Source organism: Zingiber officinale, chromosome 3A, assembly GCF_018446385.1.
Source record: "Zingiber officinale cultivar Zhangliang chromosome 3A, Zo_v1.1, whole genome shotgun sequence".
In the NCBI taxonomy this organism is placed as follows: domain Eukaryota; kingdom Viridiplantae; phylum Streptophyta; class Magnoliopsida; order Zingiberales; family Zingiberaceae; genus Zingiber; species Zingiber officinale.
In genome coordinates, this window is record NC_055990.1 from 8650392 (window position 1) to 8938749 (window position 288358).

The 288358-nt window shown below is 39.3% G+C and overlaps 1 long non-coding RNA gene across 2 annotated transcripts; it reads right to left on the reverse strand.

Annotated features, from left to right (window-relative positions):
* Positions 1-280932: 280932 nt before the first annotated feature.
* On the reverse strand, positions 280933-284400 carry LOC122051148. 2 transcript variants are annotated; one of them, XR_006131351.1, is made up of 7 exons: positions 283964-284400; positions 283730-283898; positions 283413-283610; positions 283234-283335; positions 283102-283163; positions 282625-282691; positions 280933-281130 (listed from the first exon to the last, which is right to left on the reverse strand). It is a non-coding gene; the product is annotated as an uncharacterized LOC122051148 (long non-coding RNA). The 2 variants fall into 2 exon arrangements; XR_006131350.1 differs by having other exon boundaries at positions 283730-284400.
* Positions 284401-288358: the final 3958 nt, after the last annotated feature.

Here is a 288358-nt window from a genome sequence, read left to right on the forward strand (position 1 = left end):
TAATGCGTTTCCAAGGAACACTTTATGGGCGTCCATAGTCGATGGCTACAAAGTTTCTAAAGATTTATCTTTAATAAAATTAAATGAGTTATTTTCTGAATTCGAAATACATGAACAGACTAATACTCGGTCGGTCGAGAAAGGTGTTGCATTGTTTGCAGGTACAAGCAAGACAAAGGATGCAAGGAAGAAGCATCAGATTGAACATGAGTCCGAAGAAGAACCGGACTCAGATAATGACGATGATGAGATAGAAGCCGAGCTTGTCAACCTAGTATGCAAGCTCTACAGAAAGAAGAAGGGTCTCACAAAGAAGGATATCAAGAAGGTGGTTCGGTCCAAAAAGGTACAGACAAGTCCAAAGGTAAAATTCAAAGTAACCTGCTACAGGTGCAATCAAAAGAGACACGTCAAGGCCAATTGTCCCAACCTAAAAGAAGCAAAGAAGCAGAGGAAGAAGAAGGCACTACAAGCCACATGGGACGAGTCCTCTTTAGAAAACTCCGACAAAGAGCTCAAGCACACGAGCTTCCTTGCATTGATGGCCCGAGAACACATCGACGAATCAGAGACCGAGAGCGAATCGGAAGCTGAGTCCGAGCGAAGCCACGGATCTATATCCATTTTTGAAGGGCCAAAACCCACTGTAAGTGCTTGTCAATTAGATAAATTATATAGTTTAGTTAATTAGTTGTTACGTAAGCTAGCTAAATCAAATGTCCGGGTCAAGTCACTTCAAAAGGAAATAACCTTCCTTAAAGAAGTGACTAACCCTAGCTCCTTGACTGATCTTGATCAGACTAGAACCTCAACTCAAGTCCAAAATCTTGAGGAAGAGAATTCTAGCCTGAAAAATCAAGTCAAGGAACTAAAAGACATGTTGGAACGATATACTCTGGGTTCCAAGAATCTTGATCTGATTCTTGGAAAACAAGGAGCCATTTACAACAGATCCAAACTTGGATACAAGGCTAAGAGAAAATACAAGTCATACTTATCTCTGGGTAATAGAAATAATAACAAATTAGTCCAAGCATGGGTCCCCAAGTTGAACTTGATTAATCAAGTTGGACTTGGACAATATTGGGTCTCCAATGATCAAATCCATTACCTTAATAGATCATATCGAGGCTATGATCTAGGGGGAGCCAATAGGAAGACCATTTTTAGAATTGTTTGATGATTGTTCTTACTGTTTTTCTTATACATGCTTAGATTAGGCTAGTTAAGGACTTAGGCATAATTTACACTTAGCTAGTTAGACCTAGGGATTTCAAAAGGAAAATTAAATATCCAATTTCTTTGAGAGGCTTTGTCTAGAAGTGGTGGATGATCTCATACCCAAGAAGGCCTAGTACCTCGCCACAGTCTGGAAGCTAATCTTTGAAATATGTATTTAATTGACCAATTGAAACACCTGAGTCTAACCTAAATGTAAATTAATCCTTAGACATAACTTAAATCAAAAATTAAATTAACCATCTCACAAAACTACTAAGGCTCCCTGTTTGATAATTTAGAAATGGGTGAGATGAATGCAGGTAAAAAAATAAATTAGATCTAATTAATTTAACTTACTCAAGTTAACTTGACTTAAATAAATCAATTTTAACTCAATTCTTAAATAAATCAATTTTAACTCAATTTTTAATAAATCAATTTTAACTCAATTTTTAAATAAAATCAATCTAACCAAGTTTTAACCAATAAGACAAAAAACAAAAAAATAATAATATTTAACCCGCTTAGGGTGCCTCGCGAAGGCGCCTCCAAAACAAAAGGAGGCACCCTTATGAGCGGCGGGAAAAACTCCTGTCGAACCCTTAGAGGGCGCCTCCCACCAATCGGAGGCGCCCCCATAACCCGTTGAGGGCACCCTCAATATAGTTGAGGGCGCCCTCAATGCTGTTTTTCCCAGCGAACAGAGAGAACTCTGTTCGTATTTTTCACGACCCAAGCATGAATTATCTCACACTGAAGCACCCTCCAACACTAGATTTTCTCCCTTTCAACCTCAAAATGCTTCCTAGGAATACCCTACTTCGTTTATTACATCAATATGTATTTCCTTTGTACTTTTTGTTATATGTTTACTTGTGTAAAAATAGGAAGAGAATGAATGTAGACGCTGCTTCAAGTAGCACACTATCCAGGGATCCTAGGTTTCCCTCTGAGCGGCATAAGATAGAGTTCCTTAGGTATAAATTTACTGCTTTAAAATGTCATTATTTAAGCAGATCCTTTTTTACTAGATTTTTTCCATCTATCATCCAGATGTTTGAGCACTACCAACTAGATAAGCTGGTTTACTGCAGCCATGCAGTTAATCATGACCTATGTGCATAGTTTTATAATAATCCAGATAGAGTAGATGATTTGACTTACTCCACCAGAGTTGGTGGAAGGGATATTCAGTTTTCTCCCACCCTTTTATGCACTAGTCTACGAATTAGGCCATCCACATGTCCCTTTTTGTGCTACCCTAGTAGAGACTTACCATTTGGTGAGCCTTACTCCCATATCACCCTAGATACTATCTATATGTATCTTTTTGGGGGAGGAGAGACCACTTGTATTGACTGACTTCAAGTCACTCTCTCTTAGGGTCCAGGACTATATTATGTACCGAGTCCTGACTTTGTGCATTTTGCCGATCGCATCTCGGAAAGTTCCAAAGATGCGCCCTTCTCATTCTTTCTTTTTATATGCCCTTTGTCAGTAGTTGGATATAGATATAGCTTTACATATGTTCCATAACATTATACGTGTCGCCGGTATCGTCACTAGGCTCAAGATCCATATGCCTTATTGTCATGTCTTGACATATATGTTTTCAATCTTAGAGATAGGCACGACCCACGGGAGGGTTACTTCCCTTGGTCCTTACGATGAGTTCGGATAGCGTCAGTTAGCCCTAGTGCATGTAGATATTACCGCTCAGGGGTTAGAGTTTATAGAGGCAGATCTCTTTGAGGATCCTCCTTTAGCACAACCCTCAACTTCGACCTAGCCCTCGACTTCGACCCGACCCTCGACTTCACTGTTCATCGAGGATCGCCTTACTCGTCTCGAGGAGTCCTCCACGCATTTATAGCAGTCAGTCTTGGATGACTTCAGCACACTCCGGGGAGAGATGACTGCTCTCCGGGATGACGTGATTTCTAGACTTGACCAGATTCTTCAGACTCTCCGAGCCCCTGAGCGACCATTACCACCACCTACTCATGCGCTCCAACGATCAGTCCTTATATTTCTCTATGCTTTGTATATGTTTGGCATCCTATCTATAGACAGTTTATTCTAGTCTAAACATCCTTTATAGACTTGGATTTGTTTTACTTTATAAAATTTCTATTTCAGTCTGTTACTCAATTTTAAAATTCTAGGAAAAATATTTTCAAAATCCTAATTTTATTAGTTTTTCAAAACATTATATTTAGCCTAGGAATTTACCCCCTAGAATGCATGTACCCCTAGTTTCAGCCAGAGCATCTCACAAGCACACTAGGATTACCTTGCTTGTGTATGAAAAATACTTAAAATGGTGTGAGATGCATAAGGTACTGCTTGGACTTAAGAATGTTTATGTCTGTGCATCAACATAAGTTTGAGCAATAAATACCAATATCATATTAATCAAGTTAAGTCATCCATGCTTAGTCAAAACTAACTGGAACATTTACTTAACTTGACTAATCAAGTGAAAGCTACTACCTCTTGGTAAACAGCTAATAACTAAAGGTTAGACAGTTGGTTGTTAATAAATAATTTGGTTACTCATGCTTGGACTATGAGACTTTAAATTTTTTATTGGCTGGCATGAATCAAGGGGGAGTGAAATTTTTTTTTTTAACCAAGCTAGTTCTTATATTTAAAATAAAATTATCTTTTACTTGGTTTTAAAACAAAATTATTTTATAATTTGAAATTATCCCTTAACTTGTTTACAAAACAAAATGTATAGTGACTTGAATTTAAAATTATTTTTGACTTAGTATTTTTTATTCAAAATTATTTTTGACTTAGTATTTTTTATTCAAAATTATTTTTGACTTAGTATTTTTACATGAATTCAAAATCATTTTACTTGAATTAAAAATCATTTTACTTAGATTTAAAAATTATTTTATTTGGATTTAAAATTATTTTTGACTTAGTATTTTTGATTTAAAATTATTTTTGACTTAGTATTTTTAACCTGGATTTAAAATTATTTTTGACTTAGTATTTTTGATTTAAAATTATTTTTGACTTAGTATTTTTAACCTTATTTTTGACTTGGATTTAAAATTATTTTACCTAGAGATAATATCACCTATTAACTTGCCTTAAAATATGGAAGATTATTTATGCTTAAGACTGTATTAAATTATTTTTGAACAAAAAAAAAATCTAGTATGTTCAATTTTCAATGTTTTATGAAATTTAGCTTGGTTTTAATACTTTAATTAGTTTTGCAACTCTATTTGGCTAGAAATTATTTGCTAAATTCAAACAAGTGAATATTTCTCCAAGCTATATTTCGGGGGAGCAGTTTATTTTCTTTTCATCCCTTTCTATACTTTATATATATTTTTGATATATGTCAAAGGGGGAGAGGAAAGTGAAAGTAAAAAATAAAAGGAAAGTGAGGAAAGTGAAAGTGAAAGTAATTTTTACATTTGTTCAATTTGCTACAATTACTTAACATGTTCTAGTAATTCTTAATATTGCATTTACTTTTTACTTAACTTTGAATTTTGTTGTCATAATCAAAAAGGGGGAGATTGTTGGTGCAGAAAACATCCGATGATCGAACCTAAGTTTTGATAATGGTAAAAGGTTCAAAGTTAAGGTCATTTGTTATCTAACGTGTTTAAATGAGATTGTCGGAAAGTCCTAAGTGTACTTAGGTAAAAGTCCTAGCTGCGGTTAGTATAACGACCCAACTCCTGGGTACTAAGCTGTGAGCCGGATCGCTACATTAACTACTGAAACTACTGTGCTGTACTGTGCGGAAACTGGGTAAAATAAAATTTTACTAAACTATTGTAGTTGCCTCTGTTAACTCTGTGAGAGTGAGACTTCATATCCAACTACCTTCTGGATATCCATAGCTATACTGAGGAGGTGAAACTAGAGCTTTGGATCGGTCCGTGGAACGATCCACTGGCACCCACGCAAACACTGGCTGGATCGGTCTGCCGACCGATCCAGCTGCTCACTGATCGGTCGGTAAGACCGATCAGTGGCTCACTGATCGGTCGGCTGACCGATCAGTGACTGCTGAATTCGTCCCGAACTCTCTGTTCGCGGAGGGATCGATCGGCTGACCGATCCTGGGAGATACAGTAAGCTACTGTATCCATCTGGATCGGTCGGCTGACCGATCCAGGAGAAGGAAAAGCACTGGATCGGTCTGCTGACCGATCCAGGTTCTGATAGTCTGATACGAAATCAGAATTTCTGAATTCTAGCACTGATTCGTGCCCAAAAATCGCATACAAAAGTTCTAGATACATGAAAAACACTCTAGCATGTAAATACTAACATTCTAAACATGATAAACTAAACAAGACATAGTTTACTAAGCTGTAACACCTAGTAACAAGACTAAGTCATAAAACTAGGCATGTTAAGTACTAAAACTGAAATAAAAGCGTATAGATCCCAAGGATCTTTATTCCAAACCCCTTGCACACACACATCATCGTAGCATCGCCCTCCAGCCTCCGCTAATCCACTTTTCTTTTACCGGTATCTGCAGTATAAGAAAAGTAGCATCTGTAAGCTAAGAAGCTTAGTAAGAAACCATCTACCTCACAAAAACATGCAACGATGCGATTATGTTTTTAAAACATGCTGTTTGAAAACTGAACTGAGCATGGCAACAAACATGTACTGAACTGATCATGGCATACAAACAAGCTGAGCATAGCATACTGTATCTGAAACTAAGCATAAATCTGAGTATGAAACTGAACTAGTCATGCGTATATCTAAATCTGTACATGAACTCAAATCATGTAAACTGAACCTGAACTGAACTGAAAACTAAATTAGTGTTCTCATCACTAGTTTCAAATTTGAAAACTATACATATAATAGATGAAAATACTAAACATGCTGTTGGGGCTCTGGCAACTGTACTTACTGTGCGCGCATCCCTACCAGACCCGGGATTGCAAGTTCCGAATCCAGCAGGGTTACTAGGTTATCTGAACCTAGGGACGACTGTGGGAGTCCAGCCCATGGATATCTGATCCAAGTACAGTGCCAACTGAATAAAAGTAAAATACTGAATACTGTTTTATTTTACTTTGCTGTTCTAGGTTATCTGAACCTAGAGCTAGGTTATCTGAACCTAGAGGCTACTGTGGGAGCCCACCCAATGGATATCTGATCCATATAGTTGTAATAACTGATAATAAGCTAAATAAAATATTTCTAATACATTTTACATGCTGTTAGGACGCCTACTGGTGCATCCTCCTGAACTGGGCATTCTACCGAATGCTTGGTGCGCACTAAAAGTACACCCTAAAATTGAAAACTGTAGAACTACTGAACTAACGCCAAAACTAACAAGCGAGAGCAATTATACTGCAGGTGAGGGGTTTCTTACCTCAATCGCAAGGTTTTCTTACGATTCTATCCGCTAGGTTTTCCGAAAAATTACTCCGTTCGACGAACCGCTTACGTCCTCGCGTTCCTCTCGCGGAGAAGAACCTTTTTCGTGTTGGAGTCGTCGCTGGAAGATGTTCCCTTAACCCTTGGCTTGCTGTGCCGTGCGTGAGGAAGAGGAGAAGAAGAGAGGTGCGGCGGTTTTAGGTTTCGGGTGAGGAAAAACTACGGTGAGAAATAATCTAAAACTTCTCACTTAAATCCTTATTTATATTTACTAATTAATTCATCCAAAAATCAATTATAAATATAATTGATTCTCTCTTCTTTCAGCACGGCCCTGGTGGGTTTAACTGGATTATCCCTTACACCATAGGTCTCGGTTCGATTCCCGCCTAAGCTATTTTGCGGTTCTAATTATTTTTGCTACTTCTGGTACTCCAAAAATTATGTAAAAATATCCTAAAAATCTAGAAAAATCATAGGGTATTTCTAAAATAAATTCAGGAATTTTTCGGGCTTAACAATCCCCCATACCTTATAAAAAGTTCGTCCCCGAACTTAGAATAATTCTGGGTACTTCTGTCTCATGCTGGCCTCTGTCTCCCAAGTCGCCTCTGCTGCTGTGTGATTTTGCCAGCTGACTTTGACTAATGGTACTAACTTGTTCCGTAATTTCTTTACTGCTCGGTTTATTATCTGAATAGGCCGACTGTCATAGCTGAGATCATCACGGACCTGTACCAACTGGGGCTCAATCACCTGGGTGGCATCTGGAATATGCTTCTTCAGCATGGAGACATGAAATACGTTGTGGACAGCTGACATCTCCTGAGGTAGCTCTAGCTCATATGCTACCTTGCCCACTCTCTTCGTGATAAGGTATGGTCCCACATATCTGGGAGCTAGCATGCCCTTCTTCCCAAAACGCATAACTCCCTTCATGGGAGCTACTCTGAGGAAAACTGTATCCCCAACTGAAAACTCTAGGGTGCGTGGTGTATCGATAGCTCTCCGACGGCTCTGTCTTTGCTCTATCCTCCGCGAATCTGCTGTATGGCTGCTGTGGTATCTGCTACTAGATCTATCTGAAGCTCTAGTTCCTTCTGCTCACCACTCTCATACCAGCAGATTGGTGATCTGCACCTCCGCCCATAGAGTGCCTCATAAGGTGCCATGCCGATAGTGGCCTGATAACTGTTGTTGTATGCAAATTCTGCTAGACTCAGATATTTGCACCAACTTCCCTTGAAATCTAGGGCATAAGCCCGGAGCATATCTTCAAGTACCTGATTTACTCGCTCCGTCTGACCATCTGTCTGAGAATGGAAGGCTGTGCTGAATTTTAACTGGGTGCCCATAGCTGACTGCACACACTTCCAGAAGTGTGATGTAAATCTGCTGTCTCTGTCTGATATAATGGTTCGTGGGACTCCATGCAGCCGGACAATCTCCTTGAGATACAACTGAGCTAGCTGCTCCATGGAATAGGATATTCTGATAGCTAAGAAGTGGGCTGATTTAGTCAACCTGTCGACTATTACCCAGATGGCATCAAAACCATTCGTGGTTCTAGGTAATCCCACTATGAAGTCCATAGAGATATCCTCCCACTTCCATTCTGGAATCTGGATCGGCTGCAGAACTCCTCCTGGTCGCTGATGTCCGCCTTCACCCTCCGAGTTAGATGATGTCGACGATTTGGCGATATCTCTCTTCATCCTGTGCCACCAAAATCTTTCTTTAGATCCCGATACATTTTGGTGGAACCAGATGCATCGCATAGGGAGTCCTGTGAGCCTCGTTTAGAATCTTCGTAGTTCCTCCCGATCCGGAACACAAAGTCTATCACCACAGTACACTACCCCACTCGCGGACACTGAATTCTCCACTTTCGATTCCGCTAACCCTTGCTTGATTTTCTGATTTCGTGATCCCGCTCCCGAGCTGTCTGGATATCATCAAGCAAGGTAGATGCTAAGGACATAGCGGAAAGTTGCCCGACTATAAGCTCGAGATTAAAAGCTGTAATCTCCTTCCTTAGGGGTGGTGACATAGTTGCTAAAGATAATAAGGCAGCACTGGACTTCCTGCTGAGTGCGTCTGCTACCTTATTAGCTTTCCCTGGATAGTAGAGGATATCTATGTCATAATCCTTGACCAGCTCTAACCATCTGCACTGTCGCATATTCAGATCCTTCGAGTAAAGAAATACTTCAGATCTATATACACTCTGCACTGAGCTCCGTACAAATAATGTCTCCAAATCTTGAGAGCGAACACCACTGCTGCAAGCTCAAGGTCGTGAGTAGGATAGTTCCTCTCATAATCCTTGAGTTGTCCGGAGGCATAGGCGATCACCTTGCCTTCTTGTCAGTATCGCTCCTAATCCCAATTTAGATGTGTCACTGTAGATGTCGAAGTTGTTTGTGTTTTCTGGTATAGCTAAAATAGAGCACCGTCAATCTCCGCTTTAGTTATTTGAAGTTCTCGATCCTCGTCCCTTAAATTTTTGTTCTTCCGTGAGAGCCGCTGGGGAGGCTATCTGGAGAAGTCCTCTGAATTTCCGTAGTAGCTGCTAATCCCGAGCTTCGATTTCACCGGTGTTCCCGGTCTCTTCCAGTTTACTCGCTTCTATCTTCTGGGATCTACCATAACACCATCCTTGGAGACGATGTGACCTAGAAAGGCTACATGGTCTAGCCAAAATTCACATTTCGTGAATTTGGCGTACAGCTGATTCTGAAGGATCTGCAAAACTGTCTTCGGATGCTCTACATGGTCCTCCTGAGTGCCCGAATAGATAAGAATGTCATCGATGAACACGATGACAAACTTGTCTAAGTATTCTCTGAATACTCTGTTCATGAGGTCCATGAAAGTAGCTGGAGCATTTGTCACGCCGAAAGGCATGACTACGAACTCATAATGTCCGTATCTGGTCCTGAAAGCTGTTTTAGGTATATCACCTTTCTTGACTCTAACTTGGTGATATCTTGATCTGAGGTCAATTTTAGAGAACACTGTGGCTCCATTTAGCTGATCAAACAGGTCATCTATCCTGGGGAGAGGGTACCTGTTCTTAATTGTGACCTGGTTCAAGGCACGGTAGTCTATGCATAGGCGCATGCTTCCATCCTTCTTCTTCACGAACAACACAGGTGCTCCCCATGGTGAGTGACTAGGGCGTATGAAACCCTTGTCAAGAAGCTACTGTAATTGCTCCTGAAGTTCCTTCAGTTCTGCTGGAGCCATGCGGTACGGTGCCTTGGAAATTGGATTTGTGCCGGGAATGAGCTCTATCTCAAATTCAATCTCCCTGTCTGGTGCTAAGCCTGGTAACTCTTCTGGGAAGACTGCTGGGTAGTCACAAACGACTCGAACCTCTGATAGCTGTTGGTTCTTGTCCTGGCTGATGTTGACTACATTTGCTAAAAATCCCATGCATCCTGAATCCATTAGCTGCTGTGCTTTCAGTGCTGAGAGAAAATTCCTGGCTTTTCTCTTTGATTTTCCCATGTACTCAAACTGTACTCCTGCTTCAGGTTGGAATATGACCTTCTGTTTACGGCACTCTATAGAAGCGCCGTATCTGATCAGAAAATCCATTCCAAAGATGACATCGGTCATTTCTAGCACTATCGGATCACCAAAAGTTCTCTGTTCGCTATAATGACCGGCACCGCTCTGAGCCAATGTGTAGATGCCATAATGTCTCCCGAGGGTAGTGTTGTCGAAATTGACTATTGAGTACCTCGGAGGTGTTGCTAATTTCAAATGCCTTGGATACATAAGAGTGGGTTGCCCCAGATCGAATAAGACAGTTGCATTATCTGTAAAATACTGATCTGACCAGTGAGAAAATCCTGGCATTCGTGATAGCTGTGGGGCCTTCTAATCTGCCCTGACTAATCTGTGGACCATCTAAGGCAGCATACATTTGGTGTAGTTGCGCTGGCTTAGCTCCATACTGTATCGGCTGAGGCTGAGGAAGACTGTTCTTGTTCGGGCACTGCTTAGCCATGTGCCCTTCCTGTCCACATTCAAAACAACCTCGCGTACCCTTGCGGCAAACTCCTGGATGATGTTTCCCACAAGTAGTACATTTGGGATGTCTGGAATGTTTTCCAGCTGGTCCTCCTTTTGGGTCACTGCTTGCCTTGCGTTTCCCCTTCTAGTTGGAGCTATGTCCCTGTTGTTTCTGCTGAGTACCTGAGCTAGCTTGTCCCTTGGGCTCTGTGGAAACCTGCTTCTGCTGGGTGATATTGTGCTGATAGTGCTCGGTGATCAGAGCACTACTCACTAGCTCCTCTGTGGTTTGTGGCCTATGAACGCCACCAGCCACATTCATTGCGATCTCTGGTCTGAGCATCTTCAGCATCAACCGTACTTGTTCCTTCTCTAGTTCTGGACACAGACGGGCCAACCTGTTGAATTTCTTCACGGCTTCCTGAACTGATAGGTTGCCCTGACGAAATTCTGTAAACTCGTCATAGTGTCGGTTCGTGACTTGCATGTGAAAGAATTCCTCGAAGAATTCTTTCTCGAAGTTGGCCCATGTCATCTGGTTTACTGGCCACTTCGATTTAATCCGCTCCCACCACATGCGTGCGTCTCCTGTTAAACAGAAGGAGGCACACTTCACCTTTTCGTGCTCTGGCCAGTCTAGAAGCTCCATCGTGCTTTCCAGTGTTTTAAACCATGCCTGAGCATTCCATGGTTCGCTGGTGCCTGAGAAGTTCTCGGGCTTAATTCTCTGCCACTGGATAAGGTAAGCTTCTCTCTTAGCCCCTGCTACTGGGGCTACTGGGACTGGTACTGCAGGCTGAGCTGTGGGGAGTAGTCTGCTGGTTAGCCTTTAAGGAGGCTATCTGCTGCTGCTGTTCAGCTAACTGCTGCTGTAGCTGAGCCACTAGTGCTGTAAGATCTGGGGGAGGCACTGAACTTCCTACCTCATGCTGGGGCTCAGCTGCTGATGCTCTCTTAGCTGGACGTCCTCGTACCATTTTCTAAATAGCAGAGAACACATATATATAATTAGGCTATCATGTTATAGTTAACTACTGGTAACATGTTAAATATTATCACTGTAAACATGAATTAATTAACTACCAACATGAGAGCAAACATGAAAGCACATATAACTGATATGAAAGCTGAAAACAAACTGAGTGAGAGATGTTCTTACTTGGAAGCTGTAGGCACAATGCTGATGTGTGTGTAGGAAGTAAGGAACTTGCTCTGATACCACTCTGTAACGACCCAACTCCTGGGTACTAAGCTGTGAGCCGGATCGTTACATTAACTACTGACACTACTGTGTTGTACTGTGCGGAAACTGGGTAAAATAAAATTTTACTAAACTATTGTAGTTGCCTCTGTTAACTCTGTGAGAGTGAGACTTCATATCCAACTACCTTCTGGATATCCATAGCTATAATGAGGAGGTGAAACTGGAGCTTTGGATCGGTCCGTGGAACGATCCACTGGCACCCATGCGAACACTGGCTGGATCGGTCTGCCGACCGATCCAGCTGCTCACTGATCGGTCGGTGAGACCGATCAGTGGCTCACTGATCGGTCGGCCGACCGATCAGTGACTGCTGAATTCGTCCCGAACTCTCTGTTCGCGGAGGGATCGATCGGCTGACCGATCCTGGGAGATACAGTAAGCTACTGTATCCATCTGGATCGGTCGGCTGACCGATCCAGGAGAAGGAAAAGCACTGGATCGGTCTGCTGACCGATCCAGGTTCTGATAGTCTGATACGAAATCAGAATTTCTGAATTCCAGCACTGATTCGTGCCCAAAAATCGCATACAAAAGTTCTAGATACATGAAAAACACTCTAGCATGTAAATACTAACATTCTAAACATGATAAACTAAACAAGACATAGTTTACTAAGCTGTAACACCTAGTAACAAGACTAAGTCATAAAACTAGGCATGTTAAGTACTAAAACTGAAATAAAAGCGTATAGATCCCAAGGATCTTTATTCCAAACCCCTTGCACACACACATCATCGTAGCATCGCCCTCCAGCCTCCGCTAATCCACTTTTCTTTTACCGGTATCTGCAGTATAAGAAAAGTAGCATCTGTAAGCTAAGAAGCTTAGTAAGAAACCATCTACCTCACAAAAACATGCAACGATGCGATTATGTTTTTAAAACATGCTGTTTGAAAAACTGAATATGCAAGCATGGCATGGCATGATATCATACAAAGCATGGTATAGCATATAAATTGAACATGCTTTAAACTGAACATGACATACTTATAAACTGAGTATGAAACTGAACTAGTCATGCGTATATCTAAATCTGTACATGAACTCAAATCATGTAAACTGAACCTGAACTGAACTGAAAGCTAAATTAGTGTTCTCATCACTAGTTTCAAATTTGAAAACTATACATATAATAGATGAAAATACTAAACATGCTGTTGGGGCCCTGGCAACTGTACTTACTGTGCGCGCATCCCTACCAGACCCGAGATTGCAAGTTCCGAATCCAGCAGGGTTACTAGGTTATCTGAACCTAGGGATGACTGTGGGAGTCCAGCCCATGGATATCTGATCCAAGTACAGTGCCAACTGAATAAAAGTAAAATACTGAATACTGTTTTCTTTTACTTTACTGTTCTAGGTTATCTGAACCTAGAGCTAGGTTATCTGAACCTAGAGGCTACTGTGGGAGCCCACCCAATGGATATCTGATCCATATAGTTGTAATAACTGATAATAAGCTAAATAAAATGTTTCTAATACATTTTACATGCTGTTAGGACGCCTACTGGTGTATCCTCCTGAACTGGGCATTCTACCGAATGCTTGGTGCGCACTAAAAGTACACCCTAAAACTGAAAACTGTAGAACTACTGAACTAACGCCAAAACTAACAAGCGAGAGCAATTATACTGCAGGTGAGGGGTTTCTTACCTCAATCGCAAGGTTTTCTTACGATTCTATCCGCTAGGTTTTCCGGAAAATTGCTCCGTTCGACGAACCGCTTACGTCCTCGCGTTCCTCTCGCGGAGAAGAACCTTTTTCGTGTTGGAGTCATCGCTGGAAGATGTTCCCTTGACCCTTGGCTTGGTGTGCCGTGCGTGAGGAAGAGGAGAAGAAGAGAGGTGCGGCGGTTTTAGGTTTCGGGTGAGGAAAAACTACGGTGAGAAATAATATAAAACTTCTCACTTAAATCCTTATTTATATTTACTAATTAATTCATCCAAAAATCAATTATAAATATAATTGATTCCCTCTTCTTTCAGCACGGCCCTGCTGGGTTTAACTGGTTACTAGCATTTTCCCTTACACCATAGGTCTCGGTTCGATTCCCGCCTAAGCTATTTTGCGGTTCTAATTATTTTTGCTACTTCCGGTACTCCAGAAATTATGTAAAAATATCCTAAAAATCTAGAAAAATCATAGGATATTTCTAAAATAAATTTAGGAATTTTTCGGGCTTTACAGTTAGGCAGGTGGAAAACCCTAGGGGGTGGTAACCCTCTGTCTTAGGGAGTGGTAACCCTAGGTGAGGGAAAGTCCTAGTTGCGGTTAGGCAAAGGGAAAACCCTAGGGGGTGGTAACCCTAGGTCCTAAGAGGTGGTAACCCTAGATGGAAAGTCTTAGCTGGTCGAGGGCTTCGGGCAAAAAGTCCTAGAGTCGAGGACTCTAGGTGGAAAGTCCTGGTGTCACGAACTAGGTGGAAGTCTGAGCGGGTCGTGGAGTGGACGCCCAGCATAAATACTGGAAGGCTCGAGCGCTGAGCAAAAGTCCAGTTGGTCTGGAGGACCGGACTGGCAACAGGTATATTCTCCTAAGTGGAGTAGGTGAGGATGTGTTCCTCAGTGAGGGAATAGTAGACTTCAGTTCGACCTAGGGTTTCCGGTCGGGAATCCAAAGTCAGAACCGGACAGTCCGGAGACTGTCAAATACTTCTGTTTGAGTTAATTATCATATCTTTGTTGTCCTAACTTTGTTTTGCAGGGTATGGTTAGTTTCTTAGACTAACATATTTTGCAGGAAGTGAACCTGGAGAAGCAACCTCGCTGCAAGGCGCGAGGGTGCCCTTTTGGAGCTTGAGGGTGCCCTAGACACTAGTGCGAGAGCGCCCTCATGGAGCTTGAGGGTGTCCTGGACCTTGGCGCGAGGGCGCCTTCATGGAGGTTGAGGGTGCCCTCAGGTGGATAAGCTGCGAAGGAGTCAGCTCTCATCTTCGCTGCGGAATCAGCTAGGTTGAGGGTGCCCTCCAGGGTGTTGAAGCCCCTCTCAACGGGCTTTATGAAGCTGTCTCGAGCAGGAGCTTAGAACAACACATTCTTAACATCATTTTACTATGCACTGCTAATGAGACGATCCGGAAAAGCTGTAACAACATTCTGATGACCTGAAGCTTCAAATTTACGATTCCTTTGTAGTCGGTATAATTTCTTTACAGCATTCTAAATTGTAATACTCTTTTGTAAGATTTCTAAACTGATAGTGAATTGCCCAAAGTAAACACTCAACGAATGTGGGCCTTGGAGTAGGAGTCTCCACAGGCTCCGAACCAAGTAAAACTAAGCTGCATACTTGGTGTGTTTTTCTTGTGTTGTTTTCTTTTATTCCACTATGTTTACTCGATCGCTTTAGAAACAAAAGTGAAAGACACGAGCGCTATTCACCTCCCTCCCTCTAGCGTGTCTCGATCCAACAGTTCATCTTGACACACTTTTATTCGATCGATCAACCATTAAGCATTCACTCAGTCGTCGGCTCAGCTTTCCATCCCCTGTTCAGCTCGGCATCGCCACGGCTACTCGTTCGACGTTATATGACAGACCCCGTGATATGACTCTGCATTCAGTAGCGATTCTGTTTTTCATTTGGCTGGGTCTAGTAAGTTAGACTCGCTTCTCCTTTGACTAGACTTGAAGGGAAGACTTGTGATGTGGATATGGTTCAAGGGCAGAGGGGGAATTAAGGGGGGAAGGAGGGGCATTTTGGGCAAGGCACTGTAGCATTCCTTTAAGGCTACTATTCACCCATGGAGAAGGGGTTTTTTTCCTTAGTTTTTTCGCTACCGCCAAGGGGTCAGCTTCTCTCCCTCACGCTCCGCTCCTCGCCGACGCCGACTGCTGCTCCTCTCCTTCTCCTCCTCGTGACGCCACCACCGGAAGGACTCGGCGCCGCCCTCCTCACGCATCACACCCTCCGACGTCACCTATGCTTTCCCTTTTCCCTCGCTGGCAGCAACCTCTAGCTGCCACCTCCTCTCTTCTCCATGCTGCCGTAACCAAGGAGGTGGCCAGCAGCCTTCCCCCTTCTCCTCGGCCAATTCCACCGGACTCATGCCGCCAACGATGCCAGGCATGGACAACCATCTCCCCTTCTCCGCGCCAACACAGCCAACGATGCCTTAGCCGCCTCATTGCTTCCTGTCTCGCTGAAGCCGCCTCTGATCCCTTCTTCCTCTCCATGCCTCTGCCGTCGCTGGCATCACCGACGCCAACACTAGCAGAGGGGGTCTTCTTTGCCGTCACCGCCTGCTTCCTTGTCTCCAACAAGCTGCCACTATCTCCCTCTCCCCTTAGCGCACCAGCGCCCACAGCCACTTCCAGCGGCCGCTGCCAACCAAGCGCTGCCTCCATCTCCCTCTTTACTGGCGTCCACAGCCACCCATTAGCGATCTCCTCCAGGATGCCACAACCTCACCTCTCTTGCTGCCTCATCGCAGGCCACCTCCAGGTCGTTTGCCATGCTGTGAGCCTTCGAGGTTGATCGGGCCTCCATGCCCTCGCTGCCAGTGGGCTCCAATTTGATCGTGCTTCATCTTTGCTATGTTCCGGTCTGATTGTGTGTCATATCTAGGCCTATGTACCGATATCATATTCCGGGCTTCGTGCTGCCATTGTATCCCGGCCTGCATGCCAATATTGTGTCCCCGCCTGCGTGCCGCTAGTACCTTCTGGCCTGCGTGCTGTTATTACCTCCCGGCCTGTGTGCCGCTATTATCTCCCGACTTGCCGCTCGTCTTCCGGCTCCGTACCGTGTCCTGCTCCGCTCCGCCAGATCTAGCTCTTCATCCAACTTATTCATCTACGCTCCCGGGTCACAACAACTCGAGTAGCATCCCATCCGAGGGTGCCTCCTTGGGCCAGGGTACGTTTTCCGTATTCACTCTCCCTTTATTTGATTATTCTAGTACTAATCTGTTACTTATATATTCGTTGGATCCGCCTCGAGCCTCGGGGTATCAGGGACCGGGACGATCCGATCGTTGGCTACAGGTAGCGTTGACCAGAGGACTTCTGATGACTTGGTCAACACAAAAGTCATCTCAGTATACCCTCATTCGGAACATCACGATTCGATCAATATTCTATATACCTCATTTGACGGTCCGTCTGACTCGAGTTTTTTACCGGATCAATTGTTATTAAATAATGATCAAAAAGAAGAATGTTCCGGGACAGGAAGGGAAGGCCAAGTACTCCTCTTACCCTTCCTCTTCTTTCTCCAATTATCTTGTGCTTCATCGTCTGCTCTTTCATCTTTTAAATGGATCTCAAGTGTTTGCTATTTTGCTTGATGGGACAAGGGCAGAGATAGAAAAAGATAATAGTTTTTTCAGGTTGACCTCGACATCACAATTTTAATTTGTACCATAATTGTGAGGGATGTGATATTAAGAAAAGTTTAATCGGGTAGTAAATTATCTCAGGAATGTAATAATGGGAAAATGCTAGGCGGAAAATAAAAACGACGTCCTTTTACCTATATCTTACAAAATTTTTATTTTTTAATTTATCAAAACAACATTCTATTAATATTTTATTTTTTTTAAAGAGGTTTGATCAATGCTGCATCATATAAAATATATATATATTTTTAAAAAAATAGTACAATAATAATCAAAGTTGTTTATCTTTAAAATAATATATCTAAGTGGAATAATTTTAATTAAAACTGAATTATCTTGAAATAATTTTGACCAAAATTATTTACTTAAAATTGTTAAGATGAAACTTTAAAGCAATTTAATTCACCAAATTTATTGTTCCAAAATGGTATAATTTTAATCAAAATTATTTTAAGATGGACCATATATAAATGTGAATTATATTATAAGTGAGATATTATTTTAATATATATTTTTTAAAAAGACAGTATTGATAAAAAATGCCTATTTTTTTGCCACAAGTACATAGTGTCAAATGTGACCGGTTCAGTCCTATGGAGATTTTTCATCGACCACGAGGATAAATTGAGAAATGCTCGGGCAGCCCAGGAGTCTAGCATCTTTTAGTTGCGTATCCCATTTAGAGGAAAAATTTCTACAAATTCGTCATAGCTGGGGCTCGAACCGTGGGTATCTGGATGACAACTTGGATGCCCTACCACTGCACCATAACCCCAGGGGCCGACAATGGATAGATTAATATATTGTTAGAACACCTTCGGTTGGAGGATGTGAATGGCTTGATTTACATCCTCCATAATATATTGTTAGAACACACTCTCCATAATATTAACATCTTGATTTAATGATTAATCAGGTTGGGTAACGTCAAGCCTGGGGTGACTAGTCCGGTCCCACGGAAGTTTCCCACCAGCCACCAGGATAAATCGGGAAGTGCTCGCAGCGGGCAGTATAGGAGCTCAGCGTCCTTTAGTTGCGTGTCCCATTTGGAGGAAAACCCACTAAGAACGATCACACCCACTAATATCTACTTTCATAAAATGACTAATGGTCCACACTAGTACGATCACACCTACTAAGAACACTCTCCTTCTTAAAAAACTTTTTGAAAGTAAAGAAACCTCGTACAATATTATGCTAAAGGATACCATAAGAAACACAAAACCAATATAAAGGAAATCAAAAACAATGTTACAATAATGAGATCTTACTTAGTTTGTCTTTTTGTTACTTGGAAATACCTCTTTATTAGTTGGAAATACAACAACACTTTACTTCTAACCTCCCAAGAACCAGTGCTTCAAAGAGGTCACGAAACACCATTTTTTTAGGGTTTTTGTCGGGCTAGAAAACGTCACTCAATTGAATGGCCATGTCGGATCTGACTGTTCAAACCTATAGAATGACTCTTTTTACTCGTCAAATCAATTGGTAAGTCATACCAATTGATCGATTAGCCTCTAATCGATTGCCCAATCGATTTCAAGACTTTCTATTCTCTTACAAAAATGCCTCCAACCGATAATCAATTGGTGAAGTTTGAATCGATTGACTCAATTAATTATAAGACTTTATATTCTCTTGCGAAAAACACCTAATCTATTGCCCCACGTTGATCGATTGCTCCAATCAATTCTAGCTATTTTTATTTTCACAACACTTCTCAATCGATTAAGCCAATTTATTTGAGCAGCAAAACCCAAAAGTTTAGGTTTAGGGTTTACTATCACCAATCGATTGCTAACCCTAATTTCAGTCTTTTTTAATTTGAATGCAAGTCCTGTTTGGTATTTTGTTCACCTAAACCTACTAGAACTTTTGCTGCTCAACATCTAGTCATCTATGACCTATTGAGACTTCTCGTTATCCAGCATCTAGTCAACTGTAACTTACCAGGGGTTCTTCACCAAGTGTCTAGTTTTCTTTGACCCACTTGGACTTTTACTTTGTCAATTTTCTATTAGACTTCTATACACCAAGTGCACTGCCCCTTAACCCACTTAGATTTTCCTTTTGTGAATCTTCCCGTTAGATTCCGTTCACAAAGTGTGATCCTCCTTGATCCACTTAACATTTTCTTTTGTCAACCTTCTTGTTAAATTTCCATTCACCAAGTGCACTTCTACTTCTCTTAGCTTTTACATATTATCAAACATTGAAACTTAAACTCGAGCCAATATGAGGTTAATTAAACTGACTAACTTTGATCTGAGTATGCTTGCATCAACATTAATTATTACATTATTCTTAAACTTTATGCTATGAATATTTTTCCAAATTACGTTGTAATAAAAATCTCAAAAACACTAATTGCTTGCCAGGTAACTCTTAGATGATCAAAATATAAACGTTATAAATGAATACCAAAACTCTAACATCTAAAAATCTACCGCAAAATTCACTTTAAACTAATCTAATAATTTCCTGAAAAAAATCTCCTGCGAAAGCACTTTCTTGTAGTCAAAAATCTTTTTTTAGAATAAAAACCACTGATCCATTTTACTTATATACTTGAATAATAAAATGATAAGTATACTTTGAACAAACACTATAATAAATAGCATTTGTCATTAATTTAAAAAGAAAATACAATTTTAAATATTTGATTAAACTTCAAACTCTGTTCTTTCTTTTTCTAATCACTCTTTTTCTTCTAGTATCAGTATAAAATTTAACGTTTAAAGTCATGAGGAATGGACCATTGATCTTAATAAGCTAAATATGGGTACATTCCATTGGCTCAGGAAGCATTTGGAAAGCTCTAAGGGGAACTCATAGAGGAGAACAGGTTGCTATTAAGCTATTCAAAAGACCTGATACCCAGAAGAACCACCATATTAGCGGCCTCTTCAAGTCGGTTCTATGGATATAGAGAGAAGTAAATGCGATTACACAGGTGGAAGGCATATGGAGGAGATATTAACCCCAGGTAATGATACCTCGAGGATTGACTCCTGGGCCACTCGTCCTCCATCTGTGTTACGTCCTGGGGACAAAAAAAAAGGCCCGATACCTAGAGAGGGCATAGTTGAAGGAGCAGCAGTTTATGCAGGAGATAATATTGTTGGCTAACCTGAAGCACTGAAATATTGTTAGACTCGAGGTGACAAAAAAAAGGCCCGATACCTAGAGAGGGCATAGTTGATGGTGCAGCAGTTTATGCATGAGATAATAGTATGCCAACATTATGACTCGATTATGAACTTCTGCTTCATTAAGATTCGATTTATTCCTTTAATTTTATGATCCTCCCCCACTTAAGGATCTATTTTTATACTTTTCATCCTGACTGTGATATGGTCCCTTCGTATTGCTTGGCTTTTTAATGCCTAAGCTTCGTTTATTAGTCCTTTGACAAGTTCTCAAGGTGTGCCCAAGCATCTTACATTGTGAACAAAACTTTAATTCATTTTCATATATGCCCGTGTGTGTATTCTCCATTTGGTAGTCTTACTTTGATCTCCTTCACTAGTTCTTTCGATGCATCCATCTCTTTTGGTTGCCGCATTTTATATAGTCGATGCTCTATAATGCATTTTTGTGTGCATTGCCATCTTCTCGGTTAATGTCTTCGCCAACATCCGAAGTATTACTCGACTTCTCATGCGATGATTCATCATTTGGGGATACTTTGCTATGCCCTTAATCCTCCAATTCATTATTTGTACCACTAGAAACTTTCAACTTTGAAGAGCTTTCACATGTCCCCTTCCTAACTTTCTTTTTCCACATATTCCAACAGCACGTCTACTCGTCGTTATTCTTTAATTACACTTTATGTTTGCATAGAATAATTATTATGAACTTTGGTATGCTCTTTAATATTACACATTACCTTTTAGGTAGAATAATTAATTATTTTTTTTAAAAAAAAAGTCCAGTGTGTTTTAGAAAATATATACAACGCTATGTAAATTTAGCAAATAAATCCAATTAAATATGTAGCCATGTGAAATTGTAATTGGAATAAAAAAAGAAAGAATCATTACTAAAATTGATATCCAAACTCAAAACTTAATCCGAAATTACAAAACTAAATCAGACAATTGAAAATATTTAAAAACATAGGAGAGCATAAAAATTAAAAATATCAACAAAATTCTCACAAATTTTGACAAAAGTCTTACCGTTCTCACAAATGTTGATAATTAAAAAATGATACTAATTTATTCAGGGTCCTGTTATCCGGCTTCGTTGCCCTTTATTTCCTGCATGCAAAATTTATTTTAAACATAATTTAGAAGAATTTTTGTCAAGAAAAATTAACCAAAGATACTAATTCAAGTTAGTACAAAACATTTATCAAAATAATCAACCAAAACAATGTAAAAAATCTAGACTTTGATGGAATATGGAACTACAAAAGGAGAACAATATCATCAAAGTTTCCTATTTACATTCAATGAACTAACCTAAAGAAAGGCTTCAGAATGCTCTTTCAAAAGATAAAATGATTTGACATAACTAGAACAACAACAAAAAAAAAAAAGAAAGAAACCCAGTAAAAAATAATTAGACGACAACAACTACAAAAATGAAATAAAGAATCACGAGTGTAAACGAAAATAGAAAAGGTTAAAAAAATATAAATTTAAATCATTTTTGTTAGTTTTCCTTTGATCATAGAAGATGGAGCAGCAGTTTATGCAGGAGATAATATTGTTGGCTAACCTGAAGCACCGAAATATTGTTAGATTGAGTATGCCAACATTATGACTCGATTATGAACTTCTACTTCATTAAGATTCGATTTATTCCTTTAATTTTATGATCCTCCCCCACTTGCTGATTAAGGATCTATTTTTATACTTTTCATCCTGACTGTGATAGGTCCCTTCGTATTGCTTGGCTTGTTAATGCCTAAGCTTCGTTTATTAGTCCTTTGACAAGTTCTCAAGGTGTGCCCAAGCATCTTACAATATGTGCAATACTTTGATTCATTTTCATATATGCCTCTGTGCGTATTCTCCATTTGGTAGTCTTACTTTGATCTCCTTCACTAGTTCTTTTGATGCATCCATTTCTTTTGGTTGCAGCATTTTATCATTTTATCCTTCTTTGTGTGCATTGCCATCTTCTCGGTTCCAATGTCTTCGCCAACATCTGAATTATCACTGACTTCTCATGCGATGATTCATCATTTGGGATACTTTGCTATGCCCTTAATCCTCCAATTCATTATTTGTACGACTAGAAGCTTTCAACTTTGAAGAGTTTTCACATGTTCCCTTCCTAACTTTCCTTTTCCACATATTCCAATAGCTCGTCTACTCGGATAAAGATTATGGTTATTCTTTAATTACACTTTATGTCTACATAGAATAATTATTATGAATTTTGGTATGCTCTTTAATATTACACATCACCTTTTATGTAGAATAATTCATTATTATTGTTTTTACAAAAAAAAGGTCTAGTGTGTTTTAGAAAATATATACAACGCTATATAAATTTAGTTAATAAATCCTATTAAATATATAGCCATGTGAAATTGTAATTGGATTAAAAAAATAAAAAATAATTACTAAAATTGATATCCAAACTCAAAACTTAATCCGAAATTACAAAACTAAATCACACAATTGAAAATATTTAAAAACATAAGAGAGCATAAAAATTAAAAATATGAACAAAATTCTCACAAATTTTAACAAAAGTCTTACGGTTCTCACAAATGTTGATAATTAAAAAATGATACTAATTTATTCATGGTCTTGTTATCTGGCTTCGTTGCCCTTTATTTCCTACGCGCAAAATTTTGAACCTAATTGTGAAGAATTTTTGTCAAGAAAAATTAACCAAAGTTACTAAATCAAGTAAGTACAAACATTTATCAAAATAATCAACCTAAACATGTAAAAAATCTAGACTTTGATGTAATATGGAACTACAAAAGGAGAATAATATCATCAAAGATTTCTATCTATATTCAATGAACTAACCTAAAAAAAGACTTCAGAATGATCTTTCAAAGAGAAAATGACTTGAAATAACTAGAACAACAAATAAATAAATAAATCAGAATGTCAACATGTAAAAGAAAATAGAAAGGGATAAAAAATATGAATTTAAATAATTTTTGTTAGTTTTCCTTTGAATGTCAACATGAAGGTAAACGGATCAATAATTGAATTAAGATCACCCATTTAATCATAGAAGATGCTTTTCTTTGGTTTTCATTTATTAGTATTTAGGTAAATATCTTTAAATCACACTAACCCACCCATTAATGATTAGTATATATATTTTATTGTTGTCTTTATTGTTTGTATTATTTAGGTTGATCAATTGACATTATATTTTTGCTGTTTTTAGAGTAATTAGTTGACACTATGTTAAAAAAAGCTATATCTTCAATTTTTTAATTACAATTTCAATCTAAACAAAAACTGTAAAAATAATAGAGGAACAACAATAGAGAAATTGACACCATGTAAACATAATAAAAGAACCAATAAAGATACGTACTTCTCTTTTAGTAAAATTTAATTTACACTAATAAGTAAATAATAGAAAAGGTCAATATATAATTAGTAAATAAAAAATAAAAGAAAAGGTAAATATAACTTATTCTCTAATAAAATAAAATAAAATTTTGTTTAATTACAGTCTAAATCATGTTAATTAATTCTGGGTTGATTTTTTCCAAATGAAAAAAGTGCTTTGATTTCTATTCTTACTTAACAATTATTAAACAAAATCACGTCTAATGAAAATGAATCGTTAAATATAATATTAGAAAAGGGTTCAAACCAAGATTGTGTTCTCAAGGGGTGAATAAAAATTTGGTTAAACCTAATTAACCAACCGAACCCACCACCTCATATTAGTAAAATCAATAAATATCTTAGAAACTTAGAATAAAACACATCTTTTTTTAAAAAAAATATTTCTAGTGATTAATTGACTTTATAAAAATATCAATGCTTTAGTGCTTAGTTAATGAAAAAAAATTCAAACATGATTCATGTTGTAAATGACTAATCAACATTTCTTTAGTTGTCTAGATGGAAAAATTATATACAAGTATGTTATTAATATTGATGGTAGTACATGTACAATTAAATAGGGTTACCTAGTCATACTTATAATGAGGAAGATCATAAGCACTAGCACATGCATTGATGAAAGTGACACCCACTATTTTCCAATCAGGAACTTGTTCAAGAATTGATAGTTATGATCAATTATAGAAAATTAAATTAGCAAATGTATATATAAAAAAATCATTAACTTACATGGAAAAAGTATCTCAATGCCGCTGAAAGGGCCAATAATCCTAGCCCAATACTACCGTAGATATTCCAATAATCTTTCTTACCTTTACCAGACAATGTTATCATGCATAAAACAACGATTGTTAATTGAAGCAGCACAACGATAACACATACTGTGACATAGATATATGAACCTGCCATACAACAAACAATAAGAATAATGCATTATAATTATTTAATTATTATTAATAACCAAATAAAAACAACTTATGCCTAAATAATACTATAACAAATTGAAATAATATTTATCTCACAATTAGTTACAAATAAATTGATTGTAAATTACTATTAAGTATTAACAAAATATATAAAGGTATTGTTGAGGAAAGATGATAAATTTTATCAAACAGTGATTCTAACGATAACATTAACATCAAAAACATGTATAAAATCTAAATAATTTTAAATATAAATGATATTATTTTAAAAAATAGATCATAGACTTCCTATAAGTCAATAAAAAAGAGTTCAGAAATAGAATCATTATTTTTGTGACTTTTAAGGATATCACCATATACTCCTAGAGCATCAATGTGTATGTTATATAGATACTTTCTCATAATTTTTTTTTTATCTTTCAATTAGAGATGGACAAGTTACCTAATCAAATTGTGAACCTTACCCTTTATCTGAGGGGGCCGTGGTTGAGGTTCTTGGTCAATATCTTTTTCATTTTGATTTTTGACAAATTGGTTGAGTAACCCTTCATGATCCTTCACCTTGGTCAATATCCCTTTCATTTGAGGGCTACCTCATTCAGAACCTCATTATCACTGCTGAAAACATTTTCCCTTATCAACTACGTTTGTTGAACTTCTTTGGGACATTGCAACTTCGACATTGAAGGGAAAATCACTTCACCTAGAGAATAGAGAAAGAGGAAAAGGATAAAGAGGATGGATTTTATATATATGTGAGATAGAATGACAGTCGGAAATTAAGGATTGGGATAAGTTTTATAAATTAAGATTATAAGAGGGGAATAGGGTTATGAGTTTTATAAATAATAATGATGGACGTTGATATGTTATTATTGTTTTTGTGAAAGAAAATACTTTATCTTAACATCAATGGAAAAGTTCTAAAATTTATAAATAAGCCAAATACGATATAATTGAGAAAATGCCATATATTTAATAAATTATATTTAATATTGAATAATAAATAATAAATAATAAATAATAAATAATAAATAATAGTAAACATTACAAAATCTAAATAAGTTTAGATAGGGAAAAAATACCAAAATTGAATATTGATTTGAAATTATAAAAAAATTGGAAATTATAAAAAAATTGAATAGGCTTGCTATCGAAAAATATTAACGAAGATAAAAAGGAAATATGATTGGATCTCATTTGTGTGGTTAATTTTTAAAATTAACTAAATATGCTGGTAATTTAAAAAATATTTATTAAAAATTAAAAATTAAATTGACTCAAAGATCTCAGATCTGTTGCAAAATTTTAAACTTAACTAAATATGCTAGTAAATTCTTTTTTTATCTTACTAGGTATTAACAAATTAAATTGGATGAAAACTATTATAATGAAAATGAGTCTCCAGTAGATAAACAATTTTTTACGTGGATGTTTCTATTCTAATTTGGAGAAATACTTTGAATAAATATTTTTTAGTTCTAAATTTACATTACAATAAATTCAGGTTTCTGGGACGAATTTATAAAAAAATTTCATTTCAAAATACTTTGGGATGAATTCTGAGACGAAAAAATTTTCATCCCAAAATTTTTATTGCCAATTTTTGGAATGAATACTTTTTTGTTGCAAATTTGGCAACGAATTTAGGGACGAAATTGGTGACGAATAATATTTTCGTCCCCAAATTTGTTGCCAAATTTGGAACCAAAACTCTATTTGTCGCAATATTATATACAAATTAAGAACGAATATTTGAATTTGGGGACGAATTATTTTTTTGTTGTCAAATTTATCCCAAATTTTTCATATAATTTAGTGATGAATAATATTTTTGTTGCAAAATTGGGAATGAAATTGGCTAATTTAATTTGCAACAAATAAATTTTCATCCCATATTTCATCCCAGAATCTAGGACGAAATTTGGAATGAAAATGATGTGTCACAAAATTATCATTTGATAAGTTGGCGACAAATTATTTTCATCGCCAAATTCGTCTCTAAATCCAAAACAAATTCCAGAACCAATTGATTTCTACAATTCAATCCATACATACGTATATCACAACAAATTCAACACATTATATACATTCAACACATCCTAATTAACATTAAACACATTATATACATTCAACACATCCTATTTCATATACATCTATTAATAATTGAAATCAAATCATAATACAACAACTTCAAAGGTCTCAACAAGTTATACAAGAACATTTTTCTTCAAGCTACTCCAAAATATTATACAAGTTCAACACTCCAAAAGTTATACAATTCCAACAATCCAAGAAGTTAAACAAGGATTTAAATTAAAAAAAAAAAACTAAGATACATCAACTCATCTTCTTTTTCCACAAAAGCTTTCTTCCCCATCAAAGCTTCCGTTCCTATATTAAAAACAAACAAATAAACCAGATAAATGTGCCTTGAAGCTAACTACAAGTATCCTAAATAAGTATCCTAAATATGATATAACCTATTTTACCACATCAAATTGTTATGATACAATCTATTTCACCATATCAAACTATAGCTACAAATATCCTATTTCATGAAATGGAGAGCATGAGATGTATGATTAAAATTCCTACATGAAATTATCTCAAATGAAGAAAACACAAACTAGTCAAGATCAATTAGTTGATACTAGTCTTTTAGTACTCATGGTTACTTAGTTGCTAGGCAAACTCTAGTCATAATTCGGAATTTGAACTAATAATGAAATAGTAGCAAATTTCAACAAATTTATAAAAAGAATGATTCCTTTATTTAACTTTTCAAATGCAAGTGATAAAAAAAATAAATAAATAAATAAAATTAAAAGTATAACATGTTCAACTAAGGGTGTGTTACTTAATACTTACCTTGTTCTCCGATATATATTTTGCCTCACCAACCCTGTTAAAAATAAATTAACTATATTAATTTAAGATTAATGTTTAAACCACTAATTATGAGATAAATAATCATCATACATAATTAAAATCATGAACAACCATCACCACCATCATTGTTTTCATTGTCGCCATCATCATCATCGTCATACGGAGGAATCTGACTTAGAGTGGAGTTCAACTGAAGGTATCACATGATAAAATCTTGTTGGCGGCGAATGTGAAGACGGTGGAGAAGGTACATGAGATGGTCTTGCCTGATCAGGGGGTGGCGTAGGTACACTGGCAGGTGATGAATTTGTCTGGTCTCGTGATCTCCGTCTACACATAAGAAGATTATACACATATGTATAATATATTACTAGTATTACTGTAAAATCAAGCACAAGAAGATTGTGGTTGGTAGATAAAAGTTTGAGACAATAGTGCCAGAACTAGAATGATACAAGAAAAATCCACAGGAACTCTTATATAAACATTGGATCTATTACAATTAATCAACTATAACATAATTATTTACAGTTAACTTTATATACAGATAAGTAAATGTATATTAATGAACTTAGGAATACCAAAAAGAGGTGAATAAATACGACTGTCTTCAACTATACTGAGATCACGACAAATTGAGACCTGCACAAACAACATTATGAATTCAAACAGTAACTTCCAAATTTTAAATAAAAAATGAAACAATAATCAACCTCGTGCTGCCGTGACTGCTGGGGGCAGCCACGGCCATCCACAGCCACCATGCGCAGCCGTATCCCCTGCGTCCAGCCGCGGCCAGAGTGGGCAACCGCAGCCACCCTACGTGTGCAGGAGCGGCCATGCCTGGCCACAGGCAGATTTGGCCAGCCACTGCCAAATTTGGGTCGGACGAGGATAGATTTGCCCAACCGTTGCTAGGCCCGGCCACGTGGCCACCCTCGTCCAAATGTGGCAACCCGCGGCCAAATGCGATCACCCACAGCCAAATGCGGCCAGCCACGTGGCGTGAGCTAGAGTCAGCCAGCCACACGACGGTGGCCAGACTTGGTCAGGCCCACGGTAGTGGTCGGAGTCGGCCAGCCACGCGACAACAGCCAGACTCGACCAGGCCAAGGCTAGCCGCGACCACTCACACCTGGCGACGGCCACACTAGGCCAGGCCACGGCTAGCCATGACCACTCGCGCCTGGTAGCAGCCACCGCCCCCTAGCAGTGTCCACTCGGGTAGATGCTGGTGGCTGAGAGAGGGAGATGGGAGAGGCCAAGAGTGGAGATGGGCATACCAATGAAATGCTTCTACCGCCGGTGACCCACGCCATCGCCGGAGATCAACGCTGCTTGCAAAAAGAACTTGATCGAGAGCTGGGAATGGGGAACGGGGCAGAGAGGAAACAAATGCAAAGGAAAGAGGAAACGTGAGATTTAAATCTAGATCTAGGGTTTTTTTGCATCAACATTTTTTTGTTACCAATTTTAACCCTAAATTTGGGACGAAACCTTGATTCGTCCTCAATTCTGGCACGAATCTAGGATTCATATCATTGAAACTTTTTTTTTAAAAAAGGGGAAAAATCGGAAGACTTAAATATGGACCTAGAGACATCAGAATTTGATGAAACAAATTTCTATATGTTCGTATCATTCTCTTGATCGCAATAATATCCTCATAAATAATTTTAACCTAATTTATTGATTGTTGGGAATTTTTAATTGGAATTTGACCTAATTTGGGTTAAAAAATTGCCACGCTCAAAATATTATGTTCAAATTATTGATGAGTATGTCTTTACGATTAGAAGAACGACACAAACACATAGAAATTGTTTCATCAAATTCTGATGTCTCTAGGTCATATTTAAGTCTTCCGACATATATACGAATATGCGTTGAATACTAAGTTTTTAGTTAGTATTAAACTATATATGTTTTAATAAATATGGACCTAGAGACATCAGAATTTGATGAAATAAGTTTCTATATGTTTGTTGGGTTCGTCGGGCCGCGAAAACCGCTTTTTCGCGTCGCGGAAACCCCGAGTCACCCAAAGCCGTAGCCGTGCAAAAATTCGTAAACAAAACTTTTCGAAAAACCTTTTCTTGTACGAGTTTGTAAAACCTTTAGATCTACACTAGATAAGGGTTATACCTTCGAAGCGTGCCTTTCGCTTATCCCGCTCGTCCAAGGAGTTGCCGGATCTCTAGACCGTCAAGCGCCGGTCCTCTAGAAGTATCCACACGGACACGTAGGTGGAGAAAACCTCACACAAAGGTGTGCTAGCACCTTGGTGAGATTCGGCCAAGCAAGGAGGAGAGGGAGAGAGAGAGCTTGAGAGGAAGAAGGAAGAAGATGCACACAAGTGAATGAAAAATGAATTCTCTCCCATTCACAAAGTGGTCGGCCACTTTCTTCTCAAGAGTAACTCCCCATTAAATGCAATTAATGTGAAGTTAATAAGAAAATGGCTTTGTAACTTCCATGAGGTGGCACACCATGATGATGTGGAACATCATCATTGGTCCACCTAATGCCAACTCACCAATGAGGTGGCAAAAGGTCAAGTCAAAATTGACCTTTGGTCTTCCTTCTCTAGTCAAGTCCAACTTGATCCAATCTCTACCATGGTTGATCTAATCCAACCATTTGATTTGAGCCAACTTAATATAATGAATCTAATTCATTAAATTAAATTGATTTAATAAGTCATAATCTAAATTAGACTCATTAAATACATGAATCAACTTGAGTCAAACTCAAGTTAGCCCAATTAGGATTACTCTTAATCCAATTTGATTCATCAAATGAATCTAATCCTCTTGGTTCATCATATGAACATAATCTCCATCTATTTGTCCTAAGTGTGTGACCCTATAGGTTCTTGTAATGTTGGCAATGCCCTAAACCCATTTAGGAGCATAAGTAATGAGCGGTATCTAGCAACACATCATTACTACCCAAGTTACAAGAATGTCGAGATCCAACATCACCTTGTGACTACTAATTGTGACTCCTCACAAAATAATGACAAGTGTCCTTCTATCCTAGACATCTAGATTGATCAATATGAGGCATAGACCGTGTCATCCTCTAATCAATCTAAATCTTGAACTCCAAGTAGACTCACTCGATCAAATGAGCTCAACATCTAATGTTGACTCATTTGGGCATGGCCATGCACTTAGCGGTCTCACTCTATCAAGAATACCGATGTCGCTCCTGTCATATGGGAGGGATAGATTCTATCTACATCACTCACATCCCTCTACATAATTCGTTATATACCCAGTAATCGCCTTTATAGTCCACCCAGTTACGGGTGACATTTGATGAAACTAAAGTACATAACTCCTTATGTAGGGATCCATGGTGACTTCAGGTCTAAGGACTAATAGTCATACTAATAGCCACATGAGAAAGTATATGACACTCATATAACGATCCATGATACTTTCTCATGGCGGGTCATTCAGTATACATTCTCTAATGCATACCCATGTGTCAGCTTGATATCTCTATATCCATGACTTGTGAGATCAAGTCATCGAGCTGACCTACATGCTAGTCTTATTGTATTAACATTGTCCCTGAATGCTAATACTCGACTAGGAATGATTTAGAGTAGTGTTCCCTATATCATCTCACTATCGATTCAACTAATCGATTGATATAGGTATGAACCTTCTACTCAAGGACGCTATTATTTAGTCTATTTGGCACTAATATAAATAAGTATAATAACCAAACAAATGCCTTTATTAATATACAAGAATATGATATACATGAGTCCATACAATCATCAAATGATTGGCTCTAGGGCTCTAACTAACATGTATCATTCTCCTGATCGTAATAATGTCCTCATAAATAATTTTGACCTAATTTTTTGATTGTTGGGAATTTTAAATTTGAATTTAATCGAATTTGGGTTAAAAAATTGCCACACTCAAAATATTATGTTAAAAATGATTGATGAGGATGTTTTTATGATTAGAAGAATGATATGAACATATAAAAACTTGTTTCATCAAATTTCGATGTCTTTAGGTCCATATTTAAGTCCTCTGATTTTTTTTCCTTTTTTTTTAAAACTTTTCAATTCTGGGACAAATCTAGGATTCATCCCAAATTTGGGGATGAATCTAGGATTCGTCCCCAAATATTAAAATAATTTTTTAAAAGGGAAAAAATTGAAAGGTTTAAATATGGACCTAGAGACATCAGAGTTTGATGAAACAAGTTTCTATGTATTCATATTGTTCTCCTGATTGTAATAATGTTCTCATAAATAATTTTGACCTAATTTAGTGATTGTTGGGAATTTTTAATTGGAATTTGATCGAATTCGGGTTAAAAATCACCACACTCAAAATATTATGTTAAAATTATTGATGAGGATGTTTTTAAAATTAGGAGAATGATACGAACACATAAAAACTTATTTTATCAAATTCCGATGTCTCTAGGTCCATATTTAAGTCCTCTGATTTTTTTCCTTTTTAAATTTGTTTTTTTCAATTCTGGGACGAATCCAGGATTCATCCAGATTTGGGGAAAAATCTAGGATTCGCCCCCAATATTTAAATAATTTTTTAAAAAGGCAAAAAAATCGGAAGGCATAAATATGGACCTAGTGACATCGGAATTTGATGAAACAAGTTTTTATGTGTTCGTATCGTTCTCCTGATTGTAATAATAACTTCATAAATAATTTTAACTTAATTTATTGATTGTTGGGAATTTTTAATTATAATTTGAACTAATTTGGGTTAAAAAATTACCACACTCAAAATATTATGTTAAAATTATTGATGAGAATGTTTTTATGATTAGGAGAATGATACAAACACATAAAAACTTGTTTCATCAAATTTCAATGTTTCTAGGTCCATATTTAAATCCTCCAATTTTTTTTTAATTTATCAATTCTGGGATGAATCCAAGATTCACCCCCAAATATTAAAATAATTTTTTAAAAAGGGGGGAAAATCAAAAGGCTTAAATATGGACCTAGTGTAATATACCATAAATTAAATAATAAATGTTATTGGACGAAAAATCTTATTGGATTTTTATGGATTTTTAGAATTTTTTTGGAATTTAATTGGAGCTTGTATGATATAATTTAAGGGGTAGAGTTATTGGGATTGGAGAAAGTCTGTTTCGAATATACCCAAAAGTAGGAGTTAATTTATGAAGATACTTAGAGTTTGATTAAGCAAAAGCTAAGTTTCCTTTTAATTTACTTCCTTTTCTTTCCTCTTCTTATTTCTATTGAGCCCTAGCCATCCTCACACCCAATCTTCCTTTTCCCCTCTGCATTGCGCCACTACCGCCGCGCAGAGCAGTGCCGACACCCTCCAACCGACGCCTCTCATCTCTTCCACTCCTCCACTCCGAGATCTCTCCACCATCTTCTTTAATCTTCGCCTATTGTAGCTGTGGAGCGCCGATCGCTGATCGTCGACGCTGACTTCCTTCTCTCGGTGTCTTCTCTGACCTTCACGGACCGATGCTAGGGCTTCATCACCTTGACGTCGTTGATCTCCACGGCCACCAGCACTAGGTGTGGCTGCGACGAGGGAGGAGGCCAACCCCTCAGCCGATCTACTTCTCCCAAGCCCGATGTCGTTGCCTCCCGAGCATCGCGTTGCCTTGATTGGTTGATATCCCTACACCATCTCTGTCGTTGCCGTGAGGGTCGAGCCGTCGATCCCCAAACCAGATCGCACCTTCCCTTTTTCCAAAGCTGACCACTTGAGCTCTGGTTTGGCTACCGTCTTCCTCCTACTGGTTGCGGACACTCGACGCCAAGCCATGTCCAGCTCCTTGCTGTCTGTGTAGTGGTTGGTGTTGGGTTTTTAGGGCCGCAAAAACTGTTGGGACCATGTGCCCGCTAGAGGGGGGGGGGGTGAATAGCGGCTCACCCAAATCGATTGCTTCCTACATATTCGTTAGTGCACAGCGGAAAACAAAGAATACAACCACGAATACAAATATGAAAGCTAAATACAAAGGAAGAGACGCAAACCGCTAACACGTTCCTTTACGTGGTTCGGAGATAACTTGTTCCTACTCCATGGCGTGTCCGTAAGGTGGACGATCCCTCAATCCGTCGGTGGATTAGTCCCCGGAAAACCTCCGGCTAGCTCAAGCTCCTTGTCGGTGGAGAAACCTCACCACAAACACTTGAATACAAGCACACACGATCACACGAAGGCTTGGGAGACTCTAATAGGCTTTAACCAAGTCTATTTCGTCAACTCAAACCAAGCTCCCAAGCTTTGGTTTTATAGCCCGCGGGTTGAAAACTCCGCTTACCAGTCGACTGCCAAAACATGCAGTCGACTGCCCTCTGTGGAAATTCGACCGTTACATCCCAACGGCTCGATACCAGTCGACTGATAAAACTTGCAGTCGACTGGTGCAGTCGACTGCTAAAACATGCAGTCGACTGATCCACACTGACCGAACGAACAGAACCATTCTGTTCACACCCAGTCGACTGCACCAGTCGACTGCTAAAACATGCAGTTGACTGCTACAGTACTGCTACAGTAACGCTACAGTATTGCTACAGTAACTCTACAGTACTGCTGCAGTAACGCTACAGTAAACCCCTAAAACTAGGATTTTACTCGGAGTATAATCTCTCATGCACTCATCCTCGCCCGACCAACCTAGACCTAGCCTTCTAGCCTCCTCCATCAGCCTCGCATCCCTCGGATGCCTCCCCATCCTTCACGTCTTGCCTTCTGGAGCTTCCATCGGCCTTGTTATTGTTGTCGGGTCTTCCTTTGCCAAGTGGTCGCGCCTCCGGGACTTCATCTATTGCCAAGTCACACTTGGACTTACGTTGCCAAGACTACATGCTTGGACTTACACCGCCAAGACTCATCCTTGGACTTTCCTCCTTTGCCAAGATCACACTTGGACTTTCCTTGTTGTACCTATATCCTGCACACTCACAATGCATATCAAATACAACAATAAACCTAACTTAAACCTTTGCCCAAATATCAAAACTTAGGGTACCCAGATTACTCCAACAAGCTTCCCCTTTTTGATGTTTGGCAACCCGTTTAAGTTAGGGAAACAATATAGCAATAATAATGCAAATAAATATACAATATACACATGCATAAATCATGGAACCTAATCCTAGGCTCCCCCTTCACCTAAGCTCCCCCTTGAGCTAGGATTTCTTGCAAAGATAAACTTCTCCCCTTTTGCTAATAAATGATCAATCGCTCCCCCTTGAGCTAGGATTTCTTGCAAATATATGTAGGTTTCCCACTGAAACCTAAATTTCTCCCCCTTTTCCATACATCAAAAAGAGCTCCAACAATATCCCAATTATTGGACTCTTTGACCTCTAATGACCATAAACATCATGTATTAATCCCCCATAAGATTACATACATGTTCACCACTCTTTTGGTCATTTTATAATGATGAAAAACATTTTCAGACCGTATTAGTCGACTTCTATAAGCACCAGTCGACTGACATCATTAAAACGAGCTAACAGAGACATTCTGTGCTCATGAACAGTGTTACCAGTCGACTGGTAAAACCATCAGTCGACTGGCCTCGTCAAAATGAGCTTACAGAGACATTCTGTGCTCATGAACAGTGCTACCAGTCGACTGGTAAAACCATTAGTCGACTGGTAAAACCATCAGTCGACTGGCCTCATCAAAATGAGCTTACAGAGGTCCTCTATGCTGAAAATTACTGTTATCAGTCGACTGGTAACTGTACCAGTCGACTGGTACTCTTTTTGGGCAAAAATCAACCTTTTTTACCTACTTTCAGAAATGCGCCACAAATTCTACAGACCTCAAAAAAATCTCAAATTTTGTGGAGAGGTCTATTTTAACCTTGTCTACTTGGAAAAAATATATATATAAATATATTTATCACAGATCCCAAGATTGACACAAAATTCAAAACTAGCTAAATGGTTCAATTGAACCTTGACCTAAAGTTCTAGTTTTGGCTTCCTCTTGATGTATCTGCCCATACTAAACCACAATACTTCCCTAGCATGGGTTTATATGACATATATACATCAAAAACTAATTTTCATGCAATATGAACCCAATTCATATTTCCATGCATGAAACTTAACCCAATTGTGCCAACCAAGTATAGTAGAGACTCAAATCCATCTCTAATCCCTTTAGCACATCTTGGTTCACTTAAGATCATTTACCATATGTCCCCAAAACTCTTTGAGCTCCCCCTTGAGCTTCTTAATCTTAGCCACCTCCCTAGGTGACTCATTTACTATGACTAGGCCACTTCGGTGCACTTCGGGTGACACTTGGCCTACAAAACTCACCTTCTTAACCTTAGACACCTTGTCTTTGGTTAATTTCTTTTTGTCATTAATCTTGGACACCTTATCCTTGCTATAATTATATGCTACCCTAGCATATTCCTTCTTATTGGCCTTGGATGACTCTCCCTTATTCTTGGTAACACCTCCCATACCAATATCATGTGCTACCTTAACACTTGGCCTTCTTTTGGTCTTTGAAAAGATTTTTATGTTTTAAAAGAGTAACTCCCCCTAAAAACATGGTCAAACTTCTATCATTGCACCAACAATGACTTGGGGTTACTAAATAATTAGGAAAACCAAAGCTTGAAGTTTTAAGGTTCAAACTTCAATAATGAAACTAAACCTCAATCGAAACTTCACTTTGGTTTTTCTTAACCAAACCATACTTGTTTTCATCATGAAAACTAATGTAGACATTATTTAGGGTATACTTTATCAAGGAAAAATAGTTTTCTATGAAAATACTTCCTATTTTTAAAGATTGACATAAATTTGAAAACTCTTGAAAACTTCAATATTTTCTCCTAGTTTGTGTCTAACTTTCCAATGATGATTACTATCAAAAGATAGTCTTCACCAAGGTTTTTCAAAAGTATTTTGAAATCATTTTCAAAACCAATATCCAACCACGTTCTTTGGGCTCAATGTACATGACTTGTACATTAGCTTTCCCAATGATTGGAAGACATATAACTATATGTTTTGATGAACCTAAAACTCAACAAGATGCACTAGATCAACATCTTGAGTTTAGTTCACCATCTTAACATCTCACTTGTTTCTAACGTGTATTAAAACACATACAAGTCACCTTATAGTTCTTTGTGAGATGTATATTTGGTCTTGCCCTAAACTAAGGGATCATGCATCTCTATCTAGGTATTGTAAAAATCATGATCATCCATCTAGGATGTCACTTGATATGATCCCTCTTGTTGGGACACTTCCATACATAATAAATGCCTTTTGCCCTTAATTACAAGGAAATTGATATAATACATGATGATTAATGGCATACATCAAAATAAGTAATTTTCAAAAGCAAAGCATGCTATAGCTAACATGACATGGTATTTTTAAAATTTTTCATAATAAAATGTGAATGATAAATATGATGTCATGACATATGATGGGCAAACAATCATGGCAAGTTAGCATAAATAAAATTTACCTAGATTACCTATCTAAGTATTCTTAACCCTAGCTTACCCATGATTTCCCACGAAAATGCCAAAACCTAATTTTGACATTTCTTTTCCCTTTCTAAATTTGTGCCATTTTAAATTAAACAAATTTCTCAAAGTATGACACATTTTACTCTTTCAAAGAGTAAATGAAATCAAATTAAGGATTAGATTCGCCTTTAACCTTCTAAGAAAATGTCAAAACCTCAACTTGGCATTTCTTATCCTTTTCTAAATGTGTCAATTTAAATCAAGTTCAAATCCTCAACGTTTGACATATTTTACTTTTCCAAAGAGTAAACATTTTACATTAGGACCTATATTTCTCTTAAATCACTAAGAAGATACCAAAATCCAAACTTGGTATTTCTTATGATTCTCCAAATTATGCCAATTTAATTCAAAGATAATTCCTTAAGATTTGACACATGTTACTCTTTCTAAGAGTGACAATTTGGATTAAGGTTTACATTTCCCTTAATTCCATAATAAAATGCCGAATTCCAAATTTGGCATTGCTTTTGCTTCTCTTAAGTGTGTCAATTTAAATTAGATTCAACTCCTCAAACTTTGACACATTTTACTCTTTCAAAGAGTAACACTTATCATCCTTTTCATTTTCAAAGGTTAACAATAACCTTGAAAATGCTCTCAAGTGTCAACTTTCCCAAGGTTGGGTTAACTACCTTTCCAATTGGAGTTGACACTCTCTAAACCCATCTAGGGTGTAGAGAATATGTTCCTAGGAACCCAATACCTATTGGTGCTCCTTAGATGCTCTAGGTACTCACTAGGGATGACTTCCCTAGATACCTTCCTAAGGACCTTTCTTGGCTTCTTAGAAGCCTTGGTTACTTCCACTAGGTCACTTCTAGGGCTAACTCCCTTTGTAACCTTATTTGTGACTTTATTAGGCCTTTTTGGAGCCTTAGTCACCTTTATTAGATCAACTTTAGGGATGACCTCCCTTTTGATCTTCTTTGTGACTTTGTTGGACTTCTTAGAAGTCTTAGTCACATTGGTCTTGCCAAAAGTACTCTTAGGGATTCCTTCCCTAGTATCTTTTGTTGGAGGATTTGGGGGTGCCGTCTATCCAACCCCCCTTCAAGCCGGCCACCGATCCTCCAACAAGTGGTATCAGAGCGAGGACGCTCTCCGTTGGACTAACCGCCAAGGAAGCAACTACAAGAAGATGGCCGGGTTGATTGTCCCTCCAAAGTTTGAAGGAGGAAGCCTTGGGGACATCACCTATTGGATGAAGAAGATGGAGATCTTCTTCAACACGGATTGGGACACCATGATGGTGGTAATTGAACCGTTCAAAGTCCCAAAGGACAAGAAAGGAAAGAAGCTCCGAACACGACGTTGGACGGAGGAGCAAATCTCACGATCGGAGGCAAACTCAAAGGTAATAGCAATTTTAATTGATTTATTGCCTCCTAATGTGATAAGTGGTGTAGGTAAATATGAGAACGCCCATGAATTGTGGAGCAAAGTGAAGAAATTTCCATGGGAAGAATTCATGCCTACACAAGAAGAAAGAAAATCCGAAGAAAGTGATGAAGTGGTCCAAGAGGAGAAGAAGGACCAATCGGATGTGGAGCCCATTGAGATGGGTCTAGTTGCTCAAGTTGAAGAGGAGCAAACGGAAGTTGAGCCATGCTCAACATCCGAGGAGGATAAGGAAGATGAGACATCCTCTACAAAGGTTGAAGAACAATCCAAGACAAGTGAAGAAGAAGTCTTGGAGGTCAACCTAGTGAGCACCTCCACCGAAGCTAAGTCAAAGGACCACATTGTATGCTTCGGGTGCAATGAGAAGGGACACTACAAGAGTAGGTGTCCATTGGGTAAGAAGAAGGTAAATTCTAAACTCATTCAAGTTGATTTGAATACTAATGTGGGTTGTAGAAATGATGGTGCCAAGAAGAAGAAGGAGAAGAAGCACATTAGATGCTTCACTTGTGGTGAAATAGGGCACTACCACACCAAATGCCCAAAGAAGAAAGAGCTCAAGAAGTTGGCGCATTTGAAGATGTGGGAAAAGAAGTGGAGGAAGAATGGAGGCTCGAGTCAAGGGGGAGCTCCAAAGGTAAAGGGTAAGGTAAACCCTAATTTAAATTTGAAGTCAAATTTAAATTCCTCCATGCATGCTAAGAAAAATAATGTTAATCATTATATGCCCATGCAAAATTTTGGTTTTAGATATCATGATAGGAATAGGGTAAATATCGATCATAACCCTAAGAGGCCTATGCATGATAGACCTAGGCAAGTTAAATTCTCATTACCTAAGGAGAAGAAGGTAATAGAGAACCAAGGCATTAATCCCAAGAAGGGGAGACATATGCCTAGAAAGGGTAGGTTTAGGAATGTCCAAGGTGGACATGTTGACTCTAGGTTTAGGAACCTAGAAAGGGAGAATCAAGCTTTGAAGGCAAAGCTTGATGATTTAGAGAAATTCCTTAAGAGATTCACTATTGGATCTAAGGGATTAAATATGGTGTTGGGTAGCCAAAAACCCAACAATGATAGATCGGGTTTGGGATACCGATCTAATCCCTCCAAGGCCAAAAGGAGACCATGTGCTAGGGTGGCACATGATAAGGGCAAGGGAGAGTCATCCAAGGCCAATAAAAAGAAATATGCTAGGGTTGCATATGACTATGGCAAGGATGATGTGTCCAAGGTCAAGAAGATAAGGAGATCTTCTAAGGTGCACCATTGTGGCCTAGCCATTGTGGATGAGTCACCTAGGGAGGTGGCTAATGTTAAGAGCTCTAGGGGGAGTTCAAAGAGTCAAATTGGGACCCATGGCCAATGGATCTCAGGTGGGTTCTACTTGGGGGTCTAGAGGAGCCATGGAGTGTGCCAAATGGTTTAGAGACAGATTTGAGTCTCAAACCTAGGGATTTGGCACACATGGATTGTGTTTCATGCAAGAAATATGACATTTGGGGTCATATAGCATGATAATTGGTTTGGATGTATAGATGCCATATAAACCAATGCTAGGGATGCATTGTGGGTTGGTATGGGCAAATACATCAAAAGGAAGTCAAAACTAGGACTTTAGGTCAAGGTTCAATTGAACCATTTAGCTAGTTTTGGATTTTTGTGTCAATCTTGGGATTGGTGATAGATATATTTTTTAATATATTTTTCCCAAGTAGACAAGGGTACAATAGACCTCTCCACAAAATTTGGAGATTTTTGGAGGTCTAGGGAATTACTGGTGCATTTCTGAAGTTGGCCTGAAAAGGCTGATTTTTTCAGAAATAGGGTACCAGTCGACTGGTACAGATACCAGTCGACTGGTAACAATGTTTTTGAGCACAGAATGGTTCTGTAAGCTCATTTTGACGAGGGCAGTCGACTGGTACCGACACCAGTCGACTGGTAACAGTAGATTTCGACCACAGAATGGTTCTGTAAGGTTGTGTCGAAGGGGGCAGTCGACTGGCACTTAGGGCAGTCGACTGATACCAGTCTGAAACTGTTTTCAGCATTGGTTTATGACCATGTCAACTCACTTAGATGTATGGGATCCAAGGGGGATTAATACATGAGTTTAGGGTCAGTTTGGATGAGAAATTTTCAACAATTGGGATATTGTTGGAGAACTTTTTGGATGTTAGGCAAAGGGGGAGAATTAAGGTTTAGTTGGGAAAACCTTTAGTGCCTTTGTGTAGGGGGAGCCTTGGGATATGTTCTTAAAAAGCCCATTGTAAAAATCCTAGCTCATTGGGGAGCATAGGTGTAGGGGGAGCCTTGCGATAGGTTCTTAAAAAGCCCGTTGTAAAAATCCTAGCTCATTGGGGAGCATAGGTGTAGGGGGAGCCTTGCGATAGGTTCTTAAAAAGCCCGTTGTAAAAATCCTATCTCAATGGGGAGCTTAGGTGTAGGGGGAGCCTTGTGATAGGTTCCAATGCTTGGTGCATTGTTTCGGCGGTTGTCAAGTGTGTAGCCTTGGCAACGTAAGTCCATTCGGCGGTTGTCAAGTGTGTAGCCTTGGCAACGTAAGTCCATTCGGCGGTTGCCAAGTGTGTAGCCTTGGCAACGTAAGTCCATTCGGCGGTTGCCAAGTGTGTAGCTTTGGCAACGTAAGTCCATTCGGCGGTTGCCAAGTGTGTAGCCTTGGCAACGTAAGTCCATTCGGCGGAGTAAGTCCAAGTGTGTAGCCTTGGCATCGTAAGTCCATTGTATTAGCATGTTTATTTGCTATTTGTTTTCCCTAACTTAAACGTATTGCCAAACACCAAAAAGGGGGAGATTGTTGGAGCAATCCCAATGGTCCGCGGGACCATGTGTTTTGGTGTTTGGGCAAAGGGTTTAAGTTAGGTTTACCCTCGTTATTTGATATGTGTACTTGAGTTGTGCAGGACTGCAGGTGACACATGTGACTCAGGTTGACGGCTTCGGGTCCGGTGAAGGATGGAGCATCCGAGGGACCGTGGACAAGGCAGCAAGGACAAGGGCCGAGGGAAGCGACTTCGAGGCATACGCGAAGGATGGCATTGGGGACGAGCCGCGGGCTTGGATGCATCCGAGGGACGAGAGCCAAAGGAAGTAGGCTTGAAGGCAAGAGGTCAAGGCTGCAAAGAAGAGTCAAGTGAGTCGTGAGGGTCCGAGTGCGAGTGAAATGTACTCGAGATGGGAAACCCTAGGTTTAGGGTTGTACCAGTCGACTGGTACTCGGACCAGTCGACTGGTGGTGAGCACAGAAGCATTCTGTGCCCGAAATGGCTGGGATCAGTCGACTGGTCATGGGACCAGTCGACTGATAGATAGCCGTTGGAGTGCCGTTGTGGCTGGCACCAGTCGACTGGTAACGGGCAAAACAGCATGGCTGTTTCCCCGAGCTCTATAAGAGGGAGCTTGGTTTAGCCGGCAAAAGTTGACGAAATTAGTGGTGGGTAACCTCTAATTAGTAGTCAACTAGTGCCCTAGCAATCCAAGTGCTCTTGATCGAGTTGTGGTGAGGTTTCTCCACCGACAAGGAGGATTGTGCTAGCCGGAGTTTCCGGGGATTAATCCACCGACGGATTGAGGGATCGTCCACCTTACGGACAGCCGTGGAGTAGGAGCAAGTTATCTCCGAACCACGTAAACGAACGTGTTAGCTTGGTTTGCCATTTCTTATTCTTGTCTTAAGCTTTCTTTGTGTTATTATTTATAGTTAGTATTAGATTTCCGCTGCGCATACTAACAATAGTGTAGAAAGCAACGATTTGGGGGTGCCATCTATCCAACCCCCCTTCAAGCCGGTCACCGATCCTCCAACATCTTTGACTTGACCTCTAAACCTAGGGTTGGTTCCATAACTATATGGAACCCTATGAAAGGAAGTCACATCCTTCTTGGCTTTAGGTTTGTATCCCAAACCTCTATGGCCATTGAATGGTTCTTATCTAGCTTTTCCTAGGTTATGCTCATTTTGACCCCTAAGAATATTTTCCATTCTTGCTAGGGTTCTTTCTAAATTATCAAGTCTTGACCTCAAGACTTGGTTTTCCGTCATTAAATCCATAGACTTGGATTTTTCTTGACCCCTATGAGCATTTCTATATCTAGGCATATATCTATAATCCTTAGAGTTATTGCCTAAATTGTTATCTACCTTCCTAGCCTTAGGTGTGATAAATCTAGCATGAGGAGGAATATATTTGTCCTTAGGTTTATCATGCATTCTATTTTCATGATAAATAGCATTATAACGATTTAAATTTGAACTAGCATTCAAATTAGGGTTTACCTCCCTTACCCTTGAAGCTCTCTTCTTCTCCCACTTCTTCGAGTGCGCCAATTTCTTGAGCTCTCCTCTCCTTGGGCACTTTGTGTGGTAGTGACCCCACTCACCACATGTAAAGCACCTAATGTGCTTCTTCTCATTCTTCTTCTTCTTCCTACAACTCACATTAGTTTCTAAATTAACTTTAGTGAATTTAGGATTTACCTCCTTTACCTTCTTGAGCGAAGGACACCAACTCTTATAGTGCCCCATCTTACCACACTCAAAGCATTTGATGTGGTCCTTTGTGCTCTTCTTGGTAGTTGAGGTGGAGGGTTGAGCTTCCAAGATCTCCTCTTCCTTGGATGACTCTTCTTCCTCTTCAATTGAAGATGTGGACGGTTCCACTTCTTCCTCCCTTGATGATGTGGATGATACCTCCTCATCTTCCTTCTCCTCCTCGGATGTTGAACTCATGTCAACATTCGATTGGTCCTTCTCTTCTTGGACCAATGAGCCCTTCTCCTCTTCTTGGATTTGTGTAGGGTTCTCATGATGGGCAATGATCTTTCTCCAAAGATCACATGCACTTGTGTATTCACCTACACTCAAAAGGATGTTAGAAGGTAATAGATTTAACAAGATTTTTGTTACCTCCTTATCGACCTCCGCTTGTTCCCGTTGATCTTCGGTCCAATGCCGAGGTCGAAGGCATTTACGCTTCTTGTCCGTAGGAGCTTCAAATGGGTCACTTAAGACAACCCATTGGTTCCAATCCATTTGGAACCATGTCTCCAACCGCTTCCTCCAATAATTGAAGTCTTCTTTGTCGTACGGAGGTGGAATTCGGATATCCCATCCGAGCGGTCCTTCGGACTCCATCTTCTTCTTCCTCTAGCTTCTTGCTCTCTTGGCGGTTAGTCCGTAGAAGAGCATCCTCGCTAAGATACCACTTGTTAGGACCGATGTGCCCGCTAGAGGGGGGTGAATAGCGGCTCTCCCAAATCGATCGCTTCCTATGTATTCGTTAGTGCACAGCGGAAAACAAAGAATACAACCACGAATACAAATATGAAAGCTAAATATAAAGGAAGAGACGCAAACCGCTAACACGTTCCTTTACGTGGTTCGGAGATAACTTGCTCCTACTCTACAGCGTGCCCGTAAGGTGGACGATCCCTCAATCCGTCGGTGGATTAGTCCCCGGAAAACCTCCGGCTAGCTCAAGCTCCTTGTCGGTGGAGAAACCTCACCACAAACACTTGAATACAAGCACACATGATCACACGAAGGCTTGGGAGACTCTAATAGGCTTTAACCATGTCTATTTCGTCAACTCAAACCAAGCTCCCAAGCTTTGGTTTTATAGCCCGTGGGTTGAAAACTCCGCCTACCAGTCGACTGCCAAACATGCAGTCGACTACCCTCTGTGGAAATTCGACCGTTACATCCCAACGGCTCGATACCAGTCGACTGATAAAACTTGCAGTCGACTGGTGCAGTCGACTGCTAAAACATGCAGTCGACTGCTAAAACATGCAGTCGACTGATCCACACTGACCGAACGAACAGAACCATTCTGTTCGCACCCAGTCGACTGCACCAGTCGACTGCTTAAACATGCAGTCGACTGCTATAGTACTGCTATAGTAACGATACAGTACTGCTACAGTAACACTACAGTAAAACCCTAATACTAGGATTTTACTCGGAGTACAATCTCTCATGCACTCATCCTCGCCCGACCAACCTAGACCTAGCCTTCTAGCCTCCTCCATCAGCCTCACATCCCTCGGATGCCTCCCCATCCTTCACGTCTTGCCTTCTGGAGCTTCCATCGGCCTTGTCATTGTTGTCGGGTCTTCCTTTACCAAGTGGTCGCGCCTCCGGGACTTCATCTATTGCCAAGTCACACTTGGACTTACGTTGCCAAGACTACATGCTTGGACTTACACCGCCAAGACTCATCCTTGGACTTTCCTCCTTTGCCAAGATCACACTTGGACTTTCCTTGTTGTACCTGTATCCTGCACACTCACAATGCATATCAAATACAACAATAAACCTAACTTAAATCTTTGCCCAAATATCAAAACTTAGGGTACCCAGATTGCTCCAACAAAAACCACTTTTTGCGTTGCGGAAACCCTAAAATTTCCATGCCACAGATCCGTGCGAAAAAATAAAATTTTGAAAACCTTTACATGTACAAGTTTCTAAACCTTAGATCTAAACTAGATCTACAAAAAAGAGAATTTTACCCTTGATGCGAAGCCCTTCTCTTAATCCTGCTCGTCGAAGGTTCGCCGGATCTCGAGAGTATCAAAGTAGATACTCCTCTATGTGTATCCACACAAGCAAGAGATGGAGAGAACACTTGAGTGTGCTAGCACTCCTTCTAGTGTTTAGCAATGGAGGAGAAGGGAGAGCAAGAAAGCAAGAGAGGAGGAAGAAGAAGGAGTGAATGAGAATGAATTCTCACCTTGTGTAACACACATAAAATATAACTCCCAACTAAAGTGGTCGGCCACTTATGCTCCAAAACTCCCATGGAATATCAAGAGCCAAGTCTCTTGATCTCCTCCATGAGGTGACATTTGGTCAAGTCAAACTTGACCAAATGAAGAAGCCATGATGATGTGGCATTGGTCAAGTAAAAGTCAAGTCAAAACTTGACTCTTCATCTTCCTAATCAAGTCAAGTCAAACTTGACCACTTCTCTCCCATGGTTGATCAAATCTAACCATTGGTACAAGTCAATTTTAATTTAATGAATCTCTGTTCATTGAATTAAATTAATTCAATGAGTCTAAGTCCAAATTAGACTCATCTAATACATGAACCAAATTGAGTCCAACTCAATTAGCCTACTTTGGATTACTCTTAATCTAATTTGGCTCATCACATGAACCTAATCCTTTAGGTTAATCAAATGAACCTAATCTCCATCTAATTTCCCTTTGTGTGTGACCCTATAGGTTCTTGTAACATTGGCAATGCTCCTAAACCCATTTAGAAGCATAAGTAATGAGCGGTATCTAGCAACACATCATTACTACCAAAGTTACAAGAATGTTGAGATCCAACATCACCTTGTGACTACTAATTGTGACTCTTCACAATATATGACATTGTCCTTCTATCCTAGGCATCTAGATTGATCAATGTGAGACATAGACCGTGTCATCCTCTAATCAATCTAAATCTTGAACTCCAAGTAGACTCACTCAATCAAATGAGCTCAATATCTCATATTGACTCATTTGTGCATGACCATGCACTTAGTGGTCTCACTCTATCAAGAATATCGATGTCACTCTCATCATATAGGAGGGATAGATCCCATCTACATCACTCACATCCCTCCGCATAATTCGTTACATACCCAATAATCGCCTTTATAGTCCACCCATTTACGGGTGACGTTTGACGAAACCAAAGTATGCAACTCCTTATGTAGGGAACCATGGTGACTTCAGGTCCAAGGACTAATAGTCATACTAATAGCCACATGAGAAAGTATATGATACTCATATATCGATCCATGATACTTTCTCATGGTAGGTCATTCAATATACATTCTCCAATGCATACCCATGTGTCAACTTGATATCTCCATATCCATGACTTGTGAGATCAAGTCATCGAATTGACCTACATGCTAGTCTCGTCATATTAACATTGTCCCTGAATGTTAATACTCGACTAGGAATGATTAAGAGTAGTGTTCCCTATATCATCTCATTGTCGATTCAACCAATCGATTGATATAGGTAAGAATCTTCTACTCAAGGACGCTATTATACTTAGTTATTTAGCACCAATACAAGTAAGTATAATAACCAAAACAAATGCCTTTTATTAATATATAAGAATATGATACAATGAGTCCATACAACAATCATCAAATGATTGGCTCTAGGGCTCTAACTAACAATCTCCCACTAGCACAAGTGCCAATCAGTGTAGGCTCTAAGTCCCAATGACCTAGTGTGACCATCATGCTTTCTCTATACCAAACCCTTGGTCAAGGGATCTGCGATGTTAGCCTCTGTAGGTACTCTGCAAATCTTCACATCTTCTCTATCGATAATCTCTCGAATGAGATAGAAGCGCCACAGTATGTGTTTAGTCTGTTGGTGTGAGCGAGGTTCCTTAGCCTGTGCTATAGCTCCATTGTTGTCACAATAGAGCTCAATAGGGTCAGCGATGCTAGGAACCACCCCAAGTTCAGTGATGAACTTGGGGATCCAAACTACCTCCTTTGCTACCTCTGATGTAGTAATATACTCGACCTCTATTGTAGAATCAGCGACTGTGTCCTGCTTCGAACTCTTCCAGCTCACAGCACCACCATTTATGCAAAACATGAACCCTGACTGCGATCGATAATCATCCTGGTCGGTCTAAAAGATGGTATCACTGTAACCCTTTACAGCTAGCTCATCATCGCCTCCATATATCAAGAAATATTCTTTAGTCCTTCTCAAGTACTCAAGAATATTCTTGACCGCTATCCAGTGACTCTCACCTGGATCTGACTGGTATCTGCTCGTCATGCTCAAAGCATACGAGACATCAGGATGAGTACATAGCATGGCGTACATGATAGATCCTATGGCTGAGGCATAAGGGATCTGATCCATGCGATCTCTCTCCTCTCTAGAAGAGGGACCTTGAGTCTTCGAAAGACTCACGCCATGTGATATCGGCAGAAATCCATTCTTGGAGTTCTGCATGGAAAACTATAGGAGTACCTTGTCAATATATGTACTCTGACTTAGGCCAAGCAATCTTTAGATCTATCTCTATAGATCTGTATGCCTAGAATGCGAGTGACTTCACCTAAGTCCTTCATTGAGAAACAAGTCTCTAGCCAAGTCTTTACAGACTGTAGCAAAGGGATGTCATTCCCAATGAGTAGTATGTCATCCACATACAATATAAGGAAGACAACTGTGTTCCCTACAACCTTCTTGTAGACACAAGGTTCATCTTCATTCTTGATGAAACCAAACTGTTTGATTGCATCATCGAATCAAAGATTCCAGCTCCGAGAAGCTTGCTTTAGTCCATAAATGGACCTATGCAGCTTGCATACTCTGCCAGAATGCTATGGATCTACAAAACCCTCAGGTTGTGTCATGTACACATCCTCGAGTAGGTTTCCACTCAGAAACATGGTTTTGACATCCGTCTGCCATATCTCATAGTCATGGTATGCTGCAATAGCAAGCATGATCCGAATGGACTTAAACATCGCTACTGGAGAAAAGGTTTCATCATAGTCAATACCATGAATTTGCTTGAAACCTTTAGCTACCAAGCGACCCTTATAGATAAGTCCATCCATGTCAGTCTTTCTCATAAAGACCCACTTACACCTAATGGGTTTTATCCCTTCAGGTGGATCAACCAAAGTCCATACTTGGTTGGTGTACATGGATTCCATCTCGGATCTCATGGCTTCTAGCCATTTCTTAGAATATGGGCTCATCACAGCTTCCTGATAGGAGGTAAGCTCATTCTCAATGAGCACAACGTCATCATGGTCAGACACGAGAAATGAGTATCTCTTAAGCTGACGATGTACCCTATCAGACTTATGAAGAGGTATGTCTACTTGAACTGGTTGTTGCTCCTCAACTCCTTGTGGAACAACATCATCCACAACACTTTGTGGTTCCAGTTCAACTTCCATCGAGGCTTCAGTGCTATTGTTCGCATCTTAAACTTCTTCAAGATCGAACGTACTCCCACTAGTCTGCCTAGAAACTAAATCCCTTTCTAGAATACCCCAGTCTTAGCCATAACTACCTTGTGTTGACTAGGAATGTAGAAGTAATATCCCTTAGTTTCCTTGGGATATCCAATAAAATAGCACTTATCGGATTTGGGTCCCAGTTTGTTCGATACTTGACGTCGAACGTAAGCCTCACAACCCCAAATCCTCATAAAAGATACCTGGGCATCTCTCCCAGTCCATATCCTATATGGTGTCTTTATCACAGCCTTGGATGGAACTTGGTTGAGTATAAAGGTTGCTGTGTCTAGAGCATAGCCTCAAAGTGATGTAGGAAGATTTGTGTGACTCATCATAGACCGTACCATATCTAATAAGGTACGTTTCCTCCTTTCGGATACACCATTCCACTGTGGTGTTCCAGGAGGAGTGAGTTAGGATAGGATCCCACACTCAGCTAGATAGTCACGAAACTCATGACTAAGGTATTCTCCACCTCGATCTGATCGAAGTATCTTAATACTCTTGCCAAGCTGGTTTTTACTTCATTCTTGAATTCTTTGAACTTTTCAAAGGATTCTAACTTATGTGTCATCAAGTACACATAACCATATCTACTGAAGTCATCAGTAAATGTAATGAAGTACCTATAACCACCTCTAGCAGCGGCATTGAAAAGGCCACATACATCATTATGTATAAGACCTAACAAGTCAGTCGCTCTCTCACTGTGTCCACTAAAGGGAGTCTTGGTCATCTTGCCTAGAAGGCATGACTCGCATGTCTCATATGATTCAAAATCAAATGAGTCCAGCAAACCATCGTTATGGAGCTGGGATAAGCACTTGTCATTTATATGACCTAAGCGACAGTGCCAGAGATAGGTTTGATTCAAGTCATTTGACTTGAACCTCTTGGTACTTATATTATAGATAGGGTTCTCAAGGTCTAGAATATAGAGTCCGCTCATCAGAGGTGCACTACAATAGAACATATCATTTAAATAAACTGAACAACATTTGTTCTTTATTATAAATGAAAAGCCTTTCTTGTCCAAACAAGAAACTGAAATTATGTTCTTAGTTAAAGCAGGCACATAACAACATTCATCTAACTTTAGTACAAGCCCAGAGGGCAGAGATAGAAAGTAAGTCTCTACAGCAACAACAACAACGCGTGCTCCCTTGCCTACTCGTAGGTCTATCTCGCCTTTCGTCAATGCTATGCTATTTCTCAGCGCTTGTACATTAGTACAAATGTGAGAAGCACATCCGGTATCTAATACCCACGATGAAGAAATAGAGAGGTTGACTTCTATAACATTTATACTTGAAGTAGAAATCTTATTTCTTTTCCTCTTAAGATCTTCCAGGTATCCTGTGCAGTTCCTCTTCCAGTGCCCTGCTTGTCCTTGATACAGTTGACGAAGATGTTCAACCATATCATAAGCGCCCATTAACTCGTGTTTCTTCTGAAGCTCAGAGTTCATCATTGCGAGCATGAGACAGGACACATCTAATGCGTCATCTTGATGCTTCTTGTAAGCATCTCGATCAGCTAGCGTGGCAGTGGCAGGAGGTGCCTCGGGAATAGGCTGCTCCAAAACGTACAGTTTACGTTCTTGTGTGAGAATAATTCTCAGATTCCTGTACCAGCCTAGGAAATTAGCTTCGTTGAGCTTGTCCTTCTTAAGGACAGAATGCAGGGAGAAAAAGTTCGTATTTGACGTCATGGCAATCTACAACAGAAATTAAAGTAGAAAGTAAATATCATATTCCTTTTATCATTTAATTAGGCCTTTAACTAAATGATGCTCCCATTGAATTATAGAACTTTTGTAGAATCAAGTGAGTGATGTGGTCAAACCACACTTACTAGATTCTAACCAACTAGCTATAATTTGTGTGGGACAAGATCCACATCATACTACACCTTGAATTAGCTTTGGCTAAATCGCCCAAGACTTAGTATGATCGGTAGGTAACTAATTACCAATTACATCTCTATGCAACTCTTGTTTATAGGATCGAGATCCGCATTTATATTAAAACTCGAGTTAGCTTTGGCTAATACGCCCAAGAGTTAATATAAACGTGATTTTGTCCTACCTTTCCAACCATTGGATAAATGCCTATAGTTAAACTTGATTTAACTAGTTGTACTCAATCTAATTGAGTATCTACTCACCCATGCGTTGATAGGCGGGACCAAGATTATCCTTCCGTACCCTACCAAGATAATATGTGTTGCTCTGCTTTGGCAGATTCAACAACAACATGTGATCGAGGTAGTGATAGGTATCACGGCATGGTAGGCATTTTAGAGTTGACGTGATTGAGATCTAATCTAATCGACGATGTGTATCATATACGCGATTTAGATCTAATCTAATCGTTAAGGGTGCATATTGTACACGATTTAGATCTAATCTAATCTAATCTAATCGTTAAGGCATTAATTAATTACTAATCTAGCATGCATCACATATACACACACAAGCAATTAATTAAATTTTGTGATTAGTCATGGCCCTACTACGACCTTCTCAAGCCAATGAGAAGATCGGATGGTCAACCTAAGGTCAACAGTTTCTCAAGCTCCTTCCTTTGACCGTCTTGTGTTGCTCGCACCCTCCTCGTAACTCCGTCTCGAGTGGACCTTCCACCACTCCAATTTTATACATTACAATTTTGAAACTCAAGTTACATTTGAGTCTAAACTATTTACAACAGGAAAATAAAATCAGGAAGGCACGACGCGCAGGTCACGAATCAAGTACAACACGCGTAAACACACAAAATGGTACGCAGGCCATATTATGAATTACAACATAATTTTCAAATCCAATTGGGTCTTTAGGGCCATGACTATCATAAAATAATACATAATTCTAAATTATGTAATTTCTATAATTTTCTGTAATTTATACTACTATTTTTACAATTTTTTATGAGTAAAAATTCCCGGCGGTCCCGTTTAGTGATTTTCGGGCGCAATCGCGGAACGAATCCCCTTGCGGGGTTAGGGGTAGTACCCCTACCCATGATATAACCATCACGAGTGTTCCTAAGCGATTCTACAGAGCCTAAGCCCGCTGTCCCAAAATAATTTGGGGCTAAACCTTGCCGTTTTGGAAAAATCTTCTCGGTAGTCGAAGCCTACAAGTGTCTAAACACTTGTGCTTCGCTTCTACAAGAAAAATACCCATAAAAATCATAAAATTACAGAAAGTTATAGAACTAAATTTTTTTCATAAAAACAAAAACAAAACTCGTACACGCTTCGCATGTGGCTCTGATACCACTGTTGGGTTTTTCGGGCTGCAAAAATCACTTTTTGCGTTGCGGAAACCCCGAAATTCCCATGCCACGGATCCGTGCGAAGAAATAAAATTTTGAAAACCTTTACTTGTACGAGTTTCTAAACCTTAGATCTAAACTAGATTTACAAAAAAGAGAATTTTACCCTTGATGCGAAGCCCTTCACTTAATCCCGCTCGTCCAAGGTTCGCCGGATCTCGAGAGTATCAAAGTAGATACTCCTCTATGTGTATCCACACAAGCAAGAGATGGAGAGAAAACTTGAGTATGCTAGCACTCCTTCTAGTGTTCAGCAATGGAGGAGAAGGGATAGCAAGAAAGCAAGAGAGGAGGAAGAAGAAGGAGTGAATGAGAATGAATTCTCACCTTGTGTAACACACACAAAATATAACTCCCAACTAAAGTGGCCGACCACTTATGCTCCAAAACTCCCATGGAATATCAAGAGCCAAGTCTCTTGATCTCCTCCATGAGGTGACATTTGGTCAAGTCAAACTTGACCAAATGAAGAAGCCATGATGATGTGGCATTGGTCAAGTAAAAGTCAAGTCAAAACTTGACTCTTCATCTTCCTACTCAAGTCAAGTCAAACTTGACCACTTCTCTCCCATGGTTGATCAAATCTAACCATTAGTACAAGTCAATTTTAATTTAATGAATCTCTATTCATTGAATTAAATTAATTCAATGAGTCTAAGTCCAAATTAGACTCATCTAATACATGAACCAAATTGAGTCCAACTCAATTAGCCTACTTTGGATTACTCTTAATCTAATTTGGCTCATCACATGAACCTAATCCTTTAGGTTAATCAAATGAACCTAATCTCCATCTAATTTCCCTTTGTGTGTGACCCTATAGGTTCTTGTAACATTGGCAATGCTCCTAAACCCATTTAGAAGCATAAGTAATGAGCGGTATCTAGCAACACATCATTACTACCAAAGTTACAAGAATGTTGAGATCCAACATCACCTTGTGACTACTAATTGTGACTCTTCACAATATATGACATTGCCCTTCTATCCTAGGCATCTAGATTGATCAATGTGAGGCATAGACCGTGTCATCCTCTAATCAATCTAAATCTTGAACTCCAAGTAGACTTACTCAATCAAATGAGCTCAATATCTCATATTGACTCATTTGGGCATGACCATGTACTTAGTGGTCTCACTCTATCAAGAATATCGATGTCACTCCCGTCATATAGGAGGGATAGATCCCATCTACATCACTCACATCCCTTCGTATAATTCGTTACATACCCAGTAATCGCCTTTATAGTCCACCTAGTTACGGGTGACGTTTGACGAAACCAAAGTATGCAACTCCTTATGTAGGGAACCATGGTGACTTCAGATCCAAGGACTAATAGTCATACTAATAGCCACATGAGAAAGTATATGACACTCATATAACGATCCATGATACTTTCTCATGGTAGGTCATTCAGTATACATTCTCCAATGCATACCCATGTGTCAACTTGATATCTCCATATCCATGACTTGTGAGATCAAGTCATCGAGTTGATCTACATGCTAGTCTCGTCGTATTAACATTGTCCCTGAATGTTAATACTCGACTAGGAATAATTAAGAGTAGTGTTCCCTATATCATCTCACTATCGATTCAACCAATCGATTGATATAGATAAGAACCTTCTACTCAAGGACACTATTATACTTAGTTATTTGACACCAATACAAGTAAGTATAATAACCAAAATAAATGCCTTTTATTAATATATAAGAATATGATACAATGAGTCGATACAACAATCATCAAATGATTGGCTCTAGGGCTCTAACTAACAGTTGGAGCAGTGGTCGCCAAAGCACAGAGATGGAGTTGGGAGATTGATTTGCCCTTTCATATGCTGACGGGATCTAGGGCAATAGCTACTGCGCTATTGTTTTGTGCTGCCTTCAACAGCCGAACGTTGGTAGACCTGCTACCCTGATGCCACCGTGGAGCCATCTTTCCATTGGATTTGACAAGGGGGATCTCCACTGTAAAATATCAAAAATGGGAGAATCACCATAACAGAATATTTTAAAATTTTTAGTAATTTTTTGGAAAATTTTCGGAGACCGTATAGTGTAGGTTAAGGGGATCAAATATTGGGCCCCGAGAAAGCCTGTTTAGGCATCCCCATTTTAATGAGGAAAAGTTTTGTTTTATTTTTGTTTTTGTTTTTATTTTTATTTTTCCTTTCTCCCCCGCCGAACCTGTGCCTTGCCCTAACCGCTCCTAACCAGGGCTGCACGCGACGCTCCTCCTCCCCGAGAGTACAAAACCCAAGCCCGATCCTGAACCTTCTTTCCTCTCTTCCCCGACGCCGAACTTCCCCTCTTCTTCTTCTCTCTGTTCTGTCGCAGATGACTCAACGAAATCCCTTCCCTTTCATTGCCGACGTCAATCCACACCGTCGCGTCTTCGCCATCGACCAGGGGTACGATTGCCAGGTTGTCCTCCTTAGTCGGTGGTGTTTCCGTGACCTCGCGGTGCCTCCCAAATCGTCGGATCTCGCCGGATTTGTTCTTCTTCTCTCGGCGTCGCCTGCGGAGATCGGGGGTTCGGAGCACAGAGGTTAGGAACTGGCTACAATGATCCTTCCCTCCTCTGGTTTCCCTCATCCCGATCGAGACCGCCTCGCATCTCCTCGAACTAACAGCTGACACCACTAGATCGAGCCAAATCCACCGACCGCCGGTGTGAAAGGGGCATTTAGGGCTCCAAGGGTAAGCAACCTGATCGTCTTCTCTGTTCATCATCCCTCCTCTGTTCCTGATCCTCCTCTTCTTTACTGCTGATTTAGGTCATGGTTGGAGAGGATGGGGGCAGTGAAGAAGAGGGTAGGGTGAGTAGAGTTGGTGATAAGCTATCTTGTTGATTTATTGGATTCCAATCTTGATCAGATCAATTAATTCCTGCTGGTGTTATTGTGATCCGATTGATTCCAGTGAGGTGAGGTTCTGTGATCGTGAGGTGAGTCCAGCAGAGAGGTTACGTTGCTGTGAGGTTTTCTTGGTTCCGGCAGCACTCCTTCCAGCAGCTAAGACTGATGTATGGTGTAGGGATTTGGATTACATGAATTAGGTATGATTGGATTATGATTAGTTAGGATTAATGACTAGATTGATTTAGGTTTGGATTATTAATCTAATGAGTTGATTGAGGATTAGGTAACTAAGCGTTGGATTTAATTTAGGTAGGTTGAGGTTTATGTTGGTTGCTACTCGGAATACCTACTGCTTCCCCAGTAAAAATTTTGTACAAGTTCTGAACCTTTCCTAACAACCATTGTGCTCTATTGAAGTTAAACTTGAATCGTAAACGGAACTTAACATTATTGATTCAAGTTTAATCTTTAGGGGTTAAACTTGGATTGCAAACAGAACTTAACATTAATAATCCGAGTTCAACCAATGTGTTCTTCATAAATTAAACCTTTATTATAGAAGTTATTAAATTTCTATTTCAAGGATTGGATTTCAGGACTGCATGGTGAGGTACTAGGCCTTCTTGGATATGGGATCATCCACCACCGCCTAGACAAAGCCTATCAAAGAAATTGAAAATTTAACTTCTCACAATAAACTAGGTTTAACTATAGAGAACTCAATAGAAGCACAATATTGAACATGAAATCGAAAAGCAAAATCGATAACAAAAATGATAACTAAATACGATAGCCTCTTGTGAATGGTTTTCCTAGATCTATACAAAAGATGTACTAGTTATGATGCGGAAACTTATAACTAGTTATATCTTTTGTAGCTTATAGACCTCTTGATCTTCTGTCATATTTCTCTTCTTATCTCAGACGTCGTGTGGGCGATGATCTACCAAGATGAGAATCCACCCAAGCCTCCTTCTTCTTGCTTCCAAGTTTCGGCCACCAACCTTCAAGCTTCAAGGGATGCTAGAAACAAAACCTCCTTTCTCTCATTCTTCTTCAAGCAAGATCCGACCACCTTCCAAGCTCTAAGAGATGATGAGGTTCAGCCACAAGAAGAAGAAAGAAGGAAGAGAAGAGGATGAACAATGGCCGACCACACCAAGGAAGAGAGGAGAGGAAAATAGAAGATGTTATGTGTCATGAAGGAACCCCTTCCCTCTCTTTTATATTCCTTAGTCATGGAAAATAAGGAAATTTAATTATAATTAAAACCTCCTTATTTTCTTTGGCAACAACTAAAAAGAAAAATTTAATTAAAATTTCCTTTTCACCTTTGTCTATGGCCGGCCATCTCATCAAGCTCAAAACAAGGAAAGTTTTAAACACAAATTTAAAATTTCCTTATTTGTTTCCGGAAATTTTTAAAATAAAAATTTCTGTTTCAAATTCCCTTCATGGTTGGTTATAAAAGAAAACTTTTGTAAATTAAATCTCTCTTTTAAAACATGTGGATGGTTACAAAAAAGGAAAGTTTCCTCCAAAATTAAGATCTTCCTTTCAACTACAAATAAGGAAAGATATCAAACCTTTCTCTTAATCTTTTGTAGAAAACTATAAAAGGAAAGATTTAAATTTTAAACTCTCTTTTAAAACCATGGCTTCCACATAAGAAAATATTTTTAAAATAAAATCTCTTTTATTTTATTGTGGTCGGCCACCTAAGCTTGGGCTCCAAGCTTTGGCTGACCACCCACTTGGCTCAATCCTTTGGCTTGGCCGGCCCAAGCTTGAGCTCCAAGCTTGGCTTGGCCGGCCACCTAAGGGTGGGTAAGAAGGTGGGTATAGGTGGGTATAATACATTATAAATAAGAGGCTACAATAGGGACTGAGAGGAGGAATTGATTTTGGTCTCCCGATGAAATTAAGCTTCCTGGGTTCACCCCGAACACCTAACTTAATTTCATTAATAATAATAAATACCACTAAAGAGTTATTATTGAACTACCGCACCAATCCCACATTACAATATAGGCTCCTTATTATGAGTGTGTTATTCTCCATGTGCTTAAGATATCGAATGTCCATTAATTAAATGAGTTACTGACAACTCACTTAATTAATATCTAGCTCCAAGAGTAGTACCACTCAACCTTATTGTCATGTCGGACTAAGTCCACCTGTAGGGTCTACATAACAATCCTTATGAGTGTTGGTGCAATATTCCCTAGGTCAAGGTTGACCTGGTTGACTAAGTTTGAGTTGGCTCAAGTTTGAGTCTTGATGTTTAGGTTTCGATGTTTGACAATACATAGAGACAATACATAGAGATTGCAGATGCAATTGTTCATGTGTGGAGATTGTTGTCAAGTAGGTCAAGGTTGACTGGATACTTGACGTGAAAGTCCTGATGAGTGAAGCCAGGCAGATGGTGAAAGTCCTAGTGAGTGAAGCTAGGCAGCGTGAAAGTCCTAGTGAGTGAAGCTAGGCAGCGTGAAAGTCCTGGTGAGTGAAGCTAGGCAGATGAAAATCCTAGTGAGTGAAGCTAGGTAAAAACCCCGGTGAGTGAAGCTAGGTAGAAGGAAAATCCCGGTGAGTGAAGCCAGGTGAAAGTCCTGATCAGTGAAGCCGGATGTTGGAAAAGTCCTGGTGAGTGAAGCCGGGCATTGGAAAAGTCCTGGTGAGTGAAGCCAGGTAGGTAGAAGTCCTAGTGAGTGAAGCCAAACAAGTGAAAGTCCTGGTGAGTGAAGCCAGGTAGGGGAAAGTCCCGGTGGTGAAGCCGGGTAATGGAAAGACCTGGTGAGTGAAGCCAAAAATTTGTCACTCTTTAAAAGAGTAAATTGTGCCAAAAATTTGAGGAATATGATTAATTTAAATTGGCACAAATTAGGAAAGGCAAAAGAAATATCAAAATTGGGTTTTGACATTTTCTTGGGATATAGTGGGCAATCTAGGGTTTAAAATCTTTAAGTTAGCTAAGGTTAAGGATGCTTAGATAGATAATCTAGGTATTTTATTTATGCTAATTTGCCAAGATTGCTTGCCCATCATATGTCATGACATCATGTTTATTGTTGCATTCATGCTTATTATGAAAAACACAAAAATACTATGTCATGACATACATACATCATATAGTTATAGGAAGTTTTCTTTTGAAAGTTATTTCTCTTTGATGTATGCCATAACATATCATGCATTATATTTAATTCCTTGCAAATTAATGATAAATGGAATTGATCAACAAGTAACATCCTAGGTGGATGTGTGTAATTCAAAATGTCTAGATAGATATGCATGATCCCTAGATTAGGGCAAAAATCAAACTTTACATCTCACAAAGAACTATAAGGTGACTTGTATGTATTTTAGTGCACATTAGATACAAGTGAGATGTTAGAATGATGAATAAAACTCAAGATGTTGATTTAGTGCATTCTTTTGAGTTTTAAATTCATCAAAACACATAGGTATGTGTTTTCCAATAATTGGGAAAGCTAATGTACAAGTCATGTGCATTGAGTCCAAAGAATATGGTTGGATATTGGTTTTGAAAATATTTTTAAAATGCCTTTGGAAAACCTTGGTGAAGGCTATCTTTTGATACTAATCATCATTGCATAGTTGGGCACAAACATGGAAGAAAACACTCAAGTTTTTACAAGTTTTTAAGTTTGTGTCAATCTTTGAAAATATGAAGTATTTTCTTAGAAATATATTTTTTTCATGATAATATATGCCCCAAACAATGTCTACACCAATTTTCATAATTTTTAGAATTTTGTAGATTTTTCTAGGGGTTTCTGAAATTGACTGAAATGGAATTTCAACTTTTTTAGAACTTCAATCGATCACCCGATCGATTGAAGTGTCTCAATCGATTGGGCGATCAATTGGGAAGGAGATTCTCGTGAACAAAAACTCTCTGGATCAATCCACCAATCGATCCAGACTGGCTGAATCGATCCGTGGATCGATTCAACTGGGTTCAATCGATTGGGACTCAACTCCAATCGATTGGGAATGCTGATTTTGACTGTGAAAGTCCATTTTCAGCATTCTAAACCATTTTTTAGTCTATAAAATTATTCCTAACCCCTTAAAATATATTTGTATACATTTAGGGGGAGTTTTCATGATGAAAATAAGGATGGATTGGTTAAGGAAGACTAAGTAGAGGTTTAGGTTGAGGTTTGGTTTCATTATTGAATTTTTGAACCTAAAAACTTCTAAATTTGAGTTTCCTAAAGATTTAGGGATTCCAAGTTATTGTTGGTGCAATGACAGAAGTTATGAGCATGTCTTTAGGGGGAGTTACTCTTTGAAGACATGAAAATTTATTTTTCATACACCTTGGAAGGTGGTTGACCTTCTTTCGTGCAAATAATCAAGGTTGGACATTTGACTAAAATGGAGAGTGGATTTATTCATTGTTCAAGTGGTATATGCTCAAGGATGAGCATTGAAGATAATGAAGGGTATGAGACCTTCATTATGGTGTTGTTGTACAACGAGTGAAGTTGTGAACAACGTTGGGTAACTCTTTAGGGGGAGAGTTTTTGATCTATATATGCTAATAGAGGGAGAATGTGTGGTTAAGTTAGGCCTTCATTTCCTAAAGAGGGAGTTTACCCTCTGGGAAAGGGCGAGAATGAAGGAAACCATCATTCTGACTTTGGCATGAAGGAGAGTTGAGGCTATGAGATTAGCCTAACTTAAAGGTATTATCAAACATCAAAAAGGGGAAGATTGTTGGTGCAATTTCCCTAGGTCAAGGTTGACCTGGTTGACTAAGCTTGAGTTGGCTCAAGTTTAAGTCTTGATGTTTGGGTTTCGATGTTTGACAATACATGGAGACAGTACATAGAGATTACAGATGCAATTGTTCATGTGTGGAGATTGTTGTCAATTAGGTCAAGGTTGACTGGATACTTGATGTGAAAGTCCTGGTGAGTGAAGCCATGCAGATGGTGAAAGTCCTAGTGAGTGAAGCTAGGCAGCGTGAAAGGCCTAGTGAGTGAAGCCTGGCAGATGAAAATCCTAGTGAGTGAAGCTAGGTAAAAGTCCTGGTGAGTGAAGCCAGGTAGAAGGAAAATCCCGGTGAGTGAAGCCAGGTGAAAGTCCTGGTGAGTGAAGCCGGGCAGTTGGAAAAGTCCTAGTGAGTGAAGCCAGGCAAGTAAAAGTCCTGGTGAGTGAAGTCAGGCAAGTGAAAGTCCTGGTGAGTGAAGCCAGGCATGGGAAAGTCCCGGTGAGTGAAGCCAGGCACGAGGAAATCCAGATAGATCAAGGCTAATCAGACATCTGGTGTTGAGGAGTCCTAGCAGGTCAAGGGTGACCGGATGCTTGGCATGGAGACCCAACGGTTCACGGTTGACCGGGAGTTGGGGTTGGGACCTTGAACTTGAGTTTGAGGCAAGTTCAGGGTGTTCAATTGATCGGTCGATCAATTGAACCAGTGTCCAATCGATCGGTTGATCGATTGGAGTGTGCTACGAAAATGGGAATGGCCCAATCGATCGGCCGATCGATTGGGAGCATTACTCGTGAGCATAGAAGGCTTCCCAATCGATCGGGCGATCGATTGGGAGCTACCAATTGATTGGTCGATCGATTGGGAGCTACATTTTTGCGCGATAAGCCCTGGATCGATCGGCCGATCGATCCAGGCAATTTGTAGGAGCACAGAGGCACTCTGGATCGATCGGCCAATCGATCCAAAGCCTCCCCAATCGATTGGGAGCAATCCAATCGATTGGGAGCAATCCAATCGATTGGGATCCGGCCGTTGGCGCTGGATAAAGACATTGTCGAGCTCTTCCTTCGCTAAGCTTTGCACTTTTCAGTTTCGATCCTCACAGAAAGTTCCATAGCGATCTTTTCTTCCTCACTGCCAGTTCTTGAAGGTTCTTGGAGGCTCATCTAAGTCAAGAGGTCAGTTTGCAACAAGAAGAAGAAGAAGCTAGGGTTTTCAATGTAATCTTGTAAGATTCATTTGTATTTTGCTTCTTTCTTTCTCATTGGTGTATTGTGAGGTTGTAAGGCTTCTCCGCCTTCGGTAGTTACCGAGAAGGAGTGTTTTATTAGTGGAGGGTACGTGAGTGTGTGGATCCTTGGACTAGTCACCTCTTCTTGAGGTGGATACCAAGTAAATCCCTAGAGTTAGCGTTGTGTGTTTGTTTTCTTGTATTTCCACTGCACAACATCGCTAGAGGCAAGCAACGACGAGCATGAGATCACGCCGAGCTATTCACCTCCCTCTAGCTATATTTGGTCCTAACAAGTGGTATCAGAGCAAGGCCGCTCTTCACCGGAATCATCGTCGGAAGGGGTAAAAAGCTAGAGGGTGAAGAAGTTGGAGCAATTCTACAAGTCAAGACTTCATCAAAAGGCTCAACTTCAAGATGGAATTCCGAGATGGACTCGGATTCGACACGAGGGTGCCTCCACCATTTGTATCTACAAGCTTCGATTCTTAGAAATCAAGAATTGAGAATTTTCTTATGATGGAGATAGAGCAATGGTTTGCTCTAGGCTTTGAAGCTCCGAAGAATTCAAAGGGCAAAATTCTCAAGAGGAGCAAGTGGAGCCAAGAGCAAATTCAAAGGAGCGAGGCAAATGATAAAGTGACCAAGCTATGGTCAATTTGTTGCCAAGCAATGTTTTGGCTCAAGTTGGAGAATTCAAAGATGCCAAGGATCTTTAGAGCAAATTGGCAAAACTTCATAAAGAACCCTCCACTGTACCCATTCAAGAAAAATCCAAAGAGGGCGACTCATTGGAGCAAAATCAAGGAGAAGAGGACTTCGAGGTTGAGAGATGCTCAACTTCTGAAGAAGAGGTCCTAGAAGCTTCATCCTCAAAGGAGTGCAACCAAAAGAGCAAAGAAGGAGCATATTCCTTGTTTAATGTACAAGAGGATGAAGAAGAAGAAGATGAAGCCTCCACCTCTAGGATTGAGGGGGAGTGTAGATTATTGACATCGGATCAAGAAGAAGGAGAATCTTCTACATCCGGGTCAAATAGAGAAGAAGACAATGCATCCTCCACAAGTCAAGTCAAACCTATTGGAGGAGCATCGTTGTCAGATCAAGAGGAAGCATCTACCTCCGGATTAAAAGGAGAATCAAGTGTCATCCCTACACATGAAGGTAAAAATATTTCAATTAAGAATAAAAATCATATTATATGTTTTGAGTGTAGGGAACATGGGTACTACAAGAGCAAGTGCCCTAAATTGGCCAAAAAGAAGGGCCAAGTGGCACCTAAGGGCAAGGAGAAGCCCAAAGAGATCGTTCTCGGAACAAAGAAGAGTAAGGAGCACATTGTGTGCTTCTCTTGCAATCAAAATGTACATTATCGGAGCCAATGTCCTAAGGGGAAGAAAGCGGTCAAAGCCAATGGAGGATGCACAAATCAAGGGGGAGCCTCCAAGGTAAAACGAAAGGTATCATTTATTGAGTCTACCCCTCTAAATAATGGTAAAAAGCATGCTAGCTCAAATTTATATCATTTCAATGCTATTTACCATAAAAATAGGAAGCATGATATTATTAAAGAAAAACATATGGCTCTCCATGCTAAGACTACCACACCTAAGGTTAAAAAGATAGAAAATAGTTTAGGTAATAATACTAAGGACCATAGTTATAAGCCTAGAAACAAAAATGCTCAGGGACTTAATGAAAAATCAATATCTAAGGATTTAATGATGAAAAATCAAGTTTTGAGGTCAAGACTTGATAAAATGGAAAAGACCATAAAAAGGATGGAAAATATCGTAAAAGGGAAAAATGAGCATAACCTAGGTCTAGGGGTACAAGGGTCATCCAAGGGCCATAGGGGTTTGGGATATAAACCTAAGATCAAAAAGGATGTGTCTACTTACCATAGGGTTCCATATAGCTATGGAATCGAGTCTAGGTCAAAGGTACTAGGGAAGCTATCCCTAAGAGTATTTTTGCAACAAACGTGACTAAGACTTCTAAGAAGTCTAAGAAAGTTACAAAGAAGGTCACAATGAAAGAAATCCCTAGAGTGGACCTAGAAAAGGTGACCAAGGCTTCTAAGAAGCCAAACAAGGTCACTAGGAAGGTGTCTAGGGAAGTTATCCCTAGTGAGTACCTAGAGCATCCAAGGAGCACCAATAGGTTTTGGGTTCCTAGGAGCATTTTCTCTACCCCATAGATGGGTTAGAGAGTGTCAACTCCGATTAGAAGGGTAGTTAACCCAACTTTTGTAAAGTTGACACTCGGGGAGCATTTTCAAGGTTATTATTAACTTTGAAAAAAAGAGAAGATTATTGATTTACTCTTGTAAGAGTAAAATGTGTCATATTTTGAGAAATTGGATGTAATTGTAAGTGACACAAATTGAAAAATCATAAGAACTACCAAGTTGAGACTTTGGTATATTCTTAGGAAATTAAAGGTAATCTAGGCCTTAACTCAATTTGTCACTCTTTAAAAGAGTAAATTGTGCCAAAAATTTAAGGAATATGATTAATTTAAATTGGCACAAATTAGGAAAGGCAAAAGAAATGTCAAAATTGGATTTTGACATTTTCTTGGGATATAGTGGGCAATCTAGGGTTTAAAATCTTTAAGTTAGCTAAGGTTAAGGATACTTAGATAGATAATCTAGGTATTTTATTTATGCTAATTTGCCATGATTGCTTGCCCATCATATGTTATGACATCATGTTTATTGTTGCATTCATGCTTATTATGAAAAACATAAAAATACCATGTCATGACATACATACATCATATAGTTATAGGAAGTTTTCTTTTGAAAGTTATTTCTCTTTGATGTATGCCATAACATATTATGCATTATGTTTAATTCCTTGCAAATTAATGATAAATGGAATTGATCAACAAGTAACATCCTTGGTGGATGTGTGTAATTCAAAATGCCTAGATAGATATGCATGATCCCTATATTAGGGTAAAAACTAAACTTTACATCTCACAAAGAACTATAAGGTGACTTGTATGTGTTTTAGTGCACATTAGATACAAGTGAGATGTTAGAATGATGAATAAAACTCAAGATGTTGATTTAGTGCATTCTTTTGAGTTTAAATTCATCAAAACACATAGGTATGTGTTTTTCAATAATTGGGAAAGCTAATGTACAAGTCATGTGCATTGAGTCCAAAGAATATGGTTGGATATTGGTTTTGAAAATATTTTTAAAATACCTTTGGAAAACCTTGGTGAAGGCTATCTTTTGATAGTAATCATCATTTCACAGTTTGGCACAAACTTGGAAGAAAACACTCAAGTTTTTACAAGATTTCAAGTTTGTGTCAATCTTTGAAAATATGAAGTATTTTCTTAGAAATATATTTTTTCATGATAATATATGCCCCAAACAATGTCTACACCAATTTTCATGATTTTTAGAATTTTGTAGATTTTTCTAGGGGTTTCTGAAATTAATTGAAATGGAATTTCAGCTTTTTCAGAACTTCAATAGATCACCCGATCGATTGAAGTGTCTCAATCAATCGGGCGATCAATTGGGAAGGAGATTCTCATGAACAAAAACTCTCTGGATCAATCCACCAATCGATCCAGACTGGCTGAATCGATCCGTGGATCGATTCAACTGGGTTCAATCGATTGGGACCCAACTCCAATCGATTGGGAATGCTGATTTTGACTGTGAAAGTCCATTTTCAGCATTCTAAACCATTTTTTAGTCTATAAAATTATTCCTAACCCCTTAAAATATATTTGTATACATTTAGGGGGAGTTTTTATGATGAAAACAAGGATGGATTGGTTAAGGAAGACTAAGTAGAGGTTTAGGTTGAGGTTTGGTTTCATTATTGAATTTTTGAACCTAAAAACTTCTAAATTTGAGTTTCCTAAAGATTTAGGGATTCCAAGTCATTGTTGGTGCAATGACAGAAGTTATGGGCATGTCTTTAAGGGGAGTTACTCTTTGAAGACATGAAAATTTATTTTTCATACACCTTGGAAGGTGGTTAACCTTCTTTCGTGCAAATGCTCAAGGTTGGACATTTGACTAAAATGGAGAGTGGATTTCTTCATTGTTCAAGTGGTATATGCTCAAGGATGAGCATTGAAGATAATGAAGGGTATGAGACCTTCATTATGGTGTTGTTGAACAACGAGTGAAGTTGTGAACAATGTTGGGTAACTCTTTAGGGGGAGAGTTTTTGATGTATGCCAATTGGGGGAGAATGTATGGTTAAGTTAGGTCTTCATTACCTAAAGAGTGAGTTTGCCCTCTGGGAAAGGGCGAGAATGAAGGAAACCATCATTCTGACTTTGGCATGAAGGAGAGTTGAGGCTATGAGATTAGCCTAACTTAAAGGTATTGTCAAACATCAAAAAGGGGGAGATTGCTGGTGCAATATTCCCTAGGTCAAGGTTGACCTGGTTGACTAAGCTTGAGTTGACTCAAGTTTGAGTCTTGATGTTTGGGTTTCAATGTTTGACAATACATGGAGACAGTACATAGAGATTACAGATGTAATTGTTCTTGTGTGGAGATTGTTGTCAAGTAGGTCAAGGTTGACTGGATACTTGACGTGAAAGTTCTGGTGAGTGAAGCCAGGCAGATGGTGAAAGTCCTAGTGAGTGAAGCTAGGCAGCGTGAAAGTCCTGGTGAGTGAAGCCAGACAGATGAAAATCCTAGTGAGTGAAGCTAGGTAAAAGTCCCCGTGAGTGAAGCCAGGTAGAAGGAAAATCCTGGTGAGTGAAGCCAGGTGAAAGTCCTGGTGAGTGAAGCCGGGCAGTTGGAAAAGTCCTGGTGAGTGAAGCCAGGCAGGTAGAAGTCCTGGTGAGTGAAGCCAGGCAAGTGAAAGTTCTGGTGAGTGAAGCCAGGCAGGGGAAAGTCCCGGTGAGTGAAGCCGGGCAATGGAAAGACCTGGTGAGTGAAGCCATGCATGAGGAAATTTAGATGGATCAAGGCTGATCAGACATCTGGTGTTGAGGAGTCCTAGCAGGTCAAGGGTGATCGGATGCTAGGCATGGAGACCCAACGGTTCATGGTTGACCGGGAGTTGGGTTTGGGACATTGAACTTGAGTTTGATGCAACTTCGGGGTGTTCAATTGATCGGTCGATCAATTGAACCAGTGCCCAATCGATCGGTCGATCGATTGAACTAGTTTCCAATCGATCGGTCGATCGATTGGAGTGTGCTTCGAAAATGGGAATGGCCCAATCGATCGGCCGATCGATTGGGAGCATTACTCGTGAGCACAAAAGGCTTCCCAATCGATCGGGCGATCGATTGGGAGCTACCAATTGATCGGTCGATCGATTGGGAGTTACGTTTTTGCGCGATAAGCCCTGGATCAATCGGCCGATCGATCCAGGCAATTTCCAGGAGCACAGAGGCGCTCTGGATCGATCGGCCGATCGATCCAAAGCCTCCCCAATCGATTGGGAGCAATCCAATCGATTGGGATCCAGCCGTTGGCGCTGGATAAAGCCATTGTCGAGCCTTCCTTCGCTAAGCTTTGTACTGTTCAGTTCCGATCCTCACAGAAAGCTCAACAGCGATCTTTTCTTCCTCAGCACCAGTTCTTGAAGGTTCTAGGAGGCTCATCCAAGTCAAGAGGCGAGTTTACAACAACAAGAAGAAGAAGCTAGGGCTTTCATTGTAATCTTGTAAGATTCATTTGTATTTTGCTTCTTTCTTTCTCATTGTTGTATTGTGAGATTGTAAGGCTTCTCCGCCTTCGGTAGTTACCGAGAAGGTGTATTTTATTAGTGGAGGGTGCATGAGTGTGTGGATCCTTGGACTAGTCACCTCTTCTTGAGGTGGATACCAAGTAAATCCCTAGAGTTAGCGTTGTGTGTTTGTTTTCTTGTATTTCCGCTGCACATCATCGCAAGAGGCAAGCAACGACGAGCAAGAGATCGCGCCGAGCTATTCACCCCCTCTCTAGCTATATTTGGTCCTAACAATGAGCTTCTCTTGGGGACATCATCAACCTAGATCACTAGGACACATTTTACTTCTATAATCAACAACATACACTATAAATAATATTATTTCCCAACTTATTGGGCATTTTGATTTATCGAACTAAATCTCACCCACTGATAAATTAAAGAAATAAATACTAAATATATGTGATTGTTATTATATCAGGATTAAGAGCACATACTTCCATAATGACAGAGATCTTCTTCTTTTATACAATCAGTATAAAAAGAAACTATCTCAAATGGTCCTACTCAATACACTTGAAGTGTACTAGTGTAATTTTATAGTTAAGATAAACTAATACCAAATTACACTACGACCATACGAATGGTTTGTGTTGGGTTTTTCGGGCCGCGAAAATCATTTTTTCACGTCGCGAAAACCCCGAAACCCCCGCCACCGGATCCGTGCGAAGAAAAATAAAAACAAAATATGAGTACGAGTTTCTAAAGTCTAGATCTACACTAGATAAGAGCATTACCCTCGATGCGATGCCCTTCGCTATCCCGCTAGTCCAACGGTTTGCCGGATCTCAAGATTGTCAAAGTAGACAACCCTATAGAAGTATCCACACGAACAAAATTAGGTGGAGGGGACCAAACAAAGGTGTGCTAGCACCTATGGTGTTCAGCCAAGAGAGGATAGGGAGAGCAAGAAGAGAGAGCTCTAGGAGGAAGATGATGGAATGAATGAGAATTACTCACAAATGAAAACCCCCTTGCAATTGATGTGGCCGGCCATATTAAGAGGAGTTGTAACCTCCATGGAATGCCAAGAGTCACAACTCTTGGTAACTCCCATGAGGTGGCATCCCACTTAAGCAACCATGATGATGTGGAGCATCATCATTGGCCCACTAAATGCCAACTCACCAATGAGGTGGCATAAAGTCAAGTCAAATTTGACTCTTCATCTTCCTCTCAAGTCAAGTCAAACTTGACTTAATCTCTCTCATGGTTGATCTAATCCAACCATTTAATTCAAGCCAATTTAATATAATGAATCTAATTCATTTAATTAAATTGATTCAATGAGTCATAATCTAAATTAGACTCATTGAACACATGAATCAACTTGAGTCCAACTCAATTAGCCCAATTAGGATTACTCTTAATCCAATTTGATTCATCAAATGAATCTAATCCTCTTGGTTCATCATATGAACCTAATCTCCATCTAATTGTCCTTAGTGTGCGAACCTATAGGTTCTTGTAACGTTGGCAATACCCCTAAACCCATTTAGGAGCATAAGTAATGAGTGGTATCTAGCAACACATCATTACTACCCAAGTTACATGAATGTTGAGATCCAACATCACCTTGTGACTACTAATTGTGACTCCTCACAATATATGACAAGTGTCCTTCTATCCTAGACATCTAGATTGATCAATATGAGGCATAGACCGTGTCATCCTCTAATCAATCTAAATCTTGAATTCCAAGTAGACTCACTCAATCAAATGAGTTCAATATCTCATATTGACTCATTTGGGCATGACCATGCACTTCGTGGTCTCACTCTATCAAGAATATCGATGTCGCTCCCATCATATAGGAGGGATAGATCCCATCTACATCACTCACATCCCTCTGCACAATTTGTTACATACCTAGTAATCGTCTTTATAGTCCACCCAGTTACGGGTGATGTTTGACGAAACCAAAGTACATAACTCCTTATGTAGGGATCTATGGTGACTTCAGGTCCAAGGACTAGTAGTCATACTAATAGCCACATGAGAAAGTATATGACACTCATATAACGATCCATGATACTTTCTCATGGCGGGTCATTCAGTATACATTCTCCAATGCATACCCATGTGTCAACTTGATATCTCTATATCCATGACTTGTGAGATCAAGTCATCGAGTTGACCTACATGCTAGCCTTATTGCATTAACATTGTCCCTGAATGTTAATACTTGACTAGGAATGATTAAGAGTAGTGTTCCCTATATCATCTTACTATCGGTTCAACTAACCGATTGATATAGATGAGAACCTTCTACTCAAGGACGCTATTATACTTAGTTTATTTGGCACCAATACAAGTAAGTATAATAACCAAAAAACAAATGTCTTTATTTATATAAGAATATGATACAACAAGTCCATAATATAATTATCAAATGATTGGATCTAGGGCTCTAACTAACAGTTTATCCCTTTCCATTTCGGTCGCGAGCTACTGTTTATAATTTATAAGGAACCGATAACATGATCTTCTATGTGTGTGACACCACACACCATGTTATCTACAATATAAATTAAATGGACAATTACATTTATCATAAATGTAGATATTTTGACCAATGTGATTCTCTATTTCAAAATAAATGTTTACAAAAAGCTAGACTTTTAGCATACACTCTAACAATCTTCCACTTATACTAAAAGACTATGCTATCATATACACTGCCATACATCTGATTCCCATCCCTTCAATATGCCGATCAAAAGCTTTCACTGGAAGGACCTTTGTGAAAGGATCTGCCAGGTTATCTACTGATGCAATCTTTGTGATAGTTAATTAGGGCAAAAAAAACTCGTATCATGTGGTACTTGCGCTCAATGTGTTTACTTTCCTTATGGGCTCGTGGCTCCTTCGAGTTTTCTATTGCACCACTATTATCACAATAAATTATGATAATTTTGGGCAAACCAAGAATCACATCTAAGTCCATCAAGAAGCTTCTAAGCCATACGGCTTCTTTGGCTGCCTCAGAGGCTGCCACATACTTAGCTTCCATGGTGAAGTCAGAAACACACTTCTACTTAACACTCCTCCATGATATGACTCCGCCTTTTAAAGTAAACACATAACTTGAGGTAGATTTACTATTGTCCCTATCTGATTGGAAGTCAGAATCCATGTAACCCACAGGGATCGAATCATCTGACTAGTAAACTAGCATATAATCTCTAGTCCTTCTCAGGTACTCCAATATATGCTTTACAGCAGTCCAGTGTTCCTGTCCTGGGTTACTTTGATATCTACTAACCATGCCCACGGCAAAATAGATATCTGTTCTTGTACACAACATTGCATACATTAGGCTTCCGACAGCTGAAGCATAAGGAACTCTGCCTTCATGTCCTCTATCTCCTTCGATGTCTTCAGAGATATCTCTTTAGATAAAGCTACTCCATGTCTAAAAGGTAAGAAACCTTTCTTGGAGCTTTGCATGCTAAAACGAGCAAGGATTGTATCTATATATGAAGCTTGAGATAAGCACAACATCCTTTTCTTGCGATCCCTTATAACTTTGATCCCAAGAATATGTGCACATTCTCCTAAGTCCTTCATATCGAATTGTTTGGACAACCATACCCTTACGTCTGATAACACTTTGACATTGTTGTCAATTAACAAAATGTCATCTACGTATAGTACAATAAATACCACCACGTTTCTGTCACACTTCTTGTACACACAAGACTCATCCGTACACTGAATAAATCCATAAGACTGGATTACTTTATTAAATCAGATGTTCCAAGATCTTGAAGCTTACTTCAGTCCATAAATAGACCGATTCAGCTGATACACTAGATGCTTTTTGCCCTTTGTAGGAAAGATATAAAAATCTTCAGTCCCCCGCCATATCAAGGATATAAAAATCTGCAGGAAAGATAAGTTCCCTCACCTTAACCAATACATCTTCAATAACTTCAGCTGGGTGAGTCTGGTTGCGGTCTGCTAACTGAATAACAACCCCTGTAGGTAATAATGGTCCAATCCCTAAAGTCTGAAAAACTGATCTTGGCATCACATTAATTGAAGCCCCCAAATCTAACATAGCATCCTTGAAAAGGTTACTGCCAATCTCGCAAGGTACTGTAAACACTCCTGGATCTTTACATTTCTGGGGAACTGGTTGAATAAGAGCAGATACATTTTTTCCTAAGCTGATCAATTCATTCCCCTTCAACTTCTTTTTATTCACACAGAGATCCTTAAGAAACTTTGCATATTTTGGAATTTGCTTGATCATTATAAGCAAAGGAACATTTACCTCAATCTTGCTAAATAAGTTCACAAGCTCTTGAAATTCCTTAGCTCTTTCCTCTTCTATATTCTTCCTTGATTGAGTTTTTCGTTGAGGAAAAGGCAAGGGAATGCTTGGGCTTTAGGATTAGGAGTAGTTTGTGAAGGCACTTGTCTAGATCCTTGGGCTTGCATTTGATTACGGCTGGAAGCTAATTGCCCAATCTACCTTTCTATATTCTGAATTGCTGAATATATCCTTTGCTAGTTTTGTTGCTGTTGCAACATATGTTGCATCAATTCTTATAGTTTTCTTTGCTGAAACTCTGAATTTGAAGCATTACTAGAGCCACCTTGAGTTAAACTCAACCTTGAAGGTGCTGGAAATGTTTGATGCTGCTAGAATTGAGTTGCAGGCTAGAATTGTGAGTTCTAAAAATTCTGGAAACTATGCTAATTTTGTAACGACCACCCTTCTTACTACTACTACTAATACTCTCTAAGGGTGACCGTTACTTAACTACTGACTCTACTTAACCGGTGTGATCGAAACCACGAGGAATCCCTACCGAAAAATTTTAGCAGAATCTCCCCTGTACCGGTGACCAAATTCATTAATACATGCAAATAATAATAACCATCAGCCACATGTGGCTGTTATATATATTCCACAACCACGCAGTAATAGGACAACAACTAAAAAAAACTACTCTAGCAATGGTAAATAAATAAAGCTCCAACAGTGGAACAACCAGACTAACCATGCGTAATAAGAAACAACTCTTTTAAAATTCAATTGACATAAAGCATAAAGTACAACTCAATTCCCCTAATCTCTCCCACAGTCCTGGCATCACACACCTTTCGCACCACCTTGTCGCCTTCCTTGCTAAATCCTTTCCTTTCCTTTATCTGCAGTAGGAGGAAGTGCAATCTATAAGCAAAATTTACTTAGTAAGCGCTATCTAACTCACAAAAGCACGAATGTGCATGTATACGAGAAAGAACTAGAAACTGTATGTGTAAAATACCGAAAATAGGCGAATATTCATAAGGGAATTTTCCAGAATTTTTGGAAATTTTTCGGAGCTCGTATAGACAAGTTAACGGGGACAAAAAATGGGGCCCGGAAAAGCCTGTTTAAGCTACCCATTTAAGTGAGGAAAAGTTATTTTTTTTCTTTTCCTTTTTCTTTTTATTTAATTCCTTCCTCTCCCCGCCGAACCCGTGCGTGCCCCAAACCTCCCCGCGTGCCATTTCTCTTCTCCTCCGCCGAACTCATCCCGAGCCCTAACCTCCTAGTGCCGGCGGCTTCCTTCTCCTCTGTCCTTGCCCAAGCGCCGGCGAGCACGAGCCACCGCCGACCGAGCCGCTCCTCATCCCTAGTGCCGGACTCTTCTTCTTCTCTTTTCCGAGCCGCACCAAGCACTGCCACCACCAGAGGTGAACGGAGCGGTGTCGATCCACTACCGACGCACCTGTGCCGGCATTGCCCTAACGTTGACACCTCCTGGCACAGCCGACGCCGTATTTGCCCTAGCCCCTCTGCTGTGATTTGGCAGCACAACTGCCACCTTCCTTCTGTGCCCTAGTTCCTGGTTGCTGCCCCTCTTCAGAGCCGCTGGCTATAGAGCCCGACACCAACAGTAAGTGCATCCGGCAGAAGGGTTGAAGGTGAAGGCTTAAGGTTTGTGTTTTCAAATTTGGTACTCTGGTTCTTGTCATGCTGTGAGCAATACTTGGGTTGGGTGGAAGGCTATGCTAACTACGGATTATGGTTTCTAATTATAGATTTATTGCGACGATGGTGTATTTTGTTTCAGCGGCTGCCCTTATTCCGACAGGAACCACCTGTTGTGGACCAACAGAAGAGACTTTGGTGTTGAGGTAAGGAATAGAGTTTTGATTTTTGTTATAGATCATGATGTAATCTAGATTATGTGATTACGTTGTTGTGAGGGATTATAATTGTTGCAAGTTCTAATTTGTATGAACTAGTTATGAAATGATTGAGGAGTTGATGATCCAATTAAGGTTTAAAATTGGATTTGGATTTAGGTTAGCTTCTCGGGAATTTGATTTATCTAATTAAGAAATATGTAATTAGCTAAATCTGTATATCGCGTTGTTACAGGACTGTGATTCGAGACGGGCGTCTCGACATCGGATTGGTTCGATTTGATCTATATCGGAGGCGGGTACCTCTTGACTTATCTTTTATGATATTGTCATTTGGATATGCATAGTATTTTATAACTACAAGCAATGAACATGTTTGTCTTTGGTATGTCACTGTTTGATATCCATAGCATGTTAGGTTTATTGCTTGTGACGTATCCGTGCTTATATCATGTGATTTATTGCCATGAGTCTCTTATTACCATGAGTATCTTAGTTTCTAGAGTGACATACCATGCTCTACTGAGGTTAGGACTAGGTTCTGGATTTTATTTCTGGCAGGTGTATCTAGATTATCTGATACTTAGGTTTTTATGCCATGACCGGCTTGTGTACCTCTATTTGTATATCACATATGATTCGTGTACCTAGACTTTGATTCTTTGATCTGTGTATATTGTTGGTACATATGTTATGGAAGGGAGATATGTTTAGGATCTAGGTTGTTATACCATAGAGGACCTGTATACCCTAGATCTGTGGATTTGACTCACTGATATTGTGGTACCCATATTATATATATGGATATGGTTATGTTGATCAGTTTATGACTATGCTTAGTGTCATGCATCATGATTGCATGCTGCGCGATTGTCGGCTCCACTATGGTTGAGCCCATCGCCAGTTACATGTACTGCACACACCCCCACTCATGGTTTAGTGGTATATCAGGCAGGTGTGTGGCGGTTTTGGTGTTTGGCTCCGTTGGTCATATGACCCAGCGTGGTAGCCGGCAGTCAGTTCCGCTCTGTTTGGCTCCGCTGGCATTTAGTATAGCAGCGTAGTAGCCGGCAGACGGCAGACTCTTTTTGGCTTCGTTGGTCAAGTGACTCAGCGTGGTAGCCGGCAGAGATACCTCCCCGTCATCGTGTATCGGGAGTTGAGAGCATTGAGCTCACCCATTTATGATTTGGGGTCACAGGACAGGAGTACTCCGACAGCATCCCGTCCACTCGGTCACTCATCAGGAGTAGTGACGACAGAGTGCACGGTTGTCACAGCCCTACCGACTCGGTCTCACCATTTGTGTGTGAGATGACTGACTGGCGTCAGGGGTGACCAGGACGCATTCATTAGCATCATATGCATTGATGCATTTATATTCTTATGATTGTGTTTGCTACATTTGGTTGCTGCATTTTGGTTGGATGCATACTTTTGACCTGCATACAGGATTATTGACACTTTCGGTTTGACGACCCTTTTGTCTGGATAGGAGTTTCTGGTGAGTACAGCTTCCTCAGTTACATTTCAGTTTTGCATATTCCCTATATATGATTAGGAAGCTGTATTCCATGTTTTGTTGCTGTTAGATATATCTTACTACTCATGTCCATTGGTATTCGCTGAGTTGTTGAACTCACCCCCGTTGACACTATCTTTTACAGGTACCAGGTTATTTATGGTGTCGCTTGGAGCATCCTGTCTGCTAGTCCCCACGTCACATCAGAAGACTTATCGGTTTCACGTATGTTTTGTTTGTTTTATGTATCAGTTTGTTTAGCTCTGTACTCTGGTTTTATTTTTGGAGTGTTGATGTTGTTATGTGGTATTTTGTATTTGTTATTGGTTGTGTAAGCCTAGCCGGCTAGCAGTTTTGTGTTTTGGTTTTGGTACAGCCAAGTGGGCTGCTTTATTTTTAACTGCGTGGTTGTGTCAGCCAGAGGCTGAATTTGATATTAACTGCGTGGTGTTTGTTTTCTTTTATTTTTATTATTCCAGCCGCATGTGGCTGAGGTATATAGTTCTTGTAGAAAAGTTTCAGATTATCCGCCGTATAGGGGAGATGCTGCCGAAATTTCTTCGGACAGAGACTCCTCCGGGGCGTGACAGTATGCTCTAAAAGAAAGTAAAGCATAAACTTAGCTGCTCATGTCAAACTAATAGCAAAGAAAAGCTAAAGAAATCTACTCATGTAATTCTAATAGCTAATCATGTTATACAAGGATAAAACCGCATGCTGAAAGATAAAGCTAATCATGCTAAATATCAAATCAGGAAGTAGTGACGACATCGTGTATCGGGAGTTGAGAGCATTGAGCTCCCCCATTTATGATTTGGGGTCACAGGACAGGAGTACTCCGACAGCATCTCGTCCACTCGGTCACTCATCAGGAGTAGTGACGACAGAGTGCACGGTTGTCACAGCCCTACCCACTCGGTCTCACCATTTGTGTGTGAGATGACTGACTGGCGTCAGGGGTGACCAGGACGCATTCATTAGCATCATATGCATTGATGCATTTATATTCTTATGATTGTGTTTGCTGCATTTGGTTGCTGCATTTTGGTTGGATGCATACTTTTGACCTGCATACAGGATTATTGACACTTTCGGTTTGACGACCCTTTTGTCTGGATAGGAGTTTCTGGTGAGTACAGCTTCCTCAGTTACCTTTCAGTTTTGCATATTCCCTATATATGATTAGGAAGCTGTATTCCATGTTTTGTTGCTGTTAGATATATCTTACTACTCATGTCCATTGGTATTCGCTGAGTTGTTGAACTCACCCCCGTTGACACTATCTTTTACAGGTACCAGGTTATTTATGGTGTCGCTTGGAGCATCCTGTCTGCTGGTCCCCACGTCACATCAGAAGACTTATCGGTTTCACGTATGTTTTGTTTGTTTTATGTATCAGTTTGTTTAGCTCTATACTCTGGTTTTATTTTTGAAGTGTTGATGTTGTTATGTGGTATTTTGTATTTGTTATTGGTTGTGTAAGCCTAGCCGGCTAGCAGTTTTGTGTTTTGGTTTTGGTACAGCCAAGTGGGCTGCTTTATTTTTAACTGCGTGGTTGTGTCAGCCAGAGGCTGAATTTGATATTAACTGCGTGGTGTTTGTTTTCTTTTATTTTTATTATTCCAGCCGCATGTGGCTGAGGTATATAGTTCTTGTAGAAAAGTTTCAGATTGTCCGCCGTACAAGGGAGATGCTGCCGAAATTTCTTCGGACAGAGACTCCTCCGGGGCGTGATAGTATGCTCTAAAAGAAAGTAAAGCATAAACTTAGCTGCTCATGTCAAACTAATAGCAAAGAAAAGCTAAAGAAATCTACTCATGTAATTCTAATAGCTAATCATGTTATACAAGGATAAAACCGCATGCTGAAAGATAAAGCTAATCATGCTAAATATCAAATCAGGAAACAAACAAAACTAATACTGCATGCTAGAATTCAAAAGTACTAAACTTACTGATTCTAAGCATATGCGAAACTTGTTTCATTTGCTCCAAATCTTATACTTTATTACCTCAAAACAATAATAAAGTTCTTCTTGGTTAAAAAACTTATACTTTAATACTTAAAAATAATAATCAACTTCTTTCTTGGGCCCAGGCTTAGTACCAATGCACGCTCTCTAATAGAGACTGTGGTAGCTAGTCATCAGTCATACGAGGGTAAAGACCTTGGTCTTACCAGGGCCAATACCTTGGAATTGGTCACCTGGATTTGTTTAATGACAACCTCGGAAGTCGGGTACTAGCCTCTTTAAAGTAAAATACTTATTATCTTTTATTACTTCTTCTTTAAATGTCTTGACATTTTAACAAGCACCTTGTGTGCCAAAATTCCTAAAGTCTTGACTTTAGGAATCTACTTAAGGTCTTGACCTTTTTCTTTCTTCTCTTTATCTTTCTTATATTTTTCTTAAACTCTTAAAAAGGATATAGGCATGCTACAATAGAATTAAATCAAAGGAAAGAAAATCTGACTCCTATAAGCATGCCACATCAGAAACAAATCAAAAGAAAGCAAATTTAACTTCTTCAAACATGCTACAACAGATTTAAAACAAAGGAAAACAATCCTGAAATCTTTAAGCATGCTAGAACCAAAAGCTGTTCAGCCTGGTTAAAATGCAAAGGAAAATCGAAACTGCAATGTGGACTTGTATAGCTGTTCCCACTCATTGAAGTTACATAAATTTGAAATCTGCCTTCATAAAAACTAATAAGGAAGGATCTATATCGAAAACTAAACAACTGAAATGCTAACAGCATAAAACAGCTCTACTGCATGCTTATTTAGAAGCCTATTCCTACACATGGCAGCAAAGAAGAGAACAACCAAAACTTAGATACTACATATATATAAGCATTTCTATTCATCGCAATGACCACAACATGAAACTACATGCTCAAAGGAAAACAAAATCTAAACCTTCCATGTTCATTGCTTGGCATCAAACCGAAACTAGAATTGAGTGCTTTAAAAGAAAACTGCTCATGCTCGAATATTAGCAAAATGATAAACTGATCATGCTTAATTATTGGCAAATGGAAAACTGCACATGCTTTATTATTAACAAATGGAAAATTTCTCATGCTTTACTAACAGCAAATGAAAACTAAACAGCAAGGGGAAAAAAAATCTAAACAGCATAGGAAAAATCTAAACAGTAAGGAAAAGTCTAAACAACATGCTAAATCCATTCAAATCCCTTCTCCTCTTCTTTAACAAACCCACGGCAGCAAACCAATAAATTTGCATTCATCACCGCAACTTTATAATACTAAGTTTTAAGCACTAAAGCACCTTAATGTACATACCAACCAAAAACTAGGGTTCACAGTGAAAGAAAAGCTTGCTGTGTAGTGAAGAAACGATTCTAAGGTTCATGTGTGCTTCGGAAACAAAGTGAGGAACCAAAGAAATCCGGAGCTATCCTACTGCAGGTGAGTAGCAACTTACCCTTGCTTTTAGGACTAACAACCAGAAGGGAGAAATCTAGGGTTCGGGTGAAGCTTCAAATCCGGCGATCCTTCTGTGCCCGCGTGCTCCCCTCGACGAGCCGACCTCCAGGAGGTGAAGAAAACCTCTCGGAAACCCTGGCCGGCGTCGGAGACGATCCCTAGTTCCGTCGCCCCTTTCGCCCGAGAGCACCGCCGCGCGCCGTCGCGAGAAGAGAAAAGGGAGAGGAATAGGTTTTCAGGTTCGGGAAAACACTTAACCCTTTATAACCTAGGTTTTATTTCTGCCCTTTACTATAACTTAAATACATTTCGCTACATACTTGGTTAACAAATCACGCGCAGCCTAGTTGGTTGGCTACGTTCGGTTAAGTCGGGTTCGGCCGGAAGTCTTAGGTTCGAGTCTCCACTTCCATATTTTTTGGTCAAAACTTCTTTCTTTTTGTAAACATACTAAACGACCTCCAAAAATTACGTAAAAATACTCTAAAAATTCCTAAAAATCTCTAGAATATTTTAAAAGCATTTTCAAATATTTTTAAGGACATTTAGAACTCAAAATAGGGAAAATTGGGTCGTTACAGATTTTGCTGGAAATTCTAATTCTAAAAATGATGTTGCTAATTTTGATTGGGTATTTGCTGATAAGACTGAAATTGTCTCTGAGAAGGTTGGAATGGCTGCTGGAAACTTTGTTGAGGCTGCTGGAAACTTTGATTGAAGGGTGGTTGTTGATGAAATGAATTACTATACTTCAAATTTGGATGATCTCTCCAACCAGGATTATAAGTAGAAGAATAAGGATCATACTTTTGAGAAAATTGAGCTCTTGAAAATGCTGCCAAAGACTCATCTTGATGAAGATTAGGGCATAACTCTGAATCATGATCTTGGCTAGAACAAATACCACAAACTCCCCTTGATTGATATGAAAATTATGTACTCGGCAAAGTGGAAGTTTGATTAACATTATTCAATGCCAATTGTTTCACCAAAGATGTCAACTCTAACAATGAATTCCTTATCTCGTTTTGTTCATTAGAAAACATTTGCACCTCTCCTACTCCTCTTGTAGTCAAAGCTCTACTTCCAAATTGTTGAGAATTTTCTGCCATATTAGAAATGAGCTCTCTAGCTTGTTTTGGAGTTTTATTCACCAAAGCTCCTCCAGCTGTCGCATCTATTATACTTCGGTCCATAGGCAATAATCCTTCATAGAAGTACTAAACTAGTAACTACTCACTAATTTGGTGTTGAGGACAACTTGCATATAACTTCTTGAATCTCTCCCAATATTCATAAAGTGTCTCTCCCACCACTTGTTGAATTCCATAGATACTCTTCCTGATAGTAGAGGTCCTTGAAGCTGGAAAGTATTTCTCCAAGAAAGCCTTCTTCATATCAATCCAAGAGGTAATATACCCTGGTGGCAAATAATATAACCAATCCTTTGCTACTCCAGTTAATGAAAATGATAAAGCCCTTAGCTTGATATCTTCTTCTGAAATTCCCTGTGGCTTCATAGTTGAGCAGACCACATGGAATTCATGCAAATGTCTATTTGGGTCTTCTCCTGATAACCCTTGAAATTTAAGAAGTAAATGAATCAGCTCTGATCTCAACTCAAAATCTCCTGCTAAATTTGGATAAGTGATGCATGAATACTTAAAAGCCTCATCAGGAGCTGCAAGTTCCTTCATGGTTCTATTATGATCAACCATGGGAATATCTGAATGTGATAAGGTATTTTCAGAGACTTCTGAAGCTTTCTCTTGAATTCTCAAAGCCCTGAAAGTCCTCTCAATCTCTGGATCTAACTCAAATAGTTTGTCCTTCGAAGTCCTGGTCATGACATCAAAAGCAAAATGAGTATTCAGATAAGTCCAATGAAAGCAAATAAAATGCAAAACAAAGTAATAAAAAATTTCACAATCTAGAAACAGTCACACTTTTCTAGTTGTTCCCCGGCAACGACGCCAAAATTTGGTGTTGGCCATTTTAAGTGTCACTTGGCACATCAAATTAATAAAGATTTAGAAATCGATTAACTAAAGTAAACTCGTGAAGTATGGAGTCCCAAGTCGTATTTTTTTCCGAGGTTAACTAGAAATTATTGGTGTGGGAAGCATCCAACGATGGAACCGTTGTTTTGATAATGGCAAAGGAATTCAAAGTTAAGCTTACTTGTGATCTAACAATTTGATTGAGTGTTTCAGGAAAGTCTTAGCTGTGGTTAGGCATGTGGAAAACCCTAGGGGGTGGTAACCCTAGGTCATAGGGGGTGGTAACCCTATGCGGAAAGTCTTGGCTAGTCGAGTGCTTCAGGCAAACGTCCTAGGGGGTGGTAACCCTAGGTGGAAAGTCCTGGTGTCGCGAACCAGGTGAAAGACTGGACCAGTCGAGAAGCGGACATCCAACTGAAAGTCCGAAAGCATCGAGCACCGAGCAAAAGTCCAGTCGATCTGGAAGATCGTACTGACAACAGGTAAATCTCCTAAGTGGAGTAGGTGAGGACGCGTTCCCCGTAGAGGGAACAGTAGGCGTCGGGTCGACCTAGGGTTTCCGGTTGGAAATCCGAAGTCAGACCCGGACAGTCCGGTGACTGTCAAACTTATTTCTATGTATTATCTTTATGTGTTCTAACTCTGTTTTGCAGGAAACTAATATTTGTGTGCAGGGTTAGAATTGATCGGGATCGGTTGACCAAACCTTGGGATTGGTCGACCGAACCCCCAATCCAGCAGATCAAGTTTCCAAAGGTTGGACTAGGCTCGACTAGGGGATCGGTCGACCGAACCTTGGGATCAGTCGACCGAACCAAGGTTGGACGTCGATTGGATCAGGATAGGTGGACTGATTGATCGACCGAACAGGGTCATCAGTCGACCGAACCTCGGATGGAGTTTGACCAGATCAAAGCGGAGCGTGCAGATCGAGCGGATCAGATGCGGTGGATATCATCTGATCGGTCGACCGAACCGGGGATCGGTTGACCGATCCGCCTCGGGTCAAACTTGATCTCGAGCCTTGGGGATCTGGATCAGATTCCGCTGAGCTATTAAAGGAGGCCTTGGGTTACAACTTTGACATCAATCTCGAACAGAAGAAACTGTGCTCTTGTGTGCTGCTCTGTACACTTCAACAACGTCCTGCTGCTCCAACGAACTAAAGCTCCAAAGTTTCATATTTCCTTTTCGTTGGTATAATTTTCTTATTGCACTTAATTGTAATTCAACTTGTAATCTTGTAACAATATTTCGAGCATATAGTTGTTGCCCACCGAAAGCGGTCAACGACCGCGGGACTTGGAGTAGGAGTCGCCACAGGTTCCAAACCAAGCAAACGATTGTATTTGCGTGTTTGTTCTATTTTATATTTCCGCTTCTTATTACTCGACGAACGATTTACGAACGCTTTTACGAATTTGAAATGAGTGAAAGCCACAAGCACTATTCACCCTCCTCTAGTGCTTTCGATCCAACAATTGGTATCAGAGCGGGGTTGTTTTGAATCGGTGCAACCACTATTCAAAACATTTTTTTTCATGGTATTTTCAGATTTTACGGAGTCAATTAGAATTTAGCTTAATAGCTATATTCTAATTCCCTTTTCGAATCAGTTTTTGCTCGAAGTTGGTGCAACACCACTCGAGTCCGTTCTTTTTATTATTATCTCCCGCACTGCTAATCCAAGATCTAGTCTTGGGACATTTCTTTTATTTTTATTTTTGCATATTCTCTAAATGGCCTAACAAGAAGGTTTCAGCACCGTTCGTCCCCAGCTCTTCTTCGGAGAAGACTTTGGGTACTGGAAGGGACGAATGGAAATTTACCTGAAGATCCAGTTTGAGACCTGGATGATTGTCAAGACCGATTTTCAACTACCAATCGACGGAGACGGCAAGCCTACACCCTGCGAGAACTGGGATTAAGCTCTAATCAAGAAGGTGGAAGACGATGCCAGAGCGACCTGCACACTCCTGTGTGGGCTGACCAAGGAGGAGCTCAACAGAGTTGGACCATTCACAAGCGCTAAAGAGCTATGGGAGAAGCTGATCGAACTCCACGAGGGCACCTCCGACACCAAGGTGAGTAAAAGAGATTTACTACTCAATAAACTATATAATCTAAAAGTGCATGAAGGAGAGACAGCAAGTCAACTCCACGCGCACATACAAGATGTTCTCAACTCCCTCCATGCAATCGGGCAGAAAGCCGAGAATCGGGACATCATAAGGTACGCACTAAACTCGTTTCCAAGGAGTACATTGTGGGCATCAATGGTAGATGCCTACAAAGTCTCCAAGGATCTATCTTCTATAAAATTAGATGAGTTATTTTGTGAGTTTGAATTGCATGAACAGACTAATAAATAGCCAACCAAGAAGGGGGTTGCTTTGGTTGCAGGTACCAGTCGAACACGCGAACCGAAATCATGACGAAAAACTGAACTAGAGTCGGAAGAAGAACCCGACTCGGACGTTGAAGACGACGAACTGACAACCGAGCTTGTGAACCTCGTGAAGAAACTCTACAAGAAGAAGAAGGGCTTCAACAAAAGAGACCTAAAGAAAGTAGTACAATCCAAGGAGGTTCAACCTAGTTCGAAGGGCAAGTTCGAGGTTATCTGCTACGGGTGCAACCAGAAGGGACACATCAATGCCAACTGGCCAAATCAAAAGGAAGCAAAGAGGCAGAGAAGGAAGAAGGTTACTTGGGATGAATCCTCAGAAGAAGACACCGACGATGAACTCGATCAGATGAGTCTACTTGCACTGATGGCCCGGGACCAGATCGATGTGTCTGAGAGCGAGAGCGAGTTGGAAGCCGAGTCCGAGCGAAGCCACGGATCCGTATCCATTTCTGAAGGGCCTGAAACCGCTGTAAGTATTCCTCAGTTAAATAATTTAGTCAATTATTTATTACGTAAATTAGCAAAATCAAACCTTAAGGTAAAGTCACTTCTAAAGGAAGTAGCAGTCCTTAAAGAAGTGGCTAATTCCAAAACCTTACCTGACCCAGTTCAGACTGAAAATTCAACTCAAGTTCAAAAACTTGAGGAAGAAAATTATAGTCTGAAAACTCAGGTTAAGGATTTAAGAAATACACTAGAACGGTTCTCTTTGGGTTCCAAGAACCTAGACCTAATTCTTGGGACACAAAGAGCCATTTACAATAGAACTGGACTAGGTTATAAAAACAAAAGGAAATTCAGATCTTACCTATCCTTAGTAAATAGACAAAATAGTAAATCAGTCCAAGAATGGGTACCTAAGTCCAACTTGGTTAATCAAGTTGGACTTGGTCACTATTGGATCCCTAAGGATCAAATACATTACCTCGATATACCATATCGAGGCTATGATCCAGGGGAGTAAACAAAAAAACCATTAAAATTTTAAAATAAATTAAATATTTGAAATTCAAATTAAAATTAAATATTTGAAATTCAAATTAAAATTAAATATTTGAAATTCAAAATAAATTAAAATTTTGAAATTCAAATTAAAATAAAAAATTTAAAATTCAAAATAAATTTAAAATTTGAAATTCAAATTAAAATTAAAAATTTGAAATTAAAATTAAAATTAAAAATTTGAAATTCAAATTAAAATAAAAAATAAAAAAATTGAAATTAAATTCAAAATTTGAAATCCAAAAATCAAAACTAAATAAAAAATTCAACTTAAATCAAATAAAAACAGACTAAAAATATAAGGAAGACTCCAGAATAGCCGACACCTCCAAAAAAATCTACCCGACTGGGTAACCGAACTTAATTTACCCGACAGGGTAGCCAAACTTTATCTACCCGGCAGGGTAACTAGAGTTAGAATAAAAAGGGACAAAAGTTTAACTTGACTAGTGGTACCGGTGAAGTTTTGGATGATAGTACATTGGGAAAGTTTAGTCCTTGCATGTCTAGGAAGATATGGCTTCGACCTGGTGCAATCGGCTAAGTGGAATCGACCGAAGCTACCCCTTACGGATCTTAACTAGTTAGACCAAGGTTTTGTATTAAGCTCAATGGATATGACTATTCGGAAAACTTTGACGGCATGGTTACTCTAATGATGTTCAGGTGACTCACCAGAGCCTAGAGGTTTATCCGAAAATGCCTATTCGTTGAGACCAAAGCTAAACCTGAATCTAACACAAAGTTACACCCAACTCTATAATCAAACCTAATTTATCTCACAACACTATAGGATTCCCTGATTTGAAATTTAGATCGGGTGAGATGACTAAGTAATTAAAACTAAATCAAAATTAAATTAAAAATTAAATTCAAATTATTTCGAAATTAAAATTCACATTAAATTAATTCAAAATTAAATTAATTCGAAATTAAAATTAAATAAAAATTAAAGTTAAAGTAACATTCTTTAATTAAACTTAAAATAATTAAACTTATTTTTTTTAATTTAACTTCTTCAAAATTTAATTAACTTAAATATTTTTCAAAATTAATTAACTTTAAAAATTTAATTAACTTAAATATTTTTTAAAATTAATTAACTTAAAATATTTTTCAAAATTAATTAAATTAAATATTTTTAAAAATTAATTAACATCCAAAATTTAATTAACTTAAATATTTTTCAAAATTAATTAACTTAAATATTTTTCAAAATTAATTAACTTTCAAAATTTAATTAACTTAAATATTTTTTAAAATTAATTAACTTAAATATTTTTCAAAATTAATTAACTTAAAATATTTTTCAAAATTAATTAACTTAAATATTTTTCAAAATTAATTAACTTAAATATTTTTTAAAATTAATTAACTTAAATATTCTTCAAAATTAATTAACTTAAATATTTTTTAAAATTAATTAACTTAAATATTTTTCAAAATTAATTAACTTAAATATTTTTCAAAATTAATTAACTTTCAAAATTTAATTAACTTAAATATTTTTCAAAATTAATTAACTTAAAATATTTTTCAAAATTAATTAACTTAAAATATTTTTCAAAATTAATTAACCTTCAAAATTTAATTAACTTAAATATTTTTCAAAATTAATTAACTTAAATATTTTTCAAAATTCAACTTAAAATATTCTTCAATTAACTTAATGTCTTAGTTATTCAAACCATCTCACAATCACCCATAGGATTAACTGATTGTTAACTTAGAATGGGTGAGATGGGAAATTAGGGAGCTTACTTCAACCAAACTGTCTTTTAATCCATCAAAAGGAATCCAATTTAACTTCTTTATGTGTAGGAATTGAATCAATGGATGTTGGATAGTGGATGCTCTAGACATATGACTGGAGATAGGTTGAAGTTTACTAAGCTCAAACTAAAGAATCTAGGATCGGTTACATTCGACAACGATGGTAAACTTAAGGTAATCAGAAAAGGTAATATAGAACTTAACTCCGATTTTATTATTCGAAAAGTTTTATTAGTTGAGAATTTCAATTTAAATTTATTAAGTATAAGCCAATTATGTGATAGTGGTTACTCAGTTAATTTTACCAAATCCGAATGTATAGTCAAAAATATTGATAATCCAGAAATCATACTTAAGGGCACTAGGAAAAATAATGTCTACACCATTAACTTACCAACATCCTCAATAAAGTATTTTCTAACACAACATGAGGAAACTGAGTTGCGGTACAGAAGATTGGGTCACACTCACACCAGACTCATTTCAAAAATGAGTCAAAATGGTCTAGTTAAGGGTTTACCCAAATTAAAATTCATTGAAAACTCAATCTGTAATGCTTGTCAATAAGGAAAACAAACCAAGTCAACCCACAAGTCAACCAATCTAGAAAGAACTAACTCTTTACTTGAGCTCCTTCACCTAGACCTATTTGATTCACATGGAGCCAAGTCACTAAGCAAGAACCAGTATTGCTTAGTTATAATTGATGACTACTCTAGGTTCACCTGGGTAAAATTTCTAAAAACAAAAGATGAAACCTTTGAAGTATTTAGTAATTTTTGCAAATTAACATAAAATGAAAAAGATACTAAAATTAAAAGAATAAGAAGTGATCATGGGGAGGGGGGGGGGATTTGAAAATCATAGGTTTACCCAATTCTGTAAAATCAATGGGTATAAACATGAATATTCTTGCCCTAGGACCCCCCAACAAAATTGCCTAGTAGAACGTAAAAATCGGACCCTACAAGAAGCCGCTAAGACTATGCTAAATGAGTATAATTTAAATCATCAATTTTGGGCTGAAGCAATAAATACGGCAAACTATATTCAAAATCGAATTCTAATTAACAAACTTCATAATAAAACCCCTTATGAAATGTATTATAATAAAATTCCCAACCTAAACTATTTAAAATTTTTTGGATGTAAAGTTCATATTTTAAATACTAAAGATTAATTAGGAAAATTTATACCCAAATCAAATCAAGGAATCTTTTTAAGGTACTCTACAACCAGTAGGGCCTATAGAGTCTATAACCAAAATACCCTAAAAGTTGAAGAAACAACTAATGTAATATTTGATGAAGAAAATAATCTACCTAATATAAATGAAAATGTTGACATTAATCCAAGAATTATAGAAGACGATTAAATTCAACCTAACACTAGTAAACCAGAGGAACTAACTCTTAACACAAATATAAGACCAACAAGGATATGTACCTCTCACCCACCAGACCAAATTTTGGGTGACCCAAACCTAGGAGTTAGAACTAGATCCTCTTACAGAAACCTAAGTCAGATTGCCCTTATTTCAAAGATTGAGCCTAAGACTATAGAAGAAGCTCTACCTGGCCCAGACTGGATCATTGCTATGCAGGAAGAATTAGCCCAATTTGATAGAAACCAAGTCTGGGAACTTGTACCTAAACCCATAGATAAATCAATAATAGACACCAAATGGGTATTTAGGAACAAGTTAGATGATCAGGGGTGAGATAATAAGAAATAAGGCGAGACTAGTAGCCAAAGGGTTTAGTCAAGTTGAGGGTTTAGACTATAACGAAACCTATGCACCAGTAGCTAGACTCGAATCCATTAGGATGTTGTTAGCCTATGCAACACATAAAGGGTTTAGGTTATACCAAATGGATGTAAAATCCGCATTCCTAAATGGGTTTATTAAGGAAGAGGTCTATGTAAGCCAACCCCTAGGATTTGAGGACTTATACTACCCAAACTATGTATTTAAACTAAAAAAAGTTTTATATGGACTAAAACAAGCCCCTAGGGCATGGTATGAACGATTATCCAATTACCTAATATCCAAGGGCTTTAACCAAGGACAAGTAGATCAGACCTTATTTGTCAAAACCCTAGAAAAAGATATTTTTATAGCCCAAATATACGTTGATGACATAATTTTTGGCTCAACTAATACTAAACTACTAAAAGATTTTATTAAATTAATGGAAAGTGAATTTGAAATGAGCTTGGTAGGGGAACTTAATTTTTTTCTAGGTTTACAAATTAAACAAACGAAAGATGGAATCTATATCTATCAAATTAAGTACGCTAAGGAACTAATTAAAATATTTGGCATGAAAAATTTAAAAATTATAAATACCCCAATGGCCACTAATATCAATATTGATTCTAACCCAGAAAGAAAACCAGTAGATCCAAAGTACTATAGGAGTGTAATAGGAAGCTTACTCTACCTAACTATAAGTCGACTAGATATATTATTTGCAGTTGGTATGTACATAAGATACCAATCTTGTGTAAAAGAGTCACACCTATCACATGTTAAAAGGATACTTAGGTACATTAAGGGCACCCTAAATGTAGGACTTTGGTATCCTAGAACTTGCACCTTTAACCTTTTTGGCTATTTTGATTCAGACTATGTTGGGTGCAAACTAGAGAGAAAAAGTACAAGTGGTAGCTGCCAGATTCTAGGTCAGTGCCTAGTAAGTTGGTCAAGCAGAAAGTAACACTGGGTTACTTTATCCACTACTGAAGCTGAATATATAGCCCTAGGCGAGTGTGCTTCTCAACTTTTATGGATGATGCATACCCTAAAAGATTACCAACTGGAATATAAAAATATAAAGATTTTAATTGATAACATAAGTTTAATTAATCTTACCAAAAATCTAATTCACCACTCTAGGACGAAACACACAGAGGTGAGACACCATTTTGTAAGGGAGCATGTAGCTAAGGGTGAAATTGTACTCACCCATGTTGAGTCAAAATCAAACCTAGCTAACATCTTTACAAAACCCTTACCTGAACTTGAGTTCAGTGCACTTAGAAGGCAGATAGGAATGTGTTGGGTATAATAGATCTATGTTTCAAATGTTTTTAACTTGATGTTCAAAATTTACTTGTTTTTTAAAAAACTAATAGAAAAAATGATTTTCAAAATTCTAATCTTACTAGATTTTCAAAATTTGGACTTAGCTTAGGCTTTCCCCCTAGAAATCATGTTCCCCTAGATTTAAACCAGAGCATCTCACAAACATCTAGGTATACCTTGCTTGTGTTTAAAAAATATAGAATGGCGTGAGATGCATAGAGTATAGCTTGGACTCAAGAATGCTTATATCTGTGCATCAATATGAGTCTGGACGTTAAACACTTTATATACATTAATCAATTTAAGTCTTCCAGCCTTAGTCAAATCTAACTGGACCAAATGACTTAACTTGACTAACCAAGTGAAAGCTGCTGCCCTCTAGGCAATCATCCAGTAGCTAAAGGTTAGACAGTTGGTAAAGGACATGAAGATTTTAAGGTTAAGCATGCTTGCACTGTAGGGCTCTGATACCTGATCAAAACAAATTAAGAAATTTAGAATTTATTTAACTTATGCTCGGACTTTAGGACCAACTGAATTTGAATGAATAATTGTGAGTTTAGCATCTCCCTCTTTGTAGCTACCAATCAATTAAGTTTTATTTAAATTAAATATTTTTCAAAAAATTAAAATGTTTTCACATCAAGCTTTTCAATTTTAGCTATATTTTCAAACTCTTGCTAAAACACCACTTCAAATTTAAATTATTCTTTTGGGTCGAATTTTTTTCAACATTTAGCTAAGTATTTCTCTAATAGATTTTCAAAATTTAGCTAACAGATTTTCAAAATTTAGCTAAGTATTTTGTCTAATAGATTTTTCAAAATTAGCTACAGACTTTCAAAAGATTCTAACTTATGGTGCTCTTCAAAATTTACAATATATATATATTTTTTAAAAGAATTCAACTAAGTTTCAAAAGTGGCTAAAGTTACTCTTCAAAGTCAACCTTTTATTATCCTTTTAAAATGAAAAGAAAAATATCTCTTTAGATCTTTATCTCGGCTAAGAGTTACTAAAATGTTTTTTAAACCTAACATTGATTTGATTCTCTATTTTTCTAATGATAAAATCTTTTTGAAAACTTGGTATTTTCTCAAACATGTTTATTTTTGATAAATGGCAAAGGGGGAGAGTAGGGAAATTCAAAAATTACAAGGAGAGCCATTGTTAAGGGGGAGACTTACAAAGTTTAAGTTTTAGCTTAACTATGCTTGCATTTAAAATTTATTTAAGCTTGTCTACTTAAACTTTATGCATCTATTTTACTTAACTTTGAATTTCAGTTGTCATTATAAAAAGGGGGAGATTGTTAGTGCGGGAAGCATTCGACGATCGAACCGTTGTTTTGATAATGGTAAAGGAATTCAAAGTTAAGCTTACTTGTGATCTAACAGTTTGATTGAGTGTTTCAGGAAAGTCCTAGCTGCGGTCAGGCAGGTGGAAAACCCTAGGGGGTGATAACCCTAGGTCATAGGGGGTGGTAACCCTAGGTGGAAAGTCTTGGCGGGTCGAGTGCTTCAGGCAAAAGTCCTAGGGGGTGGTAACCCTAGGTGGAAAGTCCTGCTGTCGCGAACAAGGTGAAAGACTGGACCAGCCAAGAAGCGGACATCCAGCAGAAAGTCTGGAAGCATCGAGCGCTGAGCAAAAGTCCAGTCGATCTGGAGGATCGTACTGGCAACAGGTAAATCTCCTGAGTGGAGTAGGTAAGGACGCGTTCCCCGTAGAGGGAATAGTAGGTGTCGGGTCGACCTAGGGTTTCCGGTTGGAAATCCGAAGTCAGACCCGGATAGTCCGGTGATTGTCAAACTTATTTCTATGTATTATCTTTTTGTGTTCTAACTCTGTTTTGCAGGAAACTAATATTTGTGTGCAGGGTTAGAACTGACCGAGATCAGTCGACCAAACCTTGGGATTAGTCGACCGAACCCCCAATCCAGCAGATCAAGTTTCCAGAGGTTGGACCAGGCTCGACCAGGGGATCGGTCGACCGAACCTTGGGATTGGTCGACCGAACCAAGGTTGGACGTCAACTGGATCAGGACAGGTGGACTGATCGGTCGACCGAACAGGATTATCGGTCGACTGAACCTCGGATGGATTTTGACCAGATAGAAGCGGAGCGTGCAGATCGAGTGGATCAGATGCGGTGGAGATCATCTGATCGATCGACCGAACCAGGGATCAATCGACCGATCCACCTCGGGTCAAACTTGATCTCGAGCCTTGGGGATCTGGATCAGATTCTGCTGAGCTAAAAAAGGAGGCCTTGGGTTACAACTTCAACATCAATCTCGAACAGAAGAAACTATGCTTTGGTGTGCTGCTCCGTACACTTCAACAACGTCCTGCTGCTCCAACGAACTAAAACTCCAAAGTTCCGTATTTCCGTTTCGTTGGTATAATTTTCTTATTGCTCTTAATTGTAATTCAACTTGTAATCTTGTAACAATCTTTCGAGCTTATAGTTGCCCACCGAAAGCGGTCAACGACCGCGGGCCTTGGAGTAGGAGTCGCCACAGGCTCCGAACCAAGTAAACAATTGTGTTTGCGTGTTTGTTCTATTTTATATTTCCACTGCTTATTACTCGACGAATGATTTACGAACGCTTTTACGAATCTGAAACAAGTGAAAGCCACGAGCGCTATTCACCCCCCCTCTAGCTCTTTCGATCTAACAGAAAGTATGTTTGTCTAAATGTGATCTTCATTTATTTGTTCCTTTCTATTGAATGAAAACTTTTATTATTCAACTCAGAATTAAAACTGCTAATTCTCTAAAACAAATGCAATAGAATGAAAGAAATGCATGCTTACAGAATTAGTTCTAAACAAATTACTTGCTGCCTGAAATAAAACTAATCAAGAATTAAAAAAACTAATAGTCACTGATTTCGAGCTTGAATTCCAACAAAGCTTAAGCTACTAATACAAATCATTGAAACCTAATTAAACTGAATTGCAAATTCCTATAAAATCAGAACTTAAGCTGCAATGAATAATGGAACAATCAAATTAGGGAAACAAACCTTAACAACAATCATAAACTAATTAAGATCTAAGAACCAGAAACTTCACTACAAAATTTTGAACTACAATCTGAATTAACCTGTGAAATCTAAGTGTGAATTTAAAACCCTAACTCCTATTTCTGATTTCATTTTCAAACTCAACCAAAAACTATAGCAGAGACGCAACGGTTAGATCTAACAGAACACATTTCAATGGGGCTTTGATTGCAATGTAAAGGAAACAAATCAAATGAAAACAATAGATCTATGAATTGAAACTTAAAACTAAATTAAGAACATCTGCACCCAGATCAGTATTTCAATATCTGTCTCGCTGCAAAATTTGCAGAGAAATTCTCGAAAACTCCCGTGAGTATTCACCATATCAGATCAGAATCTCGGTTAAGAATAGAGATGTATGCAGCTGGTAGAAACCTCCCTACAAGCTTACAATCTCATCCAAAATTTGCTGCCCGAAGAACAGGGGAAGATAAATGAATCATGATTGACAAGCAATCGATCGGATCAATGGTGAATTCGTGAGCGAATTGAAGAATGGATGTGAAGCAGAATCTTCAGAAAAACTCCTCCAGATCTTCTGTTGCTTGGTAGAATCCCTTAGATCTGAAAAACTCCCAAAATCTGAGTTCGTCTGGTGAGTGTGAAATGCAAAGATCATGACAGAAAAACCTTCTTCTCTCACGTTCTGAAGGTCGGGAAATGATCGCCGATCATCCAATTGCTTCTGGTGAAGACAGATCTTGAATTACTGATCGAGATGTTAATGGGAGTGTCAGCGTCGCAGAGGTTGAAGATGGTGAATAGTAGCATTGTTGCGAGGTTCCGAGCTCAGAGATCACTGTAGCTTCTTGCGGCCTTTTAAATCTCCTCAAATCTGATCGGACGGCTGGAATGCTTCGGAGCTAAATCAACGATGAAAGATGATCTAAAATCCGATCCAAGTGTACTGATCTTCATCTATGGTCCAGATCCACTCCTGATTAGGTTGGATGGATTGGATCTTCATTGGATGGTGCAGATCTCACCAATCTTTCATGGACGGCTAAGATCGTTCTGGAGCTTGATCTCCTCGTTAAGACTCCAATCCGAGCGCAAATCTGATTCCAATTCATCCCATCTGAGATCCTTTGATGCCTACAAAATAACAATCAAATATTAGCATCAAATTAACCCATAATAACATAATTTTGTAATTAAGTTCAAAATTGATCCAATGTATAAAAATGTAGTGTAAATATGGGTTATATATATGAAAACTACATCAGTCCATGATTGTATGAATGAATATAGTGTAGTAAAATCATGGTTATCAAATTCCCCCACACTTACTCTTGAACGTCCCGTGAAAGTCATGAAAAACTAAAAATCCTACTTAAATGGCACCCCCTAAATAAATTCCTAAACATGATTAGAAAATAAAGAAAGTAAACCATCTAAGATTATCACATTCCAAAATTTCAAGCATTCATGGACTTCAAACTTTACTCTTGGTTAACAACATAATAATTTCCATCTATCATGAATAAATTGAAATTGATTTCACACTAAAAACCTCACAAGATAAAATTTTTGTGGCCCTCATCCTATCTCACATGTAATCACAAAAATGGAGGGCACTCATGCTAATTGTGCTTCTTGAACTACCATATGCTTGCTTATCTTCTACTCTTTACCATGATCATGGATACAAATCACAATATGAAGGTTAATCATGGACAAGAAAATGTAAGAATATGAATTAAGTGCACATCAGAACATTAGTTGCAAGAAAAGATAAGAAAAGCAAGAATTACCAACAAAGAAAAGATAAGAAAGAAAGTATGAATTTTAGTTCTATTGGAAGACATGGATACAAAAGAATGCTATATAAATGAATACTTGACCATACTTCCCTCTTTTAACTTCTTCCTTAACATTCTTCCAATTGCTTCACCACTGATTACTCAATTCAATTCTCATTCCTTTAATTTCAATGAATGCATCACTAAAAACTAACCCTTGAAAACCATTTCATTCATTACCAATTCCATCAATCTTCATTTACTTAGCTTCAATTCTTAGCCTTTCACAATTCCGGCACAAACACTAACACAACAATTTAATAATTTTCTGCATTTGGCACTTTGCTAAATTCAAAATCTATCCATATCATTACTCGTTCAATCATCAGTAGATTAAGATCATGAATCTGCACATAGTATCCAGATTCTGATAGATATTGAATTCTCTAAATTCCTGCATCTCTGCTAAATACCAGCTCCACTAGCACTTTTTAGTATCAGTTTCATTTCCTCTGTAAACTTCAAGACTTTCTGCACAGTAATCCATTTGATAGCATTCAGCAGCTTCCATCAGGTTCACCTTTGATATCCAACTGTTACCTCACTGTTTCAGTTCAGTTACTAGATTTCCTTGCAATGTTCCAGTAATTCTAAGCTCTGGAACTCTGATATAGAATTTGTGGAGGTCATGGAAAGAGAACTTTTTCATCAAACATAAATTCATAAACTAAATCAACATTTAACAAGATAAGAACAACATCTAAAATTCAATTTTTCAAGTGATCAGCTTGCTATAAAAACCAATTACCACAACAATTGTAGGTTTCCTCAGCAATAATATTGTCACGCCCCCAGAGGAGTCCTTACCGAAAAATTTCGGCAGCATCTCCCCTGTACCGGTGACAATCTGAGGCATACATACATACAAAATACATCAGCCACATACGGCTAGAATATATATACACAACCACGCAGTTATATAATCAGCCCACTCGGCTGGAACAGAAATAAACACAACCACGCAGTTATATAATATATATTAATCAGCCCACACAACTGAACTAAAATAAACACAGCGGAAATCACAAACAACGATCACAAAACACAAATCAACTGACTGCGAGCCGACTCGGCTTGACACAATAATATCAATCCAAATACAAGAGAATACAAATACATAAACAAGTACAAAACCCAAAATACAAATAACGTAAGAAATACCGAAATCGTAAGGTCGTCCTCGAATGTGACGTGGAACTGGCATACAGGATCTCCAAGCGACTCCATAAATCCTTTACCTGCTACCTGGTGAAATTACCAATATACGGGGTGGTGAGTATAAAGACTCAGCGGGTAATAGACAGATAGTGCATGAATATAGTAAAGAACTAGAGATACAAAGGTATACAGTCTCGTATGGAAATAGCAGATACTACAGTGATATCATAATAAGTGTTCATACCTGAAACCATATCCTAGGCTAGTAAGGGAAGGTAGATGTAGCAAAGTCCTGCTACAGTACTGCTCATAACTACATGGTATCATGTGAGGTATATACAGGTCAATGGTAAGTAAGCCAGTGTCTAAACACAAATCACGGTTATAAATCTCAACCTATGTAAGCATAACAGCATAAATAAACAACAGCAGCATAATCTAGCAACAGCAGCATAGATAAGCAACAACAGCATAAGTAAACCACAGTATCAGCAGGTATAATAATAACAGCGTATGCACGGATGGTCACTCCCGCCCACCCCTCAAGTCCATGACCCCATTATGGACGAGAGGCCGGGACAATGACAGACTGTACACCACTCCAGCTATCACTACTCTCGAGTGGCCGAGGGGACAGTTGCATAGTAGCTGAATAGCTACGTCTGCGACGGGGTCCCTGCTGCCCGCGACTCCAGCAAACACTACCCATGAGTGTGCGAGTGGGGGGCACGACAGGACAAGCGGCACGCTCCAAGCTACCACTACCCATGAGTGGCCGAGAGTGCGGCCCAGGCCAACGACCGTCTCAACCACAAGCGAGCCAAAGTCGTCGGCTATGCATGCAATGACATGATGCGAATAATGCAACAGTCATCATATATATATAACAAGAAATCAGGTATGCTACATGAATCCGTATGCTCAATACTAAGCATAAATAAACAGTATTCAAACAGGTAAACATGGTATCAGGTGTCCATATATCCAATACCTACTATCTAATGTCTGGTATCTGGTATCCAATACCTAGTACTATAGTATCTGCTAAATATCATCGATAGCAACAAGAGACTGTATAGATACAGAAACGAGTAGCTCAAAGATTGAGTGGAAGTATCAAACGCAGGAAAAATAAGAGTGGAGTCAAGATAGATACAACAACTATCTGAACATAAAGCTCATGCACTAGGATCAAAATACTAAAGAGGTAAAGCAAGAGGTACACGCCTTTATATATAGATCGGGTCAATATAACTCCCAGATCAAGACGCTCGTCTCGTATCAAAGTCCTGCAAATAACATGATATACAATTTAGCTATTTTTATAAACAACAACTAGTTAAATCCAACCCAACTTAATTAGGGAAAACCCTAATCGATCCATCATTAATTAATCCCAACTAATGATTAACTTGAATTAACCTCCTTAAATCAATAATCCTCAATCAACATAATCATTTCCTTTTAGATCCAACCAATTTAAACAAACATAAATCAATGCTAAACAAACCACTACATACCATGAAATTCGATCTCCATCTTCAACATTCCATCGAATTCCAAATTTGCTACATCACCAAATCAATCCCAACCAGCTAAGTGTAAATTAACAACCTCAAACCATAATCAGATCCCAACATTCCACAATTCACCATACTTAATTCCAATTCCATTATCAATCACCATAAACTTAAATTAACCACCCAACATCAACATCTATGTTGATTTCTTATTCTAATACAATACCTAATGCAATAAATCCATAACAGAACTTACCCAATTCCATTGCACTCCACTGTTAGCTTACAATCGAAGCATCCCACTGCTGGAAATCACGGTGTGATGCTTACTGCTACCCACAATTCCCTCATCTACTAACCTAACAACCAAATCAAAGAAATCCATCAATTACCCTATAATAAAATACAAGATCAGTTCATAGCCTTACCTTAATCTGATCCACAGCGACTTAGTGAAAAATCCACAGGTTGCAGCGATGCACATTGGATCCATACCCAAATCCACAACCACCTGATGAAGATCCCGGATGCTGTTGTGAGAAAATCAAGATCTCCTCTTACGGGTTGCCCTCTTCTCTCAATCACGATCCGCAATGGTGTCACCAAGAAAAGCAAAGATTGGCTGGAAATCAGGAACAAGAAGAGCTCTCGGTGATCAGGAGAAAGAAAGGGAAGCAGCGGTGGATCAGCATTTCTTGCACTTGTGGCCAGAGGTGGAAGAGGATCGAGCTGCCGGCGATGGATCGGCTCTCCCCCGGTCATTGGGTGCCCTTCCTAGCCTTGCTATCCTACTGCCGGCTACGTGATGGGAACGGAAATCCGGAGCTAGGGCACGATCGAATAGGGCGGCGACTTCGGGCAAAATCGAGAGGAATCCAAAGGCTCACCCTCGCGACAGAGACGACAACAGCATCACCGATCTGGCATCGTGTGGAGGAGCAGTGGTGTCGAACATTGACGTGGATCGGCACCGGCGATAATGGGGAAAAGAACAGAGTCGGCGACTGGAAATCAAGATCAGGCGAGCAAGAGATGTCGGAAGGCTCCGGGTGGACAGGCGCTAGTGGTCTGGGCGGCTGACAATTGGGGCTCATCGACGTCGGAGCCGGTTGATCTGCGGTGATGGGTGTTCGGGAGAGGCGGCGAGTGAGGGAGAGGGAGAGGAAGAGGGGAAATGAGGAAGAGGGGTAATCGGTGGAGGAGAAGGAAGATCTAAATAACAACATAGGTTTTAATTAATCAACTTAGGTTAATCTAATTAAACCCTAAATTGGTTTCCTTAATCAACACCCACTTTTAGGTATTTCCAAACAGGCTTTCTCTAAACCCAATAATTGATCCCCTTAAAATACGTCATACGAGCTCCGATTAAATCCCAAAAAATTCCTGAAAAATCCCATAAGATTATTTTTCCAATAACCTTATTATTTAATTATTATTTGGGCACCGTATTTTACATTCTCCTCCACTAATAAAAATTTGGTCCCCAAATTTACTGCTCAACTCAGGAATCCACATATAACTGCAACAGCATACTCATATACAACTCCATCCAAATATTTTTAACAAACCTCTAACTGCAAGGGATGACTCTGTGGGTTATGAGCTCACTCTGCTTCCGCTACGCCCACACTTCTATCTAGTCAACTGTGGGTAAACCAACTGCCTCCAAAATCCATAACCCATACTATCAGCAACCCTCTACCGTCCGTATAAAGTGCTCCGACTGTCCATCTGCCAGAGGGTGAAAACCTCCACTTCAACAAAGCTCCACACTCACAATGCTACAAACTCTGCGAGATTCGTGAGGTGAATCACGAGTCTCAATCCAATATAACACTCAGAGATATACCATGAGATCCGATAATCTCTCTAAAATAAAACTCTGCTACTCGATCCAAAGAATCCGTTCTACAGATCGATATAAAGGAAAACAAATCTAGTCAACCAATCAATGATTTCCCAACACATCCTATCCTCTTTGTGTCTTGGTAATCCCACAATAAAATCCGTCATAACATGATCTCAACTCCATTCCAGTGTCCGAATCTACTGAAATAATCTTACTAACCTCCGATGTTCAGCCTCCACTTGCTGACATACTAGACATCAAGCTACAAAATCCGCGATGTCGTTTTCATGCCATTCAACCAATAGAAATGCTCTAAGTCCCCATACATCGAGTGTCACCCGGATGTATCGCAAATCCATATCGAGGTGTTTTCCTACAACAACTCCTCCCGGATAAGAAGTGACTCAGGATCACCCCTAACCTCCTATGAAATCAAAGAATCTTATTCCCATCATACGATAATTCGATAAACTAACATGAGACTGCTCTGGTCATGCTACATCGAAACTACACCAACCTCCAGGTACAATACATCTGTGTAGAGTACAAGTCCGTCTACACCAGAAAGTAACACTAGGACAGAGGTAGTTATCAGCTTTCCGTTTCAACTCCTGAAACTGATCTCGTAAGCATCTAACCAGGAAGGTTCCCTATCCTTCCTAGACAGTTCAGTCAACGACATATCAATGCTAGAGAAATCCTCCATCAATCTTCGGTAATATCCAGCCAAACCAAAGGAATAGCGAGTCTCCGGTATAGATTTCAACTACTACAAACTGATAACAGCCTCTATCTCCTGTGGATCCACCGATATCCCTCTACCAGAGACAATGTATCCCAGAAATCCCACCGAAGATAATCAAAATACGCATTACTGAACTTCGCATATAGATATCCCCGTCGAAATATCTCTAGAACTACGCGAAGATAGTGCACATGATCCATCTCGAATCTGAAATAGCTCACAACATCGTCAATGAAGATAATGGAAAGTGATCCAAACACCCTGGGAATACCAAACACATCGAGTCCATAAAAATATCTAGGGTACTGTATGCCTAAATAGTAATACCAAGGACTCATAATATCCATACAATAGGCACACCCAACCGTAAGATCCCCGACAAGTCTGTGATCTGATCACGAACTACAAATCAACAAATCCATATATATCACAGACATACCACACTCCATGTCATTATCCACCTCAAGTATCAAATAATACATCATCAAGTCAAATATCCACTAATAAATCATCAAAAGATAACATATCACCACACCGGATCCCACAATATCCACTAATCAAAATCACCCTCAACATCAATTGATCATACCATATAATCCCCTAAACAAGGATAGAGAAAAAGGAAATCATCCCACCTTCAACACTCATTACCAACAACTAAATGTATCTAAAAAAAAAAGTCTGCCAAATCTCATCATCTCATCTTTTCTGATACTCAAATATCCACAGTAGAGGAATGTCAAACTAAAGTCTAAAGGGACACACAACACTCTGACCCAGAATCTACCCATCAAGAAAGTATCTCCACAACTCCCATAATCATCTCAAAGAAATCACTAAGTGATGACCAAATCTCCAAAAACGTCCTCTGCTTCTTCCTTCACGTGGTACCGGGGCACGTAAAGGTTAAGCAGCTAACTTACACTCTCTCACGTCAGTACGAATCATATATATGAATGTACTCTCCAAGTTATACCCTAGTAATGGTTGTATCTCATAAGTGTTAAGCAACTAGCTCCACACTTTTCCACGTCAGTGGGGGTCATCTATCCCAAAAGTACCTTTAAGGTCATCCTACCAGGTACATACAGTTCATGGTCAAAGAAGTCCTATGAATAGGATACCTCGATCATCTACAGACTAGTCAAGCCAGCATGGTATGCAGCTAACTCAGTCAATTCTTCGTCTGTACAAGTCATGAACTCAAATGTGCCTTTTAGGTTATCTAACCGAATACAACTAACCCAAAGGTCAGAATCTTCATGAAATAGAGTAAGTCAGTCTCCTACTAACTGAACTAGTGACCGAACTAAGAACATAAGAATGGATCAGTTCTCTACTGACCAAGTCAACAATGGTAATTCGAACCTCTATAGGCTAAAGCAACTAGGATAAGTCGATCCTCTACTAACCAAACCAACAAAGTAAATCAACCCTACCAGGCAAGTCAACGAAGGTACATCGGCCCTCTACTAACCGCAACAAAAGTAAACTGGTCCTCTACAACCGAACCAACTAGGATAAATCAATCCTCTACTACCCAAGTCGATAAGAGTAAATCGGTTCTCTACGAACCAAGGCAATACGAGTAAATTGGTTCTCGACGAACCGAAGCAATATGAAATTTAACAGATACTAACCACTACCAACCTAGTGATAACAGACACGAATACTACTAGTGGTAGGGTACAAGAAATCCCATGAGACGGTAATCCTTGATCTCTAGTAGGGTTAACCGTGATCAGTGTTTGGCCCAACACATATGATGTATGCTACAAACAACTGGACAGGTACTAACAAAAGCATACTAATACATAACATAACTAACATAACAACTATGCATGCACTAACAGAAATGTAAGATAACAATATGCAAACATACCTCCTATAGCTTGGAGAATCCTGTCACTGCCTGGTCCCAAAACCCGAAAAGTCACATCGAGAAACCAAATCACGAAAAACCAAACAAAAATAGGTCTCGTAAAACCTATGGCTCTGATACCAATAAATTGTCAAGCCCCCAGAAGAGTCCTTACCGAAAAATTTCGGCAACATCTCCCATGTACCGGTGACAATCTGAGGCATACATACATACAAAATACATCAGCCACATACGGCTGGAATATATATACACAACCACACAGTTATATAATCAGCCCACTCGGCTGGAACAGAAATAAACACAACCACGCAGTTATATAATATATATTAATCAGCCCACACGACTGAACTAAAATAAACACAGCGGAAATCACAAACAACGATCACAAAACACAAATCAACTGACTGCGAGCCGACTCGGCTTGACACAATAATATCAATCCAAATACAAGAGAATACAAATACATAAACAAGTACAAAACCCAAAATACAAATAACGTAAGAAATACCGAAATCGTAAGGTCGTCCTCGAATGTGACGTGGAACTGGCAGACAGGATCTCCAAGCGACTCCATAAATCCTTTACCTGCTACCTGGTGAAATTACCAATATACGGGGTGGTGAGTATAAAGACTCAGCGGGTAATAGACAGATAGTGCATGAGTATAGTAAAGAACTAGAGATACAAAGGTATACAGTCTCGTATGGAAATAGCAGATACTACAGTGATATCATAATAAGTGTTCATACCTGAAACCATATCCTAGGCTAGTAAGGGAAGGTAGATGTAGCAAAGTCCTGCTACAGTACTGCTCATAACTACATGGTATCATGTGAGGTATATACAGGTCAATGGTAAGTAAGCCAGTGTCTAAACACATATCACGGGTATAAATCTGAACCTATGTAAGCATAACAACATAAATAAACAACAGCAACATAATCTAGCAACAGAAGCATAGATAAGCAACAACAGCATATGTAAACCACAGTATCAGCAGGTATAATAATAACAGCGTATGCACGGATGGTCACTCCCGCCCACCCCTCAAGTCCATGACCCCAGTATGGACGAGAGGCCAGGACAATGACAGACTGTACACCACTCCAGCTACCACTACTCTCGAGTGGCCGAGGGGACAATTGCATAGTAGCTGAATAGCTACGTCTGCGACGGGGTCCCTGCTGCCCGCGACTCCAGCAAACACTACCCATGAGTGTGCGAGTGGGGGGCACGACAGGACAAGCGACACGCTTCAAGCTACCACTACCCATGAGTGGCCGAGCGTGCGGCCCAAGCCAACGACCGTCTCAACCACAAGGGAGCCAAAGTTGTCGGCTATGCATGCAATGACATGATGCGAATAATGCAACAATCATCATATATGTATAACAAGAAATCAGGTATGCTACATGAATCCGCATGCTCAATACTAAGCATAAATAAATAGTATTCAAACAGGTAAACATGGTATCAAGTGTCCATATATCCAATACCTACTATCTAATGTCTGGTATCTGGTATCTGGTATCCAATACCTAGTACTATAGTATCTGCTAAATATCATCGATAGCAACAAGAGACTGTATAGATACAGAAACGAGTAGCTCAAAGATTGAGTGGAAGTATCAAATGCAGGAAAAATAAGAGTGGAGTCAAGATAGATACAGCAACTATCTGAACATAAAGCTCATGCACTAGGATAAAAATACTAAAGAGATAAAGCAAGAGGTACCCGCCTTTATATATAGATCGGGTCAATATAACTCCCAGATCAAGACGCTCGTCTCGTATCAAAGTCCTGCAAATAACATGATATACAATTTAGCTATTTTTATAAACAACAACTAGTTAAATCCAACCCAACTTAATTAGGGAAAACCCTAATCGATCCATCATTAATTAATCCCAACTAATGATTAACTTGAATTAACCACCTTAAATCAATAATCCTCAATCAACATAATCATTTCCTTTTAGATCCAACCAATTTAAACAAACATAAATCAATGCTAAACAAACCACTACATACCATGAAATCCGATCTCCATCTTCAACATTCCATCGAATTCTAAATTTGCTACATCACCAAATCAATCCCAACCAGCTAAGTGTAAATTAACAACCTCAAACCATAATCAGATCCCAACATTCCACAATTCACCATACTTAATTCCAATTCCATAATCAATGACAATAAACTTAAATTAACCACCCAACATCAACATCTATGTTGATTTCTTATTCTAATACAATACCTAATGCAATAAATCCATAACACAACTTACCCAATTCCATTGCACTCCACTGTTAGCTTACAATCGAAGCATCCCACTGCTAGAAATCACGGTGTGATGCATACTGCTACCCACAATTCCCTCATATACTAACCTAACAACCAAATCAAAGAAATCCATCAATTACCCTATAATAAAATACAAGATCAGTTCATAGCCTTACCTTAATTTGATCCACAGCGACTTAGTGAAAAATCCACAGGTTGCAGCGATGCACATTGGATCCATACCCAAATCCACAACCACCTGATGAAGATCCCGTATGCTGTTGTGAGAAAATCAAGATCTCCTCTTACGGGTTGCCCTCTTCTCTCAATCACGATCCGCAATGGTGTCACCAAGCAAAGCAAAGATTGGCTGGAAATCAGGAACAAGAAGAGCTCTCGGTGATCAGGAGAAAGAAAGGGAAGCAGCGGTGGATCAACATTTCTTGCACTTGTGGCCAGAGGTGGAAGAGGATCGAGCTGCCGGCGATGGATCGGCTCTCCCCCGGTCATTGGGTGCCCTTCCTAGCCTTGCTATCCTACTGCCGGCTACGTGATGGGAACGGAAATCCGGAGCTAGGGCACGATCGAATAGGGCGGCGACTTCGGGCAAAATCGAGAGGAATCCAAAGGCTCACCCTCGCGACAGAGACGACAACAGCATCACCGATCTGGCATCGTGTGGAGGAGCAGTGGTGTCGAACATTGACGTGGATCGGCACCGGCGATAATGGGGAAAAGAACAGAGTCGGCGACTGGAAATCAAGATCAGGCGAGCAAGAGATGTCGGAAGGCTCCGGGTGGACAGGCGCTAGTGGTCTGGGCGGCTGACAATTGGGGCTCATCGACGTTGGAGCCGGTTGATCTGCGGCGATGGGTGTTCGGGAGAGGCGGCGAGTGAGGGAGAGGGAGAGGAAGAGGGGAAATGAGGAAGAGGGGTAATCGGTGGAGGAGAAGGAAGATCTAAATAACAACATAGGTTTTAATTAATCAACTTAGGTTAATCTAATTAAACCCTAAATTGGTTTCCTTAATCAACTCCCACTTTTAGGTATTTCCAAACAGGCTTTCTCTAAATCCAATAATTGATCCCCTTAAAATACATCATACGAGCTCCGATTAAATCCCAAAAAATTCCTGAAAAATCCCATAAGATTATTTTTCCAATAACCTTATTATTTAATTATTATTTGGGCACCGTATTTTACAAATATCCTCAGTTAAATAATTCAGAAACTCTTCCTTTTATTTCTATTTATGTCACTTGCCATCTAACAACTTAGAAATTGCCTCATATTACACAGATGTTAGAGTATACTACCTTCACTTCAATTCAATTCTAACATTTTCAACTTCTTGGCACTAAACCTGGTTGACTCAATTTTGTGTATCAGCTGTTAAGTTTCAAATGTCACTGTCAAAGACTTTTTCAATTGTTCTGCACATAGTATTTCTAAATTACCCATCATCATCAGTTTCCTGCATATTTTTGCTTTATTCCTAGTTTCATTTCAAAAAATAGCTTACAATTGAATTCAGCAACATTTCAACAATTACAATTGTAACAACCCAAATATCCTCATTTTGAGTTCTAAAAATAATTTAAAAATATTTAGAAATACCTTAGAAATATTTTAGAGATTTTTAGAAATTTTTAGAGTATTTTTATGCAATTTTTGGAGGTCGTTTGGTATTTTTACTAAACGAAAGAAGTTTCGATAAAAATAATGTCCAAGCCGAGATTCGAACCGAACCTTAAGTTAATCCGACTGACCAAGTGTGCCAGCGGGTGATGTTGATCAAATAAGGGATGATATATATTTAAAGGGTAGTTGATAATAGAAATAGTTAGTTATTAAAGGGAGAACTTAGGGTTTTTTTTCCAAAACCTAAACTTTTCCTCACCTTTCTCTCCCGACGGCGTCGTTGCTCTTCTCGGACGAAATTGTAGCTGGAGGCTAGGGCACCTCCGGCGGCCGGCGAGCACCTTTCTCCGTGAGGTCTTCACATCTTCATGATCCTCTCGTCAAGAGGAAACCGTGAGCACGAGGAAGGGTCGGAGCTTGCAAATTCCGGAAACCCTAGAAGCATTAGAAGTCTTCTTGTGCGGTTGTGAGTCCAAGAACACGAAGGTAAGTTGCTACTCACCTGCGGTAAGAGTAGTTCCGAATTTTGAGTTGGTGTTTTCTTAGTTTTCTTTAATGTATGCCGCAAGAAGCTTGTTTTGAGGTTGTTGCCGTGAGCCTCAAAAGGGAACAAAGAAAGGAAAGATGGTATAGGTTAGGGATTTTAGTTTCCTTGCTTTGGAACCTGCTGTAACAGATTTAGCCTTAATGTGTAGGAGAAGTTTTTAAAAAAAAATAGCAAGTTTCCAGCAGGTTGTTTAAACTTTTCCTCTTTGCTGTATAATTCTCCTTTGCTGGTTAATTTCCCTTTTGCTGCCTTAGCTTGGTTAATTTTCCTTTGCCGCCATGAGTTTAATAAAGAGGAGGAGAAGGGATTTGAATGGATTTAGCATGTGTTTAAGTATTTCATTTTATGTTAGCTTTGCAGATTTTAGTTTATATGCAATTAACTGGACATGAACAGCATGTGTTTAGTATATCATGTGTTAGTTTTGATAGCAGCAGAAACTCTGTTGTTTCTTTTCCATATGCTTTGTATTGGCAGTAGGCTTGTACCAAATGTGAACTGCTTCTTATTCCACTACCTTTTTGTTCCAAGCATGCAACTTAGATTTTCTGTACAGCAAGTGTGCTATGCTTTCATGCTTCGGATTTTCTGTACAGTTAGTGTGCTTTGCTTCCATGCTTCGGATTTTCTATACAGCTAGTATGCTTTGTTTCCATGCTTCGGATTTTTCCGTACAGCTAGTGTGCTTTGTTTTCCTTACTTTAGATTTCATTGTACAACATTGGAATAGTTAGAGATTATTGAGTAGCATGCATTCTTTGCTCTCTTTCTTCTATCTCTGTTGTAGCAAGATTTAAGGTTTTAATTCCAACAAGTTTTAGATTTAGTTTAAGCTTATATGATATGCAGACTTTCATAAGTATTGCTTGCGGATTTTGATAAGTATTGCATGCAGAACTCCAATCTTAGAACAGATTTTTATTAAGCTTAATATGCAGAATTTTATTAGCATAATAGGCAGATTTTTGGTTTAAGCATTTCAAAGTTAGAATTTTCTTAAACATTTCAGTTTCTTTTTTAAAGAAGCATTCTTTTATAAGTAATAACAAGCATAAGAAAGATAAAGAAAAGAAAGAAAAAGGCCAAGGCCTTAAGTAGATCCCAAAGTCAAGATTTTATGGATTTTGGCACACAAGGTGCTTATTAAAATGCCAAGGCATTTAAAGAAGAAGTTATTAAGATATTTTACTTTTAAGAGGCTAGTACCCGACTTCCGAGGTTGTCGTTAAACAAATCCAGATGTCCAATTCCAAGGTCTTGGCCCTGGTAGACCAAGGTCTGCTCTTTTAGGATTTGTGGCTCGCTACCCCAACCTATTAGGGAATGCGCATAAGACGGTACTATGCCTGGGCCCAAGAGAAGTTGATTACTATTTTGAAATATTAAAAGTATAAGCTTTTAAACGAGTAAAATAAGCTTCACATAAGTATAAAAGTATTAAAGAATAAGTCTTAAACAAGTGAAATAAAAGAATAAGTTTAGAACAAATGAAATAAGTTTCACTTTGTTTTAAAATAAGCAAGTTTAGTTTTCTTTTATGCTAGCATGTTATTTGAATTAGCTTACTGTTCTTTGCTATTAGAAGAGCATGAGTAGCTTTACATGTTTAGCATTTCAGTATGTTTGATTCCTTTGCTATTAGAAGAGCATGATTAGCTTTACATGTTTAGCATTTCAGTATATTTGATTCCTTTTCTATTAGAAGAGCATGAGTAGCTTTACATGTTTAGCATTTCAGTATGTTTGATTCCTTTTCTAATAGATGAGCATGAGTAGTTTTCAGTAAGCATTCAGATAGTTTATGTTATAGATATATGTACATGCATATCAAGATTTTTGTGAGTTAGACAACGCTTACTAAACAATTTTGCTTATAGTTTGCATTTCCTCTTACTACAGATAAAGGAAAGGAAAAGATTTAGCAAAGGAAGGCGACAAGGTGGCGCGGATGATGTGTGATGCCAGGACTATGGGAGAGACTTGGGATGTTATTGAGTTTTGTCTTTAGTGGATAAGAAACAATTGAGTTGTATTTTATACTTCATGTCATTTGAGTTCATTCATGTTTTAGATTGCATGCTGAGATGAGTTTTGTTTAATAAGTAGTTATTTTGGTGTTTCACACTTATTTAACTACGTGATAGTTTGTTATATGTTCCAGCCACTTGTGGCTGATGTATATTATGTTTGTATCTCAGTTTATGGTCACGGTACAGGGGAGACTCTGCCGAAATTTTTCGGTAAGGACTCCTTGTGGTTTCGATCATACCGGTTAAGTAGAGTTAGTAGTTAAGTAGCGTCCACCTCTAGAGAGTAGTAGGGAGGTTGGGTCGTTACAAGTTGGTATCAGAGCAGTTCCATTCTCCAGCATCACACATCAGCACCATCCTTGCCGTCTTCAAGTAAGAATGTATTTATACTTTCTTTTATGCTTTTCCTTTAGCGCTTGCAGTATAGAGAAATGTTTAGAAGTACCTATTTATATGTGTTTAAAGTCAAGAATCATGCTTAAGTAAGATATATCTAGAAAGTATAGTGATGATTTCAAGTTTTCCCTCTGCATGACGAGATGTCAAGGAGAGGGCGTCCCCGTACCACTCGTATTGAGAACTGAACTCAGGAAAATGAGGAGCCCAGAACAACTGAGACCAATCTTTTTGAAGTTGTTGCTCAACTTCAGAGATAAGTAGCAGAGCAGCAACAAGTGATTGCCAATCTGATGGCCAATCAGTAGCCAGTTCCTCCCACTCCTCCAACCATAAATGTGGGGACTCCATTGGTGACTGAGGACCCACCAGTTACTCAGGAAGTCACCACAGCACCTCAAAGGCAAGAAGTATACCTTATCCAGTGGCTGAAGCTGAAACCAGAAAACTTCTCAGGCACGACTGAGCCTTGGGATGCCCAAGCTTGGTTCAAGACACTAGAGAGCACAATGGAGCTTCTTGACTGGACAAAAGTCGAGAAGGTCAAGTGTGCCTCCTTCTGCCTGGTTGGAGATGCTCGTATGTGGTGGGAGAGAGTTAAGAGCAAGAGAGCAGTCAACTAGATGAGCTGGGCTGATTTTGAGGCAGAGTTTTACGAAGAATTCTTCCACCAGCGGATCACCAATAAACACTATGAAGAATTTATCGAGTTCAGACAAGGTGACCTGCCAGTAGAAGAAGTAGTAAAGAGATTCAACAGACTAGCTCACCTTTGTCCCGAGCTAGTAAGTACAGAGAAAGAATGAGTCAAACAGATGCTTCGAATGCTGAGGCCAGAAATAACACTTAACGTGAGTAGTGGGACTCACCGATCACAGACTGGTGAAGAGCTGGTCAGCAGGGCGTTAGTCGTTGAGCATTATCTGAACAACATCAAGGCACAACAAACGCAACACAAGCCAGTCAAGATAGAAGACAAGACAGTGGGTAATCAGAGACCCCAGTCAAGTGATTAGAATTGGAAGGGCAAGGGTAATAAAAGGAAGAACAAGAAAGAACCAAGCAGGAAGAAGTTCGGATAGTCTGCGAGTATCTAGAGGTATTTCCAGAAGAGCTACCTGGATTACCTCCCAACAGAGAAGTGGAGTTTGAAATTGAATTAGTTCCTGGTACCGGTCCAATTTCAAAAGCGCCATACCGCATGTCTCCAGTAGAGCTGAAAGAGTTACAAGAACAACTTCAGGAGCTGCTTGACAAAGGCTTCATCCGCCCTAGTCATTCACCATGGGGAGCTCCTGTGTTGTTTGTCAAGAAGAAGGATGGATCTATGCGGATGTGCAGAGATTATAGGGCTCTGAATCAAGTGACAATCAAGAACAAGTATCCACTGCCCAGAATTGATGACTTATTTGATCAATTGAAAGGGGAAACAGTGTTCTCCAAGATAGATCTGCGCTCTGGGTACCATCAGTTGAAAGTGAAGGAAAGTGATATACCTAGAACAGCTTTCAGGACCAGATACGGACACTATGAGTTTGTAGTCATGCCTTTTGGTGTGATTAATGCACCTGCAGTTTTCATGGACTTGATGAACAGAGTGTTCAGAGAATACCTTGACAAATTTGTCATCGTGTTCATCGACGACAATCTAGTCTATTCCAGAACCCCAGATGAGCATGACACGCACTTGAGAATAGTCCTGCAGACCCTATAGCAGAAATAACTTTACGCCAAATTCTTGAAGTGTGAGTTCTGGTTAAATCAAGTGGCGTTTCTAGGTCACATAATTTCTAAAGAATGTATTCAAGTAGATCCAGCTAAAATAGAAGCGGTCAACAACTGGAGTAGACCCAAGAATGCCAGGGAGATCAGAAGCTTCCTTGGTTTAGCTTGGTACTACAGAAAATTTATGGAGGACTTTTCCAGGATAGCTTCTCCACTAACGGCCCTAACCAGGAAGAACAAGAAGTTTGAATGATCAGACAAATGTGAGTAGAGTTTCCAAGAGCTAAAGAAGAGACTGACCAGTGCTCCCATCCTGATAGTTCCAGAAAGTGACAAGAGTTTTGACATCTACAGTGATGCTTCTAAGATGGGCCTCGGAGTTGTTTTCATGCAAGAAGGGAAGTTATAGCTTATGCTTCCAGACAACTCAAAGACTATGAGAAGAACTACCCCACTCATGATCTTGAGCTGGCAGATGTGGTCTTTGCATTGAAACTCTGGCGACATTACTTGTATAGAGTCCAGTGTAGAATCTTCACAGACCATCAGAGCTTAAAGTATTTCTTCACCCAGAAAGACTTAAACATGAGACCACGCAGGTGGCTAGAGTTGGTCAAAGACTATGACTGTGAAATCCTCTACCACCCAGGTAAAGCTTACAAAGTGGAAGATGCACTAAGTCGAAAGTCCAGTGCAACTATGATGCATTTGTCATCATTAGCACTACCACTACAGAAGGAGTTGTCAGATTTTGGAATGGAAATTATTTATGGGCAACTCTCTGCACTGACCTTAGAGTCAACCCTGGTTGAGGGTATACAGAGAAAGCAAAGTGAAGATACAGATATCCAAAAGATCAAGCAAGGGGTACAAAAGGGGGAAAATTCGGAGTTTCGAGTATCAGACAATAGAATTCTTTATCAGGGGAGCCGCCTTGTGTCCCCAATGATGAAGAGTTAAGAAAGAAAATTTTAGAAGAAGCTCATAGTACACCTTACTCCATGCATCTTGATTCTACCAAGATGTATCACGATGTGAAACAGAGATTCTGGCGATCTGGACTCAAAAGAGATGTTGCAAAATATGTCAGCACCTGCCTGACATGACAGAGAGTTAAAGCAAAGAACCAGAGGCCAAGAGGAATGTTACAATCTCTCCCAATACCAGAATGGAAGTGGGAAGACATATTCATGGAATAACAGGTCTTCCAAGAACCACGAACGGATATGATGCAATATGGGTAATATTGGACAGATTGACCAAGTCTGCCCATTTCTTAGCCATCAAGGTGTCCTATTCTATGGAGTAGTTGGCACAACTGTATGTTAAGGAAGTGATCAGACTTCATGGGGTTCCTAAATCTATTGTGTCTGATAGAGATGGGCATTTCACCTCTCACTTTTGGGAGTGTGTTCAGAATGCACTAGGCACCAAACTCAAGTTCAGCACAACCTTCCATCCTCAGACTGATGGACAGACAGAGCGAGTAAATCAGATTCTAGAAGATATGCTCAGAGCTTGTGCGCTAGATTTCAAGGGAAGTTGGTGCAAGTATCTATGCTTAGCTGAGTTTGCCTACAACAATAGCTATCAGGCCACCATCAAGATGACACCATATGAGGTGTTGTATGGTAGGAAGTGCAGATCATCCATTTGCTGGCAAGAAGCAGGTGAAAGAAAAGAAACGGAAGTAGAGCTGGGCATTTAAACAGAGATGATAGATGAGATCACTCAAGCTATCCAAAAGATCAGACAGAGAATTGAGACTGCCCAGAGTAAACAGAAGAGTTATGCTGACACACGCCGTAGGCCACTTGAATTCCAAGTAGGGAATTCAGTTTTTCTCAAAGTCGCTCCTATGAAGGGAGTGATGAGATTTGGCAAGAAAGGCAAGTTAAGTCCTAGCTACATAGGACCCTACCTGATCACAGAAAGGATTGGGAAAGTAGCATACAAGCTGGAGTTACTGTTAGCTAGAGCCCTAGAGCCAATCATTTGATGATTGTATTTTGGACTTGTTGTATAATATTCTATATAAATAAAGACATTTAGTTTTTGGTTATTATACTTATTTGTATTGGTGCCAAATAAACTAAGTATAATAACGTCCTTGAGTAGAAGGTTCTTACCTATATCAATCGGTTAGCTGAACCGATAGTGAGATGATATAGGGATCACTACTCTTAATCATTCCTAGTCAAATATTAATATTCAGGGACAATGTTAATGCAATAAGACTAGCATGTAGGTCAACTCGATGACTTGATCTCACAAGTCATGGATATAGAGATATCAAGTTGACACATGGGTATACATTAGAGAATGTATACTGAATGACCCGCCATGAAAAAGTATCATGGATCGTTATATGAGTGTCATATACTTTCTCATGTGACTATTAGTATGACTACTAGTCCTTAGACCTGAAGTCACCATGGATCCCTACATAAGGAGTTATGTACTTTGATTTCGTCAAACGTCACCCGTAATTGGGTGGACTATAAAGGCGATTACTGGGTATATAACAAATTATGCAGAGGGATGTGAGTGATGTAGATGGGATCTATCCCTCCTATATGACGGGAGAGACATCGGTATTCTTGATAGAGTGAGACCACGAAGTGCATGGCCATGCCCAAATGAGTCAATATAGGATATTGTGCTCATTTGATTTAGTGAGTCTACTTGGAGTTCAAGATTTAGATTGGTCAGAGGATGACACGGTCTATGCCTCACATTGATCAATCTAGATGTCTAGGATAGAAGGACACTTGTCATATCTTGTGAGGAGTCACAACTAGTAGTCACAAGGTGATGTCGGATCTCGACATTCTTGTAACTTGGGTAGTAATGATGTGTTGCTAGATACCGCTCATTACTTATACTCCTAAATGGGTTTAGGGCATTGCCAACGTTACAAGAACCTATAGGGTCACACACTAAGGATAATTAAATGGAGATTAGGTTCATATGATGAACCAAGAGGATTAGATTCATTTGATGAATCAAATTGGATTAAGAGTAATCCTAATTGGGCTAACTTGAGTTGGACTCAAGTTGATTCATGTATTCAATGAGTCTAATTTAGATTATGACTCATTAGATCAACTTAATTTAATGAATTAGATTCATTATATTAAGTTGGCTTGAATCAAATGGTTAGATTAGATCAACCATGGAAGAGATTTAGTCAATTTTGACTTGACTTGAGAGGAAGATAAAAAAGGTCAAGTTTGACTTGACTTTATGCCACCTCATTGGTGAGTTGGCAAGATGTGGACCAATGATGATGCTCCACATCATCATGGTTATTTAAGTTGTAAGATCGTTAGATTCGATAGAGGGGGGGGTGAATATCGATTCGAAAATATCGAGTATACACGCAGCGGAAAAGTAAAATAAACACAATGGTTTTACTTCGTTCGGAGCCTGTGACGACTCCTACTCGAAGGCCCGTGGTCCTTGACCACTTTCGTTGGGCAATCACTAGCAATTCAAAATGATGATTACAAAAGAACCGTACAGGGAATGCTAATGAAAACTGAAAACAAATACCGACAAAAAGGGAAAGGAACGAAGCGTAGTGTCGGAGCTTTGTTGGCGTCTCACTGAACGTCGAGCAGCAAGACCAGCAGTGGAAGAGTTCTCAGCTTGATTGATTGATCGATTCATTCTGAAGCTCCTGCCTGGGGCTTCTTTTATATGCTGTTCCGGGCGCCTGGATTCCTTCCGGGCGCCTGGATTCCTTCCGGGCGTCTGGAATGTGACGTAGCTGCTCAAACCGAGATGCTCCACGTGGCTGGATAGAATTCGCCTTCCGGGCGCCCGGATCCCCTCTGGGCGCCCGGACCACCTTGTTCCAGAAAACTCCCTTTTTCTGCAAAATAAAGTTAGTCCGAGGCAAATATACATCCTGTAAAATAGATTGTTAGCACAGTTAAAGTTCAACAGATGGATAAAAGGAGTATGACTTAGATTCCGTCTTTTCGAGATCGGAATCTAGTCACGATCTCGACTTAGACATCCGAAATGGATCTAAGCCTGATCGACGCCTAATGTCCCCTTCCCGGGAACGCGTCCTCACAGTCACTCCCCTCCAGTGACTTACCTGTCAGACGTCCGGTCAGCCCGTCGACCCATCTGGACTTCTCGCCAGCTATCCGGTCAGCCCGTCGACCTAGTTGGACTTCTCGCCAGCTATCCGGTCAGCCCGTCGACCTAGCTGGACTTCTCACCAAGCGTCCGGTCAGCCCGTCGACCCGCTTGGATTTCTTGCCAGCTATCCGGTCAGCCCGTCGACCTAGCTGGACTTATCCTGCACACTCGATCAGAGTGTTAGATAACAACGAACCTAACTTAACCTGATTTGTCATTCATCAAAACCTGAGTTAGACCGTTAGTACTGACTGCACGAACAATCTCCCCCTTTTTGATGGAATGACAACCTGGTTAAGTTAGTGATAAATATATGCAGAAATCAAGCATGATTTTCGAGGTTTTTAAGGTTTTAAGTTAGTTTTTCAAGTTGGCTTGGCTTGGCATTTGGTTGTTCTAACTTAACCACCTAACCCTCCCCCTTTGACATTCATCAAAAAAAACACAAGGGTGAACAATCATAGTGTAGAGTTACTGTAAAAAATCTGAGTTTGGTTCAAGAAAAACAATTTTCAAAGTTAATCAAGCTAAATTTGAAAAATTAAGGCTAATTTTGATAACAGCGAAATTTGGAAAGTTTAATTTTCAATAGTTAACTTTCAAAATCAGGTTTGAAAATTAGGTGGGATTAAACTTCCAAGTTTTTCAGCTACTTAGTTAAATTTTAACTCTTTGTAAATTGATGTTCAACCACAAGTTAGTTTTTCAAACACATAACTTTTTAATTAATTTCTCCCCCTGAACTTGATACTAAAATTTAAACAGCTGTCTAACCAATTAGTTACTAACTAACTATCAGAAAATAGTAGTTTTCACTTGGTTAGTCAGATTAAGTTGATTATAAGCAGTCAGTGTTTGACTTGACTGATGAACTTAATCTGATTACTGTTTGATTTGTATTTAACGTCCAGACTTATGCTGATGCACTAAGATAAGCATCTTAAGTCCAGACAGTTGGCCTATGCATCTCACCCCTTTCTATGTTTGTCAAACACACGCAAGGTAAACCTAAGGTGTTGGTGAGATGCTAAAAAACTAGCCCTATGGGTGCATGCTTTCTATGGATTCCAAGCTAGTCTAAGACCAAAACTATTTTTGAAAGTCTAAAAATGGAAGGTTTTGAAAACAACAAATTTGACTTATAATTTGAAAGAGTGACTTTTGAAAACACTTTTGAAATTTAAAATTCCTAGTCTATTGAGCACATTCCTAATTTTCGACGTAAGTTGCTAAACTCACTTTCAGGGAGTGGTTTTATGAAAATGTCAGCTAAATTTGATTTGGACTCAATGTATTTGAGTTCAATATCACCTTTAGTAACATGATCCCTGATAAAGTGGTGCCTAACCTCAATATGTTTGGTTCTTGAATGATGCACAGGGTTCTTGGTTAAGTTAATTGAACTTATATTGTCAATTAATACTTTTACATTTGTAATGTTTAAGTTGAAATCTTTTAGAGTATGCATCATCCATAGTAATTGTGCAACACATTCACCTATAGCTATGTATTCTGACTCAGTTGTAGATAAAGCAACACAATGTTGCTTTCTACTAAACCAGCTAAGAAGTGATGAACCTAATAATTGGCATCCTCCACTTGTGCTCTTGCGGTCTAATTTACATCCAGCATAATCTGAGTCAGAATACCCTATTAGTTCAAAATTATTGGTTCTAGGATACCAAATTCCTACATTTGTTGTTCCTTTAAGATATCTAAAAATTCTTTTAACTTGTGTCAAGTGGGATTCCTTAGCACAAGTTTGGTATCTAGCACACATACTAACTGCAAATAAAATATCAGGTCGGCTTGCAGTTAAGTACAGTAGGCTACCTATTGCACTCCTATAATATTTTAGGTCAACTGATTTTCCATTTGGGTCATTATCTAAGATTGTGTTCACTACCATAGGTGTTTTTATTTCTTTTGTATTTTCCATTCCGAATTTTTTAAGTAATTCTTTAGTGTATTTGTGTTGATAAATGTAATTTCCCTCATTTGTTTGTTTGATTTGTAATCCTAAGAAATAAGTTAATTTTCCTACTAGGCTCATTTCAAATTCTTTTTCCATTAGATTAATAAATTCCTCTAAAAAATCTGAATTTGTTGAACCAAATATTATATTATTTACATAAATTTGTGCAATAAATATGTTTGAATTCAATGATTTAATAAACAAGGTTGGGTCAATTTGACCTTGTTTGAATCCTTTAGATGTTAAGTAGGATGTTAGCCTTTCATACCATGCCCTGGGTGCTTGTTTAAGTCCATATAATGCTTTCTTTAACTTAAAACATAATCAGGGTGTTCTAGACTTTCAAACCTAGGAGGTTGACCTACATACACATCTTCTTTTATTAGTCCATTAAGAAAGGCAGATTTAACATCCATTTGGTATAGTTTGAACCCCTTATGGGCTGCATAACTTAGTAACATTCTAATGGATTCTAATCTAGCTACTGGGGCATAGGTTTCATCATTGTCAAGTCCTTCAACCTGACTAAACCCTTTGGCAACTAGCCTAGCCTTATTTCTAGTGATTTCCCCAGTTTCACTTAATTTGTTTCTAAATACCTATTTTGTTTCTATTATTTTCTTGTTCTTAGGTGGTGGTACTAGGTCCCAAACTTCATTACGCTCAAATTAGGCTAGTTCTTCTTGCATGGCTATAATCCAGTCTGGGTCTAGTAGAGATTCATCAATAGTTTTGGGTTCTATCTTTGAAATCAAGGAGATTTGACTCAAGTTCCTAAAAGATGATCTGGTTTGAACCCTTAGGTCTGGGTCACCAATTATTTGATTGGTTGGATGGTTGGGATTCACTCTTATGGTTCTAGGGGGTTCATTTTCTTGATGTTGTTCCTCTTCTTCATGACTTAGAGTTTGGTTGGTTTCTGGAACAAATTCAGGTGGTTGTGTAAGTTCTAAGTTTTGTTTAGTTTCTTTAAATTTTACATTAGTAGTTTCTTCAATTTTTAAGGTAACCTTATTGTAAATTCTATAGCCTCTACTATTTAGGGAGTATCCTACAAAGATTCTATTTTCAATTTTAGAGGAGAATTTTCCTAAGTGTTCTCTTGTATTTAAGATGAAAACTGGGCACCCCAACACTTTAAAATATTTTATATTGGGTTGTTTATTATAAAATATTTCGAAGAAGGTTTTGTTATGGGTTTTATTTATTGTTGTTCTGTTCTGTACATAGCAGGCTGTACTGACAGCTTCTGCCCAAAGGTGTTTAGGTAGGTTATACTCATTTAACATTGTTCTAGAGGCTTCAAGTAAGGTTCTATTTTTTCTCTCTACAATCCCATTCTGTTGGGGGGTTTTAGGACATGAAAATTCATGATGGTAACCATTTTTAAGGCAAAATCTGTTAAATTTGTGATTTTTAAATTCTCCCCCGTTGTCACTCCTGATTCTTTTGATTTTAATCCCTTTTTCATTTTCAATTTGTTTGCAGAAGTTTATAAAAATTTCACAAGTTTCATCTTTATGTTTTAAGAATTTTACCCAAGTAAACCTAGAATAATCATCTACAATTACTAAACAATATAAGTTTCCATTTATGGATTTGACTCCATGGGAGTCAAAAAGGTCTAAATGTATAAGTTCTAATATTGAGTTCGTTTGTGGTTGATTTGTTTGTTTGTGAGTGGATTTAGTTTGTTTGCCTTGTTGACAAGCATTACATATGGTTGAATCTAAGTTAGGTAATTTTGGTAAACCCCTCACAAGTCCATTTAGTTTGCTTATATTTCGAAAATTGGTGTGTGACATTCTTCTATGCCATAACCATATTTCTTCTTTTTGTGTTAAATAACACTTATTGGAAGAAGTGGTTAAGTTGATGGCATAGATGTTGTCTTTTCTAAAACCTTTTAGGCTTATGGTAGGATTATCTAGATGTTTGATTAAACACTCTGTGGCTAGAAATTTGACCTTATACCTAGTATTACACAATTGACTTATGCTTAGAAGATTATATTTAAAATTTTCAACAAGTAAAACATTTGTAATTATAAAGTCTATTTTTAATTCAATATTACCTATACCAATTACCTTGAGTTTGCCGTTGTTTTCAAAGGCAACTGTTCCTAAGCTTTTGTAAGTGAGTTGTGTGAACTTGGTGTGATCTCCGGTTATATGTTTGGAGCAACCACTGTCCAAAATCTACTTGGTTTCCTACAGTAAATGGGATTTAACGTTAGTCCTTTTAGTTTTAAGTTTTAAAATTGGAATTTTGGAAATTAAGTTTAAAATTTTGAAGTTTAAAATTAAAATTTTGAAATTAATTTTTAAGTTTAAAATTTTGAAATTAATTTTTAAGTTTAAAATTAAAATTTTTGAAATTAATTTTTAAGTTTAAAATAAAATTTGAAATTAATTTTTCAGTTTAAAATAAAATTTGAAATTAATTTTTAAGTTTAAAATAAAATTTGAAATTAATTTTTAAGTTTAAAGTTAAAATTTTGAAATTAATTTTTAAGTTTAAAGTTAAAATTTGAAATTAATTTTTAAGTTAGTTAAAATTTTGAAATTAATTTTTAAGTTTAAAGTTAAAATTTTGAAATTAATTTTTAAGTTTAAAATTAAAATTTTGAAATTAATTTTTAAGTTTAAAATAAAATTTGAAATTAATTTTTAAGTTTAAAATTAAAATTTTGAAATTAATTTTTAAGTTTAAAATAAAATTTGAAATTAATTTTTAAGTTTAAAGTTAAAATTTTGAAATTAATTTTTAAGTTTTAAGTTAAAATTTTGAAATTAATTTTTAAGTTTAAAGTTAAAATTTGAAATTAATTTTTAAGTTTAAAATAAAATTTGAAATTAATTTTTAAGTTTAAAATAAAATTTGAAATTAATTTTTAAGTTTAAAATTAAAGCCTTATTCATCTCTGCCGATCTATATTATCAATCAGGGAATCCTATGATTTTGTGAGATGAAATTGGTTTGATTACAGAGTTTTGGTTTAACTTGTGTTAGATTCAGACTTAGCTTTGGTTTCCATAAATAGACATTCTTCAGATAAACTTCTAAGCTTGGTGAGTCACATGGACATCATTAGAAGTAGCCAACCTTTCGAGGTTTTCCGAATAGTCCTATCCACGGAACTTAGTACTAAATCTTGGTCTAACTGGTTAGGATTCGTTTAGGGGTAGCTTCGGTCAGTTCCACTTGGCCAAATGCACCAGATCAAAGCCATATCTTTCTAGACATGCGATGCCCAAGCTTCCCTGACGTACTATCATCCAAAAACTTCACCAGTATCATGAGTCAAGTTAAACTTGGTCTCTTTTTAACTAATCCTAATTACCCTGCCGGGTTAGTTTGTTTTGGGTTACCCTGTCGGGTAGGTTAGTTTTGGAGGTGCCAGCTATTCTGGAGCCTCCCCCTGAATTATTGGCCATTAATTTAGATTTTGGTTTTAGGTTTGTGTCGATTCTTTTTATAGTTATGGTTAACTTGGTGATAATTTTGTTGATTTTTAAAATGTTTAGATTTTGAATTTGATTTAGGTTTGTATTTTGGATTTTGGTTTGGTTTATTCGATTTTATATAATGTATTTTTTCTTTAGGTATATAATATTGATTAAGTCCTACTTGCGTGGTCAGACACGCTTTCGGAACCCAAGCTAGATTGGTTGATTTATATTGGGTTATTAATGATTTGAAGGTTTTATTTGAATTCGACTTATATCCTAGTCCGGTTTTATTATAACATGCTTTTTGATTATTTAGGATTAAGTCTAGATTTTTTGATCTTGTTGTGAATTTTTCTAACATTTCTTTTAAATTGTTAATCTCATTTTTTAATGATAAATTCTCCTCCTCAAGTGTTAGATCTTGAGTTGGATTTGAATTTTTGACTTGTTCCTTGAGGTTTTGATTTTCCTCAAGAAGTGATTTGTTTTCATTTTCTACTTTAGTTAATTTACTATTTAAACAGGAAATAATTCTAAAAAAAATTTTGTTTAAATTAAAATATACCTCATTTGAGTCTTCGGAAACGAGTACGGACTCGTGGCTTGTTTCGGGTTCAGACCCGTCTTCATCTTGACTCGTCTTACTTTCACCGTGGGCCATCGCAGGTGGCTCGATGTTTCGCCTTCTTCTTCGATTCGTCAGGAGTCGTCCCACGTTGCTTTGAGTGCCTTCTTTTGGTTGGCTTGGTTTGTCGAACTTCAGTTTTGGGCATTCGTTCTTGTAGTCCCTTTTATTGCATCCGTAGCAAGTCACATTCTTTTGTTCGGGAGGAGATCTTTTGAAGGTCCTTTTTGCTGAAGCTCCTTTTTCTCCTGGTGAACATTTTTCTTACCAAGTTCACCAGGTGTTCTTCGTCTTCAGAATCTTGATCGGAGTCTTCTTCAAGTTCAGGCTTGCTTTTCTTTTGTTTGAAGGAACCTGCAAATAAGGCTATACCTTTCTCGGCTCCAGCATTAGTTTGTTCGTGTAATTCCAATTCACAGAAAAGTTCATCTAATTTTAACTTAGAGAGATTTTTAGAAATTTTGTAGGCATCCACTATTGATGCCCACAAACTATTACGTGGAAAAGCGTTTAATGCGTACCTTATTAAGTCTCTGTTTTCCTTCTGATGGCCTATCGCATGAAGTCCGTTGAGGATGTCCTTGATCCTCGCGTGAAGCTGATTCGCCGTTTCACCTTCCTGCATTTTTATATTAAAAATTTTATTTAAGAGCAAGTCTCGTTTGGTTACCTTGGCGTCGCTCGTTCCCTCGTGCAGCTCGATCAACTTGTCCCACAGCTCTTTAGCGTTCTTGTGTGGACCGACTCTGTTTAGTTCTTCTCTTGTCAATCCGCACTGTAGAGTGTTGATTGCTTTATTTTCGGTTGACGCCTTCTTCTTCAAGTCAGCTGTCCAGTCTTCAGGATCAAGTATATTCCCGGAGGTGTCTGCCGGAATCTTGTAGGGTCTCCTAACGCTCATCCATTGGTCGAAATCTGTTTTGAGGTAAACCTCCATGCGCTTCTTCCAGTATGGAAAGTCGTCCCCGTTGAAGAGTGGAGGTCGTACTGTGCTGAATCCTTCTTGTTGGGACATTCTGTGCACAGGTAAGAAACCAAAAAAATATCCCAAGACTTGGTCTTGGATTAGTAGTGCGGGAAGAGAAAAATAGAAAAAAAATCTAGATTCGTGTTGCACTAATTTAAGTTAAACATACACCAGTTTTAGAATTAATTGAAAGAAAAAAAAATTCACCCCCTGTCTGATTGGTGGTTGCACCAAATCAGAGCGGTACCTGCTCTGATACCACTTGTAAGACCGTTAGATTCGGTAGAGGGGGGGGTGAATATCGATTCGAAAATATCGAGTATACACGCAGCGGAAAAGTAAAATAAACACAATGGTTTTACTTCGTTCAGAGCCTGTGACGACTCCTACTCGAAGGCCCGTGGTCCTTGACCACTTTCGTTGGGCAATCACTAGCAATTCGAAATGATGATTACAAAAGAACCGTACAGGGAATGCTAATGAAAACTGAAAACAAATACCGACAAAAAGGGAAAGGAACGAAGCGTAGTGTCGGAGCTTTGTTGGCGTCTCACTGAACGTCGAGCAGCAAGACCAACAGTGGAAGAGTTCTTAGCTTGATTGATTGATCGATTCATTCTGAAGCTCCTGCCTGGGGATTCTTTTATATGCTGTTCCGGGCGCCTGGATTCCTTCCGGGCGCCTGGAATGTGACGTAGCTGCTCAAACCGAGATGCTCCACGGGGCTGGATAGAATTCGCCTTCCGGGCGCCCGGACCACCTTGTTCCAGAAAACTCCCTTTTTCTGCAAAACAAAGTTAGTCCGAGGCAAATATTGTCACGCCCCAAAGGAGTCCCTGCCAGACAAAAATCCGATAGCATCTCCCCTGTACCGGTGACAATATGAAGTATAAGTACAAACAAAATATACATCAGCCACATGCGGCTGGAATATTTATATACACAACCACGCAGTTATAATAACAGCCCACACGGCTGGAATGAAACAATTACAACCACGCAGTTATATATAAAACAGCCCACACGGCTGTACTAAAAACCAACACAGCGGAAAAACGAAAACGGAAAGCCCAATACAACACAAACAACACACTGCTAGCCGGCTAGGCTTTATACAACAAATACAACACCAAAACCATAAGATAGCCACATGGCTATACACAAATACAATGCCAAAAATAAGAAAAGAATATACAAAAGAAAACAAGCACGATCTTCGGATGTGACGTAGGACCCGGCAGATAGGATACCCCGAGCGACACCAACCATCTACAGGCTACCTGAAAACATAAATGTATACATGCGGTGGTGAGTATAGGTAACTCAGCGGGTAATAGAGAAGACAGTGCACGGTCTACAAATAAAACATGGAGATCAAAAGTATACAGTCTCAGTAGGGAATAAAGAACATGATCATACTGTCATAATCAATGCACCTAAACATATCTGACATATAAACTGTACAAACCACAACTAGCATAACGACAGATACATACCCAATCTGGAATCGACACATGGTACAATGATCAGTAAACTCACCGGATCTGCAACAGATATACCCGTGACACCTGTGCAATATAGATACGACTGCATATACATGTAAAATAAATGACATGTATGCAGTATGGCAACCAAATGCAACAACCATATCTCAAACAAGTGCAACAACGACAATCACATGCAACTAGTATCTACTAGGCATGTATGCAGATGCACCGCGCATCAAATGCAAGAATAATAACTGCGTATGCATGCTCCATGGTCACCCCCGCCACCTCTCCAGACACCACGACCCCTGTATGGCCGAGAGGCTTGGGTCTGTGACGACTGTACTACCCTCCAGCCCACTATATAGTGGTCGAGGCGGACAGTCCACTAGTAACTATCTAGCTACATAGTATCAGGGTCCCTGACTGCTCACAACGCCGGATCTCACTAAACCTCGTGACCGGGTGGCACGACAGGACATAGCTCCACTCCCAGCTACCACTCTCCATCAGTGGTAGAGTGGACAACTATAAAAACTGACAACCCTCTCAACTATAAAGGAGACGATAGTCGTCAGTATGCAATAAATGATGAACATGATATATATATATAATCATCATCCATGCAACAACCCCAAACCTCATAAATACCTCCAACATGAGTATAATCGTCATGATACCTCCACGTACCCCACCAAACATATGTACCCACTACACATGTATAATCAACCAAAACTCCAATAATCCCACCAGACACATGTACACAAAAATATAAGTACAATCAACATGTATCCTCCAATAAGAACACAACGGACAATGTGTATAAACTCCAAACATACAATCAACCCAACTCCTCCAAAAGTACACGACAAATACGTATGTACACACCACATGTAAATGCACGGTCAACAAGATGACTCTATAACACATACCCACCTATGTACAGTCCACATCAGATACCCAATCAGCATGGTAATACCAACAACCCAACAAACCCTACAAGACATACTCTACACGTGAAATCACAACAGAGTAGATATCAAGAGTAGAGACTGTATATGAATTAAATAGATCATCACAAGGGTCAAGCATAAGTATCATACAGGAAAAACAGCAATCGATAATGATATAAGATAAAGCAGCCTAATTCATCGAATAATAACCATGCACTAAGTACAAGAAAATCTACATAGAGCCAAGGAAGAAATACCCGCCTTGATATATCTCGTATCAACAGAACCACCCATATCGAAATGAACATCCCATATCAAAGTCCTGCATAAATCAATACATATATTTCATTTAGCTAAATTCATATGATTAAGTAGCTAAATAAAATCCCTAACCCAACTAGGATCACTCCAACTAAATCTGATCTTTGATTAATCCTCCAAATAATCCTCAATCCATCCAACACATACCAATAACGATCAGGTTTAACTCCACCTAGTGATCCAAATCCAATACGATATTAAATCCAACATAACAACCTACCCTAATTCATTCATTAATCAACCTCATTATAAACCCCTTCTAAATACACCGATCATAATTTATCCAAGCAGCCACAAATCACAAAATGTCCAACATAATACAATACCAATCCTTATCAATTCATCACACACCAATAATGATCAAGTATCTATCTATATAAATCATTCACCGAATAACCATTATAAATTAACTCCCAAAACAACTTGAATAAATTTCTACAATCCATCACTACTAAATCAATCCACTACATAATGATATCAACCCACAATAATCTATCATAGAAATCAAATCTCCACCATAAATCCACATCTACCTATATCACCATCAACAACTAACCAAACCACCACATAATAACACATACTAAAACTAGTATCAATATATTCATTGACCGGATCAATGTTAACCATAAAAACTAACCTTAATAGCCTTCCTCATTCAATCCTCAGCTGAAGAAGAATCGCCACAGCACATCCAGCCCCCCTTAAATCTGCCACCGAAATTCCAGGACATGAAATCAGCCCAACAAGATAACCAAGAAAGAATTCCTCCTGCTATCAATCAAAATCTACGTACTTACCCTAAATCCAAATCTGAAATCACACAAAGAAAGATCCCTCCAACTACCGTGATGTTGATCCAGGACAAGGAAGGGCAGCGGCAATGCTAGGGCATGACTTATTGATCGGAGGAAGGAACTAGGGCAATGGACCTCGTTGATCCAAAGAGAATCTGATGATAAGGAAGCAGTTAGGGCTCAGGTGTTGGCGTGGATCGGTGCTGGCGATTTACAGCATCAACACCATGGATTGCAGTGCTCCGTAGCCGAGAGAGGAGAGGAGATGCCACCCCTACTGGTAGCGGCACTGATCGAGGTCCCCAAGCGAGAGGGAGAGTTAGCCCTAACCTCCCCTTTGCGTCGATCCTTCCTCCGACGATAGCGGCACGGCATCGGGCGGTGTCCACCGAAATTGGGCAGAAACGACGCAAGAACAGCTAGGGCACGACCAATAAATCGAGGGAGAGAGAGATATGGTAAGCCAACCCTCGGATAATTGCAACACCGAGCTTCACCGGCGACTGTTGTGGCATAGCGTCGGGCGATGGCGTGAGGAGGCGCAGTCGGTGATCTAGGGCAGAGTCGCGAGAGGAGGAGAAGGCTCAGCCGAGACATGCTGGAGAAAGAGATTGTTGCCGGCGATGGGCTCGCGGCGACCGGCGATCGGGCGAGGAGAGAGCGCGAGAGAGGAAGGGGAGTTTCGGGCAGAAGGAAATCTGGGAGGAAGAGAATAAGAATCGGGGGAAAAAATTAGGGAAATTGGGATTTAAACCTAGATTTGATTAATTAAAGTCTAAGTTCATCCCTAAATCAACTCCCACTTAATTAGGTATCCAAATAGGTCTCCTTTGTTCCCCGAATCCATCTCCTCAAAACGGATCATACGGACTCCGTTTAAATCCCGAAAAATTTCTAAAAATTCTGGAAAAATCCAATAAGATTTTTCGTCGAATAATATTTATTATTAAATTTTATGATATCTTACATTCTCCCCCACTAATAAAAATTTGGTCCCCAATTTATTGGTCAACTCAGGGATCCTCATCCAAGGGTAACATCCAAACAACAACCTACTCATATATCACTCCATCCAAATATCATGAACAAATCTGCAACCCGAAAGGATGACTCTGGGTTATGAGCTCACCCTGCTTCCTCTACTTCCACATTACTATCTAACCCACTGTGGATAAATCAACTACCTCTGAAATCCAAAAATCTATTATCAATAGATCCTCCAACACCAATATAAATCGCTCAAACTATCCATCAGTCTGAGATGAAAATCTATACTAAAGTCCAAAGTCTGCTGTAACCATAATCAAAACCATGACATGAAATCACTGATCTCCATCCAACACCAACCTCAGAGATATACCATAAGGTCTGATAGTCTCTCCACAGTATAATCCTAATACTCAATCCAAAAGGATATGTCCTACAAATCGCTAGCTAGGGAGCATAGTCCTCAACAAATCAATGATTACCCGACACACCATATCCTCTCCATATCCTGGGTAATCTCACCACAAAGTCCGTCATAACATGCTCCCAACTCCACTCCAAATTACGAGTCTACTGAAACAATCCTACTGATCTCTGATGTTCAACTTCCACTGGCTGACATACTAGACATCAAGCTATAAAATCCGTGATGTCCTTCCTCATATGGTTCCAACAATAAAAATGCTCTCAGTCTCCCTACATCAGGTGTCAACCGAATGTATCACAAATCCAGATCAATGTGTTTCCTACAGTAACTCCTCCCGGATAAGAAGTGACTCGGGAACACACATGATCTCCCACGAAAATAAAGAATCCAATTCTAATTCCATGAGAATTCTAGCTATTGGTATGAGATTACTCCGCTCATACTACACTGGAACTGCACCAAACCTCAAATACGATACATCTGTGTAGAGTACAAATCCGTCTACACTAGAAAGTACAACTAAGACAGTGCAGTTAACACTTCTTGTTTCAACTCCTGAAACTGATCTCATACGCGTTTATCCATGAAAATTTCATACTCATCTTGAACAGTCCCGTCAACGGCATAATGCCTAATAAACCCTCAACCAATCTCCAGTAATATCCAGCTAGACCAAAGGAACAGCGAGTCTCCGGTATAGACCACGCCTATTCCCAACTGGTAACAATCTCTATCTCCTGCAGATCTACGGCATACTCCTACTGATCACCACATGTCCACATGTCCTAGTAATTTCACAAAAGATAATTATAATACGCACTACTGAACATCGCATATAGATGTTCCCGACGAAACATCTATAGAACTATGCGAAGATAGTGTACGTGATCCACCTCGGATCGGGAATAGAGCATAATATCATCAATGAAGACAATGAAAACTAATCCAAACAACCTAGGAATACCAAATACATCGAGTCCATAAAAGCATCTAGAGCACTGTAAGCCTAAATGGTAAATCCAATGACTCATAATATCCGTACAACAGACTCACTCAGCCGTAAGATCCCCAACAAATCTGTGATTTGATCACCAACTACAAATCACCAAATCCATAAATATCACACAAGTGCTACTCCTCATGTCTCTATCAGCATCAAATACTAAACAATAAATCAAACACCCACTAATAGATCATCAAAAGATAACATATCACCACACCTGATCTCACAATATCCATCAAACTCCACTCATCCTCAACATCAATCAATCACACCAAATAATCCCCTAAACAGAGATAGAGAAAAAAAAGAAATCATCCAACCTTCAACACTCACTATCAACAAACTAAATGTATCCAAAAGTCTGCCAAATCTCATCATCTCATCTTTTCTGATAATCAAATATCCACAGTAAAGGAATGTCAATCCTAAAATCAAAGGATCATACAATCTCCTGACTAAGAGTCTACCCATCAAGAGAATATCTCCACCACCCTCATAATCATCCTATATATGTCCCTCGACAAATGCTGATAAAAAGTCAAACCCTCTAATATGAGATATAGACTACAAGATCTGGTAAAATGATCACGTGGTCAAAGTCTTGAACCACCTAATAGAGACAATGTTAGTTGAGTCGTCTAACCATTGTCTTGTACCCCATCATACTGTGATTGCTCCATCTGAGGTTCAGTAACCTCCAGTATCAAGCAATGAACACAAAAATAGAGGTACACTACAACTAAACAACTCATCAAAATATCTGTCAATCGACGCTCTACCCCTCGAAGATCATCATATCCGAATGTACTCTCCAAGTTATACCCTTGTAACGGTTGTATCTCAAAGTGTTAAGCACGTAGCTTTACACTTTTCTGCACCGTGCGGTATCCTATCTGAATGTACCTTCTAAGTCATCCTATCAGGTACAAACAGTCCATGGTCAAAGTCCCCATGGAATAGGATACATCGATCCTCTATAGACTGACTAAGCCGATAATGGTATACGACTAATTCAGTCTTCTCTACAATGGTACAAGTCATGCACTCAAAGGTGTCTCCCAAAATATCTAACCAAGCACAAATAACCCCAAAGATCAGAATATCTAAAATAGAGTATGATGGTACCCTAATGATCGAACGACAAAAATAAATCGATCATCAACTAACTGATCTACTAAGGCTATAAACGGAACCAGAAAGAATCTAAATTAACCCTCTACTGATCGAACCAAATAGAGCACGAAACCAACCAAGATAAGTCAAACCCCAACTGTCCAAGTCAACAAGGGTAATAAGTCAAACCATAACTACACAAGTCAACCAAGTAAATCAATCCTCAACAGAAGTAAACCGGTACTCTACTAACTGAGTCAACATGGGTATACAAATATCATCCACTACACAACTAATGATAATAAAGACTGGTATGTGACTCTGACTCTCAACCAACTAGTAGTAACAGACACTAAAAACTACTGGTAGTATGATATGAGAAATCCCTTGAGACTGTATAACCTTGATCTCCATTAGGGTCAACTGTGATCAGTGATTGACCCAACACATGCAATGCATGCTACAAACAAATACACAGGTACTAACAAGAGTACTAACACATGTCATAACTAACTATCATGGGCAACAATACAAACACCAATAGAAATGTATGATAACAATATGCAAACATACCTCCTATAGCCTGGAGATGTCCTGCTGCTGCCTGGTCCCAAAACCCGAAAAGTCACATCAAGAAAATCGAATCACGAAATCCAAAACACGAATAACAGGCATCGTACTTCCTTTGACACCAAAAATTGGTATCAGATAAATCTCGAAAAAACCAAAACGCATAGCAAGTATCGTATACCTGCTCAGATACCAAAAATTGGTATCAGATAATTCTCAAAAATCTAAAACAAAACAAAACAGGCATCGTACCCGCTCTGATACCAAAAATTGTCACGCCCCAAAGGAGTCCCTGCCAGACAAAAATCCGACAGCATCTCCCCTGTACCGGTGACAATCTGAAGTATAAGTACAAACAAAATATACATCAGCCACATGCGGCTGGAATATTTATATACACAACCACGCAGTTATAATAACAGCCCACACGGCTGGAATGAAACAATTACAACCACGTAGTTATATATAAAACAGCCCACACGGCTGTACTAAAAACCAACACAGTGGAAAAACGAAAACGGAAAGCCCAATACAACACAAACAACACACTGCTAGCCGGCTAGGCTTTATACAACAAATACAACACCAAAACCATAAGATAGCCACATGGCTATACACGAATACAATGCCAAAAATAAGAAAAGGAAATACAAAAGAAAACAAGCACGATCTTCGGATGTGACGTAGGACCTGGCAGACAGGATACTCCGAGCGATACCAACCATCTACAAGCTACCTGAAAACATAAATGTATACATGCGGTGGTGAGTATAGGTAACTCAGCGGGTAATAGACAGGATAGTGCATGGTCTATATATAAAACATGGAGATCAAAAGTATACAGTCTCAGTAGGGAATAAAGAATATGATCATACTGTCATAATCAATGCACCTAAACATATCTGACATATAAACTGTACAAACCACAACTAGCATAACGACAGATACATACCCAATCTGGAATCGACACATGGTACAATGATCAGTAAACTCACCGGATCTGCAACAGATATACCCGTGACACCTGTGCAATATAGATACGACTGCATATACATGTAAAATAAATGACATGTATGCAGTATGACAACCAAATGCAACAACCATATCTCAAACAAGTGCAACAACGACAATCACATGCAACTAGTATCTACTAGGCATGTATGCAGATGCACCGCGCATCAAATGCAAGAATAATAACTGCGTATGCATGCCCCATGGTCACCCCCGCCACCTCTCCAGACACCACGACCCCTGTATGGTCGAGAGGCTTGGGTCTGTGACGACTGTACTACCCTCCAGCCCACTATATAGTGGTCGAGGCGGACAGTCCACTAGTAACTATCTAGCTACATAGTATCAGGGTCCCTGACTGCTCACAACGCCGGATCTCACTAAACCTCGTGACCGGGTGGCACGACAGGACATAGCTCCACTCCCAGCTACCACTCTCCATCAGTGGTAGAGTGGACAACTATAAAAACTGACAACCCTCTCAACTATAAAGGAGACGATAGTCGTCAGTATGCAATGAATGATGAACATGATATATATATATAATCATCATCCATGCAACAACCCCAAACCTCATAAATACCTCCAACATGAGTATAATCGTCATGATACCTCCATGTACCCCACCAAACATATGTACCCACTACACATGTATAATCAACCAAAACTCCAATAATCCCACCAGACACATGTACACAAAAATATAAGTACAATCAACATGTATCCTCCAATAAGAACACAACGGACAATGTGTATAAACTCCAAACATACAATCAACCCAACTCCTCCAAAAGTACACGACAAATACGTATGTACACACCACATGTAAATGCACGGTCAACAAGATGACTCTATAACACATACCCACCTATGTACAGTCCACATCAGATACCCAATCAGCATGGTAATACCAACAACCCAACAAACCCTACAAGACATACTCTACACGTGAAATCACAACAGAGTAGATATCAAGAGTAGAGACTGTATATGAATTAAATAGATCATCACAAGGGTCAAGCATAAGTATCATACAGGAAAAACAGCAATCGATAATGATATAAGATAAAGCAGCCTAATTCATCGAATAATAACCATGCACTAAGTACAAGAAAATCTACATAGAGCCAAGGAAGAAATACCCGCCTTGATATATCTCGTATCAACAGAACCGCCCATATCGAAATGAACATCCCATATCAAAGTCCTGCATAAACCAATACATATATTTCATTTAGCTAAATTCATATGATTAAATAGCTAAATAAAATCCCTAACCCAACTAGGATCACTCCAACTAAATCTGATCTTTGATTAATCCTCCAAACAATCCTCAATCCATCCAACACATACCAATAACGATCAGGTTTAACTCCACCTAGTGATCCAAATCCAATACGATATTAAATCCAACATAACAACCTACCCTAATTCATTCATTAATCAACCTCATTATAAACCCCTTCTAAATCCACCGATCACAATTTATCCAAGCAGCCACAAATCACAAAATGTCCAACATAATACAATACCAATCCTTATCAATTCATCACACACCAATAATGATCAAGTATCTATCTATATAAATCATTCACCGAATAACCATTATAAATTAACTCCCAAAACAACTTGAATAAATTTCTACAATCCATCACTACTAAATCAATCCACCACATAATGATATCAACCCACAATAATCTATCATAGAAATCAAATCTCCACCATAAATCCACATCTACCTATATCACCATCAACAACTAACCAAACCACCACATAATAACACATACTAAAACTAGTATCAATATATTCATTGACCGGATCAATGTTAACCATAAAAACTAACCTTAATAGCCTTCCTCATTCAATCCTCAGCTGAAGAAGAATCGCCACAGCACATCCAGCCCCCCTTAAATCTGCCACCGAAATTCCAGGACATGAAATCAGCCCAACAAGATAACCAAGAAAGAATTCCTCCTGCTATCAATCAAAATCTACGTACTTACCCTAAATCCATATCTGAAATCACACAAAGAAAGATCCCTCCAACTACCGTGATGTTGATCCAGGACAAGGAAGGGCAGCGGCAATGCTAGGGCATGACTTATTGATCGGAGGAAGGAACTAGGGCAATGGACCTCGTTGATCCAAAGAGAATCTGATGATAAGGAAGCAGTTAGGGCTCGGGTGTTGGCGTGGATCGGTGCTGGCGATTTACAACATCAACACCATGGATTGCAGTGCTCCGTAGCCGAGAGAGGAGAGGAGATGCCACCCCTACTGGTAGCGGCACTGATCGAGGTCCCCAAGCGAGAGGGAGAGTTAGCCCTAACCTCCCCTTTGCGTCGATCCTTCCTCCGACGACAGCGGCACGGCATCGGGCGGTGTCCACCGAAATTGGGCAGAAACGACGCAAGAACAGCTAGGGCACGGCCAATAAATCGAGGGAGAGAGAGATATGGTAAGCCAACCCTCGGATAATCGCAACACCGAGCTTCACCGGCGACTGCTGTGGCATAGCGTCGGGCGATGGCGTGAGGAGGCGCAGTCGGTGATCTAGGGCAGAGTCGCGAGAGGAGGAGAAGGCTCAGCCGAGACATGCTGGAGAAAGAGATTGTTGCCGGCGATGGGCTCGCGGCGACCGGCGATCGGGCGAGGAGAGAGCGCGAGAGAGGAAGGGGAGTTTCGGGCAGAAGGAAATCGGGGAGGAAGAGAATAAGAATCAGGGGAAAAAATTAGGGAAATTGGGATTTAAACCTAGATTTGATTAATTAAAGTCTAAGTTCATCCCTAAATCAACTCCCACTTAATTAGGTATCCAAATAGGTCTCCTTTGTTCCCCGAATCCATCTCCTCAAAACGGATCATACGGACTCCGTTTAAATCCCGAAAAATTTCTAAAAATTCTGGAAAAATCCAATAAGATTTTTCATCCAATAATATTTATTATTAAATTTTACGATATCTTACAAATATACATCCTGTAAAATAGATTGTTAGCACAGTTAAAGTTCAACAGATGGATAAAAGGAGTATGACTTAGACATCCAAAATGGATCTAAGCCTGATCGACGCCTAATGTCCCCTTCCCGGGAACGCGTCCTCACAGTCACTCCCCTCCAGTGACTTACCTGCCAGACGTCCGGTCAGCCCGTCGATCCGTCTGGACTTCTCGCCAGCTATCCGGTCAGCTCGTCGACCTAGCTGGACTTCTTGCCAGCTATCCGGTCAGCCCGTCGACCTAGCTGGACTTCTCGCCAAGCGTCCGGTCAGCCCGTCGACCCGCTTGGATTTCTTGCCAGCTATCCGGTCAGCCCGTCGACCTAGCTGGACTTATCCTGCACACTCGATCAGAGTGTTAGATAACAACGAACCTAACTTAACCTGATTTGTCATTCATCAAAACCTGAGTTAGACCGTTAGTGCTGACTGCACCAACATAAGTGAGATGCCACCTCATGGAGGTTACATTTTCCTCACTTAATGGCTCCACATTAATTGCACTTAATGTGGAAATGGGGGTTACACTTTTTGATAGTGGCCGGCCACACATAGTGAGGTGGATGAATGAATTTTCATTCAAGTGCATTCACTCTTCCTTCTTCCTCTCAAGCTCTCCCTCTCCCTCTCCTCCTCAACATGGCCGAACCACACATAGGTGCTAGCACACCTCTTTGTGTGTTTTTCTCCACCTACGAGTCCGTGTGGATACTTCTAGAGGAGTATCTGTAACACCCACAAATTATAAAATGAGTATATGGGTGTTATTTGCTTAAGAGCCTAAAAGTTAGAAGAATAAAAAAAAAGAAATAAGAGAAATAAAAGAAGAGGTGAAGGTTTGAACCTTAAACCTCTTACAAAGGATAGAAATAAAATTATGTATGATAACCACTAGGATAAGGAATAATATGTGAATGGGAAATGATGGGAATTGTAGTTAAAAGTAAAGATAAAATTTAGTGAGAGAACAAGAGAAAAATCAAGTAGCCTTCTTCCTCTTGTTTACCTCTTGGTTAAGAAAAGGAGTAGCAAAAGACAAGTTGTCTTCTCCCTTTCCTTCTCTATTTTCGTGGGGTTTAAGAGGATAATGAAGAGAAGAGTTAAGGGGAAGGAATGAGGACATATTCTCATTAGAAAAATACATGCATGAATTAAGGAGGAAGGGAAGCAAAGTTCATCTTTGTAACTTCCACCCACTTAGCATAAAAAGGAAAGGAAGAAAAGGATTTCATTTTCTTCCTTCACCCTCACCATTGCCGAAACTAGAAGCCTCCTCCCTCATCTCCACAAGCCAAGTTTAGGTTTCTCCCTAAGAGAAAACTAAACTACAAGAAGGAGTCTTCAAGGTGTACCCTTCCAAGCAAGAGAAATCGAAAGGAGTGCTAGAAGAAGAAGCTCCCTACTTCCTCCTCACCAAGGGTACCATTTCTTTAAGGATTAACAAGTAAACACTAGGTAAGCTTCCCCTCACCTGTGGTACAATAGTTTGTATGGTTTTTCATGGAGTTAGATCACTTAAAAACCTAGGACTTGCCTTAAGAAAATTCGGCCAAAACAAGAAGGAGAGTTTAAGAAAGTTGTAACTAGATATGCTTACTATTTTTCTTGTGATATGTATTTTATGTAAGAGATTAATCTAAGGTTTCCATGTTAGAATAAATGATGAAAACTTAGATCCATAAGCTTTAGACTCTCGGCCAAGCATGAACAAGAAGACTAGGTAAGTTTAAGGCTCAAACTAAGCATGTTTCCTTATTCTTATGTTATGTACCCTATGATAATGATGTTGTTAACTTTTCTATTACTTGTATATTGTTTGAAACTCCATTACCATGCTAATGAATATTCGGCCATGTAAGAAGTAAAGCCCTAAGAGAGAGCTTTAAACCTAGGACTAAGCATGCTAAGATTTTTCCTAGGACAAGGTATGAAGCTAAAATGTTATGTCATGATTGTATGTTAGTTATGAATCTTATTTCATGCTTATAAAGGTTCGGTTATGATGAGACTTGAAATCTAGGAAAGTTTAAACCAAGGCTAGGAGGCTTATGACCTTCTTGATAAAATAATATGAAACTAGTTGATGTTTTTATGGTTGCTTGTTACATAGAATTTTTGAGTACATGAAACTTTCGGCCACACTAAGTTCTAAAGCTAGTATGTGTAGATTTTTAACTAAGTTTACTCATGTTATTCCTTGTTATGATGCCATGAAAATTGTGTAGGGTTTCCATGCTTCTAGACTATATGAAAAACAAAAACCTAACTCACATGTTTCGGCCACCTTTAGATTATGGGACTAGGAAAACTTAGAACCCAACTTGTATATGTTCATGATGTTTCTTGTGGTAAGTACTATAAAATGTAGTTGTGGTTCCATGCTCTTATGCCACTAGAAATTTAGTTCATACTTGTTTAGGTTTCGGCCAACACTAGTGCAAAGGCCTAGAGAAATTTTGAAACCAACTTACATATGTTCATGATGATCTTGTGATAAGTACTATGAAATGTAGTTGTGATTCCCATGCTCTTACGTCACTAAAAATCTAGTTCCATGATTTATATGTTTCGGCCACTACAAGTTTAAAAGCCTAGAGAAGACTTAGAACCCAACTTATATATGCTTATGATGTCTTGTGATATATGCTATGAAATGTAGTTGTGGTTACCATGCTCTTATGCCACTAAAAAAAAAAAAAACTAATCCCATGAGTTATAGGTTTCAGCCACCTTGAGTTAAGGGGGTCTAGGAAGTTTGAAATTTAAACAAATATGCTTATGTTGTTGCTCATGAAAATGTATATGATATTGGCCTAAGTTCAACACTTCCATGCTACTTGTAACCTAGAAGGAGACATGTTAGGGTTCAGCCATGGTAGGTTTGGGAGCTTAAGGAACTTAGAACCCAAACTAAATATGCTTTAGTAGTTCCTCATGAAAAATGATATGATATGAGTTTAGGGTTTACATGTTGCATGTTGCTTAGAACTTGATTGCTCCTCATGAAAGGTTTCGGCCAAGAAAGAATTAGAGACCTAGGAGGGCTTAAAATTTTAGGTTAACATGCTCATGACCTTTCTTATGCTAGTATATGAAGATATCATGAGATTTTTATGTTTGTATGTTGTCTAGAGATCATGCCTCTACTTAAGACTTTCGGCCATATGGGTCTAGTGACCTAGATGTACCTCACATGCTATGAATAAATCAAGAGATGTTATCTAATAATTCCATGAATGGTTATGTCTTTTCATGATAGGTGATATGTTCTTTTATGTATGCTTATGACCCATGTATGTGTTATGTGCTCAATTATGCTTGCTTTATGATATGATAAAATGATATGTTCATTATGCAAGCTTATGATTCCTGCATGTGTTGTGTGCCCATATGTGCATGCTTTATGATATGATAAGTGATATGTTCATGTTGTATGCCATGATTCATGCATGTGATGTGTGCCCAAATATGCATGCTTTATGATATGATAAGTGATATGTTCATGTTGTATGCCATGATTCATGCATGTGCTGTGTGCCCAAATATACATGCTTTATGATAAGTGATATGTTCATGATGTATGTTATGATTCATGCATGTGCTGTGTGCCCAAATATACATGTTTTATGATATGTTAAGAAATATGATATGCATGAAATGATATGAACTATGATATGTAAGACATGCTACTTTACTTTATGTATGGCTTGTACCAAGGGTGGGCTCCATAAGCGCTCCGGGGTCGATGGACTAAGAAACGGGCCTCGTTAGGGATGGGCTCCTAAGTGCCCCTAGGTAGATGGACTAAGAAACGAACCTAGTATGTATGCCTTGTAAGGTTCAAGACTTGCTACCTTGGACCTACATAGGATGCGCGCATTTATGTATGTGGTACAAGTCGGGGCCCTAATTATGTTGAGATTATGTTTAAGTATGTATATTATAAGTTTTCAAAAGACATGTTGCATATGTTACATGATATATGTTTAGGACTTTACCTTGCTTATGCTTTATGATTATGCCATGATATTTATGATGATGTTATGCTATGACAGAATACAATCGATGATCATGTTAAAATATGCCATGATACTTTATGTTATGTTATGATATGCCATGATATGCTGCTTGATATGTTAAAATTGCCTTTATACCTTATGACTTGTGAATTCGATATGCTTTACGGTTTTTGTGAGTAGGAAAGGAACTTACTGAGCCATGAGTGCTCACAGCTTACTTTCTTGTACCACAGGTAAAGGAAAGGAATGGATGTACTAGGGGAGCAATAGGAGGGGCTAGAAGGATGTGTGCGGTAGTGGACTGGCTAAAAGAGAAGACCTGCTTTTGTCTAATAAGAAATTTACCATGTTAATGTTTCTACTTTAAGACTCCATGACCTTAAGCATGTGTTTGGGTATTAAGACTCAGAAAAAAAAATATGATCGGTATGCCATGTGGTTCTTTTATGTCTATGGTGAACTTCTAAGTAAGAAAAGGTTTCTTTAAAAAAAAAAAAAATTCTCTAAGTAAGACTTCCGCTGTGTTAAGTATGTATGTGTAGCAAGTAACCCCCGTCGCCTTAGCAGGAGGGGCGGGGCGTTACAGTTTGGTATCAGAGCCAGGTTAGCCTTTCCACTACACACATGTCAAGCCTCTATCCTGCCGCTCCAAGTAAGATTTTATATGCTTAATGTAAAATTTTGTTTTATATGCTTTAATATTATGCATGCTTACTTATTCTTGATTTAATTTAATTTTGATGCTTTAATATTTTGCCTGTTTACTTATTCTCTGATTTAGTTCAATTTAATTTTTGCTAATGCTCTAATATTCTGCATGTTTACTTATATTGTGAATTAGGATAGGTATGCATGATGATAGGATAGGAATAGTAACAACCTTATGACGGCAAATAGGGATAACGATAATTTGTTGTTGTTTAATGAAGATAAGCATGGCTAGGAGACGTACTACCCGAGCAGAGGAGGCAGTAAATCCACCAGATCTGACTCAGGTAGTCACCGACCTTCAACGCCAGATCACGGAACAACAACAGCTGATCACGACCTTGATGGGTCAACAAGGAACCCCTACCACCCCACAAGTAGTTCAGAAGGCAGTGCCCATTGTGCCACTAGTTGCACCAGTACCACCAGTAGCCCCTGCCCCAGTGGTTCGACAGGAGACCTATTTGGTACAGTGGTTGAGGCTGAAACCGGAGAACTTCTCGGGTACTTGCGAGCCGTGGGATGCTCAAGCCTGGTTCAAGACAGTAGAAAGCACAGTGGAACTTCTGGACTGGCCTGAATCAGAGAAGATCAAATGTGTATCTTTCTGCTTCTCCGGAGATGTGAGAATGTGGTGGGAAAGAGTTAAAGCAAAGAGGCAAATTAATCTGATGAATTGGACGGACTTCGAGACAGAGTTCTTCGAAGAATTCTTTCATACGCAAGTGATGAACCGGCATTACGACGAGTTTACCGAGTTCCAGCAAGGTGACTTATCAGTGAACGAAGCAGTAAAGCGCTTCAACCGTCTAGCACGCCTTTGTCCTGAATTAGTGCGTACAGAGAGAGAAAGGGTCAGACTGATGCTGAAGATGCTTCGACCCGAGATAGCACTGAACGTGGCCGGCGGAGTTAATAGACCGCAGACCACAGAGGAATTAGTCAGCAGTGCACTGATTACAGAGCATTATCGGAAAGCAATGAAGGAGAATAAAGGTCAGACACGAGCCGAGGGACAGAAACCCCAGAATACCAAAACAGGCTGGAAAGGAACTTCTACCGGAAAAAGAAATCAGTGGGACAATGCAAAAAGTGGGTCAGTAAATAAGCAACCGAGATACCCACAGTGTTCTATTTGTGGGAAGCTGCATACCGGATTGTGTCACAAAGGTACCAGAAAGTGCTATAATTGCGGACAGGAAGGGCATTTGGCCAGAGACTGTCCTACTTAGCTGCAAGCACCATTCCAGCAGAACAACCAGAACAGGGGTGCCCCTTCACAGCTACACCAGATGCAAACTGCTATAGAAGGGACTTCGATCAGCCAAGGGAGATTGGAAGCCCCGCCAGCGACGACTAATGCCAGGGTTTTTGCGATTACTAGTGAAGATGCGGCGAACGCCTCTACCATTGTTACAGGTCAGCCGCTTATATCTAGCCAACACACTAAAGTTTTATTAAATACTGAAGGCAAACCAGTGACCAAAGCCTCCAAAGGATTAAACAAGAGATCTTAGAGGGAAAGAATGATGGATTTCGTACCGTGGACAACGAAATATTATACCTCAGAGATCGATTATGTATTCCTGAGGTCCCTGAATTGCGAAGGAAGATATTAGAAGAAGCTCATTCAACGCCTTATGCAATGCATCCGGGATCCACCAAAATGTACCAAGATTTGAAAAAGAAATTCTGGTGGTCCGGTATGAAGAGAGATGTGGCTCAGTACATTAGTGCCTGCCTGACCTGTCAGAGGGTTAAAGCAGAACACCAGAGGCCTGGAGGATTACTGCAGCCTGTCCAAATTCTGGAATGGAAATGGGAGGATATCTCTATGGACTTTATTTCAGGATTACCCAAGACAACAAACGGCTACGACGTTATATGGGTAATCGTGGATAGACTAACTAAATCCGCCCACTTCTTGGCAATTAAGATGACTCATTCAATTGAGCAGCTGGCTCAATTATATATCAAGGAAATTATTATACTACATGGGGTCCCTAAGACCATCATCTCTGACAGAGATGGTCGTTTTGTTTCGTATTTTTGGGAATGTGTTCAGAGGGCTCTTGGTACAAAGCTATTATTCAGTACTGCCTTCCACCCTCAAACCGACGGACAGACAGAGAGGGTGAACCAAGTGCTAGAAGACATGCTACGGGCTTGTGCCTTGGACTTCAAAGGAAGCTGGTGCCGATATTTATGCTTAGCAGAATTTGCTTATAATAATAGCTACCAGGCTACTATTGGGATGGCACCCTACGAGGCTCTGTATGGTAGGAAATGTAGATCACCTATATGTTGGTACGAAGGCGGAGAAAAGAAAGAAATGGGATTTCAAACGGAGCTTATCGATAACACCACCCGTGTCATACAAAATATCCGCCAAAGAATAGAAACTGCTCAAAGTCGACAGAAGAATTATGCGGATAAGCGACGAAGGCCATTGGAATTCAGTGTCAGAGACTCAGTATTCCTCAAGGTAGCCCCTATGAAGGGAGTGATGAGGTTCAGAAAGAAGGGAAAACTAAGCCCATGCTATGTGGGACCATACCAGGTTCTGAAAAGAATCGACAAGGTAGCATATGAAATAAAGCTGCCTCAGGCGATGTCAGCCATTCATAACGTGTTCCACGTTTCTATGCTGAAGAAATGTATTCCGAACACGGGCCAAGTGATCGAACCACAGACGGTAAAAGTGCAAGAGGACCTAACCTACGAGAGCCGACCAATTCAGATATTGGATCGAGACGTCAAAAGACTAAGGAACAAAGAAGTACCCTTAGTAAAAGTCCTATGGCAAAATCAACAGTTCGAAGAAGCCACGTGGGAACGAGAAGATGATATGAAACAAAATTATCCAGAGCTATTTTAAGTTCGAGGATGAACTTTCTATGAGTTATGGGGTACTGTAACACCCACAAATTATAAAATGAGTATATGGGTGTTATTTGCTTAAGAGCCTAAAAGTTAGAAGAATAAAAAACAAAAAAGAAATAAGAGAAATAAAAGAAGAGGTGAAGGTTTGAACCTTAAACCTCTTACAAAGGATAGAAATAAAATTATGTATGATAACCACGAGGATAAGGAATAATATGTGAATGGGAAATGATGGGAATTGTGTTGGATCGAAACCACGCTAGAGGGGGGGGTGAATAGCGCTCGCGGCTATTTCGTTCGATTATCGGAATCGTAAAACGTTCGTAGAGTAATTAAAGCAGCGGAAAATGTAAATAAACACAAACACAGAGACACGGTCGTTTACTTCGTTCGGAGCCTAAGGCGACTCCTACTCGAAGGCCCACGATCCTTGATCGCTTCCGGTGGGCAACAACTATAAGCTCGATAAACGATTACAAGTTGAAGTACAATAAACGACAGTAAATAATTATACCAACGACAAAGAAATGAAGATTCGGAGCTCCTGGTCGTCGGGCACAAGTAGCAGCACTTCGGAACGTCGTTTGGAGCAGCACGTAGCACTTGAATCACTTGGAAGAAGATATTTGAAGCTGCTGGTCGAGACCCCTTATAAAGGGGGTTCAAGGCGCCTTATACTATTCATTAAGGCGCCTTGAACGAGCCGAGTCACCCCCGTGGATCAGCACTGACCTGGTCGAACTCTATCTGGTTCAAGGCGCCTTCAGCCTATCCAAGGCGCCTTCAACCTCCGGTCCAAGGCGCCTTGAACTCCATTCAAGGCGCCTCCAGTCTGCTGCGCTGGCCTTTTCCTGGCTCGCACCCGAGGCGCCTCCAAGCTCCATGGAGGCGCCTCGGACACTGTTCATCCGAGTTCTTCTTTGTGTTTTTGGTACCTGCAAGTATGTTAATCCAAAAATACCTGCAACACAAAGTTAACACAAAATAATAGTATGAATATGAAATTATGACAGTCTCCGGACTGTCCGGGTCTGAACCTAGGTCGACCCGACGCCTACTGTTCCCTCTACGGGGAACGCGTCCTCACCTACTCCACTCAGGAGATTTACCTGTTGCCAGTACGATCCTCCAGATCGACTGGACTTTTGCTCGGCACTCGATGCTCCCGGACTTTCTGCTGAACATCCGCTTCACCGGCCAGTTCAGACTTTCACCTGGTTCGCGACACCAGGACTTTCCACCTAGGGTTACCACCCCCTAGGACTTTTGCCTGAAGCCATCGACCTGCCAAGGCTTTCCGCATAGGGTTACCACCCCCTATGACCTAGGGTTACCACCCCCTAGGGTTTTACCTTGCCTAACCGCAGTTAGGACTTTCCTGAAACACTCAGCCAAAGCTGTCAGAAAACAAAGCACCTTAACTTTGAATCCTTTGCCATTATCAAAACTTAGGTTCGATCGTCGGATGCTTCCCGCACCAACAATCTCCCCCTTTTTGATTATGGCAATACGTAATTCAAAGTTAAGAAAAAAAAACAACATATGCATAAAGTAAACCAAGCTTAAGTAAATAAACTTCAAATGCAATAACAGTTAAGCTGGAAACTATTAACTTGGTAATATTAAACTCCCCCTTAATAAAAGTCAATAACAGTTAAGCTGGAAACTTTTAACTTGGTAATATTAGACTCCCCCTTAATAAAAGCCCTCCTTTTATTAATTACTTTGAGTTTTCTTTTAACTTTAATTTACCTACTCTCCCCCTTTGCCATATATCAAAAATAAACCAGTTTGAAAGTAGATTTGTATTTTTCTGAAGGAAAATTTTCAAAGAGGGATAACAATAAATTTTCTTCTTCGATTGCCAAATTTTGAAAGTACTTAGCTATATATTTAGCTTCAAAATGATTTGTATTGAGACAATATTTTGCCAAATAGCTAAGTTTAGAGTACAATCTAACTAAGTCTAGTTGAAATAGTCTTAAAATTAACTAAGTTTGAAAATATGAGTATTTGAATTTTCAATAAAGGGATTTGCTTAGAAGTTATAAGATCACTTGAAAACTTTAAAACGTTATAAAGAGTTGACTAGTTTTGAAAATATTTGAATACTCAATTACATGGACAAGTTTTGAAAAACTGTAATTAAGTTTTGAATATGCATTTTGAAGAAACTTTGATATTAAAAAATAGTTTTTAGGACACAGGGAGTAGCAGTAGTTTGTTTGCTAGTCCAAGCATGAGTCAAATTAAATTATTGAGTTTAATTTGATTAAGTATCAGAGCCTTGAAATAATCAGGTAAAGTAATTTGATTAGAACCTTAAAGTACAATCATGCTTAAAAACATTGAAACACACTTTTCCCAATTGTCTAACCTTTAGCTACTTGCTGATTGCCTAGAGGGTAGTATCTTTCACATGGTTAGTCAAGTTGAGTTAATTTGATCCAGGTAGACTTGACTAGAGCTGGAGAACTTAACTTGATTAATGTTTATTGCATATTTAACGCCCAGACTCATATTGATGCACAAATATAAGCATTCCTGAGTCCAGGCTGTACCCTATGCACCTCACGCCATTCTAAGTTTGTCAAACACAAGCAAGGTATACCTAGGTGATTGTGAGATGCTCTGGCTTTAATCTAGGGGTACATGATATCTAGGGGAAAGCCTAAGCTAAATCCAGAATTTTTGAAAATTCTAAGAAATTGGAATTTTGAAATAAGTATTTTCCTAGAAATTTTTAAAAGCAAATCATAACCAATTTTTTTTTTTTTTTTTAAAACATTGTCTATTCTACCCAACACATTCCTATTTGTCTTCTAAGTGAGCTGAACTCAAGTTCAGGTAAGGGTTTTGTGAAGATGTCAGCTAGATTTGATTTTGACTCAACATAGTTGAGTATAATATCACCCTTAGCTACATGATCCCTTACAAAATGGTGCTTCACTTCTATATGTTTAGTCCTTGAGTGATGAATTGGGTTTTTTGTTAAATTTATGGAACTTATATTATCAATTGAGATTTTTGTGTTATGATAGTTCAGTTGATAATCTTTAAGAGTGTGCATCATCCAAAGCAATTGAGATGTGCATTCACCTAAGGCTATATATTCAGCTTCAGTGGTAGACAAAGCCACACAATGTTACTTTCTACTTGACCAACTTACTAGGCATTGTCCTAGAAATTGACAACTACCACTTGTGCTTTTTCTATCTAACTTGCATCCGGCGTAATCCGAGTCAGAATAGCCAAGAAGGTCAAAGGTGCAAGTTCTAGGGTACCTGTAACACCCCAAATTTCACGATTTGGAGTCCTAAAAGTCCTTATTAAAATCTAGAAATATTTTAGAAAAATTCTAGAGATTTTTAGGAATTTATAGAGTATTTTTATGCAATTTTTTGGAGTTCGTTTGGTATTTTTACCAATAGAAAGAAGTTTAAAAAAAAATAAGAAATAAAAGTGTTAAAGCTGGGTTTTGAACCCAAGACCTCGGACCTGAACCAGGTTTTAACCGGACGCAGCCGACCAGCCGAGCTATGCTCGTTTTGTTAATCATATATGGAGCGATATATATTTAAGTAATAGTTAGAAACAGTAAAATAATAGGAAATAAAATGGTTGCAGCTGGGATTCGATCCCACGAGTTGGGCTTTAAGCAGAACGCAGCCCACCAACAGACCAGCCGAACTTTTCTTAACTAAATCTATATCGAAATATATTTAAGTAGTACTAGTTAACAGAAATATGAGAGTATTAAAAGGAGAACTTAGGTTTTAGCCGAAACCAAAATTTCCCCTCCTCTCTCACGCTCGCGTCGGCGCTTCTCGTCGGGCGAAACCGCAGCAGCAAGTAAGGGGCGTTCCGGCGGCCGGCGAGGGCGTTCTCCGAAGATTTCTTCACCATTATGATCACCTTATCGAGGAGAACAAGTGGAGGTGAAGGAGTTGCCGAGAGCTTGAGTCCTCCGCAAGCCCTAGAAGTATTAGAAGCCACCTTCTTTGGCTGTAAGTCCTAGAACAAGAGGTAAGTTGCTACTCACCTGCAGTAAGATAGCTCCGACGCATATTTTGTATTCCTCTCCTGGTTTCCGAAGCTTTGCTTGAATTCTCTTGCGTTTCAGTTTTTGGATATGTTTGTTGCCGTATGCTTCAAAGAAAAGGGAAAAGGGTTTGTTTTCTTTGCTTCCATTGTAGTTCAGATTCGGTTTTGAGGGTATTAAGTTGTGGCTGGTTTAGTTTCTGATGCAGAAATTGGATTCCTCAGTAAGATGTAGCAGTATGATCCATAATTTATCTTTAAGGTTGTGTTAAATCTGTAGTTAGCTCTTGTTAAATCTATAGTTAGCTCTTGTAAGCCTAGTATTGTGATTTCCTTTAGCTTTAAGGTTTAACAGCATGATCAGTTAGTTTAGGGATTGTTATGTTTAACATGGATGCAGATTTGATATTAGGTTCCTTACCTATCTGATGTAGAATTAATGCAGATTTGGTTTTCGAAACATGTGAGTTATGAGCACAACTTAGTATTACTAGAATTTTCTCTAGGAACATGTTTATGCTCGTTGGAATCTAGTAAATGCTGAAATCTAGTGTTCAGATTTATGTATGCTAGAATTTTTGTGAACAACTTTAGGTAATGCTGGAATTTCATCATGATCACTTGTGCAGGTTGAGGACATATTGTTGAACAAGTTTTACATGGGTTTTCTTTTAAATTCCAGCAGATTATAGCTTGCTTTGTGTTCGGATTGTAGTTTGAGCCATTGTTTGAGTAGTGTAGTTGCAATTCCAGAATTTGCTTATGTAAAATCTGAGTTTGAGGTTTAGATAATTTTCTTATGTTAAATCTGAGCTAGAGGTTTAGATATGCAAGTAATAAGTTCAGAATAGAAGCTTAGTTTAGAAAACGAGAAAAGAGATTTATATGTTGATCAATGTAAATTTTATAAAGTATTAGTATGCAGATTTTGTTAAGCTTAGTATGCAGATTTTAGATAAGCTTGATATGCAGATTTCTGTTTAAACTTGTATGCAGATTTTGTCTAAGCATTGCAGTGTTAGAATTTGTTTAAACATTTCAGTTTTGTAAGAAGCATTCTTTTATAAGGAAAATATAAGAAAGATAAAGAAAAGAAAGAAGAAGGCCAAGGCCTTAAGTAGATCCCAAAGTCAAGACTTTAGGGATTTTGACACACAAGGTGCTAAAGAAAATGCCGAGGCATTATATAGAAGTATTAAAAGATAACAAGTATTTTACTTTTATCAGTGGCACTGTGTTGGACTCTCTGTCCTTGGGCTGGGCTCCCATAGTCGTCCCTAGGTTTAGATAACCTAGTAGTAACGGCTCGGCCGACGGTCGACGGTCGACGACCATAGGGTCGCCAAATGGGCCGCCAAATGGGCCGTCGAATGGGTCGGGTCGTTACAAAAGTAAAAGTACAGTTGCCGGGCCCAAGAAGAAGATCATTATTATTTTGAAGTATTATAAGTATAAGTTTTTGAATAAGTAAAACGAGTTTTACATAAGTATAAAGTATTAAAGAATAAGTCTTTAAACAAGTGGAATAAGATTCAGAAGGTGTTTAGAATTCAGTAAGTTTAGTCCCCTTTTATGCTAGCATGTTATTTAGATTAGCTTACTGTTCTTTGCTATTAGAAGAGCATGAGTAGTTTTACATGTTTAGCTTTACATGTTAACATTCAGTTTTAGCATGTTTTTATTTATACACATGCATATCGAGTTTTTGTGAGTTAGATAGCGCTTACTAAGCAAATTTTGCTTATAGACTACACTTCCTCTTACTGCAGATAAAGGAAAAGAGAAGATTTAGCAAGGAAGGCGACAAGGTGGCGCGGATGGTGTGTGATGCCAGGACTATGGAAGCCTTGGGACTTAGTTTAGGAATTTATTAAGATTGTCATTTCTTAAGAATGTATTAGATGAGTCATTTAGTCTTCCGCTGTTAGTTAATTGTATGTTTTTATTTTGTTTCCTCTATTCATTGCTTGCATGATTTGATTTCATTAAACTGCGTGGTGATGTTATTCCTTTTGTGTGCTTGATATGTGTTCCAGCCGCCTGTGGCTGTGTATATTATGTTATGTATTAATGATTATGGTCACCGGTACAGGGGAGGTTCTGTCGAAATTTTTCGATAGGGTTTCCACGTGATTTTTAATCACACCGGTTAAGTAGAGTTAGTAGTTAAGTAACGGTCATCCTTAGAGAATAGTAGTAGTAAGAAGGGTGGTCGTTACAGTACCAGAGTCCTATATTTAGAGTACCTTTAATGTACCTAAGTATTCTTTTAACATAGGTTAAATGTGACTCTTTTGCACAAGATTGGTATCTTGCGCACATACCAACTGCAAATAATATGTCGGGTCGGCTTGCAGTTAGGTAAAGCAGGCTTCCTATGGCACTCCTATAGTACTTTGGATCTACTGGTTTTCCTTCAGGGTCAGAGTCTATGTTAATGTTGGTTGCCATTGGTGTATTTATTATTTTTGAATTTTCCATGCAGAATTTTTTAATTAATTCCTTTGCATATTTAGTTTGATAAATATATATTCCATCTTTAGTTTGTTTTATTTGTAAGCCTAAGAAAAAATTAAGTTCACCAACCATACTCATTTAATTCATTTTCCATTAATTTAGTGAATTCTTTTAAAAATTTAGAGTTATTTGATCCAAAATTATATCATCAACATAGATTTGAGCTATGAAGATGTCTTTGTCTCGATTTTACAAATAGAGTTGGATCTATTTGACCTTGGTTGAAACCTTTGGATATTAAGTGATTTGACAATCGTTCATACCATGCCCTAGGGGCTTGTTTAAGTCCGTACAAGGCCTTTTTTAACCTAAATACATGATTAGGATATCCTAAGTCCTCAAATCCTGGGGGTTGGCTTACATATACTTCCTCCTTAATAAATCCATTTAAGAATGCTGACTTGACATCCATTTGGTATAGTTTAAATCCTTTGTTTGCTGCATAGGCTAACAGCATTCTAATGGATTCGAGTCTAGCTACTGGGGCATAGGTTTCATCATAGTCCAAACCTTCAACTTGGCTGAATCCTTTAGCTACAAGCCTAGCCTTATTTCTAATTATTTCTCCTTGATCATCTAGCTTGTTTCTAAATACCCATTTTGTATCGATTATTGATTTATTTGAGGGTTTAGATACAAGTTCCCAGACTTGATTTCTCTCAAATTGGGCTAACTCTTCCTGCATAGCTATGATCCAGTCCGGGTCAGGTAGTGCTTCTTCTATTGTTTTTGGTTCGATTTTAAAAATTAGGGCAATCTGACTGTGAATTCTATAGGAGGATCTAGTTCTTACCCCTAGATTTGGATCACCCAAAATTTGATCAGATGGGTGAGAGGTACTGACCCTAGTTGGTCTGATAAGTGGGTCAGGGGTTGGTTCCTCTGGTATATTAAGATTTGGTTGAATTTCATCATCTTCTATATTTCTTGGGTCAACTTCAACATTCTCATTTGGTAGATTATATTCTTCATCAAATATTAAATTAGTTGTTTCTTCAACTTTTAGGGTGTTTTGATTGTAGACTCTATAGGCTCGACTGTTTGAGGAATATCCTAAAAATATTCCTTTGTTAGATTTGGGTGTGAATTTTCTTAAATAATCTTTAGTATTTAAAATGTGAACTTTACATCCAAATACTTTTAAATAATTTAAGTTAGGAATTTTATGATAATATAGTTCATAAGGGGTTTTCTTGTGAAATTTGTTGATCAAGATTCGATTTTGAATATGATTTGCAGTATTTATTGCTTCTGCCCAAAATTGGTGATTTAAATTATATTCATTTAACATGGTTCTTGCGGCTTCTTGTAGAGTTCTATTTTTACGTTCCACCAGACTATTTTGTTGAGGGGTTCTAGGACATGAAAATTCATGTTGATAACCATTTATTTTACAAAATTGGGTAAATTTATGATTTTCAAATTCCCCTCCGTGATCACTTCTTATTCTTTTAATTTTAGTATCTTTTTCATTTTCTATTAATTTACAAAAGTTACTAAATATTTCATAGGTTTCATCTTTAGTTTTTAGGAATTTTACCCATGAAAATCTAGAGTAGTCATCGATTATTACTAAGCAATACTGGTTCTTGCTTAGTGACTTAGCTCCATGTGAATCAAATAGGTCAAGGTGAAGGAGCTCAAGTAAGGAGCTGGTTCTTTCCAGATTTGTTGATTTGTGTGTTGACTTAGTTTGTTTTCCCTGTTGACACGCATTACAGATAGAATTTTCAATGAATTTTAGTTTTGGTAAACCTTTAACCAAACCATTATGACTCATTTTTGAAATGAGTCTAGTGTGAGTGTGACACAATCTTCTGTGCCACAAATCAGTTTCCTCTTCTTGTGTTAGAAAACACCTTTTTGAGGATGTCGGTAGATTAATTGAATACATATTATTTATCCTAAGTCCCTTAAGTAAGATTTCAGGATTTTCAAGGTTTTTAACTAAACACCTGGTTTTGTCAAAAGTTACTAAGTATCCGCTATCACACAATTGACTTATACTTAATAAATTAAACTTGAAATTTTCAACTAGCAGGACTTTTCGAATAATAAAATCGGAGTTGAGTTCAATATTACCTCTTCCGATTACCTTAAGTTGACCTTCGTTACCGAATGCAACTGATCCTAAGTTCTTGTACGTTAGTTTAGTAAACTTCAATTTATCTCCAGTCATGTGTCTGGAGCAGCCACTATCCAGCATCCATTGATCCAATTCCTACATAGTAAGTGGTTGAATTGTTTTAATGGATTTCATGATAGTTAAATTGAAGTAAACTTGTTAGAGATAAATTTTTTGAAGGAGTTTTGAATAATTTTGAAATTTAAGTTTAAACTAATTTTGAAATTTAAGTTTAAAATAATTTTGAAATTTAAGTTTAAAATAATTTTGAAATTTAAGTTTAAATAATTTTGAAATTTAAGTTTTGAAATAATTTTGAAATTTAAGTTTTTAAAATAATTTTGAAATTTAAGTTTAAATAATTTTGAAATTTAAGTTTAAAATAATTTTGAAATTTAAGTTTTTTAAAATAATTTTGAAATTTAAGTTTTTAAAATAATTTTGAAATTTAAGTTTAAATAATTTTGAAATTTAAGTTTAAAATAATTTTGAAATTTAAGTTTTTAAAATAATTTTGAAATTTAAGTTTTTAAAATAATTTTGAAATTTAAGTTTAAATAATTTTGAAATTTAAGTTTAAATAATTTTGAAATTTAAGCTTTTAAAATAATTTTGAAATTTAAGTTTTTAAAATAATTTTGAAATTTAAGTTTAAAATAATTTTGAAGTTTAAGTTTAAATAATTTTGAAGTTTAAGTTTAAATTAATTTTGAAGTTTAAGTTTAAAATAATTTTGAAGTTTAAGTTTAAAATAATTTTGAAATTTAAGTTTAAAATAATTTTGAAGTTTAAGTTTTGAAATTTAAGTTTTTAAAATATCTTAATCATCTCACCCGACCTAGATTTTCAATCAGGGAATCCTATAATTGTTGTGAGATGAATTCAATTTTAAGGTTTGGGTTAACTTTGTGTTAGATTCAGGTTTAGCTTTGGGTTCAACAAGTAAGCATTCTTTGGATAAACTTCTGGGCTATGGTGAGTCACAAGGAACTCATTAAAGTAACCATGCCTTCGAGGTTTTCCAAATAGTCCTACCCATTGAGCTTAGTACTAAACCTTGGTCTAACTAGTTAGGATCCATTTAAGGGTAGCTTCGGTCAGTTCCACTTGGCCAAATGCACCAGGTCGAAACCATATCTTCCTAGACATGCGATGCCCAAGCTTCCCTAACGTACTATCATCCAAAAACTTCACCAGTACTGTGGTTCAAGTTAACCTTAGTCCGTTTTAATCTAACCTTAATTGCCTTGCCGGGTGATCTACTCTTGTTTTACCCATTTCGGGTAGATTAGGTTCAGCTACCCTGCCGGGTAATTTAGTTGGGGGTGCCAGTGAGTCTGGATCCTCCATATTGAGTTCAAATTTTGAATTTAATTTGAATTTAATTTTAATTTCGAATTTTGAATTTAATTTGAATTTAATTTTATTTTTAATTTTGAATTTAATTTTAATTTTGAATTTAATTTTAATTTTAATTTGAATTTTAATTCTAATTTTAATTTTGAATTTAATTTTAATTTTGAATTTTATTTTAATTTTAATTTTGAATTTAATTTTAATTTTTTTTTTTAAATTTTTAGGATTGTTTTTCTTCTTGCTCCCCCTGGATCATGGCCTCGATATGGTCTATCGAGGTAGTGTATTTGATCCTTCGGAACCCAGTATTGGCCAAGTCCAACTTGATTGACCAAGTTAGATTTGGAGACCCATGCTTGGACTGATTTAACACTTTGTTTGTTTATTAATGATAAATAAGATCTATATTTACTTTTGTATCCCAGCCCAGTTCTGTTGTAGATGGCTCTTTGTGTCCCAAGAATCAAGTCCAAATTCTTGGAGCCCAAAGTAAACCGTTCTAAGGTATTTTCTAAATTTTTAACCTGATTTGTTAGACTTGAATTTTCTTTCTCAAGTTTTTGAACTTGAGTTGGTAATTCAGTCTGACTCTGGTCAGGTAAAGGTTTGGTGTTAGCCACTTCTTTAAGGACACTTACTTCCTTTAGAAGTGACTTAACTTTCAGGTTTGACTTAGCTAATTTGCGCAATAAATAGCTAACTAAAGTATTCAACCGGGAAATACTTACAGCGGGGTCTGGTCCTTCGGAAACGGATACGGATCCGTGGCTTTGACTCGGCCTCAGACTCGCTCTCGCATCCGTATTCGACGACTTGGTCCCGGGCCATTAATGCAAGTAGACTCGTTTGTTCGAGCTCGTCGTCGTCGTCCTCCGATGAAGATTCGTCCCATGTTGCCTTAAGGACCTTTTTCCTTCTTTGCTTTTTGACCTCCTTCAGGTTAGGGCAGTTGGATTTGATGTGCCCTTTTTGGTTACACCTGTAGCATGTAACTTCAAACTTCATCTTTGTATTTTGTGGGCCTTCCTTTGATTTTACTGCCTTCTTTAGATCTCTTTTGTCGAATCCTTTCGTCTTGTAAAGCTTCTTCATGAGGTTTACCAGCTCGGTTGTAATGTCACCTTCTTCATCGTCAGAATCTGGTTCAGCTTCTGATGCTGGTTCGGTTCTCCGTCGTGGTCTTGGTTCCCGGGTTCGGCTTGTACCTGCAACCAACGCAATACCTTTCTCGGTAGGCTGTGCATTAGTCTGCTCATGAAGTTCAAATTCACTAAAAAGTTCATCTAGTTTTAAAGAAGATAAATCCTTGGAAACTTTGTAGGCATCTACCATTGATGCCCACAATGTATTCCTTGGAAACGAGTTTAAGGCATACCTTATCACGTCCCGATTTTCTATCTTTTGGCCAATTCCGTGAAGAGAGTTAAGGATATCTTGTATTCTCGCGTGAAGAGAGCTCGCTGTTTCGCCTTCCTGCATTTTTAGATTATATAATTTATTAAGCAAAAGATCTCTTTTACTTACCTTGGTGTCGTTAGTGCCTTCATGGAGTTCGATGAGCTTTTCCCAGAGCTCCTTTGCAGAGGAGAACGGGCCAACTCTGTTGAGTTCTTCCTTGGTAAGACCACACTGGAGGGTGCAGGTAGCTTTGGCGTCAGCTTCAACCTTTTTTATTAAAGAGGCGTCCCACTTCTCGCAGGGTGTAGTTTTGCCGTCGTCATCGATTGGCAGTTTCAGTCCCGTCTTTATGATCATCCACGTTTCGAATTGTATCTTTAGATACGTTTCCATTCTTCCCTTCCAGTAGCCAAAATCCTCTCCGGAGAATAGCGGGGGACGTACAGTGCTGAAACCCTCTTGTTGGGCCATTTATAATATGTAACAAAAGAAAACAACAAAATATGTTCCAAGACTGAGTCTTGGATTAGTAGTGCTGGAATAAAGAATAATAAAGACGAACTCGAGTGGTGTTGCACCTACTTCGAGCAAAAGTCGATTCGAGGGAAACAGAAATTAGAATATAGCTATAAGGCTAAATTCTAATTCGACTCCGAAAACAAAAAAAACTGCGAAAAAATTTGTTTTGAAAGGTGGTTGCACCAATTCAAAATGACCCCGCTCTGATACCAATTGTTGGATCGAAACCACGCTAGAGGGGGGGTGAATAGCGCTCGCGGCTATTTCGTTCGATTATCGGAATCGTAAAACGTTCGTAGAGTAATTAAAGCAGCGGAAAATGTAAATAAACACAAACACAGAGACACGGTCGTTTACTTCGTTCGGAGCCTAAGGCGACTCCTACTCGAAGGCCCGCGATCCTTGATCGCTTCCGGTGGGCAACAACTATAAGCTCGATAAACGATTACAAGTTGAAGTACAATAAACAACAGTAAATAATTATACCAACGACAAAGAAATGAAGATTCGGAGCTCCTGGTCGTCGGGCACAAGTAGCAGCACTTCGGAACGTCGTTTGGAGCAGCACGTAGCACTTGAATCACTTGGAAGAAGATATTTGAAGCTGCTGGTCGAGACCCCTTATAAAGGGGGTTCAAGGCGCCTTATACTGTTCATTAAGGCGCCTTGAACGAGCCGAGTCACCCGCGTGGATCAGCACTGACCTGGTCGAACTCTATCTGGTTCAAGGCGCCTTGACCTATCCAAGGCGCCTTCAACCTCGGTCAAGGCGCCTTGAACTCCATTCAAGGCGCCTCCGGTCTGCTGGCTCGCACCCGAGGCGCCCCCAAGCTCCATGGAGGCACCTCGGACCTCTTCATCCGAGTTCTTCTTTGTGTTTTGGTACCTGCAAGTATGTTAATCCAAAATACCGCAACACAAAGTTAACACAAAATAATAGTATGAATATGAAATTATGAGCGGTCTCCGGACTGTCTGTCGACTGAGTTTCGGTGGAACCTAGGTCGACTGACGCCTCTTGTTCCTCTACGGGAAGCGTCCTCACCTACTCCACTCGGGAGATTTTTATTGCCGATGCGATCCTCCAGATCGACTGGACTTTTGCTCGGCACTTGATGCTCCGGACTTTCTGCTGAACATCCGCTCCATGACCCGGACTTTCACCTGGTTTGCGACACCAGGACTTTCCACCTAGGGTTACCACCCCCTAGGACTTTTGCCTGAAGCCATCGACCTGCCAAGGCTTTCCGCATAGGGTTACCACCCCCTATGACCTAGGGTTACCACCCCCTAGGGTTTTACCTTGCCTAACCGTAGTTAGGACTTTCCTGAAACACTCAGCAAAAGTTGTCAGAAAACAAAGCACCTTAACTTTGAATCATTTTCCATTATCAAAACTTAGGTTCGATCGTCGGATGCTTCCCGCCCCAACAAATTGTAGTTAAAAGTAAAGATAAAATTTAGTGAGAGAACAAGAGAAAAATCAAGTAGCCTTCTTCCTCTTGTTTACCTCTTGGTTAAGAAAAGGAGTAGCAAAAGACAAGTTGTCTTCTCCCTTTCCTTCTCTATTTTCGTGGGGTTTAAGAGGATAATGAAGAGAAGAGTTAAGGGGAAGGAATGAGGACATATTCTCATTAGAAAAATACATGCATGAATTAAGGAGGAAGGGAAGCAAAGTTCATCTTTGTAACTTCCACCCACTTAGCATAAAAAGGAAAGGAAGAAAAGGATTTCATTTTCTTCCTTCTCCCTCACCATTGCCGAAACTAGAAGCCTCCTCCCTCATCTCCACAAGCCAAGTTTAGGTTTCTCCCTAAGAGAAAACTAAACTACAAGAAGGAGTCTTCAAGGTGTACCCTTCCAAGCAAGAGAAATTGAAAGGAGTGCTAGAAGAAGAAGCTCCCTACTTCCTCCTCGCCAAGGGTACCATTTCTTTAAGGATTAACAAGTAAACACTAGGTAAGCTTCCCCTCACCTGTGGTACAATAGTTTGTATGGTTTTTCATGGAGTTAGATCACTTAAAAACCTAGGACTTGCCTTAAGAAAATTCAGCCAAAACAAGAAGGAGAGTTTAAGAAAGTTGTAACTAGATATGCTTACTATTTTTCTTGTGATATGTATTTTATGTAAGAGATTAATCTAAGGTTTCCATGTTAGAATAAATGATGAAAACTTAGATCCATAAGCTTTAGACTCTCGGCCAAGCATGAACAAGAAGACTAGGTAAGTTTAAGGCTCAAACTAAGCATGTTTCCTTATTCTTATGTTATGTACCCTATGATAATGATGTTGTTAACTTTTCTCTTACTTGTATATTGTTTGAAACTCCATTACCATGCTCATGAATATTTGGCCATGTAAGAAGTAAAGGCCTAAGAGAGAGTTTTAAACCTAGGACTAAGCATGCTAAGATTTTTCCTAGGACAAGGTATGAAGCTAAAATGTTATGTCATGATTGTATGTTAGTTATGAATCTTATTTCATGCATATAAAGGTTCGGTTATGATGAGACTTGAAATCTAGGAAAGTTTAAACCAAGGCTAGGAGGCTTATGACCTTCTTGATAAAATAATATGAAACTAGTTGATGTTTTTATGGTTGCTTGTTACATAGAATTTTTGAGTACATGAAACTTTCGGCCACACTAAGTTCTAAAGCTAGTATGTGTAGATTTTTAACTAAGTTTACTCATGTTATTCCTTGTTATGATGCCATGAAAATTGTGTAGGGTTTCCATGCTTCTAGACTATATGAAAAACAAAAACCTAACTCACATGTTTCGGCCTCCTTTGGATTAAGGGACTAGGAAAACTTAGAACCCAACTTGTATATGTTCATGATGTTTCTTGTGGTAAGTACTATAAAATGTAGTTGTGGTTCCATGCTCTTATGCCACTAGAAATTTAGTTCATACTTGTTTAGGTTTCGGCCAACACTAGTACAAAGGCCTAGAAAAATTTTGAAACCAACTTACATATGTTCATGATGATCTTGTGATAAGTACTATGAAATGTAGTTGTGATTCCCATGCTCTTACGTCACTAAAAATCTAGTTCCATGATTTATATGTTTCGGCCACTACAAGTTTAAAAGCCTAGAGAAGACTTAGAACCCAACTTATATATGCTTATGATGTCTTGTGATATATGCTATGAAATGTAGTTGTGGTTACCATGCTCTTATGCCACTAAAAAAAAAAAAAACTAATCCCATGAGTTATAGGTTTCGGCCACCTTGAGTTAAGGGGGTCTAGGAAGTTTGAAATTTAAACAAATATGCTTATGTTGTTGCTCATGAAAATGTATAAGATATTGGCCTAAGTTCAACACTTCCATGCTACTTGTAACCTAGAAGGAGACATGTTAGGGTTCGGCCATGGTAGGTTTGGGAGCTTAAGGAACTTAGAACCCAAACTAAATATGCTTTAGTAGTTCCTCATGAAAAATGATATGATATGAGTTTAGGGTTTACATGTTGCATGTTGCTTAGAACTTGATTGCTCCTCATGAAAGGTTTCGGCCATGAAAGAATTAGAGACCTAGGAGGGCTTAAAATTTTAGGTTAACATGCTCATGACCTTTCTTATGCTAGTATGTGAAGATATCATGAGATTTTTATGTTTATATGTTGTCTAGAGATCATGCCTCTACTTAAGACTTTCGGCCATATGGGTTTAGTGACCTAGATGTACCTCACATGCTATGAATAAATCAAGAGATGTTATCTAATAATTCCATGAATGGTTTTGTCTTTTCATGATAGGTGATATGTTCTTTTATGTTTGCTTATGACCCATGTATGTGTTATGTGCTCAATTATGCTTGCTTTATGATATGATAAAATGATATGTTCATTATGCAAGCTTATGATTCCTGCATGTGTTGTGTGCCCATATGTGCATGCTTTATGATATGATAAGTGATATGTTCATGTTGTATGCCATGATTCATGCATGTGCTGTGTGCCCAAATATGCATGCTTTATGATATGATAAGTGATATGTTCATGTTGTATGCCATGATTCATGCATGTGCTGTGTGCCCAAATATGCATGCTTTATGATAAGTGATATGTTCATGATGTATGTTATGATTCATGCATGTACTGTGTGCCCAAATATGCATGTTTTATGATATGTTAAGAAATATGATATGCATGAAATGATATGAACTATGATATGTAAGACATGCTACTTTACTTTATGTATGGTTTGTACCAAGGGTGGGCTCCATAAGCGCCCCAGGGTCGATGGACTAAGAAACGGGTCTCGTTAGGGATGGGCTCCTAAGTGCCCCTAGGTCGATGGACTAAGAAACGGGCCTAGTATGTATGTCTTGTAGGGTTCAAGACTTGCTACCTTGGACCTACATAGGACGCACGCATTTATGTATGTGGTACAAGCTGGGGCCCTAATCATGTTGAGATTATGTTTAAGTATGTATATTATAAGTTTTCAAAAGACATGTTGCATATGTTACATGATATATGTTTAGGACTTTACCTTGCTTATGCTTTATGATTATGCCATGATATTTATGATGATGTTATGCTATGACAGAATACAATCGATGATCATGTTAAAATATGCCATGATACTTTATGTTATGTTATGATATGCCATGATATGCTGCTTGATATGTTAAAATTGCCTTTATACCTTATGACTTGTGAATTTGATATGCTTTACGATTTTTGTGAGTAGGAAAGGAACTTACTGAGCCATGAGTGCTTACAGCTTACTTTCTTGTACCACAGGTAAAGGAAAGGAATGGATGTACTAGGGGAGCAACAGGAGGGGCTAGAAGGATGTGTGCGGTAGTGGGCTGGCTAAAAGAGAAGACCTGCTTTTGTCTAATAAGAAATTTACCATGTTAATGTTTCTACTTTAAGACTCCATGACCTTAAGCATGTGTTTGGGTATTAAGACTCAGAAAAAAAAATATGATCGGTATGTCATGTGGTTCTTTTATGTCTATGGTGAACTTCTAAGTAAGAAAAGGTTTCTTTAAAAAAAAAATTCTCTAAGTAAGACTTCCGCTGTGTTAAGTATGTATGTGTTGCAAGTAACCCCCGTCGCCTTAGCAGGAGGGCGGGGCGTTACAGTATCTATCTTGATACTCTTGAGATCCGGCATTTTGGACGAGCGGGATACGCGAAGGGCACGCTACAAGGGTAATACTCTTATCTACTGTAGATCTAGAGTTTAAAACTCGTACTCGTATGTTTTGAAATCTTTTCTTCGCACGAGATCCAATGGTTAGGGTGATTCGGGGTTTCCGCGACGCGAAAATGCGGTTTTCGCGACGTGAAAACGTGGTTTTCGCGGCCCGAAAAACCCAACAGTTACCACAGGATATGTCGGCAATACATAATGTATTTCATGTCTCTATGCTAAATAAACACGTATTCACGACCCTAGCCAAGTGATTCAGCCTCAGATAGTGCAGATCCAAGAGGATCTTAGCTACGAGAGTAGACCTACACAGATAGTGGACAGAGCAGCAAGAGACTAAGAAACAAAGAAGTGCCACTAGTGAAGGTCATCTGGCAGAACCAGAAGTACGAGGAAGTCACTTGGGAGCGTGAGGACAGTATGAGAAAGAAATATCCAAAATTATTCTAAGTTCGAGGATGAACTTTTTATAAGGAATGGGGAATTGTAACAACCTAAATTTCCTCATTTCGAGTCCTAAAAGTAATTTAAAAATATTTAGAAACACCTTAGAAATATTCTAGAGATTTTTAGAAATTTTTAAAGTATTTTTATGTAATTTTTGGAGGTCGTTTGGTATTTTTACTAAACGAAAGAAGTTTCGACAAAAATAATGTCCAAGCCGAGATTTGAACCGAAGACCTCGGACTCGAACCGAACCTTAAGTTAATCCCGCTGACCAAGTGTGCCAGCGGGTGATGTTGATCAAATAAGGGACGATATATATTTAAAGGGTAGTTGATAATAGAAATAGTTAGTTATTAAAGGGAGAACTTAGGGTTTTTTTTTCCAAAACCTAAACTTTTCCTCACCTTTCTCTCCCGACGGCGTCGTTCCTCTTCTCGGACGAAATTGCAGCTGGAGGCTAGGGCACCTCCGGCGGCCGACGAGCACCTTTCTCTGTGAGCTCTTCACATCTTCGTGATCCTCTCGTCAAGAGGAAATCGTGAGCACGAGGAAGGGTCGGAGCATGCAAATTCCGGAAACCCTAGAAGCATTAGAAGTCTTCTTGTGCGGTTGTGAGTCCAAGAACACGAAGGTAAGTTGCTACTCACTTGCGGTAAGTGTAGTTCCAAATTTTGAGTTGGTGTTTTCTTAGTTTTCTTTGATGTATGCCACAAGAAGCTTGTTTTGAGGTTGTTGCCGTGAGCCTCAAAAGGGAACAAAGAAAGGAAAGATGGTATAGGTTAGGGATTTTAGTTTCCTTGCTTTGGAACCTGCTGTAACAGATTTAGCCTTAATGTGTAGGAGAAGTTTTTAAAAAAACAAACAGCAAGTTTGGTTTTTATCCCAGCAGGTTGTTTAAACTTTTCCTCTTTGCTGTATAATTCTCCTTTGCTGGTTAATTTCCCTTTTGCTGCCTTAGCTTGGTTAATTTTTCTTTGCTGCCGTGAGTTTGATAAAAAGGAGGAGAAGGGATTTGAATGGATTTAGCATGTGTTTAAGTATTTCATCTTATGTTAGCTTTGCAGATTTTAGTTTATATGCAATTAATTGGATATGAACAGCATGTGTTTAGTATATCATGTGTTAGTTTTGATTGTTAGCTAGAGCCCTAGAGCCAATCATTTGATAAATGTATTTTGGACTTGTTGTATCATATTCTATATATAAATAAAGGCATTTGGTTTTTGGTTATTATACTTACTTGTATTGGTGCCAAATAAACTAAGTATAATAACGTCCTTGAGTAGAAGGTTCTTACCTATATCAATTGATTAGTTGAATCGATAGTGAGATGATATAGGGAACACTACTCTTAATTATTCCTAGTCAAGTATTAACATTCAGGGACAATGTTAATGCAATAAGACTAGCATGTAGGTCAACTCGATGACTTGATCTCACAAGTCATGGATATGGAGATATCAAGTTGATACATGGGTATGCATTGGAGAATGTATACTGAATGACCCGCCATGAGAAAGTATCATGGATCGTTATATGAGTGTCATATACTTTCTCATGTGGCTATTAGTATGACTACTAGTCCTTAGACCTGAAGTCACCATGGATCCCTACATAAGGAGTTATGTACTTTGGTTTCATCAAACGTCACTCGTAATAGGGTGGACTATAAAGGTGGGAGCGACATCGATATTCTTGATAGAATGAGACCACAAAGTGCATGGCTATGCCCAAATGAGTCAATATGAGATATTGAGCTCATTTGATTTAGTGAGTCTACTTGGAGTTCAAGATTTAGATTGATTAGAGGATGACACGGTTTATGCCTCACATTGATCAATTTAGATGTCTAGGATAGAAGGATACTTGTCATATATTGTGAGGAGTCACAATTAGTAGTCACAAGGTGATGTTGGATCTCAACATTCTTGTAACATGGGTAGTAATGATGTATTGCTAGATACCGCTCATTACTTATGGTCCTAAATGGGTTTAGGGGCATTGCCAACATTACAAGAACCTATTGGGTCACACACAAAGAACAAGTGAATGGAGATTAGGTTCATATGATGAACTAGGAGGATTGGATTCATGTGATGAATCAAATTGGATTAAGAGTAATCCTAAGTGGGCTAATTGAGTTGGACTCAAGTTGATTCATGTGTTCAATGAGTCTAATTTAGATTATGACTCATTGAATCAATTTAATAAATGAATTAGATTCATTATATTAAATTGGCTTGAATTAAATGGTTGGATTAGATCAACCATGAGAGAGATTAAGTCAAGTTTGACTTGACTTGAGAGGAAGAGGAAGAGTCAAGTTTGACTTGACTATTTGCCACATCATTAGTGATTTGGCATTAGGAGGACTAATGATGATATGCCACATCATCAAAGTGTGCCACCTCATGGGGGTTACAAATTTATTCTCTTTAATGGCCACATTTAATGAGAATGGGGGTTACCTTTTTGGTTTTGAATGAGAATGAATTTTTCATTCACTCACATTCACATCATCTTCTTCCTAAAGCTCTCTTTTTGCTCCTTCTCTTCTCTTGGTCGTGGGTTTCAAGCAAGGGAGAAGAAAGGTGAGTGAGTCTAATCAAAGAAGAAAGGTTAGTGAAAGTCACATAGAGTTTTTAGAGGAGTGTGTTCTCTTCTTTTTCCTTTCTTCATCTTCCAATCCTATCCGAGAGCATCAAGAAGTGCTAGTACACTTGTGGTGTTCTCTTCTCCATCCTTGAGTGTTAGAGAACACTTCTTGTTCGTCTGGATACTACTAGAGGTGTGTACATTTGAACACACTCGAGATCCGGCGTACCTTGGACGAGCGGGATTTGCAAATGGCACGCAACAAGGGTAACTTTATAAACATGTAGATCTAAGTGTAGATCTAGTTAGTAAACTCGTACATGTAAAATTTTGTTCAATACTCTTCGCACGGATCCGGTGGCATGGGGGTTTCGGGGTTTCCGCGACGCGAAAAAGCGGTTTTCGCGGCCCGAAAAATCAAACAGTGGTATCAGAGCCACGTGCGAGACTTGTATGAGTTTATTTTTGATTTTTATGAAAAATAAAGCTTCTGTGATTTTCTGTAAATTTAGGTTTTTTATGGTTTTTATGGCTAATTTTCTCGTAGAAGCGAAGCACAAGTGTTTCGGCACTTGTAGGCTTCGGCTACCGGGAAGATTTTTCCAAAACGGCTTGGTTTCGCCCCAAAACTTTTTGGCTATAGGATCGAAAAGGAACCCTCGCGATGGTTAGATCGCGGGTAGGGGCGCTGCCCCTGGCCCCGCAAGGGGATTCGTTCCGCGATTGCGCTCGAAAATCGCTAAACGGGACCGCCGGAAAATTTTACTCATAAATATTGTAAAAAATTATGAAAAATTACAGAAAATTATAAAATATATAATTTTGAATTATATATTGTTTTTGTGATAGTCATGGCCCAAAATGACCCAATATAATTGGACTTGTGTTGTAATTTATAATACGGCCTGCGTGCCGTCATGTGTTTGTGTGTGCTGTATTTGATACGCGACCTGCGTGTCGTGCCTCCCTATTTATATTCTGGTTGTAAATTAGATTTAGACTCAAATGTAACTCGAGTTTCAAAATTGTAATGTAAATTTTTGAAGCGGTGGAAGGTCCACTCAAGACGGAGTTACAAGGAAGGCACGAGCAACACAAGGTGGTCAAAAGGAAGGAGCTTGAGAAGCTATTGACCTTAGGTTGACCATCTGATCTTCTCATTGGCTTGAGAAGATCGTAGTAGGGCCATGACATAATCACAAAATTTAGTTAATTACTTGTGTATGTGATGCATGCTTAATTAAGTAATTAATTAGTGCCTAACGAATTAGATTAGATCTAAATCGTGCACAAGATGCACCCTTACGATTAGATTAGATATACATCGTGTACAAGATGCACTCTATCGATTATATTAGATCTATATCGAGTATATGATACAACATCGACATTTAGATTAGATCTAAATAACGACAACTCAAAAATGCCTACCGTGCCGTGATACCTACTACTACCTCGATCACATGTCGTTGTTGAATTTGCCAAAGCAGAGCAACACATATTATCTTGGTAGGGTACAGAGAGACAATCTTGGTCCCGCCTATCAATGCATGGGTGAGTCAAACTCAATTAGATTGAGTAACTAGTTAACTCAGTTGGATCGAGTACAACTATAGGCATTCTTCCAACGGTTGGAAAGATAGGTCAAAATCACATATATATTAACTCTCGGGCGTATTAGCCAAAGCTAACTCGAGTTTTAATATCAATGCGGATCTGGATCCTATAAACAAGAGTTGCATAGAGATGTAATTGGTAATCGTTACCTACCGATCATATTAAATCTTGGGCGTATTAGCCAAAGCTAACTCAAGGGTTAGTATGATGTGGATCTTGTCCCACATGAATTATAGAATTCAGTGGGAGCATCATTTAGTTAAAGGCCTAATTAGATGATTTAAAAGAATATGATATTTATTTCTACATTTTTCTGTTGTGGATAACTATGATGTCAAACACGAACAATTTCTCCTTGGGTTCTGTCCTTAAGAAGGACAAGCTCAACGGAGCAAATTTCCTGGACTGGTATAGGAACTTGAGAATAGTTCTCACTCAAGAACGTAAACTGTATGTTCTGGAGCAGCCCATTCCGGAGGCTCCTCCTGCCACTGCCACGCGAGCAGACTGAGATGCTTACAAGAAGCATCAAGAAGATGCATTAGATGTATCCTGTCTCATGCTCGCAACCATGAACTCAGAGCTTCAGAAGTAACATGAGTTGATGAGTGCTTATGATATGGTTGAACATCTTTGTCACCTATATCAAGGACAAGCAAGGCATTGGATGAGGAACTCCAAAGCATACCTGGAAGATCTTAAGAAGAAGAGAAATAAGATTTCTACTTCAGGTATACATGTTATAGAAGTCAATCTCTCTATTTCTTCATCGTGGGTATTAGATACTGGATGTGCTTCGCACATTTGTACTAATGTACATGCATTGAGAAATAGCAGGGCATTGACGAAAGGTGAGATAGACCTACGAGTAGGCAATGGAGCACGGGTTGCTGCTATTGCTGTAGGAACTTACCATCTATCTCTGCCCTCTGGGCTTGTACTAGAATTAGATGATTGTTGTTATGTGCCTGCCTTAACTAAGAACATTATATCTGTTTCTTGTTTGGACAAGAAAGGTTTCTCGTTTACAATAAAGAACAAATGTTGTTCTGTCTATTTAAATGATATGTTCTATTGTAGTGCATCTCTGATAAACGGACTCTATATTCTAGACCTTGAAAGCCCTATCTATAACATAAATACCAAAAGGTTCAAGTCAAATGACATGAACCAAACCTACCTCTGGCACTGTCGCTTAGGTCATATAAATGATAAGCGCTTATCCCAGCTCCATAAGGATGGTTTGTTGGACTCATTTGATTTTGAATCATATGAGATATGCGAGTCATGCCTACGAGGTAAGATGACCAAGACTCCCTTTAGTGGGCACAGCGAGAGAACGACTGATTTGTTAGGACTTATACATAGTGATGTTTGTGGCCCTTTCAATGTCGCTGCTAGAGGCGGTTTTAGGTACTTGATAACCATGATTTTACTGCATTATTTTGATTCATTTATGCATGGTTTTGAGGTTGATTTTATAGGTAAATCATGGTTACATCACATTTTGTGCATAGTGTGTATTTTTGGACTTAATTACAGATGATATTATTTTTGGTGTTATTTGACACTAATATTTGATTCTTATTTTGTAGGCATCAAAGGATCTTAGATTTGGATCTATTTGGACTGAAATTGGGCTCGAATCAGAGTTGAAACAAGAAGATCAAGCTTTGGGTCGATTTGGGCCGTTTATCAAGAATAGGATAGATCTGGACCATCCATTGAAGATTTGGCCGATCCAATCTAATGGGGAGCAGATCTAAGACATTTATGAAGATCTAGAAGTTTTGATCCAGATCTGAGTTCATCCAGCCATTGATCCAGCCCAGATTAATCTGGGCCGTTCATTGAAGACTGTGCAGATCTGGGCCATCCAGTGATGATCTGATCGATCCGACCTACAGGAGTGTAGATCCAGACCCTAGATCAACATCAATGCCTTCGGATCGGATTTTGGATGACATTTCACCGTTGATTTAACCCGGAATCAATCCCAGCCGTCCGATCAGATCCAGATCTGATTCAAAAGAGAAGCTACAGTGCTACAGTGCCTTCGTCGACTCCACAGCGTGCAGCTTCGTCCCGGCGCACGTCTTCCAGCGGATTCCAATCCCGATTCCTTCTCCAATCGTTCTCTCAAGCTTCAACTTCATTGTAAAGCTTCAAGGCAACTCATCCCGATCATCTGGAGCCACCGGCAGGTGTTCCTTCCGGCGGAATTCTCTTTTCTGTGATTCACTATTCCAGCCCCGATTTGAGGTGGTCTTCCAATCAGCGACTCCGATTCCCATAAGTGACGCTTGGAGGTGGTCCGCCGGCGTTATTGAGCTTCATCCGATGCCCATCCACAGTCCACATCTTCATTCCAGATCAGAAATCCAGATTTTCGGCCGGATATGGGTTCCGGGATGTTCTTAGCTCGCCGGGGATGGTCTGTCGGTGTAGTTAAGCACTCCTTGAGCTGATACGCCATTGAGACGATCCATTGAGGTCCAAAGTTGGGTGGTTTCGACTTTGGCACTCTTGTGTGATGGCTTGAGTGTGAAACTTATGGAATTGATTGTGAGAATGGATTGGTTTACCATTTTATTTCATTTTAGTTCTTTTTCTTACTGTTTTATAGCTTAGACAGATTTCTTTTAATGTTCGTTATATTTTTATGCAAGTAGTTAGCATTTCTTTCCTTGTTGAAGCTTAGTTTAAGTTTTATTTGTGCTTGGTTAATTGTTTAGTGTTTAAATTCTAAGTTAGGGTTTCATTTCTGTTTAGATTAGATTTAATTGCTTCTTGTTATTTCATTTTTAGTTTGATGTGTGTTGATGGATTTATCACAACGTAGTGTGACAATGCGTAATGATTTGTTAATTGGCACCAAGTTAGATTTCACTCTTGCTTTAGATTAATCTCTTTATTGCTGTGTTTTTCCTTTGTTACATTTAGATTCAAGCTTAAATCCCCCCAACTCCATTTTTATATCGAAAACCCCAAAAATAGGAATAAAAGACAATCCTAAATTACATTCTACCGTTGGTTCCTCGGATCGATCCTGGGCTCGTTACTACACCATTATTGAAAAATTAAGGGGTTCAGTGGATATTACATTTGTTAATTTGATAAGCCTATGCGTGACAATAAATATAATATTTTAGGCTATAATCAAATTTTGGCGCCGTTGCCGGGGAAATTTGTAATATGCAATGTTTAGTAATTTTAGGATTGTTGTTTTGATTGCTTTCATGATTATATATTCATGTGTTGATTTTATTTGTTCCTGAGGTTTCTGATTTTATTTGCTAGTGTTTTAGTGTAAGAACAGGAAATTCATGTGACCATGGATCCATATCATCAGTATTTTGGAGATGGGATGGAGAATTATTTTTATCAGCCTCAGACTCAGTTCTATCAGTCCTACCTACCTATGGAGCAACGGAATAGGTATGAGGTGGTACAAGAAAAAATTGAAGAATCAATTTGGAAATGTAATGAAGTTATGCATCAAATGAGAGATCATCAAGAGCAACAATTTGCAAGGATACAGAATATTCAGAGTCAGTTAAATCAGATTGCATCATCCATTAATCAGTTACAAGCACAGAACTCCAGTGGAGAGATGGAGAGTAGTGATTTTGTCAGGCCTGACCTTATTCCCATTTATTCACAAGATTTATCTAATTTTATTTGTGATGATGATGTAGTTGTTCAGATTTCTGATTCTACTGATAGTGTTGCTTTAGATGATGTGAGTGATGCAGGTCTTGTTGCAGAAGATAATTTAAGTGTAGGGGAATGCTTACTGGAAGCATTACCCCAAGGATCACCAAGAATTGAAGATTTAAGTGTAGAGACTTGTGCTATGGAGCCAAGCACCCAAGGATCACCACATGAGGTTGTATACTCACCTGAACCAGAGTCTGAGCATTTAGTTGATGGAAAGGAGGTAACAATAACCACCCTAGGTACCTTTCAAGATGACATGGTGAGTACTTTTTATGATTTTTCAGAAAATTTAATAGAGGTACCAATTGTTGATTTTATTAGTTGTGATGCAATTCTTGATATATATTTTACCCATACTAATATTCTCCTATTTTCTTTTTACCCCACATGCGTGTGGGAGGTATTTTCTTTTATTGATGTTGTAGGAGAACATGAGCTTCCGGAGTGGGTGCTTAAACTGAATCGACTTAGACCTCCGGAGAGAATTTTGAAGGGAAAAAGGATTAATAAGAAGAATTTAAGTGGAACCATGAATACTCCACTTCCGGGATGGTTTTTTCTTCTAAACCTTCTTCAACCACCTGGAATGAAAGGGGAGTTGGTTCTAATTTAGTTTTCTTTTGCATTTTAATTCACGCTTTGTGTTTAGTTTTTCTCTAATAAATTAGTTATACGTTTCTTTGGTTTCATACGTTGCAATTGCACTTTGTTTTTACATTTTGCATTTTACTTTCATACTTTGCATTTAGTTAGTACATAGCATTTCATTTGAATAAAATTCACCATGGGAATTTTCTAAGTAATATTTCTAAGATGGTAAAAGATTCTTAAATTTGATCATCAAGTTTAGGTCATGTGACATGATTGAATGCTTATCTTACATGAAATTGGTTAAAATGGTGGTGGATTTCAATTTTGATCAATTGAGCTTGTTTGCATGAATATTACCTAGAGAGGACCACTCTAAGCCTAATCTCTATTATATTTTTGTGTGGCATGCACTCATAGCAATTGAAACTCTAGAACTTGCTTTACTTCTTTTCAAAGTCACAATAGCATATGTATGCATGGAAAAGAAGGATATTTTTCATTCTTGATTACTCATTATTTCCCATTTCTTTCCCTACAATTTTCTTTAAACATTTTCATATTTTCATCTAGCATTTTAATTCTTGATCTACTTTGCTTGTCATTCTTTCATTGGGAGTTTTGGTTGAATTCTTGGTGAGTTGAATTGACTAGATGGACAAAGGATTAAGTGTGGGGGAAGCGTACAGTGTTTTTGAATATTTGGATTCATTTAAGCCAATGATGGAGTTTTGGAAGAATGTTATTGTGAATGAAGTATTCTTAAGATTGTATGCCAAATGAATTCATTTCTTGAGTTTTATCATGTCAAGAACAAGTTACAGTTGCTTCGGATTTAGAGACTTGATACTATGTTGATACATTTTAAGCTCTAGGAGACATTTGTTGGAAGAAGTTATTGATGTGCTATATTATGGAGAGATGAGAATGAAGCTGAAATTTGCATGTAAATTGCAAAATTGTTACATGACAGAAATTCAGAATGGATTTGCAGTGATCATTGCAAGAAATCTGCAGGGGCACAGAATGAAGAAACAGGGAGCTTTTGGTAGCTACGAAAATTGGATTTTAATGGAGAATTCAATAATTGGTAATTATTTCATCAACGAAGCACTTGAGTATAGCATTGTACTATGAAAAGTTGAAGAAAAAGGGAAGCAATGGGTACTTTAAAATACTGAAAACATAATTCAGCATTTGAGTATAGCATTGTTTACAATTGTATCAAGTGTGTGCAACTTTTTGGACATTCTGAGCTTTTTCATTATCAGCCCTTGAAGTTTTTAAGAAGTAATTGAAGCTTTTGAAATTCTAGCATAGCATTCTTTATAAACTTGCTGGAAGAATTCTGATAGCATCAAATTTCTGGAATTCTGAATTGCAGTATGCTGTCTAATTGATGTCATAAGCTGAGACAAGATTTGAATTCAAGCTACTATTTGATTCATTGGTTGTAAAGATCTATGGGAATAAACTGTTGAAGCTTGAAGTGGGAATAAACTATTTGATGTCATGCAAATGATTTCAGAACCCTGCACATTCTAACATTAATGCATAGAAGCATTTCAGATTTGAAATCTGAAGTGAAACTGATCAAAATCTGCAGATGATGTGAGAGTAGAAAAGCTGTGAATGTATGGATGGTTTTTAAGATGGAAAAACTTAATGGAGAGCAAGTTCAAACAACTTGGAATTCCGAAAATTGATACTATGGAGAATCTTTTTATATAGCTATAGAAATCTGGTTGCGGCAGTGTGCAGGGGCTCAGTCTGATTATTATCTCTGTGCAGTGATGGAATGTTAAATGAGAAAACTAAATAACACTGAATTTGTTGCTGCTGTGAACAGTGATTTCAGGAAGTTGTTTGAAACATTCAAGGGCTAATGACATATTTCATTAAAGGATCTTGGGATGTGAAGATGCTGGTATTCTCCAGGATGAAAAGAATGAGTTAGCCAGCATTTAGAAAAAATTTTGCAGAAAAAGGACACAAATTCAGATAGTTTGGTATGAGTGGTGTATCAAGAATTCAAAAATAGCATCAAGAAAAGGAGAAGCTCAGATGAAGCTTTGTAATGTGAAGCAACAAAAGGAATTATGGCACCAATAACTTCTACCAAGTTTATTTTAATTACTGAACTGACAGATTTGAATTCCTGATGTTGAAACTGAATGCAGTAATAGAGAAGATCAGAATTGCTTGTGTGCCAAGTGTTGATGTTGTTTCTGATCAGAATTGTTTTAAATTGAAGCACCAATCATTACAGTGCTAAATGAAATCCTTTACCAAGTTTAAATCTTCATGGTTCAAGCTGCTGAAGATAGTATTGTATCAACTTTGCTGAGCTGATCTGTAACATATAGTGCTGGAAACCAAAATTCAGAACCTGCAGTCTCTTGAACTAAATTCTGAAGCTTGTATGGAAGTTTTAAATCTGTTTTTGATGAGTGTATAAATTGACTGTTGCTGTGATCTTGTCCTGAATTAAAAATTGACTGTTGCATTCAAAATTGTAAGAGACATATGCGGTAAGAAGGTTTTGGAAATGCTGAAATCTTAACTTTCTGTTGGAGTTGCTGTGCTGTGCTGCATTCTACAGAAATAAACACTACAACTATGGAGCAATGGAAGATTGAAGGAATGCTAATGAAAGACTTACTTAGAGTAGGATGCAGAAGTAAAAATCTGTAGAAAAGAAGAAATATGTTGCTGAAATCTGATTGTGTATCAAAGTTGTATCAAGATTTGAGAATAGAATTTGAATCAGTGAAAGAGTCAAGTGAAATTCTGCTAGGTGCAGGTGTAAAAGGTATTTAAGTCTTTGCATGATCTCTGGATTGATGGAAAAGGAATAGGAGCATGGAACATATTGGAATATATAAGATCATCTTCATAAAAGGGAAAAGGTATGGAGCTGGAATCTGTTTCCAGAAATAAAAACTGGAACTTAATTTCTCAAACTGTTTCCCTGGATTCTATTGCTGAAGTTGCAGTTGTTAGGAGCTGAGTGAGCAGTTTATTAAAGATATTGAGATCTGCTAGTGATGTGCATAATTACTGATTTCTCAGCAGTGCCACTGCCACTTGATGTGCCCACTTCGGAAAAGAGTTACAACAAGCTAGAATTGTTTAAACTTGGAAATCTTTGGAGAAGGAACCAATATCTTGGAATCTGAACTTCTTGGGAGATTGTTGCACTTTGGAAGTTTGAAGATTGATTAGATACTTATCAACTCGAATTTCTATTGGCTATTTAGAAATGCATTTGGTTTTGTTGTTGAACTCTCTTTAAGAGTGATGTAACAGAAGTTGGATCTAGAGAATGGTTTGTGCAGGAAATTTTCAGAAATCAGAAATTACTGTCAGCAACAATTATGGAACTTAAAGTCTGAACGATTCCTTAAGAAGTAGCAGATGGAGTTGAAAAAGGTTGACTATTTTCAGAATCGTTGTTGAGATGACAGTAGATTCTGAAGTATGAAACTTAAGTATGGAAAAGGTTGGAAATTCCAGGATTGAGCTGATTTCTGAAACTGAAAAACTGCAGTGCATGCCTTTGGAAATTCGGTAGTTGGAATAAGTATCAAGTCTGAATTTATTGTGATTTCAGCAAATAGCTTGTGTTACTGAAACAAGGTATAAGAAGTATTGGATTGCATGGAAATCTGTAGCTGGATATGAAACAGGAGTTTGAATCTGATATAGATGCAGTAACTGGAAGCTGGAAATGTCTACGGTTCTGGTTGAAAATTTTCAATAGGAAACTTTTATATTGAGCAACTCCATTAGCTTCAACTCATCAACTCCACTACTGAAGGCAACAAGCTTCTGATCAGTGAATAACCAGCGTGTTGTGATATTGAAATCTGTAGCAGCAGATTGTATCATCTATTTCCAGAATCCAACAGAACTCTCTAATATTTCTGCAAATCTAACTGTGGTGTTTGAATTTATGATGGTGAACCTATTAGAAACAAATGTCCGTGTTAAATATGCCATGCAGAAAGCTAAAAAGTAGAAACAGAGAGCTGAAAGCTGGAAATCTGTGGAAATATGGGGAATGTAGTAGTGGCAGCAAGGAACAAAAACAGGATTCAGCTTTAGAGTTGTATCAAGTTGTATCAATCTTTTATCACCCCCTGTCAAAATAATGAGGAAAGACAGAGAAGATCTTGCATTTGCAATGACAAATGGTGTTTCATTATTTACCATGTCTTTACAAATTGCATTGGACATAATAACTGATTATAGCAGAATTCTAGAATCCAGAATTCAGACAGTTCTGAAATGCTGATGTTGGAAACTTTAGATCCTTGTGCAACTACAGATTGGATTGGAACCTTATTGTATTAAGTTTCTAAATTGTTGAAATACAGAAATTTAATTGAATCTGATTACTGGATATGAATTGCTGCATCCTTGGAGATATCTGCTGAAGGGAAATCTGATTAATGGAATTCTATGTAGTGCCAACAAAACAGAATTTGAAGAGAATTTGAATTATGTTACAGATGGAGCTGTTGGTGCTTAAGTAGATTGTAGTGGAAGAGAACAAAAGAAGGAAGGAACAGAGAAGCTATTAGACTGCTAGAATTCACTGCTGTTTCTCCAGAAGTGGTGATGCAGGAATTTAGAATGGTCTCTTTTTACTGCTGTTTGAAAATCAACTTAGTTTGTTTCTCCAACCGCATAATGAGAGAATACTTCCTTTGTTATTCAAGGAATATGATTCAATGATTGCTATAAGGAAATCAGGAACGTACAAGATTGAATAACCTGAAAATTCCAGATTCTGAATTGATTCTGTGGAGCTGGGTTTTGTAACATGAAAACTATTTCTGCCTAATGCCAGTTCTGAATTAATCTGATTTTGGATATTTGAGAAATTGACTCTACCTTGAAGTGTTTGCTATTTTTTGTAACTCGAATAATACAGAGAAAGGAAACAAAATGAAATCTGCAGAATGAAAAGGAAAGGCAGTGACAACAGATATAGACATATCTAATTTTTGAAATTGCTGCTACTAGATACCAAGTTCTAGGGTAGTAATCTGATTAAGGCATTCTTAAATTCTATTGATTCTCATTTTGTGCAATATGAAGGTAATCTTAAAGCTATTCAGATAGTAAGTGACATCAACTGAAACCTCCTTTTAAACTAAGTTTCCAGGAAGTGGCAGAGTATTTAAATTTCAGATCCTGAAAATTGCATAGCTTCACTTTACTGTTGGAATTAGAGGTTGCTGTAATGCAGAGTTTAAAGCAGCTGTTAAACTTTAGAGTTTGCATTTAATAGCTCTTGAATACTTAGCCGGATTCATGAAGATTAAGCTTGGAAGCAAACATCATTCATTAATCTGGTTAAATTCTTTTGAAGTTCCACTCTTGATTCTCATTTTCTGATTTAGAGAAGCTTAACTTCCTTTTTGAAATAGCTTGTAGATTGTATCCTTACTATCAAATGCAAACTCTATGCAACTGGGATGGATTTACAGTTTCCCATCTAAATAAAATATACAAGGAGATTGGCTGAATTTGCAGATTACAGAACCAGAATTCATTTACAGAAAATGCAGCACATCATAAATTCAAATTTAACAATTGGAATTGCAGAATTGTTAGAAGGTTTTGCTGTTTTCTGAAATTGTTACCTGGTTTTGATTTCTGAGTTCAGTAGCATAAATGTGAGTATCAAATGAAGCTTTAGAATGCCAAGTTTCAGTTGATAGCTGCAAGGGATTGAGGAGTTGCTGAATTCTGGAATTTACCAGATGCAGACTCTGTTTTTGTGTCAATTACTAGTGCTGTTTTTGATCAATTTGATTAGAATTCAACTTCTTGTGATTACAGCACTAAATGAGAAACATTAGTGAGTGGAGTTGGATCATAATTGCAGTGATAATGAAACTACTCAGTTTTACAAGATATCAATAAAGTAGCTTATATGGAAGGTGGCATTGGAGATGCTTTCTTGCCATCATTTGTGTCGAGATTTGTAACTGGAAATTTTTCAATAGGATCGAGTTTTTACAATGATTCTTGATCAGTGAAATGCTCTAACATTGTCTGAATTTTGTAAGATGAATCTTTTTAGTTTGAGTTAAAATTCAAGAGCTCCAACCAATTGTTAGTGATATCTTCCATGTCAACACTCTAAGAGGTTGCTCCTATATTTTTACCTGATTTTTTCTGCTGCAATTGTGAGGATCTTGTAAATGCAAAACACCACAGAAACATGAAGAGAAAAATCAGAACCAGCAGCAGAAGAGAAAATCATAACAGTGTTCAAAGAGTGTTAAGAATTGGAAAGCATGATATTGTCCGAGACGGCCAAATTTTAAGTGTGGGGGAGGAAGCTCTTCTCCATGAGATGATTTGAGATTATTTTTGAGTTTCAAAGTGCTGAAATTGAAGTGCAAAAACAGTGAAGAAGAAAGAAAAAAAAAGTGGCAAAACAAAAGAGTATCAAGTGTGGAGATAGAGTATCAAGATTCTAGGTTTGCCATCAAATTGAAGGAGAGGTTAGCTTGATCTTTTGAATTAGTGACAACAAATGGTATTCATCCCTTTTTACATCAAAATGGTCAACTCATCAAGTATATTCCTCCAATACTCTTATCTTCTCATTTTTCTTCATTGGATTCTTTTCTTTTGCCTACTACATTCACTTTACTTGTTCTTTTTGATTCTATTTCCATTCTTGTTGATAAAATCCTTTTGATTCATGTATGCTATGTTCATACTGGTGGAGAATTAGAAAATAAGCAAGCTTATGGTAGTGAAATGTTGTGAGTGACATTGAGTGAACTCCATATATATGCAATTTTGAGTGTGAGAGCTAGAATAGGTAAATCCCTTGTGAGATTGCAACTTGCTTAATTTTTCAATTGGATTGAAACTACCGTACCTACTGATTATTGTTTGAATGGTATGCATGATTGTTTGTGATCTTTAGATGATCTTAGTTAAATTCCTTTTACTATCTTCTAGGTGTTGCTAGGGAATTTTTGTGTAGAGATGATTTTTAGTTTTCTTTACTTTCACGGGACGTTCAAGACTAAGTGTGGGGGATTTGATAACCATGATTTTACTGCATTATTTTGATTCATTTATGCATGGTTTTGAGGTTGATTTTATAGGTAAATCATGGTTACATCACATTTTGTGCATAGTGTGTATTTTTGGACTTAATTGCAAATGATATTATTTTTTGTGTTATTTGATGCTAATATTTGATTCTTATTTTTTAGGCATCAAAGGATCTTAGATTTGGATCTATTTGGACTGAAATTGGGCTCGAATCAGAGTTGAAACAAGAAGATCAAGCTTTGGGTCGATTTGGGCCGTTTATCAAGAATAGGATAGATCTGGACCATCTGTTGAAGATCTGGCCGATCCAACCTAATGGGGAGCAGATCTAAGCCATTTATGAAGATCTAGAAGTTTTGATCCAGATCTGAGTTCATCCAGCCATTGATCCAGCCCAGATTAATCTGGGCCGTTCATTGAAGACTGTGCAGATCTGGGCCATCCAGTGATGATCTGATCAATACGACCTACAGGAGGGTAGATCCAGACCCTAGATCAACATCAGTGCCTTCGGATCGGATTTTGGATGATATTTCACCGTTGATTTAACCCGGAATCAATCCCAGCCGTCCGATCAGATCCAGATCTGATTCAAAAGAGAAGCTACAGTGCTACAGTGCCTTCGTCGACTCCACAGCGTGCAGCTTCATCCCGGTGCACATCTTCCAGCGGATTTCGATCCCGATTCCTTCTCCAATCGTTCTCTCAAGCTTCAACTTCATTGTAGAGCTTCACGACAACTCATCCCGATCATCTGGAGCCACCGGCAGGTGTTCCTTCCGGCGCAATTCTCTTTTCTGTGATTCACTGTTCCAGCCCCGATTTGAGGTGGTCTTCCAATCGGCGACTCCGATTCCCATCAGTGACGCTTGGAGGTGGTCCGCCGGCGTTATTGAGCTTCATCCGATGCCCATCCACAGTCCACATCTTCATTCCAGATCAGAAATCTAGATTTTCGGCCGGATATGGGTTCCGGGATGTTCTTAGCTCGCCGGGGGTGGTCCGTCGGTGTAGTTAAGCACTCCTTGAGCTGATACGCCATTGAGACGATCCATTGAGGTCCAAAGTTGGGTGGTTTCGACTTTGGCACTCTTGTGTGATGGCTTGAGTGTGAAACTTATGGAATTGATTGTGAGAATGGATTGGTTTACCATTTTATTTCATTTTAGTTCTTTTTCTTACTGTTTTATAGCTTAGACAGATTTCTTTTAATGTTCGTTATATTTTTATGCAAGTAGTTTGCATTTCTTTCCTTGTTGAAGCTTAGTTTAAGTTTTATTTGTGCTTGGTTAATTGTTTAGTGTTTAAATTCTAAGTTAGGGTTTCATTTCTGTTTAGATTAGATTTAATTGCTTCTTGTTATTTCATTCTTAGTTTGATGTGTGTTGATGGATTTATCACAACGTAGTGTGACAATGCGTAATGATTTGTTCATTGGCACCTAGTTAAATTTCACTCTTGCTTTAGATTAATCTCTTTATTGCTGTGTTTTTCCTTTGTTACATTTAGATTCAAGCTTAAATCCCCCCAACTCCATTTTTATATCGAAAACCCCAAAAATAGGAATAAAAGATAATCCTAAATTACATTCTACCGTTGGTTCCTCGGATCGATCCTGGGCTCGTTACTGCACCGTTATTGAAAAATTAAGGGGTTCAGTGGATATTACATTTGTTAACTTGATAAGCCTATGCGTGACAATAAATATAATATTTTAGGCTATAATCAGTACTTCATCACATTTACTGATGACTTCAGTAGATATGGCTATGTGTACTTATTGACACATAAGTCTGAATCCTTTGAAAAGTTCAAAGAATTCAAGAATGAAGTACAGAACCAGCTTGGCAAGAGTATTAAGATACTTCGATCAGATCGAGGTGGTGAATACCTTAGCCATGAGTTTCGTAACTATCTAGCTGAGTATGGGATTCTATCCCAACTCACTCCTCCTGGAACACCACAGTGGAATGGTGTATCCGAAAGGAGGAATCATACTTTATTAGATATGATACGATGTATGATGAGTCACACAGATCTTCCGACATTCCTTTGGGGGTATGCTCTAGACACGGCAGCTTTTATACTCAACCGAGTTCCATCCAAGGCCGTGATAAAGATACCATATAGGATATGGACTGGGAGAGATGCCCAGGTGTCTTTCATGAGGATTTGGGGTTGTAAGGCTTACGTTCGACGTCAAGTCTCAGACAAGTTAGGACCCAAATCCAACAAGTGATACTTTATTGGATATCCCAAGGAAACTAAGGGATATTACTTCTACATTCCCAGTCACCACAAGGTAGTTGTGGCAAAGGCTGGGCTCTTTCTAGAAAGGGACTTTGTTTTTAGAAAGACTAGTGGGAGCACGTTTGATCTTGAAGAAGTTCAAGATATGAACAATAGCACTGAAGCCTTGATGGAAGTTGAACTGAAACCACAAAGTGTTGTGGATGATGTCATTCCACAAAGAGTTGAGGAACAACAACTAGTTTAAGTAGACATACCTCTTCGCAGGTCTGATAGGGTACGTCGTCAGCCTGAGAGATACTCATTTCTCTTGTCTGACCATGATGACGTTGTGCTCATAGAGGATGAGCCTACCACCTATCAGGAAGCTGTGATGAGACCAGATTCCAAGAAATGGCTAGAGGCCATGAGATCCGAAATGGAATCCATGTACACCAACCAAGTATGGACTTTGGTTGATCCACCTGAAGGGGTAAAACCCATTGGGTGTAAGTGGGTCTTTAAGAGAAAGACTGACATGGATGGACTTATCTATAAGGGTCGCTTGGTAGCTAAAGGTTTCAAGCAGATTCATGGTATTGATTATGATGAAACCTTTTCTCCAGTAGCGATGTTTAAGTCTATTCGGATCATGCTTGCTATTGCAGCATACCATGACTATGAGATATGGTAGATGGATGTAAAAACTGCGTTTCTGAATGGAAACCTACTCGAGGATGTGTACATGACACAACTTGAGGGTTTTGTAGATCCACATCATACTAGCAGAGTATGCAAGCTACATAGGTCTATTTATGGACTAAAGCAAGCTTCTCGGAGTTGGAATCTTCGATTTGATGATGCGATCAAACAGTTTAGTTTCATCAAGAATGAAGATGAACATTGTGTCTACAAGAAGGTTGTAGGGGACATAGTTGTCTTCCTCATATTGTCTATGGATGACATACTACTCATTGGGAAGGACATCCCTTTGCTTCAGTCTATCAAGACCTGGCTAGGAAGTTGCTTCTCAATGAAGGACTTAGGTGAGGCATCCTGCATTATAGGGATACAGATCTATAGAGATAGATCTAAGAGGTTGCTTGGCCTAAGTCAGAGTACATATATTGACAAGGTACTCCTTCGGTTTGCCATGCAGAACCCCAAGAAGGGATTTCTGCCGATGTCACATGGTGTGAGTCTTTCGAAGACTCAAGGTCCCTCTTCTAGAGAGGAGAGAGACCGCATGGATCAGATCCCTTATGTCTCAGCCATAGGATCGATCATGTATGCCTTGCTATGTACTCGACCTGATGTCTCGTATGCTTTGAGCATGACGAGCAGATACCAGTCAGATCCAGGTGAAAGTTACTAAATAGCGGTCAAGAATATTCTTAAGTACTTAAGAAGGACTAAAGAATATTTCTTGATATATGAAGGCAATGATAAGCTAGCTGTAAAGGGTTACAGTGATGCTAGCTTCTAGACCGACCAGGATGACTATAGATCATAGTCGGGGTTTGTGTTTTGCATTAATGGTGATGCTGTGAGCTGGAAGAGTTTGAAGCAGGACACAGTAGCTGATTCTACGATAGAGGCCGAGTATATTACTACATCAGAGGCAGCAAAGGAGGCAGTTTGGATTCGCAAGTTCATCACTGAACTTGGGGTAGTTCCTAGCATTGCTGACCCTATTGAGCTCTATTGTGACAACAACGGAGCTATAGCACAAGCGAAGGAACCTCGCTCACACCAGCAGACCAAACACATACTACGGCGCTTCCATCTCATTCGAGAGATCATCGAGAGAGGAGATGTGAAGATTTGCAGAGTACCTACAGAGGCTAACATCGCAGATCCCTTGACCAAGGCTTTGGCACAGAGGAAGCATGATGGTCACACTAGGTCATTGGGGCTTAGAGCCTACACTGATTGGCACTAGTGCTAGTGGGAGATTGTTAGCTAAAGCCCTAGAGCCAATCATTTGATGATTGTATTTTGGACTTGTTGTATCATATTCTATATATAAATAAAGGCATTTGGTTTTTGGTTATTATACTTACTTGTATTGGTACCAGATAAACTAAGTATAATAACGTCCTTGAGTAGAAGGTTCTTACCTATATCAATCGATTAGTTGAATCGATAGTGAGATGATATAGGGAACACTACTCTTAATTATTCCTAGTCGAGTATTAACATTCAGGGACAATATTAATGCAATAAGACTAGCATGTATGTCAACTCGATGACTTGATCTCACAAGTCATGGATATGGAGATATCAAGTTGACACATGGGTATGCATTGGAGAATGTATACTGAATGACCCGCCATGAGAAAGTATCATGGATCGTTATATGAGTGTCATATACTTTCTCATGTGGCTATTAGTATGACTACTAGTCCTTAGACCTGAAATCACGATGGATCCCTACATAAGGAGTTATGTACTTTGGTTTCATCAAACGTCACCCGTAATTGGGTGGACTATAAAGGTGATTACTGGGTATATAACGAATTATGCAGAGGGATGTGAGTGATGTAGATGAGATCTATCCCTCCTATATGACGGGAGCGACATCGATATTCTTGATAGAGTGAGACCACAAAGTGCATGGCCATGCCCAAATGAGTCAATATGAGATATTGAGCTCATTTGATTTAGTGAGTCTACTTGGAGTTCAAGATTTAGATTGATTAGAGGATGACACGGTCTATGCCTCACATTGATCAATCTAGATGTCTAGTATAGAAGGACACTTGTCATATATTGTGAGGAGTCACAATTAGTAGTCACAAGGTGATGTTGGATCTCAACATTCTTGTAACTTGGGTAGTAATGATGTATTGCTAGATACGGCTCATTACTTATGGTCCTAAATGGGTTTAGGGGCATTTCCAACGTTACAAGAACCTATTGGGTCACACACAAAGAACAAGTGGATGGAGATTAGGTTCATATGATGAACCAGGAGGATTAGAATCATGTGATGAATCAAATTGGATTAAGAGTAATCCTAATTGGGCTAATTGAGTTGGACTCAAGTTGATTCATGTGTTCAATGAGTCTAATTTAGATTATGACTCATTGAATCAATTTAATTAAATGAATTAGATTCATTATATTAAATTGGCTTGAATTAAATGGTTGGATTTTGAGAGGAAGAGGAAGAGTCAAGTTTGACTTGACTATTTGCCACATCATTAGTGATTTGGCATTAGGAGGACTAATGATGATGTGCCACATCATCAAAGTGTGCCACCTCATGGGGGTTATAAATCTATTCTCTTTAATGACCACATTTAATGAGCATGGGGGTTACCTTTTTGGTTTTGAATGAGAATGAATTTTTCATTCACTCACATTCACATCATCTTCTTCCTAAAGCTCTCTTTTTGCTCCTTCTCTTCTCTTGGTCGTGGGTTTCAAGCAAGGGAGAAGAAAGGTGAGTGAGTCTAATCAAAGAAGAAAGGTGAGTGAGTCTAATCAAAGAAGAAAGGTTAGTGAAAGTCACATAGAGTTTTTAGAGGAGTGTGTTCTCTTCTTTTTCCTTTCTTCATCTTCCAATCCTATCCGAGAGCATCAAGAAGTGCTAGCACACTTGTGGTATTCTCTTCTCCATCCTTGAGTGTTAGAGAACACTTCTTGTTCGTGTGGATACTACTAGAAGTGTGTACATTTGAACACACTCGAGATCCGGTGTACCTTGGACGAGCGGGATTTGCAAAGGGCACGCAACAAGGGTAACTTTATAAACATGTAGATCTAAGTGTAGATCTAGTTAGTAAACTCATACATGTAAAATTTTGTTCAATACTCTTCACACGGATCTGGTGGCATGGGGGTTTCGAGGTTTCCACGACACAAAAAAGCGATTTTCACGGCCCGAAAAACCCAACATTGATAGTAGCAGAAACTCTGTTGTTTCTTTTCCTTATGCTTTGTATTGGCAGTAGGCTTGTACCAAACGTGAACTGCTTCTTATTCCACTTCCTTTTTGTTCCAAGCATGCAACTTAGATTTTCTGTACAGCTAGTGTGCTTTTCTTTCATGCTTCGGATTTTCTGTACAGCTAGTGTGCTTTGCTTCCATGCTTCGGATTTTCTATACAGCTAGTATGCTTTGTTTCCATGCTTCGGATTTTTCCGTATAGCTAGTGTGCTTTGTTTTCCTTGCTTTGGATTTCATTGTACAGCATTGGAATAGCTAGAGATTATCGAGTAGCATGCATTCTTTGCTCTCTTTCTTCTATCTCTGTTGTAGCAAGATTTAAGGTTTTAATTCCAACAAGTTTTAGATTTAGTTTAAGCTTGTATGATATGCAGACTTTCATAAGTATTGCTTGCAGATTTTGATAAGTATTGCATGCAGAACTCCAATCTTAGAACAGATTTTTATTAAGCTTAATATGTAGAATTTTATTAGCATAATAGGCAGATTTTTGGTTTAAGCATTTCAAAGTTAGAATTTACTTAAACATTTCAGTTTCTTTTTTAAAGAAGCATTCTTTTAGAAGTAATAACAAGCATAAGAAAGATAAAGACAAGAAAGAAAAAGGCCAAGGCCTTAAGTAGATCCCAAAGTCAAGATTTTAGGGATTTTGGCACACAAGGTGCTTATTAAAATGCCAAGGCATTTAAAGAAAAAGTAATTAAGATATTTTACTTTGAAGAGGCTAGTACCCGACTTCCGAGGTTGTCGTTTAACAAATCCAGGTGTCCAATTCCAAGGTCTTGGCCCTGGTAGACCAAGGTCTGTTCTTTTAGGATTGGTGGCTTGCTACCCCAACCTATTAGGGAATGCGCATAAGATGGTACTATGCCTGGGTCCAAGAGAAGTTGATTACAATTTTGAAGTATTAAAAGTATAAGTTTTTGAACGAGTAAAATAAGCTTCACATAAGTATAAAAATATTAAAGAATAAGTTTTAAACAAGTGAAATAAAAGAATAAGTTTAGAACAAATGAAATAAGTTTCACTTTGTTTTAAAATAAACAGGTTTAGTTTTCTTTTATGCTAGCATGTTATTTGGATTAGCTTACTGTTCTTTGCTATTAGAAGAGCATGAGTAGCTTTACATGTTTAGCATTTCAGTATGTTTGATTCCTTTGCTATTAGAAGAGCATGAGTAGCTTTACATGTTTAGCATGTCAGTATGTTTGATTCCTTTTCTAATAGATGAACATGAGTAGTTTTCAGTAAGCATTCAGATAGTTTATGTTATAGATATATGTACATGCATATCGAGATTTTTGTGAGTTAGACAGCGCTTACTAAGCAATTTTGCTTATAGTTTGCATTTCCTCTTACTTCAGATAAAGGAAAGGAAAAGATTAGCAAAGGAAGGCGACAAGGTGGCGCGGATGATGTGTGATGCCAGGACTATGGGAGAGACTTGGGATGTTATTGAGTTTTATGTTTAGTGGATATGAAACAATTGAGTTGTATTTTATACTTCATGTCATTTGAGTTCATTCGTGTTTCAGATTGCATGCTGAGATGAGTTTTGTTTAATAAGTAGTTATTTTGGTGTTTGACACTTATTTAACTGCGTGAGAGTTTGTTATATGTTCCATCCACCTTTGGCTGATGTATACTATGTTTGTATCTCAGTTTATGGTCACCGGTACAGGGGAAACACTGCCGAAATTTTTTGGTAAGGACTCCTTGTGGTTTCGATCATACTGGTTAAGTAGAGTTAGTAGTTAAGTAGCGTCCACCTCTAGAGAGTAGTAGGGAGGTTGGGTCGTTACAAGTTGGTATCAGAGCAGTTCCATTCTCCAGCATCACACATCAGCACCATCCTTGCCGTCTTCAAGTAAGAATGTATTTATACTTTCTTTTATGCTTTTCCTTTAGCGCTTGTAGTATAGAGAAATGTTTAGAAGTGTAACGCCCGAAAAATTCTCAAAACTATTTTAGAAATATTCTATGATTTTTCTGGAATTTTAGAATATTTTTCTGGAATTTTTAGAGTAGCGGAAGTAGCAAAAATAAATAGAACTGTAAAATGGCCTAAGCGGGAATCGAACCCGAGACCTATGGTTTACGGATAATCCAAGTAACCAGTTGAACCCAGCAGGGCTGAGCTGAAAGGAAAGGGGAACAAGTTTATTTAAGTTAGAGTTGAGTGAATTAATTCCTAAATATAAATAGGAAAATAATTAAAGGAGGAGATTAGTTTTTTGATCGTGACTTCTTCCTCACCCTAGCCCTCACCGCCGCCCACTCCCTCTTCCTCCTTCTCTCTCAGCGCCCAAGCCCCCAAGGGCTCTCGGATCACTTTCCGGCGACGACTCCAACACGAGGACGTTCCCCTCCGCGAGAAGAGCACGTGGACGCGAGCGGTTCCTCGAGAAGAGCGTTCTTTCGGAAAACCTAACACTTAGATTTGTAAGAATCGTCGCACAAGAGGTAAGAAACCCCTCACCTACAGTATAAGTAACTTCCGTTTGGTTTTCTATGCATTAGTTTAGTTATATGCAGATTTTTTTTTCGACACAAGGGGGTGTATTTAACCCTCCTCGTAGGTTTAGGGATTTAGTGAGTACCTTTAGATGGGCCGGACACGTCTTTTTCCCCCTTCAGTTGGAGGTTTTAGAATGTTGTCGGGTGCCTAAAGGTAGTCTCCCTAATAGAGGGGAGAGTTAAGCACACTAGGTGTTCGATTAAATGATTAGCTTGGAAAAATGCAACTTAGGCATTTTTAATAGCTCAGAAAATGCAATAGGAATATTTAAAACAGCTTAGTTAGCCTTATTACAGCTTTCAGGGGACTACGGTCCAATGGGTGGGCTCCCACAGTCGCCTCTAGGTTCAGACAACCTAACTCTAGGTTCAGATAACCTAGAAATAGCAAGAATAGCAAAAAATACAGCTATAATCAGTATTTTAATTTCAGTGGCACTGTACAGGATTAGATATCCATCGGGCTGGACTCCCACAGTCGGTCCCTAGGTTCAGATAACCTAGTAATCTTTCTAAATTCGGGACTTGCAAACCCGGGTTTAGTTAGGGATGCGCGCACAGCAGGTACAGTTGCCGGACCCAAACAACAGCATGAATATTATTTTAAACTATTATGTATATAGTTTTCAAAACCTCACAATAAGTTATGTGAACATGGTTTAAAATCAGAAATTAACTCAGTTCAGCTTAGTTCAGGTTTTAGCTCAGTTTCTTCCTATGATGTTATATGGTAGCTCTATGTTTCAGTTTTTGGTTATACATGCTGTGGATGTTAGTATGCCATGACTAGCTTTGCTTCTATGTATGTATGCCATGCCATGTTCGACATGTTCAGCATATGTTTTAAATAACATGTTTTAAAAACATTATTAGCACCGTATGCATGCTTTTGTGAGGTAGATGGTTTCTTACTAAGCTTTAAGCTTACAGATTCTACTTTCCTTATACTGCAGATAAAGGTAAAGGAAAGATGGACTAGCAGAGGAAGCTGGAGGGCAATGCAGAGATGATGTGTGTGGCAGGAACTTGGAATAAAAGATTCTTAGGGGATTTAGCAAATTCCAACAATTGAACTCTCAGTATTTCTATTTCCATGCACTTTTAATTTGTTAAATGCCACAAACTAGTAAACCCTATTTTATATCAAGTTTAGAATGCTAGCCTTATGTTATTAGGATATATTCTGTGAATAGCATGAGTGAAATGTGAGATTTTGGCACGAACAAGTGCTGAAATCAGGGGTTCTGATTTGAAATTAGAAACCCAGATCGGTCTACAGACCGATCAGAGTTGGTTTGTGCCACTGGATCGGTCAGCTGACTGATCCAGTCATGAATAGAGAGTTCGTGTCTGTTATTGATCGGTCAGCTGACCGATCCAGATGCGAACAGAAAGTTCGCGTCTATTATGGATCGGTCAGCCGACCGATCCAGACGCGAACAGAAAGTTCAGAAGCTCACTGATCGGTCAGTCGACCGATCAGTGAGCCACTGGATCGGTCAAGCCAACCGATCAGTGTGCTCCTGGATCGGTCGGTAGACCGATCCAGCCACATACAGAAGCAACGTAGCTTATGGATCGGTCAGCCGACCGATCCAAAGTGTTTCTCCGTGTCAATATCCAGCTGGATTGATCACTAGATCGATCCAACAGCCCAATCGATCCATGGATCGATTGAAATGCCTGATTATAGTTAGCAGGACGTCTTGGCGGCATAGATTATCTTCCCTTGCATGTGTACAACTCCTAGGTACACCTAGAATATTAAGTTCAGATTTTACCGTAATCAGTTTAGCAAAATTTTAATCAATCCATATTTCCGCAATAGTAATTTAGCACAGCATTACGTAACGATCGGCCTTACAGCTTAGTCAGTAGAAGGCGAGTCGTTACAGAGTGGTATTAGAGCAGTTTCCATACTTCCTACACACACATCAGCATTGAACCTGCAGCTTCCATGTAAGAACATCCCTCATTTTCTTATGTTCTTGTTTTCATGTTTTACTTATATATATAACTGAGGCATGCTTGTTATGATAATAGTTAACATGATAACAGTAGTTACCCTATTATAATTGTATTAAGCATATGTATCCTCAATGTCTTTAGAAATGGCACGAGGACGCCCAGCTAAGAGGGCACCAGCTACTGAGCCCCAGCGTGAGGCAGGCAATTCAGTGCCTCCTCTAGACCTTACAGCATTGGTGGCTCAGTTACAGCAGCAGCTAGCTGAACAGCAACAGGAAATAGCCACCTTAAAGGCTAACCAGCAGAATACTCACACAGTCACCCCGGAACCAAACATAGCAACACCAGTGGTCTTAGAGGTTCCACCAGTCCAGCCTATAGCACCAGTAGCCCCAGCACTCGAGGCAAGGAGAGAAGCCTATCTAATCCAGTGGCAGAGAGTCAAGCCAGAGAATTTCTCAGGCACTAGTGAACCATGGGATGCTCAGTCCTGGTTCAAAACACTGGAGAGCACGATGGAGCTTCTGGACTGGCCAGAACACGAGAAGGTGAAGTGCGCCTCCTTCTGCCTAGTAGGAGATGCACGCATGTGGTGGGAGAGAATCAAAGCGAAGCGCCCAGTAAACCAGATGATATGGGCCGACTTCGAGAAAGAATTCTTCGAAGAGTTCTTTCACATGCGGGTCACGAACCGCCACTACGACGAGTTCACTGAGTTTCGCCAGGGCAACCTTTCAGTGGAGGAAGCCGTGAAGAAATTCAACAGATTGGCTCGTCTATGTCCAGAACTAGTCAGCACAGAAAGAGAACGAGTCCGGTTGATACTCAAGATGCTGAGGCCGGAAATAGCAGTGAACGTGGCTAGCGGCATTCACAAGCCGCAAACTACTGAAGAACTGATAAGTAGTGCTCTGACCACAGAACACTACCAGAACAACATCAAACAGCAGAAGCAAGTCTTCTCAGAGGTTAAGGGCCAAGGAGGCTCAGGTACTCAGAAACACCAGGGCCACAGTTCCCACGGCTCTAACTGGAAAGGGAACTCTAGCAACAAGCGTAAACCAGGGAGTTACCCAAAGGGAGGACCAGCCAGTAAACAGCCCAGCCATCCCAAGTGTGCTACTTGTGGGAAACTTCATTCAGGAATTTGTCGCAAGGGCACACGAGGATGCTTCGAGTGTGGACAAGAAGGGCATATGGCCAAGCAATGCCCAAACAAGACCACTTTTCCTCCGCCACAGCCGATCTAGTACGAAGGTGAGCCGGCTCAGTTACATCAGATGCAGGCTGCGCTAGAGGGACCACACATCAGTCAGGGCAGATTAGAAGCCCCCTCAGCCATGACAAATGCGAGGATCTACTCACTGACCAGAGATGATGCAGCTGTTGAAGCAATCCCAATGGTCCGCGGGACCATGTGTTTTGGTGTTTGGGCAAAGGGTTTAAGTTATGTTCACCCTTGTATTTGACATGTGTACTTGAGTTGTGCAGGACTGCAGGATACACATGTGACTCAGGTTGATGACTTCGGGTCTGGTGAAGGATGGAGCATCCGAGGGACCGTGGACAAGGCAGCGAGGACAAAGGCCGAGGGAAGCGACTTCGAGGCATACGCGAAGGATGGCATTGGGGACGAGCTGCGGGCTTGAATGCATCCGAGGGACGAGAGCCAAAGGAAGTAGGCTTGAAGGCAAGAGGTCAAAGCTGCAAATGAAGCATCAAATGAGTCATAAGGGTGAGGGTACGATTGCATGAGAGATTGTACTCGGAGTAAAATCTTAGTTTTAGGGTTTTACTGTAGCAGCACTGTAGCAGTCGACTGCATGTTTTAGCAGTTGACTGGTGCAGTCGACTGGGGCAATCGACTGGTGCAGTCGACTGGGGCAATCGACTGGTGCAGTCGATTGGGGCAGTCGACTGGTGCAGTCGACTGGGGCAGTCGACTGGCAGCGAATAGAGAGTGGAATCGAGCCGTTGGGATGTAACGGTCGAATTTCCACAAAGGACAGTCGACTGCATGTTTTAGCAGTCGACTGGTAGGCGGGGTTTTCCAACCTGTGGCCTATATAACCAAGCCTTGGAAGCTTGGTTGAGGTTGACGAAATAGAGGTGGTTAATCTCTATTAGTAGTCTACCTGTGCCCTAGCGTCAAAGGAGCTCTTGTGAGGGTTGTGGTGAGGTTTCTCCACCCACAAGGAGGTTTGAGCTAGCCGGAAGTTTTTCGGGGAGTAATCCACTGAAGGATCGGGATCGTCCACCTTACGGACAGCCGTGGAGTAGGAGCTCTAATCTCCAAACCACGTTAAACGATCGTGTAGCTTGGTTTGCATTTCTTTCTTGTCTTTATCTTTAAGCTTGTTTGTTTTGTTTGTATTTCCGCTGCGCAAACTAACAAGTGTAGGAAGCGAGTGATTTGGGGGTGCCGTCTATCCAACCCCCCTTCAAGCCGGCCACCGATCCTCCAATAGCAGCGAATGTCTCGACAGTTGTTACAGGTCAGATCAGTATCTTACAGCAAAGTACAACTGTCTTATTCGATACTGGGGCAACCCATTCTTATATATCTAGGGCATTCGCCGAAAAGCTAGCAACCCCTCCAGAGGTACTTGGTGGTCAATTCTTAACGACCTTACCCTCAGGAGAAATTATGGCATCCACGCACTGGCTCAGAGCAGTGCCAGTCATTATAGCAGACAGAGAACTCTTTTGTGATCTGATAGTGCTAGACATGACTGATTATGATGTCATCTTTGGAATGGACTTCTTGATCAGATACGGTGCCTCCATCGAGTGTCATAAATAGAAAGTCGTATTCCAACCCGAAGCAGAAGCACAGTTCGAATTTATCGGGGAACCCAAGAGAAAGGCCAGGAAGTTTCTCTCAGCTATGAAGGCACAGAAATTGATAGATTCAGGATATACGGGATTCCTAGCACACGTAGTCAATACTAGTCAGGACAAGGACCAACAGCTAGCAGAGGTCCGAGTCGTATGCGACTACCCGGCAGTTTTCCCTGAAGAATTACCAGGCTTAGCACCAGATAGGGAGATTACATTTGAGATAGAGCTCATTCCCGGTACAAATCCTATTTCCAAAGTGCCGTACCGCATGGCTCCAGGAGAACTAAAGGAACTTCATGAGCAATTACAAGAGCTGCTGGACAAAGGCTTCATACGCCCTAGTCACTCACCATGGGGAGCGCCTGTATTATTCGTGAAGAAGAAGGACGGGAGCATGCGCCTGTGTATAGACTACCGAGCGCTGAATCAAGTTACGATCAAGAACAGGTATCCTCTTCCCAGAATAGATGACCTGTTCGATCAACTAAAGGGAGCAGTGGTGTTCTCTAAGATAGACCTCAGATCGGGTTATCATCAGGTGAAGGTCAAGGAAGGGGATATACCTAAGACAGCTTTCAGGACCAGATACGGACACTACGAGTTCGTAGTCATGACCTTCGGTGTGACAAATGCTCCAGCTACTTTCATGGACCTTATGAACAGAGTATTCAGAGAATACTTACATAAGTTTGTCATCGTATTCATTGATGACATTCTTATCTATTCAGGAACTCAGGAAGAACACGCAGAGCACCTGAGAATAGTATTGCAGACCCTTCAGCAGAACCAGCTATACGCCAAATTCATGAAATATGAATTTTGGTTAGATCAGATGTCATTCCTGGGCCACGTCATCTCCAAGGATGGTATCATGGTAGACCCCAGCAAAATAGAAGCTGTGAGCAACTGTAAGAGACCCAAGAACGCTAGTGAGATCAGAAGCTTTCTGGGATTAGCAGGTTATTACAGGAAATTCGTAGAGGACTTCTCCAGGATAGCCTCCCCACTGACAGCTCTTACCAGGAAAAAACAAGAAATTTCAATGGACAGAGGACTGCGAGAACAGTTTCAGCGAGCTCAAGAGGAGATTGACCAGTGCACCCATTCTGACACTGCCAGAAAATACAGACAACTTTGATATATATAGTGACGCCTCTAAGTTGGGACTAGGAGCAGTACTGATGCAAGATGGCAAGGTAATCGCCTATGCCTCCAGACAACTCAAGGATTATGAGAAGAATTATCCTACTCATGACCTTGAGCTTGTAGCAGTGGTGTTCGCTCTCAAAATTTGGAGACATTACTTGTATGGAGCTTAGTGTAGAGTGTATACAGATCATCAGAGTCTGAAGTACTTCTTCACTCAGAAGGATCTGAATATGCGACAGCGCAGATAGCTAGAATTGGTCAAGGACTACGATATAGACATCCTCTACCACCCAGGGAAAGCCAATAAGGTAGCAGACGCACTTAGCAGAAAGTCCAGTGCTACCTTATTATCGTTAGCAGCCATGTCACCGCCCCTACAGAAGGAGATCACAGATTTCGGTCTCGAACTCATAGTCGGGCAGCTCTCTACTATGACCTTAGAGTCGACCTTGCTTGGTAACATCCAGACAGCTCAGGAGCAGGATCCTGAAATTCAGAAAATCAAGCAAGGGATAGCAGAATCAGGAAGTGGAGAGTTCAGAGTGTCCGCCAGCGGGGTTTTGTATTTTGGTGACAGACTCTGTGTTCCAGATCAGGAGGAACTACGGAGGAAGATTCTAGATGAGGCTCACAAGACTCCCTACACGATGCATCCTGGCTCCACCAAAATGTACCAAGACTTGAAGAAACGCCTTTGGTGGCCTGGGATGAAAAGAGACATCGCCAGATATGTCAGCACCTGCCTGACCTGCCAAAGGGTCAAGGCAGAACATCAGAAACCAGGAGGAGTTCTGCAGCCTATCCAGATCCCAGAATGGAAGTGGGAGGATATTTCTATAGATTTCATAGTGGGATTACCTAGAACCACAAACGGTTTTGACACCATCTGGGTAATAGTCGACAGATTGACTAAATCAGCCCACTTCTTGGCTATCAGAATATCCTACTCCATGGAACAGCTAACACAGTTGTATCTCAAGGAGATCGTTAGACTACATGGAGTCCCACGAACCATTATTTTAGACAGGGACAGTAGGTTCACATCACACTTCTGGGAGTGTGTACAGTCAGCTTTGGGCACGAAGTTAAAATTCAGCACAGCTTTCGATCCTCAGACAGATGGACAGACGGAGCGAGTAAATCAGGTACTCGAAGATATGCTCCGAGCATGTGCCCTAGATTTCAAGGAAAGTTGGTGCAAATATCTGAGTCTAGCAGAATTTGCATACAACAACAACTATCAGGCCACTATCGGTATGACACCTTATGAGGCTCTCTATGGGCGGAGGTGTAGATCTCCAATTTGCTGGTATGAGAGTGGAGAATAGAAAGAGCTAGAACTTCAGACAGATCTAGTGGCAGATACCACATCAGCTATACAGCAGATCCTCCAGAGGATAGAGACAGCTCAGAGCCGCCAGAAAAGCTTTGCTGATACACGGCGCAGACCCTTAGAGTTTTCAGTTGGGGATACAGTATTCCTCAGAGTGGCTCCCATGAAGGGAGTAATGCGTTTTGGGAAGAAGGGCAAGCTAAGTCCCAGATATGTGGGACCATACCTTATCAGCAAAAGAGTGGGCAAGGTAGCATATGGGCTAGAGCTACCCCAGGAGATGTCAGCGGTCCACAATGTATTTCATGTCTCTATGCTGAAAAAGCATATCCCAGATGCCACCCAAGTGATTGAGCCCCAACTGGTACAAGTCCGCGAAGACCTCAGTTATGACAGTCGGCCTACTCAGATAGTAGACCGAGCAGTTAAGAAATTGTGGAACAAGGAGGTACCATTAGTAAAGGACATTTGGCAAAATCACACAACAGAAGAGGGAACTTGGGAGACAGAAGCCAGTATGAGACAGAAGTACCCAGAATTATTCTAAGTTCGAGGACGAACTTTTTATAAGGTATGGGGGATTGTAACGTCCGAAAAATTCTCAAAACTATTTTAGAAATATTGTATGATTTTTCTGTAATTTTAGAATATTTTTCTGGAATTTTTAGAGTAGCGGAAGTAGTAAAAATAAATAGAACCGTAAAATGGCCTAAGCGGGAATCGAACCCGAGACCTATGGTTTACGGATAATCCAAGTAAACATTTGAACCCAGCAGGGCCGTGCTGAAAGGAAAGGGGAACAAGTTTATTTAAGTTAGAGTTGGGTGAATTAATTCCTAAATATAAATAGGAAAATAATTAAAGGAGGAGATTAGTTTTTTGATCGTGACTTCTTCCTCACCCTAGCCCTCACCGCTGCCCACTCCCTCTTCCTCCTTCTCTCTCGGCGACCAAGCCCCCAAGGGCTCTCGGATCACTTTCCGGCGATGACTCCAACACTAGGACGTTCCCCTCCGCGAGAAGAGCACGTGGATGCGAGCGGTTCCTCGAGAAGAGCGTTCTTTCAGAAAACCTAGCGCTTAGATTTGTAAGAATCTTCGCACAAGAGGTAAGAAACCCCTCACCTGCAGTATAAGTAGCTTCCATTTGGTTTTCTATGCATTAGTTTAGTTATATGCAGATTTTTTTTTTCGACACAAGGGGGTGTATTTAACCCTCCTCGCAGGTTTAGGGATTTAGTGAGTACCTTTAGATGGGCCGGACACGTCTTTTTCCCCCTTCAGTTGGAGGTTTTAGAATGTTGTCGGGTGCCTAAAGGTAGTCTCCCTAATAGAGGGGAGAGTTAAAGCACACTTGGTGTTCTATTAAATGATTAGCTTGGAAAAATGCAACTTAGGCATTTTTAATAGCTCAGAAAATGCAATCGGAGCATTTAAAACAGCTTAGTTAGCCTTATTACAGCTTTCAGGGGACTACGGTCCAATGGGTGGGCTCCCACAGTCGCCTCTAGGTTCAGACAACCTAGCTCTAGGTTCAGATAACCTAGAAATAGCAAGAATAGCAAAAAATACAGCTATAATCAGTATTTTACTTTTCAGTGGCACTGTACAGGATTAGATATCCATCGGGCTAGACTCCCACAGTCGGTCCCTAGGTTCAGATAACCTAGTAACCTTTCTAAATTCGGGACTTGCAAACCCGGGTTTAGTTAGGGATGCACGCACAGCAGGTACAGTTGCCGGACCCAAACAGCAGCATGATTATTATTTTAAACTATTATGTATATAGTTTTCAAAACCTCACAATCAGTTATGTGAACATGGTTTAAAATCAGAAATTAACTCAGTTCAGCTTAGTTCAGGTTTTAGCTCAGTTTCTTCCTATGATGTTATATGGTAGCTCTATGTTTCAGTTTTTGGTTATACATGCTGTGGATGTTAGTATGCCATGACTAGCTTTGCTTCTATGTATGTATGCCATGTTCGACATGTTCAGCATATGTTTTAAATAGCATGTTTTAAAAATATTATTAGCACCGTATGCATGCTTTTGTGAGGTAGATGGTTTCTTACTAAGCTTTAAGCTTACAGATTCTACTTTCCTCATACTGCAGATAAAGGTAAAGGAAAGATGGACTAGCAGAGGAAGCTGGAGGGCAATGCAGAGATGATGTGTGTGGCAGGAACTTGGAATAAAAGATTCTTAGGGGATTTAGCAAATTCCAACAATTGAACTCTCAGTATTTCTATTTCCATGCACTTTTAATTTGTTAAATGCCACGAACTAGTAAACCCTGTTTTATATCAAGTTTAGAATGCTAGCCTTATGTTATTAGGATATATTCTGTGAATAGCATGAGTGAAATGTGAGATTTTGGCACGAACAAGTGCTGAAATCAGGGGTTCTGATTCGAAATCAGAAACCCAGATCGGTCTACAGACCGATCAGAGTTGGGTTGTGCCACTGGATCGGTCAGCTGACCGATCCAGTCGCGAACAGAGAGTTCGTGTCTGTTATGGATCGGTCAGCCGACCGATCCAGACGCGAACAGAAAGTTCAGAAGCTCACTGATCGGTCAGCCGACCGATCAGTGAGCCACTGGATCGGTCAAGCCGACCGATCAGTGTGCTCCTGGATCGGTCGGTAGACCGATCCAGCCACATACAGAAGCAACGTAGCTTATGGATCGGTCAGCCGACCGATCCAGAGTGTTTCTCCGTGTCAATATCCAGCTGGATCGATCACTAGATCGATCCGACAGCCCAATCGATCCATGGATCGATTGAAATGCCTGATTACAGTTAGCAGGATGTCTGGGAGGCATAGATTATCTTCCCTAGCATGTGTACAACTCCTAGGTACACCTAAAATATTATGTTCAGATTTTACCGTCACTACAAGAATTTTTGCATTCAACAACACCCAATAGACAACGCTTTTTAATAAAAACGTTGTCGTTCTTTGTTTTACAACGCTTTTAGTGAAAAGCGTTGTCTATGGTATTTACTTTTTACTAAAGACAACGATTTTTAATGAAGTGTTGTCTTTAGTGTTGTTGTTTATGGTCAAAGACAACATTTTTTTAAAAAACGTTTTTTAAAGTGTTGTGTATGTTTCCCCTAAACTCACTTAAAATAAATTCGCAGCCCTCGCTTTGCTAAACTCTAAACCCTCAACGCGCGCGCGCCTTCTCCTCACCACTCCTCTCCACGAGTTCTCCTCTCCACTCCTCTCCACGAGTGCCTTCTCCTCTCCTTCTCCTCTCCACGAGTGCCTTCTCCTCTCCTTCTCCTCTCCACGAGCGCCTTCTCCTCTCCACTCCTCTCCACGAGCGCCTTCTCCTCTCCACTCCTCTCCTTGCCGCGTGATCTCCTCTGAACCCTAATCTCGACCCAAACTCCTCACGCAAAACTCCTCACGCCGGCCCAACTCCTCCAAGTCGAGATCCCTAATCTCGCATTTCCCCATCTCCTCAATCAAAGTCAGCTTATCCTTCCTAATCTTCTCACGGCTCCTCAACTCCTCTGAACCCTTCGATCTTAGTTCCTTCCTCGCAGAGCAGATTCGAGAGTAGGAGGAACGGAAGAAAGAAAGGTAAAATTTCTTCCATCCCTCTAGAATAAGATTTTGTTTATTTTTGATTATTTTCCGAACTAGCCATTTTGCCGGATTCATACTGCATCAATTTTCCCCCTCCCCTGATTGTATTTTCTCATGATTTAATCTGGAATTTTTAAACGTTTAGCTATAGACTTTGGCAGTAGGTATTAATCCTTAAAAATAGCATGAAGCATATAACATGCTATCCTTTTTTCTCAAATTCAGTGTGAAGCTGTTGGCCAAGTTGCAGATATTATTCACATTCCAGCCTTTCTTTGTCGTCAGGTATAATGTGCAGCTTGAAATTAATCAATCTCTAGTGTTATTCTACTATTATTTTTATTGTGTACCCTTAATGCGCAGAGAATATCTCTCATTTTTATTGTATCTAAAACTTGTGTTCTGCATTATCTCATCTTAATTCTGGGCAGTGACTTGTGCCTACTCAGTTTGTTGAATTTATATCAACTACTATTGTTATATTTATGTCACTTGCCTTCTAAGAGCTTAATGGCTTAAGTATGATTTAATACATCATGCACTATTGCATTGAGTTGCTTATGTTGATGTCCCTTTGAGGAAGTTGCAGATTCTCAAGTGCTAAAGAAACAAAGTTGCTTATTATAAGTTATAATTCAAGCATTTTCCTGGAATGGTTTCATTTTTCAACTAAAGGTTAACATGTTTCAATAGAGAATATGTTTTGGTGAATGCTCCAATATTATATGACTCTACAATTTATACCAAGGCAAAAGTACCTAACTACCTATACGTAGACTCTAACAAACATGTACATATGGATAATATAGATAACTAGGTTATCTCCCCAAGTGAGAAATTTGCTATTGGGATTGCATTTTGATGAGAAACCTGTATGGTCAAAAATTTTCAGGTAGAAATACAATTTTGATTAATTGTTTAAATATTTTGTTATAGTTTCACACTATTGTTTGTGTTAATATTTTTAGGTATTAGCTCATTGTTGATTGATTAGTTATAAAGAATGGACAAAGATTGGATGTCAAAGGATAGACTATCACGTGAATATGAGAATGGAGTTGAGTCTTTCTTGCAATTTGCAATGGAAAACACTAATGATCCGAATATGGGAATATCTTGCCCATGTGCAAAATGTGGCAATCTAAAGAAGAAAAATATATAAACTATCAGGGCACATCTGTATTGTAACGGTATAGATATGACATATCATACATGGATATGGCACGGCGAAAGATCTACGATAGGGATTTCACAAAATGAAAGTGACCAAGTAGGGCCAAATGAATATGTTCGTGAGGAACCAATAAATATGGTTCATGATGCATATGATAGTTATGCTGAGAATCCAACCCAATTCAATAAGCTTCTTGAAGATGATAATGAACCACCATGTATTCATGAAGACTGTGATGGAAGTTGGATTGACAATATTTAATTGCTGAATTTTTGCTTTTGAATATAAGTGTGTAAACAATTTACCTATGAGGATGAATTTGTGGACAATATTAATATGTTATATTCCTCACTTTAATTCGAATCAGATATGTTGTGATGTTGCTGCAAGTTTCTGCTTTTATCTTTTATTTTTTTTCATACTGTTGTGAATTTGTTGGTGTAAATATATCATCTTGCTGTGAGTTTATGCATGTTTCTAACTAAACTTATGTTGATCAGTCTAAGTTGTTATAGATCAATGGATTCTACTAGAAAGAGTAAGAGAATAGGGCAACTTGCAAAGTTGGACAAGGGTAAAGAAGTCATTACAGCTGCCCGTGAAGAGAGTTGCGAGGGTGATAAAGTGTTGGATTCCAAAGACACTATCTCCTCAAGAACTTCTAGAGGTCGCACACAGTTGGATAAGATTACAAAGCAAAGAATGCAAGGTATTAGAAATGAGGTGTCATTCAATAATTTTGGACAACCGATAGGACCAGCTGCTGTAGCCATGCAAAGTTACATTGGTGTCTTGGCTCGGCAAAAGGTTAATATTAAATACAAGACATGGAAGCAAGTCCCAATTGCTGTCAAAGAATTAATATGGGAATCAGTCAATGTAAGCAAGTTAGCATGTTTTAACAATTATAATATTTCACTACTAATGATAGATATATTTTATGTTTGTCTTAATTAATCTTATTAATGTTTTCCACTTATTTGATGTACAGTTGATTTATAATGTTGACTCAAAGTGGAAAAAGGGATGTTTGAGGTCTGCAAACAGTAAGTGGAGGCAATACAAGACCCATCTCACCCAAAAATTTATTTTAAGCAGGCGTGACAAACTTGAGGAGTTGAATGAGCCACCTGTTGGCTTTGAAATTACAAGAGAAGATTGGCGTGCGTTTGTCATTAGTTGCATTTCTGAAGATTTCATTGTAAGATTCTAAATTTTTTCTTTTGAAACTATTCGATCATAATTCATTATGTATTATTCAAATTTGATATGTCGCCTGTTTGAAATAACTAGAAACTCAGTGATCAACAAAAAGAGCGAAGGAAAAAAAATAGATATCCTCATCGACTCTCACGCAAAGGGTATGCACGCTTTGCTGAAGAAATTGTAAGTATTTTTAAAATATATTTCCTCTAAGAACCCTCTAATTGATTCACATTAAATTATTTCACATTTGTTATTTGATTTTTCTTTGTTGTAGGGGACTGAATTATGTGATGATAATGACATCAATAGAGCTATTATGTGGAAGAAAGGACGCGCCAACAAAGGAGGAGAGTTTGAAGGTGAAGATTTGGTGGACACAGTACACAAGATTGTAAGTAAATTTTCATGTTCTTCTGATAATGACTTCAATATATCTTCTAGTTTTCGAGAGTAAAGTTGCATGCATGCATACCCTTTGCGTGAGGAAGCCAAGGCAAGCAGTGCAATGAGGAGTTTAACAGCCATTCCTTGCATAGCTTGAATTCTCAGTACTAGAGCATGTATTGAGGAAGTAAATGGTGAATGAATGCATTGAGAGCTTAGAGGTGACGGGTTTATATAGAACAGATGTGGATTTACTAGGTATCTAGGTTTGAAATGTTCTTACTTGGAGAAGAGATCAAGTCGAAAAGTCTATTACATGCAGTGGTTTCCTTTTGCTGCAATCAATTAATGGTGAATGCATTGAGAACTTAGAGGTGATAGCTAGAGTTTCTATAGAATAGATGCAGATAAATCAACCAGGTTTGAAACGTTCTTGGCAGTAAGCAATTTGTAAGCTTCAGTAACCCAAGGGCTAGTAAAGTTGTTCCCCAAACCACTGCTCTGAAGCTTCTATTATGTTTTCCCACTTGATTGGTGACAAATAAAGCTCCTTGTCTCCTTGAGCATTCTCTTTGTGATGTTTTAGTTTGAATTAAAGCATAAGATTCATGAATCGGAACTTGAGAGGTTGGGAACAACTTTACTTTTGATTATTCTTTCCTGCAACTCCAGACAATTAGCTTCAATTATGTGGTGGTCCTCTCTTTATGGGTTTGTGTAGTGAAAATTTATTAAAATTTTGTCATTTTATTAAACTTGTAGTCAATTGCTCAATCAAATATGTGCCTTTTTTAGAACTGTGCAGAAGTAAATATATGATTGAATGCCAAAAAAGGAAAAAATATTTCAAAGTCAACTTCATATTTGTTCAATATGACTTACTAAGCACTTGACTTGAGCTATCACGGGAAGAACCGGCCTGGACATCAGTATTTTTTAAACCAATATTGCATATCCTTGGTAATTATCCTTGGTAAAGTACTGATAATTCTTTTTAATGTTGCATTACAGGATGAATATATACAGCAAAAGAGGGAGGGTAAGCTGCAATGCGAAGGAGCAAAAGAGGATATTCTTACCAAGGCACTTGAAACTCAGGAATATTCTGGGCGTGTCCGGGGTATCGGAGGTCATATCAACCCAACAATCTATTTCAATGTTGGTAGAACAAGGAAGAAATATGATGTTACCCTAGATATAATCGCTGAGCATAAAAGGGAGCTGAAGGAGGCGAAGATGCAAATTTTAGAACAAGATGTACGCATCCAAAAACTTGAAGCATTAATGCATAAAAGGGGTGCATGGGACAATTCAATTGATGACAAAGGCAGTTGCTCGGTGAAGTTTCATCAGAAGAATATTGAAGAAGATGACGTACAGATTGTGGGTAAAGACGAAGTTTTACAGGTAAAATACAAGTTATAGTGATATTCATTATTATTATAGCATTATAAACTAAATATAATCAACATGTTTTTTTTTTTAATATTTTAGGGTCAATCAGTTGCATTGACATTGGAATCTTGCTCAAATATTGCTGCATATGGTACAATTGTTTGTTTCAATGGCATGGAAAAAATGCTTCATGGTATTCCATTTCCCAAGAATTGCATTCGAGTCTCCATTGATCAAGCAGTGGACAAATCCGCTCCTTTGCCATATCCAATTCCAAGTGAATGTGAAGTAATTGGTGATGCCATAGGAACTGTTGTGGCTTGGCCTGAACAAGCAGATTGTGAAGCAAGATGAGGTATATGAGATATTATATTTCTAATTATATTGTCACTTTATTATTATATTTCTAATTATATTGCCACTTTATTATTATTCAACCTAGCTATCTAACTTGTTTATATTTGAAATTATTAGAAGCCTAGAAGGAAGAAGTTTGAAAAAAAAATCAAAACCTACTTTGTCAACAAGTGTCCCAAGAGCATTACATATGTTATATTGTTACAGTAAGCATGCTCTAGATGGAGGAAAATGTATATCAATGTGCTTAGATAATGAAGTGTTTGATGAAGATTGTGAACTTTTTCTTGACCTTGAGGACATCAATTCTTTGTATCATTTGGAGTCAATTTCAGGAAATTTGATCGTTGCCTACATATGGTAAGTAAGTTTATTTAAGCAATTTCAACAACTTTTTCATCACATGTTTGCTTCCCAATTTTAGCAACTTATTATGGTTTATTGTTACAATTTCACCAACTTATTATGAGTGATCATTATTTTTTAATCCACATGATTGTTTTGTATCTAAATTTTATTATTTAGTATCTAAATATTATTTTCTCAGTTGCAACTGCATTGCTTTACTTATGCTGGGAAATTACTGCATTGCTTTATGTTTGCTGGGAAATTCTAATATCTAGCAAGACAGAAAATCCTTGATTTGAACTGCAAGAAGTTTACTAATATTGTTGTGTGAACAAGTTTACTCTTGAAAAATTCAACTTCTAGTAATTTTCTCATACCATGTTATTCTCATTAAGTTAATAGTTCATCATTTCTATTGAGAGGTTTACTAATATCAATTGATGTGGTACACTTTACATAAATATAGCTCATTCATTTTCAACCGGCCCTTAATGTTTGCCTTCTGCCATTTGTTCTTCTAGACAGGAAGTACTTTGCTCATATCTTTTTTCTTGTATATTTTTAAGTATCTTAAATGTGCTTGTCCTCAAGAAATAAAAGAATTTGCATGTATACATTTCTGGTATGTTTAATATGCAAGACTGTTCATAGTAAGTTCTCATGTATGGATGTTACTATCATCAGCCATAACTTAGTGTTATGAGTGATCATTATTTTTCCAACTTATTATGAGTGTTTTGTATCTAAATTTTATTATTTAGTATCTAAATATTTTTTTCTTTGCAATGATAGGTGTCTGTATAAAAAGATGGTGAAAGATACCAAGACAAAGAAATTCAGATTTATGAATCCTCACAAACTCCCATATCTGGCAAAAACGGCACAAGACAAATCAGTTAAGCTTGAAACCCTGAATCAAAGGGCAACTCTTTTAGCAGATAAGCTGACAAGTGCATCAACAGATCAACTAGTGTTAGTGCCATGTAATGTCGGGTAAGCAAGAAGTAAAACATCACTTTCAATTGCTTCCTTTCGATAATTTATTCAATTTTATGATCTAATCCTATGTATTTGCCTAGTTTCCATTGGAATCTTAGTGTTATTGAACCTTACAAGGATGCTATTTACCTGCTGGATTCCCTAAGTTGTCGCATTCGCGATGATGATTCAAAATACGTAATGGAAATGTGAGTTCAGATTTCTTTTAGTAAATATTTATTATAATAAAAATCTTATTTAACAAATATTCTTAACGTATGAAGGGCCTTAAAATTGTTTAATTCAACCAAGGGAAGGAAAGGTAGGAAAAATGTTAAGTGGGAAGTAGTTAAGGTATGTGTACTTTTGTTTAACATATATTGTAATGTGTATAATTTTCATTAACAATTTGACTCTAATTACTATATATAGGCTCCTCAACAACCGGATGCGAAACAATGTGGTTTTTTTGTGATGCGATTTATGAGAGAAATTATTGAAGAAGTTGAGACTATTGAGAGAGATTCGCTGCAATCAATAGTAACATTATTTAGCTTATCTCAAATTATTTGACATAAACTATTTAAAATTGCAAAGTGATCAGTGTTGATTATTTTTCCATTAACATAAATTGTGTATGCTCACAGTTCACAAAAATAGGGTACTCTCGTGAACAAATTGATGAGGTTCGGTCCGAGTTGGCGGAGTGCATACAAGATCATATTTATGAATAGGTATGGAATGATAGTTGCCATAATTCTATTTAGATTTAAGTTCATGGAATGGTGGTTTTTTTTGGTGGAATCATAGTTAATGCCAATTTTTTTGATGCAGTGCATAGTTACCAGATCGACCTTGAGCAGTTGACCCCAAAGAAAAGTTGTCACTGAAGTTTAAAAACTTGTGAAAATTTTTAGTGAATGATGATGTTTTGTGAATGATGATGTTTTGGAAAAATTGTCACTTAGGTGAAAGGATGTTTTCTGGATTAATATGCAAGTACAAAGCACTGTATTATATGTTATTCTGTAAAGTTCTGTCAGTGTAAATTATCTAGTTTCTTTATCTAGCTTTTGTTCCACTATTGGGTTTGTTTTTCTAATAATTACTCGTGCAGCAAAATACTGAGCAAGAAGCTGTAGATCTTATAATCAGGTAAAGTAGAAAAAGTTAACTACTTCATTATGCTTTCATCTTAGTATTTGTATATTTGATTTGTCTTCTTTGAACCAGCTTCAAGTCAAAAAGCCAGATCCTCTAGATAGCTGTTAAAAATAAGGTATTATTTGGTTTGTCAGTGATCTTAATATTTGGTAATATTTGGTCTTTGATGCTCATGACAGAGTTCCAACGCTGCATGATTACCTTGTTCAAGCAGATTGCTCGCTGCCTCAGTAGCTCGCATTTTCAGGTTTGTTTCATCATTGATATTCCTTCTTTTTAGTGTTCTATATTAAAAGGAAATACTAACTGTCGATGAGATTGTTATCCTCTTGCTTGAACATGAACCAAAGTATATAAATTTGACCTTTTGATCTGAAAGTATAAAAAAAAGTTAATTGGATACTAGTTTTTTATTTTTTTTTTGCAGTTGCATTTGTTGTATTTTCATATGTTTCTCAGTGAACTTCTAAACAATTCTTTTTTCATTAATTTATTAAGGCTTATTATAAGTTTCAGTTTGATGGTGCAAATTGTTTTCTTTTGTAATCCATCTGCTTCTTCTTTGGTTTAGGAAAGTTGAAGTGAATCCCTTGATAGTTGTTTCATAGGTTTGTTCCATTATTTTCCGAGACGTACTGGAATCACTATCAATAGCCCTCAAGGACTGTTTACAACCTTGCAATCAAATTAATTGGACTTATAATCTAATGTATGGTCATATGAAGCATGAATATTGGAGGATTCATGAATGACTCTTCGGATGATGAATGTATGTCATTTAATATTGGTTCATGTATTTATTTAGATACATCTTGAGTATTCCCTATAAATACCCTATGTATTTAACAATTCAAAGATGAAGAAAATCAAAAGTAGTTGAACACTAACACTTGGACGCCAACATTTTGAGTTGGCGCCTAGATTTGACCATCTAACAGACACGGCTAAAGGATCAACTTCTATGAACACCCTTAATAACTTATACAGATATTTGTGAACAATTAGGTTGGTGGCTATCATTTATCCTCCCTTTTTGTTGTTTTTTCCATGTACCCAATGCAGCTTTCATTTCAAAGGTTCCAAGCTGATGAACAAGGATGGGTGGACACAATCAAGTCAGTGCGATTTGGAGGAGCTGTCAGGATTAGTACCATGGATTGGCTTGGGCAATCTCAATATTTGCGTCAAACTGTCTTCTGGCCTTCCCTATCATCTGCAGTATCTGAGGTATACTATGCACATTTACCATGAATTTTCCTTATTGAGCTTGGGCTAGTGACGGTTACGAATGTATTTTATTTCAAGAACCGTATAAGCAAGTGTTCGTGCATCTAGTTTTATAACAATGCACTTCGTATCTTTGATATAAAAAGCTTCTGAAACAAGTCATCTTCTCCAAGCATGCCCTGGTCAACATGCTAGTCACCTACTGGAGTCATTTCCTCGATGGCAAATCCACCCTCTACTCCACCATTCTTTGCCACTCCTCAAGCCGAAACAACTGCAAAGGTAGAGTCAACATCAAGTATTACATTGTGCCTGGCTACAAGAAGACCGGGGCCGCAAAATCCAATAAAGACAGGTCAAACATCAAGTAGCATTTTGTAACTTATTCCTCTTAGGTTATATGCTTGGTTAATATATATGCTTAGAACTTGTAAAGACAGGTCAAACATTAATATGCTTGGTTAATATATCCATCTACAGCACTCCCGCTTTTTCCTCTAAATATGATTTTCATTTAGCACAGAACTAATGCCAATTTTTTTTATTTTGATGCAGTGTTTAAAGAGCTTGAGTAGAAGTTGGCCCTAAAGAAAACTTGTAATATATAAACACACTTACGGTATGAATTACATGTATATATAACATTGACATATTATTTAGTACGAGATTTACATGTATGAAAGTTTTCATACAAAATTTCTTGATTGCCTACAACCCAGGTGTGCTGATGACAAGTTGAAGAAGATGGCTCTAAGAGTGATAGCTGAAAGCCTTTCAGAAGAAGAGATTGCTGGACTTAAAGAAGCAATTCCATGCGATGGACACCAACAACAGCGGTTAGTCAATGATGAGGTTTTGTAAAACTTGTGTGTTTGAAAAATTATTGTCATGAAGTTAAGGATAACTTGTATGATACAAATTTAATTTGTGGATCAATATGTATACATTTTGTTTGTATAATATAAAGTTTTATTTATTTGTTAAATAGTCTTATTATAAAAATGATTGTGGTTGTGGATATTCAATTATATGTAAATTTTGAGTATTTTTTATAATTTTTGCTATTTAATTAAGAAAAACACTATTTTTTATAAATTTAAAAAGACAACGTTTTTAAGTAATAAAAGACAACGCTTAAAAAACAATGTCTTTGAGACCAACCACAACGCTTTTAAAGCGTTGGCTTTGATATGTGCATTTTTACAACAGCATCTTTAACAACGCTTTTTAAGAACGAATAGATAACGCTTAAAAAGCGTTGTCTTTGTGACCAACCACAACGCTTTTAAAGCGTTGTCTTTGATATGACTTTCTACAACACCATCTACAATATCACTTTTTAAGTACATACGACAACGCCAAAAAAGCGTTGTTGTTTAGCTTTTTTCTTGTAGTGCGTAATCAGTTTAGCAAAATTTTAATCAATCCAGATTTCCGCAATAGTAATTTAGCACAGCATTACGTAACGATCGGCCTTACAGCTTAGTCAGTAGAAGGAGGGTCGTTACAAGAAGTACTTACTCATATGTGTTTAAAGTCAATAATCATGCTTAAGTAAGATATATCTAGAAAGTATAGTGATGATTTCAAGTTTTCCCTCTGCATGACGAGATATCAAGGAGAGGGCATCCCCGTACCACTCGTACTGAGAACCGAACTCATGAAAATGAGGAGCCCAGAACAACTGAGACCAATCTTTTTGAAGTTGTTGCTCAACTCCAGAGACAAGTAGCAGAGCAGCAATAAGTGATTGCTAATCTGATGGCCAATCAGCAGCCAGTTCCTCCCACTCCTCCAACCATAAATGTGGGGACTCCATTGGTGACTGAGGACCCACCAGTTACTCAGGAAGTCGCCACAGCACCTCAAAGGCAAGAAATATACCTTATCCAGTGGCTGAAGCTGAAACTAGAAAACTTCTCAGGCACGACTGAGCCTTGGCTTGCCCAAGCTTGGTTCAAGACACTAGAGAGTACAATGGAGCTTCTTGACTGGCCAGAAGTCGAGAAGGTCAAGTGTGCCTCCTTCTGCCTGGCTGGAGATGCTCGTATGTGGTGGGAGAGAGTTAAGAGCAAGAGAGCAGTCAACCAGATGAGCTGGGCTGATTTCAAGGCAGAGTTTTACGAAGAATTCTTCCGCCAGCGGATCACCAATAAACACTATGAAGAATTTATCGAGTTCAGACAAGGTGACCTGCCAGTAGAAGAAGCAGTAAAGAGATTCAACAGACTAGCTCGCCTTTGTCCCGAGCTAGTAAGTACAGAGAAAGAACGAGTCAGACTGATGCTCTGAATGCTAAGGCCAGAAATAGCACTTAACGTGAGTAGTGAGACTCACCGACCACAGACTGGTGAAGAGCTGGTCAGCAGGGCGTTAGTTGTTGAGCATTATCTAAACAACATCAAGGCACAACAAACGTAACACAAGCCAGTCAAGATAGAAGACAAGACAGTGGGGAATCAGAGAACCTAGTCAAGTGATCAGATTTGGAAGGGCAAGGGTAATATAAGGAAGAACAAGAAAGAACCAAGCAAGAAGAAGTTCGGATAGTCTGCGAGTATCTAGAGGTATTTCTAGAAGAGCTACCTGGATTACCTCCCAACAGAGAAGTGGAGTTTGAAATTGAATTGGTTCCTGGTACCGGTCCAATTTCAAAAGCTCCATACCACATGTCTCCAGCAGAGCTGAAAGAGTTACAAGAACAACTTCAGGAGCTGCTTGACAAAGGCTTCATCCGCCCTAGTCATTCACCATGGGGAGCTCCTGTGTTGTTTATCAAGAAGAGGATAGATCTATGCGGATGTACATAGATTATAGGGCTCTGAATCAAGTGACAATCAAGAACAAGTACCCACTGCCCAGAATCGACGACTTATTTGATCAATTGAAAGGGGCAACAGTGTTCTCCAAGATAGATCTAAGCTCTGGGTACCATCAGTTGAAAGTGAAGGAAAGTGATATACCCAGAATAGCTTTCAGGACCAGATACGGACACTATGAGTTCGTAGTCATGCCTTTTGGTGTGACTAATGCACCTGCAGTCTTCATGGACTTGATGAACAGTGTGTTCAGAGAATACCTTGACAAATTTGTCATCATGTTCATCGACGACATTCTAGTCTATTCCAGAACCCCAGAGGAGCATGACACGCACTTGAGAATAGTCCTGTAGACCCAACAGCAGAAACAACTTTACGCTAAATTCTTGAAGTGCGAGTTCTAGTTAAATCAGGTGGCGTTTCTAGGTCACATAATTTCTAAAGAAGGTATTCAAGTAGATCCAGCTAAAATAGAAGCGGTCAACAACTGGAATAGACCCAATAATGCCAGAGAGATCAAAAGCTTCCTTGGTTTAGCTGGGTACTACATAAAATTTATGGAGGACTTTTCCAGGATAGCTTCTCCACTAACGGCCCTAACCAGGAAGAACAAGAATTTTGAATGATCAGACAAATGTGAGCAGAGTTTCCAAGAGCTAAAGAAGAGACTGACCAATGCTCCCATCCTGATAGTTCCAGAAAGTGACAAGAGTTTTGACATCTATAGTGATGCTTCTAAGAATTTGAATGAATATTTTGCTAAAGTAAACTCCATGAATTTAAAGCATAGCATTAAGTTTAGGCTCCCCCTTAACTGTTACTCCCCCTTTAATATTTTATTATTCATTTATTCATTTTTTATTTTAAATTTGAATTTGCTACTCTCATTTTTGAATTTGATAATTATTTGAGTATTTGAATTTGCTACTCTCCCCCTTTGCCATATATAAAAAATAATCAAAATAGCCATTAGATTTTTAAAGAGGGATAACAAGACTTTGATAACACTTAACATTTTATAATTTTCTTTTCTTACCTTTTAGCTAAGTGAAATAAAGATCTAAAAGTTAATAAGGGTTGATTTTAAAGGATGATGTTAGCCCTTTGGAAACTTAGTTAAAATTATAAAACCACTAGAAGGTGGAACCTTTTGAAAGTCTTTAGCTAAGTTGAAAAGCTAGTAAAAATATACGTAGAGAAGTACTTGTCTAGATTTTGAAAATTTGTTAGAGAAATATTTGGATCCAAATTATTTTTGAGAAAACATTTTTGAAGTCGCTTTTTACTTAGTAGAAATTTTTGAAAGCAATGAGTTAAATTTTGTAAAACTATGCTTTACTTAGGAAAGCAAGAATTTACAAAGTTAGATTTCAAAGTGGGCTAAGTTTTAAAATTTTGAAAATAGATATGTATGTAAAATACCGGAAAAATGGTGGATAATGATAAGGGAATTTTCCAGAATTTTTGGAATTTTTTCGGGAATTTTTCGGAGCTCATATGGATGAGTTTACAGGGATAAAAAAACGGGGCCCGGGAAAGCCTGTTTAGGCTACCCATTTAAGCGAGGAAAAGATTTATTTTCTATTCCCTTTTTCTTATTTATTTTCTTTTCCTCCCGCCGTTCCTTCTTCTTCTCCATGCGCCCGACGCCGATCCCGTGCCCTAACCGCTTCTAACCGGAGCCGCACGCGATCTCTTCTCCCCGCATACAAGACCCTAAAGGCCAAGGGAAGCCTCTCATCGCTCTCTTCTCCTTCCCTCCTCTCCACCTAAACCTTTCCCTCTGCCCCTTTTCAGCACCACCGACCCGAGTAGCACCGCCGCACCCTTTGCCCTAGCCACCGTCGCCCCTCGCCCCTCGTAGTGGTGATCTTTAGCACCGGTGGCCTATCTCAGACGCCTCGCCAAAGTGTTTCCTTCTCTGTGAAACCGAGCCACCGCCTAGCGCCTAGCAGCAGTGTCACCGACCCTCCCTTGTGCTCTAGCATTGTCGACATCAGTTCTTCTCGTTGTGCCCTAGCCGAATTCCTTCCACCTCTGCCGACTCCTCCCTCTTCATCATCTGATCTTTCCGAGACTTCTACGCCACCAGTTGCCGCAGAGAGGATATTGAGTAAATAAGGCTTATTGGGTATTTGGGATTTGATTACTTTGGTTTTCCCCTAATTTGGGAGTTTGGTATCTAATCTCTAATTATGTTAATGGGAAGTTCTGGACTTAGGTTAATGTTGGCTGTAGATTCAAGCATCACCTATTGTTGGGCGTTAATTGGGTTTCCAGCAGCTACTCGGTTCTGACAGCCACTCCATTCAGTGGCTACTGGTTCCTGCAACGACTATGAATCTAGGTAAGATCTAGGGTAACAGATCCTTATTGTAGATGAGAAGTGTTAGCAAGAATTGTTAACTTGGATTCATGTGTAGGTTTTAATGTAATCGAGTAGTGGAATGATTAGGGTTTTACCCTAAATTAATTTAGAAGATTTTATTTAGCTATTCGTTTAAATTTGTAGCTAAATAAAAATGCACATTATATGGTTGATACAGGATTTTGATGTGAGACGAGTATCTCGATTATCGGGTTGGACCATTTCGATTGGAGGCAAGTACTTTTGACTTTATGTCTTTGATATGCATAGTAGTGAATCTAACAAATAGCAATAATTATGTTTCTTATTTTGTTTCGGTTAGTCACTACCCGATACCTGTTACATGCTTGGTTGATTGCTTGTTTTGCATCTCATGTTATTGCTTACCTGATTATACATGCTTAGTGGTAGTAATATAACCATGCTTCACCATGTTCAGGACCTAGGTGTGATACCCTATCTGATCTATGCACCCTTGATATGATTTACTAACTATGGTGCACATCATGTATGTATATAGATTTGGTTCAGTATATTACCATGCTTAGTGTCATGCACCATTCGCATGATTGCATGCTGTGTGATAGATTGCTCCATTATTGTCGAGCACATCGCCAGTTTCATCACTGTTCGGTGCTCCGTTGTTGACACTCATGGGTAGCTTGATGCAGCGTGGTAGCACGTCAGTTTGCTCTGTTCGGTGCTCCGTTGGTCCACTCATGGGTAGTGTGATGCAGCGTGGTAGCACGTCAGGGATCCCTCCCCGTCATGGTGTACCGGGAGATGAGAGCATTGCGCCTATTTATGATTTGGGTTAGGAGTATGTGTGTACTCCGACAGCATCCCGTCCACTTGGTCACTCATCAGGGGCAGTGATGTCAGAGTTCACGGTTGTTACAGCACTACCCACTCGGTCCCACCATGGTGTGTGATATGGCTGACTGGCGTCAGGGGTGACCATGACTGCATTGGCATCATACACATTGATGCATCTATATCTTGTGATTGTGTTTGCTGCATTTATTTGCTGCATATTGGTTGGATGCCCATTCTTGACATGCATACAGGATATCTATACCTCTCGGACTGTTTATCCTTGTACCAGGTCCTGGTTAGTACAATATTCTCCTGTTCATTTCAGATTGCATTTACCTTTATTAAGTCAGGAGACTGTACGCATGATTAGTGCTGATGTTACTTCCTTACTATGTATATCAGTTGTTACCCGCTGAGCGTTGGACTCACCCCCGCCTCCGTTATTATTTTCAGGTTGATACTGTCAGGAGAGAGTCCAGTTGCTAGTCCCCTGCAGACCACGAGGGCTTATTGATCTTTTGGTTTTCTTCTTTACTAGACTATGTTTTGAACTTGTTATGTTTTGGATACTTTGGATCTTGTATGGATTGTTTTACTTGTGGATGACTTTTATTTGGATTTGCTTTTACTACATGTCTGCCTAGATGGCAGAAGAGGTAAGTTGGTTTTATCGTCGGATTTGAGCTTTACGAGTGTAGTGGAGTAGGAATATGTTTTGAGCTTTATGAGTGTAGTTGAGTAGGGTTGTTTTCGAGTCATCGTACTATTGTTCAGTTTGATTATTATTAAACTGCGTGGTTGTGTCAGCCAGAGGCTGAAATTTATATAAACTGCGTGGTTGTCTGTGTTGTTGTCTATTTATTATTGTTGTTATTCCAGCCGCATGTGGCTGAGGTCTATGGTGGTGTATAAAGTTTCAGATTGTCCGCCGTACAGGGGAGATGTTGCCGAAAATTCTTCGGACAGGGACTCCTCCAGGGCGTGATAATGTAAATAAAAATTGGAACTTAGCTAAGCTCTTTACAAGTATTGGATTTTGAAAACTATAGCTTAGGTTAAACAAAACTTAGCTTAATTTTAAACAATACTTATTAAATTTTAGGACAAGGAGGGAGTGAAGTAGCTATAAATTTGGTTTAGGTTATTTATTCAAAGTCAGTTGGTCCTTAAGTCCCAGCATGAGTCAAGTTCAATAGATTTCAAATTATCCGGTTTTACTTTAAGAGGTATCAGAGCCCTAAAGATCAAATATGCTTAACCTGAAAACTGAGTATCCTTTACCAACTGTCTAACATTTAGATACTTGTTGATTGCCTAGAGGGTAACATTTTTCACTTGGTTAGTCAAGTTAAGTCAATTTGGTCCAGTTAGATTTGACTAGAGCTGGAAAACTTGACTTGATTGATATATATTACGTGTTTAACGTCCAGACTCATATTGATGCACAGATATAAGCATTCTTGAGTCTAGGCTGTACCCTATGCATCTCACGCCATTCTATATTTTACAAACACAAACAAGGTATACCTAGGTTTTTGTGAGATGTTATAGATTAAATCTAGGGGGAGCATGATTTCTAGGGGAAAACTTAGGCTAAGTCCAAATTTTGAAAATTCTAAGAAATTAGAATTTTGAAAACTATTTTTCCTAGAATTTAAAAAAACACGTAAAAGCAAGATGATTAAGTAAAAAGAATGCAACACCTATTCTACCCAACACATTCCTATTTGCCTTCTAAGTGCACTGAACTCAAGTTCAGGTAAGGGTTTTGTAAAAATGTCAGCTAGGTTTGATTTGGACTCAACATGGTTGAGTGCAATTTCACCTTTAGCTACGTGATCCCTTACAAAATGGTGTTTTACCTCTATGTGTTTAGTCCTAGAATGGTGAATAGGATTTTTGGTCAGATTAATTGAGCTGATATTATCAATAAAAATTTTTATATTTTTATATTCTAGTTAATAGTCTTTTAATGTATACATCATCCACAACAGTTGAGATGCACACTCTCCTAGGGCTATGTATTCAGCTTCTGTAGTAGATAAAACAACACAGTGTTGCTTTCTTTTTGATCAACTTACTAGGCACTGACCTAGAATTTGGCAGCAACTACTTGTACTTTTTCTGTCTAGTTTACACCCGGCATAGTCCGAATCAGAATAGCCAAAAAGGTCAAAGGTGCAAGTTCTAGGGTACCAAAGTCCTACATTAAGAGTGCCTTTAATGTACCTAAGTATTCTTTTAACATATGTTAGGTGTGACTCTTTTGCACAGGATTGGTATCTTGCGCACATACCTACTGCAAATAATATATCGGGTCGGCTTGCAGTTAAGTAAAGTAAGCTACCTATGGCACTCCTATAGTACTTTGGATCTATTGGTTTTCCTTCTGGGTCAGAGTCAATGTTGATGTTGGTTGCCATTTGAGTATTTAGTATTTTTGAATTTTCCATGCAGAATTTTTTAATTAACTCCTTAGCATATTTAGTTTGATAAATGTAGATTCCATCTTTGGTTTGTTTTATTTGTAAGCCTAAGAAAAAGTTGAGTTCCCCAACCATACTCATTTCAAATTCATTTTCCATTAATCTAACGAATTCTTTTAAAAATTTAGAGTTAGTTGAGCCAAAAATTATATCGGCAACATAGATTTGGGCTATGAAGATGTCTTTTTCTATAGTTTTTACAAATATGGTCGGATCTATTTGTCCTTGGTTAAAACCTTTGGATATTAAGTAATTAGATAATCTTTCATACCATGCCCTAGGGGTTTGTTTTAGTCCATATAAAGCCTTTTTTAGTTTAAATACATGGTTTGGGTAGTCTAAGTCTTCAAATCCTGGGGGTTGGCTTACATAGACCTCTTCCTTGATAAACCCATTTAAAAAGGCTGACTTAACATCCATTTGGTATAACCTAAACCCTTTATGTGCTGCATAGGCTAATAACATCCTAATGGATTCGAGTCTAGCTACTGGTGCATAGGTTTCATCATAGTCTAAGCCTTCAACTTGACTAAACCCTTTGGCTACTAGTCTAGCTTTGTTTCTTATTATATCACCTTGATCAACTTGTTTCTAAAAACCCATTTGGTGTCTATTATTGATTTATTTATGGGTTTAGGTACAAGGTCCCAGACTTGGTTTCTCTCAAATTGTGCTAATTCTTCCTGCATTTCAATGATCCAGTCTGGGTCAGGTAGGGCTTCTTCTATAGTCTTAGGTACAATTTTAGAAATAAGGGCAATCTGACTAAGGTTTCTATAGGAGGATCTAGTTCTGACTCCTAGGTTTGGATCACCCAAAATTTGGTCATGTGGGTGAGAAGTACTTACTCTAGATGGTCTTATGTTTGGGTCAGAAACTAGTTCCTCTGGTTTATTAAGGTTAGGTTGAATTTCATCATCTTCTATAGTTCTTGGATTGATGTCAACATTTTCATTTAAATTAGGTAAATTATGTTGGATCGAGACCGCGCTAGAGGGGGGGGGGGGGTGAATAGCACTCGTGGCTAAAACCGTTCGTTTATCGGAATCGTAAAACTAACAGAGTAATAAGCAGCGGAAATAGAATAGAGAAACACACACAGAAGAACACGGAAGATTTACTTCGTTCGGAGCCTAAGGCGACTCCTACTCGAAGGCCCGTGATCCTTGATCGCTTCCGGTGGGCAACAACTATAAGTTCGAAAGTTTACAAAGATGATTTACAAGTAATGCAATAAATAATCTTATACCGACAATGGGAAATACTAAATTGAAGCTCCGGGTTGTCGGTGTCGAGTTGCAGCACTTCGGGACGAGTTCGTTAGCAGCTAAATGCAGAAGGAAGACTTGGAATGCGTTGTACACAAGCTGCTGGTCGAATCCCCTTTTAAATAGTGTTCAAGGCGCCTTAAACAAGCTCCAAGGCGCCTTAAACGAGAGTTTTATCCCGATCTGCTCGCTACGATAATCCTTTGACTGTCGCGACCTGAAGGTGCCTTAAACCCACTCAAGTCGCCTCCAAGCTGTCTAAGGCGCCTCCAACCCATCCAAGGCGCCTTAAGCCTGCTCCTCGCGCCAGCTCAGGATTTTGAACCCGAGGCGCCTCCAAGCCCTATGGAGGCGCCTCGGACACTGTTCATCCGAGGCAAATCTGCGTTATTTTGTACCTGCAAGACATGTTAGTCCCAAACAACATCCTGCAGCACAAGGTTAGCACATAATACAATAAATATGATAAATGAAGTATAGACAGTCTCCGAACTGTCCGGGTCTGACTTCGGGTTTCCAACCGGAAACCCTAGGTCGACCCGACGCCTACTGTTCCCTCTATGGGGAACGCGTCCTCACCTACTCCACTCAGGAGATTTACCTGTTGCCAGTACGATCCTCCAGATCGACTGGACTTTTGCTCAGCCTTCGACGCTTCCGGACTTTCTGCTGGACATCCGCTTCCCGGCTAGTCCAGTCTTTCACCTGGTTCGCGACACCAGGACTTTCCACCTAGGGTTACCACCCCCTAGGACTTTTGCCTGAAGCCATCGACCTGCCAAGACTTTCCGCATAAGGTTACCACCCCCTATGACCTAGGGTTACCACCCCCTAGGGTTTTCCCTTGCCTAACCGCAGCTAGGACTTTTCTCCACCTAGGGTTACCACCCCCTAGGGTTTTCACCTGCCTAACCGTAGTTAGGAATTTCCTGAAACGCTCATCCAACATGTTAGATAACAACAACCCTTAACTTTGAATCCTTTGTCATTATCGAAACTTAGGTTCGATCGTCAGATGCTTCCCGCACCAACAATCTCCCCCTTTTTGATTATGGCAACCCAAATTCAAAGTTAAGTAAAACCAAATGCATAAGTATGCTAAAAAGTTTTAAGTGAGCAAGCTTAAGTATATAAATTCAAATGAACGCCTAACTTAAGCTAACACTTAAATTTTTGTAAAGCTCCCCCTTAATACAGGGTTTCCTTTTTGGAATTTTTACTTTTTACTTTTGATTTTACTTTTTACTTTTGAATTTCCTACTCTCCCCCTTTGCCATTTATCAAAAAAATAGGCCAATTGAAAAAAAAATAACTGAGTTAAATTAGGCTATGAAAAGAAACGGGATAAGTACTAAGTTGAAAAATAAATTTTCACCAAAAATTTTGAAAGCACTGAGTTAAAATTTTGCAAAACTATCTGAAAGGTTACTTAGAAAATATCTTAGCAAGAATATATAAAGTTAGGTTTCAAGGTTGGCTATGTTTGAAAGTCGCTCTATGAATCACTTAGCTAAGCCTCTTGCAAACATTGAGTTTTGAAAATATAGCTTAAGTGAAAAGGGACTTAGCTTAATTTTGAATAAAATAATACTTATTTTTGAAAAATAACTTGTTAATTTTTAGGTTGAAGAGAGAGAGAGTAGCTAATATTTAATTTAGGTTATTTATTTAGTTGGTCCTTAAGTTCAAGCATGAGTCAAGTTAAATAGCAATCAAATTATCTTAATATTAAGTTAATTATCAAGTTTAATTGGTGTTGATAAGGTATCAGAGCCCTAAAGTACAAGTATGTTTAATCTTAATATTTCCATTTCCTTTAGTTTGAGAGATACTTTTAGCTGAATTCCCTTTTTGTCTCTTAAAAAAAAACTTTAAGAAGTACTTAGCTGAATTTGAAAATACTTAGCTATATATTCAGCTTAAAAAATGATTGCCTTGAGAAAACTTCTTGCCAAATAGCTAAGTTTGGAGTATAATCTAACTAAGCTTAGTCAAAGAAGACTTGATTAAGTACTTAGATTAAAAAGGTTTTACATAAAGGCTTAGCTTTGAAAACATTCTAGAAGAGTTGTGATTTAAAAGCCAGGTCATAAATAATTTAAATTTTAAAGTTAAGTTAAAAATAACCTGAATTTTTGAAAATAGTTTTTAATTTTGAGGTCAAGTCAAAATTTTATTTTAAAGACAAACTAATTTTAAAACCAACTCAAAATCACTCCCCCTTAATTAATGCCGTAATAAATTCATTGAGTTCAGGAGTCCAAGCCTGAGAGGTTAAAAAAATGTTTTCCTATCTTTCCATCTCACTCATTCTAGATTTTTAAAGTAATTTTGAAATGATTTTTCAAATAATTTTGAAATTGATTTTAAAATTTTTTTAAAGTAGTTTGGAATGATTTTTCAAATAATTTTGAAATTGAGTTTAAAAGATTTTTAAAGTAGTTTTGAAATGATTTTTCAAATAATTTTGAAATTAAGTATTAAAAGATTTTAAAAATGATTTTTAAAAGTTTTTTGAAATTAAGTTTTAAAGATTTTGATATGATTTTGAAAAGATTTTTCAAATAAATTTAAAATATTTTTGAAATTAAGTTTTAAAGATTTTGATATGATTTTGAAAAGATTTTTGAATTTCAGTTTTGAAATCATTTTGTGTTAATTAATTTGATGATAATTTAAGATAATTAATTTGAAGATAATTAATTTAATTAATTTAAATTCAATTCAAGTCAATTTTACTTTTAATTTCTTAGTCATCTCACCCGATCTAAATTTTCAATCAGGGAAGCCTATAATTGTTGTGAGATGAATGAATTTTAGGGTAAGGTTTAACTTTGTGTTAGATTTAGGTTTAGCTTTGGGTTCAACAAGTAAGCATTCTTTGGATAAACTTCTGGGCTATGGTGAGTCACAAGGAGCTCATTAAAGTAACCATGCCTTCGAGGTTTCCAAATAGTCCTACCCATTGAGCTTAATACTAAACCTTGGTCTAACTAGTTAGGATCCATTTAAGGGTAGCTTCGGTCAGTTCCACTTGGCCAAATGCACCAGGTCGAAGCCATATCTTCCTAGACATGCGATGCCCAAGTTTCCCTAACGTACTATCATCCAAAGATTTCACTAGTACTTTGTGTCAAGTTAAACCTATCCCATTTTAGTCTAACCTTAGTTACCCTACCGGGTGATTGTAAAGCCCGAAAAATTCCCGAATTTATTTTAGAATTATTCTATGATTTTTGTGGAATTTTTAGATATTTTTCCGGAATTTTACGAGTATCGGAAGTAGCAAAAAGAATTGGAAACGAAAACGGCCTAAGCGGGAGTCGAACCCGAGACCTATGGTTTAAGGGATAATGTTAGTAACCAGTGAACCCAGCAGGGCCGTGCTGAGAGAAAGGAGAAACATTTATATTTATGTTAGAGTTGGACCGGAATTACCACATGATATAAATAGGAGGTTTAAGTGGGTTGGTTTATTTCTAATTGGTTCGTGACCTTCTCCAAACCCTAACCGAGACCCTCTCCCTCTCCCGTTTCTTTCTCTCGGCGCAGCAAAACAAAGCAAGGGAAGCCTAGGGTTCCTTCCCTAGGATTGTGTGTTCACTTTCCAGCGACAACACCCGTACGAAGTCGGTTCTTCTCCGCGAGAGGAACGCAAGGACGTAAGCGGTTCGTCGAACGGAGCAGTTTTTCCGGAAAAACCTAGCGGATAAATCGTAAGAAAACCTTGCGATTAAGGTAAGAAACCCCTCACCTGCAGTATAATTGCTCTCGCTTGTTAGTTTTGGCATTAGTTCAGTAATTTTACAGTTTTCGGTTTTAGGGTGTGCTTTTAGTGCACACCAAGCGTTCGGTAGAATGCTCAGTTCCGAAGGATGCACCAATAGGCGTCCTAACAGCATGTAAAATGAATTAGAAACATTTTACTCAGTTTATTATCAGATATTACAGCTAATGGATCAGATATCCATTGGGTGGGCTCCCACAGTAGCCTCTAGGTTCAGATAACCTAGCTCTAGGTTCAGATAACCTAGAACAGCAAAGTAAAATAAAACAGTATTCAGTATTTTACTTTTATTCAGTTGGCACTGTACTTGGATCAGATATCCATGGGCTGGACTCCCACAGTCGTCCCTAGGTTCAGATAGCCTAGTAACCCTGCTGGATTCGGAACTTGCAATCCCGGGTCTCGTAGGGATGCGCGCACAGTAAGTACAGTTGCCAGGGCCCAACAGCATGTTTAGTATTTTCATCTATTATATGTATATTTTTCAAACTTGAAACCAGTGATGAGAACACTAATTTAGCATTCAGTTCAGTTCAGGTTCAGATTACATGATTTGAGTTCGTGTACAAATTTAGATATATGCATGACTAGTTCAATTTCAGGTTCAGTTTATATGTTATGCCATGCTTTGTGTGATACCATGCCATGCCATGCTTGCATGCTCAGTTTAGGTTTCAAACAGCATGTTTTAAAAACATAATTGCATCGTTGCATATTTTTGTGAGGTAGATGGTTTCTTACTAAGCTTATTGGCTTACAGATACTATTTTTCTTATACTGCAGATACCGGTAAAAGAAAAGTGGACTAGCGGAGGCTGGAGGACGATGCTACGATGATGTGTGTGTGCAAGGGGTCTGGAATAAAGATCCTTGGGATCTATACGCTTTTATTTCAGTTTTAGCACTTAACATGTCTAGTTTCATACTTAGTCTTGTTACTAATTGTTCTAGCTTAGTAACTATGTCTTGTTTAGTTCATCATGTTTAGAACATTAGTACTTACATGCTAGAATGTATCTCTATTGTTTTAGAACTGTTGTGTGATGTTTTGGCACGCCAAAGTGTCAAATCGAACTCTCGAGTGAAATGACATCGATCGGTCCCGCACCGATCAGTGGTCTCGGATCGGATCGGCCACCGACCGATCCAATGAGATATCTATCAGATCCTCCTCGGATCGGTCACCGACCGATCCACCGATAGAGCCTCGAGAAGATTCCGTGCTCGGTCGGCCACCGACCGATCCAAAGATCGAAAGGTGTCAACGCCTGTGCTGGATCGCAGCCGATCCGAACACTGGATCGGTCTTGCCGATCGATCAGGCCATGGGACCGATCCAGCAGGGCACAGAATCACGGCAAGTTTGATCGGTCCGTGGATCGAACAGCAGCTAGCTGGGAAGTTAACTTTGAGTTCTAGCTCAGATGGGAGGTCAAGTATCCTCCTTAGCACATATACCCTACCGGAAAGGTCTTGAACCCTTCCTTATAACAGCATGGGTGTACCAGTTGTCAGTTTAATAGAGTCAGTTAGAGAAATTTTATTTTACCCAGTTTTCCGCACAGTACGGCACAACAGTTTTCAGTAGTTAATGTAGCGATCCGGCTCACAGCTTAGTACTCAGGATTTGGGTCGTTACAGTGATCTACTCTTGTTTTACCCATTTCGGGTAGATTAAGTTCAGTTACCCTCTCGGGTAGATCAGTTGGGAGTGCCAGCTATTATAGATCCTCCATCTAAATTTGAATTTTAAACTTAAAATTTAATTTTGAATTTATAATTTAATTTTAATTTCGAATTTTTAATTTTAATTTTGAATTTTTAATTTTAATTTCGAATTTCGAATTTTTTATTTTTAAATTTATAATTTAATTTCAAATTTTTTATTTTATTTTGAATTTATAATTTAATTTCAAATTTTTAATTTTTATTTTGAATTTGAGTTTTAAATTTTGAATTTTTAATTTATAATTATGTTCTTAATATTATTTTTCTATTAGCTCCCCCTGGATCATAGCCTCGATATGGTCTATCAAGGTAATAGACTTGATCCTTGGGGACCCAATAGTGACCAATTCCAACTTGATTAACCAAGTTGGATTTTGGCACCCATGCTTTGACAATTTTTCTATTATTTCTATTAACTAGCGATAAATATGATTTGTATTTTATTTTAGTTTTAAATCCAAGTCCAGTTTTGTTGTAAATGGCTCACTGTTTTCCAAGAATCAGATTCAGATTCTTGGAGCCCAAGGTGAACCGTTTCAACGTGTCCTTGAGTTCTTTAATTTGAGCTTTCAAATTGGAATTTTCTTCCTCAAGTTGTTGGACTTGAGTTGAACTTCCAATTTGAACTGACTCAGTTAAAGAGCTCGAGTCAGTCACTTCCTTAAAAGCTGTACCTCTTTTTGGAGCGACTTAACCCGGACGTTGGATTTAGCCAACTATTTTACTAAGTAAGGTAATAATTCATGCAAGTTATCTAATTGAAATTCTGCGAGTAGTGAACTTACAGTGGGTTTTGGTCCTTCGGAAATGAATACGGATTCGTGGCTTCGCTCAGACTCGGTTTCCGACTCGCTCTCGGTCTCGGACTCGGACTCGGACTCAGTTTCCGCCACAGTTGCTAGTACTGGTAAAGCGAGGAAGCTCGTCGGTTCTTCTTCGTCGGACCCAGATTCATCTGAAGACTCAGACCATATCGTCTTCAACATCTTTTCCTCTGTCTTACATGTACTTGCAACCATCGTAATACCTTCCTCGGCCGAAGTAGTATTATTCTGCTCATCTAATTCAAATAAATCATTTATTAAATTATGCTTACTTACTTGAGCGTCGGAAATACCTTCGTGTAGCTCGATCAATTTTTTCCATAACTCTTTTGCACTTGCGAAGGGGCCGATGCGGTTCAGTTCTTCATTGGTTAGGCCGCATTGTAGCATGCAGGTTGCTTTGGCATCGGCTTCAACTTTTCTCATTGTGCTAGAATCCCAGTTGATGCATGAGATAAGTTTTCCGGTGCCGTCACATGGAAGTTCGAGTCCGGTCTGGATGATGATCCACATCTCGACTTGCGTCTTGAGGTGGTATTCCATCCGGTTCTTCCAATATCCAAAGTTCTCGCCAGAAAAGAGCGGCGGTCGAACAGTGCAGAATCCTTCTTGGAATGCCATTTTAAGAGAACCTTGCACACAAAAAAATAGCAAAAAAAATGTACCAGAACTTGATCCTGGATTAGCAGTGCAGTATGGAAGGATAGAAATAGAAGTTTACTAGTTTCGAGAAAAAAATAATAAAATAATAATAAAATATTATTAAAAAAATATTATTTCAAATTTTGCCAAATTCAATATTTTATCAATACTTATAAACCGTGAAAGGATGAAAATGAATTTTTTGAAAATAATTTTGGAGGGAAAAAAAATGAAAGGCGTAAGGTTTAATTTTGAACCTATAAACACGACAAAGCCACGAAAAATGCTTGAATGGTGGTTGCACCAGTTCAAAGCGACCCCGCTCTGATACCAATTGTTGGATCGAGACCGCGCTAGAGGGGGGGGTGAATAGCGCTCGTGGCTAAAACCATTCGTTTATCAGAATCGTAAAACTAACAGAGTAATAAGCAGCGGAAATAGAATAGAGAAACACACACAGAAGAACACGGAAGATTAATTCGGTCGGAGCCTAAGGCGACTCCTACTCGAAGGCCCGCGATCCTTGATCGCTTCCGGTGGGCAACAACTATAAGTTCAAAAGTTTACAAAGATGATTTACAAGTAATGCAATAAATAATCTTATACCGACAATGGGAAATACTAAATTGAAGCTCCGGGTTGTCGGTGTCGAGTTGCAGCACTTCGGGACGAGTTTGTTAGCAGCTAAATGCAGAAGGAAGACTTGGAATGCGTTGTACACAAGCTGCTGGTCGAATCCCCTTTTAAATAGTGTTCAAGGCGCCTTAAACAAGCTCCAAGGCGCCTTAAACGAGAGTTTTATCCCGATCTGCTCGCTGCGATAATCCTTTGACTGTCGCGACCTAAAGGCGCCTTAAACCCACTCAAGGCGCCTCCAAGCTGTCTAAGGTGCCTCCAACCCATCCAAGGCGCCTTAAGCCTGCTCCTCGCGCCAGCTCAGGATTTTGAACCCGAGGCGCCTCCAAGCCCCATGGAGGCGCCTCGGACACTGTTCATCCGAGGCAAATCTGCGTTATTTTGTACCTGCAAGACATGTTAGTCCCAAACAACATCCTACAGCACAAGGTTAGCACATAATACAATAAATATGATAAATGAAGTATAGACAGTCTCCGGACTGTCCGAGTCTGACTTCGGGTTTCCAACCGGAAACCCTAGGTCGACCCGACACCTACTGTTCCCTCTACAGGGAACGCATCCTCACCTACTCCACTCAGGAGATTTACTTGTTTCCAGTATGATCCTCCAGATCGACTGGACTTTTTCTCGGCCTTCGACGCTTCCGGACTTTCTGCTGGACATCCGCTTTCCGGCTAGTCCAGTCTTTCACCTGGTTCGCGACACCAGGACTTTCCACCTAGGGTTACCACCCCCTAGGACTTTTTCCTGAAGCCATCGACCTGCCAAGACTTTCCGCATAAGGTTACCACCCCCTATGACCTAGGGTTACCACCCCCTATGGTTTTCCCTTGCCTAACCGCAGCTAGGACTTTTCTCCACCTAGGGTTACCACCCCCTAGGACCTAGGGTTACCACCCCCTAGGGTTTTCACCTGCCTAACCGTAGTTAGGACTTTCCTGAAACGCTCATCCAACATGTTAGATAACAACAACCCTTAACTTTGAATCCTTTGCCATTATCGAAACTTAGGTTCGATCGTCAGATGCTTCCCGCACCAACAAATTATTATCTTCATCAAATATTATATTAGTTGTTTCTTCAACTTTTAAGGTATTTTGAATATATACTCTAAGGCCCTATTGGTTGAGGAGTATCCTAAAAATATTCCTTGGTTAGATTTGAGTGTAAATTTTCCTAAGTAATCTTTAGTATTTAAAATGTGAACTTTACACCCAAATACTTTTAAATAGTTTAAGTTAGGAATTTTATGGTAATATAGTTCATAAGGGGTTTTATTGTGAATTTGTTAATTAAAATTATGTTTTGAATATAATTTGCAGTATTTATTGCTTCAGCCCAAAATTGATGACTTAAATTATATTCATTTAACATAGTCCTAGCGGCTTCTTGTAATGTTCTATTTTTACGTTCCACTAGACCATTTTGTTGGGGGGTTCTAGGACATGAAAATTCATGTTGGTATCCATTTATTTTACAAATTGGGTAAACATATGATTTTCAAATTTCGCCCCGTGATCACTTCTTATTCTTTTAATTTTAGTATCTTTTTCATTTTCTGTTAATTTACAAAAATTACTAAATACTTCAAAGGTTTCATCTTTTGTTTTTAGAAATTTTACCCAGGTGAACGTAGAGTAGTCATCAATTATAACTAAGCAATACTAGTTCTTTCTTAGTGACTTGGCTCCATGTGAATCAAATAGGTCAAGGTGAAGGAGCTCAAGTAAGGAGTTTGTTCTTTCTAGGTTGGTTGACTTGTGGGTTGACTTGGTTTATTTTCCTTGTTGACAGGCATTACAGATTGAGTTTTCAATAAATTTTAATTTGGGCAAACTTCTAACTAGACCATTTTGACTCATTTTTGAAATGAGTTTAGTGTGAGTGTGACCCAGTCTTCTGTGCCACAGTTGGGTTTCATCTTGTTGTGTCAAGAGACACTTTATTGAGGATATTGATAGGTCAATTGTGTAGATGTTATTCTTCCTAAGTCCCTTAAGTCTGATTTCAGGGTTTTCGATGTTTTTAACTAAACACCCAGATTTATCAAAATTGACTAGATATCCACTGTCACACAATTGACTTATACTTAGTAAATTAAAGTTAAAATTTTCAACTAATAGAACTTTTCGAATAATAAAATTGAAACTAAGTTCAATGTTACCTCTTCCGATTACCTTAAGTTTGCCGTCGTTGCAGAATGCAACAGATCCTAAATTCTTTAGTTTGAGCTTTGTGAACTTTAGTTTATCTCCAGTCATGTGTCTGGAGCATCTGTGAGACATCAGAAAATTTAATAAATATGGTTATTTTAGAAATAGCCTTATAGAATTTTTCCAGAATTTTTAGAAATTTTCTGAGAATTTTTCGGAGCTCGTACGACAGGTTTTGAGGGGACGAATTAACGGGTACGGATAAAGCCTATTAGGGATACCCAATTAAGTGAGGAAAAGTGTTTAATATAAATTCTTTTCCTATATTGTTCCTTCCCAAACCTAAATCACCGAATCCAGCTTTCTTCTTCCTCTTTTCTCCCGACTCTCCTCTTTCCCCTGACTCCACTCCTTCTCGTTTCCTCTTGCGGGCGGATCTGTGGCGATCGTCGATGTCACTGGAGGAGTTCATCACCGGAGACTACCAGAGGTCAAACAAGGAGGCCGACCCTTTTCTTCTCCGATCGACACCACTGGATCGTCGATCCATCGATCTCCGGCAAGAAGAGGCGTTTAGGGCTCTGAGGGTAAGCAATCGATCCTCTCGCTTTTCTGTTCTCTGATTTGTGCCCTAGCTTCGAGTTTCATCCGCGATTCTTGTTTTTCCTCTTGATCGTCGGCGATCCTAGGTCAGGTCATAGATCGCTTGATTGGATCTTGGATTCCTTTGCCGGAGCTAGGTCTTGCCAGACGCTGGCTAGTTGAGGGTCAGTAGATTCAATACATTGCATTATGGATTGGATTAGGTGACACCTTCTGGAGGTAACCGATCGAGGTAATGCATTGTTGATTTTTACTCTCTTTTCTTTGTTGTGATCTTGATGTTAGATTCAATTGTTTACTGTAAATCCCTTGATCAGTACTTGGACTTTCTCTTCTTCACTGTGATTGAGGTTCGGTTCTGACACAGTGAGGTAAGATCAGATTAGGTTGTAGCTTGCATTGGTGATCTCAAATCTGGACATCTTCTTGATCCAAATTGTGGAGTGGAATCCAACACCTTGGTGTTTTGTGGGCTTTTTGGTTCGACAGCTATAATCCCTCCAGTGGATCAATAGATTAGAGCAAGGAATTGAGGTATGAGTAGGGATTTTGAGTACATGAGGTATTGAAATTGGATATTAGTTTGATGATCTTGTTCTTGATGAATTTGATTCATGTATTGGATTAGGAATGCATTGGATTAATCCGTGATTAGTTAATACATGATGTGTAGATTTGAATTAGGGTTTTTGATTGTGTGTAGATTTAATTGTGTAGAAGAAATCTAATGAAATGGTTAGGGTTAGGGTAATTAACCCTAATCAACCGTTGGATTTCTAATCTAATTGGTGATTAGGGATTAGGTAACTAACCCTAATCGACCATTAGATTTAAATTGGTAAGTTGTGATTGTGGTGATTAGGGTTTGCCCTAATTTAGTTTTGGGAATTTTATTTAGCTATTTCATTTGAATTTAGCTAAATAAAATATATATATGTTGATTGACGCAGGATTCTGATTCGAGGCAGGCATCTCGACGTCGACTTCGGATTTGGCTTGACTGTACCTTCTATTTGAGGCGGGTACCCTTTGACTTATCTTTTTGATATTGTCTTATAATATGTGTAGTTTATATATAATTACTAGTAGTAGATAGTAGATTTATCTCTTCCTTGGTTTTAGCTTAGTTGATACCTATCACATGCTTCTACTGTTAGATGCTTTACATTAGTCTGGATTACTTTTATCTTTTTCCATGTGTATATGTGTTCATGGTTATGGTTATTTATAGTGCTTATCTACCCATGATTAGTTGCTAGAGATACTTGTTACATATTGTTGGATTCATGTTGTCTATATCTCTGTTATATATATATGCATTTACTTTTGGCATCTACGCATATGGAGGAGGCTATGTTCAGGTATGACATACTGTAGCATCATGCACCATCCCGCATGATTGCATGCTGGGCGATTGACGACTCCATTATTGTTGAGCTTGTCGGCCGGCTACATGGGCCTGCACACAACATGTTCACTGCATGGGTAGTGGCACGACACTCAAGGTGTGTATGGTAGGTTGCTCTGTCGAGGGCTCTGCTGGTACACTCATGGGTTAGTGTTACGCAGCGTGGTAGCATGATAGGGATCCCTCCCCGTCATCGCGTATCGGGAGATGAGAGCATTGCGCTCCCTCACTATGTTTGAGGTAGGAGGATAGGTGTACTCCGACAGCATCCGTCCACTCGGTCACTCTTCAGGGGTAGTGACGGCAGAGTGCACGGTGTCACAGCCCTACCCACTCGGTCTCTCCATTGCGTGTGAGATGGCAGACTGGCATCAGGGTGACCAGGGCATGTCATTTGCATCATATGCACAGATTGCATTCCTTGTGATGATGCATTTTGGTGATTGCATATGATTGACATGCATACAGGATACATGCTTTTGCTCTGACTATGTTTATTTGTGTATGTTCACAGTCAGTTGCACAAGCCTCGCAGGTGAGTACAGTTTATTTTAGTTATGCATTTCTTATTATTCTTGCTGTAAACTGTATTACATGCTTCTTGTTATTCATTACAGTTTATTCAGCTATGCATACCTGTTATATTGTTAGGAGACTGTACTGTAGGTTCTATGGTTTAGGAGACTATACCTAAGGATGGTACTGGTAGTTATATGTTGCTGTACATATCTATTGGATTACCTGCTGAGTTCTTTGGACTCACACCGTTATATATCTACCTTTCAGGTTGATGCCGTCGGGAGACATTCCAGTCGCTAGCCCCTCGATCGTGAGGATTTTCCTATTGTCGGATATGTTTTGTTTTTCCATCTTATGTACTTACGATGTGAGATTCTTGTATTGTGGACTTTTGACGAATATTTGGGTTTGCTACTATTGTTTTCCGCTGCGGATATTTTCATTACTTCGTGGATTTGGTTTTCTTCATTGTAGTGGAGTAGGATGTTTTACATATATCTACGATGATTTTATATCGTCTTTCTTTTGTTATAGATTTTGTTGACAGCCGGAGGCTGTATATTAAACTGCGTGGATTGTCTATATAAACTGCGTGGATTGTTATTATTTGTATTGTATTGTTCCGGCTGTGTGTGGCCGAGGTATAGATATATATATTCTGTATTCATATTATCATCCGTACAGGGGAGATGCTGCCAAAATATCTTCTGGCAGGGACTACCTGGGGCGTGACAATTTATTTGGTATCAGAGCAAAGGTTTTGCGATACCTACTTGTCGGGTTTCGGATTTACGATGCTTACTTTCGTGAGCCTTTCTCGATATTTTGGATGGTACGGATTTCTGTCGATTTTCTCATTTCGGAATTCCGAGGTATATTTGAAAAGGTTCTTTTGAGGGCTAAGAAACGACAGGATATCTCCAGATGGTAAATAGGTAAATTAGGTAACTTTATAGTTTTTATACCTGTAGTGATATCTGGGTAACATTTTATGTACAGATATGACACCTACACGTGTTCCGGTACCGAGACATGGGCGACCACGTAAGAGGCCGATAGATTCTCCTGAGACAGAGTCTTTAGAGAGGTCTGCTAGGGTTGAGCCTGTCCGCCAGGGGCAGACTCCGCAGGTCATTGTGGGTACGTCTGCGTATCAGACCCCGATAGTTTCGACTTCAGAGGTACCTACCTCGACTGTACCATCAGTGGTACCACCGTCGGCATATTCAGCACCTCCCCCTTCAACTGTACCCGCAGAGTACCCGACACCCTCTCTAGCTGTGCCTGCTACCGCGTACTCGGCACCGCAGACACATGTGCCGATTACTACATATTCGGCACCAGTACCGATAGCACCGGCTGTTTCTTACCTGGTACCACCCACCGTACCTACAGTGGCCCCTACATATGTCTACTCAATAGTTCCGCCATCAGTACTACCCATAGGAGCAGTCCCAGTGGTTATGCCCAGTGCTACAGCGATGCCCATTGATATAGTTACAGCACGTGCACGGATCCCAGCCTTAGCAGAGTCGGGGAAGAGCCGATTCACATTATTCCGCGGGGAGACTGATCCGAGCATAGCTCAGTCCTGGATTGAGACTATGGAGCGGACGTTCTTTTACATGGCTTGCTCCGAGTGGGAGAAGGCCGAGCTGGCTGCTTACCACCTGCGAGATGGGGTAGAGATATGGTGGGACACACAGCGCTCCATTATAGGCGACCATCATATTACCTGGACGAGATTTAGGGAGGCATTTGAGAGTCAGTATTTTCCCCGAGCATATCAGATGACTCTTCGGCAGGATTTTCTTAGTCTGCGGCAGAATAACCGCTAAGTGATGGAGTATAATGCTGAATTTAATCGGTTGGCCAGATTCTGTCCTGAGTTAGTTGCCGATGACAGATCTCGTATGCTTCAGTTTGTCCAGGGACTGGTCGGGCATCTTCAGCTGAAGATTTCTGGTTTTAGTACTTCATCATACACCGAGACACTGGATAGAGCTCTCATGATTGAGTCTACTCATCGGAGAGTTAATGTAGATAAGAAGAGGAAGCAGACTGATCGGACTTCTGGACAGACCCATCAACCACAGACTACTGGACAGCAGCAGAGCAGCCGCCCTCAGACGGGTCAGGGTACTTCTGGGTCATCTGGCCGACCCCAGAAGTCAGGACGATCTTCATCAGGACGTTCCCGATCTTCTCAGCAGAACCGGAAACAATCCACTGATGACTCGCACTGTACCTATTGCGGATTCCGAGATCACATCACCTCTACATGTACACTGGGACAGTCAGTTTGCTATTATTGCAAACTGCCTGGGCACATCAGCCGAGGCTGTTCGCTGAAGGCCCAGCATGTAGCTTCCGGAGTTTCTGTGTCGGGAGGACCAATTGGTCAGTCTGGGACTCAGCGAGGAGGGCCGAAAGCCCAATCTTCGCATCATCAGCAGAGGACAGCTCCCACTGCAGCAGCTACTTATGGCATTCAGGGTCAGGAGCGTTCTGACGTTCATATGGAGTCCCAGAGTTCTATTTCGGGACCTCAGTATCTGACTCAGGGGCAGTATCAGTTGCAGCCTCAGCCATTGGCGCAGTATCAGTTTCAGCCCCAGCCACCGGTTCAGTACATATTGCAGCCCATAGTCCCATCTCTGACTCAGTATCCAGTACCGACTCAGTGGCAGGCTCAGACTTTGACGCAGCAGCCTTTGGCAGTGCTACCGCCTCTACACCGTTAGATACAGGACGAGTTCACGCGGTCACCAGAGATGATGCACAGCGAGCCGACGGATCTGTTTTTCGCGGTACGGTTTTACTTTATGTATTTTCTTCTGATATGCTAATTGATACAGGTAGTTCACATTCTTTTATATCTTGTGCATTTATGAGAGAGATTGGTACACTACCTTCTCACAGACCATAGCGACTGACCGTCTCCTTACCATCTGGTGATACCTTGGATGTCACCCAGAAGATCAGAGGTTGCCCGTTAGATTTTGGTAGCATAATATTCACTATAGATTTATTAGTACTGGAGATGGTCGAGTTCGACATTATCCTTGGCATGGATTGACTGTCTACACACCATGCCACAGTTGATTGCCAAAAGAGGGTGGTCACGTTCCGACCTACGAACCAACCCTCTTGGGATTTCATTGGCATCAGAGACGATGGGATATCGACCATTTCTACGATACAGGCGCAGAAACTGTTATCACATGGATGTCAGGGATTTCTATTATCTTTGATTAATACTGACGACAACAGTAGTCCTCAGCTCTCAGACGTTCCGGTGGTCTGAGAGTATTCAAACGTTTTTCCAGATGAGTTACCAGGTTTGTCTCCCCGAAGGTAAGTGGAGTTTGCTATTGAGCTGATTCCAGGGACTGCACCCACCTCGAAAGCTCCTTATCGTATGACACCGAAAGAGTTGGACGAACTAAAGGTCCAACTCTAGGAGTTATTAGATAGGGGATTTATTCGCCCTAGCGTATCTCCGTGGGGTTCTCCTGTACTATTTGTCAAGAAGAAGGATGGTACTCTGAGGTTGTGCATCGATTATCGGCAGCTGAATGCAGTGACTATTAGAAATAAGTACCCCTTACCACGGATTGAGGATTTATTTGATCAGCTCAGGGATACATCAGTGTATTCCAAGATTGGTATACGGTCCGGATATCATCAACTGAGAGTCAGAGATTCTGATGTTCAGAAGATAGCATTCCGCACTAGATACGGACATTACGAGTTTTTGGTAATGCCATTTGGGCTTACCAATGCTCTTGCAGTATTTATGGATCTGATGAACCGTGTCTTTCTGGAGTACCTAGATCAGTTTGTTATTGTGTTTATCGATGATATATTGATCTATTCGCGTTCCGAGGAGGAACATGTGCAGCACCTTCACATAGTCTTGGAGACTTTTCGACGACATCACCTGTATGCGAAGTTCAGCAAGTGTGCATTTTGGCTTCCATCAGTTGGTTTTCTAGGACATGTGGTTTCTAGCCGAGGTATTTCCGTAGATCCTCAGAAGATCGAGGCTATCTCTAGCTGGAAGCCGCCGAAGTCAGTCCAGGAGATCCGCAGTTTCTTGGGCCTGGCTGGATATTACAGACGATTTATTGAGGGTTTCTCCAGTATTGCTATGCCATTGACATGTCTGACTAGGAAAGGCGTGAAGTTCACGTGGTCAGAGGTTTGTGATACCAGCTTCCAGGAGTTAAAGCGGAGATTAGTATCAGCACCAGTTTTGGTTTTACCTTCTGGTGATGATGGATTCGTACTTTAGATAGACGCATCTCTTCAGGGCTTGGGCGCTGTGTTGATGCAGCACGGTAGGGTAGTCTCCTATGCTTCTCGTCAATTGAAGGAGCATGAGAAGAACTACCCAGTACATGATTTAGAGCTAGCCGCAATTATCTTTGCTTTGAAGATCTGGCGACATCATCTGTGGTGTTACTTTTGAGATTCTTACTGATCATAAGAGTCTCAAATATATTTTCACACAGAAGGAACTCAATCTCCGACAGAGGAGATGGATGGAGTTCCTGAAGGATTATGATTGTACTATTAGCTACCATCCGGGTAAAGCTAATGTGGTTGCTGATGTACTTAGCAGGAAGTCCAGAGGGACTTTAACTTGTCACTGAGTTTTAGTCATGGACTTGATTCAGGGATTCTCCGAGTTGGGCCTTGAGGAGCAGGGACGGACAGAGCAGGGTATTCTTGTTACCATGGTTGCTCAGTCGTCGATCAGGATGAGGATTCGAGAGGCCCAGGTCGAAGATAAGCATTTACAGTTCATTAACAGCCAGATAGCTTCCGGACAGCAGACCGAGTTTACACGAGATGACGAGGGTATTGTTTATTTTCGAGACAGATTATGTGCATCTCAGTCTCACCAAGTCATGGAGGAGTTACTTCAGGAGGCTCATCGTTATAGATTTGCTATCCACCCAGGTGGAACTCGTATGTATCGCGATTTGAGGCCTTCCTATTGGTGGCACGGTATGAAGAAAGACATCACAGAGTTTGTAGCTATATGTCTTGTATGCCAGCAGGTGAAGGCCGAGCACCAGAGACCTACTGGATTACTTCAGAGGAACCCTATTCCAGAGTGGAAGTGGGAGCACATTACTATGGATTTTGTGGTAGGATTGCCTAGGACTCGTCGAGGTCATGATGCGATTTGGGTAATCATTGACCGATTAACCAAATCCGCACACTTTTTAGCGATCTGGAAGACTGATTCTCTGGATCGATTAGCAGAGTTATACTGTTGAGAGATTATCAGATTACATGGTGTTCCTTTGAGCATCATATCGGATAGAGACCCATGGTTCACGTCCCGATTCTGGCAGAGTCTGCAGCAGACCTTGGGCACACAGCTTCGTTTTAGTACGGCATTCCATACGCAGACAGATGGGCAGTCAGAGCGGACTATTCAGACTTTGGAGGATTTGCTGAGGTCTAGTGTTGTGGACTTCGGGGGCAGCTGGGAGGACCACCTTCCATTGGTGGAGTTCGCCTACAACAACAGCTATCATTCGGCTATCCAGATGGCACCGTTTGAGGCGTTGTATGGTTGACCATGTCGGACACCCACCCTTTGGGAGGAGGTTGGGGAGGCTCAGCTGCTAGGACCTCAGAGAGCCCAGCAGGATGCAGAGTTAGTTCGTACTATCATACGGAGGATGTTAGAGGCTCAGGACCGTCAGAAGAGTTATGCTGATCGGCGACGGAGACCCCTGGAGTTCTCCATTGGTGATCATGTGTTTCTGAGAGTTTCGCCCATGAAAGGGGTGAAGCGATTTGGTCTTCGAGGTAAGCCAGCTCCACGATATATTGGGCCATTCCAGATCTTGGAGAGGATTGGAGCAGTAGCTTACCGTTTGGCGCTACCACCATCTCTAGCTGGCATTCATGATGTATTCCACGTATCTATGCTGAGGAGATACGTATCCGATCCGGCACATGTTCTGTCAGATATATCCGTTCCTATTCAGCCTGACGTTACTTACGAGGAGGTTCCGATACGGATTCTGGACCACAGAGAGCGTCAGCTGCGGAACAAGACGGTCAGGCTAGTTAAAGTCGGATGACAGCATCATTCTGACGAGGAGGCTACTTGGGAGCTGGAGGATACGATCCGAGCTCGATACCCTCATCTTTTTACTTGAGGTATGTGGGTTGGAGTTTCTTTCATCATTTATATTGTTTGGTTATATTACAGTGTTTGCTGTTAGTTATAGCGAAATTTGGGGATCAAATTTTTATTAGTAGGGGAGAATGTGAGACATCGGAAAATTTAATAAATATGGTTATTTCAGAAATAGCCTTATATAATTTTTTCAGAATTTTTAGAAATTTTCTGGGAATTTTTCGGAGCTCGTACGATGGGTTTTGAGGGGACGAATTAACGGGTACGGATAAAGCCTATTAGGGATACTCATTTAAGTGAGGAAAAGTGTTTAATATAAATTCTTTTCCTTTATTGTTCCTTCCCAAACCTAAATCGCCGAATCCAACTTTCTTCTTCCTCTTTCCCCCGACTCCACTCCTTCTCGTTTCCTCTTGCGGGCGGATCTGTGGCGATCGTCGACGTCGCTGGAGGAGTTCATTGCCGGAGACTACCAGAGGTCAAACAAGGAGGCGGGTCATTGGCATATTCTCCTCAAACCCTTCCCGAGCCCTTCTCCTTGCGCGTGCCGACCCTTTTCTTCTCCGATCGACACCACTGGATCGTCGATCCATCGATCGCTGGCAAGAAGAGGTGTTTAGGGCTCCGAGGGTAAGCAATCGATCCTCTCGCATTTCTGTTCTCTGATTTGTGCCCTAGCTTTGAGTTTCATCCTCGATTATTGTTTTTCCTCTTGATCGTCGGCGATCCTAGGTCAGGTCATAGATCGCTTGATTGGATCTTGGATTCCTCTGGCAGAGCTAGGTCTTGGCAGACGCTGGCTAATTGAGGGTCAGTAGATTCAATACATTGCATTATGGATTGGATTAGGTGACACCTTCTGGAGGTAATGCATTGTTGATTTTTACTCTCTTTTCTTTGTTGTGATCTTGATGTTAGATTCAATTATTTACAGTAAATCCCTTGATCAGTACTTGGACTTTCTCTTCTTCACTGTGATTGAGGTTCGGCTCTGACACAGTGAGGTAAGATCAGATTAGGTTGTAGCTTGCATTGGTGATCTCAAATCTGGACATCTTCTTGATCCAAATTGTGGAGTGGAATCCAACACCTTGGTGTTTTGTGGGATTTTTGGTTCGGCAGCTATAATCCCTCCTGTGGATCAACAGATTAGAGCAAGGAATTGAGGTATGAGTAGGGATTTTGAGTACATGAGTTATTGAAATTGGATATTAGTTTGATGATCTTGTTCTTGATGAATTTGATTCATGTATTGGATTAGGAATGCATTGGATTAATCCATGATTAGTTAATACATGATGTGTAGATTTGAATTAGGGTTTTTGATTGTTTGTAGATTTAATTGTGTAGAAGAAATCTAATGAAATGGTTAGGGTTAGGGTAATTAACCCTAATCAACCGTTGGATTTCTAATCTAATTGGTGATTAGGGATTAGGTAACTAACCCTAATCGACCATTAGATTTAAATTGGTAAGTTGTGATTGTGGTGATTAGGGTTTGCCCTAATTTAGTTTTGGGAATTTTATTTAGCTATTTCATTTGGATTTAGCTAAATAATATATATATATATATGTTGATTGACGCAGGATTCTGATTCGAGGCAGGCGTCTCGACGTCGACTTCGGATTTGGCTTGACTGTACCTTCTATTTGAGATGGGTACCCTTTGACTTATCTTTTTGATATTGTCTTATGATATGTGTAGTTTATCTATAATTACTAGTAGTAGATAGTAGATTTATCTCTTCCTTGGTTTTAACTTAGTTGATACCTATCACATGCTTCTACTGTTAGATGCTTTACATTAGTCTGGATTACTTTTATCTTTTTCCATGTGTATATGTGTTCATGGTTATGGTTATTTATCGTGCTTATCTACCCATGATTAGTTGCTGGAGATACTTGTTACATATTGTTGGATTCATGTTGTCTATATCTCTGTTATATATATATGCGTTTACTTTTGGCATCTACGCATATGGAGGAAGCTATGTTCAGGTATGACATACTGTAGCATCATGCACCATCCCGCATGATTGCATACTGGGCGATTGACGACTCCATTATTGTTGAGCTCATCGACCGGCTACATGGGCCTGCACACAACGTGTTCACTGCATGGGTAGTGGCACAGCACTCAGGGTGTTTATGGTAGGTTGCTCTGTCGAGGGCTCCGCTGGTACACTCATGGGTTAGTGTTACGCAGCGTGGTAGCAGGACAGGGATCCCTCCCCGTCATCGCGTATCGGGAGATGAGAGCATTGCGCTCCCTCACTATGTTTGAGGTAGGAGGATAGGTGTACTCCGACAGCATCCCGTCCACTCGGTCACTCTTCAGGGGTAGTGACGGCAGAGTGCACGGTGTTACAGCCCTACCCACTCGGTTTCACCATTGCGTGTGAGATGGCAGACTGACGTCAGGGGTGACCAGGGCATGTCATTTGCATCATATGCACAGATTGCATTCCTTGTGATGATGCATTTTGGTGATTGCATATGATTGACATGAATACAGGATACATGCTTTTGCTCTGACTATGTTATTTGTGTATGTTCACAGTCAGTTGCACAAGCCTCGCAGGTGAGTACAATTTATTTCAGTTATGCATTTCTTATTATTCTTGCTGTAAACTGTATTACATGCTTCTTGTTATTCATTACAGTTTATTCAGCTATGCATACCTGTTATATTGTTAGGAGACTGTACTGTAGGTTCTATGGTTTAGGAGACTATACCTTAGGATGGTACTGGTTGTTATATGTTGTTGTACATATCTATTGGATTACCTGCTGAGTTCTTTGGACTCACACCGTTATATATCTACGTTTCAGGTTGATGCCGTCGGGAGACATTCTAGTCGCTAGCCCCTCGATCGTGAGGATTTACCTGTTGTCGGATATGTTTTGTTTTTGCATCTTATGTACTTACGATGTGAGACTCTTGTATTGTGGACTTTTGATGAATATTTGGGTTTGCTACTATTGTTTTCCGATACGGATATTTTCATTACTTCGTGGATTTGGTTTTCTTCGTTGTAGTGGAGTAGGATGTTTTACATATATCTACGATGATTTTATATCGTCTTTGTTTTGTTATAGATTTTGTTGACAGCCGGAGGCTGTATATTAAACTGCGTGGCTTGTGTCACGCCCCGGGGAGGTCGCTCCCGAAAAATTTCGGCAGCACCTCCCCTGTACCGGTGACAATCTGAATCTCACATACAAATAAAATACGTCAGCCACATGCGGCTGGGATTATATGCATAAAAATAACCACAACCACGTAGTTATATATATATATGTAGCCCACACGGCTATATCAAAAACACAGCGGAAAGACGAATAAGGAACCCACTAATGCAAAAGTCCGCAAAACACACCACAGGTATAAGTCCACAACACAAGTATCAAGACACAGTATGATATCACAACACCACATCCACGAAACGTAAAATACTAATAGCAAAAGAGTAAAAACCGATAAGGAGCCTCGGATGTAACGTGGGAAGTGGGACAGGCTGGCAGCATACTCCAAGTAACTCCAAGTCAACTACCTACTACCTGAAAAACATAACAGTATAGACGGGGTGGTGAGTACAAAGAACTCAGCGGGTAAGAACAGAATAAAGCATGGTAAGTACACAACATAAGGATCAAGGGATACAGTCTCCATAACAAGAATAGAATCATGCTATCGAAACGTAACACATCTAGACATATCTAATACAATGACTATACATAAACATACTTGACACGGTAGATACACATGCTCAACTAGAATCAATACCACGATACCAAATCGGGGAACTCACCAGACTAGCAACAGATCAACTAGAGACTCCTGTGCAAATATAGATACGGCTGCATATACATGTAAAATAGATGACATGTATGCAGTATGACACCCAAATGCAACACACATAGCGCAAACAAATACAACAGCACACAATCACATGCACTAATATCTACTAGGCATGTATGCAAAAGTATCTCTCCAGATGCACCGCGCATCATATGCAATAGTGCATGCATGCCCCATGGTCACCCCCGCCACCTCTTCAGACACCACGACCACTGTATGGCCGAGAGGCTTGGGTCCGTTAAAAACCGTACTAGCCTCCAGTACAAGCACCGCTATAGGCGGCCGAAGCGGACGGTCAGCTAAGTAGTTATATAACTACACAGCTAAGGGTCCTTGACCACTCGCAACTCAAGCCCTCTGACTACTGTACCCTCAAGACCCACTACTCCAGAGTGGTCGAGGCTGACAGAGTATATTCACTGAAAGGCTGAGCAAGCGCGACAGGACTAGCTCCACTCCTATCTACCACTCTCCAAAAGTGGTTGAATGGCAGCTATAAACAACTGACGACCCTCTCACCACAAGGAAGACATTGGTCAACAGTATACAATGAATGATGACATGATGTGAATAGTCACAATATAAATACCATCATCCATAGTGTATCCCAACACCCCCAATAACCACCACAAACGTATATACATACTCCAACACACAACATGGTCAACCAGGTATACAACCCCCATACCACATACCCGACACATATACACTCAACATCACTATGCATGATAAACACGCTAATTGTACCCATCAGACGACTCTATGATACCAACTCTATCTATACACATGCACAAAGTTCTGATACCAAGGGTGAGACTGTATCGAAGTAAGGATGATCATATCAAAGCTCAAATAGAAGAAGACAAGCAGGAATAAAACAAATATACAGATTTAAGGTAATGCAACCTAAGCATTCGAAAACAACCATGCTTTATAGTTCAAAGAACTAAATAGGAGAAAAGGAAGAAATACCCGCCTCGAGATACTCGTATCAACAGAACCACCCCACGTCACGCTGCCCGTATAGATCAAGGTCCTGTATCACACATTCCATAAAATATAATATATGCATACAAACAAATAGGTGAATTACTTATAAACAATTAACCAACTTTAAAAATCCTAATTAATACAATTACTACTCCCTTTCCTAAACCCCTAACAGGAAGAAAAAACCCAATCACCACTAAATCTATTTCAGATTAGGTTAATTTACATGTTCAACTTCTAATTACCCGATATAACAAACCACACAACAGTTTAGTTTGAAACCCAACACTGACAGCAATTAAAACCGCCTACTCTTAACCCTCTTAAAACTAATCCAAACAACTCACAACCCTTGTTGTTCCATCACAGATTTGGATCAAGGAAAACACCGAACCCATTAGATAGCATACATTGCACCTAACGATTAGTTATGAAGAAGAACAAGAATTAGGCATTGTATCCTACCCCTGTCATCAGAAACCTACCCTCAACCGAACAGAACAGTCCACAACACACTGCTTCCATCAATAATCCAGGTCAAGGAATGTACAGAACTACTGCAACTAATGTCAGATTAAGAGGATAGAACATGAACTAACCAGATATCAATTTCCTACCCGCAGTGAACTACCCAATGCATCAATCCCAACCGGATCAAAAGGAAAAAGAAAAGAACTGGAAGATCTGTAAGAACAGTTGCTCTCATTACCTGCTTCCCCTTCATTTGTCGGAGATGATCACAGAACCGAATGAAGAAGATGATCCGATCGAGCTGTGGAGGCCGGAACCTAAACGCAGGTATTGTTCCTCCTCAAGATCACTCGAATCGACACTAAGAGAAGAGTAGAATAGAGGTCTAAGTCCACAATCGAAAACCAAACATTCTTACCTCAACTTCACGACTCGGGCACAATTTATTGTTGCCGACGAATAGAGGAGAAGATCAGGAAGGAGGCAGTGGTCGTACCTCCCTCAACCGGTCGACAGTGGCTTGAATCCATTCCCTAAGCCCTCGATCCCCCTTCTTGCGGCCGGCGGGGTTCCTAGCTCGAGATCCGTCGCCGTTACCCACCGAGACCGATGAAGAAGGAGCTATTGGGAAGAAGAACGGTATCCCGCCCTCACATCTCCGAGATCAGTCCTTGCCGGTGCCTCTGAGAGAAGAGGAAGGAGGAGACCTCGGCAGTCGTCGGCTCCGGGGAGATCGCGCGAGAGAGAGAGAGGAGAGGAAAGGATCGGGTCGGGCTTAGGGTTCGGGTGAGGAAATGAAGTCTATTAATAGTAACTTAGGTTAAGAGAATTAAACCCTAAGTACTCCCTTTAATTAATCTTTCACCCGCGTACATTTATAAACAGGCCCTTACTCCTATCCCCGCGAACTTAGCCATACGACCTCCGAAAAAATCCAGGAAAATTTCCATAATTTCCTAAAATTTTCATAAGGTTATTCCACGATAGCCCTAAATAAATTCGCATATATTACATTCTCCCCCACTAATAAGAATTTGGTCCCCAAATTTTACCACTGCTAACTAACAGCAAGAAGTAGTAGATGACCTTATTTTAATTACTGAAATAAGCTTTACTCACCTCCAGTAAACAGGTGGGGTAACTAGTCCGCATCTTATCTTCCAACTCCCAGGTGGCTTCTTCATCTGAATGATGCCGCCATCCGACCTTGACCAGCCGAATTGTCTTGTTCCGCAACCGGCGCTCTTTGCGGTCCAAAATCCGAACTGGAATCTCCTCATAAGAAATATCCGGCCGTAGTACAACTGATGCATCAGTGAGAATATGTGAAGGGTGCGGTACATATCTCCTCAACATAGATACATGGAAAACATCATGCACTCCGGAAAGTGAAGGTGGTAGCGCCAGCCGATACGCTACCGCACCTATCCTCTCGAGAATCTGGAAGGGTCCAATATAGCGAGGTGCCAACTTACCCTTCAATCCAAACCTTTTTACTCCTTTCGTAGGGGATACCCGTAAGAATACATGATCACCAACAACAAATTCTAACGGTCTCCGTCTACGATCCGCATAACTCTTCTGCCGATCCTGAGCCTCTGACAGTCTGCGCCTGATAGTACGAACCATCTCTGCATCACGCTGAAGGCTCTGTGGCCCCAAAATCTAGGATTCCCCAACTTCTACCCATAGGGTAGGGGATCTTCAGGCTCTTCCATACAACGCCTCATAAGGTGCCATCTGTATCGCTGAATGATAACTGTTGTTGTAGGCAAATTCTGCCAAATGTAAATGATCCTCCCAACTACCTCCGAAATCTATGACACATGATCTCAATAAATCCTCTAATGTCTGTATAGTATGCTCTGACTGACCATCTGTCTGGGGGTGGAAAGCAGTACTGAATCGTAACTCTGTCCCCATAGCCTGCTGTAAACTCTGCCAGAATCGCGAAGTAAATCGTGGATCTCTATCAGAAATAATACTGAGAGGTACACCGTGAAGCCTGATAATCTCTCTACAATACAACTCCGCTAGTCGATCCAATGACTCCGTCCTACGAATCGGAAGGAAATGAGCAGATTTGGTTAACCGATCAATGATTACCCAAATCGTGTCATGGGCTTGTCGGGTTCTGGGCAATCCCACGACGAAATCCATCGTGATGTGCTCCCATTTCCATTCTAGTACTTGAATCTTCTACAGCAAACCAGCGGGTCTCTGATGTTCGGCCTTCACCTGCTGACATACAAGGCATCGAGCAACGAAATCTGCAATGTCCTTCTTCATGCTAGCCCACCAATAAGAACGTCTCAGATCCCTGTACATGCGGGTACCACCCGGATGAATCGCAAATCTGGACCGATGTGCCTCCTGAAGTAGGTCTTCTTTCACAGGAGGTGCTTCAGGAACACACAACCTCCCCTGGAAGTATAGAATCCCACGGTCATCGCAGGAGAACTCCGCCTGCTGTCCTGGGATGATTTTGCTACACAACAACTGTAGATGCTGATCGGTAGCCTGAGCTTCTTTAATCCTCTCTACCATGGGTGACTGGGCAACCATAGATAACAGAATACCCCGCTCAGTCTGACCCTGCTCTACTAATCCCAACTCAGAAAATTTCTGAACCAATTCAGTAACCATCACACGGTGACAAGCCAGAACTCCTCGGGATTTTCTACTCAACGCATCAGCTACCACGTTGGCTTTCCCCGGGTGGTAGTTGATCGTACAATCATAGTCCTTCAAGAATTCCATCCATCTCCTCTGTCTTAAGTTCAATTCTTTCTGAGTAGCTAGATACTTAAGACTCTTATGGTCTGTGAATATCTCGAAGGTGATCCCATATAGGTGATGTCTCCAGATTTTCAACGCATATATAATAGCTGCTAACTCCAGGTCATGCACTAGATAGTTCTTCTCATGCTCTTTCAACTGACGTAAGGCATAAGAAACTACCCGTCCATGCTGCATAAGTACTGCGCCTAACCCCTGCAATGATGCATCCGTATAAAGCACGAAGCCATCATCTCCGGAAGGAAGTACTAGTATAGGTGCAGAAATGAGTCTTCGCTTAAGTTCCTGAAAACTCATCTCGCAAGACTCTGTCCAGCAAAACTTCACCCCTTTCCTGGTCAACTGAGTCAACGGCAGAGCTATGCTAGAGAAGCCCTCCACAGATCTGCGGTAATACCCTGCTAGACCAAGAAAGCTACGAATCTCCTGTACAGACTTTGGCTGCTCCCAACTGGTAACAACCTCTACCTTTTGTGGGTCCACTAAAATACCATTGCTAGAAACAATATGTCCCAGAAAACCCACAGAAGATAACCAGAATGCACATTTGCTGAATTTTGCATAGAGACGTTCTCGCTGGAGCGTCTCCAATACTATACGAAGATGTCGCCCGTGCTCTTCTTCGGATCGAGAATATATCAAAATATCATCGATGAACACAATCACGAACTGATCCAGGAACTCCAGAAATACCCTATTCATCAGGTCCATGAAAACTGCTGGAGCATTGGTAAGCCCAAATGGCATTACCAAGAACTCATAGTGTCCATATCGAGTACGGAAGGCGGTCTTCTGTATATCTGCATCTCTCACACTGAGCTGATGATAGCCAGAGCGCAGGTCAATCTTTGAATACACACAAGTATTCTTGAGTTGATCGAACAAATCCTCTATACGCGGCAGTGGATATTTATTCTTAACCGTCACTGCATTCAGCTGTCGATAGTCGATGCATAATCTCATCGATCCGTCCTTTTTCTTCACAAAGAGTATCGGAGCTCCCCATGGAGACACACTAGGACGGATAAACCCTCTATCCAGCAGCTCCTGTAACTGTACTTTTAGCTCCTCCAACTCCTTAGACGCCATGCGGTACGAAGCCTTGGACACCGGTGCTGTCCCCGGGATCAATTCAATCGTGAACTCCACTTGCCTTTTCGGGGGCAAGGCGGGTAATTCTTCTGGAAATACGTCAGGGTACTCCTGAACTATAGAAATGTCAGATAACTGTGTGGTAGTATCCTGATCAATTTTAATCATAGATAACAAATACCCTCGACATCCTTGAGACAATAATCGCTGAGCTTGCATTGCTGAGATGATAGAAATCCCCTCATCCTTGGTACCCATGAATACCCAAGACGGTAGACTTGGAGGTCTAAATGTGACCACTCTAGCGCTGCAATCGACGCTAGCGTAATATCTGGCTAACCAGTTCATACCCAAAATGATGTCAAATTCTAGCATATCCAGAACCTGCAAGTCCACCATAAGGGTCTGACTCTCGAAATCCAACGGACATTCTTTAATCTCTTGACTGATATTTAGTATCTCTCCCGAAGGTAAAGATACCGCCAATGAGTGAGTCCGACGAACAGGTAGTCTACAAATCTTACTCAGAAATCCCCGGGAAATAAAAGAGTGGGAACTACCAGTATCAATCAACAATTCAGCCGGAAATGAATAAACAGTAATCATACCCCGAAAGACCGATCCCTCGGCCCGCTGTGCCTCCTCGCGAGTAATAGCATATAGGGCATGATGGCGATACTCCAGTAGTAGTCTGAAACAGAGCCGGTGGAGTAGTGGTGAACTGCTGAGGCTGATGAGTGGTAGTATACTGCTGAGGCTGATGAGTGGTAGCATACTGCTGAGGCTGATGAGCGGTAGCATACTGCTGAGGCTGATGAGCGGTAGCATATTGCTGAGGCTGTACCACTGGAAAGGAGCTAGGCGGCGTCACAAGGGTCTGCGGTGCAGGATATGTCTGATGCGAAGAAACTGTAGAGGCATACTGTATAGCAATTGGTACAGCCGAGTGCTCGTGGCCCTGGATGTGATATACCTGTGCCTGAGGAGGTGGCATACGCTGCTGATACGGAGCACTCTGTGTCCTCTGCGAGCTCTTCGACTGTCACGTCTGAGTAGTACTGCTCCCCTGTGGAGTACTCTTAGCTGCCTCCATCTGTGCCTTCAATGTGCAGTCTCGACTCACATGACCCGGAAGCTTACAGTAGTATCATACATTCTGGCCCATTGGACAGTTAGGTTTAATATGCCCCTCAGTACCACACCTGTAACATCTATACTCACTAGAAGAATCCTTCTAAGAGGATTTAGATGAACCAGCTGATGATCGTCCTGTCTTCGTCGATCGTGTAACGACCCAATTTTCCCTATTTCGAGTTCCAAATGTCCATAAAAATATTTAGAAATTCTTTTAAAATATTCTAGAGATTTTTAGAAATTTTTAGAGTATTTTTATGTAATTTTTGGAGGTCATTTAGTATGTTTACAAAAAGAAAAAAAGTTTGATAAATAAATGTGTTGAAGCTAGGTCTCGAACCCGTGACCTGGGGTCAGACACGACCCAACCGGACGCAGCTTGACCAGCTGAGCCAGCGAGTTTTTGTTAATTATATAGGAGGTGGAATATATTTAAGCTATAGTTAGAGCGTTTTGAATAAAAGGGGAATAAAAGTGCGCGGCTGAGATTCGAACCCATGAGCTGGGCTTTAAGCAAAACCGGCCCAAACCAGCTGAGCTACACGAACTTTGTCAACCTAATATGGAGAGAATTGGATATAAAGTATAGTTATAATGGAAACCCTAGGTTTAAAAGAAAGCTTAAGTGTTTTACCATAACCCGAAACTTTTTCCCAAAACCTAACTTTCCTCTCTTCCTCTCGCGACGGCGATCCCTATCGGGCGAAAACGAAGCTAAGGCTTCATCTTCGACGGCCGGCGAGCACTTCTCACCGTGGGTTCTTCACTGATTCGAAGTCTCCTTGTCGAAGAGAGCTCGTGGACACGAGGAAGGGTTCAAATCTCGAGTTTGGAGTCACTGCCGAAAACCCTAGAAGCCTCTTCCTCTCCTTCGGTTGTAAGTGCAAGCAAACCGTGGTAAGTACTACTCACCTGCGGTAGGAGTTGTTTCCGGCTTTGTTTCTCTTCGTTTTTTGAATCTGCCGTGATCTTCAAAGAAAGCATAGGGATGAGTTCTGGTTTTCTACCGTGCCATCCATTCTGGGAAGAATTGCTTCATTTGGTTTTTTTTTCCAGAACTTTATTAGTAGAGAATTATGATGTTAGGGTTTGCTGCCGTGAGGTGATTGTTTCGGTTTTTGCTGTGCCTCAGTTCCGAGAGGACTATGTTTTGGATGGCTACAGATTTTGGGCTGTGGGAGATGATGAGGTTAGGGATCTTTGAACAAGTTCATAACACTTCTTGTTTTGTGTCAATCGGATGCAACAGAATTGGGGGATTTAGAGTTGTCTTACAGGAAAGGAGTTAAGCTGTGAATTTTGATCTTTATGCTTGTTTTAGCTTTACAGTAAGTTGAATCTGACCTTATGCAAAGAAAATGAATGCAGAACCGGATTATGTTTTTCTATTAGCAAGTGCAGAACCGGATTATACTTTGCCCATTAGCTAGTGCAGAACCGGATTATATTTTGCCTATTAGCAAGTGCAAACTTAGTCTAGTTTCTTTAAACAAGTGTAGAATCGTTTATATTGTAGTGTTGTTTCTAATAGCAGTGCAAATTTGGTTGCTTGTTTATTTTATAAACTCGAGCGGTTTTATTGTTATGTTAGTAAGTGCAGAATACATCCTTACTGTCATTAGAAGCAACCTTTCCTTATACTTTGCTTAATTGGAAATAATTCAACATGAGTAGATTTTAGTGATACATGCTTTAGTATATCATGCGTAGATGTTTGATAACAGCAATATCCCTTCTTATATCTCGGTTTCCATGAAAGGTGCTTATTTCTAATTATGTTAAGGATTATAACATGTAGTAGTATGCTGATTGAGTTTTCCTTGCCACTAAATGAGCATGCACAACTTAGTATACTAGTAAGTTTGGATAGATTATTTGTTACCGTTTTAAGGGCAAGAATAACCTTGTTGTAACAGTTCAGAGTTAGTTTATTTTGCCCTACTTTACACCATGTATAGAAAGTCTAAAGTCACTTTCTTTTTGCTCCATTTTATAGCATGATTAGTAAGATTAGATTAGCTTTCTTTGCTCTATTTTACAGCATGTTTAGAAAGTCCGAATTAGCTCTCTCTTGCTCTATTTTATAGTATGATTAGTAAGTTCAGATGTGCTTTCTTTTCCTTTGTTTTACAGCATACTTAGAAGGCCAAGAAATTAGTTCCTTTACGCTTCGTTTATAGCATGTTTAAGAAGTTTAAAGTAGCATGTTACCTTATTTTGTATAGCATGTTTAAAGGCCTTAAAGTAGTATTCTTTGTCATGTTTTAATAGCAGGTTTAGAAGCCCTTAAAGTAGCATTCCATGCTCTGTTTCTACAGCATGATAGAAAGTGTAGAGTTACATATATTGCTTTTATTACAGCATACTTAGAAAGCCCAAAGTTAGCTTCCTTTTGCTTTATTTATAGCATGATTAGAATCATTCCATACTTGATTTTACAGCATGTTTAGAAGCACTAAAATAGCATCCTTTGCCATGTTTTCATCGTATGATTCAAAGGCTTTAAATTGCTTTCTTTAGTTTAGCTTATAGCATGATCAGTAAGCTTTAAGTTACTTGTTTTATTCTGTTATATAGCATGGTTAGTTGATTATACACCCATACTTGTTAAGTATATTTAAAGGACTCCCACAATCTTTAATAAAAGATAATAAGGAAGATAAAAGAATAAGAAAGATAACAAGTAAGTCAAGCAAGAGGCTAGTACCCGACATCCAAGAGCTTGTCGTTAAACAAATCCAGGTGACCATTTCCGAGGTCTTGGCCCTGGTAGACCGAGGTCTGCTCTTTTAGGATTGGTGGCTCGCAACCCCAACCTATTAGGGAACGCGCATGAGATGGTACTAAGCCTGGGCCCAAAGTAAAGAAAAGTAAAGAAAGAAAGAAAAGTAAAGAAAGAAAGAAAAGTAAGAAGGAAAAAAGGAAGAAAGAAGAAGAAAGTAAAGGATAGAAATTAAAAGATTAATTTCTAACACAAGGATACAAGAAATGAAATAAGTTCCAAGCTTAGAATAAATAAGAATGGTTAGTTTCTTTGATTCTAAGTTTACATTGTTAGTTTCTTGTTATCCTGCTTGATACTGAGTATGATTTGTATTCTGTTCGTTTTCTGTATACCATGGGCACATACAGATAGCTTTATTATTATTTCAGTTTCAGCACTTATGCATTTCATTTATGCATTTCGAGTTTTGTGAGATAGATTAGTACTTACTAAGCGTTTTCGCTTATAGATACTTTTCTTTTTCCTCCTACTGCAGATAAAGGAAAAGCTAAGATATGAAGGGAGGCGACAGGGTGGTGGTGATGATGGATGTGTGTGGTGACTGAACTATGGAGAGGTCCAGAGGGGACTAGCAAGACTTATTTAGTTAGAGTTTATGTCTAGTTCATTTTCCTTATTTCTGTTATGAAATTATGAGTTATGATTGAGTTTGATGTGCATTGTAGCTTATTATGCTTCATTCTGGGAGATTGAGTTTAGTTCAAGTTGCTAGATTAGTTTTTGATTATGATATGATTTATTACTGCGTGGTTGTGAATAAATTGTGATCCAGCCGCATGTGGCTGTGTATATATATATTGTGTATTATAGATTTGGTCACCGGTACAGGGGAGACTCTGCCGAAATTTTTCGGTAGGGATTTCTCTGAACCGTGATAAATCTAAGTGTCGCTAATAATAGCATAAGTGACACTAGTAAGTAGAGTAGGAGTTAGGTAACGGTCGCCCTTAGAGAGTAGTAGTAAGAAGGGTGGGTTGTTACAGATCGATAAGACTCCCCCGAAGCAGTCTGGGATCCCTGCCACTTCTATCGCTTTTTCTGACCCTTATTCTATTGTCTTTGATTGGGAGCTGTATCCTGAGCCTTCAGTTTATCCTTTCCCCGCTCCTAAGAAACTTGTTGTTGCGTCATCTCAATCATCAACGCTCTGTCCAGTGCCTCTCGGTAAGTGCTGGGAGTAAAACCCGACATCCTGATACGGATATAGGCCGCAAGGCCCTGGGTGAACTGGTCTAACCGATCGCTGTCCTGAGCAACAAGCTGCGGGCAATACTCAGCTAATCGGTTAAACTCTACCTCATACTCCATCACCGATCTATCCCCCTGCTTAAGACTTAAGAATTCCTGACGACGGGCTATACGGTACGGAGCTGGAAAATACTGTCTCTCGAAGGCATCTCTGAATAAAGCCCAGGTAATACTCTGATCCCCGAAAAGTGACTTCTGCATCTTCCACCAAGTAACAGCCCGATCTCGGAGGTGGTATGCAGCTAGTTCGGCTTTTTCTTCTTCTGTACATGATAAGTATCCGAAGGTATCCTCCACATTCCCCAACCAGGAACGAGCAACACTGGGGTCGGGAACACCATAGAATAGGGTAAAACGATCTTTCACTGATCGGGCCAGTAACGGAATCCGAGCTCTATCCTTCGTCCACGACGTAGCAGCAGGAGTGGGGGCTACGGGTGGTAAGGTAGGAGGAACCCACTAAGGCTGAAAATCTGGATCTTTCATAGGAACCTGAGGAGTCTGTCTACTACTATCAATCTCAACCTCTGTAGGATCCCTAACAGAATCCGCCTCGTGCTCCTCTGGCTCGGCCTCTACTGACCCGATGGGCTGCTTCCGTGGTCGCCCCGGACCACGACGCAGACGAGGGGTCGTATCTCCACGCTTCATCCCTGATATGAGCAACAAGGTAAGACTACAACAATTTAATACAACAGTAATTTAACTTACATCCTATAGCTTGGAAATATCCTACCACTGCCTGGTCCCAACATCCGAACAGTCACATCGGTAAAATACGAATCCCGGGTGCAAACCCTCGTAAACACCGTAATCCCTGCAAAACTCGTAAATCTCGCAATCCTCGGAAAATCCAAGACCCGAGAAACAGACCTCGTAACCTCAAAATCCGAAACACGTAAAATAGACCTCACAAGCCTTAAAACCCAAAACACTTTTACGTCTCGTAAAACCCCAAAATCCAAAACATGCAGAATAGGTCTCGTAAAACCTCGCTCTGATACCACTAAATTGTCACGCCCCAGGGAGGTCCTTCCAAAAAATTTCGGCAGCACCTCCCCTGTACCGGTGACAATCTGAATCTCACATACAAACAAAATACGTCAGCCACATGCGGCTGGGATATATATGCATAAAAATAACCACAACTACGCAGTTATATATATATGTAGCCCACACGGCTATATCAAAAACACAGCGGAAAGACGAATAAGGAACCCACAAATGCAAAAGTCCGCAAAACACACCACAGGTATAAGTCCACAATACAAGTATCAAGACACAGTATGATATCACAACACCACATCCACGAAACGTAAAATACTAATAGAAAAAGACTAAAAACCGATAAGGAGCCTCGGATGTAACGTGGGAAGTGGGACACGCTGGCAGCATACTCCAAGTAACTCCAAGTCAACTACCTACTACCTGAAAAACATAACAGTATAGATGGGGTGGTGAGTACAAAGAACTCAGCGGGTAAGAACAGAATAAAGCATGGTAAGTACACAACATAAGGATCAAGGGATACAGTCTCCATAACAAGAATAGAATCATGCTATCGAAACGTAACACATCTAGACATATCTAATACAATGACTGTACATAAACATACCTGACACGGTAGATACACATGCTCAACTAGAATCAATACCACGATACCAAATCGGGGAACTCACCAGACTAGCAACAGATCAACTAGAGACTCCTGTGCAAATATAGATACGGCTGCATATACATGTAAAATAGATGACATGTATACAGTATGACACCCAAATGCAACACACATAGCGCAAACAAATGCAACAGCACACAATCACATGCACTAATATCTACTAGGCATGTATGCAAAAGTATCTCTCCAGATGCACCGCGCATCATATGCAATAGTGCATGCATGCCCCATGGTCACCCCCGCCACCTCTCCAGACACAACGACCCCTGTATGGCCGAGAGGCTTGGGTCCGTGACAAACCGTACTAGCCTCCAGTACAAGCACTGCTATAGGCGGCCGAAGCGGACGGTCAGCTAAGTAGTTATATAACTACACAACTAAGGGTCCCTGACCACTCGCAACTCAAGCCCTCTGACAACTGTGGTCGAGGCTGACAGGGTATACTCACTGAACGGCTGAGCAAGCGCGACAGGACTAGCTCCACTCCTATCTACCACTCTCCAAAAGTGGCTGAATGACAGCTATAAACAACTGACGACCCTCTCACCACAAGGAAGACATTGGTCGCCAGTATGCAATGAATGATGACATGATGTGAATAGTCACAATATAAATACCATCATCCATAGTGTATCCCAACACCCCCAATAACCACCACAAACGTATATACATACTCTAACACACAACATGGTCAACCAGGTATACAACCCCCATACCACATACCCGACACATATACACTCAACATCACTATGCATGATAAACACGCTAATTGTACCCATCGGACGACTCTATGATACCAACTCTATCAATACACATGCACAGAGTTCTGATACCAAGGGTGAGACTGTATCGAAGTAAGGATGATCATATCAAAGCTCAAATAGAAGAAGACAAGCAGGAATAAAACAAATATACAGATTTAAGGTAATGCAACCTAAGCATTCGAAAACAACCATGCTTTATAGTTCAAAGAACTAAATAGGAGAAAAGGAAGAAATACCCGCCTCGAGATACTCGTATCAACAGAACCACCCCACGTCACGCTGCCCGTATAGATCAAGGTCCTGTATCACACATTCCATAAAATATAATATATGTATACAAACAAATAGGTGAATTACCTATAAACAATTAACCAACTTTAAAAATCCTAATTAATACAATTACTACTCCCTTTCCTAAACCCCTAACAGGAAGAAAAAACCCAATCACCACTAAATCTATTTCAGATTAGGTTAATTTACATGTTCAACTTCAAATTACCCGATATAACAAACCACACAACAGTTTAGTTTGAAACCCAACACTGACAGCAATTAAAACCGCCTACTCTTAACCCTCTTAAAACTAATCCAAACAACTCACAACCCTTGTTGTTCCATCACAGATTTGGATCAAGGAAAACACCGAACCCATTAGATAGCATACATTGCACCTAACGATTAGTTATGAAGAAGAACAAGAATTAGGCATTGTATCCTACCCCTGTCATCAGAAACCTACCCTCAACCGAACAGAATAGTCCACAACACACTGCTTCCATCAATAATCCAGGTCAAGGAATGTACAGAACTACTGCAACTAATGTCAGATTAAGAGGATAGAACATGAACTAACCAGGTATCAATTTCCTACCCGCAGTGAACTACCCAATGCATCAATCCCAACCGGATCAAAAGGAAAAAGAAAAGAACTGGAAGATCTGTAAGAACAGTTGCTCTCGTTACCTGCTTCCCCTTCAATTGTCGGAGATGATCACAGAACCGAATGAAGAAGATGATCCGACCGAGCTGTGGAGGCCGGAACCTAAATGCAGGTATTGCTCCTCCTCAAGATCACTCGAATCAACACTAAGAGAAGAGTAGAATAGAGGTCTGAGTCCACAATCGAAAACCAAACATTCTTACCTCAACTTCACAACTCGGGCACAATTTATTGTTGCCGACGAATAGAGGAGAAGATCAGGAAGGAGGCAGTGGTCGTACCTCCCTCAACCGGTCGACAGTGGCTCGAATCCATTCCCTAAGCCCTCGATCCCCCTTCTTGCGGCCGGCGGGGTTCCTAGCTCGAGATCCGTCGCCGTTACCCACCGAGACCGACGAAGAAGGAGCTATCGGGAAGAAGAACGGTATCCCGCCCTCACCTCTCCGAGATCAGTCCTTGCCGGTGCCTCTGAGAGAAGAGGAAGGAGGAGACCTCGGCAGTCGTTGGCTTCGGGGAGATCGCGCGAGAGAGAGAGAGGAGAGGAAAGGATCGGGTCGGGCTTAGGGTTCGGGTGAGGAAATGAAGTCTATTAATAGTAACTTAGATTAAGATAATTAAACCCTAAGTACTTCCTTTCATTAATCTTTCACCCGCGTACATTTATAAACAGGCCCCTACTCCTATCCCCGCGAACTTAGCCATACGGCCTCTGAAAAAATCCAGGAAAATTTCCATAATTTCCTAAAATTTTCATAGGTTATTCCACGATAGCCCTAAATAAATTCGCATATATTACAGATTGTCTATATAAACTGCGTGGATTGTTATTATTTGTATTGTATTGTTCCGGCCGTGTGTGGCCGAGGTATAGATATATGTATTCTGGATTCATATTGTCACCCGTACAGGGGAGATGCTGCCGAAATTTCTTCTGGCAGGGACTACCTGGGGTGTGATAGCATCCACTATCTAACATCCACTGATCCAATTCTTTATGTTCCTACACATAAATTGTTTGAATTGGACTCTATTTGATGAAAAGAAAGTGAAGTGATTGAGTTTGTATTTGTTGAAACAAAGCTCTAACATTAGGTTTTAAAAGTTAAAAGATTTTTAAAGTAATCTTGAAATTGATTTTTTAAACGATTTTTAAAGTAATTTTGAAATTGAAATAATTTTGAAATAAGTTTTAAAATATTTTAAAATGATTTTTAAAGATTTTTCAAATAATTTTGAAATTAAGTTTTAAAATATTTTTAAAATGATTTTTAAAGATGTTTCAAATAATTTTGAAATTAAGTTTTAAAATATCGTTAAAATGATTTTTGAATATTATTTTTGAATATTTTTCAAATAATTTTGAAATTAAGTTTTAAAATATTTTTAAAATGATCTTTTAAAGATGTTTCAAATAATTTTGAAATTAAGTTTTAAAATATTTTTAAAACGATTTTTAAAGATGTTTCAAATAATTTTGAAATTAAGTTTTAAAATATTTTTAAAATGATTTTTAAAGATTTTTCAAATAATTTTGAAATTAAGTTTTAAAATGATCTTTAAAAGATTTTTCAAATAATTTTAAAATTAAGTTTTAAAAGATTTTTAAAATGATCTTTAAATATTTTTTAAATTATTTTGAAATTATGTTTTAAAATATTTTTAAAATGATCTTTAAAAGATTTTTCAAAAATGATTTTTAAAGATGTTTCAAATAATTTTGAAATTAAGTTTTAAAAGATTTTTAAAATGATTTTTTAAAGATGTTTCAAATAACTTTAAAATTAAGTTTTAAAATATTTTTAAAATGATTTTTAAAGATGTTTCGAATAAATTTGAAATTAAGTTTTAAAAGATTTTTAAAATGATTTTTTAAAAATGTTTCAAATAATTTTGTAATTAAGTTTTAAAATATTTTTAAAATGATCTTTAAAAGATTTTTCAAATAATTTAAAAATTAAGTTTAAAAGATTTTTTAATTGATCTTTAAAGATTTTTCAAATAATTTTGAAATTAAGTTTTAAAAGATTTTTAAAATGATCTTTAAAAGATTTTTCAAATAATTTTTAAAGGATTTTCCAAATAATTTTTGAAATTAAGTTTTAAAATATTTTTAAAATTATTTTTAAAGATATTTCAAATAATTTTTAAATTAAGTTTTAAAATATTTTTAAAATGATTTTTTTAAAGATGTTTCAAATAATTTTGAAATTAAGTTTTAAAAGATTTTTAAAATGATCTTTAAAAGATTTTTCAAATAATTTTTTAAAGATTTTTCAAATAATGTTGAAATTGATTTTGAAAGTAATTTCATTTAAAATTATATTAATTTGAATTAATTATAGTTACGAATTTAATTTGAATTTTAATTTTACATTCCTTAGTCATCTCACCCGATCTAAATTTTCAATCAGGTACTTCTATAATTGTTGTGAGATGAATTGAGGTTCAATTTAAGGGTTTAGCGTTAGATTCAGGTTTAGCTTTGGGTTCAACAAGTAAGCATTCTTTGGATAAACTTTTGGGCAATGGTGAGTCACAAGGAACTCATTAAAGTAACCATGCCTTCCAGGTTTTTCAAATAGTCCTACCCATTGACCTTAATACTAAACCTTGGTCTAACTAGTTAGGATCCATTTAAGGGTAGCTTCGGTCAGTTCCACTTGGCCAAATGCACCAGGTCGAAGTCATATCTTCCTAGACATGCGATGCCCAAGTTTCCCTAACGTACTATCATCCAAAAACTTCACCAGTACCGTGGGCCAGGTTAAACCTAGCCCTTTGTTCTAACCCTATTTACCCTGCCGGGTAGTTAAAATTCGGTTACCCTGTCTGCTAGATTAAGTTCGGTTACCCAGTCGGGTAGTTTAGTTGGAGGTGCCGGTTATTCTGGATCCTCCTTCTATTTTTATTTGATTTAAGTTTTGGATTGAGTTTTAATTTCGAATTTTGAATTTGTAATTTGAATTTTGAATTTTAATTTTAATTTAATTTCAAATTTTGAATTTGTAACTTAAATTTTGAATTTTAATTTAATTTCAAATTTTGAATTTGTAATTTGAATTTTGAATCTTTGAATTTTAATTTTGAATTTAGAATTTGTAATTTGAATTTGAATTTAATTTCGAATTTTGAATTTGTAATTTGGATTTTGAATTTTAATTTCGAATTTAGAATTTGTAATTTGAATTTTAATTTAATTTCAAATTTGTAATTTTAATTTTTAATTTTAATTTTAATTTAATTTCAAATTTTGACTTTGTTATTTGAATTTTGAATTTTTTAATTTTAGTTTCAAATTTAGAATTTGTAATTTGAATTTTGAATTTTTTGAATTTTAATTTAATTTCGAATTTTGAATTTGTAATTTGAATTTTGATTTTTTTTTTAATTTAAATTTAATTCCGAATTTAGAATTTGAATTTTGAATTTTTGAATTTTAATATAATTTCAAATTTTAATTTATAATTTGAATTATTTTCGTGTTTACTCTCCCTGGATTATAGCCTCGATATGGTCTATCGAGATAGTGTATTTGATCCTTCGGGACCCAGTATTGGCCAAGTCCAACTTGATTGACCAATTTAGACTTGGGGATCCATGCTTGGATTACCTTTCTATTTGGTTTGTTTATTAAGGATAAATAAGATTTATATTTCTTTTTAGTTTTATATCCTAGCCCAATTCTATTGTAAACGGCTCTTTGTGTCCCAAGAATTAGGTCAAGATTCTTGGAGCCTAAAGAAAACTGTTCTAAGGTATTTTTTAAATCCTTGACCTGATTTTTCAAACTAGAATTTTCTTCCTCAAGTTTTTGAACTTGAGTTGAATTTCCAATCTGAACTTGATCAGGTAAGGATTTAGAGTTAGTCACTTCTTTAAGGACAGCTACTTCCTTTAGAAGTGACTTAATCTTAAGCTTTGACTTAGCTAACTTGCGTAATAAATAATTGACTAATTTATTAAGTCTAGGAATACTTACAGCGGAGTCTGGCCCTTCGGAAACGGCCAGTGAAGTCTAGGAATAACTTCGCTCGGACTCGTCCTCTGACTCGCTCACGCTCTCGGATTCGTCGATCTGGTCCCGGGCCATCAGCACGAGTAAACTCGTCTGATCGAGTTCGTCGTCGTCGTCCTCTGAAGAAGATTCGTCCCACGTCGCCTTCAGGGCCTTCTTCCTTTTTTTTCTTTTTTGCTTCCTTTTGGTTGGGGCAGTTGGCTTTGATGTGCCCCTTCTGGTTGCATCCATAGCAGATTACTTCAAATTTTACCTTAGAACTCAGTTGGGCCTCCTTGGATTGTACCGCCTTCTTCAGGTCTTTCTTGTTGAAGCCCTTCTTCTTCTTGTAGAGCTGTAACGACCACCCTTCTTACTACTACTACTACTCTTTAAGAGTGACCGTTACTTATCTACTACTCTACTTAACCGGTTTATTAAAAATCACATGGAAAACCCTACCGAAAAATTTCGGCAGAATCTCCCCTGTACCGGTGACCATTTTCCATAATACAAGCATAATATACTCAGCCACAGGCGGCTGGAAATATATTCCAATCAACCACGCAGTTTAATAAGAAATGAAAACTAACCACAACCACGTAGTTTAATAATTCAAATCATGCAGATAATGAAAAACCGAAAACATAACCTCTTACTACATAATTCTCTTATCAACTTAATAAGAAATTAAACTAAACAAATTCTTAAACTAAATGAGTTCTTTAGCTAAGTCCCAAGGACCTCCATAGTCCACACATCACACACTCCTCTTGCATCTCCTTGTCGCCTTCCTTCACTGTATCTTTTCTTTCCCTTTATCTGTAGTAGGAGGAAATGCAGTCTATAAGCATAAAGCTTAGTGAGCGCTATCTACTCACAAAAACTCGATATGCATGTATATAAATAAAAACATGCTAAAACTGAATGCTAACATATAAAACTACTCATGCTCATATATAGCAAAGGAATCATGCTAACTGAAATACTAAACATGTATAGCTAATCATGCTCATAAGAATGAAACTATAAAAGAAGCATACTAAACATGTAAAGCTACTAAACATGTAAAACTTCTAAACATGTAAAACTACTAAACATGTAAAGCTAAACAGGCTGAATAATCTAGTAGCAAGGAAACTATTGAAACTACTACTGCATGCTTCAAATAACAAGAAACTAAACTTTCTAATTCTAAATATATTTGAAGCTTGTTTCATTTGTTTCAAAACTTATACTTTAATACTTCAAAATAATAATAAACTTCTTTTGGGCCCGGCATTGTACCACTTAGCGCGCATTCTTAATAAGAATCGAGGTAGCTAATCCCGAAACTACTAAGATACTTCTAGGCCTTGTGCCTAGGGGCATCTTGGAGCCCATCCCTTGGACCTTGTGTCCGGTACATGCCCTTTAAAAGTAAAATACTTTCTTTTTAACTATAACTTCTTTATACTTGCCCTTACTTGGCATTTAAGCAAACACCTTGTGTGCGCTTTTGATATTCAATATTCTGGAATTGAAATCAAGTCTAAACCTTAGTCTTTCTTGCTTATAGTTCTTAAAGATAGAAACTCATACTTATGTAATAGCAAAGAAACTAATAACTGCATGCTCAAGATATTCTAATAGCAAAAGAGACTAAAAAGTATCACCGTGCACATCTAGTGGCAAAGGGAACTGATCATGCTTAATTAATAGCAAATGAATTCTACTGATGTTCAACTAATAGCAATGAAGACTGTTAAGGCTACTGGTGTTCACACAAAACTACTATTAAGATTGTCCATGTTCACTTGATAACAAACAAAGCTACTGTTATTTAGTAATAGCATGGAAGGGCTGTACACATAAATGTGATAACAAATAAAAGCTACTGTTAAAAGGCTTAAACTGCAATGCTATATATGTGATCCAACCTCACAAGCTACTTGATATACAGAAGTGCACATCAAAGGCTCACGCTTTAAGAGATACAACGTTTACAATTTCATGCCCTCATTAAACCCGAATCCATCTATACTTCCTTGAACATGACAAGCAAAAATCACTTGTTTCAGACCCAAGCTAAGAATAAATTCCAAAGCTCCATTCCGTGGGGACATAATAATACCAGAAAAAGCAATAAAAGAAGTAGATCTAAGCAAAGGTCTAAACAACATGCCTACCCATTCAAATTCCTTCTCCTCTTCTTTAACAAACTCATGACATCAAAGGTAAGAGAATTATCATTGATAACCTAGATTCGAATCTGTTCTTCATGCCTAACCTAAACTATCCTTCTCTTCTTTCTTTTGGGTTCACGACAGCAACAAAGGAAAAAAAAATACAAGCTTCATGAAACATGCTCCGAAATCAACACAAGGACTAGCATAAATCCGAAACAAAAAGACATGCTGTGGATGATAAGGAATGAAATCAAATTCCGAAATCAAAAGGAAAAGAAGATCAATGTCGCGGAACTACTCCTACTGCAGGTGAGAAACAACTCACCGAGCGATCTTGGACTTACAACCGGAAAGGAGAAGTCTAGGGTTCCGGATAGGTGAAGATTCCCGTGATCCCTTGCGGCAACACCTTCTCCTCGATGAAGGGGACTCGCGATTGTGAAGATCTCACCGGGAAAAACCCTCGCCGGCCGCCGGAGACGAAGCTAAAGCTTCGTATTTCCTTCGCTCGGCAGAAGCGGCACCGTCGCACGCAAGGAGAAGAGGAAAAGATTTTTGAGAGAAAATTTTAGGTTTTCAAAATAAGATTTAAATCTTATACCTTAGGTTATTTTCATTTCTAACTTTACCTTATATACTTGTCGCTGCATATCTGATCAGCAAAGACCGCTGGCGCAGTTGGTCCGTTGAGTTTTGCTCGAAGCCACAGGTCTGGGCTTCGATTCTCAGCCGCGCTCCTTTTATTTCCAATTTATTTTACTGTTCCTAACTACTAGTTAAATATATATCGCTCAATATATGATTAGAAAAAACCGTGTAGCTCAGCTGGTTGGGCCGGTTTTGCTTGGGTCAGTCCGACCCGAGATCGTGGGTTCGAATCTCACCTTCAACATTTTTTTTAAAAACTTCTTTCTTTTTGTAACCCTACTAAACGACCTCCAAAAATTACGTAAAAATACTCTAAAAATTCCTAAAAATCTCTAGAATATTTTAAAAGTATCTCCAAATATTTTTTATGGACTTTTAGAACTTGAAATAGGGAAAATTGGGTCGTTACAAGAGCTTCTTCACGAGGTTCACGAGTTCGCTGGTCAGTTCGTCTTCTTCATCTTCTGAGTCGGGTTCGTCTTCTGATTCTAGTTCAGTTTTTCACCGTGATCTCGGTTCGCGTGTTCAACTGGTCCCTGCAACCAAAGCAACCCCCTTCTCGGTTGGCTGTGCATTAGTCTGCTCATGAAGTTCAAACTCTGAAAATAACTCATCTAATTTTAAACAAGACAAGTCCTTGAAGACTTTGTAGGCATCTACCATTGATGCCCACAATGTACTCCTTGGAAATGAGTTTAGTGCGTACCTTATGACGTCCCGATTCTCGACTTTCTGGCTGATCGCATGAAGAGAGTTGAGGATGTCTTGAATCCGTGCGTGGAGCGAACTCGCCGTCTCTCCTTCCTGCATTTTTAGATTGTACAGTTTATTAAATAATAAGTCACGCTTACTTACCTTGGTTTCCGAGGTGCCCTCATGGAGTTCGATTAATTTCTCCCATAGCTCCTTTACCGTAGAGAATGGACCAGCTCTGTTGAGCTCTTCCTTGGTCAGCCCACACTGGAGGGTGCAGGTCGCTCTGGCGTCGACTTCTACCTTCTTGATTAGGGCTGGATCCCAGTCCTCACAAGATGTAGGCTTGCCATCTTCATCGGTTGGTAGTCGCAGTCCCGTCTTGATTATCATCCAGGTGTCGAACTGGATCTTCAAATATGTCTCCATTCATCCCTTCCAATACCCGAAGTCTTCTCCGGAGAAAAGTGGGGGACGAACAGTGCTGTAACCCTCTTGTTGGGCCATTTGTAACATGTAAAATAGAAAAACAAGAAGGTCTGTTCCAAGACTGGGTCTTGGATTAGTAGTGCGGGAAGTATAATAATAATAAATACGAACTCGAGCGGTGTTGCACTGACTTCGAGCAAAACCGATTTGAAGAAAAAAAAATTAGAAAATAACTAATTAGCTAATTCTAATTTGACTCCGAAAAATCAGAAAATGACCACGAAAAAATGCGTGATTGGTGGTTGCACCAGATCAACGCGACCCCGCTCTGATACTAATTGTTGGATCGAGACGCACTAGAGGGGGGGGGTGAATAGCGCTCATGGCTTTCACTTTTTGAAATCGTAAAACGTTCGTAAATCTAGCAAAATAATAAGCAGCGGAAATAGAAAAGAAAAGCAAACACACACAGAAGGACACGGAGAATTTACTTCGTTCGGAGCCTGTAGCAACTCCTACTCGAAGGCCCGCGATCCATGATCACTTACTGTGGGCAACAACTATAAGCTTGAATAGATTTACAAGTTTAAGTACAAGAAGCAAATAAAGAACGTAAATAAACTTTTATACCGATAACTAAAATGCTAAATTGAAGCTCCAGGTCGTCGGCGTCGAGTTGCAGCACTTCAGAATGAGTTCGTTAGTAGTTTGAATGCAGAAGAATCGCTTGAGAGTTAATTTCCTTCACTACTGCTCGAAGTCCCCTTATGAAGGGCATCCAAGGTACCTTGAAATCCATTCAAGGCGCCTCCTCTGCTCCGAGTCCACCATGCAGATGAGCGCTGACCATCATGCGCTTATCCCATCTGAAGGCGCCTTAATCCACCCGAAGGCACCTCCATCCACTGGTCTGAGGTTCCTTAAACCTCTTCCAAGGCACCTTGGACTGTACTACGATGGTTTCTTTTGGTTCGCACCCGAGGCGCCTCCAAGCTCCATGGAGGCGCCTCGGTACTGTTCATCCGAGGCTAATTTTGCACTTTGGTCCCTGTAAGATATGTTAATCCCAAAAATACCCTGCAGTACAAAGTTAGCACATAAAGATAGTATGAATATGATAACAGAATATAATGATAGTCTTCGGACTGTCCGGGTCTGACTTTGGATTTCCACCCAGAAACCCTAGGTCGACCCGACGCCTATTGTTCCCTCTACGGGGAACGCGTCCTCACCTACTCCACTCAGGAGATTTACCTGATGCCAGTGCGATCCTCCAGATTGACTGGACTTTTGCTCAGCACTCGATGCTTCCAAACTTTCTGCTGGACATCCGCTTCCCGGCTAGTCCAGTCTTTCACCTGGTTCGTGACACCAGGACTTTCCACCTAGGGTTACCACCCCCTAGGACTTTTGCCTGAAGCCATTGACCTGCCAAGACTTTCCGCATAGGGTTACCACCACCTAGGATTTTCTCTTTGCCTAACCGCAACTAGGACTTTCCTAAAACACTCAAGCAGACTTGTTAGATCACAAAACACCTTAACTTTGAATCCTTTGCCATTATCAAAACATGAGTTCGCTCGTCGGATGCTTCCCGCACCAACACTTCTCCCACTGCAATAGCCACTACTTTTGTAGCATTGCCCATTTATTTGGTAATCTCCTCTTCATGTAGTTGTTGAGTTTCCTAGAACTTCTGTAATAAATTGCAGTCATGATCAGTGGCTTCCGTATCTACACACCAGGTACCAGTAGATAACACCACTAAACATGTTTCTTCTACTAGAGAATAAGAGATACCTTTATTGTTCTTTTCCTAAGAGGATAATCTACCTTTTAATGTCTAAACTGCTTGTATGTGAAGTACTTGCCCTTCGACTTCTTCACACTTGCTTTTGGTCCAGTCCCTAGAGATCGATTCACCTTCTTTGCTTGTTTCTGTTGGACCGTTGGGCCGGCTAGAAGGGTTGGTAAATAACTGATGTGCGTAGATTATATACTCTTTTACGTATGTTTTTATGCACATTTACATACTTTGAGCATGCTTGATCTATGCATTTTTATACTTCCAGCTTTCCTTTTAGCATATTTACTCTTTTGGTTCGGAGATCTGCTTTTTGTGCATTTTTTGTACACAGGAGTCGAAATTGGTGAAGATTATGCGTCCTCGTGCAAGCTTGGAAGTAATTGAAGGGAGAGATCATCAGGCCGTGTACCACACATGGCCGTGTAGTCTTAACAGGAAGGGAAGAGGACATGGCCATGTGAATCTCACACGGCCGTGTCTTGATTTGAAGAAATCAGAGCAGATGCCTTACATGGCCGTGTGGATCTACACGGCCATGTGAGGTTTCCAGAGGCCAAGCAGGTGGTGGCCGTGTGGATCTACACGACCGTGTGAGGTTTCCAGAGACCAAGGAGGTGGTGGCCGTGTGCACCACACGGCCGTGTAGCATTTCTAGAGAGCAGGAGGGCCTTGGCCGTGTGCACCACACGGCCGTGCAGCATTGGCAGAGAAGGAACTGGACATGGCCGTGTGGATCTCACACGGCCGTGTCGAGGGGCCGTGTGGCGCCCGATTCCCTCCTCTATTTAAACCTTCCTTCATGAATTAAAAAGGGATCTCTCCCCCTTTGGGAGAAAGCAAGATTTGGTGGTTTCCTCCTATTCTTGGGAGCATTTTTGGGCGATTCTAAGGGAGATCTCGACGATTTCGACTCCGGAGCGAGGATTGGATCCGAAGACGAGGCTTCTTCGTAGATAAGTTTTCTCTTTCCCCCTCTTCTTGATTTCTTGGATTGGGGATTTAAGAAATGCTTGTAATATCTATTTCTTCAGGTTTTCTTCCTCGATTCATGGAGTAGATCTTGTATTCTAGGATTAAGGGAGTATTTGTATGGAGGATTGATGTAATCTCTTATGGATTTGCCATTTTCTTGTTTCAATGACATTGTCTTGCTTGTATCAATTAGATCTTGAATGATTAATGGTGATTTGTGCTTAATTCTCATTCTTGATTGATTGTTTGGATTTCTTGTGGACTTTGTAAAGATAAACTCTCACTCGATCATCCGAGGGATCCACGTGACAGGTGCAAGCCCGTGTAAGGACGTTTGAGAGATAAACTTGGAGAGGAAATGGGAATATTCAAGAGAGTAGGATGGAACTTGTGATTAGTTTCTTGTATCTTGATAGATTAATAAGTTGTGGGCTTCTATGTTGATATCCGAGGAAGGCATAGTAATAGGTGCGCTTCTGTGTAAGGACAACGTAGGTTCATGTCTAATTAATCCTATTTAGATACATTTCTCAGTCCTTAGCCGGTTGTCTATTGCAAGAGAGAACCGGCAACTTTCTACATGTTTGGCGATTGAGGGATAAGAATTGGTGAACCATTTACATTCAAGAAATCTTACAAAGAAACCGAAACTCCTAGAATCTCCCTTTATCATAACCCAAAACACTAAACTCTTGTTTGTTGATCTTTAAGATTAGATTTGTTTACCTTTACTTTGCTTTTGAAACGATTGGATAGTTGTTTAGCTAATTCACATTGAGACATTTCTAGTGCTTATTCCAGTCCCTGTGGATACGATAATCTTTTATATTACTTGCGACATTTCCGTACACTTGCGGAGAGTAATAATAACCTGTCAATTAAAAACAAACAACCCTTCCTCGAACGATTAAGCTAACACTTGTAAAATGAATTAAGAAGATAAATAGAAGCATAAAAGAAAAGATGAGGCACCAGATGTTTACTTGGTTACAACCGATGTGGTTGTTAATCCAAGGAAGATTAAGCTCAAAAAACTCCTTCAGGCGGAGAAGCCTCTTACAGCGTTTAGGCACAGAAAACAGAAGCTTAACTACAACTAAAGCGTACAAGTGTTTGGAAATAGAATGATCGTGATTGTTGAAAAGCTTCTGGACCAAGGCTATATTTATAGCCTTGGTTGGGGCGCCTGGAAGGATTCCGGGCGCCCTGGGGGGATAAAATTTATACCCCAACGGTTGGATATAGTCAAAGCTCGATCCTGTGAAAAAGTCACTTCCGGCCGCCCCGGACAGTTCCGGGCGCCCCGGAGCCAAAAGTCAACCCAGTTGACTTTTGGTCCGTGCTCTCTTCTCCGGTTCAGCTTGTTGGGTTTTTCGGGCCGCGAAAACCGCTTTTCGCGTCGCGGAAACCCCGAATCGCCCAAGCCACGGATCTCGTGCAAGGTAAAACCAAACAAAAATACGAGTACGAGTTTGAAAACTTTAATCTACAGTAGATCTACATAAGGATAAACCATTTATACCTTTGTAGCGAAGCCCTTCGCAATCCCGCTTGTCCTTGGTTCGCCGGATCTCAAAAGTGTCAAAGTAGACACTTCTCTATTTGTATCCACACAAGCAAGAGATGGAGAAGAAACCTTAGAGTGTGCTAGCACTCAAGCAAGGTCTCGGCAAGAAGGAGAAGAGGGAGAGAAGAATTGTGAGCAAGAGGAAGAAGATGAAATCAATTAGCCTTGAATGAAAAATAAAACCTTCATTTTACACTCAAAGTGGCCGGCCACATTAAACCTTGTAACCCCCATGGAATATCAAGAGTCACAACTCTTGGTAACTCCCATGAGGTGGCATTTGGTCAAGTCAAACTTGACCAAATGAAGAGGCCTTGATGATGTGGCATTGGTCAAGTCAAAGTCAAGTCAAAAACATGACTCTTCATCTTCCTACTTAAGTCAAGTCAAACTTGACCACTTCTATCCCTTGGTTGATCTAATCCAACCATTGATTCAAGTCAATTTTAATTTAATGAATCTCTATTCATTGAATTAAATTAATTAAATGAGTCTAAGTCCAAATTAGACTCACTTAACACATGAACCAACTTGAGTCCAACTCAATTATCCTACTTTGGATTACTCTTAATCCAATTTGGTTCATCATATGAACCTAATCATTTAGGTTCATCAAATGAACCTAGTCTCCATCTATTTGCCCTTATTGTGTGACCCTATAGGTTCTTGTAACGTTGGCAATGCCCTAAACCCATTTAGGAGTATAAGTAATGAGCGGTATCTAGCAACACATCATTACTACCCAAGTTACAAGAATGTCGAGATCCGACATCACCTTGTGACTACTAATTGTGACTCCTCACAATATGTGACATTGTCCTTCTATCCTAGACATCTAGATTGATAAATGTGAGGCATAGACCGTGTCATCCTCCAATCAATCTAAATCTTGAACTCCAAGTAGACTCACTCGATCAAATGAGCTCAACATCTAATGTTGACTCATTTGGGCATGGCCATGCGCTTAGTGGTCTCACTCTATCAAGAATAGCGATGTCGCTCCCGTCATATGAGAGGGATAGATCCCTTCTACATCACTCACATCCCTCTGCATAATTCGTTACATACCCAGTATCGCCTTTATAGTCCACCCAGTTACGGGTGACGTTTGACGAAACTAAAGTACATAACTCCTTATGTAGGGATCCATGGTGACTTCAGGTCTAAGGACTAATAGTCATACTAATAGCCACATGAGAAAGTATATGACACTCATATAACGATCCATGATACTTTCTCATGGCGGGTCATTCAGTATACATTCTCTAATGCATACCCATGTGTCAGCTTGATATCTCTATATCCATGACTTGTGAGATCAAGTCATCGAGCTGACCTACATGCTAGTCTTATTGTATTAACATTGTCCCTGAATGTTAATACTCGACTAGGAATGATTTAGAGTAGTGTTCCCTATATCATCTCACTATCGATTCAACTAATCGATTGATATAGGTATGAACGTTCTACTCAAGGACGTTACTATACTTATTTTATCTGACACTAATACAAATAAGCATAATAACCAAAAACCAATGCCTTTATTAAGAATATGATATACATGAGTCCATACAATCATCAAATGATTGGCTCTAGGGCTCTAACTAACAATCTCCCACTAGCACTAGTGCCAATCAGTATAGGCTCTAAGGCCTAAAGACCTAGTGTGACCATCATGCTTCCTCTGTGCCAAAGCCTTGGTCAAGGGATCTGCGATGTTAGCCTCTGTAGGTACTATGCAAATCTTCACATCTCCTCTATCGATAATCTCTCGAATGAGATGGAAGCGCCGTAGTATATGCTTGGTCCGCTGGTGTGAGCGAGGTTCCTTCGCCTGTGCTATAGCTCCATTGTTGTCACAATAGAGCTCAATGGGGTCAGCAATGCTGGGAACCACCCCAAGTTCAGTGATGAACTTGCGGATCCAAACTGCCTCCTTTGCTGCCTCTGATGCAGCAATGTACTCGGCTTCTGTTGTAGAATCAGCTACTGTATCCTGCTTCGAACTCTTCCAGCTGACAGTGCCACCATTAATGCAAAATACGAACCCCGACTGCGATCTATAGTCATCCTGGTCGGTCTGGAAGCTAGCATCACTGTAACCCTTTACAGTTAGCTCATCATTGCCTCCATATATCAAGAAATATTCTTTAGTCCTTCTTAAGTACTTAAGAATATTCTTGACCGCTATCCAGTGACTTTCACCTGGATCTGACTGGTATCTGCTCGTCATGCTCAAAGCATACGAGACATCAGGTCGAGTACATAGCATGGCGTACATGATCGATCCTATGGCTGAGGCATAAGGGATCTGATCCATGCGATCTCTCTCCTCTCTAGAAGAGGGACCTTGAGTCTTCGAAAGACTCACGCCATGTGACATCGGCAGAAATCCCTTCTTGGAATTCTGCATGGCAAACCGAAGGAGTACCTTGTCAATGTATGTACTCTGACTTAGGCCAAGCAATCTCTTAGAACTATCTCTATAGATCTGTATCCCTAGAATGCGGGATGCCTCACCTAAGTCCTTCATTGAGAAGCAACTCCCTAGCCAGGTCTTGACAGACTGAAGCATAGGGATGTCCTTCCCAATGAGTAGTATGTCATCCACATACAATATGAGGAAAACAACTATGTCCCCTACAACCTTCTTGTAGACACAAGGCTCATCTTCGTTCTTGATGAAACCAAACTGTTTGATTGCATCATCGAATCGAAGATTCCAACTCCGAGAAGCTTGCTTTAGTCCATATATGGACCTATGCAGCTTGCATACTCTACTAGTATGCTGTGGATCTACAAAACCCTCAGGTTGTGTCATGTACACATCCTCGAGTAGGTTTCCATTCATAAACGCGGTTTTGACATCCATCTGCCATATCTCATAGTCATGGTAGGCTGCAATAGCAAGCATGATCCGAATGGACTTAAACATCGCCACTGGAGAAAAGGTTTCATCATAGTCAATACCATGAATCTGCTTGAAACCTTTAGCTACCAAGCGACCCTTATAGATAAGTCCATCCATGTCAGTCTTTCTCTTAAAGACCCACTTGCACCCAATGGGTTTTACCCCTTCAGGTGGATCAACCAAAGTCCATACTTGGTTGGTGTACATGGATTCTATCTCGGATCTCATGGCTTCTAGCCATTTCTCAGAATCTGGTCTCATCACAGCTTCTTGATAGGTGGTAGGCTCATCCTCTATGAGCACAATGTCATCATGGTCAGACAAGAGAAATGAGTATCTCTCAGGCTGACGACGTACCCTATCAGACCTGCGAAGAGGTATGTCTACATGAACCGGTTGTTGTTCCTCAACTCCTTGTGGAACAACATCATCCACAACACTTTGTGGTTCCAGTTCAATTTCCATCGTGGCATTAGTGCTATTATTCGCATCTTGAATTTCTTCAAGATCGAACGCGCTCCCACTAGTCTTTCTAGAAACAAAGTCCCTTTCTAGAAAGACCCCAGTTTTTGCCACAACTACCTTGTGCTGACTGGGAATGTAGAAGTAATATCCCTTAGTTTCCTTGGGATATCCGATGAAATAGCACTTGTCGGATTTGGGTCCTAATTTGTCTGAGACTTGACGTCGTACGTAAGCCTCACAACCCCAAATCCTCATGAAAGACACCTGGGCATCTCTCCCAGTCCATATCCTATATGGTGTCTTTATCACGGCCTTTGATGGAACTCGGTTGAGTATGAAAGCTGCCGTGTCTAGAGCATATCCCCATAGATATGTCGGAAGATCTGTGTGACTCATCATAGATCGTACCATATCTAATAAGGTACGATTCCTCCTTTCGGATACACCATTCCACTGTGGTGTTCCAGGAGGAGTGAGTTGAGATAAAATCCCACACTCAGCTAAGTAGTCACGAAACTCATGGCTTAAGTATTCACCACCTTGATCTGATCGAAGTATCTTAATACTCTTGCCAAGCTGGTTCTGTACTTCATTCTTGAATTCTTTGAACTTTTCAAAGGATTCAGACTTATGTGTCATCAAGTACACATAACCGTATCTACTGAAATCATCAGTAAATGTGATGAAGTACCTATAACCGCCTCTAGCAGCAACATTGAAAGGGCCACATACATCACTATGTATGAGTCCTAACAAATCAGTTGCTCTCTCGCTATGCCCACTAAAGGGCGTCTTGGTCATCTTGCCTCGTAGGCATGACTCGCATATCTCATATGATTCAAAATCAAATGAGTCCAGCAAACCATCCTTATGGAGTTGGGATAAGCGCTTGTCATTTATATGACCTAAGCGACAGTGCCAGAGGTAGGTTTGGTTCATGTCATTTGACTTGAACCTCTTGGTACTAATGTTATAGATAGGGCTCTCAAGGTCTAGAATATAGAGTCCGTTTATTAGTGGTGCACTACAATAGAACATATCTTTTAAATAAACAGAACAACATTTGTCTTTTATTATAAAAGAGTATCCTTTCTTGTCTAAACAAGAAACTGAAACTATGTTCTTAGTAAGAGCAGACACATAACAACAATCATCTAAATTTAGTACAAGCCCAGAGGGCAGAGATAGCTGATAAGTTCCTACAGCAACAGCAGCAACCCGTGCTCCATTGCCTACTCGTAGGTCCACCTCGCCCTTTGTCAATGCTCTGCTATTTCTCAGCGCCTACACATCAGTACAAATGTGAGAAATACATCCAGTATCTAATACCCATGATGTAGAAATAGATAGATTGACTTCTATAACATATATACCTGAAGTGGAAGTCTCACTTCGCTTCTTCTTAAGATCTTCCAAGTATACCTTGCAGTTCCTCTTCCAGTGCCCGGTCTGACCGCAGTGGAAGCAGGTAGCATCCTTGGCGACCCCTCCTTTAGGCTTCAGTGCCTTGCCTTTGCCCTTGGTTTGGGACTTTCCCTTACCTTTGGGCTTGCCCTTGCCCTTGTGCTTCTGGACCATCAGAATGGGTTTAACCTTCTTAAGGTTAATCTCAGCAGTTCGTAACATACTAAGTAACTCGGGCAGTGGCTTGTCAATCTCGTTCACGTTATAGTTGAGAACGAATTGACTATAGCTATCTGGCAAGGACTGCAAGATCAAGTCAGTGGCCAGCTCTTGGCCAAGTGGGAACCCCAGTCTTTGTAGGTTCTCTATGTACCCAATCATCTTGAGTACATAAGGACCTACAGGAGCCCCGTCTGACATCTTGCACTGAAACAGTGCCTTCGAGATCTCAAATCTCTCATGCCTCGCTTGTCCCTGATATAGTTGGCGAAGATGCTCAACCATATCAAAAGCGCCCATCAACTCATGTTGCTTCTGAAGCTCTGAGTTCATGGTCGCGAGCATTAGACAGGACACATCTAATGCGTCGTCTTGATGCTTCTTGTAAGCATCTTTGTCGGCTCACGGGGCATTGGCAGGAGGAGCCTCCGGAATGGGCTGCTCCAGAACGTACAGCTTACGCTCCTGGGTGAGAACTATTCTCAAGTTCCTGTACCAGTCCAGGAAATTCGCTCCATTGAGCTTGTCCTTCTCAAGGACAGATCGCAGGGAGAAGGAATTCGTGTTCGACGTCATGGTTATCTACAACAGAAAAATTTGCAGAAATAAATATCATATTCTTTTAAAAATCATTTAATTAGGCTTTTTAATTAAATGATGCTCCCACTGAATTCTATAATTCTTGTGGGACAAGATCCACATCATACTAACCCTTGAGTTAGCTTTGGCTAATACGCCCAAGGCTTAGTATGATCGGTAGGTAACGATTACCAATTACATCTCTATGCAACTCTTGTTTATAGAATCAATATCCGCATTTATATTAGAACTCGAGTTAGCTTTGGCTAATACGCCCGAGAGTTAATATAGATGTGATATTGACCTATCTTTCCAACTATTGGAAGAATGCCTATAGTTGACTCTATCCAACCGAGTAACTATGAATACTCAATCTAATTGAGTTTGTATTCACCCATGCGTTGATAGACGGGACCAAGATTGTCCCTCCGTACCCTACCAAGATAATATGTATTGCTCTGCTTATTCAACAATACATGTGATCGAGGTAGTGATAGGTATCACGGCACGGTTAGGCATTAGGGTTGAGTCGATTGAGATCTAATCTAATCGAGAAGGGATGCATCTTGTGCACGACTTAGATCTAATCTAATCGCAAGGGTGCATCATGTGCACGACTTAGATCTAATCTAATCGTTAGGCACTAATTAATTAACTACTTATTAAATATGCATCACATACACAAGCAATTAATTAATCTATTTGTGATTTAGTCATGGCCCTACTACGATCTTCTCAAGCCAATGAGAAGATCGATTGGTCAACCTAGGGTCAACAGCTTCTTCAAGCTCCTCCCTTTGACCACCTTGTGTTGCTCGTGCCCGCCTCGGAACTCCGTCTCGTGTGGACCCTCCACCGCTCCAATTTGTACATTACAATTTGAAACTCGAGTTACATTCGAGTCTAAATCTAATTTACAACAAGAAAATAAGAGAAGGCACGACGCGCAGGTCGCGAATATAATACAACACTCGCAAACACATAACGGCACGCAGGCCGTATTATGAATTACAACACAACCAATCATATTGGGCTTTGGGCCATGACTATCACAAATTAATATATAATTCAAAATTATATATTTTTCATAATTTTCTATAATTTTAAAATTAATTTTGTTACAATTTTACGAATAAAATTTCCCGGCGGTCCCGTTTAGCGGTTTCGGGCGCAATCGCGGAACGGATCCCCTTGCGGGGCCCAGGGGCATCGCCCCTACCCGCGATCTAACCATCGCGAGGGTTCCTTTGCGATCCAACAGCGCCTAAACCCGCTGTCCCAAAACGATTTGGGTCGAGACATTGCCGTTTCGGAAAAATCTTCCCGGCGGGTTCGTTTTTAGCGATTTCAAATCCCCTTGCGGGGTTAGGGGCAGTACCCCTACCCACGATCTAACCATCGTGAGTTGCTCCTTTGCGATCTAATGGCACCCAAGCCCGCTGTCCCAAATGGATTTGGGGCAAAACGAAGCCGGTTTTGAAAGATCTTTCCGGTAGCCGAAGCCTACAAGTGCCGAGACACTTGTGCTTCGCTTCTACGGAAAAATTACCCATAAAATCATATAAAACTAATAGAAAATCATCAGAAAATATTTTAATTTTCATAAAAACAAACTAAGTAAGTGCATGTCTCTACGACATCACATGTTGGGTTTTTCGGGCCGCGAAAACCGCTTTTCGCGTCGCAGAAATCCCGAATCGCCCAAGCCAGGGATCTCGTGCAAGGTAAAACCGAACAAAAATACGAGTACGAGTTTGAAAACTTTAATCTACAGTAGATCTACATAAGGATAAACCATTTATACCTTTGTAGCGAAGCCCTTCGCAATCCCGCTTGTCCTTGGTTCGCCGGATCTCAAAAGTGTCAAAGTAGACACTTCTCTATTTGTATCCACACAAGCAAGAGATGGAGAAGAAACCTTAGAGTGTGCTAGCACTCAAGCAAGGTCTCGGCAAGAAGGAGAAGAGGGAGAGAAGAACTGTGAGCAAGAGGAAGAAGATGAAATCAATTAGCCTTGAATGAAAAATAAAACCTTCATTTTACACTTAAAGTGGCCGGCCACATTAAACCTTGTAACCCCCATGGAATATCAAGAGTCACAACTCTTGGTAACTCCCATGAGGTGGCATTTGGTCAAGTCAAACTTGACCAAATGAAGAGGCCTTGATGATGTGGCATTGGTCAAGTCAAAGTCAAGTCAAAAACATGACTCTTCATCTTCCTACTTAAGTCAAGTCAAACTTGACCACTTCTATCCCTTGGTTGATCTAATCTAACCATTGATTCAAGTCAATTTTAATTTAATGAATCTCTATTCATTGAATTAAATTAATTAAATGAGTCTAAGTCCAAATTAGACTCACTTAACACATGAACCAACTTGAGTCCAACTCAATTATCCTACTTTGGATTACTCTTAATCCAATTTGGTTCATCATATGAACCTAATCATTTAGGTTCATCAAATGAACCTAGTCTCCATCTATTTGCCCTTATTGTGTGACCCTATAGGTTCTTGTAACGTTGGCAATGCCCCTAAACCCATTTAGGAGTATAAGTAATGAGCGGTATCTAGCAACACATCATTACTACCCAAGTTACAAGAATGTCGAGATCCGACATCACCTTGTGACTACTAATTGTGACTCCTCACAATATGTGACATTGTCCTTCTATCCTAGACATCTAGATTGATAAATGTGAGGCATAGACCGTGTCATCCTCCAATCAATCTAAATCTTGAACTCCAAGTAGACTCACTCGATCAAATGAGCTCAACATCTAATGTTGACTCATTTGGGCATGGCCATGCGCTTAGTGGTCTCACTCTATCAAGAATAGCGATGTCGCTCCCGTCATATGGGAGGGATAGATCCCTTCTACATCACTCACATCCCTCTGCATAATTTGTTACATACCCAGTAATCACCTTTATAGTCCACCCAGTTACGGGTGACGTTTGACGAAACTAAAGTACATAACTCCTTATGTAGGGATCCATGGTGACTTCAGGTCTAAGGACTAATAGTCATACTAATAGCCACATGAGAAAGTATATGACACTCATATAACGATCCATGATACTTTCTCATGGCGGGTCATTCAGTATACATTCTCTAATGCATACCCATGTGTCAGCTTGATATCTCTATATCCATGACTTGTGAGATCAAGTCATCGAGCTGACCTACATGCTAGTCTTATTGTATTAACATTATCCCTGAATGTTAATACTCGACTAGGAATGATTTAGAGTAGTGTTCCCTATATCATCTCACTATCGATTCAACTAATCGATTGATATAGGTATGAACGTTCTACTCAAGGACGTTACTATACTTATTTTATCTGACACTAATACAAATAAGCATAATAACCAAAAACCAATGCCTTTATTAAGAATATGATATACATGAGTCCATACAATCATCAAATGATTGGCTCTAGGGCTCTAACTAACACAACTCGCCTCTGGTCCGGGTCTTTCTACTCCGGCTCCGCTTGCTTCGGTGATCTCTGACATCCGGAATAGGGCTCACCTGAACCCTCTTCCGGTCTTCTCGAGCGTGCTTCCCTCCGGCTTCTCGTCCCTCGGAATTACCGCGTGTCCCTTCTCGTCTACCAGCGTACTCATCCGCATACTTCGTCCCTCGGTCGCACCCCGTGCCGACCTTCGCGCTAGCTGCGTCTCTTGCTCCCCGAGCAATCTTTCGCTTAGGCTTTCGTACCTCGGAACCACCGTGCGCACTTCCTTCTCGTCCACCGGTGTACTCTTCCGCAGCACCTCGTCCCTCGGACGCACCGCGTCCGTCCTTCTCGCTAGCTGCGTCTTCTGCTCGAGTACCTGTGCTCCTAAGCTCCTGCACACTTAGACACAAGGTTAGAAATAACGCATGACCTAACTTAACTTGTTGTTTACACCAAAACAACCTTGCGGTTCCAACAATCTCCCCCTTTTTGGTGTGATCAACCCAAGTTAAGCTAGGGTCAAAACTAGATATAAAAATTAAGACTAACTTAATTTTCAATTTAGTGCAATAAAGATAGAAACATTAAATTTCAAGAATTTGCAATTTTCAATTTTTCTACCTCCCCCTAGACTTATACTTTTTCTTCTCCCCCTTTGATCACAATAAAATGGGGTTTAAAATTCTAAGGGTTTAAAGAAAAGTCAACAATAGCGTTTTGAAAAGTTACAAAAAAATCTATTTCAATGTTTTTCGGAAAAAAATATTTCCAAAAAAAATTTCTCAGTAAAAGAATGACTTTTGAAAAATTTCTATGTTTTCACCAAAAATAAATCTTTCTAAGCCCAAAAATTTATGCAAAAAAAAAATTTAAGAAAATTGATAGCATAAAAAATTTCTATGCATTTATTTATTTATACTGATACTTATATCAGTAAGTTTTAAATTTCCATTTCATTTTTCATAACTTCTCAAATTACACTTTTTCACATTTAAAGCTACAGATATTAAACATGCAATAATTTGTATCATGTTAATTTCTATTATTTTTTGAATTTCAACTTCACAAAAATATTCAAATAGCTTAGATTCTAACTTGATAAAAATTTTCGACAATATAACAAATTCTTTTGGCAATATACAAAATTCGTTCGAAAGAATATTTTGTAATTTACAAGAATTTTTTAATAAAAATTCTAATTTGCAGGAATTTATTAATAATAGATTTCTTAATCCGAAACATTTTTTCGATGACTCAATTTCTGAATCGTAAAACTCTTTTGAAAAAGTAATTTGTAATTCGAAAAAAGATTCGAAGAAAGTTTTTGACATCATTTCTAATTTGCATAATTCTTTCGAAAAAATGTTTTGCAATTTACAAAAATTTTTCGACAAAATTTCTAACTTGCAAAATTCTTTTAATAATATTTTTAATTTGCAAGGCAAGTTTGACAATTGATTTTCTAATTCGAAAAATTCTTTCGATGATTCAATTTCTGATTCGAAAGACTCTTCAGGCAATTTTTCGATTGAATCATTTAATTGATCAGAGGCTCAAGTCCATACCTAACTTACCTTTTCGGTAGTTGATTCTCCCCCTGTCGAGTTGCTTTCATCCGAAGATTCTCCCCCTTTATCACTCTCGAGATGTACTTCGGCTGTTGGGGCTGTCTCGGTAATTTCTTCCATCTCAGACTGTTCTGTTGGCAGCTCGGTGTCCATCAAAGAGTCGGATTCGGCTTCATTTGGTTCTTCGTAGAGTTTTAAGAACTTTTCCCAAAGTTCTTTTGCGCTGTTATATTCGTCAACTCTATTAAAATCTTCATTTGGTATTGCGGTTAGAATGTGAAACTCTGCCCGACCGTTTGCCATTGACTCGTCACGCTGCTTCGTGTTCCAGAGGCGTAGATCGAGTTCTTCTCCATTCGCTATCTTTGGTGCTTCATAACCTATTTTCATTATTATAGAAATACCAATATCAGAGTTAAGAAATACCGTCATTTGTTGCTTCCAAGAAGCAAGCTCCCCCTGAAATGCTGGTGGGTAGTTGCTAGCTCCGACCATTGTTTTGTTGCTTCAGACGACGGTTAGTCCTTCTGAGGCGTCTTGGCTCTGATACCACTTGTTGGACCGTTGGGCCGGCTAGAAGGGTTGGTAAATAACCTGTCAATTAAAAACAAACAACCCTTCCTCGAACGATTAAGCTAACACTTGTAAAATGAATTAAGCAGATAAATAGAAGCATAAAAGAAAAGACGAGGCACCAGATGTTTACTTGGTTACAACAGATGTGGTTGTTAATCCAAGGAAGATTAAGATCAAAAAACTCCTTCAAGCGGAGAAGCCTCTTACAGCGTTTAGGCACAGAAAACAGAAGCTTAACTACAACTAAAGTGTACCTGGAAGGGTTCCTGGCGCCCTGGGGGGGATAAAATTTATCCCCCAACGGTTGGATCGAGTCAAAGCTCGATCCTGTAAAAAAGTCACTTCCGGGCGCCCCGGACAGCTCCGGGCGCCCCGGACAGCTCCGAGCGCCCCGGACAGTTCCGGGCGACTCGGAGCCAAAAGTCAACCCAGTTGACTTTTGGTCCGTGCTCTCTTCTCCGGTTCAGCTCGCCTCTGGTCTGGGTCTTTCTGCTCCGGCTCCGCTTGCTTGGGTGATCTCTGACATCCGGAATAGGGCTCACCTGAACCCATCTTCTGGTCTTCTCGAGCGTGCTTCCCTCTGGCTTCTCGTCCCTCCACCAGCGTACTCATCCGCAGACTTCGTCCCTCGGTCGCACCCCGTGCCGACCTTCGTGCTAGCTGCATCTCTTGCTCCCCGAGCAATCTTCCGCTCCGGCTTTCGTACCTCGGAAGCACCGCGCACACTTCCTTCTTGTCCACCGGTGTACTCTTCCGCAGCACCTCATCCCTCGGACGCACCGCGTGTCGTCCTTCTCGCTAGCTGCGTCTTCCGCTCGAGTACCTGTGCTCCTAAGCTCCTGCACACTTAGACACAAGGTTAGAAACAACGCAGGACCTAACTTAACTTGTTGTTCACACAAAAACAACCTCGGGGTTCCAACAGTTTCTTCTTCTTCTTGCCTTTCGGTTTAGAAATAGAAACATTCTCAGCAATGTGAATTTTAATAACTTTGAAGAAATAACCCTTATGTTGCTTTTAAGTTTTTTCAGAAGTTCCACCAACATATAAACCCTTTTGTTCATATGTTGGTTCAGGCGAAACTGCTCAGAACTTTTAGGTAGTTTTTGGAGAATGATATCGATGTAGGTTTCCCTATCGATTTCAACTCCAAGGATTTCTATCTCATTTAAATGAGCCACCATCTTGAGGATATGGTCCTTAACGGGTGTCCCTCAGTCATAGTGGTCATCATCAAGTTTCTCATAGCTTCCTGCCTAGCAATCCGATTCTGGTATCCGAAGAGTTCCTTGAGATTGCGCATCATGTCATAAGCTGTAGGCATGACCTGATGTTGATATTGCAGCACATTTGACATAAAAGTCAAAATGTAACACCACGCCATCTCAGCAGTTAAGACAATGTCCAGGTTTTGTTTCCAACATAATTGAGACCACTAAGTCTGTTGTCTAATAGCAAGAGGATTGAAAACTATTTGAAATCCTAAGAATAACGAAATCCTTGGTTAGAATGTAATTATTTTCTCAAACAATATCATTAAAATTCTCAACACCTCGAAACACTGTGAATTTTGTATGCCACGATAGTGTAGACGTATACAAATTCAATCATTTGTAAGAGGAGTTTATACCAAAGATTATATTTGGTCAAAACTCTAAATTTAGAATAATATTGATTCCTTAAAATAATATTATTTTAAATTAGCCAACACCTCAAACACCGGTGATTTTGCATGCCACGATAGTGTGGACGTATACAAAATCAAGCATTTGTAAGAGGAGGTTTTACCCATTAATTTTACTCTTGTCAACCTAACTTTATGACAAATAAAATTAATAGTTGGTTTCCTTCGGTCATATAAGTAATAGCAGTGACTCCGATGGGGAGGATACTATTAAATGTGCCTAAGTGTATATCATTACTTGATACTAAGTCCATTAAATAAGATTGTGCCCCTTCCAATGGGGAAGATCACATGCTCTTAATTAACTTCCTATAATCATCCAAAATGGAAGTTTGATCTAGTGAATGTACAAGAGGTCTAGATCGAACAAAAATGTAAAATAAACCCTAGGACTAACACAGCTCCTGCTGTATTAGTTACATACAATCATGCATACACACAATAAAATACCCTTGACATGTCCAAGGGTCCAATCACACACACAATATCTATAAGCCATAATAGTTGGAGCCTACAACCAAAGAGTTAGCACATCCTACTATTATCCTTCCTAAATTATGTATGACATGTGCATAATTATCCTAAATACCAAATACACAGAGGCAAACCCTAGCTCTGATACCAATTGTTGGTTGCTATTCGGAAAATCTAATGGTTCCACTGTACAAAAAATTTGTACAAGGTTTGAACCTTTCCTAGCTACCATATGTTCTTTTAAATTAAACTTGGATCGCCTGCGAAACTTAACACATTTGATCCTAAGTTTAACTTATATGTTCTTTTAGGTTTAGACTTGGATCTCCTGCGAAACGTAACACGTTTGATCCAAATCACCTAAGTCACAAAGTCGATTAAATATTTATTTCCAAAATTATCTTCCAGTACTGCATGGCGAGGCACTTGACCTTCTTGGATATGGGAGCAACCACCACCGACTAGATAAAGCCTTTTAAAGAAATTTAATATTTAACCTTCCCATAGTAACCCTAGGTTAACCACAAAGAACAATCGAATCATAAGGAAAAGAAAAATAAAAAAACACAACATCGAAAACTAATTCGAAAAACTAGAATCGTATGCCTCTTGTATTTGGTATTTTTTTACAAAGAAATAAAACTAGTATGATGCGGAAAATAATTACTAGTTATACCTTTTTTTTTGTAGATAATGACCTCTTGATCTTCTACGGTATTCCTTTTCTAATCTTGGATGTTGTGTGGGCAACGATCTTCCGAGATGAAAACCACCAAGGCAGCTTCTTCTTCCTTCCTTCAAGTTTCAGCCAAGCAAAAACTTCCAAGGGATGAAGAACTTTTCCACCAACCAAGCTCCAAGGGATCCAAGCTTTCTCTCCTTCTTCTCCAAGCTAGAATCTGGCCACCAATTAAAACTCCAAGAGCATGAAGAGGTTCGGCCACAAAGAGGAGAAGAAGAGAATAGGAAGAGGTCGTCCACACCAAGGAAGAGAGAGAGGAGAATAGAATAGAGGTTGTATCTAATGAAGGCACCCTACCCTCTCTTTTATATCCTTGGTCTTGGCAAATAAGGAAATTTAATTACAATTAAAATCTCCTTATTTTCTTTGATAATAGCTATTAAGGAAAAATTAATTAAACTTCCCTTAAACTCTTTGTCATGGCCGGCCACATCAAGGTACACAAAATTAGGCAAATTTCAATCACAAAATCAAAACTTCCTTATTTATTTCTGAAAATTTTAAAAATAAAATTTCTCTTATAAAATCCCTTCATGGTTGGTTTATAAAAGGAAATATTTTAAAAATTAAAATTTATCTTTAAACATGTGGATGATTTACAAATAAGGAAAGTTTATGTCAAAATTAAAATCAACCTTTTAATTTACAAATAAGGAAAGAGATTTAACCCTTCTCTTAATCTTTTGTAGAATCTTATAAAAGGAAAGATTTAAATTTTTAAACTCTCTTTTAAATCATGTCTACCACATAAGAAAAATTTTAAAGAATAAAATTCTCTTTTTAATTTAATAGGGCCGACCACACCACCTAAGCTTGGGCTCCAAGCATTGGCCGACCACCTCAAAGGCTCAACCTTTAGGTTTGGCCGACCCCAAGCTTGGCTTGGCCGGCCCCTATAGGTTGGGTAAGAAGGTGGGTATAGTACTCTATAATTAAGAGGCTACGATAGGGACCGAGAGGAGGAATTGGTTTTGGTCTCCCGATGAAATTAAGCATCCCGTGTTCGCTCCGAACACATAACTTAATTTCATCAATAATAATTCATTCCACTAGAGAACTATTATTGAACTACCGCATCAATCCCAAATTACATTTTGGGCTCCTGCTTATTATGAGTGTGTTAGTCTCCCTGTGTTTAAGATATCAGATGTCCATTAATTCAAATGAGTTACTAACAACTCATTTAATTAATATCTAATTCCAAGAGTAATACCACTCAACCTTATCGTCATGTTGGACTAAGTCCACCTGCAGGGTTTAACATGACAATCCTTATGAGCTCCTCTTGGGGACATTATCAACCTAGATCACTAGGACACAATTTCCTTCTATAATCAACAACACACACTATAAGTAATATTATTTCCCAACTTATCGGGCTTCTTGATTCATCGAACTAAATCTCACCCAGTAATAAGTCAAAGAAATATATACTAAATATATGTGCTTGTTATTATATTAGGATTAAGAGCACACACATCCATAATAACTAAGGTCTTGTTCTTTTATTTAGTCAGTAGAAAAAGAACTTACCTTAAATGGTCTTAATCAATACACTTTAAGTGTACTAGTGTAATTATATAGCCAAGATAAACTAATACCTAATTATACTACGACTTTCCAATGGTTTGTTCCTTTCCATCTTGGTCGTGAGCAACTATTTATAATTTATAAGGTGCTGATAACATAATCTTCTATGTGTGACACCACACACTATGTTATCTACAATATAAATTAATTGAATAACTACACTTAACAAATAAATGTAGATAATTTGACCAAATGTGATTCTCTATTCAAAATAAATGTTTACAAAAAATCTTAGGCTTTTAGTATACACTCTAACACATACATCAAAGATTTCACAAAATAACATGTAATGTTGAGACATTTCATTCCTTGGTCCTATGTTCCCAGTTCGTTGACACCTATCACATGATCTACAAAATACATAAGCATCACGAGAAAGGGTAGGCCAATAAAATCCGCACTCTAGAACTTTCCTGGCTGTCCTCTGGGGTCCAAATTGTCCCCCGCACTCAGATGCATGACAAAATGTAAGTACAGACTAAAACTCAAAATCAGGTATGCATCCCCTAATAATCTAATCACTACAAAATTTCCATAGATAAGGATCATCCCACACATAATATTTTGCATCACTTTTCAATTTGTCCTTTTGAGCTTTTGAAAATTATGTAGGAAAAGCTTTACCTACTAAGAAGTTAACCAGATCTGCATACCATGGAGACTCACCATGCACCCTAAAAAGCTGCTCATCTCTAAAGTCATCATCAATAGCTATGTGATCCAAGTCCCCTTCAATTCTGCTCAAATGGTCTGCAACCAAGTTCTCCTTCCCACTCCTATCACGAATCTCCAAATCAAACTCCTGAAGTAGAAGCATCCATCTAATTAATCTAGGCTTAGCATCAGGCTTCTTGTGGAGAAACTTCAAAGCTGCATGATCAGAAAATATAACCACGTGAGATCAAAGTAAATATGAACGGAATTTATCTAAAGCAAAAACAATGGAAAGAAGCTCCTTTTCTGTCACGGTGTAATTTGCTTGAGCCGAATCTAAAGTCTTTGATGCATAGCAGATCACATGTGGTGCTCCTTCTACCCTCTGCGCCAGTACTGCCCTAATGGCAAAGTTCGAAGCATCACACATAAGCTCAAATGGTAATGTCCAATCCAGTGGCCTGATGATAGGTGCATAAATCAAAGCCTCCTTCAATCTCTAAAAAGCTTCCTTACACCTCTGATCAAACTGAAACTCCACATCTTTCTGAAGAAGTTGAGAAAGTGGAAGTGCAATCCTACTGAAGTCCCTAATAAATCTCCTGTAGAATCTTGCATGACCAAGAAAAGCTCGAACATCCCGCACGCATACGGAGTAAGGTAAAGAAGATATAACACTAACTTTAGGAGGATCTACCTCAATTCCTCTCCTAGAGACTATGCATCCTAAAACTATAGGACCGTTACGGCTGGATAGGAGGGGGTTGTTGGATAACCCTGCAAAAATCAAAAGGAAACAACCCTCCTCGAACTCTTTAAGCTAACACTTGCATATATAAAGTAAACCAGTAAATTAAAAGCATAAAGAAAAAGCAAGGCACAAGGATTTACTTGGTTACAACCGATGTGGTTGTTAATCCAAGGAAGATTAAGCTCACTAAAAACTCCTTTAGGCGGAGAAGCCTCGTACAGTGTTGAAGCATAGAAAACAGAAGCTCAACTCTAGACTAAAGCTTACAAGCGTTGGAATTACAATTTAGAGTTCATTGAAAGTTTATGGACCAAGGCTATATTTATAGCCTTGGTCGGGGTGCCTGGAAGGGTTCCGGGTGCCCTGGGGGGATAAACTTTATCCCCCAACGATCAACTGAGTGAAATACTTGATCTGGTCAAAGTTGGACCTTCGGGCGTCTGGAATGGTAACTCTGGTTGACTTCTGGTCCAGGCTCTTTGCTCCGGTTCAGCTCGTCTTTGGTCCGAGTCTTCTGCTCCGAATCCGCTCGCTTGGGTGATCTCGGCAATCCGGAAAAGGGCTCACCCGAACCCAACTTTTGGTCTTCTCGAGCAGGCTTCCCTCCCGCTTCTCGTCCCTCGGAATCGTCGTGTGCTTCCTTCTTGTCCACCAGCGTACTCATCCGCAGTCTTCGTCCCTCGGTCGTCGACCTTCTCGCTAGCTGCGTCTCTTGCTCCCCAAGCAATCTTCCGCTCTGGCTTTCGTCCCTCGGAACCACCGCACGCTTCCTTCTCGTCCGCCTGTGTACTCTTCCGTAGCGCCTCGTCCCTCGGACGCACCGCGTGCCATCCTTCTCGCTAGCTGCATCTTCCGCTCGAGTACTTGTGTTCCTAAGCTCCTGCATACTTAGACACAAGGTTAGAAACAACGCATTGCCTAACTTAACTTGTTGATCAGACCAAAACAACTTTGGGGTTCCAACAAAAACAATACCATGCTCAACCATAAAATGACATTTTTCAAAATTAAGTACTAAGTCTGTCTCAATGCTTCTATCTAAAATCCTAGACAAATTTTCCAGACATGCATCAAAAGATGAACCATATACAGAAAAATCATCCATAAAAACCTCTATGCAATGCTTTAATAAATCTCCAAAAATACTCACCATGCATCGTTGAAAGGTTCCTGGAGCGTTGCAGAGTCCAAATGACATGCGTCTATAGGCGAATGTACCGAAAGGACAAGTGAAAGTAGTCTTCTCCTGATCCTCTAGGGCGATGCAAATCTGAAAATATCTTGTGTAACCGTTAAGGAAGTAATAATGTGACTTACTCGCCAGTCTCTCCAACATCTGATCAATAAAAGGAAAAGGGTAGTGGTCCTTTCTGCTTGCCTGGTTCAACTTCCTGTAGTCTATACAAACTCTCCATGAATTCTTCACTCTGATGGGCACCAACTCATTCTCTTCATTAGCCACTACTGTCACTCCTGATTTCTTTGGGACTACATGGATGGGACTTGCCCACTTACTATCAGAAATAGGGTAAATGATACCTACCTGGAGAAGTCTAGTCACCTCTTTCTTCACTACATCAAGCATCAGTGGGTTAAGTCTCCTCTGGGGCTATCTCACTGGTTTCACATCCTCCTCCAAAGAAATCTTGTGCATACAAATAGAAGGACTAATACCAGGAATATCTGCTAGCGTCCATCCAATGGCTCTCCTATGCTGTCTCAAAATCTCCAATAATCTTCTTTCTTAATCTGGTTCTAAATTCTGAGCTATAATGACAGGTAACTGTTGATTCTCTCCTAAATAAGCATACTTCAAAAGTTGAGGCAGTGGCTTCAAATCATCCTGTATCTGATCAACAGAAGGTGATCCTAGGGGTAATGCTGCTGAGCATTCTGTTGGATCGAGACGCGCTAGAGGGGGGGTGAATAGCACTCGCGGCTAATTCGTTCGATTATCGGAATCACAAAACTATCGGAGTAAATAAAATGCAACGGAATAAAATGAACACAGAGACACAAAGGGATTTACTTCGTTCGGAGCCTAAGGCGACTCCTACTCGAAGGCCCGCGATCCTTGATCACTTCCGGTGGGCAACAACTATAAGCTCGATAAGAATTACAAACTAATTACAATGAAAATATTATAACAACTTTATACCGACAACTAAGGAAGAAGAAAATAGAGCTCCAGGTCGTCAGAAGGTTGTTGTAGCACTTCTGGATCGTGTCGTTAGCAGCTAGATGCAAAGAAATCGCTTGGAAGTTGATGTCCTGAAGTGCTGGTCAAAACCCCCTTATAAAGGGTGTTCAAGGCGCCTTGAAGGCTGTTCAAGGCACCTCCATGCTGCCGAGTCCTCCGCGTGGATCAAGCTTGAACTGGTCGAAGTTCATCTGCTTAAGGCGCCTTATACTCTACCCAAGGCGCCTTCCAAGGCGCCTTATACTCCCTTCAAGGCGCCTCCATGGATGCTTCGTAGCCAGCTCCAGCCTTGCACCCGAGGCGCCTCCAAGCTCCAATGAGGCGCCTCGGACACTGTTCATCTGAGGGAAAACTTCATTATTTTGTACATATAAGACATGTTAGTCCCAAACAATATCCTACAGCACAAAGTTAGCACATAAAATAATAAATACAATAACAATATATTATTAATAGTCATCAGACTCTCCGGGTCTGACTTCGGATTTCCGTCCGGAAACCCTAGGTCGACCCGACGCCTACTGTTCCCTCTACGGGGAACGTGTCCTCACCTACTCCACTCAGGAGATTTACCTGTTGCCAGTACGATCCTCCAGATCGACTGGACTTTTGCTCAGCACTCGACGCTTCTGGACTTTCTGCTGGACATCTGCTTCCCGGCTAGTCCAGTCTTTCACCTGGTTCGCGACACCAGGACTTTCCACCTAGGGTTACCACCCCTAGGACTTTTGCCTGAAGCCATCGACTTGCCAAGACTTTCCGCATAGGGTTACCACCCCCTATGACCTAGGATTATCACCCCCTAGGGTTTTCCCTTTGCCTAACCATAGCTAGGACTTTCCTGAAATGCTCAAGCAGACTTGTTAGATCACAAAAACACCTTAACTTTGAATCCTTTTCCATTATCAAAATACGAGTTCGATCATCGGATGCTTCCCGCACCAACAATCTCCCCTTTTTTTATTATGGCAACTCGAATTCAAAGTCAAGTAAGCAAATATCACAAATGAATAGATTAACACATTTAACACAACTTAGAAATTTTGCTAAGGTAAATTCTATGAATTTAAACGAATAGATTAACACATTTAACACAAGCTTAGCAATTTTGCTAAGGTAAATTCTATGAATTTAATGTATAGGCTCCCCCTTAACTGTTGCTCCCCTTTTAATATTCATTATTTTAAGTTTGAAGTATTTGAATTTAAGTATTTTGAATTTGCTACTTTTGAATTTGCTATTCTCCCCCTTTTCCATATATCAAAAAATAAGCAAAAATAGATATATGATTCAACAAGATTTTGAAAGCACTTAATAGTTTATTTCTTACTTTTAGTTAAGGAGAAGAATGATATTGACTCTTGGAAAACTTGGTTGAAATTATAAAATTTTAATAGTAACACTATACATAGAGGAGTACTTGTTGAAAAATTTGGTTTAGGAAGTCAGTCGGTCCTTAAGTCCAAGCATGAGTCAAGTTTAACAGATTGACTTTAAGAGGTATCAGAGCCCTAAAGATCAAAACATGCTTAACCTAAAAACTAAGTGTCATTTACCAACTGTCTAACCTTTAGCTACTTGCTGATTGCCTATAGGGCAACAACTTTCACATGGTTAGTCAAGTTAAGTCAATTTGGTCCAGTTAGATTTGACTAAAGCTGGAAGACTTGACTTGATTGATGTATATTGCGTGTTTAACGCCCATACTTATATTGATGCATAGATATAAGCATTCTTGAGTCCAGGTTGTACCCTATGCATCTCACGCCGTTCTATGTTTTTCAACCATAATCAAGGTATACCTAGGTGTTTGTGAGATGCTCTGGCTTAAGTCTAGGGGAACATGATTTCTAGGGGGTCAGCTTAGGCTAAGTCCAACTTTTGAAAAATCTAATAAAGTGGAATTTTGAAAGCTATTTTTCCTAGATTTTGAAAAAAACAAGATAACAAAATGAGACACCTACTCTACCCAACACATTCCTATTTACCTTCTAAGTGCACTGAACTCAAGTTCAGGTAAGGGTTTTGTAAAGATGTCAGCTAGGTTTGATTTGGACTCAACATGGTTGAATGCAATTTCACCTTTAGCTACATGATCCCTTACAAAGTGGTGTTTTACCTCTATGTGTTTAGTCCTAGAATAGTGAATAGGATTTTTTGTCAGATTAATTGAGCTGATATTATCAATAATGATTTTTGTATTTTTATATTCTAGTTGATAGTCTTTTAACGTATGCATCATCCACAACAGTTGAGATGCACATTCTCCTAGAGCTATGTATTCAGCCTCTGTAGTGGATAGAGCAACACAGTGTTGCTTTCTGCTTGACCAACTTACTAGGCACTGACCTAGAATCTTGCAGCTACCACTTGTACTTTTTCTATCTAACTTGCACTCGGCATAGTCTGAATCAGAATAGACATAAAGGTCAAAGGTGCAAGTTCTTGGGTACTAAAGTCCTACATTTAGAGTTCCTTTAATATACCTAAGTATTCTTTTAACATATGTTAGGTGTGACTCTTTTGCACAGGATTGGTATCTTGCGCACATACCTACTGCAAACAATATGTCGGGTCGACTTGTAGTTAGGTAAAGTAAGATACCTATGGCACTCTTATAGTACTTTGGGTCTACTGATTTTCCTTCAGGGTCAGAGTCAATGTTAATGTTGGTTGCCATTGGTGTATTTATAATTTTTGAATTTTCCATGCAGAATTTTTTAATTAACTCTTTAGCATATTTAGTTTGATAAATATAAATTCCATCTTTGGTTTGTTTAATTTGTAAGCCTAAGAAGAAGTTGAGTTCCCCAACCATACTCATTTCGAATTCATTTTCCATTAATTTAACAAATTATTTTAAAAACTTAGAGTTAGTTGAACCAAAAATTATGTCGTCAACATAGATTTGGGCTATAAAGATATCTTTTTCTATAGTTTTTACAAATAAAGTCGGATCTATTTGTCCTTGGTTAAAGCCTTTGGATATTAAGTAATTAGATAATCTTTCATACCATGCCCTAGGGGCTTGTTTTAGTCCATATATGTCACGCCCCCAAAGGAGTCCCCGCTAGACAAAAATCCGACATCTCCCCTATATCGGTGACAATCTGAAGCATCAATACAAACAAAATACATCAACCACATGCGGCTGGAATATTTATATACACAACCACGCAGTTATAATCACATCCCACTCGGCTGAAATGAAACAATCACAACCACGCAATTATATATAAAACAACCCACACGGCTGTACTAAAAACACAGCGGAAAAACGATAACGGAAAGCCCACACAAACAAAACAAACCACCACACTGCTAGCCGGCTAGGCTTTATACAATAACCACAACAACACAAATAGAATCACACCACCAAATACAGCAAATACTGAATACAAGTAAAACATATACAAAACTCAAAACAGTCTTCGGATGTGACGTAGAACCCGGCAGACAGGATACTCCAAGCGACACATCCACCATCTACAAGCTGCCTGAAAACATAAATGTACAAATGTGGTGGTGAGTATAAGTAACTCAGCGGGTAATAGAAAAGATAGTGTATGGTAAATAAACATGGAGATCAAAAGTATATAGTCTCAGTAGGGAATAAAGAACATGATCATACTGATAAAGCCAATAAACTCAACTACTAGTGTCAGTCTATCCCATATAGCATAATGACTACAGCTGACATAAATCCTGACATACAAACTGTACAAACCTCAACCGACATAATGATAGATATATACCCAATCTGGAATCGACACATGGTTCAATGATCAGTAAACTCACCCGATCTGCAACAGACGTACCCATGACACCTGTGCAATATAAACACAACTGCATATACATGTAAAATAAATGACATGTATGCAGCATGGCAACCAAATGCAACAACCATATCTCAATCAAGTGCAACAACGACAATCACATGCAACTAGTATCTACTAGGCATGTATGCAAATGTAGATGCACCGCACATCAAATGCAAGAATAATAACTACGTATGCATGCTCCATGGTCACCCCCGACACCTCTCTAGACACCACGACCCTAGTATGGCCGAGAGGCTTGGGTCCGTGACAACCGTACCAGCCTCATACTCCAAACTGCTACAAAGCAGCTGAGGCAGACGGAATGCTAAGTAGTTATCTAACTACATAGCATCAGGGTCCCTGACTTCTCACAACGCCGGATCTCACTAAACCTCGTGACCGGGTGGCACGACAGGAAGAGCGGCAACTGCTCCAGCACCACTACCCATGAGTGGCCGAGTGTGCGGCGCTAAACCAAACCGATGACTCTCTCAACCACAAGGGAGACAATGGTCATCAGATGCAATGAATGATGAACATGATATATATATATAATCATGATACAGACCCCGTCATCATCCATGCAACCCCCAAATCCACATACGTACTCCACAACATGAGTATAATCATAACGATACCTCCATATATCCCACCAAACACATATACACCACTACACATGTATAATCAACCAACAATCTCCAATAATCCCACCAGACACATGTACACCGAACATAAGTACAATCAACAGGTATCCTCTAGTAAACACATCAGACACGTGTATATAAAACAAACCTACAATCAACACAACTCCTCCCAAAAGTACATAACAAATACGTGTGTACATACGACATGCAAATGTACAGTCAACATGATGACTCCTATAACACATATCAACCTACATACAGTCCACCTCATGTACCCAATCAGCATGGTAATACCAACAACCCGACAATCCCTACAAAACATACTCTACACGTGTAATCACAACAGGGTAGATATCAAGAGTTGAGACTGCATCATGGATTAAGTAGAACATCTCAAAGATCAAGCATAAGTCTCAAACAGGAAATCAACAAACGAATATGATATAAGATAAAGCAGTTTAACCCATCGGATAACAACCATGCACTAAGTACAAGAAAATCTATATAGAGGCTAAGGAAGAAATACCCGCATTGATACGTAGGTCGTGTCCAGAATAAATCCCTCATCGTGATGATCATCCCATATAAAAGACCTGCATCAATCAATATATATATATTTTATTTAGCTAAGTTCATAAGAATTAAAATAGCTAAATAAAATCTCTATCCCAATTGGATAACTCCACTCAAATTTGATCTCTGATCAATCCTCTAATTAATCCTCAATCCCACTTCTCCTAGATCCAAACATAATCCATAATCTATTAATCAATACAAAACTCATTAATCAACACATCTTGAATCCATCTCACATAATTCATCCTTAATCAAACACTATCAACCAAATCATCATATCACATCACTCATAAATCTAAGGAAGCACAAAACCCTACACCCATGAATCAATCCATTCCATTATCAATCATAATAAACTTAAATTAACCTCCCAATCAAATACAAACAAGTAGCATTACATCAAGCATAAACCATTATCCAAACTTACCCGAACCCAAGACTTCATCATCAATTCAGCCGGCGAACTTGCTGCTGGACCCAGCGTAGCCACTACAAGATCATGCAACCACTACATAAATCAAGCACCAAATAACCATAATGAATCCACTCCAAGACTTACCCGAATTCAGATGCGTCGTGGTTAATCCAAATTCGAGGATATTGGCTGCTGGAAATTGGTATCTAGGGTAAGGCGGTGTTGCTGAACTCCCAAATGAATATCCTAAATCACAATCAACATCTCAACATATGCGCATTTGATTCAAATCTCAATTCATCAACGAAATTCAACCAACTTACCCTCTGTTGAATCCTGATTTCTAGCCAAATCAATGATGTTTGGAAGATGCCCAGCAGCTTCATATCCGAACCAGAAAATGACAACTAGCACTGAATCTTGGGCAAGATGATAGTCAAAGTAGAGATCCAGTGATTGCAACCAGCCGTGTTGATGTTCTGTATCCATCCCGATCCCAAACTAGGGCATAGCAGGCCTAGCTGCCAGCAAGATCAGAGGAAGCAAACCTTTAATCCCTATGGTCGCTGCCACATGAAACAACCCCAACTCCAGATCTAAAATCTTAATCAACAAAGGAGCAAAGATCGAATGTTTATACCTCACCAATAATATGTTGGAGCCGTTCCTTGTTCACCAGAGAATCAATCCAGGCAGAAGAAGCGAGATCAAGCTCTCTGCCAAAAGGTATAGTACAGAGAGGGACTTGTTCCATCAGGGCAGACGACGCCAGGCAGAAGGGGGAAACAGAAAGGCAGTAGATCAATCATCTATGGATCGATCGAAAATGTGATAATCCAAGATAAAACAAGGAACAATCCATGCTAGGGCTCACCTTTATCCCCTCTCTTGGCCGAAGACTAACCTATGCAGCCGGCTATGTGATGGCCACGGAAATTTGGAGCTAGGGCACAACCGAATAGGGGCTCGGGTGCCCAATGCCCACTGAGATACGAAGGCTCAGCCAAGGGTGGTCGAACGGCGATAGCATCCGAAGAGGGGTGGCATGGCTCCGGCATCTCGAGGGTCGACGAATCGCAGCGACATGTGAGAGAAAGGGAGGAGGGAGGCTTGACATCGACGATCGGGGTGGACAGCACCGGCACGATCAAGAATCGTCGGCATCAAGCCGGAGATGCGGTGGGAACCGAGAGAGAGAAGGAAGAGAAAGGTCGGGGAAGATCCTCTGTCGGCGTCGGCGATCGACCGGAGAGGAATCACACGAGCAAGCCTCGGGAGGAAGAAAGCTCGCGTGCAAAAAAAAGGAAACAGAATTGGAAAAGAAAGGAAAAGAAATAGGGATTATATACTTAGTTTTAAATAATTAAACCCTAAGTCGGTTCCTCAATTAAATCACACTTTAATTGGGTATTCCAAATCAGCCTTTGTTGTACCCCGAATCCAACCCTTCAAAACGGGTCCTACTGACTCCGTTTAAAATCCCAAAAATTTTCTAAAAATTCAGAAATTTTCAATAAGATTTTTCGTTTAATAATATTTATTATTTAATTTTACGGTATCTTATATTCTCCCCCACTAATAAAAATTTGGTCTCCAAATTTACTACTCAACTCAGGGATCCCAATTCAAGGGTAACAACCAAGAAACATACCCATACGCCACTCCACCCAAGTATAATAAACATATCTCCAACCAATACAAAACCCAGAGATGTACCAGGAGGTCCGGTAATCTCTCTGGAGTATTATCCTACTACTAAATCCAAAGAATCCGCCATACAAATCGATAGCTAGTGAGCAAAGTCATCACCTAATAACGATTACCCAAACCATCATATCCTCCCCATGTCCTGGATAATCCCACAACAAAATCCATCGAAACATACTCCCAACTCCACTCCAACATACGAGTCTACTAAAACAATCCTACTGATCTTCGATGCTCAACCTCCACTAGCTGACATACTAGACATTAAGCTATAAAATCCTCGATGTCTTTCTTAGTGTCATTCCACCAATAGGAATGCTCCAAATCTCTATACATCGGGTGTCACCCGGATGTACCACAAATCTAGATCAAGGTGTTTCCTGCAGTAACTCTTTCTGGATAAGAAGTGACTCGGAAACACACATAATGTCCCATGGAAATAAAGAATCAAATTCTCATTTCATGAGAATTCTAACTACTGGCACGAGACTACTCCACTCATGCAACGTCGAAACTGCACCAAACCCCACGTATGATACCTCTGTGTAGAGTACAAATCCGTCTACACTAGAAAGCATAACTAGAACGGTGCAGTTAACAACTTTTTGTCCAATTCCCAAAACTGATCGCGTAAGCATCCGTCCAAGAATGTAACGACCCACCTCCTACTGACTAGGCTGCGAGGCCGATCGCTACATTATGCTGTGCTAAGCTCTATCCCTAACCATCATTAATCTAATTGCGGAAGTTGTACTAATTAAAATTTTGCTAAACTATTATCTTTTATTTATTCTACGGGTGCTAAGGGGTATAATCTAAACTATCCATGTCATTATTACCTCCCCTTATGGTCAAGGAACTTAACTAAGGGTGTCTGGCTGATATCAGACCTCTCAATCGATCCACAGATTGATTGGAATGGTTGAATCGATCTAGTGATCGATCCAGCATGCTACTGTATGCGGAACTTGGGTTGGATCGATCCAGTGATCGATTCAGCACGCTACTGTCACTACAACAAAAACCTTCATAGACATCGGTTTTCCACCGGTGTCTATTTCATTTTCGACCGATGTCTATGAAGCCGATGTTAAAAGTCTGTCATTTTAGACATCGGGTTAAAACCGATGTAGTATCACTTAACGACACCAGTCTTCGAATCAGTTATTAACCGGTGTAGTATCACTTAACGACACCGTTTCATCAACGGTGTAAAACCGATGTAATAGTGTATGTTAATAACACCAGTTTTGGCAGCGGTAAATGACCGATGTAATATTAGTTAATAACACCGGTTTTGCAACGGTGGAAAACCGATTTAATATGTATATTTTTTAATAGCACAAATTTGATTTCCGAAACAATGAAAAACCGACAATAACAAAAAAAAACACAAATATTCATAAATTATACAAATATTCTTCATTCAATAATATCCATAAAATACACAAATATTCACAAATTATATAAATAATCTTCTTACAATAATATCCATAAAATACCCAAACATTCTTTTTACATCAAAAGTTAGCTAATAGATATCAAAATCAAGGTAGAACATTCTTTTAACACTTCAAGGCACAACTGTCTCAAATGTAATCTAGCATGCATTCAGCCCACTCGAATCGCACTTCATCAATTTCAACTCTGGAGTACTTGAGATTTGTAAACTGTAAAAACACATAAATCCACCATATGTCAAATAACTAAAACAAATGTGTACATGTATCAAATAAAATAGAATACTGAGTTTTTAAAGGCTGCTGTGGAAGATAACGAATATAACATAGAATCTAAAACTTTCATATATGACACTTAGTATATGCTGCTTAGAATATAACATAGATAATTTGCTCCTTCTAATTCAAGTGTATAGATTGATAAGAACCGACAGCATCATACAACAAATTACTAGGCATGATAATGGTTGAACAAAGAAATATGACTACACAACAAATCCAGTGAAGGAAGCATAGAAGAACAAAGAAAATGTTCATAGTTAACAAGCAAATGAAGAGATATACTATTTATTGTACTACCTCTGATGCCATCTTCCAAATCTCATAAGCAAGAATGCAACTGTGCCCTTTGTATACACATGGCTAATAGACATAATACAATAAGGAGCAAAATCTATAAAATACATGGGGGTCTAAATCTCTGTACAGGAGATTTGGATGGTTAAGTAGTTTCTATTACTGGCTTTTACTGTAACAGATCAACTGAAAAGTGTATATCTGGTTAATTTACAAGTAATGAAGTATTCATAATCAGGAAGCTATTTAATGGTCTTCTTTCTTATCAAGAGCAGGGAATTTTCTTGATGCAAACTAGCCAATTACTGTAATCATAGGGCACTAGGTCACAAAACTCATAAACATCGATTATGATAGGACGCTGAGATCCTAAGCAGCAATTTTACTTTAAAAAAACCTTGGAAACGATCCCAAATTCAAGAACATAAAGATCCTAACATATCTCACTTACATCCGTCAACTCTGCCTTACAGCACAGCGGACAGCAAGAGTGGTGCATGGTCGCCAATTGCACTAGTGAATGTTCTCCTCTCTTTTTCTCTCAAATTTGATTGGCTGACTATTTATCCTAAAAGCTAAGTTGTTAGGAAAGAGAGAAAGAGACTAATATATACATTGATATCCTTAATAATCTCCATCTCTTTCTCCAATTCTAATTCCCTCTTTTCGGCCACTCTAGTTACTTTTGAGGGCATTTTTACTAGACTTTGGTTGGCTATTACTGATCTTATTCTTAAGACAAACCAGCTGATTAGATTGACAAATATTCATTTATGAATCTCTAGTAGCACAATAGAAATCTGATTAAAGACAACCTTAACAGATTGTCCACACTCCAGATTCTGCGAACCACCAGATTGTCAATTGAAGCAAAAAAAGAAACATGATAGCATCTAATAAAGTAGGGTCATACTTGATGGTAGATGTACAAAATAAAATTGGTTCTCAAAATTCAGAAAATACACTTAAACAATAAAAAAAAACTTAGTTTCGAGTCACAAAATGAACCTTTTGCTATGAAACAGGAGCCCAACATTTAAACAATCAAATTAAGATTAGTATTGATTACCCATTTATCTTAATAGGTTAGGTTAAATTCGAGTATCAATGTGTTAGATATTTAGAGGAAGTTGAGCAGGTTCAAAAAATGTAATCAATCCTTTAATCCTAAGGTTACCATTTAAGATAGCTTATCCAACCACTCTACTCACTGCAGCTCCTAATCTCTAATTCCTTTCTTCTTAGGCAATCATTTAGTCTCCAACTAGTATCTAGTTTGTAACAAAAGCAAAGCATCCGGTTTGTATCAAAAAAATCATTGTAACAAAAGCATAGCATCCGGTTTGTATCAAAAAAATCATAGCAAGCACCAGGGGAAAAGCATAGAAATTATCAAAATCACCATGGGTAAATATTGTATTATTACCATTGCTGGAAGTGAATCCTTGTGGTCAACTCCAAAATTTTCAATTATATCTTTCATATATCGCATGATATAAAAACCACATTGCTCCGCATCCGGTTGT